This window comes from Acipenser ruthenus, chromosome 9, assembly GCF_902713425.1.
Source record: "Acipenser ruthenus chromosome 9, fAciRut3.2 maternal haplotype, whole genome shotgun sequence".
NCBI lineage: Eukaryota > Metazoa > Chordata > Actinopteri > Acipenseriformes > Acipenseridae > Acipenser > Acipenser ruthenus.
Genome location: NC_081197.1, coordinates 3,114,911 through 3,353,730, shown reverse-complemented (window position 1 = coordinate 3,353,730; position 238,820 = coordinate 3,114,911). Strand labels below are relative to the sequence as shown.

Sequence of the window (238,820 nt, the reverse complement as noted above, 5' to 3'; positions counted from 1 at the left end):
TGCCAGCTCAAGGATAGTTTCAGGTTTTGTTGATATGTTAACTGTTTCTAGAGCACATCTAAATCCTGTAAATTGATTTACATTTTTTCGTCACTTAGAATTTAAAGATTGAGACATAAAAAAAACAACTACATAAACATAATTTAGATATTTTATTTACATCAGGTAATCAAAGAAACTACAAAATGATATTGCAAAAGTCTACCGGAAGCCATAATAGTAGTACAGTATTTCATGTTAAATTTCATGTGCCATTTTTCAATTTGTCAGTTTTTCCTTAAGTATATGGAAAACTACAAAGTGATATGTAACTCAGTATGTTAATCTGACAGTTTTCAACAGGTTTCATTTGACTTTATGAAGCAAAATGGGTTAATTCTATAGGGTGATACAACACTTATATCCATTGCTGTATACCAAAGTTTTTTGTTTTCTGGGTTATAAACATGGTTCTGGTTATATCTGCTATTACTTTCCGCAAAGGAAGGCTATAAAAGTGATATCTTCAAGCAAATAAAAAACAGATAATGGTGGCACTTTTCAATAGGGTACACATAACAATGTAATAACATGGTAATAACTGGGTAATTACTTTTTGTCAGGTGTGATTCTGCTTGCCTCCCTGTAAAAACAACCTGTCCTAGAAAAAAGGCTTTGTTTGCAGCGCTTTTCTACAATCTTCTAAGTAAATTGTACACATCTCTTCAACCATGGGATACACCCCTTCAACCATGGGACATGCCCATCCAACCCTGCGACACACCCCTTCAACCCGGAGACATGCCCCTTAAACCCTGGGAAGTGGGTTTTCTCAGCTGGGCAGACCCTATATAGCAATCTGGTCCCCAGGGTGTGTACTGTATTTTATCATTTCTATAGAGGTTGCTTTTTTGTGGCGCTCATCAAATACAGCAATACTGCATTTACGTTTTAGAGGAACATATTTATTTTCATTCGTGTATTAAGGCAAGTGAGATCCAGAGTTGTGAGATTGCACTGAGACAACTCCGCGGGTTGAAATCCTTGCAAGCCTTTGGGATCAGAGAGCTTGGATTGTCCAGGACATCGTTTCACATTATAATACCCCTGTTTTCTGATGGCAGTATGTTTTCAGGTATGGATCTGTAGATATTTGGGTGTTTATTTTTTATCAATAGGGCAGCAGTGTGAAGTAGTGGTTAGGGCTCTGGACTCTTGACCGGAAGGTCATGTGTTCAATCCCAGGTGGGGGACACTGCTGCTGTACCCTTGAGCAAGGTACTTTACCTAGATTGCTCCAGTAAAAACCCAACTGTATAAATGGGTAATTGTATGTAAAAAATATGTATGAAAAAAGTGATATCTGTATAATGTGAAATAATGTATAATGTGATATCTTGTAACAATTGTAAGTCGCCCTGGATAAGGGTCTGCTAAGGAATAAAATAATAATATCTTCTATCAAGATCAATATGTCCAAAGACGCATGCCACTGATTAGCAGATCAATGCTTACTCCTGTAGTTACCCTGATGACTCTTTTAACCAATGCTGGCACTGGTGTCTCTCAAAGGTGTTGGAAACTGCACACACAATAGCCTGAGTGCTCAATAAATCGAGGCGCAGTGTATTTCCATGCAAAGTGCAAGCAATGATATCGAATGACTTTTAACAGAATCTGCACTCGCTGGCCAAACTGTAAATCATTTAAAGAGACATTCACAACTTAGTATAATATTTCAGTGTATTACTGGCTTGGTGGTGGGGCGGTCAGAGTTTCAGCAACTCTGTTCATCCACTCTCTGGGTTCCCTGGTTTGCCATTTTTTACTAATATGCTTTGCCATACCTCACTTGTCTACACAGTGCTCACCTATGCTTTACCATGCTTTCACTATGCACTGTTACACTGCTGTGCTTGGCTGAATGCTTAAGCATGCATCACACTGCTGTGCAGTTACAGAATCTGATTTTGGGAAAGCTTGCTGAGCATGGCTCACTGCTTTCAATAAACTGAGGATTAGACTGGAATTTCTGGATGAGCGGATAGGAGGATAATGTGGAGATGAGTGCTGCTGGCCTGAGTGTCACCTACCACGATGTGGGTGTGAATATTCAAAGCCTGTAATACACAGAGAGTAGTGAGATCACGCAGCTCTCCTCTCGTCTGTACATTTTCTTAAGCCCAACATACACAAGGAAATATGTTACCAGACCAAATATTTCCTTGTGTATGCTGGATGTTTCCTGGAGTAGGGTTCTACTTTGAGAAACATTTTCTAGAAGCATTTTGCCCTTAGCCAATCAGGAGAGACTGTGAGCATGAGTCACCGATCATGTGACTATGCAAGATGTTGACTTCTACAGAAGATGACATGGTTTGTAATCCTTCTACAATCAATCGTTATATTGATGTGTACGCTTACACTGGGCTTTATGTTCTTATTAAATCTTAAGGTGTCATGGGCTGGTCGACGAAACACAGAGGATGGAAGGTGCCCACTTGAAGACCCCAGCGATGTACCCTACTTCACTCAATCCAGACGGTTGTCCTGCTGATGCGCTGGGGAGACCGCACTGTGGTTGATCCCTGGAGCCAGCATCGCAGCCGTTGTGTGTGCTGATGCGCCAGGGAGGCAAATAAGCTGATCCCTGGAGCCAGCATTACACTTCAGCCATCAACACCAGACAGCAGGAGATCTACAGCATCATATGGAAGGAAACGCAAATGGACAGAGATGGATCACATTAGTTTACTGTGAAGCTACGTCTTAGTTGGTGCTTATCTTGGCGAGAGCCGAGTTCAAATCAGCATGAAGTTTTAACATCTACTCTTGTGTAATGGAAATCATTACCAGAGTTGATTTGCACAGTTATTCTGCAGTTTACTGGGGCATCTATTCTCAAATATGGCCCCTAAGGGGGCCTGCGTTGTAAACAATGGGGTTACGCTGACTGAAGTCACTGGAGAGTAGTGTTTAAGTGGAATGCTGTAAGGCAGAGGCCAGTTTGTAAAAGAATGACATGAGAAGAAGCAAGTGAACTAAAACAGAGCTGTCCAAGATGTAAACAGAAATAGAGGCTTAACAAGGAAGGCAAGAGGCCCGTCACTTCTAATGAAGCAGCATTAATTCCACTTCCTTCTGAGGATTCACGGCACAGCTTTTCATGGCGTGACACATTACAGGACACTTTGCCTTTCTTGTATCTCACATGCCAAGCACAAAGCTTGTCCTAACTGTTGCCTGACCTGTGTTCAGAATGGAGATGGTTAATGGGTGGTTTATATCATTACATAGTAATACCATTGTAAATACACAGCCTTGTGTGTAAATACAATGCATTTAAAAATACACCAGCTGCTGTGTTGCATTGTAACTAAACAACTATATGTATAATTACTGTGTTATTACAGTGTATTTACAGTTTAGTTAGACACTGTAATACAAACGATTTTGTAATTACATTGTGGCTGTGAATTTGCACTGTATCTGCATTGTAATTACATGGTTATTAAAGAAGACTTTCAAAGTGTAATCACATTTTCTGAACAAAGGACGCATTGAAAACTAGCCTGTGATTCCTCACAAGCCACTTGAAGCAAATAGTAATCTTAAAAGGGTTAAAACGAACAAAGTGAAATAAGAGGAGCTCAGTCTGTGTGTTCTTGTGTCACAAGGCTGTACGTCAGGGTGAGTTTTTCATGGCAGAGGACGTGTATGATTGCAACCGGTGTGGAGCAGCGAGTCGACTGAAATTGAGATTTCCTTCTTTCTTGTGAGCAGTGGCCCCGTTGACTGAAACCAAAAAAACAACAAAACTATTGAGATCTCAGGTTGTATTACTTAGTACTGGACCTGATTGCTATTGAGGTTTATAGAGCAGCACATTAATCAATCACGCCAGCCAGCATCTCCCCATAGATGTTAACGGCCATGAGTACAATCCCAGAGGGCAGACGATATTAACTGTACCACACAGTACAGCTTCCCTGGTCTTCTCACTACGGGATCCCTTATTACTTTCCTGGCCTCCCCGACTGTAGTCCAGGTATTTATGGATTACTAAAGTCAATTAAAAAATACACAAAACAAAACATCTGTGATTTAGGTTTAAAAAGAAAAAGAAATGAAGCACAGTTCATGCATACTGCTCAGAGATTCGAAGTCCTGTTTCAAAGTCTCCCTCCCCCTCCCACTCCCTCTCCCTCTCCCTCTCCCCCCTCTCCCTCTCCCACTCACTCTCCCTCTCCCTCTCCCTCTCCCTCCCACTCCCACTCCTTCTCCCTCTCCCCCCTCTCCCTCTCCCTCTCTCCCTGAGTGCTGTTGTTTTTTCTGGTTCCACTACACTTGCTTTCATCTGCTGCACCTTGATGCAGGATGGACTCCTGCTAATTACCTAGCCACGTCTTTCCATATGGCTGTTGTATTTTCACATGATGGCTTTTCGAACACTTGTGCGAGCCTGGGAACTGAACCATGACACCAGTGTGCCAGGGGACACTAGCAGGGCTTCTCAGCTCCTCAGATTAAATGGGGCGAGCTGAGGAAGAGCTTGCTGTAAGGAGCAGAAAGTGCAATGTATGTGTGTGTATATAAATACTATTTTAAAAAAGTGAATGGAGTGATTAAAGGCATGTTAACACAGCATCCTCAGGATTTTCAGTATTGCATGGTTATGTATTCAGGGTCTACATTGTTATCATGCATAGTTACAATGCACTTAACATTTTGCCACAATATAACCCTAACCCTTTTCTGATACAATTGCGTACTTACATATATCCTGCAAACAGATCTCCACATTAAGTACATTGTAACTGTGCATAATAACATTGTAATTATGTGTAAGCATGCATGTATTTGCTAAGTAACTACTATGCAAATACACAGTAATTAGAGACACTTGATGTAAAGTGTTACCATGTGTCTCTGCCCTTTAATAGACTGCAGCCTTCAGTCTGAGTAACACATTGCTGACACCCAGTGATTCTCTACACCTAACTGAAGTTACATTTGTGAAGAAAGCCTGTGCTCCAGCTCTTTGTGACTGACTTTTGATGCTAGCTGTAACCCCAGCACATTCATCAAATCCCTCCGAATACCTGGACGATCACTGGATAAATACCAGACACTCTGCCATGTATTAGTAACCACTGCTGCATTGGGGATCGTATTTTGATAATTGCACACATAGGAAAAATCAATTCCTTGTCAATGTTGAAATAACAAAGATATCGAACACATAAAGCAAAATAAATCTCAAAGCCAAGCCATTTGTATTGAACACATTATGGGTCCCAGGAGCCAGATTCATCCGCTCTTTTTTTTCTAGTAATATCTGTATCCGCATGACCTGGAGACTAAGTGTACCTGAAACCAGGAGTTTCTCTTGTCTTGGTAGTCTCTTGCCCACTCAGTCTCATTACCATCTCTCTACTTCTATTAAGACTCAATGGTCCTTGATGTGACTCAATACTAACCCTGTAACACAATAGTGAACATACAGTATGTGCGGCAAGGATTGTGTTTGTTTAATAAGCATCATATCCTCTTTTATGTACGATGCTGTCACAGTGAATCATGAACAGAAAAGCTTTCAAATCTCCTGCCCCAGATCACTTGAACCTGTTGAGGTCTCCATGGAGTTTTTTTTTTACTGCTGTAATTCCCCACGCACTAACCTTAATAGCCTCCACAGCAATCAAGAAGAGACAATCTACCCAACTGGATTGAGGTCAATGCTGAGAGATTTTAAACTGTCAAGGGAACTGTCATTCTTTATTCCCTCCTTTATTACGCCCTAAAGCTGCTTTTGATGCCATTGATGTTGTGCCCTATATAACAAGCCTGCTTTCCATTTATATTGAAGTTAACGATTCTGCATGCCACCAATGTATTTCTAAGCGTATATTTAATATCATTGTGTTTATCATAATGAAATTCTGTCGATATTTCTTTTTACTTGTGCCTGAGATTATTAGTTTTGGACAGTACATTTCATTTTCACACATCCTCAGACCTCATGCAATGCTGGTGTTTGTATTCATTTGTCTGTTTGCTTGAGTCTTCTCATGAATTTTCTCAATGTAGGATTCATCACACCTTCGTTCCTAGGTGCATAAGCCTTCAGAATCAAGACAGAAGCACTAGAACAAGACTTCACAGCATACTGTCAGAAACTAAAAGTACAATAATTGATCAAGCACGACTTCTGAGTGCATTTCTGGGGCCAGTAGCCATTAGCACTTTTACAGTATTGAGATCCGCTTAATAAATGTCCAATCACGGTCCTGGAGAGACATTCCACTCCAGGTTTAACAAGTAAAATGATATAATAACTACTGCAGTGTATGGATGGAGGGTTAATGGGTTCTATTACAATGTAGAACAGGGTTGGAACAAAGACCAGGAGTGGAAGGGCCAGCCATGTTGGCTTTCAAAGTCATTCTAAAGTACAGTAATCTGTCATGTATCCGCCTGTTACAAATCCGCCCTAACTGTTTATACGTCACGGTCAAGCTCTTCAGCAATGTTCGTTTATTATTGAACAGAGATTAGTTCAGAGATTGTAGATCCCACCAAAGTTTTCGTACACTGTGTTGTATGTACTCTGTGCACTGCCATTGCTGGCAGTGTCACATGAGCTGGTCAGTGTGTCGACATGTAAATAAATCCTGTTTGCCTGTGGGCCGTATCTACTTCAACCTCTGTCTGGATCTCCTGCCTGTCACTCAGCAGCAAATGCACGCACCCACACTGCAGACGGCTACTCTGTCACAAGCATTAACACCCTGCATCTTTCTAAACAAGGGATTTAGGGGAGCTCCCTAATAAAAGCTGACTCTTAAAACAATAATTGTGTGAATATAGTAATTGTTACAGCTGTGTATAATGGTATTTTAAACAGGATTAATTTATCTGCCTTTTTCCATACCCGCCCTTACTCTGGTCCCACCACAGTCAGATACATGACGTATTACTGTAAGTAGCTATCTAGTGTAATGTAGCCTTTGTAAAGGTGTTAGGAATGCTTTGTTGTGTCCAGTTCAAACAAAGTGTACATAAGTCAAGTTTGCTTCATTACTGATTATATGTTTTAATTACTCTGCAGATTTAGAGGTTTGCAATGCAGGATAGCATGTATTTATGTTAAAAGTTAACAAGGAGAGTACAAAATACCTGAATGTTCTCTCAATTTCAACTGCGTCTCTCTCGCTCGCTCTCTTTTTTAACCTTCAATTACAATTTGTAATTAAAACGCAGCACTGCGAGCTCCCCTGTCTGAGGAATAATGGTTTCCATAGCAACAAAGAGCTTTTCTGATTTGAGCAAAGTGGAAATGTGTTTTCTCATATTCCTGTATTTTAATGATCTAAACCTGCAGTTCTCAAACCTTTTCCAACCAAGACCCTCGTTGAAGTCACCACGGTCTGCCACGGTCTACCCCACTAATGTATTATTTATATATCGTAGAGTACAGAGAATTCAGTCAGCAAACAGCTTTATATGCACAGAGAAAACTCACTTTTTTTTTAATAATTAGCTACTACGTTTTGGTTTCCACCACTGTTAAATCAATAGCATTAGTCTCCCCAGCTATTTCTACCATGCTATCAGAAGAATATAAAATATAAAATAAGTAAATGTATAAACATCAGGTAGGTTAGATTAGATTAGAATGAATTAAACAACAGCACAGTTTTATTCGATAGAATATTTATTTTGCAACTGAAGTTTAATAATACATTTAGGATAAATAATTTGCAACTGCAGTCTTAGCACATACAGCTATGCAATCCATTGTAGATTTTGTTTTTTCTAATTCAGGATATGGAGTATATATGTTATAAAATCAAAAGCAAAGTGCTGCAAAACCAAAAAAAAAAAAAAAAAAAAAAAATCCCTGAAACCCTGAGTTTTTTTAAACAATGACAAATAAAGCAAGAAATCACCTAAATATATCTAGATACAGTATATTACACAGACAAAGAAAACATATTGTTGAGGACTGTTTCCATTTTAAAGCTCTCACCAATGGCATGGCATGCCAGGACTGCAGACCCTGTTCAATAGCTCAGTATAAAACTCTTCCTTACAGTACTGTGCTGGGTCATATGAACAGACTTGAGTTTCCTACAATCTATCAGCTGGACTGCCAACAGGCTTTCGTTCCATTTATTGTACACTATCGGGTGAGTCACCACTGAAGCGAGAACCTCGTCTGGTTGAGTCAGGGAGGTTAACCCTGCTGTTATGTAATCACTGTAATGCCAAGCTTCACTGAATGATTTGCTCCAAGTAGATCAAAGTAACTACTTGGTGTGTCTCAGCATGTTCTTGATGTCTCGTTCAGACTAGAAAGTGTAGATGGTAAGATAGCTGTTAACAAACACAGTGGTCTTCGATATAAAGATTTAGTATTCAGGTTTTTTTTAAATATGTAACTCAGGGGTGTGTAATCACGGTCCTGGAGGGCTGGTCCACCCCAGGTTTAACAGGTTACAATAGCAGAACTACTTCAGAGTCTGGACGGAGGTTCAATCGGTTCAATTACACAATTTAGTACAGGGTTGGAACAAAGACCAGGAGAGGAAAGCCCAATTTAGGACAACCCTGATGATAAGAGTGATGCTCTTGTTTGCAGTACTGGAGAACCTCAAAGTTACCCCACATTTACAAACAGACTGGGGAACAGGGCTCCTGGCTTATACCAGTTACACAGCTCTCCTGGCTTATTCTTCTTATTGCTTATGTAGCTCTCTCTGGAACAGAATGACGCGGTTTAGCATTTTATTGCAAAAAGCCCACTCCAGATTTGGTTGAGAACCAAAAAAAAAATAATCAAATGACAAGCAAATATGTTAGTCAGTGGGGTATCTGAGAAATCCAATGTACGACGTAGAGAGAGGGCCTGGAAACATAGTTGCGATGTTTTGCATTTCAAAGAACACGCAATGGAATGCAGACGCCTATTCCAGCACACAGTGACACAGGGAAGTGACTGTCACAGCACGGAATCACAGCGTTTGAAAGTTCTTTTGGAATGCATTTGCTGTAGCTCAATTATTCATTCCACCTTGCCCCTCAGACTGCAGTCTGTGCTTCTGTTTAAGAAACACGACACATCATTCCTGATTGCAGAACAATATAGCTCACATCACTCTACAAACTGTCTTAAAGCATAGGCTTGTTGTAAATTAGTTGTGAATGTTTTGGGTTTTTTTTTTGGCAGTGAATCGTAACTCCCTCTCTCGTTTTGATTTGCATTGGTGGTGTAAGACAGTCGCAGTTAGCGCTACCAGACGCGACACGATTCTGAGCCGTGGTTCATGGTCGAACTATCTGGACAGTTATAGGCTTTTCTGAACCCTTCAAAGTTGCTCATTGCACCAATAACCCTAGAAAAGAAAAGAAAACAAGGATCACACTTTAGTTTAAGGATACATTAGAAAAAAAACCTCAATAATGCCTCTACAAATATATAAACACTTAAAGCTATTAATAATATAAGCAATAATGTAATCAAAACTGTACATAATAAGGCTGTAATTCCATCAAGGGGTTCTGGTGGCATATAAACCTTGAGAGTGCAAAATCCAAAGATGGATTTAAAGTCTGATATGTACAGTAGGTGGTGCCGTTACAGAAAACCTGATCATTTTTAACATGGCATGTTTGAGCTTTACATTGCAATAATAAACTGCTTTTCCTCAATCAATAACAGGTTCTCACAAGAACACATTCTGAGATGTCAACAGGTTTTAAAAATCCAGCAGCTCTTCATAAGTGTACCTGAACTGAGGAGGACTATGAGCTCCACTCTGAATCTGGTCTCTTGCAGCTTCTGGTCGGTAGGCATTACACCTCACCTGGAAAACAGTTTTTGAACATATTATAGAAAAAAAGAAACCCGATGGCACTCTATGAAATTACCTAGTCAAGAAAGGAGAGAAAAACGGTTTTGTACAGTAGCGATATATTTTTGAAACAGTAATTTATAGAACGAATACGAACATGGCCATTGTAGCCACAGAGTACATTTCAAGAGAGCAGTTCCAATATTCAAATATCGGTTCTAGCACTAGGAAATTGTCAGAACTTACATGTGCAAAGCTGAGGAAGAAGAGCTGGTTATTTGTTAATCCAATCCCAGGCAGGAGAGGCTCATCTTTCCCTGATCTCTCCTCATCAATCCATTTCCTGTAGGCCTGAAAATAAATGCACATGTATTTCAGTTGGTGCTGAACTCACTTGGTCATTTCACCTAGATGTGACCCCAACCCTTTCAATGACTTCTTTCCTGTCCTTAACCAATCAGCTGCTTCTCCTATTGACTGACATGCTTTCAGCCAGTAACATGCTTTGACCCAGAAGACACTGCTGAGGTAATATGACCCAGGAAGTGCATATTCAGAAACCATCGCTAAATAAGTTTGAAAATTGATTCTATACACACACACATATACACTGTATATATATTTTTTTTATATTTCAAAGTCTTGGTTAGCACTTCTTTAAAAAATAATATGAATGAATCAGCACAAATACCCTGAAAGCTTCCCTGATCCCTCCATTATCTGCAATGTTCTCTCCCAGTGTTCTCTTCCCTTTTACCTGGAAGACAAAAGAAAAGGGTCATGAATTGTAACAAAGATGCTGCAGAACTAGGAACAGTGCTAGAGGTGACCAGCTTCAACCAGCAGCCTCAATCGATAATCTCTATCACTGTGCCAGTCCTCAGAACCGGATCCTGGACTAACCTGAGTGGATCCTGTTCGCTACAACCACAAACTGGCAAGAAGGGTCAACACACCCATCAAGACACTCCAGTCCAGTCCAGTCAACACACCCATCAAGACACTCACATCCAGTCCAGCTCCCCGGTGTTACTGCTGTCAGTACAGATTCCTGTAGGAGGACTCTAATCAGCATCAGACTCATCCCAGGGAAATTCATTCAAGACCAGCGCTCACTCAGGGTATAAGTACAGTATAAATAATGAACCAAGAGAAGAAGGACCCCTGTGGCTTAAACAACTGCCACGTCTCACTCAGCTTCTTTTTAGTTCCCAAAACACGAGAATAGGGAAAGACACATGCAACCAAGCAGCCTTCATTCGTGCCCTTTTAAGTGCTGAGTGCATGGAACACACATTCTAAACGTGTTGAGAATATTAAAAAGAATTATGCAAGAACTCCCTCCGGTTTTCCAGTCTTTGCAGGGACTGTGTGGAGAACTGCTCTCCCTATCCCAACTTATAAATGAATGCAAAAGGAAGACATCAAAACCCAGAGCAAGGCAGTGCGGTGGAGCAATGGGATGCTGTCTGACAAAGCAGAACTTTGTTTCCTGTGTAAAACGGTGTACAGCAGCAAAGCTTGATGAATCCTTTATGAGATAAGACTGCAGCTGAACTCCACCCACTGACTCACAGCTCCTTCGCCAGCGTTTGCAGATTGCTGCTCACTGTAACATATTGGATAAGTACTTATAAAAGATTACCACAGTACATTGTCCCATGGTTATATTATGCATTTACCATATTCTTTTGCCATATATTTTTTTTAATATGCTTAATATTGCTCACTGGGTTTCAGAAAGCTTACCTACTCCTTACAATGCTTTCACTATGCCTCACTCTTTGATATGCTCTGCTTTTAAAAGTTATCTTACATTCAGCAAGTTAGTGGGATACATACATTCAAGCCAGCTTCCTTCCAGTGGTAAGTGTTGTACTGGTTGATCATGCACTGGGTCTTCTGGTTGAAGTTTGCAATGGATGTGTTGGTCCACCACTGATGCAAGTTTCCATCCTTGTCATATTTCCGACCTTTAAAAAAAGGTCATTCCGATTACCTCTTTGGAAGAATCTTAATCTCTGATAACAGTGGCTGCTGAACCGCAGACGGCGTATGCCCCAGGCAAGCTTCTTAACAACTACACAAGATCACGTATTAATGAGAAATATTCAACTGCAGGCAAAAAGCTGGACTAATGTAGTATCTTGTGCTACCCACTAGGGAGAAATGTGTAATAGAGAAATTATGCAGTTCAGTACAGGAATGCTGAAAACTCACGATGCTTTACTTATGTATAGATTTTACTTTCATGTAATCCAAACCTACTGCAAACAGAACAAAACTACGCTTGACACAAAACTGGCATTACCGTCTGTCTGCAGGGATTTCTCTGCCTGCCCTCGAAGGGACGATGGCCGGCAGTTCATCAGTTCTTTAACGGCTGATTTCTCATGGGACCGTGTTATATTGCCCTTTTCATTTCATCCTTTGACTGAACCTGTTTTTCACAGCTTCTCTGAAATGTCGCTGTATGCAGGGATAGCCGGGATGGTAATAAGACTCTTGCACAGCAGTTTGATCAGTTCCTAGTTTTACTATGTTTAATAAGACACACCTGTGCTTGGATCGCTAATGCAGCTACTGCTAAACAATGGCAGTCAGCTGATGCAGGCCCTTCACACATCTGAAGAGTGTAAAGAACATTCCGAATTTAACAGTGCAGAGGGGTTCTGATTTAGGGCTAAACCTGATAAAGCCCAATTTTCACTCCCCTGCATTTTTGAAGTTAGGGTTAAACTCAATTTCAAGAAAGTCAAGAGCTATTGATAACACTTTACATGAGTCTGATGCAAAAAGATCTACACGTTAAGTACATTGTAAGTATGCATAATAATATTGTAATGTAATGTCAGTGAAGTAGCTACTATGTAAATGCACAGTAATGAGACACTGAATGTAACATGTTACCAGGCTAGTAACCTGACGGTTCTATTCATTAATGTTGTGTAGATATTAGAGATTGAGGATTGATTTTCCTCAACAACGGTCAACATAAAACTATATCCCTTTTAATTAGGGTGGAAGTATATAAAAATGTAAAGCTTCTGATGTTTCATTTCTTAGGATCTAACGCTGTAGAACCCGATTTCACGCCTACACGAGCAAACAAACATGTCTTGACTTTGAGGCATACAAGGTGAGTGTCAGCGTTTTCTATATCTCTAGAGCCTGTGTTTGTTGACCTCAGCACGCTCTCAGAACTCTGAGGCCTCATTAATTCAGGGCTTGACCTTGAAGCGCTTCATTGTTAAGTAGCTACCCAATCAGAAATCAATGCAACTGAAACTGGGGCAAAGGATTTTTGCTCTTTGTTACAGGAAAAATTGTCAAGCCAGATTAAGCGAAAGGACTCTGGGTCAAACTGGGTAGATGCAATGATGATATTAAGCGAAAGGACTCTGGGTCTAACTGGGTAGATGCAATGATGACATTAAGCGAAAGGACTCTGGGTCTAACTGGGTAGATGCAATGATGATATTAAGCGAAAGGATTCTGGGTCTAACTGGGTAGGTGCAATGATGGGTGTACTGTATCTGGTAGAGTGTATCACAAAGATTAGAGTTTCATTACCCTTACCATTGTTATCAAACCCATGTGTGAGCTCATGTCCAACGATCACTCCGATAGCACCGTAGCTTAAGGACCTGCGGATCAGAACCAGGCAATGCAGATGTTATACTGTAGGCATCTCTTACATTATACTTTACATAACTGTAACTATAGATCTTAGCTTAACACTTCTTACACGAAGATTTGATATCCTCCCCAAATGGACTCCAGTGGTAATTAGGTGGTAAATGCTATTAAAGACCACCCATGAATACTGGGAGAATATATTTAGAAAGCTGAGATGTGTGTGGAATTCCTGAAACACAAATAACAGTTGCTGCGATAGTCGTGAATGGGCTGTTGCATACAGAATGAGGCCTCATGAATTGTGGTTCTGATTGACAGTTTATTTTTGTATTTATATACACAGCAGTGTGCACATTTATTAGAACACCCCATTGCTTTTGTTGTTTTGATTTGTTGTGCATATGAAATCAAGCCACTTTAATAACTGAAAATCTGGGAAAATTTTAAAACACTTTATGAATTTAAGAGGCCACACATGCAATTCGTTTTCATTTGTAAGAGAAAAGGAGCACATAGCCATACATGGTAAAATGCAGGAGACTTTTTAGAAGTTGTTTAATATGCCTAATTAAAGCACAAAGTGGTCTAACATTTTCACAAAAGAGTGTCTATTGTTTCTCTATCACTGATTACTGACCACAAATTATGCAAGTATATATAAAGTCCCTATAGAGTCCCTATAGAGTCCCTTGACAAATCAGTTTGAAGCTAGTAAGGCTAAAGTTTTCCTACCACAGGAGTAGCATGTAACTCTAACTGCATTGTGTGCTTGTGTGGGGGGAGTGGGGGGGGGGGGGGGGGCCGTAAACAGTTCTAACAGCTATTCAGAGGTAAAGTACACTATTATCTATGATGAATATGACAGTCGGGGCTCAAGGTGCAATCAATGCATGGCCTTTGTAGGCAGTAAATTACATCTTCCACATTTTTCAGATGCAGATAAACCAAGACTCTTGACTGGGTTTGTATCTGGCTCTGCTCACATATGAAAATCCACGGCAATATTAAGATAAATATAACATGTATACCATCCATGGTTCTATTGTTCTGCACAGAGCTAAGAAAGGTGGCACATTTTGTTAATGGCCTTACAAAACTCCCCAGTATTTTGTGCACTCAGCTTGACATGGTACAATTAAGCATTATGATCTACCTGTCAGGAACTATAAAGGTCCCAATTAATAAGCCTACGGAGTGCAATTGAGCTGAATTAGCATTCGCCTCTAGGGGTTCAGCACGGTACAACATATCATATGATGATGGCATTAAATTGGCCACCGGCTTCAAATATTAAAAAAATATGCAAGTAAATGTCATGGAGAGTAATGGTTTGATTATATTCTTCTTCTCAAATCCCCAGACAGTTACATCTTCTGAAGTACTGCAAATAAAGCAAACATGTACCAAATCTACTAACACCACACCGTTCAAATTGGAACTGGGAGTTGTTATATTAAGCCTTTTTATTCTGTATCTATATTTAACACCTGCATACAACACCATTTTTGCTTTTTTTCAGTTTTGCAAATTATTATTTTAGGCTGGGAGCAGAATATCTCATTTCACAAAGGTCAGAGTCCAATTGGACCTGGCTCTGGAGGTGAAAGCAGTGCTTTAATTAACACTTACTCCAAAGTCATACAATCCAGGATTCAGATGCTCTCAAGTTCTCCTGCCAAATTATCTTCAATGGCAATGCAGTGGCACAACAACGGCAAGGCTATGGTTCTGAACTATGCTGTGATGCCACATGGGCCTCTGCAATGCAGAGCCATTGGTATTCTAATATAACCACAATGGCATGCAGGGAAGAGACACACACGGGTGATTCACTGCAGTAATGCAGCGTGGTACCATATCAGCCACAGTGTACTCTGCAATGGGACCTGTTAACAGTGCTGTGCCAATAGCTTGGCTAAGTATTCTTTTTAATATTATAACAGGATTTTTCATGCTTATTTTTTAGAGAAGGACTCTTTACAAAATACCCTGCAAGCTTTTTTTTTCTTTTCTTCCTTCATTGAAACACATCAGCTTTAGATAATGCGCATGAAAGCAACAGAGCAAGTAGTTGTGTCAAATCACCCGTGTTAGAGGATGCAAGCGTACTGCAGGAGCCTGTATTATTATAGGAGGCTGTGTGGTTCAGTGGTTAAAGAAAAGGGCTTGTAACCAGAAGGTCCCCGGTTCAAATCCCGGCTCAGCCACTGACTCATTGTGTGACCCTGAGCAAGTCACTTAACCTCCTTGTGCTCCGTCTTTCGGGTGAGACGTAATTGTAAGTGACTCTGCAGCTGATGCATAGTTCACACACCCGAGTCTCTGTAAGTCGCCTTGGATAAAGGCGTCTGCTAAATAAACAAATAATAATAATAATAATTATATTTCTGTTTGATCTCTTACCGAGGGTATTGCATTCCCCAAAAGAAAGGCTTCTGAAGTTCTCCAGCTGGAAACCCTACAAAATAAAATAGTTAAATATATATATAAATATATATATTACATATTCTTTAAAAATGCCGTAATCATCGTTATGTTGTGTGTATGTACACTGTCATTGCTCATGTGGTTACATAGTAATCATAATGAATACTGTATATACAGTGTGGGTACAAAACATGCTTGGAACTGCTAACAATTTTTCAGCAAACTTTGCTGAATGTAGCTTCAGTATTAGCTTAAAATCCAGGCACGACAGGCCATTTAAAAGCTGTCAGAGACTGCTCATACGTCACAGTCTAATGTCTTTTAGTATTATAAATTGCTGTCATACGTCACAGTCTAATGTCTTTTAGTATTATAAATGGCTGTCATACGTCACAGTCTAATGTCTTTTAGTATTATAAATGGCTGTCATGACAGGTAAGCCAGCCAACGCGTCTCTGTTTTAGTTTGCTGGTATTCCCACGAGAGTCTGCCAGGTTTTGAGTGAGGACAAGAGATTCTCGAGTTGTCGTCTTTCCCACCCGTGAACGTGTTGAAATGACATTGAACTGACAGAATAATAATTCTCTCTGAAGCCGAGGGAAGTCAGATTCTGTTTCTCTTCGCATGATTTATATAGATCAGCCTGATGGAAGTTTTGTATAAATCAACCAGTTGCTTCTGCAGTTGCCACAAAACGTCCGAATGTTGCCTGTGTTTAAATAGTTTAAAATCTAACATGCCTATAGCAGACTACTCAGTAAACCCTGCTGAGTCCAAACTGACCTGTAATCCTACCAAGATATCAAAATGAAATGCATGCTGGCAGCAGTTGTAGAAACTGACAGAACAAGACTGCTTCATTCAAACCTGTGTGTTGGGTGGGAGCTATGTGACGCTGAGTAACTAACACACCCACTTCTGGTGACTCTCTTAGATTCAGAGATAGATATTCTGACCTGGATGTAATAGCTGTTGAAAGTTGTGCAGCATCAACGCAAGCCGAATATGCTGCTGGCGATGAAGTTAGAAAAAGACATCATCTTTATCGGTAGCTGCTGCTTGTTAGTGGTGGCAGCAGCTGAGGACGAGGGGTTAACAGGAATACGAATACAGAACGCAAGTTGAAATAGGAAATGCAATTTTTTTACAGCTTTACGGAATTGCAAATATCACCTTGGTATTATAGTAAGTTCAGCAAGAGTATCAGGCTGGTATTTAACAAGGAATCAAATGTAAACCACGAATGAGTACTACTGGATTTTTCTAATAGGAAAAATAATTCAAGGACGATGCAAGCTGCTTTTCTCTTTCCGAACAGGCAGTGAACTCAGTCAGTGCTGTCACTGGGAATGTGCTTTCACCCACCTGTCTGCCCAGCTATCATTCCATTAACGAAACACCAGCCACTCGCTGCCCATGCTGTCCATCACTGCCTATCAGTAAGCAATCTCTAAAGCCTGTGATTCAGGATGAGTCACACTGATAGTAGGCACAAAGAGAAAAGGGTATACACACTACAATGCACTGTGTGTGTGTGCGTGTGTGTGTGTGTGTGTGTGTGTGTGTGTGTGTGTATATCTCTATAAATAATATGATATATAAAACAAGTATCTTCATTTTTACAATTGTCCTAATTCAAATTTTAAGTGAAAAGTAAGGGCTTTTCTGTGGGTTTTGGTGGTTATTAAGTAGACGGAATCCTTACTTATTTAAGGGAAGTGGAATACATTAAGCTTCAATTAAGGGATTAGTCTGTAGGAGTATGTAAGGTTCCTTCATTATAATTGAGGGGTGATTTTTGTTTTCATGGGCAAATGCATGGGATTTTAAATGATTTTCATCTCCTAGATACACAGATATAAATGAGGTAGTGTGATTGAAATGTAAGGCAGCAAATGACTAATTCACCATCTGCAGAAATGCCTGCCCTGAGTTCATGAGAAATGCTCTGAGGCACTCACAACAGGGTGCACATCAAGTCTAGCAGATAACAGTCTTCTGAGCGGATACAATTCCAGAACACACCAAGTACACTTCATGCATCTACTCTAGTTACAGATATCCACCACACTCGCTTATTCATCAGCTACCTGGACTTTTTGGTGACGTTTATTATTTGCATATGTTTGTAGCTCTACATAGCAGACATTGAATAAAGGAGTAAGATTGTGGCACTGCTGTTTCAAAGTATGCACATGGTTTGTGGCAGAACCCTCAGTGGCCATGCAGGCTTCTTTCAAGCCATTGCAGTCCTGGACCTTGTTCCATCCATGTCATGTATTATTGAATGGAGCAGTCCACAGCCTTGATCCAGTTCAGGTCTTGATTGCACTTAACTAATTACGGACCTGGCTGGAACAGGGTCCTGATTCTGAATGTACTAAGAGAGGCTCGAGTGTGCACCACTGCGGTACAGTGCAGGTATGTGAAGGGCTGCAGCTACAAGTGAAGCGCTCGATATGAACCGGGAGCAGACAGCTTCCTCATTCATTCTCAGCGAGTAAACGCCAGCCTCCTAGGAATACACAACACTAAGAAGAAGAACAAAAAAAAAGACACAGATCCTGAGCCCCAGAGAAATCGAGCTGTTTGAGTTTCTTTGTGAGTAAAACTGGTCAGCAACGGTCTGTTAATTTTACATTTCTGCCCATTACAGCTAATAGGCTAATGGAGTGTTTATCCAGGCCCCTGGCATGGGATCTCTGAGGAGGTTTCTCATCCTGTATAAAATATCTATGTCAGACAGCAGGCTGTAAGAAAGGGCCACATCAACTTAATGAAGCAACGGGGTTCGTTAACTTGAGCAGGAATCACGAGTAAATGGCATCAACAACAGAAGTGAACTCAGACAGCAACTCACAGGATAACAGAATAATAAAGAAAAACACTTTACACTGGTATCTCGAACAACACGAATTGCAATGTAATAACATGGTTGTTACGGCTATACGGTCGCAGCCACAATGCAACATCATGCTCAGTTACAAAATGAAAAAGGTTGCCAGTTGCTAGCGTCGTTTGTAATTACACTGTATTAACACAAGAGGCTGTGCATGTACGATGTAACTACACATGCAGCAACAGTGTACTTACAGTGTAGTTAGAGACACTCAATGTAAAGAGTGTTACCAAGTCTTACAGCAGCTTTATAAAGCAGCCCAGGGCTTCTGAGAATATACAACCAGGAATAGACAATATTTTTATTAAAAGGCGTCTCATATGGGCAAAGGGTCGGAATGCTGTAAATTGAAAGAGATATACATGAACTGCTTATTTATCCTTTACTTATAAGTGCATATAATGGCATATATGGGGTTTCCTAATCCGCAATGTATTCATATAATAATAATAATAATAATAATAATAATAATAATAATAATAATAATAATAATAATAATAACAGGTATCTTCACTGCTTATGTTTAGTTTATTTATAAATATATTGAAATGTTTGGACTCTAATAGGATTGCCTTATCCACAGTACATTCATTTTGGAGATGTAATGACTTTCTGCACAATTGGCAGAGGGCACCTCAGAAAGAGATGCCAGTGTCTTGATACCTCTTGGCATTCTGTCAATGCATTCTTGTGCAGAGGGGAAAAGGCACTGAGAGCACCATGAAAAGAATCAATCCACCACCGACGAGAAAACAATATCCACTGATCTCAGACTGATCAAAGAGCATGGCAGACCCCCTGCAGGGAAGACAGATAATCGCTGGTAATCAGAACCCCTTTGTATTATTCAGCATCGGCACAGCCACACTGGATCAGAACCCTTTTGAATTATTCAGCATCGGCACGGCCACACTGGATCAGAACCCCTTTGAATTATTCAGCATCGGCACGGCCACACTGGATCAGAACCCCTTTGAATTATTCAGCATCGGCACGGCCACACTGGATCAGAACCCCTTTGAATTATTCAGCATCGGCACGGCCACACTGGATCAGAACCCCTTTGAATTATTCAGCATCGGCTCACAGAACAAAGACTTTGAGACAATGTCTCCCGCTCACAGAACAAAGACTGTGAGACAATGTCTCCCGCTCACAGAACAAAGACTTTGAGACAATGTCTCCCGCTCCCAGAACAAAGACTTTGAGACAATGTCTCCTGCTCACAGAACAAAGACTTTGAGACAATGTCTCCCGCTCACAGAACAAAGACTTTGAGACAATGTCTCCCGCTCATAGCACTAGTTTTGCTCAATGATCATCTTAGATTTTCAACAAAACCGTTAAGGCTTGTCTTGTGAATCCTTTTTGGTTTGATATGACAAAAGCATAGCAAAGTGTGTAGTGAAGCATGGTAATACCATAGTGAAAGTATGGTCAATCATAGCTACAGTGCTGTAGGTATGGTAAAACAAAAAACACATGAAAGTATTGTTACTGTATGTTTGCTTTTATTTTATTAAAGGGAAATTTAAACATATGATTAATACCAGTAGGTAGTCACATGCTGACTTTATAGGTTTCCCTATTAAATATTTTGGGTGAGAAATGTAAGTTAAGTTTACTTACAGTAGTTTCTTATAAGCTTTACCCAATGAGCATTTTTCAAGTTAACGAAAAAGGGAAAACACAGCATATCAACTATAACACCTTGTAGCACAATTAGCATTGAAGAACAGCATTCTTAAATGGCAAAATGACAGTATTAAAAAGCACTTACTAATCTGATTGGTCGAAGAGCTGTAGAAAGCATTGACAGTGGTGGGATTGGTAAACCACCTGGGTTAAGAGAAAGAGAGACAGAACTTTAGAAATCAGTTCACAGGAGAAACATGTTGCTATACAATCATGTTGTTGATACAGTAGTCTTCGATTGCTTGATCCTTCTGTATTGTTATTATAAGTAGTCAAATGCAATTGCTTTAATAATAGGCCTCTATGGATATTGCTGTGGATCCAGCTCCCAGTCTCAATACTGTACCATACCAACAATATGTATAGGGCGTAATTCCTGCACAATAGAAGCATCACAGGGCACTTCACAAACCACAAGCAGCTCTACAGCCTGATTCTAAATAGAAGTGACTGGCACCTGAACTCTATCTGAATATTGGGGACTAACACTAAACTAGACAGTGTTTGCTGATCTCAAACTACAGCTTAGGCTCACAAGGAGAAAGCAAAAGGACTAACACCATGAGCTGCATTTTGAAATCAAAGAGCTGGCAGCCAATGCAAGACCCTTGGACCTGGAGTAGTAAAATGTGATGCATGTTTTCTGGAGGCTGTGTGTTGTATCCACTGCAATCTGCTGCCAATCGTCTCTTTGAACGCCATTGTCTTTGAATGAACCCACAATGGAAAGCTGCCAATTATTTCCATCAGGCACACAGTACAGTTTGTACCGGCTTTGAAAGCAAAGTCATGCTTGGGAAAGGACATTGTGCAAAGCAAAAAAGTGTTTATAAGGGTGTGTGTGTGTGTGCGTGCGTGCGTGTGTGTGAGTGCAATGACCTCTGTGTCGTCCTTTCCTCTTGAACTCTGAGTGCTCACTCAGGCTGTGAAGAAAATGCTTTGAAATGCTCTTGCTGAGAACTGAATGAACCCCCTCACAGACGAGGGGGGGGGGCCATAGTTCACAGAAGTGCACCGTCTTTGCAAGATTTATATGTGACCAAAGGATCTTGGAGATTTCACAACAAATCTCAGACATCTTACGATGAGCCTACTGCGCATTGCCCTCCAAACACAAGCCCTTACACATCACCTGTCTGCTGTCTGAGGGTTAGACTCGTGCTCTACTACAACACTGCAGCATACATTTACATCATTTATTGCAGCAAGATGAATATTTCATAATTAGGCAGGGAGGTAAATAGCAACTTGGGGTTTCTTCAGCGGCACAGAGCTTGTTTGTTAAAGTGCTACCAATAGTGTAAAGCAGCAAATTAATGACTTGGAGGAGTGTGGAAATGCTACTGCGTGGACGCCACATCTTAATGACTTGGGGGAGTGTGGAAATGCTACTGCTTTGTCAAACGAACAGAGATAAATAAAGCGCAATGCACTAGTTCTAGTAAGTCTTCTCTCACTCCCCCCTTCTACATTTCTCATTGGCTATGTAAAGCTGTAGCACAGCAGTATGGATCCATTCCTTTGCTAAGCCTGGGGATTTACCTTGTATACAATTTGTGTGTTACCAGGATATTATTCTGGGCTCAGGTGCCACCCAGATGAAACAGTCAAAACTCAGAGCCTAACACAGTATTAATTGTGTCTTCAGTGAAGAGCATTGCACCTGATCAGCCCCACTGGGAGGCTGCACACGCCATCTGAATAATGTGGTCTGGAGGAATCCCCCTGGATACATAGGGAATCCTCAGCTCAACATTGGGAAAGTCAATATCGTCTACCAGTTTCACACAGACAATGGCAGTCTATGCAGTAAAACTTTATAATATAAACCAGTAGTGGACCCTAACATTGATATGATACAGCCATCTGAAATGTCTATGTATCGGATTAGTATCAGATGGCTCGGATCAGATGGTTTGTGACAGAAGGGAAATGACGTTACATTAAAATGAACTGTACTGTTTAATTATTATTTAACTAAACATTATAAAAAATAAAGTACAGGGTGCCTGTACATAGTAATGCTTACTAATCAGGTTTCTATTCCTTCTATTCCTAATAATCAAATTCTTCAGCTGTCTTTCCTCCATGATCTTGTAATATTGTTGTTGAAGCTGACACCCAGGGATCCTTCAAGAAGCTGCTTGATGAGATTCTGGGATCAATAAGCTACTAACAACCAAACGAGCAAGATGGGCTGAATGGCCTCCTCTCGTTTGTAAACTTTCTTATGTTCTTCTTATGTTCTTATATATATTTGTGCAGCAACTGGATGTGCTGTGAGTCCTGTGGAAAGCAATCCTACTCAACCTCCTCCCCCTTCCCCAACAGCCTGGCATTACAAATATTGTGAAGGTACTTTTCCTGTCTTCTAGCAGCAATCATTTGTCATACTGTAGCTTAGGGACAGAGCCACATTGGTTAGCAGTCATGCCCTCTTTGCCTGTAGCTTTACCATTAGGATCTATTGATAAATTAAACAGTCCTTGTTTATTACAATTAACATCATTGACCTGATATTGGATAGACTAGTCCCTGTGAGGAGTTCTCACTAATAACGCTGTTTTCAAGCCAGTACTTCATTCTAAGGTCATCTACACGACCCTGTTATCTTATTAGCACATATTTAAACTTTTTAAAACCAATTGAGGAGCGACTAATTAAATAAGATCCCTGCAAGGTTCAAAATAAACAAGCCTGCGCTGCTTGACTTTAAAAAATAAATCTATTCTTGTATTCTCCCACAATACAATATATTAATAGGGCAAGCAGTTCAACTCAATAGCATAGATCAATGTGTAAATAAAGTGGCTTCATAGCTTGCAATTATAAGGCTCTCCTGTAGAGAGGAGTCAATAAAAGGGTGTTGCATTGTATACTTACTGTGTCCTGGGGACTTTTGTGCGAAGCCAGCCAAAATCAGACTGCGCTTTGAATCGAAGGGTTTGCAGAACATTCCCAAAGTAATCATTCTCAGAGAAACTCAGCTGCAAAAAGAAAAGCACCAATCAGACACACCGTCCCACCTGTAGTTCCAACAGAGCATAGAGAACTCTCCTCTCCCAGACGGTTCCGATTTGGGTTGGGGTTTTAAAAATACTTGCAGGCTCAGTAAGAGGCAAATCTCACACAATTACTGGGCAAGGAACAAGAAGCCTGGAATCACATACCTGTTTAATGTCTTCATTCACGTAGGTGTCGTTCATGATAAAATCAGGATATCCTACTTTTCCAAGGACTGCATGAGCCTATTAAAAAACAGTAACGATTAGCTCAGTAATATTATTATAAATAACTAAATAACCCAAGAGGTACATTTGTTCAAAACCTGTTCCTACACAGACTGTAACGATCATCAGGTTGAGAGGAGGCAACCTCATGTACAGATGCAGTCTGGATGTGAACTCGGCACACTAGAATCATGTCAAAAACAACACACCATCATAGAGGGGCTATAGCTTTGATTCCGACAAAGATTTGTCTTTTATGTTGATGCATTTTATAACCACCTCGTGAATAACCTGATCTGATGCATCCAAAGTTGAATATGATTGTTAGAAGTATGGAATACCAAAAAAATAGAGAAAAAACTGTATGTTTTGCATTTTGATTAGCGTGCCAGTTATAAAGACAGCTGCTAAGTTACAGAGGAGAGGTGGGGTCGCTTAATCTTTAAAGAGAACAGCTCTGGCTTTCACCGGTAAGTGCCTTATGTTAAGTTTCCTTCTAAGGAAACCACATGCATTGTCAGAGAGGTAATCAGAGACGGAGAGGGTTAATTGGAGGAAGTAAAACCTCTTTTTGTTTTAAAGCTGACTCAGCCCTTGAATCGAGCTGGCTCTTCCAGAGCTGCTAACAATGGTATTGAGCAGCCGGGAGGTGGAGGTGGTTTAATGATAGGATTTCAGAAACATTTCTGATGGGTTTCCTTCCTACAGTATCCAAAATAGAGCTTGAGTCCTTTTTGTAGCTCTTGTGATCAGGAATCTGATAAGCAGCTAGGAGGTGTGTGTGTGGGGGGTAGCTGTCCTCCCCAGGGCCCATGGAAAGAAATTAGATAATGCTATTGAGATTACTCAATTACACGGGGGGGGGGGGGGGGGGGGCGTTTAATTATATTGCTCTGCTACTGTGGAAAAAGCAGAGCAGAGCAATGAAACCAGGCTGGTAGAGGTATGAAACAATCATCTACAAGTTTCTAGGACAACAACCACAGGCCATAGGGAGAGCTGTAACTGTAACCTAGTTTCAGTTCCATTCCATTTGGTTCATTTATAGTTGAAAGTCTTTAACGAGTTCCTGACACATTTCACCCAAGAAGCATCCCGTAAATCGAACCAAGCTAATTAGTTGCTGCTGTCTCCTCAGGGGCTTTCTTCAAAGGAGGCAGACCCCTCAAGCGATTTTACACTGAGCTGCTGTTAGTGTTTTAGTATGCTCTCAGTCTGGGTTTTCTCTCCATCTGTCTCCCTCTCTCACTCTCTCTACCTGTATCTCTCTCTCTCTCTACCTGTATCACTCTCTCTCGCTCTCTCGCCCTCTCTCACTCTCACTCTCTCTACCTGTATCTCTCTCTCTCTCTCTATCACTCTCTCTACCTGTATCTCTCTCTCTCTACCTTGATCACTCTCTCTCGCTCTCTCACTCTCACTCTCTCTACCTGTATCTCTCTCTCTCTCTCTCTCTCTCTCTCTCTCTCTCTCTCTCTCTCTCTCTCTCTCTCTCTCTCTCTCTAGTTTAAAAAAACAGTAAATGACAGCTGGTTTTTGGTCTCGCTCTGGTACATTTCTCTACCGCGCTGCTGCCCGGGCTCCACTCAGTACCAGTAAATGGCAGACAGGGGCAGCAGGTTAAAACACAATTTCTTTTGTATTCACCCCGTCTCTTCACACTGCCTGCACAGCGTACAGGTTATTAAAGAAGCCGACGTCCCTGTACATTGCACTCAGCAGCTAAATCCACCCGAGCACAGATGAACAGATTGGAAAAGATCTTGTGACGGAGACCTGTGGATACGCGTGCAGCTGAAAACAGCCTCATTAATTCCTGCTGAATCTACACAGACTGGGAACTCCTTCCGGTCATGCAATCCGTATGCATGGAATGAAAACATGTGTACCTCTTTATCATTTTGTATAAAATACATAGGGTAATGCTATGAATGAAGTGTCTTTAATTACTGTGTATTTACATAGTAGTTACTTACACAATTTATGCATCTATGTATGTATGTATGCATGCATGCATTTATTTATTTATAATAATAATAATTTGACCTTGTCTTTTGCTTTGCTTTTCGTTTCTTCATCCATCCAGTCATTCTCCTTGTCCAGCATGTCTATAAAAGCCCATCGGATTCCTTCAATCAGCTCCTCCATCTGAAGAACAGAGCAGCAGCTAGTTAGAATCTCTGAATAATAATAATAATAATAATAATAAAACTTCTCCCACATGCTGTGCATTTCACACATTGCTAATGTCTTCTTATCAAACCCTCTGTCTAAATTCACTTCTAAGTTAGACCCAGATCAGCGCACTGTTGAAATGGGCCACACCCACCATGTGTTTCTTATCCTCCTGGAAGTGCTGGTCCACAAACATCCTCCCCGAGGCGTAGGCCAGGGTGTTCTCAACATAGTTCACACACTTATCCCAGCGGGGAGTCAAGGAGGTGGTGCCAGTAGTCACCTGAATACAGTGCAGGACAGAACATCAGCAACGCCCTTTACAATTACAAATACCCTTCTGAACACATGAACCAAGCTGGTGCTAATACGGGATTTCAATACACGCACACACGCACACACACAGGAGTGTTAGAACACCTTAAGATTTGTAATGTATAACCTTCATGTAAATAGTGGGGTTTTGTGTTTTTGTTTCTTGTTAGTATTGTAAATAATGCTCTGAATGAATCTCAGTTGAATTAGTACTGTTGTAAGTGGGATCTGAAGCCACAGCTTGCGGTGCAGACAGTGGATTGTTTTCACTGATTCACCGCTTCCATAAACACCACTGTGACTCACCCGTGAAAAATCCTGAAACCTGTAGAGGAAGCGGCGGCTGAGGCTGCTCATCCGGGTGTAAACGAGCGACCAGACGAGGTAGTTAGCGATCGTCCTGGAGCGAGGGGGGCATGCAAAACACAGTCAAACCAAGCCTGCAACAGATCTGAATCTAACAATTCTGAAGTTACACCTTGATCTAATTCACTGTACTGCATATTATTATTATTATTATTTATTTCTTAGCAGACGCCCTTATCCAGGGCGACTTACTAATTGTTACAAGATATAACATTATTTTTACATACAATTACCCACTTATACAGTTGGGTTTTTTACTAGAGCAATCTAGGTAAAGTACCTTGCTCAAGGGTACAGCAGCAGTGTCCCCCACCTGGGATTGAACACACGACCTTCCGGTCAAGAGTCCAGAGCCCTAACCACTACTCTACACTGCTGCCCCATTGAACTAGATATTCTCCTAGTCCTTTAATCAAAATCACTAATTATTTACACTTTATCTTTACTTAATGCTGCTAGTAAGTGTTTAAAGCTGTTGATTAACCAATCAAACGAGCAAGATGGGCTGATAAAACAACCAAACGAGCAAGATGGGCTGAATGGCCTCCTCTTGTTTGTAAACTTTCTTATGTTCTTATGTTCTTAACCCTTTATGCATACTGATGAATTGATGAATGCCAAATTATTATAAGAAAGTAAACATAATGGCTAGTAAATACTTTCAATTTTGTTATTAAATGAATGACTTCTCTAAATGGTGTTTTTGTTTCATTCTGGAACTAATTGTGCTAATAACAGTTTGTTATAAAAGCATTGTCCCACTGTCCGATTAGCCCAAATGAGCAATAGCTAAGGAAAGTAGCTTTGACAGCTATAAGGTTAAGGTTATACATTTTTACAGGCTGAAATAAAAAGCTCGTCAAGATAAGTGTGTTGTAAAACCCAGTACAGCGTTTTACATTTGTTAACTTGTGATTACATTAGCACTGCCCTTTACATAGCACACTGATAACTACAAGGATTCAGAATCACTAATAATCTGGATTGGTGCTTTGTATTCAAGTGAAAACAAAACAGGGAACATACCTGTGCAGTACTGTAACCTAAATGACTGATTAAATAGCTGTACTTCAGTTAAAACGTTAACGCAGTAACAGCCACACTGTATAACACAAGGTACTACTGTCAACGAAACTCTCACAAGATGCTACGGGCTGTTCTTACTGCACCTGAATCTAGGCTGACTCATTAAGAACGGTGGAAATCAATTGCACAGAAGTGTGTTCTGTCAAGATCACAAGATGCATGAAATGATCTCAGGAACTTGACATTTTAAACTGTCACATCACGAATATTTTCTTTTACATGTCCTTAATGAGCCACCGTATTAATCAGCCTTCTTCAAATTGGAACTGTAAAGTCTACTGGCCCCGCCTGCTTCTGTACAAGACCAGAGAGCAGGTGAGACCAGCAGAGGTGAAAGGTCACAGTGTCACATGACTACTCAAGAGACATAGAGACCTTCTTTCAAGCACCTTGGATTTTACTAGTCAGCTCGCAAAACAAGAGAAGGACATTCGGTAACACTTTACATAAAGTGTCTCCAATTACTGTGTATTTACATAGTAGTTACTGAGTAAATACATGTGTACTTACACAGAATTACAATGTACTTAACGTGTAAATCTGTTTGTACAATATAATCCTAACCCTGACCCTTTTCTGATACAACTGTGTACTTACATATATCGTGCAAAATGATTTACACATGAAGTACCATGTAACTATGCATAATAACATTGCAATGATGTGTAAGTGCACACCGTACACAGTAATTAGACCCACAATGTAAAGTGTTACTGTAAATGTTCCAGTGAGCAACACAGTATTTCAGTGAAGTTCTTGCCTCTTCTCCGTTGTCTCTAGAAGCTTGAAGAGGTCCTTGAAGTACTGGGGGGCTCGTACAATCACGTGCTCTGATGCATTTAGAGATTTCAGTTCTGGATACAGTTTGGTGTCTGTCACTGCTTTGATGTACCCCAGCCAGTCAAACTAAAAAGAAAGCAAAATCGTTTGCCATTGAATTGATAAATTTATTTTAGTATTTTCAAAAATAACACACGCATACAGAATTAGTGTTCAATTATTAGTCGGTGCACCAGGAGAAAAAAATAATCTATATATTTTCAGCATACAAAACACATTTTTTAAAAAAGTTGTATTTCAAAATGTTCCTTTGTTACATTTCTTTCCAAATAGTACAGCTATGGACAAAAGTTTTGCACCACCCTATAGAATTTACAAATTTTGCTTCATAAAGTCAAATGAAACCTGGTGAATAATGTTATGTGAACATATTGAATTGCATACCGCTATGTAGTTTTTCATATACTGACAGCAATTCTAAAATGTGACATTTCAAAATCTAACATGAAATACTGTACTACTATTATGGCTTCCCGTAGACTTTTGCGATATCATTTTGTATTTTCTTTGATTACATAATGTCAAATAAAATATCTAAATTATGTTCATATATATTGTTTTAAAGTTTTGTTTCAATCCTAAAATTCTAGGTGATGTAAAACTTTTGGCCATAGTTGTACAGTCCTTTTTTTCTTATCTTTAATGTTATTTTAACAAAATAATATCGTTTTCAATATTAATGAATAAAACCCCTACCTGTGGCACCGTTCTCTGCAGTCGAGATAAGCTGTACTTATTGTACATCGCCTCGGTGGTTCTGTTTTCAAATGGAATCAAGATCTGTGGAGAGACTGGCAGTCATTAAACTGAAGACAGAGTGATCATTCATATCTGAACATGAAATGCATTTAATTGTAAGTGTGTGTTTGCAACAGCCTGAGCCCAATGAAAATGAAAAGCCTGCAGAGGCATTAAGCAGGCACAAATTAACCAGGCGGTGAGGGGTATTGTGACTGTACACAGGGGAATGCTGAGACATGTGTTTATTGCATTTCTGTTCAATTATCTGCTCATCTAAACTCTGGCAAGTTCTGGCATATAATTTGTATTTTAGATGGCAAGCCATTGAGAAAGAATCAAGCTCCTTTGTGTTCAAGTGACACATAATTTCATGTTCGTCCCTGTCAGTGAGATGAGATGAGGTAAAAGCACCACAACCACGAATGCAGCTGAGCGCGGCTATTTTACATAGTGGTTAAGGTGCTCGCTTTAATCAAAGTCACTATCAGGCTGCAAAATTGCTATGAAATTATTATTTGAAATATTATTCTCTATATAACACGAATAAAGCTGAAAAACATTCCAAATCTTCACTGATTTACAAAAACACCCTCAATATTGTGAATTACCAGAGTTCATATTCAGGATCATTACTGTCAAAAATCACTTTGGGTAACTCTGATAATTACCTCTGTATTGGCTATTATTGCATTTTTAATAGATGAATTATTGCCAAAAAAATTACTGGATTTGACCAGATTTACCAAAATATGTTCACAGACTTTACCAAGGCCAGTCTCTTAAAAAAGGGCTAAAAGCTGTTGAGAAACAGTACCTAAATACAACTAGTGTACCCACTGCAAATGCCCCGAAAAGTTTAGAATGCTCATTCTAAAAAAACAGGGACTTTGTGACCCCTTCTTGATCTTTCTGTTAATATTCCACCACACAAGAGTATTTTCTGGTGCAATGCAGTATATACTGTGGACTGTACCACCGGCACTCAAACGTTAGACATGGTGCTCAGAAGTGACTTCCAGTGTTCAAAGGCCAGTCCACACCTCAGCCAGCCTCGTCTCCAGCTGCAGCACTTCCTTCATCTGTGTCTCCGCCTCGGAGGAATTGGCTCCCAACAGGACCGCCGAGTCAATCATCAGCTTCAAAAGGGCATCCCTGTACTGGAAACAAAGCCTGCTTTTCAAAGGACAGGACAAATACAAGGAGGGATTCAAGTGCAATGAGCTACAGAGCCCAGGTGACAATTACTTCATGCTGGCATAGAAGCTCTGCTTGAATTGAGGGCCAACGCAAGCCACATTTACACAGTACTGGCATGTTCGTGGACAGGCTGGCATGCAGTTAGTTGAATTGCATGTGGTGAAGAGAGACAAAAAACTATTTTAGCAGAAATTTTGCGTTAAGATGTAAAACTTATTCTGAAACAGGGGTGGCCAAAGTTGGCGTTTCCACTCCTGGTCTTTGTTCCAACCCTGTTTTAAATTGTTTAATTGAACTAATGAAACCTCCATCCAGACCCTGAAGTAGTTAATTATATCACTTGTTAAACCTGGAGTGGAATAGCCCTCCAGGACCGGGATTGGACACTCTTATTCTTAGAGATCTATGCCACCTGGTGGCTATCTCCTGTCATTGACTCACGCATGTATAATGGGACATTGCATCTCTTAAATGCACACAGCACTGTTATATGATTCTTCATCTCCCTATTTTAATAATATAATCTGTTAATAAAAAGAATAATATGATGTGTGTCATCTATTTTCCTCTTAGTGTTTTTCAGTTGTTTTAAAATCTTTGTTTTATTCTCTTGTGTTTGTGCTCTGAAGTTGGTCTTCTCATTTGTCAAAGCCAGACACTTCGGGGGAAAAGTGTTTAAATGATGTCCAAGGTATAAACAAGCAAAAGGACAAGATCTAGAAACAGCAGCATTACTGGGATTCATTAGGAATCCAGGGGCATACATATTTTCATTGTATCTTAACTCTATTGATTGGGAATAGATTTAAACATGATTCTATACTACAAGTCAGCTACATGCACACATTAAACTGACAAAAAGCAGAATGACAAGAGGACCGGTGATGTTAATGTTAATAAAAGCCAAGGTTATTAAGTTGGCATATGCAAAGTTGGCTGTAACTTTACCAAGCCACAGCGGAGCATAAAACATGCATGCCATCCTGACATTTACAACAGCCAGCTGTCTACTAGACTGTTTCCAAGAAAAGAAAGAGACCTTCAGATAAAGCTGAGGGACACACAGGATCCTGAACACAAGTTACCAGAAATGACCTCTGTTAATAACACATTGACTAGCCTGGAATAACAAAAGTTGGAAAGCACAGCAATATGTATTTGGAGGCAGATAACAAAGAGAGAAGTTCTGGCCTGTTTTAAAAAGACACACAGTTTTCCAAAGCAAACAGATTTATGTACCAAGTAAAACAAGACAAGACTTACTGCTTCAGCCTCTGTGCTGTTATCAAGGTAATCCTCCCTGGATGACAGAGCTAAAGGCGCTTGGTCCAGCTGTTAAAAGACAACACATAGATTGGAAGCTGATGGGCTTGTGTAAAAAAAAAAAAATGAAGCATTTTATAAGCAACAGCCTTTTTCTGGCTATAACAATGCTTTCTTTCTTTCTTTCTTTCTTTTATTCATTCTTTCTTTCTTTCTTTCTTTCTTTCTTTCTTTCTTTCCACTTGCTATAAAAAGACTTTGGAAGTCACATTAAACTAATCTGTGAACTTTGAATCAATGTCATTACTGGGTAAAAAACCCAACAACAAAAATGAGTGTGTTTCATTAAACCAAGGGAAGCTGGCAATGACAGGCAAAGGCATTATAAAAAAGAAAGAAAGGATATGCTATCCTCCGACTGTGTGGTCGGGTGGTTAAAGAACTGGGCTTGTAACCAGGAGGTCCCCGGTTCAAATCCCATCTCAGCCACTGACTCATTGTGTGACCCTGAGCAAATCACTTAACCTCCTTGTGCTCTGTCTTTCGGGTGAGACGTAATTGTAAGTGACTCTGCAGCTGATGCATAGTTCACTCACCCTAGTCTCTGTAAGTCGCCTTGGATAAAGGCATCTGCTAAATAAACAAATAATAATAATTTCTGTAACTACGACTAGCTCATGTTTTATATTTAAAATGGTTTTATCGAACATCATTCAGTAAATCTAACTTGTATTCCCTATATTTGTCTCAAACATGTACAGTTGCGATATTTAAATATATTTATTTGCCAGGACATTTTTGCTAAACGTGAATGGAAATGCATGCCATGGATAATATATAGAATTATATGGTTAGCTTCAATTGCGAAAAACAACATATATTTTCACACTGTATGTTCATTATATGAAGGTTTTTTCTCGACAGGGGGGATGGAACATATAAGACCATGTGACTCAGGCTCTTGGACTGTGGCAGTACCGTACGCAGCATGCTGTTTACCTTGATGATGTACTGGTTGGAGTTCTGGTCGTCAGTGGACACGTACATGCGGAGCAGCACAGAGCCGCTGTACTGGCCGCGCAGCTGAGCCAGCGTCTGCACCAGGCTGAACTTGTGCTCCTCCCAAGCCCACTGGGAGCCGTGGCTGTTTCCCAGCACAGGCCAGCGGAGGGAGGGGTACTTCAGCAACTTCATCAGGGGCTTGGCGTCCTCTATCTCAATGGCAGCTGGGTGGAATGAAGATCATTAGCATGGATGAGTGTTTGTTTAAATGGCTGAAACAGCATTTCAGTACCACTGTGGTTACTTATCGATTATTATACACAACCTCGTGTGGAAGTACAGTGGGGTTTACAAAAGACGCTAGCAACTGCCAACGTTGTTTTCATTTTGTAACTGAGCATGCTGTTGCACTGTAAACTGCACAGCCATATGTGTAGCTGATGTGTTATTACAGCGTAATGACAGTGCAGTTAAGGACACTCCATATAAACTATTACTAACATTGCTATTGCAAACCAATCCAATAAAATAAAAAAATAGATTTCGGAAAGTAGATTTAAAAAAAAATAAAAAGAAGTGAAGAGAGCCTGATTGTGATGGCTCTTTTTTTTCCCCCTGAGATTCTTGCAATTTCCCCTTTTAGAAATGCAATATACAGACCAGGAAGTCAATAGTGTTTATTATCTTTTAAACTTCAATTGAGTAAAAGCCACGAGGGACCCTTTAGAATCCCCACTAACCTGGAGGAGGATACGTTTTCAATAAGCTACCGCTTGGGTTTGGGCTGATTTAGTAGGATGTCTGAAGGTCAGCTCTGAGACAGCTGATTAAATAACCTCCCCTGGCAGTGCCATGTGTATCTCAATAACACACAACGAGGCAAACAGATACCTTGGTGTGCCATTTCATAGAGAACGCAAAGACAACGTTGGCAGAGCTATGCAGTCCTGTCAGACTATCTCTGATGTTGCAAAGGGTGTGTAATAGGGTGGGGGAGGAAAGTACAGTAATGTTGAAAACCTTCAATACATAATTCAGCAGAAAATGATAGATGTAGTCATTTCAGTGTGACTCAGCAGGGCCATTGCCCTAGATCAGATTCAAATAGAAATACTCACTTTCATTCATACAGGAGCGATACAGGACCTTTGCCTTCTGTATTGCTTCAATGTCCTTTACTGTGTCTGTAGGTTTCTCCAGCAATTCTACTCAAGACAAGCGGAAATAGAACTAAAACATCATGTAATACAGCACAAGGGAAAGATAAAATGAAACACTGCAGCAATAACTATCACCATCAGCTCAAGGCTCAGTAAAACGCGATTGACTTTCTTAATAACAGTGATCAAAAACTAAAAATCGCAGCATGACACAGTTGTTGTCGGTCTCCAATATATTACACGGTTTCCTGTTGCATTAGCATGCCATTACATTTTTTTTTTTTGTCTTGTGCAATCTCCGCCTGCCTCCAGGATAAAGGCAAGGTTGATTACCTTCAGCATGCACCCCCTCCCTGTTCTTTGCACTTTGTGACACTCAATTACACTTCACATTTGCAGCTCAGGTCATTTCTGTAATCATCTACAATTATTCCCACGGAATTGTCTGGGTAATAATAATGTGCTTTGTGACAGGCGCTGAATAGGGAAACGTGAGCTATTGACACTGCATCGTTTTAATCTCTTCACAGTTCAACACTTAACACCTAGTCTGCCTCGAGACTGGGCCACAGTTTATGTGCAGGTTACTTATCCTATTTGTCACATTTAACATTAAAATGGTACTTTGTTATTCTACAGTGGAACAAATGCACCACAGAGCAGTGCTGAGGGATAGCTGCTGCAGTCAGTGTAACTTCACAGTTATATTTCTAGATGTTAGAACCTGATGTTTCGTATCATTGTACTTTGGAATTGCTTTCCGAGATACAAAAAAAAAAAGGGTCATCCTAACGGAAAGGGGGTTGTTAAAGTTTAAACTCAGCCAATCGGTAACATTGATAATATTACTACTATAGTACTGGCAACCAATTCATATCGTGGGCTTATAGCAACAACACCGGGTCTTGATTTATATCATTTGAGTTCAATTTCCGTTACTGGCACTGCAATGTTGCTGAAGTAATCTACATGGAAGCATACGATTAAAACCCTGGATAATACTGCCAGGAGACACTATTTAGCACCTAAGGTGCCAGATTCTGCCAGGAGAGACACTATCTGGCACAACACCAGGAAGGCATACGGAAATCACTGGACAGCGCTCTCCAAAACAGGACGATCCAGGGAAAACAGCTACAAGTGTCACTAATTAAGTTGCAGCCTCCCTCGTTTCAACAGGTACCGCTATTCTCTTAATTCTGTTAAACTGTTTTATGTTGAATTAAAATGAGCTTCCTAAGTTATTTCTCTTCCCCACAGCTGTCTTTGCATGGAGGCTGGTAGGCTCTGTTTTCTGTTTTGTTCGTCGGCTTCCCTTTTTCGAGCTTCTCCCTCACTTGGTCTCTCAATATTGCATGAAGTGCAAAACAGGCTCCCACTGTCTTCATGGGAGTATTGGGAAACTAACTGGGACACTATGCATATACAGTATAAAAAGTTAACCAGTGGAAACAAATCTATTCTTCAGCAATGCTGTCATGTGTTTATGGACCAGATCCACTGTGAGTGTTTTCTTACAATTACAACGACTGCCTCCTTCACTTTCCTCTTGATGAAAAAAAAACATCTCCCTCCTCCAGCTTTCTGTTCAGTGTGTGTTTATGCAGTTTTAAATAGACACCAGCATTGCCTGGTTTTGTCAATGAGGGGTGTGCACAGTAATTATAAGATGCACATCCACATAGTTTCCTGCATCCTCCCTCAGCTGTGCTGGAGGTGTGTACACTCCGAGTGCTGCAGTGCAAAACAACACTGTAGTATCACTAGCACTAAACACAGCGGGGTCCATATTCAGCTGGTCTAAACAGATGAAGTGTTTAATCTAGTGTGCACGTATATGAAAGGGTCCTTCTTCTCTTGCAAATATTAATGACTTTTGTATAAAGTCAGCTGTTACTTAAGAACATTACCGAACAAGGGGAGGCCATTCAGCCCATCAGTGTCCATCTGCTTCCTAGAAGCTGATTGATCTCAAAAGAATCTCAAATTAGGGGTTTTATTCTTGACATTTTCTATTAATCGGTTCATCGTCCGATCTACAATCAATTCATCACACTTTTGAAAGACAATTACATGTAATACAAAGTATTAACATAATGCGGTTTACTGCAATGCTTCATAATGCCAGCTAATATTTAATATACATACATTTTACTTCCATGTAATTTGACAGTTTGAAAACATTTACTTACATGTATTTGAAAGTTAGCCAAGGTGTTTAGACGTACCCTCCGCCATTTTTCAAGATTTATTTTTCATGCACCGTTTTTTGATACCGCACTCAGGTAGAGAAGAGTAATCAATCAGTTACTGATGATTAATTCATCATTAAATCGATTAACACCCCTAGTCTTCATGATTGAGTATGAACAACATGGCTGGGTAACCCATTCCATATCCTCCCCGCATCTGTGTATAAAGAAGCGTCTTTAACCCTATGTGCAAATCAGATAAAACCGAAATGCAGAGGGAAAGGTCTATAGCAGGCGAGCACAAAGGATAAAAGCAGGAGATGATTTGTAAAAATTCAGGGCAGTTATGGTGTTCACCATCTAGGATGATGGACAGAAAGACAGACGGACACAGTGACGGAACTACAGTGTTCGTTACTGCAGCATTGTTTATATTTTTCTTTTGGTAGTGGCACATTTCAGGTGGATAAAGGAATTCGGCTGTGCACTGTCTATGTGAATGACATGTCTCCAGGGCAGCAGGTAGTCTCTGCTGCTCTCTCCTCCTCCCTGCTATGAGTCAGACATTCTGCTGCCTGCTGCTTTCCCAGATCAGATCAGATTAGATTGTGGTCACTCAGTGTGTTCTGGCCTACGGCTGTGCCAGCCTGTGCTTTGTGTGCTTTATAAATGGACTCCTGCTATGTTTGTCAGATGAAATGTTTTCTGACTCCTCACACATGGAATATAAAATAAATTACTTGGTGGCCAGCTGTCGCCTTTTTTATTGCATTTCCTGTTCTATTGTGTCTAGATTCGATCTCCCATATCAATCTTATTCATTCTCCTATAGATTTGTCTTTCCCCGCTGGGTCTCCAATTATTCTCTACAATTGCCGTTTTTCTTAAACCGGTAATAAAATTTGTCAGTGTAAGATATCTGTGACCCCCTGTAAATGACGAGTGTACAGATTTAGTTTTTTTGGGATTCAGCAGTATTTCATGCGTAACCAAGGATACCACACTTTCAGTTGAATTTCACACAAACAGTCATGTTCTTTATGAGTTGTGTTATCCTGACACACACAGGCTGTGTTAATGCCAGCAAACTTTCGTTAAACATGTATCAGTAACATATTTGTAATGCCACTGGTTCTGGAAAGACAGCTGTGTCAAGGCTGCTTGTGGTATAAGAACAAATACCAAGCCAGCACTGTAAAGACTATTCCAAGGAACAGTTTTCAGACTGCTGTTTCCTCACCTTTCAGCTTGAGGTCCACATTATGTCGCAGCCACGGGTAAATGCCATAGCTGGAGGAGTCTTCTGGGATTGGGTTCTCCTTCAGCCATCCTCCGCAGGCATACTGGAAGAAATCTTCACAGGGTGGTACGGACGTGTCCATTTTATTAATAATGGAGCCAGCTGGAAGGAAACATCCAAGTAAGTATCAGGTCCACGGGACTTGAAAAAAACATATCACACACATTGTACAATGATTATCAGGCTGGTTAACAATGTTCATGTGTTTCTGATCTTCTAAAAAGGCACTCTAGCCGATAAGAGGAGGCTATTTGCCCCATCAGTGTTTGTCCAGTTTTCAGCAGCTGAATGATATCAAAGCTTTGTCATGCCAGGTCGTAAAATGATCTCAACGATTCAGCATCAACAACATAGTTTGGTCACCCATTCCATACCCTCAACACTCTGTGAAAAGAAGTGTCTCCCACCATCTGTCCTAAGTCTCCACTTCATTTCCAGCTGTTTCCTCTGGTTGCTGGCTCAAACCACACAACCTGTGTGTAACACAAAGCGTGTCCAGCACGACCCGCGCATCACCCCCGTAGCCTCGGGTTACAGCACTTGTATAATGCGCAACCGTATATAAAACACAGAAATTGTTTTGAACTTGCATTCAAAAACAAGAGGGAATTATACTTCGGTAGCAAATACACCTTTAGCAATAAATGACAGAATGCCAATCTGAAAATATAAAGCTGTGTTTGACACCCAGCCAAGTCGTTAGCGAATAAAAGGCATTTGGAGATGAGCTGGGTCTACAGGTAATGAGCTCTGATGATCTCTGCTCAGTTCAGAGGAAACAGCAATTCCCCCAAAAATCTCCAGAATTGGTCCACTGAAACCCAGGTCAATTGTCTGTGTTTATCATGAATGTGTCTTGGAGAGGCCTGGAACTGCATGGGAACTAAAACTGAAACCAACCTCTAATCGACTGAGAAGAGGTCCAAGCAGGGCAGGGTTGAGGGCTGAAGCACATTGCTGATGGACTGGGAAGTTCCTGACACACTACAGGTGTTAGGAATGATGTATCTCTGACACCCTTTAATACACACTGTCGCTAATTCACTGCTCTGTATGAAACAATAACTGCCATTGTCCCAACAGACCTTGACCCTGTTTTTCTGTTCTTGCACATGGTTGTTATCAATCCCTTGTTCTCAGAGAGACCCTCCATAATGAACCAGTGGCAGCGTTTCAATCCACAGAAACCCAGCGCGCTGCACTGCCAGGCTCGTTACGTACAGGAGAGAAAGGGCCAGGGTTCTTACCTGCTTCAATGCATTCTTGTGTCAGACAGTATTCTTGACAATGGAAGTTTATGAGACCTCGAATAGCTGTTGGGATAAAAGAAGAAGAAAAAGAATGGGAGTATTTCAGGACGACTAGAAATGAGAACTAGGCACGTGGCAATCCCGTCATTTCAGTAGCTATGAGGCAAGTAGACAAACGCTTTCGTTTAGCGCCTCCCTCAGCTAGCCTACACCGTGTACACTTCTGTAGCTGGGTAGAAAAGAATAAGGGAGATTAGAGAGCTGTATATAAAATAAACATGCATGTAAATAATAAACATGGGTGATGCAGTTCAACTAAATCTACCTACTATCGGATGCTCATCCAAGGAGCTCACATAAATACTTTCAGTGTCTGATTTGATCTTACTTTCAGCATAAAATGTTGATTTGTAGAGGTAACATGTACTGATCCATTTGTGACATAAAAATGGGCATTAATGGTATATTTGATTAGTTTACTGGGTTGAGTGGAGTTCTCTTTCCTATACTACTAGAGCGCTCTGCAGTGTTGAGTGGAGTTCTCTTTCCTATACTGCTAGAGCGCTCTGCAGTGTTGAGTGGAGTTCTCTTTCCTATACTACTAGAGTGCTCTGCAATGTTGAGTGGGGTTCTCTTTCCTATACTACTAGAGTGCTCTGCAGTGTTAATGTAGTTAACATTAGCCAGGCTGTGCAATGGTCAGCGAGCCAAACTCCTCAATCTGTGAGTCGTGCTGCCAAGTGGCTCCATGCGTTTACTCTGCAGTGAGGACAGCGGCAGAGAGCTAGGAGGATCTCTCAGAAGTTGCAGCTGTTAGAGGTTCGCGTGTCACTAACCTGCTGAAACAGCTTCTCCGAAATACCAGCCGGACCCATGAATGTGACATTACTAACGTGGGAGAAAGGGAGGCAAGGCAGCGAACTGAATCCGTGGACAGTAAGATTCAGAGTCTGATTTGTTAAATCCATGTAGGTCCTAAGCTTAAACAACCACAAAACTGTGCAAACCTAATATTTATCAACACATAAATATATATGCATTTGAACTTGTCTATAATTGTTGTATATTTTGTAGAAGATCACAGACATTATTTGACCTGCATATCATAGAGCTATTCAGTGACTGATAAATAACACACCATAGCAAAACAAACACAATGAAGATCATGTGTGTTTAGTTTGGTTTCAGATTGCCACATCTCAGAGCAATGGCAGGTTTCAATGCAAACCTTTTCTGTGACCATGCTTTTTATTTCAAACCCTGCTCTGTTTTTAAAGCATTAGTACAAAACGAATCTCAGCAGCCAAACGTATCAATGAAAATCTCTTTTCAATTACAGACATTGACTAGAACTACTCGTTAAAAGACTGGTCAAAGTTGTTGCAAAATGTTTTTAGAAACAGTACTATTGGGCATTATATCAATTATATCCAATATTTCTGTCCATATTTCAAGTGTCTATTACACTAATTAGTCAACTTGTTATGCACAGAATGAAGGAGGGGCCGATCCTTCTTAAAGAATATAAAAGAAGTGGATTTATATGGTGTTGTCAGTTTGGGTTCTGCAGCTTGTCTTTAAGACTGTATATTATGAAGGCTTGCGGGATTCAATTTGGGATTAATGAACACATTGTTAACCCCACAAAATATCAACAGCATACCGGCATGCTGTAATTAAGAGACAATGATATTCCCATTATCCAGGACATTAACCTTACTAGTATCTCAAGGGGTAACACTATCTCACAGAATGAGAATCGCCTTTGTAAGATTGACTACACAGTATTAACAATAGCTGTCTGTATTAAATGCAAGCTGCAATACACGCTACAAACACGCAGGGACTGTAGACTGCAGACTGTTTCTGCGTTTTCCAGGGCCAGCTTACAAGACACAGTAACTCCACTATGAGCCTATTTGTCATTGGTTAATGCGTTTCTAAGGTTACTGTACTGTTCTGTGACTGTGGTACAAGTTTCTGTACTGAAGCCAGCATGCTCAGCACCCTGCACAGTGCTCTTCTCACACACTGATACTGTACAATATCATATTCGAGAAATTCTCTCTCTCCACTACTGGGCAGACATAGCTGGTGTGTGTGCAGTGTGTGTGTGCGTGTGTGCGTACAGTGTGAGTTTGCATGTGTGCAGTGTGCACTGTTACATTTTCATGTTGGGGAGTTCATTTGGTTTGTTACATACCATATTCAGAGAGGAATGCAATCATTTTAGTTGCATAAAACTATCAAGAAACTCCTAATTGATCATTTAACAGCATTCTGTTTTCTTGTTTCTTTCACTTGAGCTCTGTGCTGATCTACTATCATTTGTTTTCTAAACGTGATACTGAAGAAGACAGTAAAAGAGACATGCAATATAATAAAATAAATCATAATTAAAATAAGTGAATTATTTGATATAAAAAAGGGGAACAAATGTTAACAAGAGTGATGCAGAAAAACATTCTGATTATTTTTCAAATCAGAAGAACTCTTGAGAATACAGGATGCAATAATTAGCTTTGCTGATGTATAATATTTTCGATTGAACTCATATTTTCAATCCTAACAAATGCTTTAAAACACATAAAATAGTTGACCAAAACTGGGCTAGGGAAGCTAGCAGAAGTCATCACATTTCAGCACAGCAACATTGATCTCATAGCAACACAACAAACAACTCCTGTAGATGTATTTATTTAAAAGGGTTTGCTTTCAAACACAGAGCCTAAAATAAAAAGAAAATGCAACTTCACCAAGAACGGTTTAATGAAACTAGAGATGCAATAACTTTTAAATGCTATACAATTGCTAATTTAAAAATAAGATGAATAAATAACAAAGGAGAGTGCATAAGCTTGCTTCCCTACTGTGCTCTGGATACTCACCTAACAGCACTACAATTCCAAGGACAAGAGTAGCACTTATGAAGACAGCAAGCGCTGCTTTAAGTATCTTGCTGGATGACTTGACAGGCTTTGCCTTCGGATTCCCCAGCATCTCCATCTCCATGGTCCCAGAAGGTCTTGGTTTAAAAATTAAATCTAAACCAACACAAAAACAAAGGTGGACAGCTTGGTTCAGAGGCTATCCTGAAACCCTGGTGTGCTTCACCCCCTCTCACACTGCTTGCTCTGCCTTCACGAGCCCCTGTTGTCGACGCTCCCCTTAAAAAGTGCAGCCACTGCTGTCTTCAGTGTTCCTCCAATTAAAAAGCAGCACCGTGAAAGGTTCCTGGGAGGTCACGCATTCTAGTCAGAGCCAAGGTCCATTGCACTGTGGTTTACTGTGTGGTGTATGGACTAAACTTTTCTGAGCAGTCAGCTTTCTCACCCCTTGAGATATTCCACATGGGTAAGCAGGACAATATCTATCACTTCAAGAAAAACAAGAAGCGGCTCAGTGTGTTTTTTGGTCGTGCTGTAATTAATGGTCTGGGATCCTCCTGCTCTTCTCCTTGGAGGGGTTGTTATTTATTTTCTCTGTCCCTTGGTTGACAGAAACGTCAGTCTTTATATACAGCTACCTGTTTGTGGACGGGAGCAGATGATATGTTTTGCTCACACATGCAAACAAAACCCTACTTTTAACCCGGGCTATAATAAGCTGTGGTTATTTAGAGCACACTGTATTTATGAAACCAATCCAAGACAGCATACAGCGCCTCTATGAATACATTAAGGAGCCGCCCGCTACTGTATGAACTGTCCCAGTTATCCTAACTCATGAATCTCGTTGCTGATGTAACACATTTGTGTGATGTGGTATTTCTAACATCTGTAGTATTTCTTACATCTACAAGTGGGCAGGGTGCTGCAGGGGGGCAGGTTAAGGGTCGCACTCTGGTGTACCAGATGCACTTAGAGATACATCATGTTTGGGAGCTACAGAGTCACAGAGGCCCTGGGGGTGCTTTAGCATGTAACGACTGAAACAGAAAAGCACGCACAGTACAAAGTGGATCTAAAGAAGAGTTAACATTAGTTAAGATACATGTCTGTATCAAGTTGCTCTTTAGTAGTACAGAAGTTGTACAATATTGCCATGACTTTGTCTGCAATGCTTGATTATTAAACAGTATAATATTTGTTACATTTTGGATAAAAGATCTTGAGTGAGAATATTCATACTCAAGTATATATATATATATATATATATATATATATATATATATATATATATATATATATATATATATATATTAGCTCAAAGAGCCAGCTGCCCTTTATATATATATATATATATATATATATACACACACACACACACACACACAGAGTACCTGCACAAATTATGGCAACAAATGATTTGCAGCAATCCCGATATCTCTGAATAGATAATTGCCTCCTCTTTAGCAAGACATCTCTCAAATAGAATGTTACCCCAACATGTTCTCCTTTTTCTAAGAAAGCAGCACAACTGGGGATGGGGAGTTTGTTGCCGGATAGCTTCACCTGGACTGCTTTCTCACTAAGGGCCTCATTCACTAAACTGCGGTAAATTTCTATTTCTGAAGAACAGTCTGAAACGATCTTAAATTATATACTTTTTAATTTACTTTTGCACACAGCAGTGCTTCTTTCTTTGGGTTAATAATCTGACCCAAGTGAATGACGCAATGCGCGATGAAAAGCCTTGCTTTGGAGGAAACCTCTTGCAGTGCAGTCTGGGAAATCCCATTAAAAATAAAAACTGCAAATAATAACAAGATCACAAGTAAAGTTATGAATGGGAGAAGGCTATTGGACCTTAAATGATCCTGATGATTCCGCACCAACAACGTGATTTCATAATCCATTCCATACACTCATTGCTCTTTGTAGAAAAAGCGTCTCTGGCCCTCACAGAAGTCTGTATCAATTCAGTATCCGAATGTGTGCAAGGCTTAACTTTGCTGACTCAACTTGGCACTTTTAAACTTAACACAAAACAGGGGACACTGAGCCCATGGGTATTGTGAACTATAAAAACAGAGCATGCAGCCTGGCGCTTCCTTTACCGCAGGATCTTCGGTTTTGCACAAGATTTAGAGCTGAAGTAACACGTACACATAGAACTTCTTTATGCTTTGTGAATACTATGCATTGCAAATGCATTCACGTCATGGTTGAAAGCAAGTTATTTTATCAGGAAATTGGACGAGAGAGCCTTTAGATCATGAGAAAGTCTCGGCATGTGGAATATCCATGAGCACGTCATCAGTGCAGGACAGCATCCTGAAACGATTGGATTTATGTCCTTACGCTTGTTATTTTCAGCTGTTGTACCATCCCAAACAGTAACAGCTTCCCCTGTCTATGTTGTGTGCGTGTCACTGTGGTAACGTGACTGGATAATGTCATTTCACATTTTCAAGTCTGGCATTACTCATATGTCTGGGATGCATTTACAGGATGTTCACACACACACACACACACACAAAAAGAAATCTTTGCTCTTAGTCTTTGTATCTGTATATTTTGAATTCTTGTTGAAAACTTGACATGCAACTGGAGAAAGCAAGCACTCTACACGAGAAAAAGTCAGACACAATCATTAGATGACTCCTCTCCAGTCTACAGCTCCAGTGATGGGAATTGCATAGCAGTTTGTTCCATTCCTGGTTTTACTATGAGGAACACCTGAGCTTGTTACCTGTACACTGGAGCTAATCAAGCTTGCATTAAAACCTGGAATGGGTGAAACCGCTATGCCGTCTTACTCCCCGCAGCTCCCATAACCTGCCATTCCTAGCGCAAAGGGCCATTTCTTTCACAACTGTTACTGTTCAATCTGTAACTCCCAATCTGGCCTGGAGCATGAGCAAACGGTTTGAAATAATGCACAGCACACCACACTATTATTCCCCCATCAAATCATCTTTATTTCCAGAAACTCTCTGCACCTGCAAAATGTTTGACAAAAGTTTTCAGTACCAAGATAAGCTACTTTCAAACATGTATTCACTTTGGTGGAAGCAGCAGTCAGTGCAAACAATGGTACATTTCTTACATCTCTTGCAGGTGCACACAGTTAAAATGGGTGAGGATGGGGGCAACAAAATACCAGCAGAAAAGCAGAGGTGAAACCAGCAGTACCTTGAAGACAACAGCACTTAAAATCAGCATCCATTGAGAGATTTATATTATAATATCTACAGTGCACACTGGCTAGAAATGGCTGTATTCATTATATCACAAACGTGAACAACACAGACAGACAGTTGTGTGAAGTGTTGCTTTGATTATACAGTACAGATTAAAGGGACCATCTAACACTGTGCCCAAGATCCCTCCAATGTCCTACGCTGTCTGGAGAGGTGAGACAATGTGACAGATGATGGAATGTGAAAGATGGGACTGTGGGTTGACAGTAAATGGATGTCAACCTGACAACAAAAGAAATGGGGATAATTAGGAGGTGTTAATAGTTTTGAGTTTAAACTTTTGCCCAAACGTTCAAGTTGTCAAAAACAATAAATCAAAATATGCAGCCCAAAATATAGGAGTTAGCTTTACTGTATGCATAGCAAACGAGTTGGACAATTTATTCAATATTTCTTCAGTCTTTTCTATATACAACTAAATGCTGTAAACATGCAGTCTTACTCACAAAGACAGGCTTCAGTATTATATATACAGATATATATATAAATAAAAAATTCTACACAGGGAATTGAACAGCAGTGACACCCTCAGTGCTAACAGGGTAAGAGTTCTGTGGACGTCACTCACATCTCCCGTGTCTAACCCTCACTGTGCAGGAGGACCGTAACCATTCAGCGGTCTTTTATCCGTAATCAATAAAACAAAAGAAGAGAGAACACGTGGAGAAACAAAAGTTCCTCCCTTGATGACAGAATTAAGGTTATTAAACTTGTAAAGACAGTAAGTGCCAGAAAAACTGCTGAAAAATTCGGCACTAGAAAAGACGCAGATACAGCATTTTGAAACGGAAAGAACTAAGGCTTGAAGTTTTAGGTTTTTATTTTTGTTCACGTGACAGCAAGCATTCTTTACTTTCACAACATAATTTGTTTTGTATATGCATTATCTAAATGAATGTTATTAAAATGACATACTTCCTTTTGTTCATATTACATCTTCTGGCTTTTATAGATAATTCATACATAATTACAGAAGGCATGTCAGAGACAAATAGAAAATTCATAAGTTATGGGCCCTCTTAAGAAACAACCTGTGTTAAGAGTCCACTGTCAGACTGTCCCTTGAGTGGTCTCTTAATACAGGGTTGAGTGTATTTTCAGATACTGAATTTTGTTTTTAAGCCCTTAGCGACTAACAGAGCCTCCAGCGGGTTGAAAAGTATAGACAATAGCCAAGCCAGCACATGTATTATTATTATTATTATTATTTTTTTTAAAGAAAACAAATATACAATTCAAAAAGATGTAAGGGCAATGCCAAAGCGTTTTAATGAACATTCATTAATACAGATTCAGACAGATCGAAATCAGCAGTAAAGTGTGGTGGATGAGACATACAGTGCACTGAGAGCTACTTCATGTAAACTTCATCTCAGGATTGTTATTCTGAACTCCAGTCAAGAGTAAAAAAAATCTCCTGCTAAGAGTAAAAGTGAAACCTCTTATTAGTGCAAATATCCAATGGGAGACCACTCACTGTGGTTTAGTGGGCCATCTGCATGGTTAAGAACAGGGGAATAACATTGATAGAAACAAATAAACAGCAGACAGGTCTTAAACAGGCAAAGTACCGGGACAGTGCAGACTTGAACAGCACCAAGTCCAACTCTACTGCATTACTGCAACCAAATACCAGGCAGAACAAAAAGTGGGGTATTCACTGTAGAAAATAAATTGTGGCTGATTTTTAAATACGACTGAATAATCAGTTTAAGGACCTCCCTCTCCTTTCAGCTGTCTCAGTTCAAAGACACAAACATCCTTCCAGATATTTCTGAAGTCAGTCGAGGTCCTGATCCCTCTGTTCTTTTCCATTTTAAAAAAATGAATAAAAAACTGTGTGAGAGTATGCTACACACCCTCGTTGTGAGGCTGAAAAAGAAAAACAGGCCTGAAAGTTCTGCCAAGGCTTGGATTTCATGCAGACATTTGATTTTGTGTGGTTTATAATACCTGTTTGGAACCTTTTCCTGTTTCCCTAGTTCTTAGCTTGAACCAGTTACCCTTTTCTGCAATGCAGGACTTCTCAAGCTGTCATGTGTTGGGAAAGCGACGCTCATTCAGCAGAGCTGCGTGGGCTCTAAACTTCCAGTGTATAATTATCAGGGGTGGACCACAATCTAGATCACATAGGAAGAAAAACACCCACCACCCCCGCAAAGCCACATTCGCAATGACAGGGATCTGGAGGGGCATTTATCAGGAATGTCAACCCCTTGAGGGACAGTGAGCTAAGACACAGGGCTTTACTGTGTTGAGACATTGCACAGGGCAGCACATGCACACACTGAACTGCTGACATCCCTAGTCAACGCAATGCAGCGCAAGAATCTGCAAGAAAACAAACCGTTTTTAGGATTTGTTTTGTCTGCATTTCAGTGTGGGGGGCAGCAGTGTGGAGTAGTGGTTAGGGCTCTGGACTCTTGACCGGAGGGTCGTGGGTTCAATCCCCAGTGAGGGACACTGCTGCTGTACCCTTGAGCAAGGTACTTAACCTAGATTGCTCCAGTAAAAAACTAACTGTATAAATGGGTAATTGTATGTAAAAAAAATTTGTAACAATTGTAAGTCGCCCTGGATAAGGGCATCTGCTAAGAAAATAAGAAATAAGTGTGCGCATACACACGAACACACAGCAAGAAGCTGCGGGACTGGCTAAGAACTCAAGGGACGGAGAAGCAAAAAGCTGCAGAACCGAAAGAAAGCATAAGCCTCTGTGACGTGCCGTCATTAATCCACACTGCAAACAAACACACTGAAGTGACAGGGGTTACGCCATTCCCAGCAGTGATCGATGCAACTGTCCCAGCGGAACCGGGAACGAAAACAAAACGGCAGAGTGATTCATAAAAATCAAGAACCATAAATCGAGAAACCTCGCAGTTATCCATCTCCCTTTATAAACAAGTGCAAGAGCACATCCATTCTGCAACGGGTAACTACACATTCCAAAGTGGAAGCCCAAGTTTATTTCAGAGTGTCCTTTGAAGAGCATCATACATTATAAAATTAGCTATATTAAAACTATGAGAACAAAAAAACATAACGCTGACATCTATCCCAAACATCACCAACAAGGACTCCTAATCGTGGAATCCATTGAGAAAATAAAAACAGAACACAGAGAAAGCTGGGTCACAACATTCTATGTTTCAGTGTTTTCAACAGCTTTCTATCCTGTAACTCACAGCATTATTAACCAGTCTTTATGAAATATACATTCTTAAATTCTCTCTCTTTTTAAATAAAAACACAAAAAAAACAAAAAAACAACGTTAAACACAAACACAGTAATAAAAAAAACGCTAGACTATTATCTCCTCTGTGTCCTCTACAGCGTTTTTTAAAGTCTGGATCTGGAAGTTGCAATACATGCATCATGGGCGAGCCGTGTGATCTTCATGCAGCGTGTCGCACAAAAACTGCGATTACTTCTTCCATATGGTGTAGAACATCCATCTGGGGACAGCTGGTCAAGGAAAATACGAGTACTCTCTGAAACGCTAAGGGTCTCATTAACAAAACATGGAAATGTAGATCTTGATTATCTCTTATGTAATAAAATATGAAACAAAAGGTTAAAAGGTTTTGTGAACACAACATTAAAAAAAAAACAACAAAAAAACATAAATTTGAAGTTTCAAAACTTAAACTAGACTTTGTCCCACAGAATGCCCTTGCTTAACTGTTGCAGTATCGCAGAACCTCAGAGTTATGAACACCTTGGGAATGGAGGGTGTTTGGAAATGTTCATAACTCTGAAAACTGAATTTTCAATGGTTTTATTAAATGTGGATACCTGCTATTTACACCTTCAATCTGGTGAATAATAAAAGGATACAGCACAATACTCATATTGTTATGGTTCTAAAGTCTTTAAAAACTATAAATGGAAGAAAAGGCTACATTTAAATTACCATTGAAATTGTAACTGTAGCAAAAACACAGATTTAAAAGCCCATGAAAACCTGGGTTAACGTTGTGCTTGTTTTAAACAAAATGCATTTGTGCAGCTTGCCTCCTTTGGCGTGGGGGGGGGGGGGGGGGACAAAAAAAAAAAAAAAACACTGTGCTTTGTTTAAAAGTAAAATGTTCCCAGTAAACTTGCCTGTACTTGCTTTGAAATCTGCCTCACCTTTATGAATGCATTTGTTGCTACAGTAATTTTGCCTTCTCTGTGACCAGCATGTCGCTTACAGGAGCGCCTATGTGGTTGCATTGCCCTCATGGGTGAGTGATTGCGTAGTTCCAATTCAAAGTGGGGTGTTCGGTAGGCCGGTCAGTTCAGAACTCTGGGGCTCTACTCTGCTTCCTTTGCCATCGACTGTCCTCTGTGTCCGTTGTTTTTTTTGGGTTTGTCTGGCTAGTCGGATTAGTGGCTTGGATTAATCATGTATTGATGAATCAGGATGCTTTCTATACATCATGTATCGTGTCGTAATAGAGGTGTGTATCGTTTATATCGTGACACAAGAACACAACCACAACGCAGCACATTGTTCCAGAGTTTTATAGTTGGCATGAATACATAATTTTTGTCTTTTAACAAAAATGGTCCATCATTAAATGATTGTTTGATCTTATTATGCATCAGGACCAGCACACGTATCGTGATGCAGATCGTATCGCGACCTGTATATCATGATACGTGTCATGAGATGAGAGCATCGTTACACCCATGCAAGCGGATATCCACTCCGCCAGAGGTCATAGCTGACACCCACCAGTGCGCTTACTGCCCGCTCTGACCCTGAATTGGTTACAAGCAGATTGTATCTTGTACGTCACCCTATACTAGATTTGTATGATATATAGTTAAATAAGAACAATATATCTGAACAGTACAGCTGATTTTAATGTGACGTCATGTTACAATTTTCAGGGTCTATCAATGTATAAGTTATGACTCAAGGCACAGTCAACACTCAGTCACTGGGCAGGGTACTCTGCCACACAGCCACATTGCCCGACACAGATCTGTAGGTTCAGGTTCTCCCTCTACCCCACCCCACTTACAGGAGGTACCAGTGTTGCACATGAGGAAGGATCCTACACCCTCAATGTAAAAGCATGCACTGATGTCAGCCTACATAATGATGGCACCGTTTATACAAGACTAAGATTAGCAATGTGTGCATCCTGTGGTTACACCACACTTAAAACACTGACACAAACACAGTCATTAACCAACGTCTGTTTTGATGACAGCTTTCTTCCTTCTATGTTTCCACCATTTATAGAAATGTAAAGGAGGTTTGCTAGGATCATGCACAGGCAGCAGCCTCCACGTATTCCTTAAACTACTGCCCTGAAGAAAGGATACAGCTCCATGTAAGAAGGGACACACACAACCTCCTTGGAAAACTCCACTGGACAGTAAAGCCGGCCGAGCTGCTCTTCGTAGTTATCCAGCGCCTCTGTCAAGTTCACACAGTTTCCCTGAAAAACAGAGAAGACAATTCAAAGAACGAGAGAGGAAAAGATTAGGGATACATATAGCTGTGACCAACGGTTTTGAGTCACCCTATAGAATTAACTCATTTTACTTCATAAAGTGGAATGAAAGCCGCTGAATAATTTTACATTAACATATTGAATAGCGTTAGCATAGCGCCTTGCAGTTTTCCATATACTTCACGAAAAACTGACAAATTGAAAAAATGTGACATTTCAAAATCTAACATGACATACTGTACTATTACTATGGCTTCCGGTAGACTTTTGCGATATCATTTTGTAGTTTCTTTGATTACAATACAATACGGTTTATACAGGGTCTTTCGAGACAATGGCATCCCAAAGAGTGGCACAGGAGAGTCAAAAATCAAGACAACAACATAAGCAAACGCCACAATAATAATAATAAAAAAAACCATAAAGAATTTCAAGTGCTACAGAACACCCAGCAAACTTTACAAGAAACGCATTCCGTTACCTTGGCTGCGTCCCGTGTTGTTACATTATACACTGCAACGTTTAGAAGAAATTCTCCTGGTGAAGGTTTCACAGCAAAAGTTAAAAAAGAAAAATAATTCCCTAGTTCATATACCTGACATGTGAGAGAAAAAAAAAATCTAAACACAAAATAAAATAAAAATATTCTGAACATTTTGATAAACAATGTGCTGCGATGTGGACAACACGGGACACGGCAAAGTTGAAGTTAAACTGAAGGGGGTTCTGGAAGACGAAGAGCAAACCACATTTCGGGATGGTTTCATAAACAGCCCAAAATCTGTCTGCCACATAGATTCTGGGAGTGAGGTACACAATCCTGGAGCATCATGACTCATGTTACTTCACTGTTAACAAGTATGCTGCAGATTTCTGAATTCCTGCAGCTGTGACAGAGTGGTATGAATGGCAATAGAGTGAAGTAGTCATTGTGAGCTGAACCTACTGTTTGTTTGAAAAAATAAAAAATAAATTAAACACCCACAGTGGGTCCTGCGATCCACAACAAGAGCTTGTAAAAATAACATCCAATTTGACCGAAGCATCATGCAGGACTGTGACTCCCCACGCAACCGTAACCCTGTGTAATTAAGAGTTTAAAATAGAACAGAGAGGATGGCCTGTGTCAAAATACACCTTATGAACAGCAGTGGACTCCTGAATACAACACAAAAATGATTTCCGTGTGCGATTCCCGAGGTACAGAAATAACAAAACACACGACGAAAAGAGAAAAACACACAGACAGACACCGACCAAAACCAGTATGTAAATATCAAACAACAAAACACACAGATTCCAAACACAAATGAGCATTAAAAAGAGAACACATATGCTTGTTGTGATCCTTCTCTTTAAGGGTGACCTCTAAAAACTAAAGCTTGTACTCATGATTTATTGTACAAAAAGGCAAGGGCGGACGCATCGATCACACTAGAAATACACCGATCCTTCCATGCTATTTACACATATCCCATCCAGGGGAAGCATTGATCACACCAGAAATACACCGATCCTTCCATGCTATTTACACATATCCCATCCAGGGGAAGCATCAATCACACCAGAAATACACCGATCCTTCCACGCTATTTACACATATCCCATCCAGGGGAAGCATCGATCACACCAGAAATACACCGATCCTTCCATGCTATTTACACATATCCCATCCAGGGGAAGCATCGATCACACCAGAAATACACCGATCCTTCCATGCTATTTACACATATCCCATCCAGGGGAAGCATCGATCACACTAGAAATACACCGATCCTTCCATGCTATTTACACATATCCCATCCAGGGGAAGCATCGATCACACTAGAAATACACCGATCCTTCCATGCTATTTACACATATCCCATCCAGGGGAAGCATCGATCACACCAGAAATACACCGATCCTTCCATGCTATTTACACATATCCCATCCAGGGGAAGCATCGATCACACCAGAAATACACAGATCCTTCCATGCTATTTACACATATCCCATCCAGGGGAAGCATCAATCACACCAGAAATACACCGATCCTTCCATGCTATTTACACATATCCCATCCAGGGGAAGCATCAATCACACCAGAAATACACCGATCCTTCCATGCTATTTACACATATCCCATCCAGGGGAAGCATCGATCACACCAGAAATACACCGATCCTTCCATGCTATTTACACATATCCCATCCAGGGGAAGCATCGATCACACCAGAAATACACCGATCCTTCCATGCTATTTACACATATCCCATCCAGGGGAAGCATCGATCACACTAGAAATACACCGATCCTTCCATGCTATTTACACATATCCCATCCAGGGGAAGCATCGATCACACTAGAAATACACCGATCCTTCCATGCTATTTACACATATCCCATCCAGGGGAAGCATCGATCACACTAGAAATACACCGATCCTTCCATGCTATTTACACATATCCCATCCAGGGGAAGCATCGATCACACCAGAAATACACCGATCCTTCCATGCTATTTACACATATCCCATCCAGGGGAAGCATCGATCACACCAGAAATACACAGATCCTTCCATGCTATTTACACATATCCCATCCAGGGGAAGACATACCGTGCTGCTTTTAGAAGTCTTCTCTTTATACTTATTCTGTCTTCTGTTATTGTTAATGCTCACAAATCACAGGCAAGTCTACGTTACACATTTATCACAAAATATAACACAACTATTGCAATACACTAAAACTACAGTTACAGAACACAGGGATAGCAGCGGTTGACAAAGAAACCCAAAAAGCGCAATAAAACAGCAAGATATTGGGGATCGATTCAATGCATCTAAACAGCAGCGTATCCAAATACCTGTCTCCGTTTAATGGATTAATAAAGGGGCTGAAGGCTGTGACGAATCAAGCACCCAGCACTCTCTTTAGTTTATTTCTGCCAGTAACCTCAAGAAGGTTTCTCATTTCTATAATGATTTACAGTAAACGGTGGGGTTACTGTGTTTGGATCCACTGAGTTCCATTAAAACAGGTTTGCTGGTTCCTTTTACTCCGTCAGATCTTGGTGCATGAGGCAGGCATGAACACAAAGAAGCGTCCTTTTCTTATAGCCATTTCTAGATAGACAAACAGACTATAAAAACAACTATCCGTTTAACAGGAACTTTTTAATATAAGAAGCAGCTACTCGTCTCACCAGGAGACAGATCAAACAAAACAATTACCCAATATATACTGTTAAAGAAAATGGTCTGGAATCTGAGCCAAAAGCAGCCTAACTAAATATTACATCTTCATTAGCACATGTTGTGAGCACAGGGACACTACTCGGCATCTAATTACTGTCCACTTGAATGAGGATTTCAAAAGGTTTGAAACAGTCAATTGTCACGGTGTGTTTTAGAAAATAGAAATAAAACGCATGGTGGGCCAGTGCCTGGGCTGGATTGAACTGCTTGACAGTTTTACAGATCTTCACACAGATTACTTGGAGGAAGGAGGAGGAATGGAGTGAAAACAGGGAGATCTCGACAGGGGCAGATACGCTAGGTCAGTGTTGGGTTTCTTTTTCACCCGGTTTTCACTCCATTCACAGCAGAACGCAGGGTGCTCTTAAAACTGAAATATGTGGAACTCCAAAACTGTCCTCAAGGACTGAATGTGTGGAACTCCAAAACTATCCTCAAGTACTGAATGTCTGGACACCAGACCTGGGCTCAATTACAATGCCTAATCAATTGCAGATTGATTGTTTGAAAAATACTACAAGTTACACAGTATGTTTCTGTATTTGTACCTGTGATTATTGCTTGCTTATTTAGAATAAATATAGTAAATGCGTTTAATGATTTACAGAACTCTGTAAATTAGTGTGCGACACGACAGTAATTCCAGTTCGGTGTTTTAATGTATGCAGTTCGTAATGAATCCTCTGTCACCATCTAGTGGAGAGTACAGGAACTGCATAAACAAGGAGCCCTGCTTCTGAATGCTTTACCTTTTCATTGTAGGGATTGGGCTGGTGCCTCTTCTGTGTCTTTGGGGATTGGCTGGTTCAGTAAGTGTCTACGCGTGACCGGTACAGTTTAGTTTTCTGGAGTTCAAGTTGGATTTCTCAGCTCTTTGTGAACTGTAATCGGAGCGGTTGTATGAACTTATACGTTGCTATTAGGTAATGCTCCTGCTTTCAATACTGCAGCATAGGCAGCCATCTAGTCAATACCCTCTTGAAAATGAGGTGTGTAGCTCAGGGGTTCTTTGTTACAAATAAACACATTAGAACAAAAATTAATAAATAAATATAAATTGCCCTTTTTGATGACAGATTATCTTTATAACTTTTTTTTTTTTTTTTTTTTATAAATGTTTCAGGTCAGGTTTAACTGATCATGCAGCTTAGCAGTTTGTAAAGGTGCCTTTGATTTAAGAGGCTACTCACCAAGCTTGGATTGACTCATCGTCATTCTATAATCTACATGGATTCCTCAAAGGCAGTCTGTCTATCTAGAGGCTAGGTTAATGCTGTAGTGAGCAATGCCACCTGAGTCCCGTAACCCTGAGGGATGGGAGATGCACAATATGCTGTTAGCATCCAACTCCACAGCTGAGCCCTCGCTGGAGCAGATGTGCTTTATAGAGAGAAGGCAGCTCTGCAGATACAGCTCTATTAGTTTGAGCGTGACCGGATCAGAGAGGTGAAACACCCAAGTGCAGAGAGGAGAGGATCAGCTGCAGAGGAATGCAGAACCCAACGGAGCATTCTCCCCCTGGATCACCGATACGAGGAGTGGATCAGCTGCAGAGGAATGCAGAACCCAACGGAGCATTCTCCCCCTGGATCACCGATACGAGGAGTGGATCAGCTGCAGAGGAATGCAGAACCCAACGGAGCATTCTCCCCCTGGATCACCGATACATTTTTATTTTCCCCATCTCTGAACTGAAACAGAGCTTACATACTGCACAGGATTAGAAAGCTTCAAGAAGGAATACAACCTAACCACATAACATGAACAATATGGTAAGCCAGAAAGCTACAATATCCACAGAAATAGTCATTTAGAGTAAAGAACATAGGAACAGAAGAACAGTTTGGGAACAAGAGAGCATCTGTTTACCTCTGCTAGGGAATCGAATTAAATAGACAGGAATCCAACTGGTTTTGATGCTGAAAATCATAAGAATTTAGAAAAATGTACATTCATAGACATAACACAGAAGCATCGCCTACCTGTGTGAAGTACTTCCCACTCGGTCTGAGCACCTTCATTGAAAGATCAAGAATGAGCCGCAAGAACTCCCACGTGGAATCTGGAACAGCGACAGCATCGTTAGCCTGGGGGGTTGTGCACGACTGCATTTCTAGCAAAAGGAACTTGCAGCGCCTCAGGACTTTCCAGCAGCTCAAAAGGAAAGAACAAAGAATTACCTTCTTCCGGGGCTGTAGAGATAGGTACTGCCGTCAGGTCGTTGATTACATAATCAAACGTTCGCCCTTCTTCAGCGTACTTCTTCAAGACTGGAACACAGTCTTCTACTAAAACCTGAAAGCGTATTTATACGTTGGAGTTATGAACAACTCATTAAAAACACACTTGCTGTATCAGCAGTACAAAAAGATGCTGACATTTGAAAAACAAAGAATTTAACTAAATTAGACAGAAAGGCGTGCATTGTTTGCTGAAGTCAAAGCACGGTATTGCACAGAGACTGCACTGCCAGCTTCAGCATGTTGGGTACGACAATGAGAACAACACTGTACCTGGTAGCAGTCTCCATTCAGGTTGTCCAAGACGTCTCCACATGTCTTACGCATGTGTTTCCGACACCCGTCTATTACCATTTGATCAATGTGAACTTGTGGTTAAGGAATAAGACAGCCTTTATACATCTTTCTTTAAATTAAGCATGCAAATGAAATACATTCAGTATGTAGTAAATTATATTTCACAGGGAGGGTCCACATGCCTACCCTTATATTAAAAAAATAAAATAAAATAAAAATAAAAATATATATATATTTGCAGACCAACCAACCCATTTCTAGAATTCCCTGCCTTATTGTAAGAAAATGTAGCCTGCTCCATGGCAACACAAACGGGATGAAATCACAAAAATGTAAGTGAGCCTTACAGACAGGAAGTCAGACTCCAAACACCGCCCGGATTCTCTTACTATCAATACCCGATACGGAAAACACTCTTCTGTGTTTGCGATGGAAAGTGAATCTCCTGGCTTGTATTTAAAACAAGTTAAAAGGGTGCAGTAATAATCATTAAGAGTGCATTCTGTTGCACAACGAGTGTGCTGCCCTTGTTTCATTAGCACAGCCTGCGTGCCTGCACAGCTACAAAGGATATCATTTAAAACAAGTTAAAAGGGTGCAGTAATAATCCTTAAGAGTGCATTCTGTTGCACAACGAGTGTGCTGCCCTTGTTTCATTAGCACAGCCTGCGTGCCTGCACAGCTACAAAGGATATCTCCACCATGGTAATCATCTTTGGCTTCAACTTGACTGCTTCATGCAGGATTCCTCCGTCCCCTCCTCCCAGAATGAGCACTTCTTTCCCAGTGTAACCCTCCTTTCCACTGCCCATGATGGCCTTTGTGTATGGCAAGTCACTTTCTGATAAATCTATATAAATAAATAAAAAACAAAAATGAGAAAGCAGTCAAAACGTGGGAGCGATGTATCGATTATTCACTCGCGGAATCTGGATGCGAAGAAACAGTCTACACCTAAAATCTTCAGGAAAATATACAACACTTCCATTAAAATGAAGCTCTTCAATATCAAGAGACTGTTGCGTTTAGTGTTCATCCCCAGTGTTAAGTGAAGCAGCCAAAATGTGTCGATATAGTTTTAAGTCACTAGAGTAATCAGTAGTGTTCTGGATTGTATATTAAGTGTAACTTTGTTATGAGAAGTAAAGAAAGCCCAAGCCCTTGGTGTCTGCTGCAGTGCCAATGAGAAGCATTGTAAGGAAACACACTTTCTATATCTTGATTCTGTGGACATGGGGATCTGTTTCCTTTAAGAACAGGACTGCAGGGACTGCATACCACACTGGATAAACCAGCGAATGAAAGCTGAGGATGACCAAGCCAGAGTTGTCCATTCCCAAGTTCTCCACTAGATGGTGCTTTAACTCAACAGTTTCCCCAGTGCAAACTTCAAAAATACCAATACAGTACATAAACATGCATTTGTTTGTAAATCTTTCCTTGGGTTTTCTAAATCTCAAGTGGGTAAGGTTGATAAAAGGACCTGACCTCCTGTTATGAGAAATGCAGTCTGCAGTTACGGGAGGAATGAGGTGTGGCTCTCAAATCCCCACGTTTATATTTCTCAGAACTGAGAAACTTAGTTGTTTGGTTGTAGTTGCAGGGGTACAAACTTACACTAGCCCTATACCCAGTCCTTGGTTTTCAGAAGTTCCCTCCATTAACAAAGGTGCTTGTTAAATACAGTTCACTTGTACTTGCCTACCGATGCCTTGACCAGACTGCACCCAGCTACCTCCAGACCCTCATCTCTCCCTACACCCCCACCCGACCTCTCCGCTCCGCCTGCACTAGAAAACTGGCTGTACCTCCGCTATGCTCCCCTGCCTTCAGAGCCTGCTCCTTCTCCACCCTCGCCCCGCTGTGGTGGAACGACTTTCCTACGGATGTCAGGACTACCCAGTCCCTGACCACCTTCCAGCACTTCCTCAAGATACACTTCAGACAACACCTGTAAAACTCAACTCTTCCCTTCTGGACAATATAGCACTCTGACTTTAATGCACTTTAACTTGCACTTCTCTGCTCCCTATTTTACTGTTTTACTATTTTACTCCCTATAATCCTGCACTCAACCCAATCTGTAGTATCTTGTATTTCACCTGCACTCGTATCTAACTCTGATGTAACTATCAACACTGTTGTCTGCTCCTGAACTGCCTTGATATCAAATCGTACTGTGTTTTGTATTTGGTCTTATTAGTACTGAAGTCATTGTATTTTGTATCTTGCTCTTAATTGTACTGTAATTCTTGATATGTATTTTTTGTATACGACTGTCAGTCTCCGTGGGTAAGGGCATCTGCTAAGATATAAATGCTACTAATATTCCATGCTGATGTTCCTCTTCTTTGCTGCAGTGATCAATGCACAGGATTCTTTCAGTCTTGCACATCAAGGTCACAGTGTAAAATTGATACTTCATTAAAATATTCATGTACAACACTACAGTGGGGGAGAAGCAACACAGGCAAATTCCTACAAGCTCGAGGCATTTTCTTGCAACATTTGCAGAGGAATAGCTCTGCTGAAATGCCACACAATATGTACATGTAAAACAGAATGTGCCACGTCTAAAGAAATACAGACTTAATGCATGCATTTGTACGTAGTTTCCAACATGTTTACATGAGGTGCTGCCCCTATTTAGCACTGTATCTTTAGCATCTTTGTACTTTTAAAAGGCAGTACTGCTGTGTACAGTAAGCACCTATATATTATTGCATACACTATTCAACGCTATCCAAACTAGTGTGTTATCAAACCTATCTATAGAGTACTGCACTGTTAAAAAAAAAACCAAAAACTTCTTGACAAGAATGTCAAAAGAATTCCATTGGAATCCACTTTGAACCCAGTTAGAAGGCAACAAATCGCATCCTGTATGAATATTGTTTTTTGATCAAACAGAGGGCCCACTCAAAAATCTGTTTTCTTTCGGTCCTGGAATGTCGGTTGTATCAGACTTTCTACCAAGTCCCAGGTTTTTGTTTTTGTGAAAAGTGACTGTGGCAATGTCTTCAGAGACGACTGCATGGATACTCACGGATATGAGTGACCATAAAATATTGTACTGGAAGCTTAATTAGTTCAAGTGTTCTACAGCCCAGCTGTCACAGAAAGCAGTTACTGGAGGCTGGTTACTTACTAACATCCCCATTGAGGATGAGTATATTTCCAAACTGCTGGGAATGAAGGATCTTGATGTTCTGGTACGGTGAGTCTTCATCGTAGACAACTTCGTCAATGTCATACTCCACAAGCCTCCCGTCTGCTGTGGGCCAGTACCGGTCAACGGCTCCCCCTCGCACGATGGCTGGCAACCTGACAGGAAAAAAACAAACAAACAAACAAACAAACAAGAGAATGTTGCTATAGCATGTCTGCACCAGGTTTGTCAACTACATTTCCAACTGTGGCCCCTGGTCTTGCATTTGGTTTTTGGTCATTGGTTCAGGTTAACTTTGTTGACTCCTTTAAAGATTTGACAGACTTTAAAAATCACCTGCCATTCTTTTTTGGCAGTGGGACGGGTTGCTCATTTTGCTTCTCGGGTAGTATCAGTAATCACCAGGCTGGATAATCCAGAGTCTCGCCTCTTTCCAGTTGGAATGCCTTTATTCTAATCAATTGATCTTGACATTAAAATCACATGCAAAAACTCAATTGCAATATCTGTCGATTATCTATTGGCCACTAAATGGAGTCAAAAAGTTGTGAGAAAAAAAACAAAAAAAACTTCACTCCCAGTTGTAGTTGTTTGTACTCGTTTTGCATTGCTCCAATATGCAAATACATTCATTTCCTGACTTTGCCAAACAGCACTGCCTTCTTCAAGCCAGCTATGTGTCTGTGTGTTCTGATCCCAGAGAAACCACTATCCGCACTTTGTAAAAATCTTTGACAAACATTCACCAGAATTATTATTATTATTATTATTATTTATTTCTTAGCAGACGCCCTTATCCAGGGCGACTTACAATTGTTACAAGATATCACATTATACATTATTTCACATTATACAGATATCACATTATTTTTTACATACAATTACCCATTTATACAGTTGGGTTTTTACTGGAGCAATCTAGGTAAAGTACCTTGCTCAAGGGTACAACAGCAGTGTCCCCCGCTGGGGCTTGAACCCACAACCCTCCGGTCAAGAGTCCAGAGCCCTAACCACTACTCCACAATGCTTCCAGTAAGATAATGAAGAATTGTTATCAATGTCTTCATTATCTTACTGGAAGCATTTTTAGCATTGAACCCTTTAAAGAAAATTGTACTTCCTTGTCTTTCACTAGGTCTTAAACTATTAACAAAAAAAAAAAAAAAAAACACCACACACACACATTCCTACCTTTTAATCCTTTTAATATTGTTGTGCAATAGGTCCTTCATTTTCTCTTCCAGTGCATTAAGTAGCTAGGAAGAAACAAACCAATGTTAATAGTAGGAAAAACACAAGACTGCGTAAACATGTGTCTGTGACTCATCTTTTATCAAGAGCTGCATACTCCTCAAAAGCACCAAGAAAGTGGTGGTAAAGAACATGAGCCTCACAGTGTGTAGAAGGTACAGCACTGTATCAGGGTAAACCAACCCCTTCACGCCACCCACCCACACAGATTAATCTGTGCTGCAGTGCTGTTTAATGAGTGGATAATCCTCGCCCTCGCGTGCCGAGGTTATAACGAGTTAATCCGAGCAAGCCAGGGCAGGTCAGGGAAGCTGGGTCACCTGCAGGTTATCCTCTGGAGGTTAGACTGCGGGGCACCGCTGCTTATTTAGCGGGAGAAAAAAAAAAAAAAAAAAAAAGAACCACCTTAAAAAGAAGAGCAACTTGGCAGAGCTATGAAATGTCACAGTGAACTAACGTGCTGTCCTTTTTGTTTAGGTTAACTTTGCAGTTCATTTTCTGTTTCAGGTCATTAAATCCTGGTGACTTCGTCAAACTCACAAGTTAAAAGAACTCTACAGATCTCTCAAACATGTCTGCCCTATACTTCTCAGCAGGTAGTGTAACCATTAACCTGTCCCTCTGCAACACTCACCCCCAGTTGGTGTAAGAAAGAGCACATTTGTCCTACTGTATGTAGTACTTCTTGCTGGTGCATTTCTTACATCTACAAGTGGGCAGAGTGCTGCAGGGGGGCAGGTTTAGGGTCGCACTCTGGTGTACCAGATGCATTTAGAGATACATCATGTTTGGGAGCTACAGTCACTGAGGCCCTGGGAGTGCTTTTAACAGAAAATGAATTACAGTACAAAGCGGGCAGAGTGTTGCAGGGGGGCAGGTTAATTGGTTACACTCTGGTGTACTAGCTGTACTTGGAAATTATACACAATGCGATCTAAACCGCAACAGCGCATTCGTTCATACTCCTTTCAAACCCATACCAAGCTGTTCTCCAAAATCGAAATTTGGAACCAGCGATAATGTTGCTAGAGTGCTAATAAAAAAGGCAAGAAAATGTATTTTAAATGGTTTGGTTAGCACCCCTTTCAAGTATGGAAGCTTCAAAGGAATGCTAATCTCTTGCATTCAAAAGAATGTAATAAAATACTTTAATTTATAACTAGGCTGTATAACACATTGGGTATTGTTTCCAGTGTGCAGAAACAGCTCCAGGCTCGCACCTTAGCTTTTTTATTGCTAAATGCTCTGAGCTTTTTAACTCTTTTTTTCAGCTGCAGTCTGCAAGCTTTATGAAACCGCTGCATCCCAAGTCACCTGGCCTATCACACTGGATTCCTGTTTCATTCAGTGTCACGTACAGGCACAGCAAGTTTCACAGACCCTGGTTAGCACTAATCTGGCATTACCTATTGTTTACATTTGATAAGACATTGCACCCTTTTCACAAATCCTTAAGGACTGTTTTAAAAAATGTGCTAAATCGGAGTCTGCAAACAAGCCGATAAAGTCATAAAACAAATGTCTCGGTGGCCTTGGATTGGTAAAATAATGATGGCCAAGATAATTAATTCCTATGCGTGGTCCTAATCGCACTAATGGGGCGGAGAATCTCCTATTAGGACACTGCTTCCATTTCAGACACAGCCAACCAGTTAAAAACAAACTGAAAATAACCCAAGTTATTACTAGCACAACTGTTTGTTGTTAAGGAAGACACATCAGAAATAATATTTAAAAAAACCACAAACCTCAGCTTAAGACTACTTCCATGCCCTTAAATGACATGTCTTGGTTGTTTATCTCTGGTTTGGTCACTTTATTTGGTGCGTTTAATTCCGTGCTAATGACGATTTGGAGCATGAGCTTCGAGAATCTATGGATCTGTGTTTGCTGCGGACCAGAATGCACTTCAGGTCAATCCGCTTTGTCAATAGAATGCACTTCAGGTCAATCCGCTTTGTCAATAGAAAATAAAAAGGATGTTTTTAAAGGGTCCTGCCGGATACCAGAATATGTACCTACATTGTAGGCTTCAGTGTTGTCACTTCCTTCGCAGCTTTGAAGGTCTACTGACACAAACCCGTGCGGGTGAATCCGCAGGATGGCAAACCTATGAAATAAAACAGCGTATTTAGATCATTTATAAGTTAATATGTCGTGGGTAGGGTGCCTCTTCCGGTACAAGAGATGTCATCTTGTGCAGTTTGGGAAAGAAGACTGTGAAGCTGGCTGCTCAAACTGGGCAAACTGACCACCTACACACACACACACACACACACACAACGTATTACCTTATCATAAACCACACAGCTTTAAAATTAATCATAACTGGGCATGAAATGGTTCAGCCCAGAATCAACTGCCACAGACCCTGAATAGTGTTGCTGTGTCATGGTGAGACTATTAATTAAAAACAGAGGAGGAAACTTTCTATTTCTGAAATTTCGGTATTATTTTCTTTGGGGCAGCAGCGTGGAGTAGTGGTTAGGGCTCTGGACTCTTGACCGGAGGGTCATGGGTTCAATCCCAGGTGGGGGACACTGCTGCTGTACCCTTGAGCAAGGTACTTTACCTAGATTGCTCCAGTAAAAACCCAACTGTATAAATGGGTAATTGTATGTAAAAAAATAATGTAATCTGTATAATGTGAAATAATGTATAAAGTGATTGTTAAGTCACCCTGGATAAGGCTGTGTGGTCCAGTAGTTAAAGAAACGGGCTTGTAACCAGGAGGTCCCCGGTTCAAATCCCACCTCAGCCACTGACTCATTGTGTGACCCTGAGCAAGTCACTTAACCTCCTTGTGCTCCGTCTTTCGGGTGAGACGTAACTGTAAGTGACTCTGCAGCTGATGCATAGTTCACACACCCTAGTCTCTGTAAGTCGCCTTGGATAAAGGCGTCTGCTAAATAAACAAATAATAATAATAATAAATAAGAAGAAGAAGAAGAAACTAGTGTCAAGTTCATCAAAATGTAAAGAATGAGTGAAAAGAGCCAGTGCTCTAGATAAGGGGCCCACCGTCGTAATTCCTGACGTGTTTACATGTTTATGCTGTCACATATAATTAATTACTGTAATTGCTGCTTTAGTTTTGTGTGGGGTGTTTCATCTTGTTTACAGACTGTGAACATATTTGCAATTCTATTTTACCACTGATCCAAGTTTGTGTGTGTTCCCAAACTTATCAATATTGTAAAAAGCTATAAAAAAGTGTAAAGTTTTAACAGTTATTTTATTCTGTTTATTATGACTACATTTCTGCTGACAATTCAGTAAATCAATACTGTGCAAAATTTCACCTTGAAATAAAAAGTAATTGTATGAATTGTGACACTATTATCGCAAAAATGTAGAACTGCAGTTCGTAAGCAATAAAATGACTACTGCTGACAAATTTCTGGCAGCGATTACTACAAATGATGTGGAGCACTGCAGGCTCTTGGTAATGTGCTCTGTCAGCGCAGGTGCTCATTTTCATAAGCCTGGCAAGGGACAATGCTCTTCACCTTCAAGACCTTACACACACTGGCTCTGTCCATGCTGTAAGAGTGTAAACGAGACCCGATAGGATAGGATCGTATTATCGGTTGTGTCACTTTCCCAGCTTTGTAACACTGCATGATTGCACCATGTATCTGGAGAAGGCTGCTGTCCAGACGCAAACTCTTACAGTAGATTCATCACTTGTTTGTTTGCTGGCATGCCTAAAAACACAATCTCCAAACTGCAGTGAACTGAATGACCCCAAAGCCCCAGTCCTAGCACACCAGATGACCCCACAGCCCCAGTCCTAGCACACCGAATGACCCCACAGCCCCAGTCCTAGCACACGAATGACCCCACAGCCCCAGTCCTAGCACACCGAATGACCCCACAGCCCCAGTCCTAGCACACCGAATGACCCCACAGCCCCAGTCCTAGCACACCGGATGACCCCACAGCCCCAGTCCTAGCACACCGAATGACCCCACAGCCCCAGTCCTAGCACACCGAATGACCCCACAGCCCCAGTCCTAGCACACCGAATGACCCCACAGCCCCAGTCCTAGCACACCGGATGACCCCACAGCCCCAGTCCTAGCACACCGAATGACCCCACAGCCCCAGTCCTAGCACACCGAATGACCCCACAGCCCCAGTCCTAGCACACCGGATGACCCCACAGCCCCAGTCCTAGCACACAGGATGACCCCACAGCCCCAGTCCTAGCACACAGGATGACCCCACAGCCCCAGTCCTAGCACACCGAATGACCCCACAGCCCCAGTCCTAGCACACAGAATGACCCCACAGCCCCAGTCCTAGCACACCGAATGACCCCACAGCCCCAGTCCTAGCACACAGGATGACCCCACAGCCCCAGTCCTAGCACACCGAATGACCCCACAGCCCCAGTCCTAGCACACCGAATATAGCTTGTGCTATATAAATGTTGGTAACCTACTGCCTAGTGTAAAATCACATTTTATTCTGAAGAAGCCGGCTCGTTGACACATGCGTCTTCAATGACACTACATCAGTCTCCTCTCTTCCTTTGATGGGAAGCGCTCCTCTCACTGCCGTAGGGCTGGCCGCCTCATTACAGACAGCAGTTTAAAGCCTGCCACGGCCTGGAATTGCTTTCAATTAAGGCTCAGCCACAACAAACTGCTTACTAAATGAAACAGGTGCGGAGGCCAAACGTGATTCATCCAGGCTTAACCACTAACAAAGCAGAATGCAGGTGTGTTGATTGGAGACCGAAAAAACAGGAAATAATAGCTAAATCCCTAAATCAGATAAACAAATCCCCTTATCATGGCTGTCCAAAGAGCAGCCTAAACAGAGTGCTCTGCAGGGAGACAGTGCAAGAGCAGCTAAACAGAGTGCTCTGCAGGGAGACAGTGCAAGAGCAGCTAAACAGAGTGCTCTGCAGGGAGACTCGGCACAAGAGCAGCTAAACAGAGTGCTCTGCAGTGAGACAGTGCAAGAGCAGCTAAACAGAGTGCTCTGCAGTGAGACAGTGCAAGAGCAGCTCAACAGAGTGCTCTGCAGTGAGACAGTGCAAGAGCAGCTAAACAGAGTGCTCTGCAGGGAGACAGTGCAAGAGCAGCTAAACAGAGTGCTCTGCAGGGAGACAGTGCAAGAGCAGCTAAACAGAGTGCTCTGCAGTGAGACAGTGCAAGAGCAGCTAAACAGAGTGCTCTGCAGTGAGACAGTGCAAGAGCAGCTAAACAGAGTGCTCTGCAGGGAGACAGTGCAAGAGCAGCTAAACAGAGTGCTCTGCAGGGAGACAGTGCAAGAGCAGCTAAACAGAGTGCTCTGCAGGGAGACTCGGCACAAGGTTCAGCAAAGGATTCCGTACACACAGGACATACAGGACACTGACTGTACATTATTATGCCATGACCTTGCCTGCCAGACAGACCGCACTGGCGTTGCCACAGCATCAACCTCCGAGCGCTGTGCAGTAAAGTAAATAGAGCATTAAATGCATGTAGTAGTAATGCGCTTTCCAGCAAATCAATCCAACTGTCCTAATTTGGTTTTCGTTTTAATCCATATTGTAGTGCTGGGATGAACATGACTTGTTTACGTTTGATTATTCTTTAAAAAAAAAGTTAAATAAACACAGGTTACCTCATCAAATTACATATTCCAGAAAGGAGAGGATCACTCTCCTGTACACTAGAACCTGTGTTATTTATTTCAGGCGTCACTGGTTTTATCTTTTTGATACAGTCATTTATAAATTCATCTACATGAAGGAATACAAACATGGTCATTTTTTTCAGCCGAAACATTTCAAGCAGGTGTTCGAATGCTGGAATATCTGTTCCAGTGCTGCGGGAGCCGTACTGCAGGACGCTCAGAAGACAGAATAAGAGCAGTAACTGCACCTCGTATCCACACCCCACTCAACCCGGGTTGAAACCCTGCTGCCCAACTCAACTCGGGTAGACTCTCAAGAGGAATATGGGAGAGCCCGGAGCAGCTCATGACTGGGGGTAAATAAATCAATCCTGAAAAATATGCATTACTCCCAGCACTACAACACTGGCAAATGCGAGTGTTTCACATCTCAAACAAAGAAATAATATATTTTTTAGAAATTGCTTACCTTCCATTTTTGCCAATGTATGTTGCTAAGTAACCATGGTCTTCTAAGTTATGAATCGCTTCTGTCATTTCTTGTTCCTGAAATACTGACTGCAGTCCTTTGAGGGTGGCACTGCAGTCAGCTGCGAGAAACAGAACAGAGAGAGAGAGAAAAGAGAGAGAGAGAAGTTATTAATTACAGTATAAATCATGGAAGAGGAAACAAACAAAATCACTGCTGGGGATTTCTCAAAATTCCAGTACAGCTTACCTTGTGCACTAACGTCATCCAGTGCGCAAAACATATGACACAATTCTAAAAACAGTCGTGTTCATGAGTACAGTGTTCATTTTTGTGATTTACAGTACAAGTTAACATGTCATGCAGGGTAGGGCGTCTCTTATTACAGAAATCATATTGCACTGTTTGAGCAGCCAGAACCCCAAGCTACATGGGATGATGTCTAACACACAGAGACACCCTGACACAGAATGTATTATAGTATACTGTAGGTATTGCAAATACAAGCGACACAACAACATGGACCTGCTTCCCTATTTGGTTTCCAAAACAAGTTCAGATTCAATGGCTCTATTTTTTCCTGAGGGAAGTATATGGGAAAAAAGGTTTATTGGCTCAGACAATAAGTGCATTGTATTCTGACAGTGGGGCTGTACTGGGAGGTGTTGTTGTTTACTGTGCATGAAGTTATCCACTGACCTCTTGACCAGCACCGTGGTCATAGTACTGCAGGTTTGAGAGATACACGGCTGACTAGACGAACGTTAAGTGCCTGCACAAGCCTACAGGGTGCTCTCTAGAGGAAACAGTAATGGAAGTAGCTCAGCGAAACCGCCACAGTTCCGGAACATCACAGGAACATTCTAGATCTGCGGCCGCACACATTCTTCATGACGTATAAGAAATCAGCCACTGTTTAGTAATCCAATACGTCATTCTGCATCCCGTTCACAGAACAGACAGCACCGTTTAAAAGGTAAAACACTGAACAAATGCAACAGATGGCATCTTCTACTGACATTTTTAAGAGCGCCATGTTTAAATTAAATCACACTCGATTCAAAGGGGTACTGAATTAATTCATGTTGCCAACATCAATTTATGAGAACAAAAACATAAAGCCAAGTTCAGAAAGAAAAACAAAATGCTGGAATCACTGTTATTTTTGCCGGAAGTATGTGCCCATTTCTTTTGGGCTTCATTTACCTCCAATGCTAAAATCACACAGGAAGTATCTGCTTTGGAACCCCAAGGAACATTTATGCAACATAGGTAATAATGGAAAAAAAAAATCCCATGGGTCAATTAACCAACCACTAGTTTTACATTTTGCCCCAAAGGAGTCAAATACTGCACTGATCCTCCACCACTATAATCTCAGCTTCAATGGCTGTGGGTTTAAAACAGCGACATGGCGATTTGCAATGCGATGGGAAGGGCAGGCAAGGTTACTCGGAGCTCTCTGGTGCGATTTAATGCTGACCTCCTGAACTGCATGCAGATGAACACGTAGGCCTACCCCTCCATCTCTCACAACTACAGGACACGTCACCGCGATTCAAAAAACTAAAAATGCCTCATATGCAACAACATATTGTACTGTATTTGACAGATGAAAGCAATGGGGTTGGGAGATGTACTGTAGCTGTGTCCCTGTGGAGGCTGTGGATACAGAGTTATGGGTTAATACTTCACTCTCAGCTGGGGACCCCTGGCATGCCGAATGGCTAAACTCTTGTTGTTAGGATCTCAAAATGAGCCAACCTGGATATTACCAACACAGGCCCTTTAGCATTGCAAGTTCCTATGCAGGATTTCAATTCAGCACTGATGTGAATTGTCCACGGTCTTCTCCGCCCCCCTCCCACTAACTGCAAGTCTTAAGGTTTTCCAGTAGCTACTATGGAAACCTATGGACGTCCAGTGGGTTTAATTTGTCCTAATTCTCTTAAAGATGAGTTATACATCATCAGACTTGGCTGACCACAATACAATATGCTGTCCCAAATCCAAAAAGGCATCACTTGCGAGAAACTATTCTTCATCATCTGCCTCTCAGTATGTGTATATAATATATACTGATGCACAATGAAAACACAACACAGTCTATGTTTTACATCAATTGCTCATTGGGCACATACATAATGTTATTTACATTTTAAATAGTGAGCAGATAGGTTTGTTGATTGTTTGAGTAGTATTGTTCCTTGGGATAACAAAATACAGAGCTCAAGTCATGTGATTTCATAAAAATGCCAGGTGCTCAGTGTTTGGTATTTGAGTTGAGTTAATTGCCAAAATGAGTTGATTAAGAATCTGTACAAATACGCAAGAAGAGCGAAAGATACGACCATGCCCCGCTTGAGTAATGAACATCGCCTGGTTGCTATCGGCATGATTGAAGGCGGCCTGCCTGTGAGAGAAGTTGCCTGGAGAATTAGATGTTCTGCTTCAACAGCAGACTAGTCTAGAGAAACCAGGAAACCGTCTCTGTGAGGGACAGGCCACATCCTGGAAGGCAGAGGGTCACCACATCAACCCAAGACCGGTATGCCGACTGTTGTGTTGTTTAAGCCAAACAGTAGGGTGGTGGAAGGGTGAAGATGTGGGGAGGAATCTCCTTTAACACAAGAACGCCTTTGGTGCAGATTGAGGGCACCCTTACTGCTCAACGATACATTGACGAAGTCCTTCAGGCAACAGTTTTTCCGTTCCTGCAAGCCAATCTGGAAGTGTTGATTTTCCAGCAGGACAATGCAAGACCATACAGTGCTAGGATTACAATTGCATGACTTCAAGAAAACAATGTTGAGGTCATTGTGATTCTTTGATCTGTATTTTTGTTGACATTTTCTGTGATTTTGTTTGATATCTATGTTTAAAATATTATATATATATATATATATATATATATATATATATATATATATATATATATATATATATATATATATATATATATATATATATATATATAGCACTTAGCAACAGCATGCCATGTACATGCATTCCAGTAAATGAAAGGAATAAACTCCCTGGTGGTAGATTCTAATGCTCATTCCTTTATGTCTGCAAGCATTTATTGCTTCTGGAAAACAAACAACTTTAAAAGGGAAAGTGCAAAGTATTAAAACAAAATGCTTTATTCGGGTTTTACAAAAGCATTCCTCAGATATTATAGGACAGTATGCAAACATGCAAGTTTCTTTCTGTTTTTCTTAGTAACATAAAAGTCAGGACACTGTGACTGTACTGTAACAAGACAGATCTGTACATATAGCAGGTTGACGTTAGCGCTGGAAAATATTGAAAACATTTAGAACTAAAACTTTCCAATCTTAAATCAAGGATGTACCGCGGTCAGTTGTGGTGTGCGCTCCAGTCCACACAGGGCAGGGCAGGAAGCAGCAAAAGGATGTTGGTAGCCCTGTTAGGCACACATGCAAATTCTAGTAGGAAGGCGTGCACTATCTGCAGCTGGTCAATGCAAATCTAAGGATAAAGTAAACCATATTTAAGTAGATTGATCGTTTTTAAAATTCTTAGAACAAGCCTAGCTTTGTGACATATTAAAAGCACAAGCGTATATCTGCTATCTATTTTGAGTTCTGCGGTGGTGAAGGAATGCGGTTTCTGGACTGATGTCCAACCGGGGGGCACATAACAAAGTAACCATTTACCTTGTGATGCCATGAGCGTAGTTATTTTAGGCTTGCAAAATGAATAAATCTATGAATCAATGAATTGGTCTAGCAGCTACAAACTGCTGACCGTCTTAGAGGCTGTCTGAGGGTACTTCACGAGGGCTGAGGTTTAAGGTTTGATCTCTGAAGTTTCTTTTTGGGGCATTCGTAGTCAATGCCACCCCCTGCTTCTCTTCCCTCAGACACTACCCCTCCCCTTTCAATATTATTGGGATGAATACTAGAATTAAAAAAACAATGTTATATTAGTCTGTGGAGAAGCTCTTGAATACACTGTGCCTTAAAGCATGTCAATGTCAAGTCCTAGCTATGAAAATCCAGTTTAATACTCTAATCCTTAGAGCCCTGGAGAATGGTCGTGCTTCAGTCAATTCAGCACTAGCTGCCAAGCACTGGCACCAAGACTGCAAGGCTGCGGACTGAACTGCTAGTACAACACAGTAGGCCAGCACTGCCAGTAGCGGTGCAGCGATACAGTAAAGTAACGACGCCGTCACCATAGTGGACATCAAACATACTGATTCAGTCAGTCGTCCTTGTGATGCAATGCAGACAACATTAGCAACTTCTATTACTACTTTAAGAAGGCTAACCATTTTTTTTAGCAAAAATGCTGACTAATAAGACAGCAAAAATGCACACTACTGTGGACATAAACACGTTTTTAACGCTGCTCTGTAATATACATGTCAGTGCAGAGACCCGGGGACTGGAATAAAGGACTGCCCTTGCAACTGGCTTAGTATGTCACTTTGTGCCCTGGGGGTAATATTGTAAATATGCAGTTGAAAAAGGTAAGTAATGTTATAAACTAGCTTGTTTTTTTTTAAGCATGTAGTTTAACATTAAATTGTTCAAAACTGTCGGCAGATAGTTTTTTTAAAATAAATTTAAAAGCAATTCTAATTGTTCCGATACAGTTCTTAAATTGGTGACTAATAAAAAATAATAATAACTGAGCTCGTGTGCGATTGCTAATTTTATTGGATGCAGCGCTCCAGAAAAAAAGACGGGGGGGGTGGAGAACGCCATGATATACTATACCTATACAGGGCATCATGGTGATTAACGCTCTGCCCGGTGATGATCATAATCGAAAGGACTAGAAAGACAACATTTACGCGCTTTAGATGCTTTCAAAACAAGCCACATTAGGCTGGGAAAAACGCCGATCTGGCAGCACCGATCAAGGGGGCGTTGCCTAAAAGTCGCATGCATTACCATAAATGTTACCTCAAGTTCAATGTACAAATAAAACGCGAATTCGTATAAATTGTTTAAGACTTATATATTTTAATTGGCGTGGCAGAGGTACTTTCAGATTACACCACTAAAAACGAACAGTACCGTCTGCAGTGAAACGGGGTTTTTATCAGCGTTACACAGACATTATCTACGTATTCTTGTGCTGTATATCTTGAAAGTCAGGTAACGGAACATTTTAAACGCACTCAGTAACTACAGGCGGTGAGCCAATTCTATGAAATATTATTAAATACACAAACACAAAATATCATAGCAACCGATTGTGAAACAAAACCGAAGGACTTCACTGTGCACAAAACGAGACACTACATGTTGTCATGTCTAATTATTAAGCAGTATTACAATTTGAATAGGCTGCTCAAAACCCATACACAACAGATTTGTAATGCAGTGATCTGGGACAGAATAAAAGGTCACACAGAGATAGTACCCGCAGGATTAACATTACAGTAAACCACTGTCGAACATGCACTACGCACACAGTCCTGTCACTTCATTAAAATGGACGTAAAGACGAATGCACGGCTATCCATTATCACACTGGTAGCTATTGCACCGCTAGGCAAGTAATACAGTCTGCACAGTAACAGTATACTGTCTCTGCACGGTTAATCGGGCCTGCAACACCCCAGTGCCAGCACAATAACACCGAAAATAGTGAGGTCAGCAAGCAAGACAGGCCGCCGTTCGACCCTTGCAGCTCACTGTCACACATATGCAAATGTCGTGGTTGTGTTTTTTTTTTTTTTTTTTGCATACCTGGTGCAGTGAGGTTGAAGTCGAGGGTGTAATGTCGCACGGCCATGATGAAGTGGAGCCTTTAGCCATGCCTGGGGTAGGCAGCCGCTTTGAAGATGAACGAGTCTGGATTTGACAGTGGAAAGACACTGGAGGTGCGCTTGATATACAGACTCATATCGGGTGGGAGGAACTGAGAAGGAGGCAGGACTACTCTCTGTTTACTGGGGAAGGAGGGACCGGACAAGTACGACTGCATTATGTAAATGTATTCCCTGGCACTACCGGTAACAGCACCAGCAATAGCGAGCCCTCCCCTCTGCTGTAGAAAGACACATAGGGATTTGACATTAATTTACCAATTAAACGACGCACTAGCAACATCAGAATTTAACAACTTATGTATTAATCACAACAATAACAAATCCTTCAAAGCCAGACAGGTCGTTCCAAAGACACAGGACATGTAGTAGTATCTTTAACCAAATGCACAGATATTATCTGAGAATAATTAATAAAACACAATCGTACAAAATAGGCTACCAGATAAATAAATAAATAAATAAAACAAACATAGTTCCAGGAAGAATTGCTCCGTTTACTTTGTTTACGTTAATTATTTTAATACAGTATGCTTTGATATTTTGCTTTTGCACGCTTCAAAACGGTCCCCCGTGTTTTTTTGCCCAGTGTTGTAATTTTGGCCACACCCCACTTTCCTTGCCCTGCTTTGCTCGGATAATTACCTCGGTGCCAGACCGTGCAGGTGGTCTTTGTGTCAATCGATAATGCCAGCCATGAATTCGATCAAATGTATCCATGTGCCTATAGCTTCTTCATAACAAAACCGTACACACGAATAGGTGGGGCAAGGTTGTGGACCTTGAATGCAGTGCCTGGAGCGGGACAGTGTATTGTTGCGGACCTGTACACTTTGACTTCAAAAACCAGCGGCATTATGTAGAATAGTGTGTACCCAGAAAGAAAAGGAGCCCATTTGCCAAGCAATTCAGTTTTTCAGTACTGTGACAAAATGTGACCGTCAGTGGCTGTGTGTGTGTGTGTAATATATATATATATATATATATAAAATAAAAAAACAGGATGATAAAAATATAGCATTAATTGCAGGGTGACCTTTAAGCGAGGTTTAGATTACAACAGAGATCCTGTAGGTCTAATAATTCACACGTTACTCAAAACCAGCTGGAGAGGCAGACAAGTATTAGTAAGCAAGGAGTCCTACAATGGCCAAAGCTTTGCTATGAAAGGCAAAAACATAGCACCTTTCAGTCCTCATCACGACAAAACATGCAGTCCAAACCTGAGGGACAATAACAACATTACAAACACATCCTACAAGCCATTGTAATGATCTTAACAGTGGCACCACCATCCTAAAATATAAAAACTGGATTCTTCACGTTCCTCATGACTGCATTGTTATTGTATATAGTTAATAAATCAGTACGCTGTAATGAGCAGCGGTGCTTGGGTAACTAAAATAGACCACATAGTGTTGCAGATCAATGTGGCTGCAGTGGTGGAACAGGTGATGTGCAATCAATACTGGTGTGGTGGTTTTGAGAAACACAAACTCAGCCCGTTGAAAAAAGGGAGAACGAAATCTTTTGTTAAAACAGTTCCTTTTAAAATCAAATCATCATAATTATTTACAGAGCGGTTTAGAAGGGAGAAAAAAAGACAAACAAATAATGATCACATAACTAACAGTATGAAGAGTCTAGGACTGTTTCAGGGCACACATCACAAGGAACAGCGTCTTACATTAAACTTGATTTGTTTAACACTGGGAATGAAAAGGAAGATACCTGAATGGTCAAACTGATGCATTGATGAAACTAAATATTTAATATTTAACTTTTTTCTCCAGTTCCTAGAGGGATCATACTAAAAAACTCAATTTGTGTTGATTAATTTGCCATATGACAAAAAAAAAAAAAAAAAATATATGATAGCACATTAACATGTTTTTTATCTCAAAATCCTTTGGTATTGCATGCAGCTTCATTTCTGAAATACACAGGAAATTACTCAAATTATTTTTGACATAATCGCATGTCCAGAACATATCATCAATCTGCAAATCCTCTTGCACCTCTTGCTAAAATTCGTCATTAGTTGCAACAGGTTTTAAAAGATCAGCGTGTGAAATCGGCCTGTTCTTGATGAAAGAGGAATCACAGTCCTTGATATTGGAAATACTGCAGATTCCAGCAGTAAAAGGGTTAAGCACTCTGGAACGCATGATACAGGGGTTGGGGGGTTGTCTGTTATTCATTATATGGAGGCACATACTGCATTATTTAAAGTGTGTGCTAGGATCACACACTAAGCCAGTGGCTGAGCTGAATATCAGGACTTCAGCAACGTAGCTTCTTTTTAAAAGATGTCACATTGTTAAGTATAAACAGATCTTCCACTGTGGTCCACTTTTTTTTTTTTTTTTTTTAAACTTGTACACTGAGATGATGGGCTACCGGGCCGTCACCATCCAAAGCCCGAGGGCCACATTGGAGGCCAGGAGAACGCTGCCAGCCAGCAAGATAAAGAACCCCAGCAGCTCCCGGTTCTGTTTCTCCACAATCAAAGAGCTCAGAGTAGCCTCCAGGAAGGACGTTAGCATCCACTGGCCATCCAGCGCAAAGCAAGGTACAGCATTGATAACAGCAAGCGCTCCAGAGAGAGAGACCAGATATCTGCGGACAGGCAGTCAAGGTCAAGACACACACATTATTAGGCGGTGTGAATCAGCGAGTTGTGTTCTTCCTATCGTCTCCAATACAGTGACACTATCATTGCACTGTTTTTTTTGCAGCTGCAGCTCTTATAGCGTAGAGAAGATTATTTTTTTTAGCTGTGTTGGATCATTAAGTCAGCTGCCAAGCTAGGGTCACAACACTTTTCTATTCACAGCACTGACGGTATAATACAAATGAAATCCTGATGCTGCAGTCAAATTGTGAGCTATATATACAGAAGATATTACACGGTTTATACTGTAAGCTCAAAATGCCCAACTTTTGTGCTTAACTCTAAAAGGAGTAGTAAAAACTTTCAATTTAATATATAGTTTTAAAACACAGTCCCGAATTAGGAATAATGATCTATTTTATGCCCCCCATCTTAATTAGCTTACACCGATCTTCCTATAACACCAAACCTAAAACAACCTGCATTTGTTATTGCATTAGCGAGCCGACACCAGAAAGGATACTTGCAGAATGTTTCGATTACTACAGGCAGGTCAAAATGCAGGAATCTGTAGCGTGGAACAAAGTTGGTAAGGCTCACTAGAGAAAAGAAAAAGGTAGATATTAGCTTAAAATCAGCATGGAAAAACAAACTATATATTATTAAACTCTTAAATTAAACCTTGCAACCCAATTGGATGATAGTGTCACATGACCAAAAAAGGTTGTGCTATTTCCCACAAACCAATCAAAAGTTTCTGTAGCGGTTAACAGAAAAAACTATTGCCCTCTGAAGTACTCAGCAGTCAACAGTCAAAACACTAGCCTTTTACATCACAGGTAAAATAAAACAGACACTGACAGCAGTTTTCACCTCATAGGGCTACTATTGTCACTTTTTCAACCCTCAAAGTAAGTTTCCCATTATAAGCCTTAAGCCAGTCAACTTTTGTATAATATATATTTGTTTATTTAGCAGACGCCTTTATCCAAGGCGACTTACAGAGACTAGGGTGTGTGAACTATGCATCAGCTGCAGAGTCACTTACAATTACGTCTCACCCGAAAGACGGAGCACAAGGAGGTTAAGTGACTTGCTCAGGGTCACACAATGAGTCAGTGGCTGAGGTGGGATTTGAACCGGGGACCTCCTGGTTACAAGACCCTTTCTTTAACCACTGGACCACACAGCCTCAACATAATACAACAATAGTGTGAACATGAAAAAGGACCACTATGAGTTTGGATTCAGACCAGACTACAACTCAATCCCCAGGAATTATGAGGAATTGGACTGAATTAAAAGGGAAGGGGAACTGGGAACTGATTTGAAAAAGGAATTGGAATTGGAAACACATTGCATAGAAAGAAAAAGCCCTGTGCCCATGCACGTCTGAATCAATGGACTGACCTGCAAACTGGAGGTGCAGTGGATATCCTACAAACAGCATGTCCATCTGCGGCTGGTGCCTGACCCGTATGAGCCGAGTCTGGTTCTCCAGAGAGGGGACCACACACAGATTGGGGACGAAATCCTTCTGACAGTCCATGTTGGTGCGACACGTGTGGCTCGAGTCAATCGTCTTTCTGGCAGGCAGGCATGCATGCTGAAGTCAAACAGAAATCGCTGCAATCTTTGTTTTTATGATTTATAAGAACCGATAGGAAACTGGGTATGGACATTCATTAGCACAAGTTATTGTGTATGGACATACATCTGTATGTGCACACTGTAAGTGAATACATTGTGTGTATATGGTGTCTCTTATAACAGAAATGATTTTGCAGTTTGAGCAGCCAGAATGCAAACTGCAAGAGACGATATCTCCTACAACAATAAGAGACACACTGCACAACATGTATTCACTTTGAGTATGTTTGTGTGACGCACATACATTACAGACAAACAAACCTCTCAAGAACTTGTGCTAAAGAATGCCGCAGCACCTTTCATTACCACAGATTCTCTAAATACATGTAAAAGTGAAATTATGACGCACGGACAGTTGTTTCCATATGCTATGTGCAAGATTAGGCTACAGTGGCTGTATGTTTATACAAAACAGGAATATCCCTTTTCTAAGTCTGTGAGTCCCAGAGGGAGTGTTTATGGAGCGCACTGCTCCCCACACACCCCTCTCTGTAGCGGGTCCGTTTTGTAAACAGGCCACTGCACCAGAAGCCCTCAAGGCAACTTACCAGACGACTCTCCAAGTTGTTACTGTAGGAGAAGCAGATGTCTGTGAGACTGTTGTTACTACAGCACTCCAAGGTGCCACCCAGCCTCTTGTAAACTGCATGGAAACAAAAGCAGTGAAAAGGGGACGGCCTACTAGGCACTGTACCGTGTGCACAACAGCGGCTAAAATATTGACAAAACAGAGGTGCAATTCTGCATTTCCATCAACTAATTCAGGTGTACTGACCGTTCTTTAATATAAACTCTAAAAAACTCCTAGAATAATTAGCTTTGAAGGCAGAACAATTCAGCGAACAATTTAAGAACCATTTTAACTTATCAATGGATCACAATAGTTTTTGATTATGATTGCTAGACACTGAAAGGAACTCTGAAATGATGCTAAGTTTGCTCACAGGAATAACTTATTGCTTTATATGGGGAGAAAATGGCATCCTCATATGAGGTCATCATGCATTTGCATCTTCTACACATCCCCATATAAAGACTAGAAGAGTCTCTTTTGTTTTGTTTTTAATCCATCCCCATATGAGGTCACAATGCATGAATGAGTTAATACATTTTTTTTAACGTTTCTATGTAAGGGGAGTCAACATTTTTCAAAGGTGGTTGGGGAACAAAGACTGACTTAGGATTTCGTACTAGAAATACATTACTATTGATTCTCCATCTCGTCTAGCTTGAGGAGTCACACCAAACGCAAAACTAAGTGTCCACTGACACTTCCTCCTGGTCCCTGACTCCCTCCCGCTCCCTCTCACCTCTGCTGGGAGACCTGGCTTGCTGCAGTGTGGCTGTGTGAATGCAGTATCCAGTCTGGGGCCTGTGAGAGATGTCCTTGATGCAGGCATGCCAGTCCTCCACACTGCGCACCGGGCAGTCCTCCAGGTGTGTGACCAGATCCCCTACAAACAGACCCCGTGCCCCGCTCACAGCGGAGCCCTGGGGAACAAGAGGAGAGAGGTCAGGGTATGCAGACGGCTTGCACTGATACATTATCCTAACGATACACTATCCTTACGACACCTACTGCAATCTGCAGGACACAATATCTCCTTCAGTCACGCTTTTTTATTGTCATTTTTTAGAAATTTTAAAACAGTTTGTGTGGACTCTATGGAGTTACAGAAGTTGCCCTGCCAAAACTAAAAAAAAATATATACAGCTATGGCCAAAAGTTTTGCATCACCCTGTCACGAGTGACCCTAAAAAGCTCTCCTCCCTTGTACAAGACACAAGCACCTTTTTGAGTGAAAGGTGTATGTGGCAGAGATGTGTGGCTCTTCGATAGAACCAACCTAATTTATGTGGGGTTTCCCCACTGATGATGGAGATGAGAATGCAAAGATGGGAGCCTGGCTAACAAGGTTTGAGTTTTTTGCAGATACCAGGCCCTATAAACGGTCACCCACACCTGGGATTTGCAGAAATGGATAAAGGAGCCTGTAATCGCTTTTACAGACCCACTGAGAGCACAGCCTGATCAGGACTTTCACACCTGCTGGGAACAGACGTACTGAGAGCAAGCTGATGTTTGGAGAATGTGATTAAGAAGACTTTGCGAAACTGTGATAATATTGAATATTGTGCTAATTCTGTACTGTGTTTTAAAGGATGTTAGAGCCAGCAGAAATTCACATTGAGCATATTATGAGAATGATTAAACAAAACTGACCTACTGTAAAAACTTACTATAAACATTTTCTTATCTGAGTGTTACTGGTACAAGCAGTCTCTTGAAATTTAGCAAAACTATGATTTAATGTAATTAACTTAGGAAATGTTCTTACAGTCGAAGTTTCTTATCAGAAGAAGTAACTTCAGTTTGAAAGAAGGCTCTCTCGGGTTTAACGTGTAAGTTGCTGAAACAAGGATTTTAGCTAAAAAGGTCAAGTTTGTTGAAGACACACTTTAAATTAAAAAAAACAAGCCGGAGCTAACTGATTAGAAAAGATGCTTTAAATCAGGGGCCTCTCATTTTTATAAACTTTCATCTGAACATGTGAGAAGAACTCTATGGTACAGGACAAATATATTATTAGTTTTAATTTGCTCACTTATTTTAGGGATTGGAAAAGTAGGGAGCATGAGATCATATACTATTAATCTTAGAGGAGTAACTAAATTGGTTTATATACTAACACATATACTGAGCACACACGACATAGCAGCCCTGTACACCTCCTGTACAAATTACACATGAAGTGCACTGTAACTATGCATAATAGCTTCGTAATTATGTGTAAGTACACATGTATTTACTTAGTAATTATAGTAAGAAATAGACAAGGACTTTTCATCTAAAGATGTATTTTGCATTTTTTATATTTTCTTTTTTGAGAACAACAAAGAGCGGTTCACAGAATGAGTACATCTGTGTGGAAGATAAACGTATTATTAGTATTAAACACAATGGCTCAGCCCTGATGCATGCGTCTTTGTTCTCTCAAGCCTCGAGTGCAATTACGTTTTATGCTTTTGTTTTGTGTTTTTATTTTATTTGCATTCTTGTATTGTTTGGTCTTGTTTCACAGGGCTTTTTATTTTTTCGAATGTGAGGCGCTTTGAGATCGCTTTGCCATGAAAATGATTTGATTCACTGACTGACTGGACCAGAAGTTGAATTTGGTGAAAAGCAGAACAGAGGTTGTATTTATGTGCCCTACCTCTATGACTTCAGTGATCACCGCCCCAGCCCCAGTGTAGTAGAATGGCAGGAGAAACAGCGGCAGCAGAAAGAGGAATGCCAGAGCAGCGACTCCCACAACAAAATTGTGCCAGACCCCTGAAAACAAAGCACGGCATTGTCAGAGTATCTCATTTCAGAGAGAAGCTTGCAAAACACTGCCACCTGCTGCTATTTTTTTGTACTTCAATACAACATGTCAGTGCTTGATGCAGTCCGAGGAAGGCTGTAACTCACAGCAGTACTGTCGGTGTCCAGGGACTGGTCAATTGCACGAATCAGCTGCCTTCTGTGGAGTGTTATAAACCTCACAGTCTCAATCTGACACTGTCAGGCTACACAATCTAGAACCTTTCACACCAACAGATAGGTAGTTTGAAATGCATACCTCTACAGATTCCTGGTGCTTTGCCCTGCATTACTAAATCCAGTAACCGAATGTTTGCTTTACCTGCACAGAATATTCGGAGCTGTTGGACTGGAGATATAAGCTGCAAGTGGGTGGTAAAAAGATCCACAAACGCTCCCGGGTAGATAATGAAGATGAACATCCCAAAGCCATTAAATCGGACCTGTTCTCTGCAATTAAAAGCAAACGATTACAGCAATCAGCACATGCAGAGTTCAACAAGAAGAAATGGAGCTACTTCTCACCCAGCAGACACTAAACCCTGAACGCTTCTAAAGTGAACTAAAGCACAGAACCGCACCATCTATAAGACAGAGGGAGATATTCAAAACGACTGGCAGAATGTGTTTTGTTATGTTTGTTTGAATTAAATAGAATTAAATAGAGAGTTACAGTCATGGAACGGTTCGTACCCCGAACGAAGGATGCACACATTAAGGCAAATGTATATTTTTGTTGGTTTTTAATGGTCTTTTTTTCATAGCAATTAGTGAACAAAAAATGTCAAGCCTGCATAGGTAATCATTTAGGAAGGTAATCAACAAACCAGTCTGCCCTGTATTTTTTCCTTTACGAGAATTTCAAAAAGGCTCCCATTTGCCCCATCATGTAATTTGGGTTATAAGGCAGCACACAAAATAACACAGTCCTGGACCTGTGGCTCCCAGTTTACAGCGTTATACAGGGAGAACACAGTATCTTTTCTGGGGTGAACTGGCTGGTAGGAGAATCTGATCATTCAGTTTATGTGGTGTTTAACACATCTTTTTATGTATATTACTGAGTTCAAAAAGGGAAATGCAAGGAAACCTGGGTTTAGACTGCATTGAACTGTCTGACACAAAAGAAGTGATTCCATTAGAAAATAAATAAATATCAATACCTAACAAAAGAGTTATAAAACAGGCAGACAAGTTGTTACCAAAACAGGACACACACATGACAGTGACACATATGTGATAGTTATGGTCTAACCCTGGGCATCAGCCCATACAAAAGTACTGTAAGACATTAGCAATGGACTTTACCTGACAGCTGCCACCCCGTGGCCAATTTCATGTATGACACCACTGATGAGAATCGCAATGAAAAAATAAGCCAGCTGACTGACAGGAAGATTAACACCAGGCACCTGTTGATGTCGACATGGCAACAAATCAAAACAATGTTAGCAACAATACCAGGAAGTGCAGCAACCCTGTGGGAATGTGTCCCCTGCCCTGGACTCCTACCAGTTTACTTCACTAAGCTCTGAGCCATTCCTTGCTTTCCAGGCTGGTATTAAACCGTTCAACCCTGGGCACATTCCACATGGAGGAGTCACATGCACCTGTAAAGCACTGTGCTGACCCCTGATCCTGAACTGCAATGCATTAGTTCAATCACTCAATAAATAAGAACAGCTCCATGTTTAACTGGTAGAGGTGTGAACCAGATCACTGTGATGGTAAACCTGTCCTGTGCTGTCCACTTGCACATTGGGTTGACATGCATTCAGATTCAATACCCTCCCACAGTGTGCTTCTCTTTGCATTCTTGCACTGTTAGCAATACGAATGCTTTTGGATTTCATAGGCTTGGTTTAATTGCTTGATAAATGTTTTAATTGTTCTGACCCAATCAGGTACTTTATAAAAGTGGTGCCCCTAGGACTGTACACAAAATGCATACAAAAAAAAAACAAAAAGATATATACAGTATTACAAACAACATCCAGTCGAGAACTTGTATTGAGATCACAACACTGAAGACAGACATTCCCACTGCAGAGACTAGATGAAGACACGGGATCTAAATTCACATACTTCACTTGCTGGAGTTCACTTAAAGAGCAACTTGCTATTGGCATGTAATACCAAGAGTTATCCCAGCTATGTTTTCTTCTTGTTGTGGTTTAGATTCACTGTTTTACCCCCCCCCCCCTCCCCCCCCATACATACATATACATTATATATATATATATATATATATATATATATATATATATATATATATACATAATTGTAAAAGAAGTTTAAAGCACTGAGATCTCATAATCCTGTTTAACCTACAAGTACAGTGCATCTGGTACACCACATTGTAATCATGAACTGCCTCTAGTGGACGGAACAAACATATCAGTATGAAAAACATGTGGAACAATTGTGATATTTTTACATCCACTGGGGGCAGTGTTGCAAGGGGCCAGGTTAATGGTTACATCCTGGTTCAGACATGGTTTTGAGAGCTCTAGGAGGCCATAGTAATCACCAGGATGTAATGAGTGGAACAGAAAGTGGATATAAACGACAAGGAAACATCAGGTAAGAAAGCTCTGAGATTGCACACCTGTACCAAGCTGCTCTTTAAGCTGAAGTTTGATTTAAAGGTACGAGAGATAATACAGGGATGGAAATAAGACTCCCACCCATTCCAGATGTCAGTACGAGCTTGATTAGCCACGGTGTACAGGCAACAAGCTCAGCGGTGTCTTAATCATAATCATAATAATAATAATAATCTATTTTTAATATAGCGCTTTTCACAATAAAAATTGCCGCAAAGCGCGTCACGTGAATAAAAAGTGACAAATATTAATAAACAAATGCAAGAAAAGCAATGAAAACAAAAGAAACACATAGAACAGTAAAACAAGGCAGAGAATAAAAGGAACATCATTTTAGCACAAGAATGCTCCATTCTACAAGTGTGTGTTTTAATCTTGTTTTAAAAGCAGTGACACTCGGTGCTTCCCTTCCAGAGCTTGGCTGATCATTCCAGGAATGTCTCAAACTGCTAAGCATTGGGAGTCTTATTTCCATCCCTATAATAAAACAAATACAAGCATTCCAGGCGTTTACTCCAACACTCCAACATCCAGGGTCTCTGGGAGATTTGCAATAGTTTTCTACAGTGGCAGGTCTTTGTTTCTTCTCCTTACCACAACCTGCAGCATCTGCTCATTGGAGCCCTCGGGACTGTCTGTCATCATCTGTGCCAGAGTCTGCATCAGTGTCTTTGTGAGAAGAATGATGGATCCGAACATGGCCACCACTCCAAACACCATGCCCAGGTTGAACCTGCAGGGAACAGAAGACACTTCATAGTGAAGCCTCCTCCTTCCACTGTCTGTGGAGCTACATAAACTGAGACATACATGCACTACCCTCCAACAAGTATTGGGACATGAGGAACTGCAGAACTGGCTATAATTTAATGAACAAGTCCAAATATTAGCTAATGTGTATATACTAGAAATTTAAAAATATATAAAAAAGACTTTCAATGACACAAACAAACTTTTTCACAGCAATTGGTTTACCTCCACACCACCTTGGCCTGGGTGACATTACTTCACCTCCTAGAATAAACCTCACCAGTGATAGAGAAATCTGGGCTTCCATCTGCCCCACTTGGCAAACAGGCGATTTAAGAGGCCAGTCTGCCATCTAACGTGGAACGGAGAAAGAGAGAGTCCGTTCGCAGCAAGCCAGTCTTCGTAGGACGATTTAAGAGCACTAGATGACTACAAAAACAATGTGAAAAAATACATAAAAAACAGATGGGAGTATCATTATAAGCTAATTAATTTCTGAAACTTAAAAAAAGCAATAATGTTCTTACTAAACTGTGTTCTGAAAACAAGGCATGCTTGTCAGGAGGGTACTACGATAGGGACTCACTTGATTCCACAGAATAGGTAACAAAAAATGAATCCTAGTAGTTTTCTAACGTTTTATTGTATTATGTATTTTACCGTTGGTGTAACAAAAAAAAAAGTCGAGAAAATCGTTCACCACCTAAGGCCAGTGCATTGGGACGTACACAGATGATAAATAAAATGTGACACATTTGAAATGCTTGTCAATGTAGCAGCACACTGTTCTTTGAAAACACAAGTCCTTTTAGTTTACAGAGACCTGTAATTATTATTATTATTATTATTATTATTAATAATAATAACACACCACCACGCTTACCCTTAGTAAGACGTCGCCCAGGTAAATCACACACCACCCTCCCACCACGCAAACGACCACCGGGATCGGAATCATTGCAGAGAACCAAATCCGTATTTACAATATCAACCGCACACCGTCATGTTTCTAACATCAGTTAACTGGACCGCGGATTCACAGTACACAGCAAATCCATTACACATCCTGCGGGCCCCGATGTACACAACACGTCACATTTCTGCACCGCCGCCGTCGCCGTCGCACATTGTCAAATTACCGTATAATCACATAAATAAGCGCATAGGCGTGTGTAAACGGGTGCGCTTATAGGCGAGATAAGCGTATTTGCTTGCATGCAGAACTACTGTACCAAAAAAGAAAAACTGTGAATCTATTACAAAGAATTTAAATGTGTGACATGTGCCTTATAGTACAGAATGCAATCCTTGGTTATGTCAACTCTTCCTGTTTATTAGTACCACACACAAGTGTTTGTTTATAATGAGCGAGTGATACTTTACACAATCCTGATTAATATCGGATGATGTGTGCTCTGCATGGTTGTTTCTGCTTGGGTCGCAATCAAGCCACACTTTCTATGTAACTATTTCAGCAGCAAGACTCCCTTTCTCACAATCCGACTCGAGGAGTCCTTCTCAGGACCCTTTCTGCTGGAATAGGCAGTTAGCTCTACGTGGTATTTATTACTTCCACTAGGGGCAGTGTGTTACAGGTCGGGGTAGGGTAACAGTCACAGCCTGGTGCACCAGATTTACTTGGAGGTTAGACATGATTCTGAGAGCTCTGTTTGGGGGCTGCTTTAAACCTCTGAGTTTTAAAAACTCTCCAGGGTGTGATGACTGAGACAGAAAGATAAAAAGTAAATCCAAACAAAATAGAATGAATTAGTTAGGATAACTCTGATCCTTTACACCCATACCAATTCATTTGGTAAGATATCTCTGATCACTCAAAAACAACATTCATATTGTATCCCCTAAAATGAGTTTAAGAGAGTTGTAAATGGCAGCTTAATTTAGCAGGTAGAAGTTTGTATTTGGGAATACAACACCAATGGATGCATTGTAATAGATGTATATTTGCATTACAGATTGAAAAGATTTGAAAACAAATTCAAGCAGCAGCTTGAGTTTCCAATAAAGCCTTTCAATATCCAGCAGAAACAATGGAATCATTACTTTCAATAGAAAAGAACCAGGGGTACCATCTGATCTGCACACCTCATTATCTGGCCTCAGGTTGTAATGCTGTACCGTGCATGCGTCAGAGGGTTTCACTTTTACATAACACAACTGGAGATCAGGCTCACTTGAGGTGCGTGCTCAGAACAGGTACAGTACAGTTTACCAACCAATGGAGTAAGCTAAATAAAACCACACATCTTGTTTGCATATACAATAGAAAGCAAAACCACGGTCTGCTGTGTTATCCATTTGCCTATTGAGGAGTGAGCTGTGTGCACTGCTATCCAGCATTAGGAGTTGACAGCAGGTTAAGAGTGTCCAGCTGGAGCCTGAAGAGGACTAGAGCTTGCCTTTACAATCGGGTATGTGAAGCTATGCATTTATTAAACTCTGCTGAGATAGGGGCAGCGCTTACACAAGATTACCATAGTGAAAGCAAAGCAACGTGGAATAAAGTGCAGCGAACGCATGGTAAAGCATAGGCAAGCATTACACAGTGCAGAGGGGTATGATAAAGCAACATGTCAAATGCATAGTATAACCATGGGAAAACTGCAGAATTACCATGCACATTTACTGTGGTTAACTTTTATAAGGGAGGGGCTGCAGTGGGCCATTCACTTCTTTGGTCTGTCAGCTTGCAGGAGTTTTCATTGAATATATGAAAATATGGCATATTTTCAAAGCGTGTGCTCCCGTCTGTGCTGTATTCATTTGTTTGACATGGGTTCAAATCCATGTTAGTGTTACGGATTGAGACGTCTTGAGACTGCTTGAGAGAGCCTAAACGTATCTTGCTTGCTTGATTCCAGTTTTCCACTTTCCAGATGAACAGGGTGTCAAACAGACTCGATGCACATGTACAGCATGTCAGGAGTGGGCAGTGCATTGGTTTAATCCCATACCCTAATAAAGAGATGGGAAGGAGATAACATGCTGGCTCGATTCCTGAGGATTGATCCCGGTAGCACCACGTTATGATATTGCTAATAACTGTTTTACTGTGGGGTCTATTATTTCAAACAGAACAATCAGAAAAGAACACCAGCTGCTTTGCATGATAACTACAGTCTAGAATAGTAACTAATTAGGCAAACACTTTATATTAAGTGCCTCTAATTACTGTGTATTTGCATAGCAGCTACTTAATAAATACATGTGCACTTACACATAATTACAATGTTATTGTGCATTGTTAGAATGTACATGATGTGTAAATCTTTGCATGATATATGTAAGTACACAATTGCATCAGAAAAGGGTTTGGGTTAGGGTCATACAGTGCACAAAGATTGACACATCAAGTGCATTGTAACTCTGCATAATAACATCATAATTATGTATAAGAACACATGTATTTACTAAGTAGCTACCATATAAAATTCACAGCAATTAGAGACACTTAATGTAAAGTGTTACCCTAAATAGTATTCCTAGTTATGAGCCGGACGCAACTATATTGCTTTTTGAAGGTTGAATTAGGCATTGACCATAAACAAAGAAACATGTGGCTTTGTTTATCTGGAATGCAAAGCAATGTCTAAACCCTATTAAAGCGAGCACTCATCTTTCTCTAACACTCAATATTAATTTCAGACCCAGTGATTTATTGCAACCCCCAGCTATTCCTCTATGGTTTTGAATTAGGTCAGCTATTCTTTTTAATAAGCCAGGACAGGAAGTCTTATTAGCCTGACAGACAGAACAAGGATAAGCTGATGTCTTGTGAAGGCACACTTTGGAAGAACACCCAGCATGACTCCAATGGCAGTGTTTGTTTAGCTTGACACAGGTAAGTGCATACAAGCAGGTTATAATACATGTTTTAATGCCGTGTTAAGGTAGTAAGGTCGCGTGATGCTTGGTGTAATCAGTAAAGCAGGTCAAACAGCAGTTTTTTTATTTAAACCTATGCATTTGCATGATTAGCTTGGGTATTTGGGTTTGTTTAAGGTTCAAATGTTGTTTCTCTTATCACAATTTTTATGAATAGGAACTGTGAAATATTGAAATGTCCTAGTGTGTGTGATTCCAGGCACTGTGTTAGTCTTGTATAATGAACTGTAGTGTGTGTGTGATTCCAGGCACTGTGTTAGTCTTGTATAATGAACTGTAGTGTGTGTGTGATTCCAGGCACTGTGTTAGTCTTGTATAATGAACTGCAGTGTGTGTGTGATTCCAGGCACTGTGTTAGTCTTGTATAATGAACTGTAGTGTGTGTGTGATTCCAGGCACTGTGTTAGTCTTGTGTAATGAACTGTAGTGTGTGTGTGATTCCAGGCACCGTGTTAGTCTTGTGTAATGAACTGTAGTGTGTGTGTGATTCCAGGCACTGTGTTAGTCTTGTATAATGAACTGTAGTGTGTGTGTGATTTCAGACACTGTGTTAGTCTTGGGTCATGTGTAATGAACTGTACCCTGAAGCTGACTGGCTTGAGTAATTCAGTCGTGTCTGTCTGCTCTGCATATACAGCCTGATTCTCTCATCACAGCAGACAGAGCATTCCGTCTCTGATCAGTGACTCCCTACTAGACTGTGTTAGGGATGATGGCCTGGCCTACCTTGCAGGTATTTAAAGTCATTCAAGTGCAGCTGCTGCATTAATAGGCCCCTTCTAGTTTGAATCTCCTGGCAAAGGTTAAGGGTTGCAGTAAAGAAAAGGCTTGGTGTTAATATGGTAAGGTTTCTGTAATTGCATCTGCTTCATGTGTTCTTGTAACTCTTATGAAGGTAAAGGAGTTCATTCAGCCTTGTGCAAGGATAATTAGGGGAGACTTGATTGGAGTCTTCAGAATCTAACTCTAAGTGAAAATTTAAGCTGATTTAACTGAAATGAAGGGCATTTTCAACTTATCTTAATCAGAGGATATTAACGTATCAACGTATTAATAGCAATTTATTAAAACACAGACAACAACAGTGAAAAGAAAAACACATGTTAAAAGAAACCAAGTCAAGCAGACAAACGTTTTGGCTAATGCCTTTATAGAGTGTGACCTGAAAAAGAATTGACAGGGCCTCACAACAGTCTTGACCTTTGGAGTTTGAATCTATTTAAACAAGTTACCAGAATAGCATGTGTGCAAATCTGAGTGCAACATTCAATCTGTCTTCAGAGTGGATAGTCTTGAGTCACACTTTATTAACTGATACTCAGCCCCATTCCTCCTTCCCTCCCTCTGCCTGCTTGAACTGAACCCGCTCCGTCTCTTTACATGGAAAACAGGCCCCTGGATGGATCAGAGGCTATTTTTAGGGATAACAAATGTGAGTTATGACTGGAATCCCTTAGCAAGTAGCTTCCAAACTGACTTTGTCCCTTTCGCTCTAAGAAAGCTCCCAGCACCACAGCTACCCAAGTACCGGATTACAGGCAGCTCAGCAAGTAGATTTCTGCTTTTCCAGATCTGTGGCTTCCACAGAAGATACACAGCTGCACACATCTGGTCATAAGGTAGGCTGAGAGACTGGAACCTGTCTAAGGATGGCATTGAATCTACATAGTATTTGAATGCCGTCATGCTGTATGCTTATCTGTTGCAAATATAAAGCAACATACCTCTACGTGAAACTGAGAGCTGCATACCACACATATAGGCACTTCTTTTGATCTTTAATTGAGTTTTATTCTTCTAAAAATGATTCATCATGAAAAAAATATCACAAATATCTTATTGTATAAAAAGGCTACAAAAATAGCACTTAACTTATAACAAAAAATATATAAATAATGTCATTGTAGTTATAACTTGTCCTAAATTGTTGTATCCTATTTCATGTTGTAGTCTATAGTATTATTGCACTTACTGTAAACTATACTGTATCTAAATATTAATCTTGCATTGTAGCCCTGTACTGCCCTGTAATATCTGTAAGTCGTCTTGGATAAATACGGCTGAATAAATAACAATAACAATAACAATAACAATAACACTAACAATAACAATAATCAAATATAATTTGTTGATCACATCTGTGATTTAGTTAATAGATTATTATTAGCCATACTACATTAGCCCTGTATGTATAGTTTGAAATGCTGCTTGACATTTTGACTATACTGTAAAGTGACCTCCAGCTTTCCAGTACTGCAGTCCATGATGTACTGCTGAACTGAACTCCTCACCTTCCCTGGAATTCCTGACGAGCTCTATACATTGTATAGTCCATTAAACACATTACACTCAGACTGCTGCGAGAACAAAAACTCTGTTTCAGGCAGAGGTTCAGATACCTGGCCCCCAGGAGGCTAATGGATATGTTTTCAATAATGCACACTTGGGCTATGGGGGAATGGGAGGACCACAGTGAATATAAAATTGAAAATATAGGATTTTTTCACACTGACATACAGTGAAAACTACCATAGAAAACCTGTTCATGCAATGAAAATAAATAAATAAATAAATAAACAATTATTTCTGCAATTAGCCATGCTTGATTTTAAAGTTATTAAACGCTTAAGTTCAGTTTTACTACATTGTGTTGGGCTGATACCTTCGCATAGGGCTGAAGTGAACATCTGCCTCAGTCGGTTTTGCATGTGGGGGAAGCAGGTGGAGGAAGCTCTTTGGGATCTGATAACATTCATACTGAAATAATCTTGTTTTTGAGTCTGCCCACTCTTTACATGCTATTTGAATAAATGGAAAGTATGATCAAACATCTCTCTGGCTAGTAGCGGTTTATTTTTTATTTTTTTATTTAGTAGTCGCCAATTGAATTTACCTAGTTTTTCTCCCAATTTGAAATGGTCAATTGTATTTAGGCTCAGCTCACTGCTACCACCTCTGCACTGACTCGGGAGCGGTGAAGACGAACACACGCTGTCCTCCAAAACGTGTGCCGTCAGCTGACCGCTAACAGCCAACCCAGAGCTACAGAGTTGGAGGACAATGCAGCTCTGGGCAGTTTACAGGCAAGCCCGCAGGCGCCCGGCCAGTCTACAGGGGTTGCTGGTGTGCGGTGAGCCGAGGACACCCTGGCCGACCTAAGCCGCCCCCCCCTCCCTTGGGCGGCGCTCGTAGCGCAGTATTTAGTAAGAATAGGGTAAAGGGGCCCTTTGCATGGGGCCACTGTGGGACAAGCGCCACCACTGTCTCTGGCCGGTAGTGCAGGTATGTGTTGGAGGGTAGAGCCAGTGTTGACAGCTGCACATCCCTTCTCACCCTCCGAGATTATTTATAGCAGCGCTCTTTGCTCTCACACCCTGTCTTTTTTTTTTTTTTAGATAACTAGGATAAACACAAAAGACAAAGGAGACGATACATAAATGAATAAACACTTTCGAGCCAAACTGGAAAGTATTTGTAGAAAAGGCAGCTATAAATACGTCAAGTGTTTGAAGTCATTTTAGAACAAATAACTAATTACATGCTTAAATGTTTGCAATTACTGCGGAGGAGTTTCAGTATACATTTTGACAAATGCATTTGAACAATCTTATCAAATGCATTCGCATTTGCATGTGTGCAGTCTCAGTTTCGTTTGCATTCGTATTTAAATGAAACTGAGGTGCACACATTTGTATTTGTATTTGTATGATTTACAAGTGTTGGCATTTACATTTAAATGCACTTCAGCCCAACTCTGCAGTAGGTTCTGTTAATCAATACAATACAATACAATCCACAGCATGCATCTTTAATGAGGAGGCATTCACATTGGTTGGAACTTTTGGCCCAATTCACAAAGTATTAACCCATGTCTCAAGTGAATAAAAAGTGTGTTGATGAATTTAAAGAAAAAACATTATAAATACTTCAAAATACAGGAGCATTAACTACATGTAGCTGCAGTATAGGTAGACTGTGCTAGCATGTATATATACACTGTGATTGGGAGGGTGAAACTCTATATATTAATAACATGTATTTAACAATGTTGCTTTCATACATGTATTATAAAATAGTGTCAGGAATGTACCAGTACCAGTATACCCAAAACTTCTGTTATATGTACATCCAACCCTAACCCAACCCCAACCCAATGATATTCTGTTTTATTTCCTCCAAAGCATGGCTTGCAAAACATTTGAAGATGTATCCAGGGAGATTTGTCAGATACAAAGAGCTACCCACAGTGTTTCTGCGTACCTTATTTTCCAAAACAAAGCACAACTGTGCTAATTATAGGCAAAAACAAAACATGCATGTTGTACACGATACATGTTCGTATCAGTACGGAGTATGGAAACGAGTGTGGTTTAGGTAAATTATACAAACATTTCGGCTAATGCCTTCTTCAGTGTCCTTATTTATGTATACTGTACAACTGAACCTTTGTAAAATGTGCCCTAGAATAACATTATAATTATGGCACTGCTGTCCGTATAGAAGCTTTAAAAACAGACAGCTGAGATCAAGATAACTGTTAGCATTAAACAACTGTGCACATTTCTCATCGTTTTTATATCTACTGCCTAAACCTATAAAAGGGTAGCAGCGCCATCATTCAAATTGAATTCTAGGGATAGGCAGCAGCTGCCAGGGAAAATGTCAAGTCTACAGCTCTGGAGACATATACAGCACTTTAGAAGTGGAGCCTTTCACAAGAGGACTGGAATCTGAGCTATCTCAAGCTGGGGCAGCCAACACAAGCTGCAGAACAAGCAGACGCAGTGGGAGGATTGTGTTCTGTAACCTAGACAGGAAGTGCTTTAACCAAGCGATATACCCCAGACTCCAGGCTCGGCACTAGAGATACAGCTAAGCTAATAATAATAATAATAATAATAATAATAATAATAATAATAATAATAATAATAATAATAATAATAATAATAATACACATTTCAATTGAGGGCAGTTTGACAAACAAATTAAAAAGATACTAATGAACACTTGGTTAATGGCTTAATTACAAAAATGCCCTGGTGTTCCACCAAGGGACAGAATGACAGCTTTTTAATTTGTTCACTATCCAGTGTATTTTCTTTTCAGCTATAACTAGATAAAACCACAAACATTGCTCCATTATTGTTCTAAATCTGTTTATACACCGTGGGTTTCAAAACAAAACAGCTTCCTTTTACTGGCAATGACCAATGTAAAGCATGTAAGTGGTCTTTGTGTGTCAGTCAGAATTATTTTGGGCCATATTTTGAAAGCATTACCTCTTTAATTAACTGTGTTGAAAATGTTACACAATGAGAAAAAAAACACCTGTAGGTTTAGGGGAATTTATAAATGTTTTACCTTGTTAAAAAAATAGGAGTTAATTAAAGACCTGAGTAAACGCTTTGAAAATGTGGCTCTTTTTTGTTTTGTTGGCAGGACGGAAGAGCATTCTGGGAGGACTTCTGCACTTGTTCTAACAGTAGCACTGTGCTGGCTGCAATAACACGCTAACAGTAACACTGTGCTGGCTGCAATAACATGCTAACAGTAACACTGTGCTGGCTGCAATAACATGCTAACAGTAACACTGTGCTGGCTGCAATAACATGCTAACAGTAACACTGTGCTGGCTGCAATAACACGCTAACAGTAACACTGTGCTGGCTGCAATAACATGCTAACAGTAACACTGTGCTGGCTGCAATAACACGCTAACAGTAACACTGTGCTGGCTGCAATAACATGCTAACAGTAACACTGTGCTGGCTGCAATAACACGCTAACAGTAACACTGTGCTGGCTGCAATAACATGCTAACAGTAACACTGTGCTGGCTGCAATAACATGCTAACAGTAACCGGGTTGCTGTCTGACTGAAAACACGCTGACCAAGTTTGCCCGGCCTTTCTCTCGTACATTTGCTTGAAGGCTTATTAATGAAGTCAGTTTCTCTCTACTAACTGTGCTGCAGCAGTGGCCACAAGTCTCTTTGTCCTGCTGCTGGATAATGCACTTCCACCGGCCCACTGGGCATTCCCACAAGGCTGGTGGCGTGGTTAGCCCTGGAGCCCTTGCTTACTTATCCGTGCTGGTAAATGGACAGAACATGAAAGCACTGACTGGCAGACACATGGAAAATGTGTCCAATGAACGTTATTTGGTGCACCACGCCTGGCAAGTTCTCCTAATAGATGCTGTGGTCAGCTGTATGCTTTGTGCTTTGTTAAGGGTCACAATGGCAACGCATCGCCTATCCCATTCATAGCATTGTCATTTGAAACCCTTATGTCACTGCTAATACCTGACGTATCACCATTATTGCCTATGAATGATTCAGGTAGCTCATGCGATCCCCTTTTCTCAACAGCCTGACAGAAGTAGCTAAGCAACTCTGAAATGGACCCTGAAAGCCTATCTGTGTCAATGAAGCGGGTGAACAATGGGCCTGCGCTGACCCAGTTAACACTGTGTAATGCTGAGTCCTGTCCGGCTCTGCTCTGCACTCAATGGTTCTACCTCTTGTCTCATTTTCTTTCAGGACTCGGGACTTCCCAGTGAAAAATGTCCAAACAGCCCTCTTCAAATGTCCGAGCCATACAGGTAAGATATTCATATACTGCCAAGATGTGATATGCGGTAGGTAAAATGAAATTCAGAAAAAAAATGTAATTGGGGTATTTTTAAAAATAAAAACAGTTATTATTCTAACTACCATAAAGACACAGAAAATGTAGTGTTAGATACATAACGGGGTGCTTGAATTATCCAGACTTTTATTAATTAATTTAAATAAAAGAGGAAACTCCATATTAATGTAATGATATAGAGATTGCAGAAGAGACCTTGAATATTGTAAAATGAACAGCTGTTTTTCTCATTTAAAGAAAATAAGTTCTTGTTTAAAATATGGCAATTTGCATGTTGGTAGAGCCCTATAGCTTCAGTGATGCTATGTTGAATGCATCGATCAGAACAGTGGTTGGCTCTGGAGAGCATAAGGACCATCTTCAAGATACCTTTTCAAGATTAAAAAAACGCACTGAACTGACATCTAACTGCCTTTATAAAAGTGTAGCATTGTAAAACACCGAGTGGTATTGTAAAACATACATAAGCCATGGCAAACCATGGTAAACTATAGTAAATGCATTGTATAAAGAACGCAACGTGACAGCGCATATTTACCATCTTGGGACCCTTTCATAAAGGAACACAAGTGAAGAAATCTCAGTAAGTCAGTCACAGCGACGCAGAGACATGTTTCAAACAACACAGCCGGAACTGGTGTATTGAAAAAAGAAGTTTAAACAGGAAACCATTTATTCATCGAAAGGTTTTTTTTTTACAACTGAACACAAAAACATGTTCATGTTACCATTTTATTTACAGCAACATGTTAAAATCTTTTATACAGTCTGTTAATGTACACATAACATATACTGCATACCAGTGTCATGGTTTCACACAATATGTTCTTGTTTTTCAGACAACGGAAAACGCCACGGCAGTGAAACAGGACTGTATTTGTGTCAGCGCTCCATACTAGTTTGCGTTACCTTACAAATAAGAGCATTTTAGTTTCAAAGTATTGAAATCACTTCTGAATAATAAATACAATGCATACAAAAATAGACACTGTTCTGTAATTTTGCAGCTTAACAAATTATACTCTATATCCATTTTCATATGTGCAATATCTTCTAAAATAGGTGTCCGTTTCCAATTTGAAGGTTGATCAGGATACCACTACTAGATAAACTCACAAATGCAATCAAATTAACTTGTCACAAGCAAGGAGCGAATCAGCTAAACAATGAACAGAATTACAAACGTGCACAACGCTTGCAGAACACTTTGGATACACTGCAGATCAAACCTTCCTCACCTTCCAAACAAACTTCATTCACTATTAATAAACACCCTGCTCCCCCTCCCGTAGGCTATGGTAAGCATGTGCTGTAACTGCAGTAAGTGCTAAAGGATTACATGCTGTAATGCACACAGATCATAACTACTGGGGGCTTCCTAAGCTCCTGTATGGCTGGTCTTCTTCATTAACAGTGACATGCATGACAGAAGTTCACCTTATTTGCATTTTTGTTCCCAAGTAACTCAGGTATGCAAATAGGGTTTGCTATGCAGTCCAGAAAGAAAAGAGTGGAAGGCTGAAAAGCACATTAGAGGCACAAGCTCCCCCACAGCTTTATTTAATTAATTATCAAATCCTAACTGGTAATACACAACAAGGCTTGCGAAGTGTTAACTAAGTAGCTTGAAAGTTAAAACAATACAGCTGATTATAAAATAGCAAGTTGAAAGAAACTGTAGTACGAGGTGCTTTAGGAATCACTGCTCTCAGAACAAGCAGATAGTAAGTGTTCAAATGTTTGTACCGTTATGCTCTGGAGGTTCAAAACTTAAGATTGAGCTGAGATTTTTCTGTATATTAGCTGAGTTCCTGCAGGCTGTGAGGGAGCTGCAGTATGGCTCCCACAGTGTGGAGCAGGCAGCCCCCTTTCTCATACAGCCTTGTCTAGTCAGTGCTGACTGCAGTGTGGCTCCCACAGTGTGGAGCAGGCAGCCCCTTTCTCATACAGCCTTGTCTAGTCAGTGCTGGCGCTCATGATCCTGCTCTGCTGTCCTCTGCTCCCCGTTGCAGGCGAACATCAATATCCCGATGGGGGCTTTCCGTCCCGGAGCTGGACATCCTGTGAAGAGAAGAGATGATTCAGTCAACATCGAGGAGGTGAGCAGCCACATAATATTGAGATAACATTGAAATCACCAGCTGTTTAACACCGGAACCCTGCCATGTGGCAACGAGGTTATGGGTAACTGAGAAAAGATGAACAGAGCTTTATTTCATTATTTTATTTGTTTTTTCTATAGACACATTGTTTCCTGCCACTTCTGTGTGCACAGCAGTGTTTAAATTACAAACCATGAGGTCACTCTCAGACAATCAAAATGCCAGACTTCAGAACATTCCAGCACATCTCATTTCTCCCTAAGTGTCGGTTGACCGCTGGTAACGGCATTTACTAGTGTATGTATTGGATGGTATTTTGAAATAAAACATTGTTCATGATAGGTTAATATTCCGCAATATTACACATTTTTGGTTTAAATAAATTCTGGGTAAAACACAGCAGTACAAGAACAGCTAATCCTAAAAGCCACTCACACAGTGTTCTCTCTCTCTCCCTCTATCTCCTTATACTGTATGGTGAGCAAAGAGCTGCATGCCTCATAGACCTGAACCTGTTCTCCCTTCAGCACAGATAGGCTCTCTACCAGCACAGCATTCTTTAAATGATACAACACGGCTGGGTACAACAGAGCTACACACTGACATTTAAACTCACAAGCTTAGCATTTGATATATACAGTTCAAGATGCATTTCATCAAGTAAAACATGGTGACCCTTCTTTACTAACCAGGCAACATAAACAAGGAATGACCATGTTAGTACATACAGAGCTAGTAGGGGCTTGCTTGACAGTGGTAGTGACTAAGTATTTAGTCTGTCGCCTTTACCCACAGAGCAGGGAGAGAAGCAGCAGTACCAGAGTAGTAAGAGAGATTTCTCTCTAATTATATGTGTGATCCTTTGGGAACATTTTCCTAAATCCTTTCTCAGAGGAAGGGTACCTGGCAATTCATTACAAGTTCAAGGTAAATCTAGGTTTTAAAGTGTTTTTTTAATGATGAGAAAAATCGTTTTCTAATAGCGATAGTGCTTTGTCGATGAAGGCTCTACCGTGTGGTAGTTGACCTTGGCTTTCGTTAGCGCCTTCGTCTTCGACTCTGGACGCATAACTCCAGTCGTGGTCCACTACCACACAGTACAGCCTTCATCGACGGGCACTATCATATAATCAGACCATGTGACCTACAGAAAACGTACCAGGGTGCAGCAGTGGATCTACAACGCTGACAACAATAGGAAAAAACCTGAATTTCCGTTAACCTACAGGTTCTCGGCACAATAGAAGGGGTTATATAGAATTCAAAAAGGAATTCCTTTACTGAATGCATGAGAACAAGACAAAACTTTTTTTTTTACTTATATTTTGGTAAATGGGTTTTAAAGAAGTCCCGTCAGTACTTTAGGAGCAACATGCGGCGCTAAGATAAGACGGGACCTTGAGGTCCTGCCGGGACTGAAAGGGTTAAGAGGTATGGAAGGCCTCGGCCAGCACTCATCACCTGCCCCTCTCACTTTGTCCTGACAGAGCGCCTCTGTAACAGAGGAAGAGAAGAAGCCGCAGCTGCCGGGTGCTAAGAAAGGCCCCGGGCCGACTGTAGACCTCTCTGAGATCCGCAACGTGAAAAGCGAGCTCAAACTGGTCACCAAAGTGGATGAATAGCAGGAAGGTAATGCGCTGCACACACACAGGCGTTCAGACGCACCGTTATGCTGCCGGGTCTTGCCGGCCCGCTTGAGGAGAGAGAGGCGTTGTGGGGGGCCCTGCAGTGTTTTGAAGAGGCAGGCATCCTCAGTCTTAGCACCCTTTGTTTAATTCTTAATTCTCTGACTGAGCGGCATTATCTACAATGTGGGAAGCCGTCACGTATCGTGTATTCTCACTCCATAACTAGCTATGCTCAAGTTATTATTGCACCAGCCTTCCCCTAGCACCTCCATCCTGTTCAGCCAATCAGCATTCCCACCATGTTTCCCCTGGGGCGCGCCAATACCATAAAAAAAAAAAAAAAGAATTAAAATGAAATCCAAAGACAGAAACCTTCAGGCCCTATTCCTCATAGGATTGCTTTAGCGCTTTTTTATTATTATTTTTATCCTGCTACGGGTGATGTTCCTTTTCTTTTTAATGAAGTCATCAATCCTCTAATTAATAAGAATCCGCAAAAAAGATTTCCCAGCAATCTGTCAAAGCAATGGTTTTGTATAGTGACACGCCAAACCCTTACGCGGCGCAGCTTGATCTGTTTAGCTTGGCGAACCTCAGAGTTGTCAAATAAATGTGTCAGAGACGTACGAGAACAAAAAACTAATGAAAGCTGCCTTGATGAAGTGCCACCTAATGGGATGGTAATAGCTAGACAGCCACCTGAGAGCTTCTGAATTAGAAAAGCTGCCAAAAAGACATCAGACCCCGGCTGCACACGGGCTTCATGTGCTTTAGAGCCACGCTTTATTCATCTGGCTTTGTAACATTTTCATCCAGGCAAGGCTGTTTGTAGGATTTACTAGGAGATCCACAAAGTCTGCAGAGACGTGCAGCAGGGGAAATCAGAACACACTGCAAGCTAGCCTGTCTCCATTCCATCGGTACAGGCTAGCTAAGCTTGCTTCAACTGAAGCTCCGACAGGCATCACAAGTGTGATAGGATAAATCCGCTCAGCAGCTGGCATTCCAGTCCCTGATAGATAACAGGCCTTGTCTGTTAGGGCAGTCAGACACAGAGCTGTCAGATAAGAGGTCCATACTGATGACCGGCAGGCTCTGGAAGACATCCATAAAACTGAAGGAAATGTGGTTAACACTTTAAAATAATGGACGCAAGTCCCTAATGATTTCCGGCTGAATCCCACAGGAATACCACCTGGATATCTTCTGCACTTCCTCTGACATTCATGTTGAATTCCACCCCCTGTTAATTCAGGTGGATTGAATTACCCACATTCATTCCATGTTTCTTTGGAACAAATCACATGGAGGAGAATTCATTTACATTTCCGCATGGTGCCGGGGTTAACCTGCTACAAAAGCACAAACACCAGCTCATTATTATAGCCTGAAAACTACAGGAGGAGGCTCAGAATTGCATGACGGTTATTTTTGTGAGCAATTTAAAGCTGGAACCAAGTTTTGTCAGGTATGGAAATAAGACTCCCATTGCATAACAGGTGTGGTCCAGTCCTGGTTTTATTATGAGTTTAATAAGACACACCTGAGCTTGTTACTTATACATTGAGGCTAATCAAGCTCCAAATAAAACCGGGAATGGGTGAAACTGCTATGCAATAGGAGTCTTATTTCCACCCCTGTTTATACTTCTGATTAAACAACTGCATCCCTGAATATAAGGTAATTTCCTTCATTCTTCAGGAGGTGGCAGTAGAGGGCTTCTTCCTTGGTTGCATGCAGAGAAGCTTCAGCTGCAGGCTGCAGTAATACTCAAAAAGGCACACAAAGCTGAAATAATCTGCAGGCTAAAATACAATCAATCCTCCACAGCACAGACCATTGCTGAACTCCCAATAGTACCTGTAGAAACTCAAGTCCCTGCTGATGCTTCTGAAAGCCATGATCTCACATCCAGAGTGTTCATCTATACATGCAAACTCCAAAACTGTATGCCAGTTTTTACAACAAGAAGAGTTAAGTCCAGGGTAAATGCTCTGAAAATAAGCCCTGTTCTTTCTACTTTACGACACAAGCCATTGCATAGACCAGGCGTGTCCAATGCTACCCCTTCCACTCCTGGTCTTTGTTCCAACCCTGTTCTACATTGTTTAATTGAACCAATTAAACCTCCATCCCGACCCTGAAGTAGTTCTGCTATTGTAACCTGTTAAACCTGGGGTGGACTAGCCCTCCAGGACCGTGATTGGACACCCCTGGTACAGATGACAGGATTGTATGAACACCCATTAAATACAGTATAGCGGGGGTATATAATAATTCAATAGTACGCTGTTTAGAACGTGTGCAGTCAGTATGGTTGTAATTTACTGCATTGTTCTGACCGTGTACTTTGTGTTCTCTCCTAACAGGAACAGTGGAAGAAGGCCCACAGCAAGAACACACATTCATTCTATAAGCATTTTGTAAATGTTTTTTTAAAAGATGAATTCATCTCTTGTAATGGATACTGTATGTGGTGGTGTGGACTTTTTTTAAAATCATATCAATTAAATGTGTTTTTCCCAGCATGCTCAGCCCAGCCCTCTCACGCCAACAGTCTTCTAGTAAAAATGCAGCTCATTGGTCTCAATCTGTTACAAAAGGTGGACAAGTGGCCAGCCAGTCTATAACCTCACCACCCTAAACAACCCAAATCTTACAAGTGTTTCAGTTTACAGTAAATAGTGGAGGGGAACCCTGTGTGAACCTCATACATTAAGTGCTGAAGCTTGGGGCACCAAAAACTTTCTTGGATTGTTTTTTGTAAGTTGTATCATCAGTGCTTTTGAATAATTCACATCAAATGCAGAAATTAGTAACCTACTGTATATGGTCTCTCTTAACCCCCTTGGATTTCAATCAGTGTGTGCAGGATGTGGGCGTTTGAGACGATCCATCAATTTCTAATTTCTTTGAATCCAGTGCATTTAATATGCAGCCAATGTTATTAAGCAAGACTGACAGAAACTAGCCGCTTATAACTACTCTATATGTCAGTGATTATGGCGAACAGCAATACCTGTTACTGTATGTACATTAATCGCAATAGAAACTTGGTGCCTTGTGTGTTCAGCTCCAGCAGACTGGGTAATTACAGACAGTAGTTCAGTCCTTCAGCTGCAGGGCTGCAGCATCAATTGCAGGAGCTGTCCCTCCAGTGTGGTTCCTTCACCCCGGCCCCACATATCACTATTTGTCAAACTCTTCTGTACTCTGCTGGTTTTGCTGGATTGCAGATTTCATTGTAAATGCTGGCGAGTTGTTAATCTTTTGAATGTTTGATTGTGCTCCTGGAGGGTTTACTGCTCTACGTGTTTGTGTTGACATTTGAAAGTGTTTTATTCTGTTTCCGTTTCCTGCTGTGCCATGTGCATTTCCCTGGCGATGCCTTAACTTTGTTAACTTTTAATTTGTTACTAGGGGTGTGCAGAAACTTGCACTTGTACTCATAATTGAAGTACTTATCGTTAAGTATTCAATAAATCCATTCATGAATGTGTTGATTTTGTCAGTTTATGGCAGTACAAATGTCAGCACCCCGGATGAGAGAAAAATTCGCTTCCAAGCGGCTTTTACTGCGGAAGTGAATTGCCTTTGAGTGGTACTCAATTGTAAAGGTGAGGGAAGGACAGCTTTTTTTTTTGTTTTGAAATTAACAGATTACTGAATGGAGTTATTGAATACCTGCCGATAAATACTTCTTAAAGGTAACTGCGAGTACGTGTTTCTGCACACCCCTATTCTTTACTCTCTCTTTTTTGTATTCTGTTATGGAGTAATATATAAGGGGGAGGAAATGTTCGCTGGTGGGAGCAAATATTGGGGGAACCAATATTCGTTTACACCAACATAATCCATAGCTTTTTATTGGAGCATTTTTACACCAACCACCAATCCATGGCCATCTCAGGATCACCCCTAAACTCAGAGGCCCATACTTTCCAAGTAGAAAGTATCAACATTTCAGCACCTCAGGTTTGGCAACCATCTCAAAACAGCCACGTGCCCATTTGAACCAGACAAGAGTGTTAGAAGCCAGTGCACTAGAGGTATTAACAAGCAAAAAGCAAAAAAAAAAAAAAACAACTCTGATCCTTCCCATGCTTTTGCTTGGCATATTGAATATTTAGCAGTATAAAAATGAGTTTGGAAGTGTATGTGGTGCGCCCCCTATCTGAAGCCAGGTGAAGGACTCTGGTTCCTGTTTGTTTATATATTAAAGGCTGCCTTTGAAAGTGTCCTTTGTAACCTGTTTACAACATGCCTACTGATCAAGGACCGAGGGACAGCAGCATTGAATCTGTAATGGCACTGTGTCTATGGAAAATAAAATTATTTTACAAAAAAATGAATGTGTCTGCAGCTCATTTGAATATATGCTCATTTCATTCTATTAAAAACATACTAGTTAAACTCACTTCATTAATAAATGCATAACAAATAATGTGATCTCTCATGCTTTCTGTCTTGTGCATAAAAACAGCCCCTTGACGGAACCAAGTAGCAGGCAAATGTGCCTGGACCAATAAGAAGGCTTCATTATGTTGTGTAGCCAATCAATGAGAGCGGCAGGAGGGCTTTTTGGCCTGATATTGACTATACAGCAGAGCTCTCCAACCGTGTTTGTTTACAGAAGCCATGCCAGAGAGTCCTACAATACAAACTTGAACAAAAAAGTCACTTTAAACGTATTGCATGCTTGAAACACAACATCAATATAAACAATGTGCACCTAAGGCTACAGATTGCCCTTGCAGTGCTTTCAAACCCAGTGAATGGGATACTTCAGAAGGACCATATGATACGTCTCCGAGCCTTCTGATCTGCAGTATAACATGGATTCGCTCCTCCTGAACCCCTTCACAGGTTCAGAACACTAAAATGAACTTGTTTATTAAAACAAAACCGGCCGCCGAGTCTGGGACACGAGAGCTGGGTGCTACTGTCCCATTTTGTGCTGGATGACTCACGCTTGACTTACAAGGATCACGCGGTATGCTTTGAATATGTTGGCAGTACTTTCAGCACTCAGCTGCCCGATTCCCTGGTATAAGTACTGAACATACCACGCATTGGTTTCTAATGCTTCCAAGTTTTTTTTCCTTCCAAATAAAAAGGCAGGCATGTGATAATGTCAATAAAGCTAATGAAGCAGGATAAGAGATTGTATTTGGTTAGTAGTCCTTTAAAGGGGGGGGGGGGGGGGGGGGCAGTGATAATGTCAATGAAGCTAAAAGGAGGTCGGGTGGATTTTATTTGGTTAGCATCCTCTTAACACTATAAACATGACAGTCAGTTTGAAAGGTGTGATCAGGACAATCCTGTTGTTGTAAACACTCAGGGAGTGTTTGCTAGGAAATGGGCAGCACCTGGTAGTTCTGGGAAGAGCACAGCCAGAGCCCTTGTCAGATCCTCCTGTGTTTATTTTTTAAATGTCCTAAAAGCAGTGAAAGTGATACATGCCAGGCAGCAATCTGACCCAGCGCTCATGAGAACCAAGTCCTCCTACTGTTACAAAGAAGCAAAGAAGCAAGAGTCACATGAACACGGCTGGAGATTCTTCAAAACTTTTAGGCTAAGTCACCCCCATCCGTCTAACATAGCGAGAGCCAGACACATGAAATGACCTGTTTAAATCACAGGAACTTCAGTGCGCATGTGTAAAGGCCACTGTCGTTACGGATTCTGTCCTGTCTGCTGTCGCTGAGATGAGGTTAATGCAGACGAGCCTGGTTCTTTTGCATTGTGGTTAGGGTGTTAATGCAGACGAGCCTGGCTCTTTTGCATTGTGGTTAGGGTGTTAATGCAGACGAGCCTGGTTCTTTTGCATTGTGGTTAGGGTGTTAATGCAGACGAGCCTGGCTCTTTTGCATTGTGGTTAGGGTGTTAATGCAGACGAGCCTGGTTCTTTTGCATTGTGGTTAGGGTGTTAATGCAGACGAGCCTGGCTCTTTTGCATTGTGGTTAGGGTGTTAATGCAGACGAGCCTGGCTCTTTTGCATTGTGGTTAGGGTGTTAATGCAGACGAGCCCGGCTCTTTTGCATTGTGGTTAGGATGCTCTCTTGCAGTGCAGTGTCAACCTGCCTCTGCCCTGTTGCACATGCACAGAATGAATGATCTTGTATCAGCATTCATGGTATTGAAATGGTCCTACAGCACATAGCCATTTGAAACAGGATTTGTTTGGTTCATAGACAGCATTCCAAGATGAATTATTCCTGCCTCAATAGCAAGATCTTTAAAAAAACATATATATATATATATATATTTTTTTTTTTGGATAGGCTTTTTAAGAGACAACGTTAATATCTGTTCATAATGGTTTAAACAAATTGCACACAAAGATCTCTCTGTAGAAATAAGCATGTCTGTGGGTAGCAATTACAGTATGTTAGAAGATGTATTAACACTATAAACAACAGAACATTGTCCTTGTTAAATCTTTATTTGATTGCAGAACTTTGCACATGAATGGATTGGGGAAAAACAAACAGATAGGGACTGTACATTTATTGTCTGTTAGTGGAAAGCAAATGGTCCCTGGGCAGCAGATGTAACCAACGTTGGACAATTATAACCCAGTCGGTCACTTCACTGGCCCTAGGGGCAATAGTTTTCCATTGCTGTATAAGGATCAGTCCTATATTAACCTTATCCTTGCCTTATCGTTGGAACCTCATGGGTCCCAATCTGAGGTAGAGCAGAAATATATGTAAACAATATTTTTATATCCTGTTCTCATGTATACTCAATGGAGTTCCTTCTTCAGCTCGGCAAAAACGATTCACGACTGACAGGGTTAAGGTCATAGTTTTGAATTTTGATGATACCTTATCAAAAGTATATCAGGACACAGAGCCTGTGAAGCAGCTGCATGTAAATTTAGTTCTATGCTCAGGTTTAGTAGAATGTAGTAGAAAAGCCTACCTCAAGGGCAAGGCTGTGTCTGTCCTAAATAACTGAGCTGATGTCACTCACCAATAAACACTCTGAAATGTCAGTGTAAAGTTCCATCTTCCAACTCCCCTCATGGAATGAGGGCTGTTAAAACTCTTGATTCATAAAAGCAGCCCAATCTGCTCAAAATAAAGCATTAGGTGGTACTACTGCACAAGGAGCTCAACGCAGGTAGACGGCAGCTCACATTGCACATAAAGGCAGAAAAGAGATCTATTCTATTTGAAGTTTATTTTACATCCATTAATGACAGATAAATTGCAGTTAGGTGGATTTTATTATTTTTTTCCTCACACGATTTGAAATGCAATCCCGGAGAGATTCATAATGCTGTGAAAGAAAACCAAACGAGCGCAGCGAAACGCAAACAGTTTAATAGTCTTAACTACATTTCATTAAGCTGCTCGTGGTAAACATGCAGCGAAATGGAAGAGACGCACAGCAGCAAGAGGATGACAACACAAGCATGTGCAGTGCAGACAGGTTTTACTCAGTGATCCCAGACATGCAGGGTTTGTCAATGTGCCTCTCGGAGGAACTCTGCTTTGCAACTCTATGTGATAAAGGGGTACAGAATCATAAAGGAAAATAACATTTAGCATCACTTTGCATGTGCCATTCTAATGACAAAAGGGTTTGAAATTCATGGGGTCTGGCGGGGAGGACCCCATAAGGACCAAGACTTCCCCTTTAACAGGTAGGTGTGTGTCGGATAAGGTCATTAAATAAGACAAATAGAATCTACTGTTAAAGAGATCACATACTTTTATCACATACTGAGAAAGTTCCTTTATACAGTAAGATTGTACTGCAGTATCCCATGGTAAAAACAGCGTGAAGCACGTATGCTAAAAGCATAGTAAAAAACAAAATCCAAAAAAACTGCAATGCAAATTTACCATAGTTTATCCCGGTTAGCCAGGTTTATTAATGTGCTTTACCATACCTCACGGTTCTTTACAATGCTTACCTATGCTTGAACATGTTTGCACTGTGCTTGATATACACTTTGCTATGCTTTTACTATGGGAAACCTTTACAAGGGATGCACCCCCAGTTCTGGTGTATTCCCTTCACCTGATTTCAAAATACATTAAATGAAGAGTCCTCTGACATGTAGCTCTGCATGTTTGTGGGTTAAATTTAGATGCATGGGACGTGTATTGGTGTAACAGTGTAATGTTTGAGAGGATAAAGAAACCCACATCTCAACAAACACAATATGACAGTATGGCATTGTATTGTTACTGTTTGTACTTTCAATGTGACAATGGCTTAACTCAAGCAAAACTCGTGCAAACTGGTGATCATATCAAACAACACATCTTTACCAAGACATTTAAAGAAGAAATATTCCAACATACTTTATTAAAGATGTTTAATTCCTAAAACAAATTCCACTTTGCTCATTGATGTTGCACACCTAAATGCAGTCCCTGGTCAGATCCATTTACTCTGCTTTCAAGGTCTATAAAACAAAAAATGAAGCCAACTTGCATTTGGAGAGGATAATTAATGTAATACTTAGAGCTGTTCTGAAAGCCTGGAGAAGCAACAACCATCACCTGCCTGCCGTCTGTGCAAATTCATCAGGTTAATAAACCAGGACACATCTTTATCCAGTGTTCTCTGGAAGCTCGAGTGTCAGATGCTGTATCACGCTGCTCAAATTCTTCAGTCTGAGTAGCCCGCTAATCCTCCCTCTGTTTTGTGTTCTATTTCTGTAGCTGTGGACTACACGGATACCAAAACATCAGGCTGGAAAGCAGACAGGCGGGTCAAAATTTAGACGTGACTAATGATGATATTTGCTGTGGGCGAGTTCAACCACTGCTCTCATCCCTAGAGTGTTGATCTGATCATTGGCTGATACCCTCGGAAGGAGTAATAAAAGGGCACTGATGTAACCGTGCCTCACCCCAGTGCATCTGCACTCCCAGGACAGCAAACATGCGAGATCAGGGAAAAACAACAGCGGTTCAAGATCATGAAACACTGGCAGCCTGTTGCCAGTCCTCAAGACAGGGTCCTTTGCTTGACATTGACAAACTGCCCTTTGTGACCTCCAAATGGGTCATTCATCTAGTCCCGCTGAGCTGGTGAGTCACACCATGGATCAGTAATAAAAAAAAACAACTAGGAGATGGGGAGAGAGCTGATTATCTGAAAATAGCCCGTTAAAGTTTCAAATGCCTGTAGCCTTGTGAGGCTGACGCTTTCTTGGATTTTTTGTGACTCAGCTTTGCTGCTGTTTTCTGCAACGCTACGGGGTTAAGCAATGCATCATGAGTTATTTTCTGGTGGTTAGCAGAACACATGGAGAGACTGTACTAACGCAGTACCAGAGATTAAGAGAAGAGCAGTTACTGTTCGATATCGTGCTTGTTGCTGATGGCACAGAGTTCCCTGCACACCGAAGTCTCCTTGCTTGCTCCAGTGATTATTTTCGAGTGCTCTTTAAGGATTACACGAGGGAGTCCAAGGCCAGCGTGATCCACCTGCAGGTCGTGTCCTCTACTGGGCTCCATCATGTGCTTGATTTCATCTACACCTCCTGGCTGTCCCTTTCTCCCGAGACTTTAGAGGACACCTTGGAGGCAGCCGGCTACCTGCAGGTCACTGAAGCCATCGGGCTCTGCGGCCAGTACATCACCAACAACCTAAGCCTGGAGAACTGTTGCTTTTTCGCCAATGTTGCTTCCAGGTTCGGCCTTCGCGATGCACTCTCTGCCGCAAACAGATACATCAGCCGCAACCTGTGCAGGCTGCCCCAGTGCAGCTTGGACTCTGAAACACAGCTCGACTTGAACCTGGAGTCCATGATGGCGGTTGTGGGTTCGGATGACATGCCCAGAGTCACAGAGCTCCAGCTACTTGTTCTGGTGCTGGAGTGGCTGAAGAACAATCCGCTCTCCGTCGTTCACAACAATCTGTTACTTGGCAAAATTAGGTATGGTCTCATCCCGGTGGAAGAGCTTACAAACCTTTACTCCCAGAATGAGGTGCTGCAGACCGCCTACATAAAGAGCCTGGTTTTAAATGCAATGCGCTACCATTCCTTGAGCCACCAGCAACCCCTGAACCAGTGCACACAAAGCACCCTGCGGACCCAGAGGAGCCAGATCATTCTGGTCGGGGGAGGAACCCTGAGAGACGGGCTTGTAGGTGAGGTTCTGGCTTTTAATCCATACTTCAAGACATTCAGAGCCATCACAGACCTCAAAAGGAAAGTTCAGAACCACTGTGTTTGTGTGGTCAGGAATTTTCTGTACGTGCTGGGAGGCGAGGTCGTCCAGGTTAACGACAATGAGAAGCTGGCTACCACGCTGGTCACTAACCAGGTCTGTCGATACGATCCAAGGTTTAACAAATGGTTGGAGACTGCCGGGATGATCGAAAAAAGGGCGAGATTTTCCTGCTGCATAGTAGAGGACAACATATTTGCCATTGGTGGTAGTAGTGGTATCAATTCTTTGCATTCTTCAGTGGAGGTCTACGACATTAACACAGACAAATGGGAGAAAGTCAGAGACCTTCCACAAAAAATGCATGGCCATGCCTGCACCGTGTACAAGGACACCATTTACATATCCGGTGGCATGCATGAAAATCACATGGAGAGCAGCAAAGAGGTGTACAGTTTCAATCTACTTGACGGGCTGTGGAAGAAACGAGCAGCCATGTCAATTGCACGCTTCGGGCACCAGATGGCGACAATGAAGGAAAAGATCTTTGCGTTTTTAGGAATGTACGAACCCTTTTGTGACATAGAACGTTACGACCCAGTGGAGAATCAGTGGACAAGGTTACGCCCGGTGCTGTACGATCGGTTTTGCTATGGCATGGCTGTCATTGACAGCAGCGTGTTAATGATTGGTGGAAAGAAGTGGCACAACTCTCAAGAAGTGGCTACCCAGAACGTTATTGAATACGATGTGGACCGCGATAGCTGGAAAGAAGTTTGTAAACTGCCCTGCCCTCTCTATGGATTGCAGTGTGCTGTGCTGCAGCTTCTAGAGGTGCCACATGCTTAAAGGACATTGCACACTTTCTGAAAGGAGTGCTAACCAGTTTATTGACCTGGTATTAGCTTCATTCACATTATTACTGGTCTTTTGATCGTGCAGAGCATCTTTTGGTTTTTCACTTGTGTAGGTATGCAAATATTTCACAGACAATGCTAGAGATCAACTGCTGCATCCTGGTGGCTGTGCTGTAGGTCACATAGTCTGATTGGAGCTAGATCATTGCAGTAGAGTTTGACCTACAACACCTGAAGCGATTAGGGAAAGTATTTTCATACAGGTGTATAGCGTTGTCTTTGAAATATCTGCATATTCCTAATTGAAAATACAAGCACCACAAATACAATAATATTGCTAGTGCTAATGAGAAGATATGCATTTTAAAGCCTTGTTTAGCACTGTGTTAAAGCAATTTACACAAGTAAATAAAACACATGCAAAAAAAGAAAAAAGAAAGAAACCACACACCATAACTTATGGTAACCAAAAAGACACATTGCTGTTAAAACCAGAGAAAGGAAACCGAACCAGCAGAAGCACTGGACCTGATGATCTGTCAGGTGTCACATGGTGTGAGAGAAATGTTTGTTTGGTGCAGGGATGGTGGTGCAGAATGATCACTCACATTTCCAGTGCTCATGCTCGCCACCTGGAGTCTCAAAAGCACTTTTCTAACAGAGAAGATGAAGCTGAATTCTTCATTTCTGATTGGAAAGGTTTCCCGAATGGATAGCGAGGAGTACTGTCGCAGCCTAGACACTTGCTTACTGGTTCAGCCCTGCCTCACTGTATATCTGAGCAGGACAACGTTGGAAAAGGATCCCATTTGGTTTTATACTGGATCATTGTGGGAGAGCGTTCACAACAGAACCCTGCAATCAGCAATGTTGTAATGAGGAGAGGTGTCGCTCGTTTAAAGAAGGACCAATAAAAAAAAAGGTATAGGGAAACACAAGGTATAGGTGTTTGTGTTGAGGTGTTTGTATCTTGATCCTTGTTGTCATTGTTAAAAGCCATGCTAGTGTTTTTCTGCAAGGGAAACAGGTTTGAACTGAGATGTTAAAAAACAAAAGGGCCTAAGACTATGCAAGTGTCAAAGTAAGTGCTGATATTGGTCTGGGTGGGGGTGTTAAGGGATGGACATCTACAAATGAAGAGTCCAGTATTATATTAATAATGTTACTACGTGCTGTATAATCTTTATTAACGTGACACAGCTGCTATGATGTAAACTAGAATAAAGACGGACACACTTATACTTTCATTGCGAAAAGCGTTTCTCTTCTCTCACTTATTCTAGTGCTTTTGCATGGGTTTAAACAAGCAATGGTTGGCAAAAACAGAACGGAATTAGAGACGGATTGAAGCTAAAAGTGAAGTAACAACACAAACCATGCCTACTTGTAGAAGTGACTGTCTGATCCAGTTTCCAACCCCCCAAACAAACATCCTTTACAGTAAAGAACATGCTCACAATATCTGGAAACTAGAAATAAAACACGGTGCTTGTGTTATTAAATATACAAAATGTAGGGAGTTCATCTCTGATTCATTTGTGACACGAAATACAGTATCTGTCAATGAGAAACAGTGGAATGACATCACACTAGAATGGCCGTATTCCTCAATTGCTGCATCACGTTCCTGTTTGTATCTGAAAAGAACACAGCACTAAAATGACTCTAACCCTGTGTGCGTGTAGAGGTTAATAAGCAGCACTGTAAAACACAATGCCGTGTTTCTAGCATGCACAAGCAGATTCCACCAGCCCTGGAACGGTCCTTGCAAAGAGGTGATAATCTCAGAGCTTCTAAAGGTTAATGTAGTTAAACCCTGTTTACACAGGAGAATTACATCATCTTTACACGTACAAATAACAGAAATATACAGTATTCACACAGAGCACAGACAGGGAGAGACACCTCGGTCAAAATCACATTTACTCCGGATGGAACCGGAGCAATGTCATTATGATTGAGAAACCAGTGCACCCCCATACAGAGGGTCCTCATAAGAGCATAACAATCGCACAGTACCTGAAAGATTAAAAACACCTGTATAAAAATCAGGAGTTCATCGGGTTACAGCCGGATGCAATCCGAAATGTCTACAGGAGTCTAGGAGGGTATCATAAAAGCCTGGTGAATACCGGAGTACAATCAAAGCAGTGATCGTGATCACCATGTGGAGTGTGACAGACAGACAGAGGGACACAATCAGCACATACAGGTCTGTATCTCTTTGAATGAGGACACACAACAGGAGTCACATATGCTCTTTAAGCCTGATATCTGCTATTAGCTGCTGTGTTGCTGCTCCTATTTCATGTATTATGAACTTATTTAATGTATTATGCTTTTTTTCCTGTATATCATGTATTATGCATTTCTTTGTATTTAAAGTATTATGGATTTTCTTGTTATTACTGCATCTTGTAAAGCACTTTGTGATGGTGGTCCACTATGAAAGGTGCTATATAAAACAAAGATTGATTGACTGATGGATATTGGCACAATCAAAGCGGTTCACCTTTTTGTAAGTGAGAAACATACCCTGTAACAGTTTAACACTACTGTAGAACCTCAAAGCTGCGGATCGTGCAATGCTCGGAAAGTGGAAGCTCTGTATTTCTTTTAATAAGCAAGTGAAAAAACTCTAACACAAGGTGGCTGACACTGGCCGTTATTTTTTATTATGTATCAGTGCCACCTGCTGGGGTAATACAAGGGACTGCACACGATTTCAAATCGCAATGTATGAACAGCTCATTGTGAACTGGGTTTCCATTCTTTCCAGGCAAATGACTATTGTGCAGCCTTAAAATATATTGACACATGGACAAATAAAACATTTCTTAAAATGTAGCCCTCTACTATGTTGCTCATATTCATACTGGTGTGGCTATGGATCCAACACTGCTCACTCTACTACTGTGTACGCAATATTTTGTTTAAAAAAATGATTCTGAAAAGGGATCTGACGAGGATTCTTAAAAATCCTTTGAGAGCTTCCCTCTTATTTTCCAAACAAAGCACATGAAACCGCTGAGTGAGCTGCACGCTACCAGCAGGCACTGGGAATTTTACCAGTTAGGAGCCCCTGGCTTATTTCTCTTGTGTTGAACAAAATATTTTGACTTACCTTTTCAATCCATTTGGAGCTGGTGCAAGACAATGCAGAAGCCATGCGTTCACACCCTGTTACTCACCCACCAGGGGATTGTGAGAAGTGTCTTATACATGATCAACATCATTTGATACAAGGGAACATGGGATCAATACGGTTAATTAAACCCACATGGATTACCAGGGCTGAATTCAAAATGAATGACTGCAAAAAGATGAAATGCATACAATATTCAGGTGTTATTCATTTGCAGCCATTATTTTAAAGTGTTATCCATACAACTAAGTAAAGACAGAGGCTGACACCCATATTTGGCCTGTAATTCTAAAAAAGAAAAAATCTAAATGTTTAACACTTGGCTCATGTTTAAAACGCTAGTAACTAATAAATATCAGTAGAGACTGTGAAACAACAGAGAGCCACACTGCTGGTCACTTTGTGTCTTTTTCTCCAGAAGCTCTTACAGAACACACACTGATCATAGAAGACTGGCAGTGAGATAGGGACAGCAGGAACAGCACACAGGCAGAACCACACAGAACACACAGGGAGGTTTAAGAGCTTAACGTTTATTTACTCCAGTTATAACCACATGTGCTTAAAAGCTGAAAACCAGTACAATAAAAACGAGTAATACAACAGACCCCTGAAAGGAGGTGCAGGAGTCATTCAACACAAATGTGAAGGACCATGTACAGTAATCCCATGCTAGATTCAAGAATGCTTCAAATGCTCTTTATTTATAAAGGGATTTTTAACATTTCAACTCTCATAAGCATAAACACAGACCTTTGCTTGAGTAAAGTGCAGTCGAAAGACTGTTGCATAGCAACAGAACTTTATGTTTGTTTGGTAGTTTTAAAAATAGCCTTAGTTTTAATGCCAACTCATCTCAACGTCTGGTGACACACATCCACAAGATAGAATTATTACTCTTGCTTTCCTATATCAATAGATTTACTTTTGGTCCAGTACAATAATACAGTACTACAGAAAGTTTATTCGGTTTTTTTGGCAGCTGCAGTTCAACCTCACATATTAAGAAAGTCATGCATTACATTAATATCTTTTTTTTATTTTATTCATATTTTTTACTCTAAATATGTATATATTATCTAATTTTTCAATATGTATAAATATTACACTGGAGCCAAAAATCCATACAAATTTAGGAGCACGTTATTACCTTTGAGAACAAAAGGCCACTCCCTGTATGTGTCTGTGCAAATTTTGCAAAAGCATTGACTCGATTAGAAAATTGAAAACATTGCTATGGGTTAGTCTTCTTAGCGGGTATCTGTTGAGACAGGGAGCCTGACAAGACAACATTTTACTAGAATACAACATGCAACAACAAAAGAGAGTAAACTAATCAAACCTGAAAAACTGATCAGGACTTGGTTGAAACTAAACGAACGAGAGCATCCTTCTCCACAATGCTTTTTTTTTTTTCTATGGTTTGTAATAAGAGATTATATAGTGATATTTGTAAACAGCATAAATCGTAGTTCATGCACATTTTAAGTAACAAGCTGACCAGTCAAAAACATACAAAAAATGAAGGTTTGTGTCTTTCTGGAAAAAAAAAGAAACACACAAAGAGGATATCATGTCACTCTCACTCAATGAAGTGAAAGGAACAATGCTGCCTGCTCTGTGACTACCAGAAACAAAGCATCCATTGAAGCGGTTTGAGTTCTTGGCACACAGGCAGATTAACAGCCATCTTTGGAGATGCCAATGCCACACAATCCAAGTGGGCGAGGTTCTGCCACCTTTAGAAAAGTTTACCACAGTAATGCTGTCGTTTTCCCCCATGCTTCACCCACGGTTACACTATGCATAGCTAACATAGTTTATCACGGCTGGCCATGGTTTTTTAATGTGCTTTACAATGCTTACTTCTGCCTCGCCATGCTTTCACTGTGCTTTATTATACTGTACTTTGCGCAATGCTTTTAATATGGGAAACTTTTAGAAGGGCATGAACTCATGTGCTTGCTCAATCATGAACCGTTTTTATTTTATGTTTTGGCAGATTTAACAAACAGGTCAATTCTACAGTTTAAAAGGCCGTGGAATCTAGCATGTCTGCTGTTTAGATCATTAAAAAAAGACCCAATCCATTGAATTTATTAGCTGTCTTGGGAAATGACAGGTTTATGTAATAAATAGATATAAATAAATGTGCATGTTCTATTCAAATACATGAGGCTCTTTATTGCAGCATGAATGCATCCCCCCCCGCCCAATGCTAAACAGCCAAATTTGAATTCCCTGCCCAAAAAAGTAAACACGACCTAAAAAAACTATCTATTATCAATTATTTAAAAAAATGTGGTCAACAGAAACATAGAAGATTTGTGTTGAAGAATTCTCAAACTGCACACACACACACACACACACACACCTGAAAATAAATAAATAAATGACATTCTTCTTCACGGAACATTCTATCTTGTGAGATTCCAGATCCTTCCGGGTCAGCTGAGCACAATCCAAACCAACTGGCTGCTGCGGAGTTCCAGCTGAACCCCCTTAAAAGCGTTTAGCATGTGACATGGACCGTCTCCAGGCGGCTGTGCTTTCCCTATGTCAACCATAGCAGTATAACAGTGCAATCGCCCAGGGCTTGTCCCAGACCCTGTCTGTGGTATCTCATGATATCATTAGCAGAGATTACAAAGAAAGCCTACAAGCAGCTTCTACAGGCAGTGGTTATACTGGAAATGTACAAGGCGTGAAGCTGTGCTGTCAGAGCTGTCGTCAGTCACTGCTGTGCGGTTAACGACACACGCTTTTACACCTTTTTATTAAAAATACACATGAGCTCCTCCACTGTAAACATTTAGAAAAGACAAAAACATGACTTCAGGACAGATCGAAGAATAGCATACTGTAGAGCTGCGCTATGGTGGGTTCCAGCCCAATTTAATTGCTGTTTAATTAACTGTAGATAAAATGCTCTTATTTTACAAGGTAGGCTCTATCTAATAGTAACACTGTGTCGCCTGAACCAGTGGAACGTCTTGCTCCAGTTTGCTGTCTAACAATGTACCCCCCTTCCCCAACATTTTATTACTGTTAAATAATATATAAACAAAACACCAGTCAAAATATGGTACCATCACTGACAATGGCATCATGACCAAATACGTTTTAAATGCAAGTGCTTCAAATTTGACAATTATAATAAACAGTACAATCTGTATTACACAACATAAACGTTCTGGATTGATGTCCATATTCACGAATGGTTTGTGGATGGCAGCCAGGCCTGCAGTCTGAAGGCTGTGGCGGTGGGCATGCTTAGACATGAGTTTCAATGTAGGAGTGGGTGTGCGCCAGGGGCGGTGCGTGGGAGGCGGGGTCAGAGGAGCCGTTTACAGGGTCTTTAGGGGCACTGGTCTGGCAGATATCTAAAACAAGCTCAAGGTACATTTGTTTCCATTCCTGAAACTCTGAGGAGGTCAACTTGGGATTGTCCAGCAGCTTGTCTATGATGGCTATTTCTCCCTCTCTAGCCTAAAAACAGAAAGAGATAACAACACGCGTGTTAAAAACAGCAGACAGCATCCGGCCCGGAGGCAGACTCCCTCCTCCTGGTATTCTTGTGGGTTCGTGTTTATATTATTATTTTTCTTTCCCGCTAAGATACGAGAGGGGAATGGAGCGGCCCACAGCATCCACAATACTAGTCCTTGTGGGTCTCTAAATCAGAAACCCCTGTTGGGATGAGTATGGGTGTAACGATTCATCAAGTATTGATGAACTGGGATCATTTCTTTATATGATAGAGTATCCTAATGGTATGTATCATTTGTATTGATTATTTGTAATCAATTGGGGAAATGGATCTGTATGAATGCATGCATGCGTACACATAGATATTAATCTCCCAGTGCAACATTGATACCATTTTATTCTGAAAGAAAAAGCAAGCTCATACATGTACGTTTAAAAAAAAAAAACGCAACAGTTTTTCTTGTAGAGAAAATGGTGCAAGTTTGTAAATCTGTCCCCTTCCCTTCTCATGGTACAGTTACATCTGCAGAATATTCAGTGAGGCCTCACACTACACAGCAGCGAGGAAGTGTGAAATGGTCTCAAAACAATTGCCAAGGCACAGGCACAAAGCCAAGACTCGGACCACTTCTCAAAAATGCAGCCAAAATCCATCCCCCACAAAACAGAATACAAACCGGACCAGAAAAACAACAAAAAAAAACTGTGACCAAAGCACAGAAGCACAGCCGTTTCCGACTAGATGACAAACGCACAGCCAGAATCTGACCAAAGCACATACAGTATGCACAGCCAAAGAAAAAACAAACAAAAAAAAAAAAAAAAAAAAACCTGTCCAAAGCATATCACCACATCAGCACTCACCGAAACATACAAGCACAGCCCAAACTTCAACCAAAGCAAAACCAAGACCAAAGACCTGCCACAGCAATGTGAATCGCTGTAACTGAGCAGTGAATGCATCAGTATTCAAACACATGAAAGGCTGTGTGAAACATTTAAAATCACTGGGGCTACTGGTACTGTACCAATAGCACACAATGAATGTGTTTGCTTGAGTAAGACTCTCTAGATTAAGCCAAGTTTAATGAATCTTCCCAGGAAAGTTGCCTGCTGTAAAATTTATAAGCTAGACAGCAGGTGTTTGGGATTATTTGTTGTTTTAATATTCTGTTTTAACTATGGCTGGTAAACGCATTTACAGAGAGCACTGTGCTCCCTCGATATGCCACCAGTCAATAATTCACTAATTTAGTTAATTCACTGTTAGCTAATTGACAGTAAGCCCTATTTGTTCCTGTAACAGGGCCCTCCTTCACTAGTTCACAGTTCTATGTACATTCTGATGTATTCTGATAGCACTGCACTTCTCAGCCCCAGTAGCGACTCACGTTTCACAGCCTCCAGTCTGCTGAGCCTCCTACCTTTAAAGTGCTCTTGAGAATGCGCATCCTGTGCAGCTTGTCGTTGATGACAGGGTCGTTGCAGCGCTTGATGAAGGACCTCTTGTACTCCAGCTTGGTGGAGAGCCGGTGGTCTCCTATGGGGGACAGGCTGGCTCGTTCCAGGGCCCGGTACAGATCCTGCAGGGAGTCAGCTGGCTTCTCCTCTTCCTTATCGCTTCCTGGGGGAGCAAAAAAGAGAAACCGATGAGGCTTTGAAGGCTGAGCGGGTACAGATATCACCTGATTCACGAGAGCAATCCAGGGTGGAGCCTACTTCTCTCTATATCGCTTCTAGGTTTGCTTCTATTCAACACATTCTGATGTAGTTTGGGACAAGTTAATAATTCTCCAGCTGAGGGGGGGGGGGGGGGTGTCATCACATATCGATGAATCATGACACTTTATGTGATATATTGTATTGCAATAGAGGTGTGCATCCCTTGTGTCATGATACAAGATCAAAAAGCAAAACAGAGCTCATTGTATTTCACCAAGTGGTTCTTGAATGAAGGAGAAGTGTGTTTTATAATTGGTGTTAATACATCCCCTCCCTATCTCATCTCATTTTCGTTTAACAAAATAGTCCATTTGATCTTATTATGCATCATACAAGTAGCTAACGTGGACCATTACATGCCTCATGATCCATATCACGATACGTACCGTATTGTGACGTTAAGTGTATCGTGATGAGTGAAGCTGTAATTCTGCATGGTAGCACTGACCTTCTTCTTCAATAAACTATTTTTTTTTTTTTTTTTTTATCAATCAAGGAAATGGATCTGTACAGTATGTATGTGTACACAAAAACAATGTCCTGTTCTGCCCTCAGTATTACGTACCAGGACCGATTTACAAACCACATATATCATTAGGCTGGGTCCACATTTAGGATGATGCCAGGGCTTGCGGTACCAAGAACCAGCTGGGCCACGACAGCCAGATGTGCAGCGTGATGATCGGTGCAGCCCGCAGGTCTCAGGCCATCCGAACGAGGACCAATTATGGAGACTAATGACTAAACCAAACCACAGCTTGCTGAGATTCCAGCTGCTTCCAGCAAGCTCCCTCCAGTAAAGCAGTCCCATGTAGCAATCACACTCCCACTAGCTATTTATTATTACACACAGACTGGCTCTATTGAGCTGGACAAGCTGCTCCCACTGCATGCCAACATGTTTAATGCAGAGCCTTCTGGAGGGAACAAAATAAGAGGCAACTATCCACTACTTTCATGGCAGATACATGTAGGACAGCAGTACTGGAGGAGATCAGTTTCATTAGCCCTGTACCTGCTTTTTATTAGAGAAGCCACTGAAAATGAAACCTCTGCCATCACTGCGGGGCTTTCAAACAGTGGACCGATTGAAAGCACTGCTAGCAACTTCACAGTATCAATGACAATAGACTGCATGCTTTTATAATGCAGCTGTAATTTTAATAATATAGCAAGGTATATAGACACTAAGCAGCAATTGTTAGTTTACTTGAACTCTTTTAGCATAGCAGATCCCTAAAGAGGGCTAGTAAAAAAAAAAAAAATAGAATAATAACACCACCACTCCATATGCCAAACAGTCTAAAAATAAGCCCATGTGTCATTTTTTGCATGCCATTTCCATAGAATACACTACTCATTAGCAGGAGGGCTGTCTTTTAAAAATACTACAAAAGAGGTTCACAAAAACTGTTAATTAGTTTGACAAGTTTGCATTACACAGAACTGGTCAACAGTGTATTAATCAAGCTGACATGCAAATAGCAGCAGGACTCTGGAGTGCGCAGAAAAAAACCTGCTTGTTTCGAGAATGCCAAGCACATCACATTCCATTTGAAACGGTTAAAATGACTCATTCTAGGAAATAAAAGAAGGTACAGGGATTTAAACAGAGCTCTGGCTCACTTTACACAAACCCACCATATTAAAATGTCAAGAAAGCCCGTTTGTGAATAACAATTATCAACCCAGCTAATTTAATCCTACAGCTAGAGAGGAAACTGGCAGGTAAACGAGTCCAGAAAACACGCATTTACTTGTACAGTACAGAATGCTGCTGCCGTGAATAAACTGCTTATACACACTGCATGTGCCCTTAGAAAAATGTCCTATAGAAAAACCACAGTAAAGGGTAATACAGCATAGTAAAGCCCAGCTAGCTTTAGCAAAGTATATTCAAAACTGTTATAAATGCAGGAGAAAACAGTAAAATTACAAGGCATACCAATTAGTTTAACAACTACCACTGCATTAAAGTGTATTAGCATTTCAATGGGATACCTTAGCTGTCAGTCATGCCAGTTGCTGCCCATTTGCTTGTTAAGAGATTGTGTCATTGTCATGCATACCCTTATGCTTGTGTCATTGCAATATGTTTTGCAAATTTAAAAAGCTTAATTCTGGTGTAACTTGATTAAGCCTTCGGAGTCCCTCTGATCATCACCCACTCAGAGCATCTATTCTATTGTACGTGGGACCTGTGAACAGGGATGGAAATAAGACTCCCGTTGCATAGCTGTGCTGAAGAGTATGTGTTCCTCAGTTAGTTAATTGTCATCCACTTGTGATGACAGGAGAAGCTTTCTTCAAATGCCACTCTGTGCAAAGTTCCAGCTGTTTAAATCAGGCTCTACTCACAATGTGAAACCATTTAAAAAAGGACTGGAACATCCTCACCCTTGACAGCTGTCAGTCCAAACTTCAAGAGAAGTAAAGAAATGTATGAATCCCGGAATGTGCTGGAGTCATTCGATATTCATCATGCTGAACACAGACCCACAGAAGCGGCTTTGAAATACCAATCCTTTATCCCCCTTGCTTGTGGTTGAAGGAGATTAATAAGATTCATTCAGTATAAAAAGAAAAATCAATAAGGTATCGAGATGTACTTTATAAATCTGACAGACATGGGTGTTAACTCAACCACCAGGAAACTAAACTACATGTTCCTAATATAAACTGTTCACCTGTACATATTCGGTAGGACTCTCTGTTACTTGCAGTTCTCAATACTGATTGTGGGAAAATTGAGGCAGGGAAGTATATTGTGCAGTGCAATGAAGCCCACAGTGCAGCATTGTGGACTGAAGCGCACGCAACACTGATTTGCTTCCCCACAAGACAGCCTTGAGGAGTCTTTTCAGAAGCAATCTCAGCTGGTATAGTTACTGAGCCTGGTAAATAATTACCGGTATCTGAACAGAGACAGACTCATACAGAGCACATATACCAGCGTATTAAACAGGCAGCAGGTATTAAACATTAGAAACATATACAGGGCATGTAAATGTTTAGTAACCCACTAGGGGGCAGCATTGTTGTTTTTATATTTTTTTAATTTTATAAATCATGCAACTTTGCAGCATACAGATGGCCTCTGTGCCTCATTTAAAAAGAAGCTGTTTTTATATAAATATACTGTAGCAATTCGTGTTTGCATTACAAATGCGACAGCACAGTCTTGCAATTGCAAGCTCTATTAAAAAAACTAAAATGATTCCATCTCATTGTGCATTGTTAACAATTTTGCTTAAAACTCTCTAAATGCTTGGCGAGGCAAGCAGGAGAGACTCCTTCAGGAGCAGTTCCCCCTGTGCTTTCTGTGTGAGGTGATCGCAATGCAAGCTGAAAACCATGCGGGTCCACCTTCTGTTGGGTTACCATCCCAATCAGCAGCCTTTCACATTACAGCATCATTATTAATATTATATATTTCACGCCTGCCTGCTTCGTATTCCACGCGGCATCCAAATGCATCAATGTACCTGTCTGGAGGGGTCAGTGCCTCTATTGAGATGAGTCCAGTGTCTCTGTCTGTAGCAGCACTGACCCCTTGTGTGAATGGGTCACGGGTTTGCTCAGTGCTGAATGTGAGCAGTACCTTCACAGGCTGTCTGCTAGCCAAAGGTCAGGTTATTACTTTCTACTATTTTTAAGAAAAAAGCTGGTGTTAGAAAGGGCCACAGACAAGCCCATTGAAGCACAGTATGTTCTTAAATCTTTTTGCTTTTAGCAAACAGAATGGCCGATTACTATCCTGTTGCATTGTGATGCTAGTCTTGAATGGGGATCTCTCCAGCTGCTGTCAGTGTGACGTCACAGAGCTTGTTCACTCTGCGGCTGGGAAATGACTTGCAGGCTTCACAACCCCTTACAAAACCTGGTGGGGCACAGACACACAATACATCACCATTGTTTTATATGTCAGCCTGGCTATTCATCAGAGCAATACACTGTTAAACCCGTCTTTAATAACCCTTTGTATAAAGAGCACCTCCCAATGAAGGCCTCCCCTGTCTGCCCCTGAATTTAGCATAAAGGACACCATTACGGTCTCCAATGAATCAAACATCTGTAAAAATTACCCAATAGGACCAACATGACGTAAAATACCAACTCTGAAAACTTAAGTGCACCTAAAAACTATTAAAAGCTAAAGCAGTAAAATTAGAGCAGTTTGGATATAAGGAAACCAAAACTGATAACATCTATAATGGTTAGAATGTTTAATAAAAGTACAAACCACTAACAGCTAAATAATTTTCTAAGGTATTATTTAGCATGACTTCTGTAGTGAGACCACATCCTGCTGAGGTAATAATAATAATAATAATAATAATAATAATAATAATAATAATAATAATAATAATAATAATAATGTTGGTCACCTGATTGCTCTTAATAAAGAGGTTTCACTGTGCAGTATACAGTGATCATCCTTACTGCTGTTCCAAAGGGAACAGACATGACAGAGCTGCACAGATTATATATTGTGAGGGCTATAGAAAGGCATGTGAACTCTGATACGATGGAAGCAGTACAAGGCAATCCCCAAACCACTAAGATACACATCACTTGTGCAGAAAGCTCCAGTAGTTTCAAGATAAACATCAAACACTGTAAATTTGTACATCTTTGTTACAAGTTAAGTGCAGCTCTAATGACAACTGAACGGCTGCATGCTGTATATTTGCCACCCACTGTTACTGATGAAACAGCGCTGGGTGAATCACGGTCTCTCAGAGTGCGGGTGTGTAATTGCAAAACAAGTTACATAAAGATAAGGCTTTACATAAGAATGTGTGTGAGCGGCGCTCGGATTGGGAGTGTTCAGCAGAAACAAGAGGAATGAACGCTAGAAGAGGAACGAACATTATAAGCAGCGTCAGCTCTAAATACTATCCCGAAACTTCTCCGTTTATTGTCAAGGTTGTGCTGTAGACCTTTTAATAGTACCACTGTGATCTTGTAGGGCGCATGACACAGAGCAGCAGCAGCTCTGTTTAGAAAGGTCACTCGAAGGGGCAGTCAAGTTTGGAAAGTGCTTGTCCAGCCTTCTATTCTTGCAAATGCTTTCAGGTACTGTAGTCTGTTACGCTTGCACGTCCTCCAAGGTAGCAAACAGTAAGGAGGTTTTTGTATGACAGTAACATAATAATAATAATAATAATAATAATAATAATAGAAGTAGTCATTTAGTTTTAATTGGTAGCCTGTTGTAAAGAATAGACCATTACAGCAAAGTGATCACAAAATACGGTCGTTGTTCTTTTTGGTGTCAGCAGTACCTGAAACATTCACAGCTCATCCTCATAAAGTTTGTAACATTGCCTTGCCTCTTTCTGCTGTGGCAGTACCATGCAGTGTGATGGATTCTCATACACAGAACTCTGTATGTCTCTCTGCAGTGCAGCTTCATTACCTCCATCTCCACACAGCTCTCTCTAAACAGCAACCCCTTGGTCAACTGCTGTCTCTAATTACTCTGGGAGAGTCCACTCACTTGGACGGATGAGCGTATACAAATCAGGCCATGGCAGTTCTCCAACGAGGCTTCAGAAATGCCCTGACAGGAGATGGCTAAATTGCTTTATAAGTAGGCTTGCTGCATTTATCGTAAATTTATATATGATAAACGTTGGTAAAACCACTCGCTATTTCTTTTTCTTACACAAATTATAATTTAGAAATCATCTCTAGTTTGTGTAGTTTTAATACTTGCTGTCTGTCCCATCTCCATTCCGCTCTGAATGGCTAGGGGTCGCTGTCGGTCAACTCAGTGGCTACTGTTAGTTATTATGCACAATACCCTGACTGACAGCTGAAGTCTCTGCATCAGGACGAAGCGGGCCTGTCTGCCTTGCCTTCAGTGCCTCCAGCTGTGCTGAAGCAGGAGAGGGGTGGATCTCAGACTCTGGATAATAATTGCAAGTTAGTTCTGTTCAGCTATCTAATGCTGTTATCCCTTATTTTGTGTGCTAATAGGCCAATAGTGGATAAAGGGACCTCCATGGATTAAAAACATTAAAAGACACCTGAAAGTCCTGCTGTGATCAAATGCTAAGACGTCAGTGTGAGCTACAACAAAAAAGCAGGAAAACAACCCCGATCGACAGAAATCGGTAAAAGCAAACATGTCAGGCGTGTGTACATGTGAATATATCTGTGCATGTGCAGATGCCCTTGGATCACAGTGGTAACACAAAGAGGAAGTGATCACTCTCGAGATGCAAGACTGCATGCAAAGGGAAGTGCCCTAAGGGAACGTGCAGCCTCTTCTTGTAAAGTTAGAATTTATAGCTCTGCAGCCGAATAGCATTGTTCAATTTGTTTTTTACTCGCTCAGGAGACGCAGCCCCCCGTGGATGACTCTCTATCCGTCTCTCTGTCGCAGAGCAGTTCTGCTGGATATACCGGGTATGTACATTAGAGCTAGATCAGAGTGAGTGAGTCTGCACACATGACCTATGCAATTCAAGAACCAAATCAAGAAAAGAAAACAAGTACGACCACACAGCTACTGACCTATCCCCCATCTGGAGAAGCCACAGGTGGATTTTAGAGCATTTTACAGCACCAGAAAACCCCTTGGGTTGTATCAACCATTTAAAATGGTAATCTCAGGTTAACCACGGACACGTGGGTGATGCAATCCAGGGCGATTCCCCAGTGCTGTAAAATGCTCTAAAAAGTCCAGCCCTGGCTTATCCCAGCAGAGTACAGGTTCATCAAAGCAAGCTCTTACTTCCCTTCACAGGGTCATCTCAATTATTCCTGTTCGATATCAACTCACTGAATGTGGTGCTAGAAGTTACACAAGGGTTCAGAGACAGTATGATTAGGCACTGGAGACTAAAGGCTAATCTAAAACTCTGTAAATCTCAGGGACTCTTAAAATGACAGAAAAAAAAACCTTGCTGGGTGACTTCTGATCGGCCATAGAGATCTGCTGCCGCACCAAAGCGCAAAAGTCATTAAGTGGATTCATTTGAAGAAGACACCTTTAAAACTACACTACAAGCCTGACTTTCACTTGGAATATGCGTGCAATCTGCACAGTCCAAATACTGTCGCCTGCAAGGCTGCTGTCTATGTCAGGCAACTACGATTTTTGAAATACAATGATGGATCACCTCGAAAATCATTGGATTTTACTGCTGGGCATCTGTATTTTAAAATGCAATGCATTTGACAGCAATTCCCTGTACCACTTCAGAAGAAATGGTGACAGTAGGAAAAAAATAATACATTTTTATTTAAATGATAAAGGAAGTGCCAGACAATCTGAAGCTGGCCTGCAACCAGATTTCTTTAACCCAGTTCAGTGCCAGATATGAAAATCCATACTTGCTAAAACAATGCTTACATCTTTGATGCCTATATAGTGAATGGATGTGCATGGAAAACATATGGACTACTGCAAATCACTTGAATGAATGAATTTCCCTCCTTTATGTTTTAATATTATTATTATTTTTTACTATTTTTTTTTTTTTTTTTTAGAAAAGCCCACACAAAATTCTCTTTTGTAATCTGCTGGAAGCCATTTTTAGTTTATAAGTAAAAATATATAAACCTTTATCTGTTTGGTTTTAAGTGAATAAACAATGGATTCAGTTTTAAGCAAATCAATAAATTTAGCAGTAAAGTAGTGCTTCCTTTGGTTTCCTATACACTATTTTGCTGTCGTTGTCCCCCAAGCGTAGCCCCAGAATAAATCACTGGTTGTTTAAAATGTATGAAGTAACAAACATCTGGATTTGTATAAATCATTACTAGAATGCTGGGAGTGCAAACCCCAATTCATTCTAAAGAAGGAGGGAATCTTCAGGAATGCTGCAAAGTGTTTTTTTTTTATTATGAAGCGCCACGTACCTGAACCCTTCCCCTCTGGTGTATTGTTCTCTTTCCGCTCCGGCTCCTTGTGGTGGTCCGAGGCGCTGGCGGAGGGTGTCAGGCAGTGGCTGAGCCCCCCGTCACGGGGCAGGGTGAAGCTGCGGGGTTTGCCCCCGATGCTGCCCAGCGCTTGCAGTCTCTCAGCCTGGTCCAGGGGGAAGGGTCCGTAGTGGTCCTGCAGCAGGCTGCGCTGCATGGGCAGAGTGCACTGTCTCCGTTGCTCGGGGGAGCCCGCCCCTGCCGGCTCACTGAACACAGAGTCCTCCAGGGGCAGAGTCTGCAGGTAGTGCAGGCCGGAGCTGGTGAGCGGAGTCTCGATCAGGTCCTGCCAGGAGCGCCGCTGGCTAGCTGACTTGCGCACGGGAGACTCTGTGCTGCTCCGGTCCGTCTGCTCCTGACGGGACTCCTCGTGGGACGAGTGTGACTGAGACGTCTCGGTGGAGGACAGTCGGCCGGACTTCGGCTCCAGGCAGGGGCTGGCACAGTTCACCTGAAACAGGTAGGCAAAGGGTCACTCTGCATCAACAGCCACTCAGGGTTTTGCTGCAATTTCAATACAAGCAGCCTGGCAGACTGGTTTCTATTGAATGTACTATTTTCTGATGCCCTAAAACAATACTGTAAAGACAGCGTTAGACTGAACACCCAACGAGATATATACTTCATTAATTTATTCATTTATTTTAAAATGACAACGGATTCCAATAAAAACACACTTTGTTCTTTGTTCTGGGTTTCTGTTTTTCTCAGGCAGTTTGCTGGGCTAAACTGAGAGCTATTGATACTGGCACACGTTCTATCAGGGATAGAAATAAGACTCCCATTGCATAGTAGTTTCACCCATTCCTGGTGTTACTACGAGCTTCATGCATGCTGACACCAAACTTTGCGATCCTAGGAGATGCTGGATAGGCTCCGACCTGCATCCTTTATAAAAACCAGCTGAAGCTTTGCCTGCAAGCAGCGAGACACCACTGTCAGCACTGCACGGCTTGGTAGGTAGAGGCTTTTTACGGAGCGATTGTAGGCTGGGTTCAAAGGAAGCACAAAGCCATTGTGTTAAGCAAACAAAAGCATTTCAGCAAGAACTGCAGGGACACCTATAGACATGAGCCTCTTCCTCACATCTAGACGGATTTGTGAAAAGAACTGTGCATGAATCTGGAAGAAAAAAGAACCCTCACCCTTTACGCTGGGCTGATACTGGGTTAGGTCACACAGGTTTAACCTGGCAGCTGCTCTGTGGTTATAGGTGTTTCTTCTGAAGAAAAGTCAGCCCCCCACACAAGTACTGTAGCATTCTCTAGTGCTGTCAAAAACATTTTGGTATACACTGGCGTTTGCAACCCTTTTGGCTAGGCATTCGGGTGGGAGCAGGCTACCTCACCCTTGTATGTTCACTGGATCAGGGATTTGATGCATTTCCTTAAATTGGTAAAGATTAAGTTCACACTCAAAAATGCTACAAAGCATGGCAACCCTTTCTATTTCATACTGACCAACTCCGACTGCCCTCTCTTCCAGAGCTTCATTCTTAAGTAATCAAGCATGACAGTTCCGTCTCTCTCTCGCCCTCTCTTTTAGAGCTTTTGTTTCCTATTAAATTGCTATACTTGTTTTTTGTTTCAAAAACTGAAAAAGCCAATCAACAAAGTTTAAAAAAAAAAAAAAAAAAAGCTCTTCATGGAAATCAATGGAGTACTGTAGTTACTCCACTAACGAGGATGGCTGAATAACCCAAGATCTTCTAAAGGTAGCAAGTGAAATAAACACAGCACTCCTCTCTAACGGAGTACACTGTTTATATGGCAAGTGCACTGAAAGGACAATAAAGTGAGTATAAACCTGAACTAAACAGCTGCATTCAGGGGCTTTAGTTTCCTTTTATTCTGTCGGATTTGAATGAATGCAAGACAGATTATACAGAATATACAATAAGTTTAGAAGTTCAAACAGGGATAAAGCCGTGACTGTTTCAGAGCTACTTACCGATGGAGGACGGGGGTAGGTGTCGTAGGGGGGCGGGGGGCTGTCCTGTTTTGGCGTCGAGGGGGTATCTGTATCTTCATGGTCACTTTCGCTCCAGTAATCTGAAACAATAAATAACGATTCAAAAACGAGTTTACAATGCAGTTCCCTTTGTCAAAGAAAACGATCCTGTGAAATGCAGGCTAGAAACCCATTACTGATAATTAAAAAACTCTTTGTTCTTCCACTAAGATTGGGCAGGCTGGCCATCTTTGTGGAAACGTGCTTGGGTTTGAACAGGCCTGTCCTAACTGCAGGGGAGGGGAACTCCATGTGCAGAATGTGGTCAGGCTGAATCGGGGGACAATTTAGACTGACAACATGCATTTAAGTTTTATTTTAAACACTGCAAATCAACTCAAAACAGACAGGAAAACTAAACAGAAGTCCTACCCATGGATGTCCCCTTTCTCTCCAATTAGGACAATAAAATGTTTTTTTAAATGTATGATCAGTCTGCCCAGTTAGTGTGTAGTTGAAAGTTAAAGTGCATTTTGCAGGCAGGCAGGCAGGCAGTTGACCCACCCATTGAAAAAAAAGCTGTGTTTTGACGTGTTGAGCCATACCGAGAACTGAGCTCAAATCACGTAACAGCACAGATGGGATCACAGCACTCGCTGTACAGCACCATTGCTGCAACAAAACACATTTTGGGGGGGTATTTTAGAACCTAAAACCCTATCGGCAGCTTTTTGTTTTTATGGCCGCCCTTTCAAAGTTGGCTTTCTCCCAGATAAGAGTACCTTCAGAGAATACCAGCGATTAACCAGTAGTACTTTTCTGCTTGCTTTGCAGACAGAATAGATTAAATGACATCCAAGCGCTGCCAGATCTGCAGAGTCCCGTTGGTATTTGTACTGGAGCGACAATCGCAGCGTGGGTTGTTTGCACTCTCTCCTGCCAGATGATTTGAAGATCCAGCTAAAGATCCTGATATTTGTCGAGCTTTGTTTTTGTTTGGGGACATCGCTGTGACTTTGCTGCAGGGCAAATCAATCAAAGTAGTAGAGTGCTTTTATATGTATTTTTATAAGAGCTGCACAAAATACCAAAATGGAACTACTTTCCTTTTAATACCAAAGCATTAACCTCCCATTCTAAATCGATTTCCAGGTGGTTGTTTTACAAGCTCAGTTAGCATTTAGCTTCTTTCTGTGGAGTGAGATAGGAGGAGCTGATGTAAAACAAAGGCGTTTGCACAATGCTGGGGGAATTGCGTACAGGTAGGAGTGCGGTCCTTTAGAGGAGGGGTGGAAAGAAGACCCCCATTGCACAGCAGTTTCATCCATTCCTGGTTTTACTATGAGTTTCATTAGACACACCTGAGATTGTTAACTATACACTGGGGCTGTTCAAGCTCGAATCAAAACCTGGAATGGGTGAAACTGTTATGCAACAGGAGTCTTGTTTCAATCCCTCCATTGAACCGGATGTTAAATTAGAATGGTGTTTTTAATTTCTAGAGTGGCTTTCATGCACTGCACATCACAGATTCAGAGCAATTTTACAGTCAATTAAAACTAACCAATACTGTAGGTCTTATTATGCAAAGGAACAGCCAGCAAGCCAGCATCTGGGGACCTCGACGAGCGACCAGGGGGGTAAAGGCTCAGCAGCTCAGATCCAGTGAGCTAGATTCTCAAAGCTTTTTACTCCAACTGTTGTTAGCAAAAGTATCATTTATTTTTATGTATTTATTTTTTTAAAATTTGATTCCAAAACTGCTCACAAGCCCCCAAATGAAATGTTTGAGTTGTTTAAATGCTCGTCCCACACGATTTCACCGGCTTCTTTTTGTTTATTGGTTTATTATTATTTTTTATTTCACCTTGATCTTGCTTTATTCTTTCTCTCTCTGCATAGCCAGCAGCTGCCATGTTGAGTCTGCTGAGCCACCTGTGGAGAGAAACAGAGAGATGCCTGGCTCTCAGTCTGCTACTGGCACGGAAGCAAAACAGAACACCACACAAGCTGATGCAGTATGTGTGCTCAGTGTTTGCACTGCCCATCACTGCTCCGGTAAGACATACTGATACGAAAGGACCCACAATGAGGATTTGTGTACACTATTCACAATTACCTTCAAATGATTCAAGCTCTGTTTAGATCACTAAGATAGGATCTGTTGTGTGCCAAGGTTACAAACACACACAACCTATTCTGGTGTGATTTTGACACCGACAATCTAGAAGATCCCAGGAAGTGGATTTGGGTCAACTGAACAGAACCCGCGGTGTCTAGCAGTAAACGGGTATCAAAAAGGTTTGATATTTCACTCTCAAAAAATTCCGTATTAGGTTTTTTTATTTCATTATTGATTTACTCACTCATTTCCATGAAGCAAAGAATTCAATACACGTTTGCATAAAGTACACAGCCTCCAGAGGGCTTGTGGGTCACCTCCCACAAGCTGGGCAGCCGAGCCCTTGATGTGCATGGAGGACTTGTCAACTCGTATCAGGCAGCCGTGGAGAGAGTTGGGCAGTGGACATCACTTTGGATTACTTCCTGTGTAGATATATTCTCACTCTCTCTCTCTCTCTCTCTCTCTCTCTCTCTCTCTCTCTCTCTCTCTCTCTCTCTCTCTCTCTCTCTCTCTCTCTCTCTCTCTCTCTCAGCAGTGTAGATGGCACACACTGTCGTTTTTTTTCCCCCCACTCACCTGTTCATGTCATCTACGCCGTCGGCTGCAAAGTAGAAACTTTTAATCTTTGGGTGACAGGCCTTGAACGCGCTGAAAAGAAAACAAAAGCAACGCACGAGAACATTCAGTATTTAATATTGCCGTCAGCAGCTTTTTCTTTCAAACAAAAGAGAAAGAAAATCGGAACATGACCCTAACACGCATCAGATGCCTTGCTATCAGTTTCTGCAAAAGCATGACAAGATACCGTTAGCTTAGAAATGCAATTTTACGCATGGGTGGGTAGTCAGAATGCAGCATCAGTGACAGCAACACACTCCCAGAATCTCTAGTTGTTAAACCCATCATATAAGGTCTTTACAGCCTTGAAAAGAGTGATAACAACAGCTTGTTGTTTTAATGTGATTGTAGCTAACAGAATATTATCATACATCTTACATGTTGTGTACTTCCATTCTAAATGTGCAGTTTTGAAAGAAACACATGTTATAGAAAATATGTTTTTCCATTTTAAAATATGATATCTAGTACTGTACTAGGTTAAAAAAAAAAAAACACTCAGTTTGCTTACTTTCCAGTAAGCCTGTTGCTTTTTTTACTTCCTAGGTCATGTCACCCCAGCTGTGTCTTTGGGGTCAAAGCTTATTGGCAGCAAGACAATATATAGTCAGTGATACAATTATGGTGTAAAAAAAAAACTTTTTATAAAAGTGGGTTTTCTATGCTGTTTTAAAAGTAGAAAGATTCCCTGCTTTTTTGACTGAAGATGGTAGAGCATTCGGCAATATTGGGGCTTTACAAGAGAAGGCCCTCCCTCCCTCTCGCACCATCTTTATTCAGTCTTGGAACAACCAACAGCCCCACATCCTGCGATCTCAGAGCATGACTTGGATTGTAAGAGGTCAACAACTCCTGGAAATAACTTGGTGCCAAGCCATTTAGGGCTTTATAAACTAAAAGCAAAATCTTACAATCAATTCTAACATGCACAGGGAGCCAGTGCAAAGAAGCCAAGACAGGGGTAATATGCTCATATTTTTTTTGGTTCTAGTTAGAATTCTGGCCGCAGTGTTTTGAACTAGCTGCAAATGAGACACCACACGTTTAGGAATATCAGAAAACAGAGCATTACAATAATCTCAAACACAGGCATGCATTAGCTTTTCACTTTAAAGATGAAAGCATCCAATACATACTGTACATGCCCTTTCTACCTGTTTATTGTGGGATTATTATTATTATTATTATTATTATTATTTATTTCTTAGCAGACGCCCTTATCCAGGGTGACTTACAATTGTTACAAGATATCACATTATTATTACATACAATTACCCATTTATACAGTTGGGTTTTTACTGGAGCAATCTAGGTAAAGTACCTTGCTCAAGGGTACAGCAGCAGTGTCCCCGACCTGGGATTGAACCCACGACCCTCCGGTCAAGAGTCCAGAGCCCTAACCACTACTCCACACTGCTGCCCTAGCAGGTCTTCCTGGTTTTAGTTTGTTAGCTTTGTTTATTCTCACTGGCTCATTATAAAATGAATATTGTTAATTCGTTTGCTAGCGAGCTGATATGAGGCTCTACGGAGTGTATTTGTTGTGTGCCATTATAAACAGATACACTCCATACGATATGTACAGTACAGTTTATATTCCATATCACCTGGCTTCTGATCTAAGGAATGTGCGCACAGAGATTTAACACGACTGCATGTTACCAAGCTAGCACGGGAGTGTGCGACTGCTTATGCCGAGAACTTCTCTGCTAAATACATTCTGGAACTACAAAGGGAAATCACGTTTTTGCACGTTAACCCAAGTAAGGGATACTTACTACTTCTTGCGGCATTCATTGGCCCTGTCAATCTTAAACTCTGGCAGACAAATAAATCCCTCTGCTTTTTCATCCTGTAAGGGAGATGCAATACCAACGTTAAATATCTTGAACCGTCAACAATGCATTGAAATCTTATGTTGAAAATGAGCATCGTGGAAACCCCCCAAAAATCTGGAACTTAAACTCCTGTGTTAATTAGAATAGGAAGTCTGGAGAAAAGAGCGAGCAGATTACTGTATTGCAGCACTTGAATGTTCTTTTCAGACTTCTTGTACTGTAATAAAGACCCATGGATAGCTAAATGCTATTGTCATCATTACTTATCCTTGAAACTCCATACATGGATTCTAGAAGCAAACTCCATTTTCTCTTCTGTTTATTGTAAGTATAATGAAAGGAAAAAAAGTAGTCTGCATTGCATGCACATTTATGTGGCCAATTGGCATGTCATGTGATCCACTAGACCTATGTAAAATGTGCAACTGTGATAGTGGGCGTCAGTGTAATCGGCTCGTCCCTCAAAGCAGTGGCTGCACTGACCGCCTTGTCCAGCAGGTCAATCTCCTGGGTGTTTCTGGTATGGTAACTTATGCAGAAAACCACCACCAGTAAGCACAACTCAGGACGTGGGCGAGGATTCCTCAAGGAACACAAAAGCTGGCATTGGATTGTCCAACTTGGGCAGAGAATCTAGTCACCAACGCCATTGACAATCACATCAAACCAAACCACGCAGGAATGACCTCTCTCAAGAAAGATGTCCAGCTTGTTATACAGAACAAATCAATCTAGGGTGTGCATGTTAACATTTTGAATAAATACATGCGTACAGTAAAAAGAAATACTTACTTCTTCATTCATGTACCAGTAAAGAGATGTATCTTTCAGAACAAACCAATATTTTTTCCATTTCTGTGAGAAGTAACTCTTGGCGTCTTTCTTCTTCCACAGCCAGCCCTCGCAGTCACCACGACCCAGGTCTTTACATGAAATCCGTCGCTTGCTCATGGCAGCTGCAGTCCCTGCAAGAGACACACAGAGTAGCTGAAGACCACACTGGATCCACTTCTATTTGAGGTTTTCTCACACTCCCTTCCTGGTGTACATCCACACTGAAGTGGCAGCGAGCTCTTCAATGCCAATGTGATCCTCGACTCTATCAGTCCTTTCATCTGATTCACTGAGCCTTCAAACACACTTTCATCTGAGGTCAGACTGCGGGTGGTCTCTGAAATGCTTTCAACTTGCCATGGTGGAAGGCGGTGTCTAAGCGCTACTGTATAAACAGATCCACAAACTAGAACAAACACCTTGCCCATTTTAGGTAGCCAGTTTGTTAGTTGTTGAATACTACTGTACCCTCTGAATGTGCTTGATATATATATATATAGAATCTGTTTATAATCCTATGATAGCTGTACTTACTCCTCATTTATTACTGCTTCTGCACTCATATATACATGGCATGTTAATAAAGTCCAGAGTCACCACGTGAAGAGGATGGGTTCTGGTGATGTCAGGCCGAGAACTAGACAGTCAACAGTTTTGCAAGTGAAGGCGGTGCTGTGCAGATTTATTGTAAAATAAATGATTTAAAACAGACAAAAATTGGCGATGTGTCTGTAAGAGGGGGGCTGTTTGTGTCCCCCGGGGGGGAGGATGGACAATATCGTTCGATCATCTCTTTTATCGTTTTGCACTCATTTCTATGAAGATTTTAACAGTGATTGTCGTACGAAATGTATTCTTTTTCTGCAAATCATTTTTGTTTACAAAAAAAGTCTTTTGCAAAATAAAAATGAAAAACGGTGTTTGTTAAGATCTGTGATGAAAAGCATCTGCTGTAGCAAACACTGTGTTTGAGGCGCGGCAGAAATGACAGGTACACGTCTCGAAGGTTCAGTTATATACCGGCCTCTTTACAGAAATTCCACCTTGCTCAGGCTAGCTCAGAGACTGCCTCAAAAGTTAAAAAGGTAAATTGAGGATTAGGAACACATATCATGGGATTATAAAGATTAAGCAAATTCAAACCTTTTTGTTCTCAGTGCTTGTTTGCCTCACAATAACTCATGAACAAATTTCATTTTTGCATGTGGGTGGATGGTTTTGTGCTTGAAATACAGTTTGTGAGGCCTGGGATCAGACATCATTGTGATACATAATGTACTGCACATATGCTTAACAGCCCACACGTTGAGCACTTATTGGATATTTACTGGTGGTTTATCTACAACTCCACCACCTTTAATTCAGAGGTTAATGTTAGGAGGAAAAGTCAACTTGGAAGTTGCTAAAGTAAAACAGTTTTAGCTGTTTAGTGCTGGCTTCTTTCTTATATTACAAAAGCAATCACTTTAGTAACAGCTGGTAATAAGGACCTTCCTATTCATGCAACTTTGAATCCAGCCTCTCAAGTGAAATCACTAAAATAGTTCAGGTATGGTAATGCTGAATCTCAATGACTCAATGTGTATGCTTGATGTTTCTGTGTGGTTCGCCAAAGCAGACCTGGGTTCTACTTTGAGAAACATGTTTCCACAAACATTTTGCCTTTGACTAATCAGGAGAGACTCTGTATATGTGGTTTAGACGGTTGTTAAATAAATATATTTTCGGTGCACTAACTGGCCATGTCTGTTCAATGTGAACAGCAAAGCATTGTCGGGCTATGCTGTGGGATTGATCACCTCGGGATTGAAATTATTTTAACAAAACTTTTTCAGAAAACAGTTTTCCTTGTGTAAGATGCTTAATAACCAATGAAGGGATGGAAATAAGACTCCCATTGCATAGCAGTGTCCTCCATTCAAAGTTTTAAAATGAGCCGGATTATCCACAGTGCACAGGTAACAAGCTCAGACATGTCTTAGTAAGTTCATAGTAAAACCAGGAATGGACCAAACTGCTATGCAATGGGAGTCTTATTTCCAACCATGCACTGGACAACTAAACGAGGTCGTACCCACCTTTGTTCTTCTTTTTATTCTTCTGGTGCAGCGACGACTGTTGAAATGTCTGAAAAACAACAACAACATCATGAAATAGAAACTCAAACCATTCCTCTACAAACAGTATTGACAGACCCCAGCAAGGCTGGTCCTCTGTGCACCCCACGATGTGTTACAGTCTGCTGGGGCCTCAGCACTTTCTGATCCTCTGTGCACCCCATGATGTGTCACAGTCTGCTGGGGCCTTAGTGCTTTCTGATCCTCTGTGCACCCCATGATGTGTTACAGTCTGCTGGGGCCTTAGTGCTTTCTGATCCTCTGTCCACCCCATGATGTGTCACAGTTTGCTGGGGCCTTAATGCTTTCTGATCCTCTGTGCACCCCATGATGTGTCACAGTCTGCTGGGGCCTTAGTGCTTTCTGATCCTCTGTGCACACCATGATGTGTCACAGTCTGCTGGGGCCTTAGTGCTTTCTTGATTTGAGAATCAGGGTTGGGTTCAATTGCATTTTTAATTCCTTTTTAAAATCAATTCCCCCAATTCAAATTCCCTTTTAATCAATTTAAATTCATTTTACAACATAGGCTTTATTGAGCAAACATATATACACAACCTGTCAACCACACATGCCATTCTGTAATGTCGTAAAATGCATTGGAACAGATTAAAAGGGAATGGGAATTGGAATTTGGAAATGGGAATTCATTTTAAAAAGGAATTGGAAATGGAATTGAAAAAAGGAATTGACCCCGACCCTGGACTCAATAAACTGCATCACTTTAAATGAAGGTCGCCAGTGAACGACATGTTCACTTTGTCCCGTAAGTGTTCATTCATACTGTAGCTGGTTATAGCACTCATGCCTCATACAAAAAACAAACAAAAATAATCCTTTTACAACTGCTAATTATTCTTGAATATTCAGCCAATAAGATGTCGAACACATGTTTAAAACTATCCCGCTTGCTGCAGTTTCAGAGTCCAGTTCTTCACTTTACGTTGGCAAGTATAAAAACACAAGTCGCGCCCTTTGTAAATATCACAGATTGCATCGCTAGTAGGTGTTGATTATTTCTCTCTCTCTCTTCTGTAGGGTGGATCTCCATGCTCAGAACTGTCCCATCTGCTTGCCTGATGGAGGGCCTACAGCATGCGATTCACACACACGACCAGATGGAGCTCTGGTGAGGGCTTACCATCCCTACCTGCCAAGATCTACATCATATGCGGCACAGTGATTACAGAAAACAGGCATGGAAACAAGACTCCTATTGCAGAGCACTTTCACCCATTCTAGAATTCAATATGTGCTTGATTAGCCACAGTGTATAGCGAACAAGCTCAGGTGTGTCTCCAGGAGAGGATCAAACTGCTAAATGGGTTTCTCATTTCCAATCACTGGGAAAAGATGATGGAATGGAATGAACTGCACAGGCATTGATTTAAAAGGCTCAACACCTTTGGGACCAGCTCTGGCTGCAGATTCACCCCTATAATGTCTCAGACAGTGGTTGAAGAGTGGAATTATCAGACAACAAAACTTTCATAGAGGAGTGGTAATCATTTCCTTATCTATTACTGCTGGCTAACAACCTTAAAAAAAAATGCTATGGATTCCAAGTTGAAATTGCTGCTCTTGGTTACCTAATCACTTCAGGGCCACATGGTCTGTTAGCAGGAGTGAAAGTGACCAACAGCACAGGAAGTGTTTGGATACCAGGAAGCAACAGCAGCAGCTTTTATTCTATATGGCTGTATTTAAAAAAAAATGCAGATATGCAAAGAATCAAACAACAAGTGGTAGTGATAATGTTGCTAGTGCTATTAAGAAGCAAGCTAAGGGTTTGAAATCCTTGTTATCACTCCTTTATGATCATGCCATGAAGATGCAATGCCAGTTACAAGAACTCTCATCAGGAGCTGGCCAGTGTCCTTTAGGTGCATCACATCCTGTTTGGGTGAGAGGAGGTATGGTGGACTTGTCTCCTGAAACCTGCCTGCTTGCGATGTACAGTTTACACAGCCTGATGGGATTATTATTATTAAATGAATCCAGACTGTAGTGTTCAATTTCAGTAGTGTTCACCTGAAAGACTGCAATCCCACCGGTCACACTGAAATACTTTCTCCTAATGACAGCACAGCACCAGAAGAACAGCAAACCCAACCCCTTCCAAAACGTAAAAGGAAACCCTTATTAAAAAAAAAGACTCCCAGTTGCCATGGAGATTTGCTCCCAGGCTCTCCCTTTTATGAGAATGAAAGATCACAAAGAGGCCTCATTATGCAGTGACACAATCAAACTCTGATGAACACGACACCCACAGAGTCGGTATGTGGCTGCTGACTCTTACTGTATTACAGTACATTCAACAGACTGGCAGTACAACAGGATTACCATTAATGAGGCCTTTTGGATATGCCGAGGAGGAGAGCACAGCATTACATAATCATTATTTACTGACTGCTGCTAATCTTTGGTTACATCCTTCTTTGTCTAAAGGGAAGCCATGTTCACAAGCCTCTAAAATCAAAAGATGGCATTTGCCAAATATTTCATCACTAATTCAACAAGACACTGTAGCTCCAAACAGGGCACTGAACTAGTTTAGAACGTGAAATCCTCTGTTTGCAGAATATATCTGCTACCTTTGCTTTTTCATTTTTAATGACATATGAAAGTCCGAATTTTCAAGCAGAAAAATAGTAAGTGCCCATTTTAAAACTTCAATAGCTTTTATACAGTGACAGAGGCATGTGAAATGCAGAACTGCATACCTGAGCTCACCACCCTGCACTGGGAAAGATACAACACAACGGAAAAGATACCCTAACTAAGAGAGCACACACTCCCATTTTCAAGACGCCATTGCTGCCCGCTGTCTTGAGTTATTGAGGATTCGCCACATGTAGGATTAAGAGTTTGCTCTCTGCTCGGCTGTGAATCTCACTGTCATTGGGAGATATTCAAATCCCATTCATTGGACAATGGACTTCAACAAGGGAGAGTATCGAATCCCATTTATTGGACAACGGACTTCAACAGGAAAAGTACTGTTCCCTTAGGCTCCCATCTTAACACTTTTCAGTCCTGAATTATTTCTGTCGAGCTGCAGAATGTGAAATTAATTAAAAATGGAACTCCTTTTTCAGCAACGGTGGTTTGATTTCATATGCACAAGAAATCTAAACGACACAAGCAATGGGGTGTTCTAGTAAATTTGCCCGTTGCCGTATATATTGCAGACGTGTTGTCCTTTTGCAACATCCTCTGCAGCGTTGCTGTAGGATTAGTAATATAAAACACACACACCTCTAGACCTAAACTGAAAACATAAATAAAACTGCCGTCTCTCCGCTGTTCTAAATTAGGTCAGGCACCGTGCCTCGGGCAATAAGAAAATGCATCACATCAAAAAAAAAGAATTACACTGGTTAACACAGAACCGAGCAGAGGCGGAACGCTGCTCATGAGAATGATGTCGTTCTCAATGGCAAATCTCATTTCAAAGTTTTTGCCTCTGGTACACAAGAGCTGAAGTGTCTTAGAACTGTACTTTAAAATAAAATAATATAAATAAAAATAAGACAACAAGTTTGCAAAAAAACGCATTCCAGGAGGTTTGTGTTGTTTAATTGCACGCCCTGCAGATATCGTTCTCTTTAACTGTTCTGTTTGCTTTCAGCTACGCATAAGGATTTTAATCTACCACTATTAAAGAATACAAAGCGTGTAACTGCAAATGAATTAAGTAGAAACAGTATTTTAGCTCAGTGTATTTTGCTTATCTATTCATACACCTTTCCAGCATTTTTCTTGATCAAAACAACATCTTTGTTTCTTTTTAATTTACCAAACATGTTATTCAAAACTAACACACTCCAAATATATTTTCAAAAGGTCAAAAGTGCACACTTTCCTTTGTTCATTAATCATCGGATATATTTTTTTCACGTTCCTTTACTACTTCAAAACGAACACTGCAAAATCTCTGCTTCCACAATTGCCCATTTAAGACCATCCTGGAGCACTGGAACTCTACAGAAAAGTACAACAGAGTTCAACAAATGCTATAAGAGCAGGGGAGGACAAAGCTGGCTGTTTCAGTACAGGGTTCTGCTTCAAACCAAGCTCTAAAGTTAAACCAAATAAACTTGTGTTTGTGTGCTCACGTCGTTAACCATTTCATATACCTATCAAACCCCGGGGTTGTGATCGTTCTACTCTGTTTGCAGGCGTTGACACATTACAATGGTTGCACCTCGGCTGAAGGAAGGTTTGATTGCTATGTGGCAGTTATGGTGTTAGTTATGGAACTAAAGGGACCCTTTTTGACAGCTGCACCCTGACGCTACTGCTTTACAGTCAGTAAAGAGGTGAAAATTAACGTTTCTAAATACTTTAGAATAAAACAAGCATGACTACTGTATACATACAGTATTGGACTGTAATAAATCAATATCAGATGTCGATTTCTCCATTGCTTTACCATGAAATGCATGTCTGAATGGGAGCTGGCTTTCTGTTTTACTACACACCCCAACCCAATCCCACAATGCTAAACTGCTGAGATTGCAAAGAGGCTGATCCATTTACTCACCTATTACAATCACACTGACAATGACAAAGAACCTCCAGATCCAACAGAGCCCTCATGTCTGCAAATGGCTAGCTAAGTGAAACAGAAGTGCAATACACGATAATGAGGTCAAACAATGTGCATCCTTTGTAAGTAACAAGGCACAACAACGCTTACAGTGACTGACTGCATGACAGAACAAGACGGCAAGACTCCTGTAATGATGTTTTAGAATACAATCGGCTCATGATTTATTTATGGAAGCAGCGATAGAGCTTTCAGTGCCGAGGTTCTTGGCTTGGGTAGAATGGCAGTAGTGTGCAAATGTATTAGAACACCTCAAGATCATGTATTGAGCTTTGCTACAGAAATGAGTTATTCATTTTTGCAATCTTACATGAAACTAATTTAAAAGTAAAAACACAGCTGTGTCTGAAAGTGTCTAATGCTAATATTTAGTATGGCTAACTTTGGCTTCAATAACAACTTGGCATCTCTTTGGCTTCAATAACAGCTTGGCATCTCTTTGGCATTAATAACAGCTTGGCTTCTCTTTGGCTTGTGTCTGTGTACGTTCTCACAATCTCTGGTGCAATCTGACGTTGAATCCACACACTTTCTTTTGTACAGTTGGTACTTTTGTCAAGCATAGAGTCCAATAAACTACAGAAGCAAATGGGGTCCAATACATTTGCCCAACACTGTACAGCTATGGCCAGAGGTTTTGCAAGACCCTTTAGAATGATCTCATTTGCTTCATAAAGTCGAAAGAAACCTGCTTAATAATGCTACATTAACATATTGAATTACACACCGCTTTGTAGTTTTCCATATACTTAACGGAAAACTGACAATTGAAAAATGTGTCATTTGGAAATCTAACATGAAATACTGTACTACTATTTTGGCTTCTGGTAGACTTAATTTTGTAAGTTTCTTTGATAATATGATGTAAAATAAAAGATCTAAAATCAATGTTCAGATAGAGATATATAGATATATATAGAGAAAAAGGAAAACTTCCTTGTACCAAAATGATCAATAAGAAAAAAAAAAAGAGAAGGATATTTTAGGTACTTAAAAAGGTAGCATAATTGATTACAACTCAATTATCAGGACGAGTCCTTCATCGGCTGAATACAAAAAATATATATATATATATATATATTTTTTTTTAATGATGTCTCAATCCTAAAATTCTAAACATACTGCAACGTACCTGAGTTGTATCTCCAACTAGTAACAAGACCGCTTCACAAAAACTATGACAATATACCAAAGCGCAGAGCACATGCTAGTGTCACAAGATTACCAGATGGTAGAGACAAGACCATTACAGCTTGTATTGTAATGAATTAGCCTTTATAGATTAAAGTGGCAAATCAACTAGGGTGAGGCAGAAAAAGAAATCATTCAACGCTGCAGTCGTTTTCTTGAAAAACTATAAATTGACCAGCTGTCAAGCTGACAGCTATTAGCAGAAGCTGTCTTCGGACCTGCAGTACGTTTCATTGCAGGATTCCACACAAACACAGCTCAATATGTGTCATGATGATCACACGAAACAGGTGAACATCATGGAGGTGCTAATTAGCCCCCAATTTAGCTCCATCTAAAGTAATTGATTCTTGATTGCCTTGTTTAAAGGGGGGGGGGTCGGATTGCCTCCACATTAGTAAGGGGGGGGAAGCAGAGAGCTCAGAATTACAGCCAAGGGCAAGAAAAGCAGTTGAACTAGGAAAGCTAGTTTACAAGTCAAGGTAACAATCCTGGATTTCCAGTGTGACAGGGCAAGGTGTTCCCTTGGGGAATTATTAAGATGTTTTGGTGTTTCTTTGCTGTGGCTTGGCAGAGACAAGGCTTAGAATGAAATTAAAGGTTTATGAAGCGGCCATTGCTACACTTTCTAATAGATATGGCATTGTAATCATTTTGATTAAATCCAGCTCGGGTATAAAACTCCTCTATCCCTGCATGAAACTTGGTGCCTGGCTCCCTCCATTCCAGTCATGTGAGAATGTGGCTGGAATGGGGGAAACTGAGGCCTTGATTGGTTGGGCAATTGGCCAGTCAATTAATCCATTTGGTCAATTAATCCACCTGCCAGACAGGTGAGGCTGTAGAAACAGCTTTTGTGGCGAGCTGTTTCAGCATTTGAAATAGTTGCTACTGCATATGCTGATAAAAGTGCTTGCTATCGTAAGGGCATCTGTTTGTATCTGTAACAGTGGAAGCTGTGCCTTTTAAAAGAGCCTAAAGGACACCACCTGTGTATTTAAAACCTTGCAGTAGTGTCCTTGTGACTTCTGTGTCTATCTGCCTGACCATTGACACCCTCTTCATAGTAAGCTTAATGATCTTTATTTCTAGAAAGCAGCTCTTAAATGTTAGTGGTATTTCAGCTGACAAGAGCTTCCAATGTACTTGCTTCCCTGCGCTTCACCAGGCAGTCGCTATGTCCTATTATCCTGTGCTAGGGTGCCTGTGCTTTTGAATTTTTTTTTTTTCATTTTTGCTGTGGTGTGTTTCTCTTGATAGACATGTACTGATGTCACAAATCTTCAACGGCTGAAGTTTAAACAGGGTCAGTAACTTAACTGCTGTTAATTCAGATCTACCTGTCTAACACCTGACCAAAGAAACGGTATTGGTGCTCACTTAAAAAGAGCTTCATACATCTTCCTAACAGCTCGTGCTTGCTGATTAAATCATACACTCAGAGGTTTTCCTCCTGGGGTCAGGGAATCAATAGTAGCTGCACCAAGCTTTCCTTTATAGTCTACATACTGTATCAGAAAAGGCAGCTACACCTGGGAAATAAACAAGCAAGCAAGCACAACAAAACAAAAACACTGCATTTCATAGCATCCAGTTACTGATTCAGACATGCACTGAAAGAGAACAGCATTTCCATGCCAACGCTGCATTATATATGGGAATAGTGATGTCATGTGTGTATTGCTGTATATTATGTTGTATATAATGATTTTCATACAGTATATATAAATAGGATCAACTTGTAAGAGATGATACATCTCAATGTGGTTATTTTAGTGTGTGATATATATATACACACACATACAGTCTAACTTCATTATAAAGAACCCCCTGGGACCTGGAGAAATGTTCGTTATATCAGGTTGTTCACTATAATAGGGTTTGGCAACTTGCTGTATCCGAATAATGAAGAAACGCCCACATTTAATTTAACATCTTTATACAGTAGTTCTGAAAAATAAAAAGTACACTTACATGCTGAATACAGTAATTACGTGCTCTTTCTCTTGAAAAACATATCCAGTGTAGATTGCTTCATATTTTCCGTGCTGTTCTCAATGCACGCTGTTTCAATCTTGTCACCTCCTCACGCCTGTTGCCATGGTTGCAGTTTGTGTGAAGATGGCAGCGGTTGCATACTTCACACATGATTCGCACTACAATAGGTTATCTATGAATCAGCCTTATCTTCGAATTAGCCTACCAAGGTCTTTGTTTTCACTGAGAGAATAATACATTCACACTGGAGAAAGCTCAGTGTCAGTCACTAGCGAGATTGTTTTATCCGGGTAGATTTTGTAAAAGTGATCGTTCTAATAGGGCTAATGTCCATTGCAAAAACGAGTTCTTGCTGCTAGGATAGTTAAAAAAGGGGGTTCGTTATAGTGAAGTAGTAAAATCTAAATAGTAATACTCTCAATAACGTTTAGTGCTTAGTTATGGATAAAGTATTCACACCACTGGATAATTGTTAGTGAAACTATGAAGGCCCACTACCTGATTTTTTTTCTTTTTTTGCCATTTCTCAGGTGCTGTACACTCATTTACAGGTGATATGGGACCCAGTTACTTGCCAGGCAAGTTTATTTCTGGAGAATAGCAAAAACTGTTCCTCTCTTGCAAAGGGCTGTTAATTAGTCCTTAGCATACCTGTCCGATACCGTATTCAGTCTCAAGCTCCGACTGTGCTCGGCTCTGTAATTCTTCAGCTTGGTCAGCATTGCTGACCCTGCTCGTTGTTTTTCATCTCTGTACTGAGAAGATCTTTCAGGTCTATGGATTACTTTGAACCCCCAAATTCTGAGCCATAACAATATTAATAATTTTCTAATGCCTTTACATTCCTAGATCTCAAGATTATGACGTATGAGCTAACCGTTGCTACCACACCCTTTCTCTATCCAGTTTGACCCAAACCATTACAAGCATTCCATTTTTCTATCTAACAGTTTGATATTCACAAAACTCTTGTTGGCATCTTGAAAAGGTCTATGAAAGCATCAGCTACTTTATCCCAACGATTTCTCTCTTTAAAAAAGATTTAAGCTAAAGCTTTATGAGTAGGGCCCAAAGAGAGCTGGAATGTATTCTCCGATTTCAAAGCCCTCGCTAACCTTTAACTGTCTTTAAATAAAGCCCCAGATAAACAGTATGATATCATCTGTTCTAATGAAGCAAGCTCCTTATTACCATATTTAATTTTAATTAAAGCTATGAATCTGCCGGCTTGCGTTCTAGTTGCCAGCAAACACAAAGATCGGCTTGTACGGTCTCTCCAAACCTGTGTGTGAACAACAGCTTGTCCAATGCAGCCAAAGAGAAAGAGGAGACAGATTGTGTGTGTGTGCGTCGATCTGATGCAGCTTCATTTTGTTGTTAGTCAGAATTACAGAGAATATATGGATTACTTTATTACGAGAGAACTACCAACTGTTCCGTGGCAGGGGATGTGTGTATGCAAAAGAATACCTGTGATCCCGATTATTCAAGATGAAGCTCCACCCAAACTGGTGCTCAGTACTGTGGTGTAGAAACATGTGGGGGGGGTGAAGGTGTGTCTGAGCTCTGGTTATACTCAAGGCAATCATGCTGCCATAACATCAAACATGTAAAGGAAGAATTCAATGCGCTGCACCCAAGAACACATGGTACTGTAGAATCCTCCTTGTACATTCCTGATTGCAGTATAACAACACACAGTACACTGGTCTGTCTGTCTGAGCTGTTAGCAACCTATGAATCCCACTGTGAGAAACAGGTACCTGGTAACACAGGTGTTCACTTTGCAACCCACGCTCCCAACACAGTGCAAAATAAGAAGAAGAATCGTTTTAATCAGAAACACATTCTCACCAGCAGCCCTTGTCACTAACTATGGATGGCTGCTTCTCAGAGCAATTACGAGTGCCACTGTAAGAATGCTTCCACATGGACTGGCTCTGTCACTGCTGGGCTGTCATTCTAATTGCCCCCTGGAGTCTGAGGCATCACTGGATTCGTGCCCGAAAGGAGCGAAATGACATTTCTGCAAAGGGCTTTGCTGAACAACTTTACGCCCCAGAATTAGATGCACACCTCAGTTTCAAAGACAGAGAGGTCTTGATGGCACGTACCGTCGCTTGAGACGATACAGAACAAGGAACACCTTTATTGTGCTTCCAATCTTCCTGCAAACAGCTGGCATGCACAGCATTTTATTTTCCCAGTACAGCATGTTGGGGTGGGCTGTGGGGGTGATATTGAGTGTAAAGAGATGCAGTTGGGGGTCAGTGCCACAGCTGGAAATGGAAGATAGACTTCTTTAAACAGATATAGGTTTTGAGATCAATCAGCTACTAGGAACTGGACGAGCACCGATGGACCGGCTGGCCTCCTCTCGTTCGTAACTTTTGTCACGTTCTAATAGATGCGCCTCTGTGACTGCCACAGCCACGGTTAGAGTGCTGGCTTGGGAAGTGGGCCCAGCCTCTGAATCTGAATCTCTTAACCCTGAGCCCCAGGGCTGTGCAAGATCCCTGACTTCAATGTACTACAGATATTTCAAAATATGGTGCGATGTACAGTCAAATGAAATTCCTCATTATACAGCAGACAACAGGCAAGCTTGGTCTGTCAATTTGATTGTGCTGCGTTCATCGCATGGCTCTTCGGACAGCCTCCTCCTCCATGCCTGAGCATCGTGTGTCTGTCTTTACAACGAGGACTGCAGCTACTCTTCTGCTGTAACTACTCCAGGCTCCAGTGTTTAAAACAGGACTCTCTTTTTAATGCATCAACCAGAAAGCCTAGGTTTGAAAGCAATGCTTTATATGGCATTTCTTTTCTGTCAGAACCCTCCTCTTTCTGTCACCTAATTGGTCAAATGTTCTCCTGGGAGTCACTGATTGGTCCAAGAGCAGAACCTGGCTTTCTCATTGGCCCTTGGACTGAAGACGGTAAATAAGGTTGAACCACTACAATATTGAAGTTTCAAACTCTGCATTCTTAGATAATGTGAGGGACTTTCACATTGCAATCTATACGTGATGGCCTAACCTCCCCAGAGTTCCAAGCCATTCCATTCCGATCCAGTTTCTTTCTGTCTAATGCTACACTATAAATAGCTGCTGTACTGTCAAGATTTTTATAGAACAGTATGGGGCGTATTTTCAGAAGTCATTTACACATCCATTTTCAAATGAATACAAATGTATTTGTGGAGACATTTATAACAATACAAATGATAAAAGAAATTCACAAATATTTCACATATCACTATATAGGTATGGATAAAACATGTTCCATGCCTGAAGATGTCAGTGTGTATTCTGCTTTCTGTTGTTAATCTTTAAATTATTATTATTATTATTTATTTATTAGCAAACACCCTTACCCAGGGTGACTTAACACCCAATTTAAGTTAACCTGCTTTTGAAAACAATGTGATTTATTATATCTGCACACTAATACGGTTTCTGAAATATCTTTACTTTCCAAGGCAAACCTTATCTAAAGAGGCGAACCTTCTCTAATTGTTTTGTTTGCCAAGTTTCAATTTTGCTGATGAAGCCAATAAAAGAGGATGCAGAACAGTGTTTTTATATATATATATATATATATATAATTATTTGTTTATTTAGCAGACGCCTTTATCCAAGGCAACTTACAGAGACTAGGGTGTGTGAACTATGCATCAGCTGCAGAGTCACTTACAATTACGTCTCACCCGAAAGACGGAGCACAAGGAGGTTAAGTGACTTGCTCAGGGTCGCACAATGAGTCAGTGGCGGAGGTGGGATTTGAACCGGGGACCTCCTGGTTATAAGCCCTTTTCTTTAACCACTGGACCACACAGCCTCCTATATATATCACGATAACGATTGGAACAGCATAATAAGTTTCATGGAATTATTTAATTAGCTAGAATAGCCCCACACCTTTTAATACTGTTCACGAACAGAACCCCAAAAATACAATGCATTTAGTGCAGTAAACTCTTCACAGACTAGAGCAGGTTGATTAGTTACAGCGGGTTTAAAAGGGACACAACCAGAATAAAATAGGTTAATACAGCAGCTAACCTTGCTTGGCACTTAAGTATCTGATGTATCGCACACTCTTAACAGCTACCTTTACTCATCAAAGCAACACTGTAAGGTTAAGTGGAGAACATTACAGCTTGCCATGCACCCATGTGAATGCAGAGGATGAGTCGTTAGCTGGCAAATGGGAAGAGCACGAAAATGTTTCGATAAAACTGGGTGTTCATTCGAATAAATTACATACGGAAAACTGCTGAGCTGAACTGTGGCAATAAAATCTGAGACTTCTGTACTGCATCTTGTGAGGGGAAAGTCACCTGTGAGAGAGCACTTTATAAACCTGAAGTGGATATGACAAAAAACCTTGTAAACAGCTGATATTATTTCTATAAGCACTTTTTCTATTACGCAGACCCAAATTTTACAGAAGTTGTAAAGAACATTCTCTCCTGTTCATTTTCAGTCGCCAGTGTTTCTATCCTTTGTTTTTTTCCCCACACACTATGGTGTTCCATTTCCCCGAAGAAGCAAAGCAAACAGCAGGAGGGCTCTGTCACTAAGAGAAGGCTCACCAGCGCTATTAAAAAAGATTCATTATGCTTCCGACTCACACCGTGCGCTTCTCTTATTTTGTTTTTGTGAACATCGTGAAGACACTTGAGTCTCCAAGGGATTTACAGCATCCTGGAAAAAAAACAAACAAATACTTCTACTGAATGTACAGCGAAGGCCAAAAGTTTTGCATCACCTAGAATTTTATGATTGAGACAGATTATATATATATATATATATATTTTAGATATTTTATTTAACATCATGTAATCAAAGAAACTACAAAATGAAGAGTCTACCGGAAGCTATTTGTAGTTATTTCATGTTAAATTAAAATGTCAGTATATGGAAAACTACAAAGCAGTATGCAATTCAATTATTCAGCAGGTTTCGTTCCACTTTATGAAGCAAAATTATCTAATTCTATCGGGTGATGCAAAACACTTTTGGCCATAGCTGTACAACACATTCCAGTTGAATTATTATAGGTTACTTTACAAATCAGGGATTGCACAGCATGGCCCACTCCAGTCCATTCCCAAATCACTGTAGCACCAAAAAAACCACCAGCCAGGAGCTCAAACACGACAATAAAACCACCAGGCAGGAGCTCAAACACGACAATAAAACCACCAGGCAGGAGCTCAAACACGACAATAAAACCACCAGGCAGGAGCTCAAACACGACAATAAAACCACCAGGCAGGAGCTCAAACACGACAATAAAACCACCAGCCAGGAGCTCAAACACGACAATAAAACCACCAGCCAGGAGCTCAAACACGACAATAAAACCACCAGCCAGGAGCTCAAACACGACAATAAAACCACCAGCCAGGAGCTCAAACACGACAATAAAACCACCAGCCAGGAGCTCAAACACGACAATAAAACCACCAGCCAGGAGCTCAAACACGACAATAAAACCACCAGCCAGGAGCTCAAACACGACAATAAAACCACCAGGCAGGAGCTCAAACACGACAATAAAACCACCAGCCAGGAGCTCAAACACGACAATAAAACCACCAGCCAGGAGCTCAAACACGACAATAAAACCACCAGCCAGGAGCTCAAACACGACAATAAAACCACCAGCCAGGAGCTCAAACACGACAATAAAACCACCAGCCAGGAGCTCAAACACGACAATAAAACCACCAGCCAGGAGCTCAAACACGACAATAAAACCACCAGCCAGGAGCTCAAAATGAAAATATGTACACTTTAAATGAATCATCGCCAACGCTTTATTTCCAGTGTCGTAAATAAGCATTTCATGAATATGCAATGAACAACTTGCTGAAGTTTAATAGACATGCCATGCATGTGTGTATCTGTCATTAGACTGTCATTGGAGCTCATATTTCATATGTATGTTGAGCAGGTTTTTGGCGACTTGGTAGTTTCCTGCTCCAGTAAAAAAAAAAAAAAAAAAAGCATTACAAAAGACTGCTATGCAGCGTTACTGATATTATTCTGTAAGTATAGCTTCCAGTTTTCGGTTTTTATTTTCCATCCCTCTCCATCCCTTTAACCCTTACTTAGTAGTTCTCAAGCCTTAATTGAATACCAGATTGTTTAAATTAGCGACGCAGTACTAGAAACTAACGCAGTGGAAATTAATAAACTGAATTCAGTGATCAGAGCCAGAACGAAATGCAGGTTCAAATACAATCAGGTGAGATCAATGCACCTCGTTTGTTAACTAAATCAAGATATGAGGGTAAAAAGAAACAGCTTCCTTTGGTAATTAGTGTTTGATTAAGAAAGCAAATCGGCTCAAAATATGTTTAAAAGGAAATCACATGATCAAAAATAAAACCCCCAAACTAGAAGCCCTATCTATAAGCTATCCACACTATCTAAATAATGTGCATTTAAACCACACGACTGCCATTCACAATCATGTATTCAGATTGTGATGATCGTGTGAATAGGGTATTAGTAGCTTTACACACCAGTCTTTGTACGTGATCTTTACTGGAGCAGGAAACTAGCAAGTCTCAAAACACATGCTCAACATTAAATTGTGGTTCCTCAAGGAATAGACTTTAATGCTGTAAAAAATTACATTTTATATATTATATATAGCAACAAATATGTATGCCAAGTTTAATTAAAATTCAAATTGGAAATTCTGAAGATAATTTATCCCTCCAATCAGAGGCCAAGAACTTGTGCAAAAGAATTGTGACCTAGATTTAAATACTTCTAGAACAAAGTACAGTTCTGTATCCTGAGACGGGCTCTAAATCTGTATAGAGATTGAAACTGTCTGCGCTCTCTATAATCCATCATGCATTCCTCAGATATATATATAATTTAAAAACACAGGACATGTAATTATGTCTGGCAGTTTGATATGCAAAATGATACTTTACTGCAGTTTTTGTGTGGCTCAAAGATAGCAAAGTATGTTTCTATTTTCAAGAACCTTATCCTAAGGTTACAGCCAAAACTGTCTCTCTTGCTTTCTTGTCCAAACCAAAAATTATACAGGAAAAAAAACCTGTTCTCCTCAATAACTTTTTCTTGGTAAAGTCCAGTGTATAGTGTTGCACTGCCAGGTGCCTCACCCCTCAAATACAGCAGGACCCTGAAGTCTTCACCTCGACCCAGTGAGCAGTTTAAACTCCTATTCCTCCACTGAAGAAATCACACATCCCTCCTTGAAGTGATTCCAAGGGTTATCAATTGTGCTTCATGATGATAGAAACTACCAGCGTCAAGGTTTGTGACTTACAATCCTTACACACGGTACTGTATTTAGATTTAAATTCCTCAACACAAGCCTAAATGGCTAAAACACAGTAATCCTTATAAACATTAACATCATAAAAGCATAGCAAAGTGCAATAAAGCCTAGTAAAATGTAAATCCCACACCGGTATGATAAAGCACATTAAAAAAACATGGTCAGCTATGGTAAATGCATTGTATAACCATAGGAAACACAGGGGAAAAACTACAAAAATGTCCATGTGTGTACTATTGTAAGGGATGTGTCTGCTCTAAAAAGCACATGTTCTAAGAAGTAGCCCTACAACAACTGGGCAGCAGTGTGGAGTAGTGGTTAGGGCTCTGGACTCTTGACTGGAGGGTCGTGGGTTCAATCCCAGGTGGGGGACACCGCTGCTGTACCCTTGAGCAAGGTCCTTTACCTAGATTGCTCCAGTAAAAACCCAACTGTATAAATGGTAATTGTATGTAAAAATAATGTGATATCTTGTAACAATTGCAAGTAGCCCTGGATAAGGGCGTCTGCTAAAAAAAAAAAAAACTGAAGCGGCATGTATAGTTTGTATACACTTAGATTCCAGCCTGGCCAATGTAGCATTGTTCAAGAGAAAACACACACACATCTCCACTGTAAGCCAGTCCAGGTGTCTCAGTTCCTCCAAGCAGGAGTCCAATAAGTTCAGCAGAGTCCAGACACTCGTTCCGCCACATAGCTGGTAGCGCTCCAGCAGTCCTGCAGTCTGTGCTAATGAAGCCACTGTGAGAACAGTCTCACCTTGCACACCTGTCCCAGATCTATTATTCATCATTTCGTTGACTCATGCCAGAATTAAAAGGGAGTGAAATCCAGCTCGCTGTGACCATCAACGAGCAGATCACAGAGAAGACAGCCATCTGTTACGAACATACTCTGTCTCAGCAGCTCCAGCAACCAGCCTTGCAAAATATAGAGCCTCTGAAAAGCAGGGGGCTTCCAAAGATGTGGGAGGCTGAACATCCCATGGCATGCAGTTGAAACGCAAGGCAGGCTTGACACGCACACAAACAACAAGAATGCAAGGACCCTGTGCTGGAAATGGACCAGGCATCTTCACACGTTTAGATTAAGGGGAAGCTGCACAGCAGGCTCAAGCAACAACAATGTTCATGTCGTTTATGTTTTTTAAACAGACTGGTCTGTCAGGCCAAAGGAAAGGAAAAGGAATGTTTAGCTGGACTACACACCACTTCAGTATTGTGCTTGTAAAACATATTACAGGTTTAAACTACGGGTTTTAATCTTGACATTTTCTAATGATCAATTAATCACCCGATCTCCAATCGATTATTTGATTAATCACACCTGGTGATATGGAATTGTATTGAAAGACAATTACAAATAATACAAAGTAGTAACATAATGCTATTTACTGCAATGCTTCACAATGCCAGCTAATGTTTAATATACATACATTTTACTTACATGTAATTTGACAGTTTGAAAATATTTGCTTACATGTCATTGGAAGTTCTTTCGAAATACCCATCACCCTTTTTCAAGATTTATTTTTCTTGCACCAGTTTTTGATACTGCACTCAGGTAGACAAGATTAAATCGATCAATTATTTTTGAATCGATCAAAGCCCACAGGTGTGATTGATCCATGAATCATTAATCGATTACAACCCCTAGTTTTAACAGTAACACATTTGTTTTTTACTTCCTTCTATCAAAAACAAGCTCTTCTCCAGCTCTAAACCAGAAGAGCTGGACAGTCCTGCTCTAGAGGTCAAACTGCAGTCGCCTCTCTGGTGCATGTCAATGCAATTCTTTCATTTCAGGCTAATGAAAGCCATTACTCTGATCTATATATACAAATCCCATCCAGGGAATGAGCAGGCAGCGCTCCATTTAGAATTCACCTGGATTTCCCCATTAGACATGAAAAATGTATCAAATAAAACAAGTCAAAGCGGAGTCCTATTACTAGAAATGAGAGGAACTGTAGCCTTTACTTAATCATTTTTTGAATTTAACATCCTGTAATGGACTGCCATGTTATTGTAAAGTAAAAAAAAAAAAAAAAAAAGAATTGAAATCACACTGTAGGCCAATTTGTAGCACCTTGCTCTGCTGTCCTAATAGAATTTGTATTTTTTTATTTTAAAAGGCAGCCTTGGAATACAGTAGCCTATGTAGCAGTTTACTTGAAAATGTATTGAAATCCCGGGATGCCTTCCTCAAAACCTGGAAACGATCCATGGAAAACTTGGACAGGTGGCAACCCTACGCTTTGTATTTCTGCAGTCTACAGTCAGAGTTCCTGAGTTCAGGGTTCATTTCACTTACGTGGTACAGGGATGTGTCTGGGATGGGAGTGCTTATTGATTCTTGCCTCATCATTTCCATCTGCACACCGGGCTGCAGTGCATAGTGGATGGGGCTGCCCCCCTTCTCGCCCTTCTTTTTGGATTTCTTCCCCGTGTCTCGTTTGCTGCTCCTCTGCGTCAGGTACTCTTCTTGAGAGACTTTATCTTCACTCACATACCGCAGGAGGGAGGTTTCTGCGCAAAAAAACAAAACAAAACAAAAAAGAAATCTTCAAATACTGTCCATCACTGGCAATCCTGGCATGTGCTCTGTAATATATACAAGATGCATCTCCCTGCTCCTGTAAGCATGACAACAGAACTGACTGACTGACAGACTCTTCCTTTTTACACGACTTGAATAAGCAAGTTAGCTTTTACCAGAACTTAAAATGCTAGGTATTAGGAAACCCTTAATACAGACAAATCAGCCAGTGTATACACAGTACACCTACACTGAAGTCTGATCCTCTGATAAACACTGGAAGACATTGGCCTTTCGTCTGTTAATCGTCAAAATTCCTGGTCAAACATATTACAGATAATCTGCTGCCCTCCGCTCCCTGCTGGTCATCTGAAACAGTGCAGCACTACAGCATTCTATACAGTCAAAATAACTGATCACTTACTTTCTTTTTAATATGCTACGGATGAAAGCTAGCTCATTTCGTCTCTATGGCCCCTGCAATGATGCTTCATTTCATCACAGTGTTTTCAATGACCCCCTATAATGCAAATCTCTCCTGCTTGTTTATGGAAAGTATAATTAGATCCATACTGGACGGGGAAGGCAATTAAGATCAGCGAGTTCATATTCTTTCCTAAACCTGCAAGCGCTTATCAACACTGAAGAGCATCTATTCAGTGGACTTCTTGCTTTAAACTTGAAGGCATACTACCTCTTCCTTCTTTAATATTGAAAGAAAAAAAAACTGCTTCAACATAATTAATGGCTTATGCCTTCAGCATTTGTAAAAAGGTAATCCATCCACACACATACGAAATAAAAATAAGCAGTAAAAGTTGACATTTGGGCCAATGCTTTCCCCAGTGTTAAATCTGTTCTGTTCACTTACACAGACAAATGAAATCACCAGTGGTCTAAAACCATGCAAGAAGGCAACAGTTTACAGTTTTACTGCAGTGAATTCCACTTAACTACAAAACATAGGCAATAAAACACCTGTACCTGTCATAATGCCATACTGCACAACCTACAAATAGCCTACATTGATAGACAACATTCAGAGGGCGTGTACTAGAACAGAGATTGTCTTTCATCAAGCAGAAAAAAGGTCAATTCCTTTACCAGAGATTGGGGACCTCACATTGAACAATCAGGTTGAAGGAAATCGCCCATCCATTTTCTAATAAACATTTAAAATGCAAGCTTGTGCAAAACGTTTGCAGGCCCCAAACAGTTGGGAATTAAACAATTTATCTGTGTATACTCGGTAAACAAATGTGGTCCCTGCCTTGTGTCTAGAATTACGCAAGCAGACTGAGATTAAACACATGCTCGATCCTCCATTCACACTTTATGAAAAAAATAAATAAGACAGGCTGTGAATACATGGCAATCCCAAGTTATTCCTCTCAACACGATTACACACAAACACCACTTGGGAGCCGGGCACCACAGATCACTGTGCAGAGTTACAGACTGCCTGCCCTGCGATGAAGACTGCTGGAGTCAGACAAAGCCACCGCTCACCCCATCACTGAGGACAGGGAGCCTGCACCATCCCATTGCAGTAACACTGTCGAGCTGCAGTCATCAGGCAGCATTTGTACTGCATGTCCCAAAGGGATGGTAAAGACACAAAAGAATTAGTGCGGCAAGCTGGCATCTGTTTCACGTTGAACAAAACTGTGAAATAGTTTAGTTTTTTTTAGTTTTTAAAAGCTTTATAAGTAATATATTACAGCGTATACCACTAGAGTGGGTGTATCTAGCGTGGGATACATTTCTGTTATTCCACTTACAGTAAGTGCAATACCATGCTTACCGGGACTAGTTTCAAATGTGGCTTTGCTCGCATTCCAATCCAGTGGTGTGCTGCTGAAATTGACACACTGAGCTCCCGGTTCTAGCTAAAAAGACGGTTTGCGAAGAGGCCATAAACAGGGTTCGAAATGAATCCGATTCGAAGCATAGTCTGTTGAAAATGAAAGCAAGGATCCACCAGGTAAAATAATCCCTGAATGAATTGATCAGCTGCTTCCCCTATTGACAGACAGGCTTTCAGCCAATAACATGCTTTGGCCCCGAAGTAAAGCCGTAACAGACTCCCTGGAAGACACAGCTTGCAAACGGAGATCTTTGTGTAGTACCACTTGTCTGTTTTAAAATGAAAATGCATGTTTGCTATAACACGCGTTTCTTTAACAAACCGCTTGTTTGAGCCCTATATACCTCGGGAAGATGTATGGAATTACTTTCATTTTTTTAATTAAATATCCTGTGTGTGAGATTTTGCAGCACAGTAATAATAATAATAATAATAATAATAATAATAATAATAATAATAATGTGCCCCTCATTAATTCTGTCCACAGCAATGCTGTGGCAATACCCATAAAGCAGCATCCTGTGCAGGTTCAGTGGGTTACCTGTTTTCACGCACCATGTGTTTCTTTCCTCCTCTATTATCTCCCTGCTTCCTCATAATCATATAGATTAACTTCCGTTCTTCTCAATAAGCGAAACCTATTTTTAGATAATAAATCTATGTCATTGAAACATTAGAGAGCAAATTACACCCCCCTCTTCCCCCTGCCCCATTTTTTTTATTTTTATAAATGAAGTGTCAAATAACCTTCTATTCCATTTGGGCCCAGCACTTACAGTCATTTAAATGCACTCACCTCGTCTCCCCTCTCGCTTAAGCTTGCTCGGATCCTCATAATCACCGACCCAATTATATTCCACTGGCATAGAAAAAGGTCTCAGCCTGCCTAGAAGGAAGAGAACAGAACTCAGTGTGCGCTCCATTCACTCCCAGTAGAGCCCCTTTGTTTAGGGATGCTCCAATACTCCAACGCACACGTACACATCAGGGATGGGAATAATAACTGCCACTGCATAGCGATCTGAAATACTCTAAGTTTTACATATCGGCTTAAAACAGTCAAACTTGAGCAAGCTTCATACAAACAGAACTCCCTGGAAATTAGACTTTTAGTCTCAGGGAGTAATTATCCTGGTTATGTGGGATAAATAGATAAGAGATGTAACAATTAATCGGTTAATCAATTATTGATCGCTATGGATTTTCAATTACACATTCATGGACGGATGAATATTTCAATGCCTGTCAATGGGTCCCAATGTAAGTTTGACACGCAGTACAGACAGGCAGTTGGACAGACAGACAGCCAGCCTACTGTACATACACCCCTAGATTATGATACACTCTAAAGTGTGACGTTCCGTATTTATTCCCTGCCATGTATCTCCCAGCAGGGATATGCACCCTCAGCAGGGGACAGTAATGCAATACATTGTATCCAGTTACTGACTCAACACTCCGCAGGCTGGCCTTCTCCCCCCAGCAGCAGCTGTGGCCGTGTCTCTAGTGAACAGCATTGAGGGAGGCTAAGCTCCGGATACATCACTGTTCCTCAATGGCTGTGATGTGACGTCAGCCTCATTTTGCTCAGCGCAGGTACTCTCTTCGGTAACAGCCAGTTCAATCTGCTGCCTCTGTCAGAGTTCTCTGAACTAACATTCAGATTCACTTACTGCTAGAAGTTAAAAGCACCCACTGCATACACCTGAGTGTCACCATTAACATGCCACTCCCCGCAACACTCTGCCTTAGTAGAACGATGCAGGGGGACAGGTTTACAGTTACACACTGCCCTTAATAAAACGATGCAGGGGGACAGGTTTACAGTTACACTCTGCCCTTAGTAGAATGATGCAGGGGGACAGGTTCGGTTACACTCTGACGTACAGATGTACTTGGAGGTTAGACATGATTCTCAGAGCTCTATTCATGCGACAGTAGGTATTAAACGATACAGACTGAATATAAACAACAAGAAGGATACAATCATTAAAATCATAAACAACTTCAAACACTAGAATGTACCTCAAAGCGTTAAATTCTATCGTGAATGATAGCCATGTTAATACAGCACTGGCAGATGCTCATAAAAAAAAGGATTAAAAAACATGCAGAATAGAACTATATTACACATATGCAGTATCACCATTCACAACTCTGTATGACTGTGTGATGGGTAGGCTGGCCCATATTACACATATGCAGTGTCACCATTCACAACTACTGTATGACTGTGTGACCCTCATCTCTCTGCATCTCCGCCACATTATTGCTTGAAAAAAAAAAAAAAAACGCATGCACTGGCCTTCCTAGACTTTGCCGTCTACCCACAGAGTCTAACAAACGATTTGCAGCACGGCAGTTGTTTTCTATCTCACATGGGAGCAGATCTAATATCTGAAGAAAGTTATTATTGTAAAACGTATTATATTGTTTACAGAGATTACTGTGTTCATTCTGTTACTGGGGAAAAAAAAACATTTGAAACATTAGCGTCAGCAGAATATTCTGAATCCATACTAAAACTTTGTCTTATTCTTTTTTAACTTAAAAAAAGCTTTACGGTACAGCAAATAGGAATTCCAATAAATTGAGCCAGCTGGGAGGAGCTTGGCTGTTGTCCCATGTGCCCAGCTACTGTGTGTCCAGTGGCTCTGCACGGCACAGCGGGCTGGTTGATCCCCTGCACACACACACACACACACACACACGCATGCACGCAAACACACGCACGCACGCACACGCTGCCTGCTCCTCTAAGCTCTGCAGCAGGTGGGCTGTCGTTCACATGGGGACACAGATAACACCACACTACTCTTGTTACCACTGAAAGAGAGAACAACTCTGCCAAAAGGTCAAGTCGATTTCAGTCACAATGAGCAAGACGACAGATCTGATAGACCGACGCAGTTGAGGGAACATGCGCCAAGGGAACAATCCACTGTGTCTTTGGTGGGGAATGCATTTCTTTTTACACCCACTGTAGGTGGATTTCCAAAGAGTGTTTCAGGTTTGCCTCCATCCTTTTCAGTTCCATGTGCGGCTGTGTCACCCAGCCCATTTCCTCTTTCAGAGGCCTCGAGTACAGCAGTGATTCCTCCCCCGTCCCTCACCCTGGCACTTCTCTACAGAAGAAGAGCGGATCAACTTCCCCTTCCTTCCAGCGCAGTTCAAATGAATGACTTTAATTTTAAACTGTGCACTCAGTGTACCCATTAACTGCGGCCACAGGGAGTTACAACGTCCACTGGTCTGTTGGCTGTGTAACGGCACTTTATAAATAAATTCAATGAATATTTATTTTATTAGTGTTTCATTTTTCCCTAAGGTTATGAATCCATCTCTAGGTCAGCTTCTGGTTTGCGTCAGTAACGCTGAGGAACAGTACGACAATAAACATTGAGTCACTCTGCCTCAACAGTAAGCCTTTCCGATAACTAATGAACTCCAATTACATTTCAGCCTCAAAACAGTTTGCTATAAATGTGTTATTGAAAGAAAACAAGCTGGGGAAAAAAATGGCCAATTTAGAGTAGCTCAGTTTTAAAATATGTTTTTGGATAAGCAGTAACAATGCGAGTATGATATATGAATGTGAGTAATGACAGATATCTCTATGTATGATTCTGAAACGCTAGCTAAATAATGTCCTCACCAGGGTTCATCAATGGATAAGCAGTTTTGTAGTTTGTATGGATTTTTTTTCTCTCTAATTTAGAGTTTTGTAGCATTGCTTAGTCTGAGCTCTGGTCCTGCACACACGCACACACACACACACACACACACACACACACACACACGGATGACCAGAAGCTGCATGGAAGAATCCATGGAGAAGTCAAAGTCATCAGGGTACTATAGGGGCACTGGGCCAGGGTGTTGACGTCCCTGCTCCAGGCAGTTTCTGACCAGCTAACTGTATGAATTGGCAAGAGGAGCCAATGAAGCTTCTGAAATAGTAAAAGTCAACCCCAGTCACTATTTCAATCTCAGCACACAGACCTGCACCAGAGGACACATTTGGAAGTTGAGCAGAGCGATTCAGAGCAGAGTTTAGGCGGCACTGTCTTCTTTACACAGAGTGGTGGGTGTATAGAAAGCTGTGTTGTTGCTGCTGATTGACGGAGATCCTTCACAAGCAGTCTGGCTGCGGCTCTGGGATCCGTCCACTATTAGGAACTGGACAAGCAGCATTGGGCTGAATCACGACTTTTCTTATGTGCTGGAACTTAGCAACATTACAGAACATAAAAGACTCCTGCAGTTTTATTCTGCAAAGGAACTGCGCTTGTTAACGCAGACGGACAGGAGAAGAAGCTGTGAGTTTATTTTAAAAATGAACACGATTTTCTCCAATGCCCTTCTGTGTGACACTGTCTGAGAAGAGCAGATTCCTACTGGATGACCAGAGCCTCCTAGAGCACCACCGCAGCACCAGTATTAGAGCACATTAGGAAGATGCTGCTTCTGCTGCCCAGTGTTTTTGTGTTGCGTTTTTAGATGCCAATGTGTTACGTACGTGTGTCACAATCCATTTTTTTGGCAATCACTTAACCACCAGTATGGGAGTATCCAGAGATTTTGCAGGTCTCTTATTACTCTTATTTTATACCATTATCCTAGCTCCATAAATGTTGTTGTTAGCCAACTTATAAATGCACTTTAATGCTGTTCAAATACAATGTATTAGAACACCCCACTCCTTCTGTTGTTTTGATTTGCTGCGCATATGAAATCAAACCACTGTAACTTAAAATAGGTAAATTAGTGATTGCCTAATTTAATTGATGACTTTAAATCGCACATGCAATTCATTTAAAATAGTAAGAGAAAAGGACCACATTGCCACAAATGATAAAATGCATGAGAAGTTGTTTAAAATGCCTGCTTAAAGCCCAACGTGGTCTCACATTTTCACACGTGAATGCATATTGTTTCTATAATCACCGATTACTGACTCCTCTGTAACCGGGTGTGAGAGAATTAATGACCCGTTCAGTGCGCTGGGCCCATCAGCAGCACTAAACCTGGGTAAAAGCAAGAATCTTGAGGAAATGGGGTACTCTGTCGCTCACGGTCGATAATGAATAACAGGCACTGGGTAGTGAGAGCAATGGAGTGTGTCGGGGAGGATAAAGGAGATTAATAATGCTGCACAATGTGATGTGCTTTTAAGGGGTTTAGAAGATGCTTTGAGCAGCATCTGGGCATCGGGGGGAGATATAGACACTGCTACTCCGTTATAATGTGATTGTCGGGGTCCATAATTAGGAGGCCGTGTTTATTTGTATTTTGCCTTTGGCATTTTTGTTTCCGAAATGATTTACAATGCCCACAAGCCAAATTAAGCCACACCAAAAACAATAAACAGTCTTGCACTCTCACAGCAGCACATTCACACAGAAGCTTGTCTCACTAGGCTCTGCCCGCGCTCATGTAGGCACCCCCCTATATGCTTTCATGTCCCAGCCTTCCTTGACGTTCCTGCAGAAATCGAATAAAACAAAAGCGAATAAAACAAACAAACAGTCTAATTCATTGTCTTTAGCGCAGAGCATTTTTTTTCCTAGAGCAGCCCTCTTCGGAGTCAATCTTATCCAGAAAACCTCTTAGTTTTTCTTCATCTTTTAGCTATCCATGCAATATAGATTCTGCAACATCTTTTGAAACTGTGATACTGTGTTAGGGAACACTAACACTCAGCTTCATAGGATTCTGGCTGGGGATGAAATCTTTACAAAGCAAAACAAAAGGATTGGTTGCAGATTGCTTGTAAAGAGAAGAGCAGTGGTTTACCATAGGTAGGCGTGCTGTCTCTGCGGCTCGGTCCCCCTGCCCTTCCCTTCTCATACTCATAGCAGTACAGCACCGTGTCCTCTTCCACCATGGTGACGCGCTTGCGGTATTCCTGGTCCAGGAACGAGTTGGGCGATTCCGAACCTTTCGCCACCGGCACTCCCCCATGGTGCCTGGGAATGTCGTCGCTGATGAGGTTTCCCTTCTCGTCTCTGCTGGAGCAAATAAAACGGAGGACGGTCAGAGTCGTTGCAAAGGCTTTATTAGGAACCAGTCACTGCCGTTACAGTATTTCCAGCAGCACTGCAGATTGGAGACAGCCTTGTGAACACCATCGTGTTACTGATGTAACATTCATTTCATTACACACATTCCTGTAAGAACATGTAAAAGCTGTTAACCAGTTATTACCATGTTATTACAGGGTTGCTGTAATCTAAAGTGCTACCGGATTGTCTTCCTCTGCTGGCAGGAAGAATGATTCCTGCACTCTGTGGAAGCTGATTCGGTTTATCATACAGAACATTATTCTCATCATACAGATCATCATTCAGAACATTCTCATCATACAGAACAACATTCTCATCATACAGAACACTCATCATACAGAACATCATTCAAAACATTCTCGTCATACAGAACATCATTCTCATCATACAGAACAACATTTTCATCATACAGAACATTCTCATCATACAGAACATCATTCAAAACATTCTCATCACACAGAACATCATTCTCAAAAGGACCATTACACAGTAGATCAACGACTCTTTTTCAACTAGAAAATCCATTTTACCATGCCACCACACTATAGATGAACTTCCTGTGCAGCAGGCAATGGGGATCCCAACTTTAGCTACTGTAGAGTTTCAGTCCTAAAACATTCAACAGTGCTACATTTAGAAATAAAAAAGTGCTGTACAGCAAATACATGGGAGTGAACTGAAAGCTTCAGTCTCTTAAGATAAACAGTGGTAAGATGATGGATTTTAACGCTTTGCTCATTAACCCTTTTGGACTTTGGAAGTACTGGCTAACTAGCTTTTATTTATGGAGTGCCAGAGCAACAATATCTCCTAAGCAGAGAGTGGCTTCTGCATGTGACTGGGAACACAGCAGCAGACCTGGGAGTGTAGGGTTCGGCGGGCGGGGGAGGGATGTATAGGTCCTGCAGAGCCGAGCTGTCCCGCTTGGAAGGCGTGCTGATGGTGCTGGAGGGGGTGGCCACGCTGCTCGTGGGACTTCTGGGGATAATGGGCTGAGAGGAGAGGAGAGAAGGTAATGAACACCGAGGCGTCATGGCTTGATAATGTGAAGTCAAACCGGTTATCAACTTTTATACAAGTCGCACACAGCCCTCACTGCACAGCAGATACAGCCATCACATACACACGTACACACATTTCTGCTGGAAAGCAATGGCATTTCACAGAACAGAGACAGTAATCTTTGCCTGGATCTTTCCAGTTTAACCCTAACCACTTGTGTATACTGTCCGCTGTCCTTCGGTTTATATTATATGGAATTATTTCCTGTAAGTGATGGTACATAGCAATATCATAGCACGGCTCCCCCGCCATTACTCTGACTGAAGTTTCTTGGAATGAACTCCAGCAGCAGAGAGAGAGAGAGAGAGAGAGAGAGAGAGAGAGAGAGAGAATGCCCTAAAGATCATGATATTTAAGGATAAACATACTAATTTATTGCTACATTGGTATGATCGCAGTCTAAGGGTCAGAATATTTAAGGATATATAAACCGATCTATTGCTACATGTATGTGTGGATTGTTCCAGGGACAGTGCTATACCTCCTGGGAAGGTTTATTAATTCTCAATGCACCAAAAAGTCTATACAATAAATGAAGAGAACAGCTTGGGCAAGACCAGGAGAGCTGGTATTGATGTTTAAAATGGAATGCCTGCCATGAAATTCTCAGAGGAACCTGTGGATGCCAAGGAGAGAAGGAAAGGAAAAAATGAAAAGGTCTGGCTGGGGGGGAAATACAACAACAGCTAAATCACTGGAGGAATTAGACGCCAGATGATATAAAAAGAATAAAAAAAACAACCTACAAGAAAACTGACCACGGTGGACACTGTGAGAGAGAGAGAGAGAGAGAGAGAGAGAGAGAGAGACTGACATGAATGTATAATGTGGTATCTTGTAACAATTGTAAGTCGCCCTGGATAAGGGCGTCTGCTAAGAAATAAATAATAATAATAATAATTAAGCCTTGCTACATGGAATTGTTCTTGACATGCTACAGTGGGTAGAATGCTCTCAGGGCATCAACAGAAAGCATGTGTTTTTTCCACATATAATGAATGCCCCTCATTCTCCCCAACACACTGCACAGTATATCCATCTTAATTATGAATAGCACAAATCAAACACAAGTAATGTCCACTCCTCCGATTGAGCTTCCTAATAATCCTTGTAATGGCTTGGCATCCTCACACCACTGAACTGACTGGAGAGGCAAGGGCTGGATGCAAACTGCTATCCTTACTGTTCAAAGATGAATGTCTTACCATTCAACTAAAGAGCGAGCTCTGTGGTCAAGATGTAAATACAGGTCTTATGCTGATGTCAGTATTATTACCTCATCAGCTGCTTACACTTAGTAGTCACAACAATTAAAGTAACGTGTTGCAGTAAAGCTGTGCCACCTAGACACTTACAATACATATCAGGAATTGTGTCATTTAACCACCCCGTCCTGCCAGCCCCCCGTGGGGCTATCACCCCAAAAATCAATATTCCTCTAGGTGCACCAACACAGCTACACACTTGCAAAAGTGCACTACAGTCCAGCAATTCGTTCAGGAGTTATCTTGTGTCAGACAGCAGTAGAGAAGAAGAAGGGATTGGAGGTGTCTAGCCAAAAGAGAACGTCTCCACCTAGACACAATAAAGCACAGGGAGATTGATAAAGGGCTGGCTCGCTGCTTGGATAATGTTTTATTTAAGTAGGCCAACGAGGCAGAGCTGATTTCAGAGGATAAATCAGCCCGCACAGATTCCTTATTGCCGCTGCAGATCAATTAGAGGAGGAATAGCATTCTCTGGCACCTAAATGGCTGACTTCTTCAGCCAAGCATGTCCTGAGGAACTCATGTATCACTGCTGTAGACAGACAAAAATCAACAAAGCTATCGAATGACCCCCCCCCCCCCCCACACACACACACAGATCGCTTGCTGATTAATCCAGCAGCTCTTTAGCATTTTGACAGTCTATATATACATACATATAAAAAGAACATCATTGGTTTATGCAGAACATTCATTTGGTGAAATAAAACAAAGACGTATTGCAGTTTCCGCTTCGATCATTACTTACCAGGATTACAGGTTTAAAATACGAGTCTGAAATATCGCAGCTGTATATTAACTAACGCACACTTCTTTGCTTATCATCTTCTGTTTCGGTCTTTTACATCCTGGAGAAAACGGTTTCAATCACTCCTGTGGGTTCTCTTACAAACATGTCTGATCTAAGTGTAATATTTATTTCAATAGACTCCTTTACTTAACCAGGTAAGAACAACACTGTCTAAAAACAGAACACATTAAAAACACAGAGAGGGAAAAAAATAATATCAAGAAGTAGGCATAGTTCATTTCCAATGCTCATATTTTACCAATCCAAAATATTTGGACCAATGTCTGTAAAAAGTTTTTAAATTAAATGAAATTACATTACATTCAAAGCAATGAAGTCCAGGGTTGGGGTCAATTCCTTTTACAATTCCAGTTCCTTTTTCAAATCGGTTCCCAATTTTAATTCCCATTCCCTTTGAATCGAATCCACTTCCCCAGTCCTTCATAGGAATTCCTTTGACGGAATTGGAATTGTGATTGATTAAAAGGAATGGGAATGATTTTGAAATAGAATTGGAATTTTAAAAAGGCCATTGACCCCAGCCCTGATGCAGTCCCTGTTCTGGCATGGCCTGCTGTAATAACGGCTGATCTTCCTCACCTGCAGTGCAAGGGGCTTCCATCTCATGTTCTTTAGTAAAGCAGGAGCTGCAGTTAGCATGCTTTGAGGTCGCTTTTTCAAAGTCAAGATCACACCACTGAGATCTTCACGTAGTGCGTTTACCAAGTTTTTCAACTGCCACCCCACCTAATAACCAACAAATACATTAATCAAACAAATCAAGTGAAATGCGTACATGAAAAAGCACCGCCTTGTACTCAAAGGTAGCCCTTTTTCTACATCAGGAAGAAATACCACAAAGAACCAATGCAGTATGTGTCACTGGGGGCAGTGTTGCAGTGGGGACAGGTTAATGGTTACACTCTGGTGTACCAGCTGTACTTAATAATAATAATAATAATAATAATAATAATAATATTTATTTCTTAGCAGACACCCTTATCCAGGGCGACTTACAATCGTAAGCAAATACATTTCAAGTGTTACAATACAAGTCATACAATAAGAGCAAGAAATACAAGCATTACAAGTTTTAAAAAGTCACCAGGATGTGATGATGAAAAAGAAAATGGTATGTACTGAAGAACACAGTGATTTTAACCAACACCAGGAATGTGTTAGTTAAGACTGAGTTGTATGTGTAATGCAAAGATCATCTCGCAGCATTTCTGCTAATGCTGGGTTGGGCACAATATAGTACATCAAGTCAGCCAGTACTTTAAAGCACTAGTATATTTGTAGCAGACTCTTAATAAATGAAAGTCTCCTACGTTTGAACCGATTTAGAAATACAAAATGAAACGTAGTAAGTTCAATGAGAAGCATTTCGACCGGAAGTCTTTTTCAATGTTTTTGTTTTCCATTAAGAAACTGAAAAAGACCACAGATAAACAATGAAAACAGCGAGAGCTCAAAACCAGCAAAGAAACCAAGGACAGGCACAGCATGCGTTTCAAGACGAGACATTAAAACATTTGAAGATTTGATTCTGAAGATTTAGATCAGCTGTAAAATAGAATCTGAAAATTCTCCTGTTCAAATGGAAGTGGAATGTTAAGAAGCCGGTGTTCTATTGTACATTCAAACAGCTGATTACAGAGTTTCATTGGAATCCACATGGCCTGGGTCATTGACCTACTCTACTGGGGGATTGACCTTGAAGTATTTTTTCTACCCCAGCTTGGAGAATAGTCTCAGATTTGAGGAGTTGCTGTCCGCACACAATAATAAAAAGCTGTTTTGTCAGTTACGACAATAGCACAGATGAGGAACTTTTACATGCTATTGTTTGAGTGCTGGGCAATGCAATTACTTTGATGGGCAGTCCGCAGAGTTATATAATATAATGATTCTGTAAACATGTGCACACACACACACACACAAAAATACATGTGCACGTGCACAAACACACAAAACACACGTACGCACACACAACACACACACACACACACAGAGTAGAATGGCTATTTTGATTACTTCACTGACGTCCCAAGATGTACACGGCCATGTTTTAAAAGTGATTACTCCAGTCTTCAATAACCTTAAGACACCTAAAATGATTGTACTTAAAGTATATTTCAGGTTCTTAAAAAAAGAAACAGCTATTTTTCTTAATACAGACTGACCCTTTTATTCACTCAAGCACACAAGCCTGAGAGACAGCCAGGCCACATTGATGTTTCTGATGTTCGGCGCTGGCATCGTTTGTGGATTCAAGAAAAAAAAAAAAAAAAGACTGCTTGCTTAAGTAATTATATAAACAGTGCTTTGCCCAATGTTTCCTGCAGTCAGAAACATCAATGTGGCCTGGCTGTCTCTTAGGCTGCCTGTGTGCTTCAGTGAATAAGAGGGTCAGTGATGAGGGATGAATACGCTCCACACACACTCCACACATTACCACTCTTACACACATGCTTCACGAATGTTTCATCTGACAGTATACATGCTTTAGGGGGTTTTATCAATGTATCCCATTTATTGTTGTGGGACATACAGCATCTTATAACAATGCTCGACCTGACCGGAGAGAGATTCACTCAGCCCCTCCACTAGCAGCAACGAGAGCGACACATGCAGATCAGCTGACCGGAGAGAGATTCACTCAGCCCCTCCACTAGCAGCAACGAGAGCGACACATGCAGATCAGCTGACTGGAGAGAGATTCACTCAGCCCCTCCACTAGCAGCAACGAGAGCGACACATGCAGATCAGCTGACCGGAGAGAGATTCACTCAGCCCCTCCAATAGCAGCAACGAGAGCGACACATGCAGATCAGCTGACCGGAGAGAGATTCACTCAGCCCCTCCACTAGCAGCAACGAGAGCGACACATGCAGATCAGCTGACTGGAGAGAGATTCACTCAGCCCCTCCACTAGCAGCAACGAGAGTGACACATGCAGATCAGCTGACCGGAGAGAGATTCACTCAGCCCCTCCACTAGCAGCAACGAGAGTGACACATGCAGATCAGCTGACCGGAGAGAGATTCACTCAGCCCCTCCACTAGCAGCAACGAGAGTGACACATGCAGATCAGCTGACCGGAGAGAGATTCACTCAGCCCAGCAATGAGAGCGACACATAGCAGCAACGAGAGAGAGCGACATATGCAGATCAGCTGATCAGAGAGAGATTCACTCACAACTTCCAAAATAAAGCAAACATGTATCATACAATGAAGGTAAGTCAACTTTGAATAACTTTTTATAGACTACACTTCAATACAAAAATCTAATTATAGGATGACATTGCATTAGTGAGGTTTTGTTCTTCGTTTTCTAATGAAGCGAGCAGTGTCTTAGCACCATATATAAACACATGCCATCGGAAATCACGCTGGAACCACACTGGACTCCCAGGTCCCAGTCCGAGGGAACGTATACATATATGTAAAGAAATATATCACTCATACTCAAAGAGTTCCTTTTTGAAATGTAGAACTTAACTTCAGCTAGACAAAAATAATTCAGGACTGAGAGGGTTAAACAATCCTAGGGGTTAAGCTGGATACAGTACATAATTGTGTTGTTGAATCTGAGGGTGGAATTTAGTGCAAACACAATCGACAGGGGGTAGTCCTGCGCGGCTCAGGTTCCTGTGTAGACTGGTGGCCAAGCACGCTGTTGAGAGTGGAAACCACACCACTTGACGGATGTTTCAGTTTTACAGCCCGCCACAAAGCTGTTTGCACTCATTCCAAACGAGCTGTACAGTGGCAGCAGTTACTTGTATACCACTCTGCTATTGGTCTTGAGCATCAGATTTAACAATTTTTGCAGGCAATAGCACAAAAAAAAATTATACTGATGGGAAATCGATTTCAAAGGGAGCATAATGGAAGAGGAAAGAGAAAAGGATATGTGAAAACAAGCGTGTGGTCTGAATCATTGAAATGGATTAGACAACGTGACAGAATACAACGGAACTGTGACAGAATACAGCAGAACTGTGACAGAATACAGCGGAACTGTGACAGAATACAGCGGAACTGTGACAGAATACAGCGGAACTGTGACAGAATACAGCGGAACTGTGACAGAATACAGCGGAACTGTGACAGAGTACAGTGGAACTGTGACAGAATACAGCGGAACTGGACAAGAATATGACCCAACAGTAGTGGAATAGAGTTGTGGTTAACACAGTCGTTAGAGGAAACTAACCACTACACAGTTTGGAACAGGACAGTTTAATTTCCTGTGCTGCAAGTCTCATTTCTGTGAACTGTATGTAACAATCGTTCACATTTTGGATTGGAAAATATTATCAACTCTTTATATGAAAGCATTGGCTACTGGAACTCATAATACCAAAACAGAACTGATCTTCCGATGCACCTGATGTCTACATCTGGTTGAGATGGTCAGGACTGAGGTGCAGAGCTGTGAGGGGAGGCTCTCAGAGGGTCTGCCTGTCTACCTGCCTGCTTTGTATCATTGTCTTGCACCTTTCACATGCCCTAAAAGCACCAAAATCATAAAGAAAGAGTTTGTCTAATGGATTTTCATCCATATTGAACTATACAAGTACAGTCCCACATATGTCCCCCTAAAACCACTTCCATCTCCAGATGTATTTTCATATATTTGAAAGATGAATGATGTTCAAGTAAACAATGCATTAACACAGGTTTGAAAAACAATAGCTCCTGAAATATTTCTGAAATATTCCCAGCATTGCAATTAGAGCTTTCTTTATCTAGTATGGTCCCAGATATCATTGTTTAAAATGAATATGGGTTTGCTATGACAAAAAACTGATACATTTATAGCAAACGGAAGAGTGTGACAGGTAACATTTTTTACTTGTCAGGTGACTCAAGGAAAAATAAAGTCATGTCAGACTTGGTAAAGTGTGTGTGTTTAATATATACAGAGATTGAACTTTAAAGCCTTTCTTGGCAATTGTTCAGGGGAAAACAAAACAAGAGAGAGGGATACCCACCACTGTCTGATGATTAACCTGGATCACTTCATCTCCTGCATGGATTTTTTTGCATCGATCTGCAGGGGACTGCACAGAATAGAAAGACAGACTACAGTTAGATAAATGCACCCTCTTTTCTTGATAAAGACATGCTGTTATCTATGTCCAGTCACTCTAAAGACTTCAGAAATGCAGCCCTCCCAAGTAAACACAAAGATTGGCGAGGGTATAGAATGGGCGACTGTTGTCAGTGCTAAAGTACATGGAAAAATACAAAGCGGTATGTAATTCAGTGTGTTGACGTAACATTATTTTTCAGGTTTCATTGGACTTTATGAAGCGAAATGAGTTAATTCTATAGGGGGATGCAAAACTTTTGGCCATAGTTGTAGTATTGTCTATCCCTTTCCACCAGTATTAGAGCACATGTCTATACTGGTGGGTCAGATCTTTGGTTTATTCGACACAAAGGCAGGATCTGGTGAAACTCCCATGACTGAAGCGTATTCTCCAGAACACGGTGAATACCCAGATGCTAAACCCTTATGCAGAATAAAGAAAACAGAAACAGACGTGACATATTAAGCTTTGGATATGGCGCTGACTGGATCCCATTCTTTGCAAACCGTATTTCACAAGATCAGCTGGTGGATGTGCAAGTGGGTGGAATCACTATTGATGTGCTGTACACAGAAGGACTGGCTCTTGTAGAATTCAATCTCCTGGGCTGCTCATTTAGATTTCAGTCTTCGTATTTATTGATATTTACCCATAGCTGTCTGCTCTGAAGAGGCATCATATTTAACGGGAGTCAAATACTATAATTACATCTTCAAGCAACCCGGCTGAGGACATAATGACCTAAAAACTCCCAAAGCATTACTGTCAATTACCAGTAAGTGTGAGCTGTTTATTATTTTCTGTTGTTATTGTTGTATTGGTTTTTTATGAAAAACTTTACAGATAAAGGCACTGATGGCAACATTTACTAAGCTTCGCTCCAGTACTTTGAATTATAGATATATATATATCTTTAAAATAATCATTTTAAAACAGAAAGCAGCAAACAGTAGGAACCTTTTTTATTTATTGATTGTTTTATTTGTTTGTTTGTCTCATATCTAAAAGCTGCTTATAGAATGACAAGCCTTGCATCTCTATCAGCAGATCTGCAGGGAAAGTGGTACGGTTTGTAATGTGTGAATGCACTAGCCTGAAAATGAAGAGCTATATTCATAAACCATTTGAACTCTTCAGCTAATGTTCATTTTTGTTCCGTATTCAAAAGGAAACTTTATCTTTGCATACATCCAACCTTATTCAGGGATGGAAATTAGATTCCTATTGCATAGCAGTTTCACCCATTCTAGGTTTTACTATGAGCTTGATTAGCCACAGGGTACAGGCATCAAGCTCAGGTGTTTTCTTTTAAACTGTCTCAAACTGCTATGCAGTGTGGGTCTTACTGCCGTCCCTTTTTTAAGCAAAACAGAATACAATGTGCTAAACAAGGGCTCTAAAGTTATGAGGCTTTGACACTGTAGCGAAAGCAGTGTATAAAATAACAAATATGAAAGGGTTCTTGTGCAACACCCACAACTGAAAACAACCAGAAGAATCACAGAATCCATCTGTGTACCGAGTACAAAGCCAATATCTCGAGGCATGAGGACAACAAAAGTCAGGTGACTAATACGGTGGCTATCTTTGTTCACAGGTCAAAGTGAAGGGTGCTGTTCCGATTTAGCTCAAGGGGAATACACAGTTGCCAGCTGGAAAGGTTTAACATATGCAGTTGTAGGTGAGAAAGTGGATTTGCAAACTCATAAAAGCTCCCCTCATGGGGATTGTTAATAACAGAAGCACAGGACCACAGTGGCTTAGCATTTTAACCCACTTAATATACTGCAACAACAGAGCAATACAATTCTATTAGAAAATAAAAATAAATAAATAAATAAACAAACAAATAAAAACATGTTTCAGGAAATCCCTAGTTCCGAGTCCTTTACCATATATTAAATCAGGCCTGTTTATTAATGTACAGAAGTACCACAGATTGTTTTATTAAGAGTGTTTTCCAGGCATGCATTATTTATCAGTATTGAAGAGGAACGCTTACTCCTTCTGTAGTTCCTGTTATTACATGCAGCCCATCGTAGGTTGATTTGATATACATCCCCTAAAGGATAGAGAGACACAGTCAGAGAAATACATACACTAACATATTCATCCCACAGACATAACCTACATACCACACTGCTGTGTACAGGGCAACTGTAACCTCTTTGAAGGGATCTGCTAATAACATTGCAGTTTGCTGACCAGGTCAGGACAGATGCTATACAAGTTTAGTTTATGCCAGCCACCTGATTGGACAGTGCTGGAGCAGTTGTTTGTTTTTGGAAATACCTATGCCATGTAGTGCATTGTGTGGATAGGCTGTCCCTCTGTGTTCCTGAGTAACTTGCTTTCCATATGGCATTCCAGACATGGATTCTGCATCTGCCTGTTGCAAACTCAGTTTCAGTCACAATGGGCAAGACAGCACTCCAGGTGCAACCACATACAAGACTGCAAAAATACACAACAGTACTAGTGTCTGACGAGTGCTCTATGATAATGGACTGTTCTGGAGAGCGGACTTCAATGCCGATATTCACCATCAACGGTCTACTTGGAGACCGTAATCACTGAGGAATGGTCATTTGTCCCTCAAAAACAATTTACAACACTTTTCAACTGACAGTGTTATGGCAGGTGTTTATGGTACACTCTGTCTCTTTAAAGAGGAAAAGATGAGGGGCAGGAAAACAAATGAATACAGAGAGAGGAGTTCAAGGGAAATCGGGATGAAAACACTTCCAGGAATAATTAATTTGGTGAGAAAGAGTTTTATTAAAATTTCATGCCGTCTACTAATTCTTTAATTAGGTGCCATTCAAACAAATATAAAAATCGCTCCCATTTTATTTTTGCACTTATCCCCAAACCGAAGTGTCCGTTGCTACACTCTTTATGACCAAGAGCTGAAAAAATGCACCACTGTCACTGTGCCATGAGCAAAGCACTTCACTTTATCATCTGAGCTGTGATTCATTTCTGCAGCTAGAACATGAGCTTAACAGTCTGTAACTCAAGCACTAATCTTTGACTGTAAAAGTTTTCTCTGCACTTTGGTTAAGTGTAAAATGGTGATCCAGCAATAGACACGGCACTTGCAAGTGAGTTGTGGGCCTTTTACTATATTGCAAAATCAGAGACGGCTCTCTTATGTCTTCACCCCCCTACAAAACACTGAACCATGGGCTCTTTAAACAATATTCATGCTGCTGAAATAAAGTCCATTCGTCTTCCCTGCGAGATTGACATTTCAAATTACTGAGAGCATCAGTAAAACAGGGCGTCTCCAGAGGACTGAGTACAGCTACTCAGAAACTGATAGAGATCCCTAACCTCGTTCCAATGCACAGATACCAAAAGAGTCGACATCAAAGCTTTAGCAACTCAGCTACCACTGCGGGTGGAATGGATTTCACCAAAACACCTGGCTATTGGTGAAAACAGCAGGAGTTTGTGCAGTATCAGGAGCAATATACAGCATATATGAGTGTTGCGACAGAGAGATGCATCTTTTACATATTACACAAGGTGTGGAAAACGTTTCCCTAATCCAATGCTTTAAGTGCAACACAGAAAATCAGGACCAGAGGACACAGCTGGAAAGTGGGGCTAGCCTTAGGACAGAGGGGAGGAGACACAGAAAGTGGCGAGGGTATGGGATGGGTTACTTAGCCATGTTGTTGATGCTTAAATCACTGGGCTTCTTACAGACCCAACTTGAGTTTTGAGGTCCAAAATAATAGTATCAAAATCAAGGGGAATACTCTGCTTTGCTCTGCAATGCTCTGCTCAGTCTGCTCTGCACTGCTCAGCTCTGCAATGCTCTGCCATGCACTGCTCAGCTCTGCAATGCTCTGCCATGCACTGCTCAGCTCTGCAATGCTCTGCCATGCAATGCCATGTGGGAGTCTATGCTTAGGAAGTGAAGTGCCAGCATGCTGGTTGCTCAGGTTCTTACCAGCCCCTCACTGGGTTTGATGTTGCTCAGCTGCACCACTTCCAGGTGGGCAGACTGGGAGACCAGAGGATCAGAGGAGAGGGAGATGATGTGATCGCACACTTCTGAGAGGGTTTTACACTGCGGGACAAAGAGAAGGGACACGGAGCAATCATGTTAGCAAGAAGGAACAATCAGCACACGTGTTAACAAGCCACTGGAATCCACACGGTAATTCTGAAATGAAACTAAAATATATCCTGCATTTCTAGCAATAGATAACTAGATATTTTTTAATCCATGCACACTCCTTTACAATTTCTTTTGGTTTGTCACTAGAGAAATCTTGAAGAATCATACTGTACTGGAACGTATTGTCAATAAGTTCCCAGCCTTTGACTCTTTTGGTTATTGTCTAGCCTTTGCAGGGGACAGTATTCTTTAAAGAAGTTTTGACCTGAGTTTTACTGTGCCTGTGCATTTTTGTCATGTGTGCAATGATTGTGAGGGGTTTATAATGCAATGTTCTTAATATTAAACTGTAAAGATGGTTCCTTTAGTTTCATCTGAGCTTTATCACTTGGATGTCAATGAGCGGACAAGTGAAGTCTCTGGTGGTGGTTTTTTGGTGTGTGACTGAGCCGGATTCCCTTCGATAGGGGGCAAGTGAATTAACCTGCTGTGCCACCGATCTAGCCCCTTTTACTTTCCTGCTTTCTTTTTATTAGCTGAGCTGCAGTACAGTGTGTACGTTTTGCTTTACTCATTACATCTTTCCCTGCCACTGTCAGGTTTGGTTTCAGCCTGAAGTCCCTGTCTGCCAGAGTCTGATCAGCTTCAGCAGAGTGCAACAAAGGTGTCCTCCCACCCTCCCACCCACGAAACCCACAAAGCAAAGAGCTGCTCTGCTGACAGCCAGTGAAGATGACCCCCCCATCCCCCCCCATCGCCCACCATCGCAGCTTTAACAAGAGCCAAACCCATATGGAAATGCTGCCATTAGTCCAGTTCTCCTGCCAGGATTCAAACTACTCAACCAGAACCCGAGCAGGGCACTGCTTTATCACACTCATTTCTACAAAGACACAGCAAATCATACAGAGCACAGAATGAATGAAGTGTCAAGGACATTCACAACTCTGCACCTTCCATAGCAACAGCATCCCAAACCAGATGACTGCCAGCTATACAAAGACAGGTGCCAATATACAATACATAGCAATTTTTTGCCTAATGTGCCTTCTTATAATTACTGCCACTTGTAAAGCAGGAGCAGCACAATATAAACAGATCCCGCCTCCACTCTAAAATGTTTGCAGCCCCGGGATCCCCACAGTATAAAATAGAAGGTGAATTTCCATCTAATACAGAGAAAGCACCACTCTACCAAAGACTACGTAGCACTCGAGACATCTCTGCAGACTCAGACACAGATTATAACCAACTGGAAGCTAGTGGTGTGGATGACCATGCAATGAAAGAACATGCAGTGTGAGAGCCTAGAAAGGAGAACAGCCCTGCAAATATTAAACACTAACTTTTAATCGGAACAGTTATTATTATTACAATTGTACTTGCTGTGTAATATAATTTAAACGACCTGGGGCTGGTAATTACAGTAATTTCTAATGTGAAAGAATCGCAGTAATTTTAAGGCAGCATGATTGTTTAAAACAGCTCCTTAATGGAATATCCGAATATAAATAAAAAACAACAACTATAAATTTAATTAGGGATGAAGTGAGCTCTTTTAAATATAAGACATGAATTCCTGTGCTTCTGAGTATGCTTTTCTCAATATTACTCTCACACATGCTTAACATTCCCCAAGTCGGTTTTTGTGCTTGGACCTTCCCTACATTACAGATTTGCACTGTAAATTCACTATTAAATCAAGCTGCTTCTATGGCAAGGCAAGGCAATCCTTCACACACAAGTGGCTTCGCTCCAAGCTGTCACATTAGCATTTCAGAAAGGAAAAACACAACCAATAAAGTCACCCAACCAGAAATAAGCGGCTCAGACATGTGATGAAGGAGCTGGTAAACAGGCTCAATGGTCTCTTCTTCGTTTTAGAGCTGAAATTGTAATTCCTTTCAGAGAAGTATGCTAATAATGATGAATTGGAGTAGATAGCTTTAAAAATCTAGTCCACAGTCCGCGTGGTGTGCAGTACCGCAAAGCTGTTAAAATGTCAAACTAAACTAAATGATTCCACTACTTAACGTTGCTTTAAACACATCTTCAGTGTTTTGCATTACTCTGTCTAGGGAAATAGGTCAAATAAAAAGTATTGCGGACCCTCAATTTATACAAAGAAACATGTTTGTAGTTCAAATCTATGTAAGGATAACGAAGGGATTTAAATACATATTATTGAGTGCACTGATCTCAGCACAGTTGCAAGGTATGCTGTTATCAACAGAGAGACGCTTTTCTCCTCAAGACAAGGAACAGAGTGTGGTGTGGGAACCTGACTTGGTTGGAACACTGCTGACACAAAGAGAAACTAAGTTTGCAAAAACAAGGTTTAGCTTCACACACACGTTTAGGTAAGATATATAAGAGGGTGCATTTGAGAAACATTGAACCAGTGCCATGTCCGATGCTCTCCCAGTGATTAGGTAACTAGTCACTGCTTCAGTTCTGCTAATAACTAGCGGACTCATTATTGTGTCTAATGATAATGATTATGCTGTAAAATGTGACTTGATTATTGGAATCAATAAAGGAAACTTGTTGTATTCTGCTTAAATCTTTGTTGTGTGCGCTCCTTCACACAGGTAGACATACAGTTCCCTTACACTCTGTATTCAAAGCCAGCCTGGTAAATGCAGTCTTAATAAACAAGCACATGCAATGCAGTTTTAACCACGTGGAATAAGACTTTAAATCTGTTGTGTTTCCTTTGTTCTACGTTCAAACATTCTCTGTGGTTCTGATTCTGGCCAAGTCATCATTGAGTGCAGCGGTTCCTCATTCCTGTGCTTTTGATGTGGGTCAGTGTTTTTATGGTTGTAGCTACCACTAGTTATATAAAAAAAATAAAAGGGAAAAACTCATTACAGACGGAGGAGATATTTATAGATGTGTGATGTTTGCCGCCAAGATTTTCCTGGCTTGCAATGAAATTGTTTTTTTGGTTTTTTTGGACTGGGGATAAACTTTTTTTTTTTTTTTTTTTTTTTTTTTTTTTTTAAATACTTACAAAACTTCATGGAACTGTGTTTCACAAAAAAACAATAATCACACAAACATTGACCCTTGAATGAATAATTAATGTAAAGAAAAAGAGAAACACACTTCTACAGCTGAATGCAAGCAAAGAAAGCAGAGCAACTCTAAAAGAAGATCCCGAAGGAATAGGACCCACACTACCATAGCTGTAATTTAAACCAGTCGTGGCATTCTTGGTATTTGCCATGAGCACTGTTATCATTAACAAGTTCCATCTGTGTTTTGAAGACAACTAGTTTGTATCTACTCCAAATTGGCTCCCATTATTAACTTAAGGTTTTTAGTAAAATAAATACATAATAAGAAACAAGGTCTTTAAGTAGCAGATACAGCACACAGGAGTTTCCGTACCTTGAAAAAGTAGGTCACTATGGCATAAATCCATAGCAACTACTGTATGTAGAAGCCTTACAATTCACCTTCCCCTCAGGAGGCTTATTGTATAATCATTATTTGAATTTGTTTAATATATATACTGTATGATGTAAAGCAGCAAGTTATAAGAAAGAAAGAAAGAAAGAAAGAAAGAAAGAAAGAAAGAAAGAAAGAAAGAAAAAGTAGGTCACTATGGCATAAATCCATAGCAACTACTGTATGTAGAAGCCTTACAATTCACCTTCCCCTCAGGAGGCTTATTGTATAATCATTATTTGAATTTGTTTAATATATATACTGTATGATGTAAAGCAGCAAGTTATAAGAAAGAAAGAAAGAAAGAAAGAAAGAAAGAAAGAAAGAAAGAAAGAAAAGAACGAAAGAGCTTGCCTGCTGCCACATGCAGTCGTCACCACTGCAACGGTACAGGATTGTCTTCTCAATCCGGGCATTATGTTGTGTTTTACTGCCTTAACATAATGAAAAGCCTGGAATGGCCTAAGGACTTATCATGCAGCCAGGTCCGCTTGTGTTATTAGAAGCAGATTGGAGAGGGTGTGGGGGGGGGGGAGGCAAAAAAAAAGAAACCACTTGGTTCACAAACAAAGCCACTGTATTTCAGGTATTCAGGGATCCTCAAGCAACTGAAGAGCTGAGAAGACCTCAGGCCTGTTAAAAATAGCTTCAGGAGCCACAGACCAGCTCTGAACACTTTCTCCATATCAGAACCTGGGAGCGTGCTGTCACTGTGGGTGTGGGGGCTGAAATTGACCATGACTGTTTTTTTCAGTTTTTAGGTCAGTTGATAAAGTCCTCATATAAACTGAATAATAAATAAATTATACTGCATTGCTGTATCTGAGAATTTCTTGTTGTTTTTAAATTGTATGATGTGAAGCCTGTTCTTTCAGATTTCTTACTTATTTCTTTATGGAGAGGAGCTAGAAGTGGTCTTAAAAAAAAAAAAAAAAAAAGCTAATGGAATATTTGTTCCAAAGGGCTGTCCGCCCTCTACCGCTCAGATCTGGTAGCCAGGGGATCGTTACGCCAATCCTCTGCTCTACAGATCTGCGTTACAGAGTGCCCATGGCGTTCATCTCTTTCGTTACTTGAGTTTCTCTCCTTGGAGACCTGAAACGGGGTGCTGGCGAGACTCCTGCAGCACACAGCTGGCAGTCAGCTGAGCCATTTATCACAGGTTTATAATTTTGTAGGAATTTAAGTCACTTGGAGACAAGCTGATAGGTTTCCAAGGCATTTGGGAACAATTCTCAGATCTAATCCCATTGAAAATCCTCAGTATCGATTTCTTTTAATGCGTTTTTGAAAACTCTTAATGACTCATTGGATGGCAGTGTTAATGTTGCTAGGGCTTAGAGGAGGCAAGAAAATTGATTTTTACGTCTTGCAAGTCTGAATGTTTGTATTCATTGTAGGTGTCGGGCTTTGACTGTGGTTGATTCATAGCTTTGTACAAGTTGTCTGTAAATTATATATTTGTCCAATGAAATTACATCTCTACAGTAAATACACTACTTTAATGCATGACTCAGACAGCTATTCTGCACAGAGCAGCCCTGATTGCTTTGTGATTTTCTGTTAAATGCTGGTGAGTTTTGTTCATTTCATCACAAAGTCCTGAAACCTCTAGTACTGTCCTCTGTGCGCATACTGTGATTCATCCACAGATTAAAGACGAGCCCCTCACACACAACTTGTCTTATTACGCACAACTGTTTGATTCCTGTTGAAATCTCTCAGCGTTAACGAACATATAATTGGCTTTTGTGGGAAGACAAAATGCATTATTGGAAGTGGATCTCACTTGTTTACCTCTTTACTCAGCATTTCTATAGAAACAACAGCCAGGGATCAGATACATCAGGTGTTTCAGCCATTGACAAAGCTCTATTACATTGTGCAGCTATCAGTGATAGTTAGAGGAGGGATTTAGACAGAAAGGAATATAATGTGATTTGAGATTTCCACACTACAAACTAAAAAAGGATATTAAAAAAGGAGGTTAGACATTTTCTGGTGTGTCACTTGTTAGCAAACTATAATAACAAACTAATACTTCTAATAATACCAATACAAACCCAACGGAGGACTTACCACATGAAGTATCTTGTTCTCTGTTTCGTAAACGGTGCAGTCCTGCAAGATAAGGTGAAAGAAAACACTGACTGAGGGCAGTTCTAAATCACAGAACGAAGTGCAAGAGTGAGAAATCCAGGCAAAGCAAAGAAGGGAGAAAATGAGAACGGACCACACTATTGCTCAGACTTTAGGGTGTACAAAGTGCATCAAAATAACCACAGAACAGGTTATATTGCTGCACACAAATCACTTTGAGGCAAAGCTTCCACTTCTCTACTGCTTCTCCATCACTTACCTGTTTAATTTCTACTCGTGTGAACTAAGCTACCATTGTTATTTTACATTTTTAAGAACCATTTGTGAAAGCCTTTCAGCTGCCTTTTGAAGTTATTCTACATTGCAAATCAGCTGATGCCTTTTATGCAAGAGCCCGCCCACAACCATTAAAATAAGTTTATTTTTAAACTGGTCAAACAGGTGGCTTATGTTCAAATGTAGCACAGATTGCAGCATATCTGTACAATGATAAAATGCTCTATTTAAATATATTGAATGAACTATTTCAATAGCACAGAACAAACATCTTACAAAAGAATTACAAGACAACAGATGTATTATCTTGTGCATGCAAAACTAGACTAGAAATGCAAGTAAAGGATGGTTTTATACTTTACATGTCGTATCATTGCCTCCCAGGCCAAACCCAAAAAATGAACATTCGAAACCAAATGGACACAATTACTGAATGACGTACACTGTAAAAAAATCTTTACAATTCCCCCAACAGACATTCGAGTCAACATGACCTGGCTTTCTACACCACACATCAACCACAATGACTTTAATGGCTTCAACTGTATACTTGTGAAGCCTGGGTTACTCAAACACCATCTTCAAACACAATAGGTCACTGTATCCTTTTTATTTTGATGGGCTACTGCAGTTCCAAAAGCCACCACTGAGAAAAAAAACAAACAATCTGTAAACTTTCACAGTGCATAGAGAACACTTAAATATATGTTTTAACCTCAGGAAGGGGCCGTGAATAAATGGACAAGTCAGTCATCAAAACTTTACAAGAGCACAACAGTGCAGGTATGGAAATAAGACTCGCATTGCACTACAGTTTGATCCATTCCTGGTTTTACCATGACACACCTGAGCTTGTTACCTACACACTGTGGCTAATCAAGCTCATATTAAAACCTGGAATGGGTAAAACTGTTTATTTCCAGCCCTACAGTAAGTCATACAGGAGAAGAGTCACCTATTCTATCCTGATACGCAGCTAAAATATTCTAACTGTATCGTCTTTCAAGAGAAGAGCCCCCGAGCCTCTAGGCTATGGTAAATTCCATCTAATGCAGTATCCGAGACTGCTGGCTCATTATTACAGGGCTGGCTTGTCCTAAGCTTACAAAACCAGCTCATGGCACCTGACAATTCCTCAAGGATCTATTCAGGACATGCACAGCAGAGACTGGGAACTCTCCCTACGATGATACAACATTTCAGGGAACCATTTATTGTGTAAATGTCCAGTATTATGTAAACAGTTGAGGTATCTTAATGGAAAACGCTCCCAGCATTGTTTCATGATTAATGCCGAAAAAGTAATGGAGAAAAAGAGGACAGTACTTTAGTACTTTGCAATTAACACAGTGGTAGGAGTGACAGCATCTAATTCAAGGTCATGCTGACAGTAAATTACACATGTAGTATGCTTTACTGTGCACGGGCCCTTCAGCAATTCACTGTCCTCGATATTACAGTTTGTTATGTTTAAGTCAGATATAAATGAGGGAGAATAACAGGGGACCACTGGAGCTTGCAATATTTATGAATCAAAATATACATTTCAAAGCTGAGCTGTTAATCGATGAAAAAGGATTTCAAAAAGAGTATCAGGTTTTTGGGCATCAGTGAGTGCTTTGGAAGACATTTCAACCACAGTGTCACGCTGTACTCACAGAACAATGGTTATGACTAGGCTTCCATTACTGACTAACAAAAACTAAAGCAGCCAAGGTTATATATATAAATATATATAAAAAAAAAACTCTTATTGGTCTCGGGGGGGGGGGGGGGGGGGGGGCTGACTGTACGTGACTAACCATGAGCACTGCAACAAAGCAACCGATTTGAGAGTTTTTACAAAATAGAATGAGTCACACTGACCCTGGGCAACAGCTACAGTACAATATCATTACCATATCTGAGTTACACATCCTGTATTAATTACATTGAAATCCTAGTAACAAGCCCTAAATTATAGGCAGATCATAATAGTAGCCTAGGTCATCTAAAAAGGCTGGCTGTATAGCATCAAACATTGCGGTATGTTGTTTATGCAAGGCTGAAGTCAAATATGCTGGCGGTACCAAGAACCTTATATACAGCGGTGTAGTCCTACATCTTAAAGTACCAGAACATCAATTACAATATTGATTTTTCTAAAACACATTATATACAAATTCACGTTTTATTTGTACATTGAACTTGAGGTAACATTTAATCAGTGTTGCCAGATTTGGCGGTTTTCCAGCCAAATTTGGCTCTTTTTTTCGCCAATGGTTTTTACAGTACTTTTGTTGCACGCGGGAGTATTTTCTTACGCTACTTCTCCCTGCCAATACCACCTACCCATAATGCAATTAGAAAAACCAGGAATAAGGAACAGCTTGCGCAGAATTTTATTTTTAGGGCCAACATGAATCCTAATCATTTTGCAGCAAGATTTTCAATTCTCAGTTTTGCAATCTCTGCCACCCAGTACCATAAAACCCAACAGCAGGACACATTTCTTTATTTGTTTGAATTTTTAAGACAGACACCTTGGGCACTGGGGACTCTGAGCAAAGCACACGCTGACCCAGTTCTAAGCTAGAACTCTGAACAGGGTGTTAATGTGCTAATGACATCAGCAGCCACTGGGGAACATGACAGATTCCCTGCTGCTCCTTCAGATGATTAAAACATATCAGAAAGAATGACCCATCTTCCCAGTTTAGAGCCATGAAGACTTTGTCCTTGAAACTTAAATTCTGTGGACACCAGAGCAGTTTTCTGCTACTGCTCTACAGATTATACTGGCTGAAAAAAATGTGGCCCAAAATGAAAGAGAAACAAATGAACGCTACTAGATCTGAATATCAACTGGATTTCATCACCTGTCTTTCTCTGGTTTTAAAGATCGTATTTGGGAATTGCTTAGAACCTCCTGTCAATGCATCTTCTTCAGTCCACATTAACAAACAGATGAGTCTTATTTACTCCGTTTTTTGATCTCTGTGTGCTGCTGACTGAGTTTGAACCGCACGTCTTTTTATTGTTGTACTTCGTAATTGTCTTTTTTATATTGTTTTCCAGGTCCCCCTTGTAAACGAGGCTTCTGTCTCAATGGGTAAACCTCCTGGTTAATTAAAATAAATAAATAAATAAATAAATAAATAAATAAATAAATACATACATACATACATACATACATACATACATACATACATACATACATATATACATACATACATACATACATACATACATTAAATAAACCGCTCTACATGCTGAACACTTTCTCAAGTGCCTATTTCTCTTTTCTTAATGAATTGAAGTTGTTGGCAGGGTGTTAGGAGCTGCAGGAAAGGCACATCCAAGACCTCACCACAATAAAGACAGTGACTTACGAACCACAGATAACAGATTTAGAGACCTGTCTGTGTGTCTGTCTGTCTGTCTGAGTCTGTACCGAGAGCCATGCACAGAGACATTATATTACTCAACTGAACCAACTACTGGAGAAAGCTATTTAGTACCAATAGATTTTGTGTACTAAACAGTAGCGGATCTCAATACCCCAGACCTACAATTTATAAGCCTGATGTTTTGCAGACCTCATTTCACTGTATTGTATGTTGTCAGCAGCAATGATATTAAGTGGGTCAATAAAACACTAGCAGGCGTTGAAGAGGGGCAGTATTTATAGCTGCTCAGGATTTTCTTCATGTTTACAGAACTCTCACCTCTGGCTACACCATGAAACTGGAAGGCTTATCTGTAACGGTGCATGGACGGGCAGAGGGTGGAGTCCATGCCTGTGCCTGTGTTGAAGTTCACCCCATAACGTTGCACTTTTTTCACAGATGGCCAGACTACTTTTTAGACGACTTGCATCAGCATTGTTCTTGACTTGACTCCTAACCTTTTTTAACCAAGTCAGCATCATGAACTGGTGCAGGGTAGACTTCTTGCATCTTCAATGGGAGGTGTAACATGACGAGAGACCTACATTCAGTCCTACTAGGAACAGTGCTCCCTCGTTAATTCACACGTCAAAAAGCAAAGTACAAAACACATGAAAGAGCACCTGTGTTTTTAAGACTTCTCTTTTGCAGACTCCTGTTCCCCTCCACATTGCTGTGGCAGGTGGAGCTCCACCATGCTGGCCTGGCTCCTCAGAGTAGACCCAGTCCTCTTACCTGCTGGACGATGGTGGTCAGCTCCAGGCACAGCTGGATGACGCTGTTCCTTGTAACAGAGTAATCCGTCACGGCCGCGAAAGGGGACCTGAAAAAAAAGTAGCATCTAGAATTAAACTATAAGAAAAGTCTTATTCAGGCAAGCTTCAACTGATAATAGATGTGTCTTCTCCCTAGTCAGACTATAACAGCGTGCTTGGGAACGTGTGTTCAAGTGTATGCATAGCAAGCTAGTTATTTTCAGTAATTAAAAAGAAAGTGATAAAGGGACAGTGGCAGGCAAGACTTCTAGCAGATTCTAATAAGAGTGAATCGATATTAAAGTCTTGGTTATCCCTCCTTTAAAATACATGTCTGACTTTAACACATGGTGACCCCGTTCAGACAGAATTGTAGATGAACATTCTATCAAAGGAATCGGCCTGCTTATTAAAAACCTAAAAATAGCTCAGCGTCACCGATTCCCAGACCTGTGAAGGGTAGATTTTCTAAAGTGTCCATTTTTGTTCTCAGAAAAGGGGGGGGGGGGGTAGTGATGAACTCGGCGCCTATGGCTCTGTCCTTTCAGTTATTTAAACATTCATATAAAAAAGTTGCTTTTATTGTTGATCTATTCCCTGTGACGAACAGGCCGCACGTGCAATTCAAATTAAAATAGCGAGAGAAAGGGAACACACAAAGCCACATATGGTAAAATGCATGAGACTTTTTAGAAGCTGTTTAATATCTTGTCTAATTAAAACACAAAGTGGTCTAACATTTTCCAACTACAAGTGCCTATTGTTTCTATATCACCGATTACTGACAAAAAATTGAAATTCTCACACCCATGTTTTCATGCAGGTAGGTATATAAAGGATATAAATGACAAATCTTGAGGTGTTCCAATAAATGTGCACACTACTGTGTGTGTGTGTGTGTGTGTGAATCTATGTTGTTGGAAGTTTTCAAGCACTTCTCTAAATCAGAAGCACAATAGGACTCATGGCTCAGATCACAATAATCTGCCTTCTGCAAGCTCACATATTAAGCAGCCTTTCAAGGAAACATGCTCGTATCCAAAGAGGATCAAAGGATCGGCCCTTTATCTGCAAAGCAGAGCTGACCTAACATGGCTTTTAACCTGACAGGAGAGGGGGGGGGGGGCATTGATTAGAGCCCCCAGTGCAGGAGCATGAACTGCTGTATCCACGTTTAGTATCAAACCCTCTGAGCTGCACTGCTAAAAAAATAGGACAAACTTTATTAAGGTAACATATTTTAATATTTTACACATGATAGTGGCTAGGTAATTAAAACAATAAATAGTTTACTTATACTTGGGAAAGCTATGAAGAAATATAAATGGATCCACACCTATTAACAGGGTTGCATCTTTAAAAGATAGTTAAACGCCAGCAGTCTTCTAAAGTGTTTTCTTTAATAAGCTGCTAATCAGTAGTTTGTACTAAAGAGTTCATCAATTCACTAAATGGTGATATTTAAGTCATGGGATTACTGTTTAATTATTGCTAATTACCTTACATATGTTGAGTCTAAACTGGCATCGCATGGCTGTGAGACTAAATTACAAGTAAGCAGAGAAGTCGGGCAAAACTCCAGTCTACTTGTGACCCTTGAAAGAATGGATCAGTGAAAATGTATGTATTTGGATAAACAGGGACTATTCCAAATATAAATAAATAAACAAATGAATAAATATCTGTGCTAAATGGAGAATGCACTTAGCATTGGCTTCCTTCCCATGCTGCAGATCATCAAGGCCTGGATGAGCTGAACTACCCGTGTTCAGTTTGAGTCGTGCAGATAATTATTTACCCGTCCGCTCAAGTGCAGTGTGGATAATTAGACTGACAGGAAAATGAAGTGGTACCTTTGAACACTAATAAACTATTTCTGCACACACCGAGTCCTGATGCGCTTTTAAATGCATGCAGAGACAGCCACTGCACAGCTCTGAGCCTGCTCTCCTCAAAGACACCTCAGCCCTATCCTTCCAGGTGGCACTAAACAGTAAGACCGCCTGCTGGACACTGAAACAGACCCTGAATACTGTCCGATGCAAAACAGCACATAGTACTTCAATATGTTGTTAATGTCTTTTTATTGTTTCATACACAGGTAGTTCTCAGCAGGTAACTGACCAGACTGCTCTTCCATTGTTTTCTATTGAGGTAGCACCTCTGTTGTTACTTTGATTAATGACATCTACTGCGACGGACGCTCATGCCCAGCTCTCAAAACATGTACTCTTTCAGTGAACTTTCACACAAACAGAGGTAAATAAATAAATAAATTATTATTATTATTATTATTTATTTCTTAGCAGACGCTAAAAGCAGTACACCTCCCAGTGATAATGTGCTCTGCTGTAATAATTCAAAAAAATGCCTTTAATGACTCTGGAGTTCCATTATTACAGAGGGGTACGTCACAGCAATGCCATTCCTTAAGAAAGCTTTGACCAGCCTACAGTTACACATAAGCAATGAAGAAAGGTAATAATCTTCAGAAATGAAAGATACATTGCAAGTAGGGTGCTGTTCGGAGCCTCGGATTGTGCTTGTTGAGATGCTGTGTTTTGTGTAGAGCAGCACACTAACGGGGTCGTGAGTGCGGTAGACGCAGTTCCATTATTTTGGGGAATATTTCAGGGACCTGAAGTATGGATTGTTGGGTTTATTTTTAAGTTCCAAGGCTTCACTAAGCAATACACAAGCAGCTTTTTTAAGTGCTTGGCAAAAGAAGAGAGGTTTCAGAAAGAACAGAAAAAAAGCCTTGGCCTTGCAGTTCCAAAATTTAAAAAAAAAATACAGTTTAACAAATTAACATTAGGATTTCAGATTCGTGACAGTCACAGGCACAGATTCGTGACACAGTCTCAGACTAACTAAAAAGGAGTCCCAAGCTGTGCATGCCAGCTAACCAGGTGCTTCATCACACACTCAGATTAGGTCAGCATTACCGGCTGCCATAGAGTAACGTCAAGTCTTCAACAGAACAGAACAGGTAAACAGAACCCCAGGTTCGGAGCTGCACCTCTTGCAAAGCACCATGTGCTGCTCTCAGGGTCCGTGATGGGGCAGGTCATTTAGGACCAGGCTGGTAGAACTACTCCTTTAGCTCCTTCAGGAAGTCCTAGCTTTGCAGTTCAAACCACAAGGTTGCAACCAAGTGCCTACCATGATCTTTGAAATACCCGAATCGCACAGCACATGCACCACTTTAACTGAGAGAAGTAAAGGCGTCCGAAACCTTGATGAAGGAACTCATTACAATCCTTGAATTAATTTCTCTCCAGACATGTTTCTGAATTAAGTCTCTCCAAGGGCATGTTGTGAAGCCAGGCAGTTTCTCACCAAAAATAAATAAATAAATAAAAGTCCATGCAAATGAGGGAAATTTGTATAAGCTGTTCTAAAGACGTAGACTTCATTAGCCCATCCAATCAGCCCAGATATCCTGCATTCAAACTTTTACAAAATCAAGAACTTGTTCAATTAAAACTGTTCATTTCAAGTATAAATCACAACCGCATGAGAGATTCTCAAGGTACTCTTAAAAGCGACAAGCACACACACACACACACACACACACACACACACACACACAGTGCGTTTGCATAGATGCACTGTGCTAGAAGTACATTACACACACACACACACACACAGCATGTTTGCATAAATGTACTGTGCCAGCCTCGACAGCAGCTAAATAACTGCAGCAAATGCAAAACAGGGAGCATGTGTTTGTTTATCAAACACATAAGATATAGGGATAGCAGTGAAATACTTATTGTTATTTACTAACTCAATGACAATACAGAGCTGAACACAACTTCAGACATTCACACGTCATAGTTTTTGACCCAGGCATAGATGAAGATGCACCTCAAATGTGGCAGAATGGATCAGGAAGGCGATAATCTCCACGAGCTTCATGTCTGCTTTTGCCAAAAGCAGTAAAGGTGTTGCCCGGGTATGTTCTACGAACTTGAACTTGAAGTTAAACTACCACTGGAGCGTCCAGGGACCAGTAAAACCTTATTGTAGGCTGACCCAATTAAGTCAGATTAGTTCCACTCACAGACTTCTTTAGCCAGCCTCACTAGCACAGAATTGCAGCCATTCCTTGATTATGAGATTATTTTCCTCATGTAGGCTGCTGAGTGAGAGTTATCATGCTGATCCTCTTTGCACTGCCCCTGTCCATCCACATTTGCAACTTGGATTAATACTTTGGCATGTTCCTAATCATGCCCAGCTCCTGCGTCTTCACTGGGATTTAGTGATCCCTAAGCACACTCCACACTCCTGTGACTCACTCACTCCAGGCAGGGAAGCGCTCCTCTCCTGCATTATTGGAGAGATCAGAGGTGAAGCTAAATGAACAGAGTAGACAAGGTTTCAAGCTGTACTTATTTTACAGGCATACTGCACAGAAGTCTCATGCCTTATTATAAAAAGTACTCTGCGGCATCCTAAATAAATACCAGGATGAATTTTAAAAAGGGCAAACTGTATTAATGTCCTTCAGAATCTAGCACCTCATAAACTGTTTTATTCCTAGCAGATGCTTCAGAGAAGTGCAATTGGTCAGGCAATTTGAACCTGCTAACAGGTGAAATGCACAGTGAATGAGGACCTGGGAGGGGTTACTGTGAATTTCCTTTTCAGGGGTTTTAAGGGGTTAATGACGATCAGCATGTTCCAGTGGATCTGCTCCTGGGGTGGCCAGTGGGGGTCTGGGTCTAGGTCAGACAACCAGATAGATTGGGTAAGCCTATTAAATCACCTCTTATTGAGATATTGCATTACAAACCTGCTGCAGTCTGTCTACAGTTCCAATATTTCTGACAGCATCTCGAAGCATCCCCTTGAACACGTTCCTCTATTGAAGTAACGGCTGGCAGTGTTAATGAACAGGAACCCTTTATTACCCCTCTCGAGGGATGCTTGGCGAGATGTTTAGATGGAATCGTGACCTCAGCCCTGCAAAGCTAATGGAACAATTTTGGAACGTCTTGCTTACAGTTTATTGTCATGTGATTGGTTACTCGCAGGCCTTAGCGAAGATTGGATTTCAAAATTCAAAATTGGGATCAATCTAAGTAAAGGGAAAATACTGATGCACAATGAAAATGCAATAGTCTACGTTTTACATCAATAGCTCATTGGGCACATACATAATGTTATTTACATTTTAAATAGTGAGCAGGTTATTTGAGTTGTTGCGAAAATGAGTTGATTAAGAATCTGTATAAATAGCCATTCAAAAAGACATGACATTAATTAACGCAAGAACAGTGAAAGATACGACCATGCCCCGCTTGAGTAATGAAGATCGTCTGGTTGCTATCGGCATGATTGAAGGCGGCCTGTCTGTGAGAGAAGTTGCCTGGAGAATGAGATGTTCTGCTTCAACAATCTAGTCCAGAAAAAACAGGAAACCGGCTCCGTGAGGGACAGGCCACGTTCTGGAAGTCATAGGGTCACCACACCTGCCCAGGACCGTCACATCCAACTGATCCAAGTGGCGGAACATCCCACTGCAGTCTATCCAGAGGCTGATCAGGTCTATGCATCAACGCTGCCAGGATTGTGTTAATGCTCAGGGAGGTCATACCCGCTACTAACTTTGAAATGTTTTCATTTTGACAGTGTGTCGTGTTTTATACTGACAATCTATCACGATTCTTTGACCTGTATTTCTGTTCACATTTTCTGTGATTTTGTTTGATATCTATGTTTAAAATATTTGATTAAATCCATCAGACCAGAGTGTTGCGTTTCTTTTGTGCATCAGTATATTTTTCACCCAAGAATTCAGAAACAAAAGTCAATGGAGGTGTTTTTTTATAAAACAAAATGAGATAATCCGAGATTAGTGCTAAAGTCAGGGTTTGTGAAACTTTATGAATATCTTTTCAAGAAGTTATCTGGCAAATAAATTGCAGTCGAGCATGCTCTGATCCTATATATATATATATATATATATATATATATATATATATATATATATATATATATATAGGATCAGAACCTGAAGGCGTTTTCAATGCCCATGTTATTTAATTGGAGTGAACATGACATGACACGAACACACCACCACAGACTGGATTCAACCCCAAACCGTGCCACAATTCACAACAAATTAAATATGAAGTGATAGTATCCTGGATTTTCTTGTATCAAACAATATCACCATTTTTCACATCGGCAACATTTTTTTTTTCATCTCAGGTTTGCAATTGAGCTTACTACAATTTCCAAAAGGTTTGTATTTTAAATATTTTTTTTTACAAAACTGTAACTAAGTTTCATAAAACTCTGATCAGTGCCACCAGCTTGCGGACTGCCTCGCCCCTGTGCTTCTCTGTACTTGTATTAACACCAGCATTGGGGAGGCAAGACCGCAAGACCATGGCACTCACAGAACAACATGAAGCACTGCGATTATTCCCAGAATATAAACTCTACTCTGAAGACACGTTGAGCTAAGTGGATATTGCATTAATAGCTCATGAAAGAACAGTACTTTATTATGAATCATTTTTATAACATAGATGTTTAACATTAGGTCACTGATACCAGCCGTCTAAATATGCTGCAAATTGTTTTAGTTCAGGAGAATGACCTGATAAGATGTATGCAAGACCAGCTGGTTTATTACACAAAGCAGCTCTTCATCCATAAAAAGAAGCATGCCCATAAAAATCAAATCAAATCAAATCCTTGACCACTATTTTGTTAAACACTTACATAATGACTTGGGGGGGGGGGGGGGGGGGGGGGGGGGCGGCGTTACTACGGTTGCAAGGCTAATTTCAATTGAAGCCAATTACTGCCTTAATAGGCGATGATGACACGTCACCACAACATTTGTGATAACTTTAAAAACCAAAGTTATGATTATACATATACATCATATCAACTTTGTTGCAGAAATTGGTTCATTCTAAAAAGTATCCATGCCACAATTGGTTAATGCTAGAGTTATACAGCAAATTCTACTAGGTAGCTCTGACCTTATACATTGTAGGGGTAATTGGAATGGCTGGGGAGCACCATACATTCCATGGAATAAAAGGTCTCCCATGGAAACAAACAAAAACACAAACAAACAGAGAGGGCCATTGTCCAGGGCAGGTCAACCTTTTATTCCACGTTAGTAATATCTGGGCTCCTCTCGAGGCTATTGCTTAACTAGCACACCCAATTCTTTTAAAGCTATAGTAACACTTAGCCAGTCAAAGGATCTCAACAAAAAAATGTAATAAATTAAAATTAAAAAAACAGCAGCAAAAGGAAGCCTACCTTTTCCTTATCCTCAGAAAAGCCCTGGTGACAAAATTAAAAAACATGTGTTAAGCTAAAATGCAGTTGAGCATTCTCCATAGCAGTCAACGCATGCAAAGACACAGCCACTGGTATATGGAGAGCAAATGGCCAGACAGCATTGCTTTAAAAATAAGAGATATCATCATTTACATGATGGTACCATTGGAGTGCTGCTCTCTGTATTACGTACAACTCAGTAACACACAGGATTTTTTTTTTTTTTTTTGGTTTATGTTACTATAGCTTTAAAACACAAGCTGGAATACCTGCTAGAACCTCTTTACTGTCATGGCCCTCCGTTCACTGTGAAGGTCTCAAATGTGCTGCTTAGGAAGAAGCATGCTTTCTAGAGAACAGGACATCTGGTTCTACACTCGGCACAAGAAAGTTCTCAGGTTTGCTCGCCTCGCTTTCCAGGAAATGTGTTACTGCTTCACCTCCCCCAGCGGAGGCTTCTGGGTAAAGGCATGGTAGTGGCTGAAAGCATGTCAGTCAATAGGGGAAGAAGGGCAAACTGTCATCCTCCAGGTGAAATGCCCAAGCAAGTGCAACACAAACTGAAAGCAGGGCTTGCAAACAAGACATATCTTTAAAGTGTAGTACTATACTTCATGTTTCTAACATGTGTTTCTGTTAAAACTGCACCTTTTAGACCAATATAAGGAATGGAAGGGCAGCACAGGTAAGAGGTATGGAATTATGCTGTTAGCTACAAATACGGTAAGCGAATCCAGGAACGTTTATTTATTTATTTATTTATTTTAATGATTATTCACGAGGTATGTGATTTAAGTTACTGTAGAACATCTGTTTATTGCATGACCATGTGAAATATAACCTGCCTGCAGCCCCCTGGGACACCCTTGCTGAAGAAGCGTTCTTTGGGGTAAAGTACAGTAATTGAACACCATGCATTTTGCATTGAGAGAACTACTGTGTGGTTTCTATTGGGCACAGCAGGAGTTCACTGTCGTCGAGCATCACTCTCATTATTTAGGACCGCTTTCTTCACTGGAAATGAGTCCCGTCAGCATTCGGTTTCTTACTCTCAAACTGTGTTTGTGATGCAACTGCAAAAAATAAAAAACTAAAGAAATTCCCAAGTGTGTACAGAACAAAATCAGTGCCTGGGGTGAGTCACGACACCAGCCTCTGCCTTCATGCGTTTGGTAGCATATTAAATTGATAGATTGGTTGTATTTGCAGGACATTTTGCGTAATCCAATCTCTTATTTTTAAGGAATGGCAGCACTTATAAAAGATTACCACTGTAGTTTTGCAGTTTTACCTTTCCCATGGTTATACTAGGCATTTACCTCAGCTTACCCTGGTATTAATGTTATTAATAAACTTTACCATACCTTGCTATTGTTTACAATGCTTACCTATTCTTTACCATGCTTTCACTGTGCTTTATTACACTTTGCTGAGTTTTTTACTATGGGAGCACAGGATATTATACAGGAACTTTACCATATTTCTGAACTAAAATATTATAGATATTCCAGTTTACACTAATAAGCCTACATACAATAATAACATGATTTAATGCTTAAACATATCCTCAACAGCTCCTGCTATTATTAGTATGTATTCAGACACAGGGGAATAAAGGATACAGGGAATTCACAACTGGCTTTTGAATGAAGACATTCAATGACAGAAACAACGTCAATGACATTGACATCACTTCCTAGGTATAGCAGGTGACTGTCTGGACTACCTCTGGTAGTTCTAGGACTCAAGACTTCAAGACCTGAACTTAAAAAAAAAACTCTTACTCAAAAGACTTCGAAGTAACAAAGTCATTTAGACAAAGACTGTTGGGCTGATGAAAAGTTTGCTAGCTTGACTAGTTTAACCCCTCCTCTCGTTGCTCGCATACAACACCACGATTTAAGATCCACAAACTTGCAATTTCTGAAAAAGGTAATAACATTTCCAAACGTTAAAAAAAAAAAAAAATGTTAATCCTAATTCAGGACCAGTGTTCAGGGGCTGAGGATGGGGAGGGTTGGGAGAAAGGGAGAGTGGGAAAGAGACAAATTTCTGACATGAAACAAATGTCCTTAGCAAGTTTCATTACAATTAGATAAGTCGTTCTCTCTCATATATATATATATATAAATGCAAGTGTGACAGATGGACAGACAGACCAACCGATGGACACGCAGATACCCATAGATTCTGACTCTCAATAACTTGCTCAAACGAATGCCCCATGGCCCGGTACTTTAATTAAAATGAATGAGTGAAGTTCAGCTTGCAAAACCTCCCACCTCTATGAATCTCGGCTCAGGGGATCGATCACTCAGTGCAGTGGTGAAGACAGCCTTGTGTTGTCACTTGGAGCCCAGCCTCTGTCTATTGGATCTGTGCTGTGGCTCAGACAGTAAGATGGACTGCAGCTGATGGACAGTGTCCCACTTTGAAGAAAATATGTTCCCCTTTAATAACGGGCCATAGAAACACTCTCCGGAGAACACAAAAGTTACATAAAAGTATTCTAGTCATCATGTGTGTGTCGCTTTAAAAAAAAAGGAAAATATGAAGTGTAATTAAAGAAAGTGTGATTGATTGGCCATAATAAATGTAATTAATTATGCTTTATCATTAAAGCACAGGGGAGTCAGTGCCCTGTATTTCAAAGGCTTCGTATTCCAGGTTAGCCTGACCTATCCAAACATATCTCTTTTGAAAAAAAAGTTCAGCAAATTCATTAAAAACACAGGAATGCGGTGAAACTCAGCCAGTACATGAAATGAGGTTCTGTGTATGATTTCTGGAGAGTCTGACTGAGCCAATGAGTCGATTATATAATATGATTAATAAAGCAGGGCCTTTCTGATTACAGCAAGCCACAGTAATAACAATAGCACTTGTCTTGGGATTCTTCTGATGTGCCTCAGACCCCCCCCCCCCCCTCCACAGCCATGGCCATTATCTTGAGAAGGGTAATTCAGATGTTAAAATCCAATGATAAGCGTCACGCCTTCAGAAAGACTTCTGGTCGTAACGTCTGTCATTTAATTTATTACGCTTTTTCTTACGTTTCTAAATTTGGATTATGGCTGCACAGGTCGTCCTTAGCATTTTTTGAGAATATTTTCATATAGCTTTGAATTCCTATTTTAACACGTACCCCAGGATCAACACCAACCAAACCACCATACTGGCCCCTCCCTTCCCCAGTGGTGCCTTGGTCTTTGCCAAAATGGCTTGCCCATGGCCCAGCTTGCTTTCTCTCTCAATACACGAGGGATCTGTCCTAAATTAATCTAAAAACGAATGTTACCTCAACACTGACACACCAGGAGATCGACGGGTGAACTGGAAAGATAACCGGCTCTTTTTCCACCCACTAAAACCAAAGCAACAGATGCTGCAGGATGTTTCAAACTGCCAGGCACGGGTTTTAGTGCTCTCTCAAGCATACTTTATCTAAACCATCGGTGTATGTTCACAGCACACAGATGGACAGAAGAGACCAGGGTGTCCTGTCAAGAGCTCAGTGCCAGCGGTCCACATGTTACTCGTCTGACCAGTTTGCAAACCTCTTCCTTTTGCCAGAGCAGCAGCTTCTGTAACCTCTCATCATGCATGACCTGCTGAAGGAGTGGCATTTTAAATGTTTGGAGAATTGAAGTGACATTGCTCTGTGGCCCTCAACAGTTTTGTAGTTACTAATGTGCCCAACAGCTGCATTAACCTTTTGATGAAGCAGAATGACGAATATGTGGCAGATAATTCATATCACTATAAGTCTCGATTAGCTGCGTTGTAGATTGAAGGTTCTGTTTTGGGCTTTCTTATCTCTAAGATGCTACAAGGATCGATAATAAAGCAGCTTGAGCCACATTGCTTGAGTTTAATTATGTCCACTGTTGCAGAGTGCTGCAATTACCGGTCTATGTTGCAGTTACAGTGTCAAACATTTTTTGTTTGTGTTTTCGGGTTTGTAGTTTGTGTTTTGCACATAAAAAATATATTATGAAATATTAAAGGCATTGCATTAGTGAAGGGTCCTTACAGAGGAGTAAATCACAAAATCTAATACATTAATTATCATAGAAGCCCTGCATAATTGCATCTCTCTTTGTCTCTCTTACTGGCTATGAGACAGTGACTTGCATTGCAAGTTCATGCAGTTATCGGATCTTCCAAAGAGTTCAACTCCTGGCTCTTTTTAAGAATTAAGTACAGCAGATGTTACTGTTAAAAATGAATACATGAATAAATCAATAAATTAAACAGACTATTCCAGTACAGTATAAGCCGAGGACTGGAGGTGATATGCGTGTGCACAGTGTTAAAGTGTAGCCTGCTTTTTTGTTTCTGTCTGAGTGATTCAACAGGAAAAGCAATTTGAAAGAACATGCTGTACTATTGTTGAGGGTTTGATAAAGATAAAACAAGTCGTGTATTTTTCTATTTAAAACAAAAACAGTTTGATCATTACTATGTCAAACAAAAAACCCCAGTGAATGCTTTGTTTCAAGACTGCAGTGAGAGGCAAGCTGGGACTGCGTTTACTCCCAAGACTTACCTATCCAGCCAGGCTAACAGACTCTTGGCAGCCCCGATCAGGTCCACCACGGACGTCAGGAAGTCGTTGGGCAGCTTCCTCGTGGTCCTGCCATCGTAGTGGCCACTCCTCCTCCGGCCGCTAATGAAGTTTTGCAGGTTCTTGGCCGACGCGTTGAGTTTGTGGGAGAGGGTTTTAAGGTTTTCCGTTTCCAGACCATAGTTCTATAAATAAGAAATAAAAACATAAAACATGGCCTTCTATTATCAGAAAGCAGCTCAAGTCCATTGGCTAAATGCTTGTTGTCAGCTGTAATCAGACTACTGAAATAAAGATACACCCTCGTCTCAGAGCAGGTATTTTACCAACAATTTATTATGCTGAAAATCGGCAAAAGGATTAATGTTGAGTAGAACACCTTTATACAGCTTTGTAGAGCAAACGTCTACACATCTCTACTGTGTGCAATTAACTCTGGCAAAAAGAAGAACCTATAAGTGGGCCTTGTATGAATAATGTGAATATATTCAGGAGAAGGACCCATGAGAGTACCATGACCCTTACTCCACCTCACACAGGATATCAGGGATGCGATGCCCTATACTGTGACCTTGCCACCTTCCAAATGCAAACACAAGGTTCTGGGAATCTTGTTTTCTTGACACTTGACCAACAGCCCGAGGCTGCGGGCGATTTTCAGCGTTTCTCTTCTGGGTTGCGCAGACAGGAGTGCTGAGGCTAGTTTTTGGTTTCCATGGCGATGAGTTTTGTGTCTCGGTAGCTGGATGGTGCAGGGGCTGCCCATAACTGAAACTTATTTATGGCAAGCCTTTAATTACATTACTAAACTTTTACATACCAAACAGGCTGTCCTATAATGCATTATTATTTTGAAAGTTATGTGATCAGGAGCTTGCTGGTTCGAACCCTGGTCGAGGTTGCCGATCTTGGCAGATGGTCCACAGGGAGCTGTGGACCATCTGGAGAATCAGCAGAGAACCGTTCACCTCGCTATGCAATAGCAACCCCTACTGTCTGCTTTAAGCAATCAGATTGAGCATTCTGTTTACAGGGGTAAAAAACAAGATTCAAAATGACTGCTCATCAAATTCTGATGACGCGTGGTATTTTAGACTAATTTAACTTGCTGTTTTTTCGGTATTAAAAAATACCTACTTATGCAGTTCTGGCTTCTATCTGGTTTGCTAATTGATGTTATACCTTGTGAACTTAAAAAGGACATGTGTCACAAGAAGATATTTCACAATACTCTCACTCTACTGCCTCCTGCTTGTCAACACTATGGGAAGCGCCATTCCTGAGCACTGAATATATAAATAGAAAATGCATCTAATTTATGCTGACATGTAATAATTCCCTCCTATTCTCCGAGGCCACATTTAGCTCCACTGCTGATGAATCAAATCCACACAGTGCGCCGCGGAAGGCCTTCACCTCTGACAGCTGACCTCTTTAATTTAAAAGGCAATGACAGATAAGTATTCATATTTAATACCGGTGGTTGAAAACCTCCCATAGAATGATGTATAGTGGTCCTTACATAAGAGTCTTAAAAAGAAACCGAAGAGCTTGCCGATTGAAGCATTTCTGAAACTCCGTACGAGACTGCGTACATGTAAACACCGATCACTTTGATAATCCCCACTGGAGTCGAAACAAACAAACAAGATAATTAACGCTCATGTGAAACTGAACACACTGCTCAAAATAAAGTCTTATCCAGTTCCATAAACCGACTTGACACATTAAAAAAAAATTACACATTCTGTGGTTTTAAAACTTTAATTATGAAATAACTAGTGGACATTTGGAGGCATGCACTGTATGCCCTTTAGACCTGGTGTCACTTCAACAGTGCAACAAGCTCTCAGAGCGATTTCCAGTCTGTGTTGTCGAGCTACTGTCTGATGACCCAGGGGAGAGAGAGCAGAATTTTTTTCAAGCTGGTCACATCGCACAACCATCTCCTGGTAGTCGCAAGACTTAAATATGAAATCAGCTTTTAGTATTGTACTAAGACCACCCTTCATACTTCTCACTAGCTGTGCTATTAAGAAAGTCTAGAAGCAGTATACAATCTGTTGCAACATAAACTCTCAAACACCATTGCAAAAGCAGTATGCCTAATCAAACAGATAGTTCAAACACAAAGGGGTTTCTGAAGTTACTGGGAGCAATCACTGTACACATCGCACATCTGAACTATACCTAATGTTGCTTGTTTGCAGCACTCATGTGATTGAGAACTGGAATGCAGAACAAGGTGTTACTCCGACATAAACCGTCTACTTAAATCAGTGGCCTTGGAAATGGAGGTTGAGCGCACAGACAGGTGTGGATTATGATGCCAGTGCAATACGAATCTGTTCCTCCAATGCACAAGTAGTTAGCTTTCCATTCCTTCTATCACGGATGGGTAAAGTGTCAGGGATTCCAGGGTTGTTAATGGCTCACCAGTGCACACAGCAGATCCACTGCCTCCAGTATGAGCTCCTGATGCCCAATCCGCGAGACTCCCAGGTCCTCGAGTTCCTGGTGGGTGATGCGCAGAAGCTGGTCCCCGGTGATTTTCTCCCGCTCGAAGTTCTTAATGTACTGCTGCAGGCAGTCATCAAGCCCTAGCGAGAAGCAAAAGGGAAAAGGTTACTGAATCAGGAGACGAAACAGATAAAACATGCAAGTTAGAGACTTCTTTCAGCAAGCTTCAGCTGTGTGTGTGTGCAAATTCCCAAATTAAAGCTAAAATCCGAGATTTTGAATAACTGCCAGAACAGCACTTTTGCTGCATAATTTAGTGACATAGAGTTTTCCCCTGGTGTTCTTCTGAAATGAATACAGCAAATGTTAATGTTATAGAACCAGCAAGAAGCAATCCAGAACAACTGCAGTTTCCAAATAATGAGAAACACCTGCAGGTGTTTAAGTAAAGTCTCCGGAAAGGAGAACGCATCACAAATCCACCTGCAGCAGCTGTTTTTTCACTTTGAATGGTAAATGAGCTCAATCCACACCAATGACCCTCACCTGATTTCTGTGGAGAGCTCCATCACAATAAAGGAATAAATCGGCTTGTGCATCACTACTTGAAAGCCTTCAACACGTGCATCTTCCCATCATGGGTGTTTTGAAGTTAGGCAGAAAGAAGGCGGAAGATATGTATTTATTATAACAAAAGTAGCAGCAAAATGATATTGAATGACTTTACTGTAGGCATCTAACAACTTAGATGAGTCAGTATGACTAGCGCTACCATAAGCATGATGGGATTTTAAACAAATGTACCACAATGTGGATACATTGAATGAATGGATACAATAAAATAAAATCTGGGGCAAAATAATATGCAAACGAATTTCCATTCTTAAGATCAGCGAGTGCACTCAGCAAGATATGAACTATTTCTGCCAGTTTGGTTTCTCCCCAGTGTTGTAGATATGAACTATTTCTTGCCGGTTCGGTTCTCCCCAGTGTTAAATCCTCCTGGACTAATTCTGCTGGGTCCTTCTTAATGCAATGTGGTTCCAGTACTCTATACTGTATATTGACGGCTTGACAATTCATTTTAATACTCCTATTCATTGGCAGCTGTGGTAGAAAGCTACTTTAATACAGAGCTTTTGAACTGGTACCGTACTGCAGGGAACACTGAGAATACCAATGACCAGGCTTCTAAAAAGGCTCAGGGCTGCATTTCAGGAACCCAATCCTCGGCCTGGTTTCCTGCTCAAGTGTTTCCTTCTGAACAGTTATTTTAGGGTTTGGTACATTCCGCAATGAAAATCTAAAAATAAAAAAATATGCTGGAAGCAGTGTAGCCTTGTCTAAGAACTGCCTGAAGACAGACAGCTATTACACAAGCAGAATGTGCTCCATTACACTGTGTTGCCAAAATATCCACCACATAACCTGGTTTCCTTTCCAGTTTAACAGTGAGGAATATAAGCTGAGCCTCGTTCCCTGTGCTGCTGGCCTGCTGATGCAGCACCCCAATGCGTGCCTGTGCTGTGTGGTTTAATCATTTCGAAATGTGCATCGCAGAGACCGTCTCAAAGCCTACCAATCTGGAGGAATTACTGTATGTACAATTCAAATTGAGAGGGCTATCTTGACCTGGTTAAAACTACTGTAAAAACCACTGAACATGTGCGGCTCTTGGAGGACTGGATCTTTGAGCATATTACTGCAATTGAACCGTTTGCATAGCACTGAATTCATTAAAAGTTTAATGACTGATTTATAATAAGTGTCATACAGAGTGTGCAAGGTTTCAGTACAAGAAGCCAATGTGATTGTTACATCCTTTGATTACTGATGAACAGTCTGACAGGTCATTTCTGATGCAGAAAAAACAAATCTGAAAAATGTCCTCAGAGCAAGAATGTGTCAGCTTTGCAGAAGATGCTTTTCGAGAAATGTTCCTTTGTGACCAAGAAGTGCAGTAAAAGAGAGTCCTGCGAGAAAGGGATTTCATTTCTTTATTTTTTCATTATCCCACTGTCAAAGTGTGCCACAAAAAACCCTTAGGGTTAAGTAAACTGTGTCATGTGGACCATGATTATGCCGCGATTATGTTTAATTTTAGCTCGTCTCGATTTCTCAAGACAATTTTACGCACATGGAGATATACGACCTTTCAGATTATGATGGTTATTTTAACGTGTTGGGTATAGCTTAAAAATATATATATAGAAATTCTCTGTTCTGGGAGATTGCACCGGAGACTGGAGTTACCAACTGAGGTGATAAACTTTCAGCATCAAAAAAGCATTTATTAAAAAGCCAGGGCAGTCAGCCAAGCCACAATGCTCCCTTACCTATCATAACCATTTCTTTAAAAAAAAAAAAAAAAAAAAAAGGTGCCATTATGTTTCCTCACTGCAAGAGTTCACAAAACAGCTAGCAAGTTAAGTGGACGTCCTCCGATTCTACAGCCAAGCCAGTCACCTCTGCACGACCTCGCAGGAGTGGCTGTAGTGCCTTGACCTTTCACCTCTCTGATCTGCCGGAGCAAGAGAGCCAATGCAACGCTCATTAAAGAATCCCCAGCAAAGATTGTCGGCTTCACACAGCCAGGGAGCCAACCTGGACTCCCCTGACTGTATGACTCGCCTTGTACACGGCTGTAACCATTTCCAATACCTTATTAAGTTATGAAAACGTATCACAATTTAACCATTGAAAAGGACTTCCATGTTATCATGTCTGCTAATCATCATTAGCCAGCGGTTACTGAGAAACAGTCTGCCTACACCTACACGCCTTCTATCCCACCACAGTTAACAAACTTCCGTTGATTTCCAGAAGAGAGTCTTTTAGAAACTCATTAAAGTTAAAGCTTTGAGGTTTACCCTCCAAAGAGGAAATGATTGGAAGACAGATTTCAGAAAATACAAGCCTGATCAAACCCACAGGGTGCAAATCCGACCAATCAACACAGAGCATTAGCCTCCGCTCAGCAGGGTCATGCCCAATCCCAATGAGGGATAACACCAGTCAAATGCAACATGGTCCAGCTCTCATCTGTCTGGTATCTCTCGCTGCAGAGCATGGCACAGGGAGCTGCCCAATCCTTCTGGGGGAAATAGCAATCATGAGAGGAAGCTGGCAGTGATACAGGTAAGCCTGGAGCTCTACAGACTGCCTTTCCCAGCAAAACAAATATATAAAGAAATAAATAGATGACTTCTTCTGACCCTCCCTCCCTCTGCTGTCTAATACACCCCTGCATACAACTACAGCTCATAGGGACCCTGCACCCAACTACAGCTCATAGAGAGCCTGCACCCCTGAATGAAACTACAGCTCATAGGGACCCTGCACCCCTGAATGAAACTACAGCTCATAGGGAGCCTGCACCCCTGAATGAAACTACAGCTCATAGGGACCCTGCATCCCTGCTGGTTTCTTTTTTAAAGAAGGGACCATGGATTGCAAATACATTTTCTTGCATCATATTAGCATCAGTGACATTACCACTGGTATCCTTATTGTTGGACTAAAGCTTTTTTTGAAGGAGAAGTTGTGTGTATTTGTGTTTTGTACAGCAGGCATGGAAATAAGACTCCTATTGCACAGCAGTTTTTACTATGAGCTTGATAAGCCACAATGTATAGGTACAGTAAACAAGCTCAAGTTTGTCTTATTAAACTCATAGCAACACCAGGAATGGATCAAGCTACATCTGTGTATGGTGTGTGTCCTACCTGAGGTATTCTATGTATTCAGGTACAGCATTATTTCTAATGTACAACATTTATAATGTTCTTGCTCAGCTGCTTAGAAGGATATAAGACTGCCCCTCAGATAAGCGCTGCTCAGTCCTGTGTTTTATACATGGCACAAACTTCACAGGGGAGTGTTTTATTCTGAAATGTACACACATCTGTGTATGGATAAGACTAAGTTCAAAACATCTAATTTTGACAAAGCGGCAATGCAAAATTTAAACCCTTTGATAACACCTTGACTATAGCGTTTGAATGACTACGAGGTGCTGTTACAGAGAACAAGAACAAATAAATACTGACACATCTTCCCTTCAACCTAGCTGCAGCTCATTAAAAGTATTTACCCTCACAGCTGCATAATGAAGTAGCAGGATTCTCACGGAACGGTATCACCTGTACTGACAGTGCTACACTATTATGTAATGAGAAGCAGCTCATCTCTGCAGGGAAGCCCAGTGCTGTGTCTGGTAAGATCTCCCATGTGGGCCCTTCTCAACCCATGGAGAGTTTGGTTGTGCTAGAGGCGCTGCCCATGGTAGCCTTTCCCCAGATACCATTTCACTTGAATGGATTGAAACAAGAGGGCTTTAAAACAGGGATGGGCATAAGACCAATTGCATAGCAGTTTGATCCATTCCTGGTTTTCTGACAAGTTTAATAAGACACACCTAAGTTTGTTACCTATGCACTGTGGTTAATCAAGAACATAGTAAAACCTGAAAAAGGGAAAACTGCTATGCAACTGGAGTCGTATTCCCATCCTTGCAAATGCCTAAAAATTAGACCGAAGGAAAGGCACAACTTTAACAGAAAAGGCACACAGACGCAGAACTGACTCGGGAACGTACTCGCAAAGAGACCAGCATTTCTACGATGCAGAGGCTGAGAGAAAGCAGAAGAGGCCACGAGATCGCTCTTCTACAGCGTAACGGGCAGTATTTTATAAGGGGGGGGGGGGGGGGGGCTTTATCGTCAAGCCTGTTTAGTTATACACTTCATTACGCAGATAATGCATTCCACGTGTTTATGTATCGAGTACATTCAAATCCCATTGCTCTGCACTGATATGTAGGATACAGATCTAAAAATAAAAACACTTTAAAAAAGAGCCAGCAGAACGATGTTGTCTGGTTATTTGAAATTGTAAGTGCTTTGGGCTTTTATTATTGTTTATTTTGGCTGGGATTGTGGTGCAGGTGCATTGGCTGTTAAGAGCGGACAGGCTGGGTACGTAGCACTGAACAGCAGCTCTTACTGTTGCTCAGGGGACGAGCCCTGCTTAAAGCCGAGAGACGTCTACAGAGCTAGCTGGGACCATTTAAACAGAGCAAAATAAGCATCATACTTGTATTCGTGACATATACAATTCTGTAAGCCCACAATAAAGAAACTGCACCTTCCCATCCACTGACACGGCTAGACTAACACTCTCATTTAGGGATCTGTTGCAATTATGAGTTATGTAATAATATACATAATTGACATGCTTAAATCATGTTAAAGTAAAAAAGTTATTTCAAACATGTATTGCACATTAATTCACTTAATGGTAAAAACATGTTGATGGACTGTATATAACCACTGCAAACAGTTACGTAAACTGAAGTGTTACAGCCCTGCCTGTCTGTCCATGTACGTTTACAGTGCTTGACAAACAGACAGACTGCTCAGTGTACAGCTGTGTGGGCTACATTAAAGGAAAAAAGCCTATTCACCATCTGTTTATTGGTTAACAGCCAGACGCACACGCACACACGCCCAGAACTCCTGCCCTGACTATTTAAAAAGCTTTACTTTGATAAAAACGTTCTGTAATTCTTTTTGCGAGCATGTCAAGCAGATACAATCTGGCAGCTTGCAGAGGGAGTCTCAACAGCTTACAGCCAGAACCCCCCCCCCCCCCCCCCCCCCAAATACAATTCTTATCACAAATTCAATCAACTCTCTGCAGTCTCTTCTCACATGGACTGGCCCCACCATCCCACTGCCTCGCTCCCTTTGCAGGGTGGAGGGGACGCCCCTTCTGCATGAACCAAAGAGTGGAGGCAAGCAAGAGAGAAGAGACCCAGAGCTTCACTCAGAGTTCACAGCCTGGGAAATGACAGCGTGAAGGCCTGGAACAGACCCTGTTCATTGTTTCCAACAGGCTCTATCAAGGCACAGCCAGAGCTGCTCTGCAGCTGTGCAAATATCATCAGTCACTGTCTGGCGAGCCACCACAGCACACAAGCCTGGAGGCCAGAGGCTGCTCGGCAAACGTCTGGGGCACTGATGACAATTAAACAGGCTGCGGATTCAGAGCTTCACACCAAAGGAAAGCAGGGGGAAGGACTGCCAACTGAAAGTTAAACCAAAACAACAAAAAAAAAGATTTATAGCTCCAGTAACATGGACAGTACTTGAAAAGATGGCAGCAGAGTACTGCATTGCTCTTTACTTAAGTCAGTAAAAAAGTACTGTAAGTGTTACCCATCTCCTCTGATATGTTCCCATTAAAAAAGGACAAGTACTGTAGCTTGGAATTGTATTTGTACTTTTCTCTTACTGTCCCCTAACTTGTTATGAAGCTTGCAATCATTCGGAGTGGCTCTTTTTATTGGAGTTGCTGTTCTGTTTCACAGCTCCAGTTAGATTTCAAAATGTCACAGTTTTCAATGAAGAAAAAGCAGTATATAATTCAAGCAGGCTACAAAGGTGATTAAATCCATCAATTAATGTTAAATTGAGACCTGCAAAAGCCACGGTGATCATGAATTGCTTAAATGAATAATTGACAAATTGTTGCATCTTAAAATGCAATAGTGGTGTGTCTAAGCCATCAGTCTGGGTGTCTTGCCTCTGATTCACCAGGAAATCATCACCACGTCATGGTTAGTCACCAACGGACTAAGAACTTAATGTGGTGTGACTGTAAATTAAACATTAATTAATCAATTAATCACCCTGGTGTCCTTGTGTGTATTACATGATTAGACCATGCATCTTTTCAGTTCCAGTTTTGAAGGCTTTCTTAAAGAGTCTACACATTTTTGTTTTGCTTCTTCCCTTTAAAAAAGAAAGTCAAGGCATGTATTGTTGCCGATTATTATTCCTCCAATAGCCGATTAGGAAACGGATTACTGATTGAACCTCTGCTTTTGGCTGAAGGATTTGCTGCCTTGCGCTAATTCTCAGTATGCATTTCAAACAGAGCTATCTGAATTACAACCTCCCCTGAATCAACCTATTTAAGATTTCCATTACACGAGAGTAGATGTTAAAACTTCATGCTGATTTGAACTCGGCTCTCGCCAAGATAAGCACCAACTAAGACGTAGCTTTACAGTAAACTAATGTGATCCATATGTGTCTCCCTCCATTTACGTTTCCTTCCATATGATGATGTAGATATCCTTCTGTCTGGTGTTAATGGCTGAAGTGTAATGCTGGCTCCAGGGATCAGCTTATTTTGCCTCCCTGGCGCATCAGCACACACAACGGCTGCGATGCTGGCTCCGGGGATCAACCAAAGTGCGGCCTCCCCAGCGCATCAGCATGACAACCGTCTGGATTGAGCTAAGTAGGGTACATCTCTGGGGTTTTCAAGTGGGCACCTTCCATCCTCAGTGTTTCGTCGACTACGAAACCCTGGGGTGCTCCTGCATTTCAGAAAGCGCACACTTAGAAGGCTCTGAAGTCAAGACCTGTTCAAACACAAAGCACAACCTCCCTCTTTAGTTCAACAGCCTCTTCCTCTCTGTGCCTGTCTCTCCTCTAATCCCATCGAAAATCAGAGTCTGTACCAAACGCATCTTTTTCCTTTTCGAGCTGGTTTGAAAACCACTCTAAACTGTGCTTCTTTTCTAACTTATTAAGGAAAAACAGGTCAAGGTTTACAAAAAAAACCCTTATGTTAAAGACTCCAGTTTACCTTGTAGGATAGAGTAATACATCAATGTTAGACTCAAAGCAGACCGATTTTCTTTTCTATTTCTAAGAAAACAAGAGGCTTTTGAAGGGCAAGACCTGTCCTGCAAGCATAGTCACTTGTTCTACAATGGAAAGCACAAGGCTTCAGTGAATAGACGAGGCTATTCACTCTGCAACCATACAGCTAGCATTTGTTTCCTTGTTTGTTTGTTTTTAATATTATGAGCACAAAGCCCTCCAGGCAAATAGAGATAGATTTTGTTATACATTTTTATAGGACGGTCTTTCTGTTTGGAGGGCACCAAAAGAAATGACATCTTAAACACCACTTAAAGTGGCTCATTATCCCTGCAGGATTTCTCTTTCTCCAGGATCAGCATTACATTTTAGACATGTGCCTGGGCACACACGACACCAGCCAGTGATGCCACCCCCCCAGTCAGATCAATAACCAGCAGTAAACCAATATGGCTTTCATCCAATAAGAGCCTGCATACAGACAGCAGTAAGTGAAAATGAAACTTAAATCACTGATTGAATTCCACTCCCACGGTCAGAAATCAATACAGCAGAACCACTATCTTTCAAAAAGAGTGATACAGAATAGCTTTTCAAATAACTCACTGTAATGTGAACGAAAATAGCATGGAATCCTCATTCAAGCAGTCCATTTGGCTAAGCTTCTTTAAAAAGTCTACATTGGAGCAAAACATCAGAAAAAGCAACCGAGCCTGGTCTGGCAAGCTTCACCCAGGGGTGAACCGTTGTGAAAGTGATGCTGTTTTTATTATGTGTAGTATAGCCAAGAGGCACGCACCAGTGAACATCTGAACCCGCATGAAAAATAAAACAGCGTTTAAGAGGTGCAGATTTCAAATCCCAGCCACCACTTTGTGACAGCTGGCTGTCATTTACAAAAACAGCAGCAACAACAACATAGCACTACCATTTGAAATCCACTAGGGATTTTTCTTCTGTACAGGGTACAAGTATACATATTAGAAGAGAGTTTCTGTCAAAGTCTGGGCAGAAAATGTATAACTCCATACCCAGTTACTGTAATTAGTGCAGTCGTGTTTATTTAGTGGGGGGGGGGGGGGGGGGAGTTTAAATAAAATAACTGGCAGAAGACACTCAGGAACCCAGGGTCCCTTGCTCTTCAAAGGATTTGCTAAGTAAAGCTCTCAGTCTAAATTCTTAGTATATCAGGTACACTCAAGTGTAACCATTAACCTGTCCCCATGGCGCACTAGTGGATGCACCGCACACCACATGTTTCCCTAAGAGTCTGTTGGCGAGGATCAACGCTGCAGGGGAGAAGGTTCATCTGTGATGTAAGAAATTAGGCATGATTCTATTGAGGTCACAGTGGTGCTTTAACTTCAGAGTTTTAAAAGTCACCAGGGTATGATGAATAAAAAATGGAAAAAAGACACAAAGTGAATGCAAAAAAAAGGAAAGTAAGAGAAAAGTGTACTGGTTTCAGTCTGCGACACTGCTTTTGAAATCACGTAGAGGCATTGTTTATTGTTCAGTAGGAAACAGTTGAATCTGCCATGGCAGTGACTTCATCAAAGACCTCTCTCTCTAAATGGCATTTTTGTGATGAATTTGGCGGTTATGAAATGACCTGACGACACCAGTGACTGAAGCTCTCTGTTTTTACTGGGATTCCCACAAACTAACTGGTGTGTGACAGACTCCCTTTACCCTCTCCCTTAACAACAAACTACTGTTCTCTCATCTGACCGTAGCTCTTCTGAACGCATTAGCCCGTTATGCACTTAGACTTTTTGTAGTCGTTAATTTTTTATTAGGAGGCTGTTAAAGGCTCTCCGCACCTGAGCTCTTGTAACAGTTTTTTATTTCCAACAATACGGCGACCCTGGCCTCTGTACACCAAGACCCCCAAGTGGAACACACAATGGAGGGATTGGAGGCTCTGCTCAGAAGCCAGGAGAGCGAATAGCAGCCCTTCATGGCAGGGTTCTTTCTGAAGCTCATCACTTCCTGTCTTCGGAACTGCTTTTAAACGTTGGAAACACACAGACTGTTCTGTTTTTCAAGCCTGTACGTTTCACCTCCGTTTGCTTTTATGCCTAGTAAATGTAGTTGCTTGGGGAGAAACGGACATTCAGTGCTGTGTAGCACTAGATTGAAGTCAGGAGTACACCTGTTTGACCTGAACTTGATTACTGTTGGTGGGTGTGTTGTAGCTCTATTCTTGTCATGTTTGGATTTGTTTCTTGTGGCTTTTCAAACACACAGTGACTTGTACAGCACGACGGTCATTGTGTGACGTGTACTCTTATTGTTGCTAGTTGATTCGTTACTGCGGTTTGATTTACCTCTATTATGCCATCAATGCTACTTGCTTAATGCTTGCTATTTTGAAGACACCCTTGTAATACTATTGTGGTGAACACATTTCCAAGGCTTTTTGTCTGTGGGGCAGATCCGATCAAAGACTAATGAAGCATTGCAAATGGAAATGAATCAGATTATATTTAACAAATAAATCAGAACTATGTCATCATACAGGATCCGATTTTAAAGTAAGCGCAAAAGGCAATAAAACAATAGTAGCAGGATTAAGCTACCGAAACAGCAGGAAGGCGATGTTTAATTATTGATCCGAGTGGTCTCCTGCTGGTTTTACATCATCGCAATTCTTTTTTTTCCTGAACATTCACCTTTGCTCTTGCACTTTGCATGCAGTGAACGTGTTGAAAAGCAGAAGATGCTGAACCACCATGAAACACACAGTGTGGATAATTAGCAGGTAAAAGCCCCTTGCAGGGCTTGGCTCAGCAGCAGCAGCTCTCTGGAATATGAAGTCTGACAGCAGTTTATAAGCCGGGGCGGTCCACTGGACTCTGCCATGTGGGAATCTGTCACATGAAGATTACAGAAGCCAACAGTCTCCAAGAACTCTGCAGTGTTTCTCATGTGCAGCATCTATGATACACTTAAGCTGAGGGAAGACGAAGCCATTTTGTGGCTTGGAACTTGGTTTCAGGAGACTAGATCACTGCATGGCACGCCAGGGGAGACTTGGGGTTCGCCTCAAACTAGGTTTCAAGCCACCCCTGTGATATCATTATTAATCTGAGAAATGTTATGCAACACACCCTGCATGCTGTATATGCATTCTCTGTTCTCTGACTTGCTTATGGGAGCTCACATACAATAGATCTTAACTTACATGTTGGAAAGCCTCCGCATGGCACCGCCATTTCATTTTGAGCGCAACAAAATATAAAACCTTGCAGCTTATGCATTTGTTTATTTCATTTCTTGTTCAGGGTAATTGTGTTTCACAGCATTGATTTATTTGCTATGTTAATGTAACACTGTGGCGGTTTAACAATCAATGCATCATAAATCGACAGCGTGATTGCAGCGTTTGCTTGTTCTGCTGCTAATGCCAGACTGTTAATTGCTTTTAAAACGTGGTTATTTACATTTGCCTGCTGGGTAAGTGGCTAGTTCTCCTCAGTGTGCCGGTGTAATGAACTCCTATTTAAAGCTGTACTACGCCTTTAAGGTGTTACAGTTGAAAACGCCCCCCCCCACCCCCCCCACCCCCACCCCCCCCCCCCCCATAAGGTCACAGGTTCAAATCCCACTGCTACCACCAACTGACTCACTGTGTGACCCTGAGCAAGTCACTTAACCTCCTTGTGCTCCATCCTGCGGATGAGATGTTAAGTCAATGTCCTATTGTAAGTGATTCCGTATATAATGCACAGTTCACAGCCTACCTCTGCAAAGCGCTTTGTGATGGTGGTCCACTATGAAAGGCACTATATAAGTATTATAATAAAATAAATAAAGCTTAAAACCCCTAATTTATATGCATGTATTTTAGTGTTGAGTAAGTGACATCATGCCTTACAAATAGCTGCGCTTCCTCAAGCACATATTTAAAACAGCCAGCCTGACAAGCTCCATAGAAATCCCCTAGCCGATCAAGGCGAGCTGCACAAGTGCCATTAAACAAGGGTAGCACACCACATCAGCAAAAAGCCTTTCTTTTCAAATGAACCTTTTCGGTTATTTTTTTTTTTTCAGTTTACTTTGTTCTTGGATTTCAATGTCTCTGACTCAAATCGTGACTCCCAGTTCACACTCCTACTTACAAGAGAATTAAAACTGAAGAACACCACAAGCCACCCACGCCAGCCAGCAACAGCCTTGTGAGCACAGAGTGGAGAGAGAGAGAGAGAGGGAGAGGGAGAGGGAGAGGAAAAGGGAGAGACAAGAGAGCATGAAAGAGGGAGAGAGAGAGGGAGGGAGAGAGAGAGAGAGCTGAGCATGAGAAAGAGGGAGAGAGAGAGAGAGGGCTGCATTCAGAACAAGCAGAGAAAAATGAGCAGGATTCAAAGCCAGGCTGAGGATTAGGATCAGAGGAGTTCAAGGCCGCCCAGCTTGCAATGCAGAGGGCAGGCAGCGTGCATGTGTGCATGTTCTCACCTTGCAAGCATGAGCCGGTTTGAAAACTACAGTACTGCTCTTTAAGAGACAAAAACAGGTTTCATTTGCATAATTGCCCCACTGAGTGAGTCTGGAAACCATGTCAGGCAGTAAAGGTTAGGGTTTAAATCGTATTGTCCGAATATTCCTCATACTGTATATTGAGCTCTATTTTAATGATCTACAAGACAGCAGATAGTCTTAATACATCAACCTTTATTGCTGTACTTTTATTCTATTTGGGAAAAACACCAGCAGATTTATAAAAAGGATTAATAATGAGTTAGAGGTTGCCGGTGTAGGGGAATATTGGTTCCCCCTTATTTTTTTGTAACAAACTAATCTTTTTTTGCATACAAGTCTATATCCATGCATATATCAACACCATTTTCCGTATCCCTAACATTAACCCTAAACCAGCACCATCCAGTCCCCTCTGACAGGTCCAGTCTCACCTACAATAATACATGAGAACAGCCTGCAAGCATTGCTCACATTACTAGCATTATACCTGCATCATTTACATACAAATAACAAACACGCATGTAGGGGGGAAACAAAGGCTCGCTGGTGGGAACAAATATTCAGGTGCAGCACTGGTAGCGTGCATCTGGTCTCCCCATAGTATCCATTGTCCCTATAGTAACTGTGGGGCATGCAAAGGAAGATCTGTGTAGCTCGTGCCCTGCATGGGGAGGAGCTGTCTGAAACGTGGTAAAGATGCCTGTTTTGATGCGAGGAATGACCTAGACAATTAACACCATCGTTCTAAGGCATGTTTCAAGTGCTTTTCCATTTAACAATAATGAATTGAGATAAGCGGTCGAGTGGCCCCTGTTAGTCTACCCGAGCTTTGATGACCTTGCTGCCTTGGCAACACGGCCCCAAAGGGCATTTCCTTTATAGGCAGGACTGTCCATAAGCATGCATATGAAGTCATGTAGACTATCAGAGCGAACAGCAGACCAGTCAAACTGCCCAGCGCTACAGCCTAACTACTTTCACTTTAAAAGGGATCCTTACAGCATTATTATACAGCATCTACAGAAAATGTTATCGCATGCTTGCTTGATATCCTTTTGTATTATTCTTCTGTTTCTGCCCAGTTTATTATTCACCAGGCTTGCTTCCCAAATGTCCTTTTCCAACCATGGGGGAGTGGCTTCTTTAAAAGAGTTATGAAACACATTTCTGGTGGATCCACATCAATTCATAAGCAGCCCCCATCCCAGTGGCTGAAACACAAATCTTTTGCTGGAATAGTTAGTAAGCATTACAAATTATGGAAAACCATCAAGAACTTATTTATGAAGCTGTACAGTAAATAACTGAACTGTTTGGTAGTGGATTGCTTTAAAACAATTGAGCTGTAAACTTCAGAATGCCAACAATCTAATACAGAACACATGCAGCCCCGTTTATCAAATGCTTGGAGACTTCTGGTCTACCCGGCCCTTTCAAATGTCATCCAAGATATGTCAGTAATGTTTCAAGCGCAGCCCAACAGCATATGCAGGATTCCCTGGAATGCCCTGTGCAGAAGCACAAAATACTGTGATAAAAATAAGACACAAAAGACAACCTGCTCATCCCCTGGCTGCTAAAGATTTATCATCAACCGGTTATTTGAGATTAGCTTTGATGATCTCGAATTTGTGAAGGCACTTGGGAGAGCAATTTAACGCTGTTTCAGCTGATCTAATTATTCTCTAAATCTTGCTTGTCGTGCACTTCCATATCTACAGTACAGCAGGTCTCACATGCACAGCTTTGGAAGGAGCACATGTTATAGTAGATGTGTATGCCAGTGCAACCAGCAATCAAAGTGCAGGTTTCATTTAACCTAGTATGATGCAAGAGATTCTCTGAAAGAAATATAATGTATGTGCTTCTTTCAAAACTGCACGTGTTTTAAAGAATTATTTGCCAAGGACTGTAAAATGGGCTCCGATCTCTCCAGGACAGGTACTGTATTAACCATAGTTTATAATCTAGACCCTTTGTTTTCAGATTTTAATTTCCATCAAATTATCAGGGTTTATTTTATTTTTTTTAATGGATGCAGATAATTATTCTACCACTTTTCCAGGTAAATATCGAGTATAATATTGGGGAGGTTTCATATTAGCTGGAAGGTTTTCTAATATAATATTTCCCAGGCCTCTACTCTACTCCCGTGGGATCCTGTGCTGGTCGATATGTTGTTGTGAACACACACTATGCAAGCACAGCATTGCAAAGATGTGCAGCCCCTTCAGTCACACACACAGCCCGTGAGAGCAGCCTGCATCCCCGAATAATGAGTGTGCATCCCAATCCGAGCAGCCAGGACAATGCCAGCCCACACAGATTCAGTCCAGGCTTGATCGGATCAGAGCGAGGGATCATTCTCCTAGGAGATCAGAACAATAATCCTCTGAGGGAATTCAGCTTCCTACCCAAACCCCTCATCCACCGCTGGACTGACACCCAGCTTCACAGGCACACAAGCTAAGACTTGAAGGATCGTGCTGCATGAAATGACTATTCGGATAAGCTCTCCACAGGTGAGGGTCATTGATGTTTTTGCATGAATGGCTTTTTGGATTTTTGTTTCTGCAGCGTTATAGAGAGCGAGTCGATTGCTGCTTTTCTTAAACTCTGTGGAGAACAGCAATCCACACAAAACATGCAGCTGTTTCTTCACTTTCACCAATGACCCTCCCCTGCAAAGCAGGGGCGTAGCCACGGCCCACCCAGTTAGCACACAGGCCCACCCAAATCTGCGCCTATGTGAATGCCAAGTTTAAGTAAAAGTATCACTGATTTATTCCCCCCCCCCCTCCCTCCCCCCAAACTGTGCATCCCAAAGGCGAGAGCTCAAGTTTAGGACAAATAGGCTATAGAGAAAATGTTGCAGGCTTTAGCCAATCAAAGCAAAGTAGGCATTGTGATGCAATGTTTGGGTGGGATCTTCCTCTTACACAACGAATCATGTGCAAGCTGTGTTTGATTGACAGCTTGTGAGGGAGATGGCACAGATCTGTTAAGTCTCAGACGTTTCCATATTTCAAACTTTATTTAAAAAGTGCAGTTTTTTAAGCAAACTTGCAGGCTAATTAGTAGTACTGTAGTGTGCCGGGCAACATGCCAAAACAAATGAATATTTATTTATTTATTTTTAAAGACAATGGACAGATAAGCCAGAAAAGCAACTCACATATCATTCTCTTCCTCCGAATCTGCAAATTATTCATTTACATCTACTTTAGCAGTGGAAATGGCAACATGTGAAAATAAATGTTAGAAGAGAAAATTACCAAATTGACTGGGTGATTCATTTGGTACTTCATTGTGAAAATTGTCAACTTTGCAAATTGAACAGCCGCTTTCAAAATGACACATATGATCTGGCCTCATGAAAGCCACGTCTGCATGCTTGCCAACATCGGACACATTCGGCAGTAGAGGAAGTCTGCTACTGGCATGTACTTTGTTGTACGACGTTAATATGGATGAAGCTGAAGTTCAGCTCCAGTGGTTTCAGTTCATATGCACAACAAATCAAAACAGCAGAAGCACTGGGGTGTTCCAATTCATTTGCATACTACTATATATATATATACGTAGAAGCATGGAATTTGCCATGGCAACCCCAGGAATGTTCAGCCTCGTTACTGTACAGGAGCACGCATCCTGATGCCAGCTTGCACTCGTGTGGATAAACCACAGGACAGCAAGCACTTCCCTTTGTGACTAGAATAACTGAGCTGGCAGAGCCTGTAATAAAAACCATCAGATAGGAAAATAAACCAATTGGAAATGCTGAGGGAAAGCAAAGCACAGAGCTGGGGAGGAAAGGGCGATCGCATTGAGTTTGTTTGAGGGGGCGCCAGAAACTGTATTTATGTTTTTAGTTTAGTTGAAATGTCTTACTATACTTCACATTCTCAACAGACGGTAATCCGGTCTGTAGTGGGATTAGGAGATTTGAGTAAAGAAAAAAAAAATTACACAGTATTCCGTCAGTATAAATAAATACTAATATCAATACATGATAATCGGGCATTACTTGAGTCATTTTAGATTTGTACATTTACTAAAACTCACCTCAAGCCAGTTTGAAGTTACAGACGTCAAATACCGCTAGTAAGGGGCTGTCCCTGACTTCACTAGTCTTGCACCCTTATCAGCAAACAGTGCAGCAGCGATCAAAGGATGTCTTTAGATGGGGAGGTACTGTAGTGCCATTGATTAGTCAGAGTTGACTCATTCTCTACACTACAAAGACTGAGCAGAGTTGTTGGTAGTGCGCTAGCTGATCGCCTATGCAAAGAACACAGGCAGCTTCCTACAACAGAAGGTTCAACCACCCACCTCCCAACGCAAAGGCTCACAGGAGGACGAGAGAGCAGGGCTGTCATACACACTTCAGTGAAAGAAGATGAGGGATACAATGGCATGGCCCACACAGTAAAGTATTTGAATACTGACAATGATGACATTAAAAACAGCATGTTTCACAGATGATCTAATCAGGCAACCGGATTACTGCAAAGATAGTGGATACAAAGAAACTCACTAGAAATCTAAAAGCAAGAGAGCCTTGCTTTTAAAATGTACCTGAAGGCCGTGGAAACACAGTGCTAACCTAATTTGCTTTTAGATTTTATTTTTTGAACCTGGAATAAAAAGCGACTTGGTTCCTTTTACAGCTTGCACATTCATACAGAACCCAACCTAGACTTCTCAAACTCCAAAGAGCGCACACAAACTTTCTTTTACATTTCTAATAATTTGAATTTAAAGAAATCGGGACCGATGCAGATCTGTCAAGTACAATGCCGTAGATAAAAATAAATAAATAAATAAATAAGAAAACCACTTCCTGTGCTGTTGGTCACAAGATCAGATTGCAGCTTTACCATTGAAGTAGAATTGACCTGGAGCACAGGAAGCGATTACAGGAGGTACCAGGTACCAGCAGCAGCAACTGTTAACCTACAGCATATTAGAAAGATCTCCGCATTCTGAATTAAAGTATAAAAAACAAGCAAAGAACATAAAGACAGATAGATTCCTCCACACATCCCCAAATTCTGATACTGGACACAACTTGTGCTAAAGAATGTCCTTAAAAAATCATCACAATGGACAGATGTGTGAAACAATACATACTGTACGAGGAGCAGGGATTTTACAGGGACTCAAAGGGTTACCTACTGCAGCACATGTTTAATTAGTTTGGGCTCTCGCTAATGCTATTCCTCTTTCATTGATGACTGCTGCTGTCCTGCAGAGAATTAAGCTGTTCCTTAGGGAAAGTGGACTGGTATTGACCTTTCTATAGATCCTGTCAGCCAGAGCATGGCACGCGTACATTATAAGCCACTTGATGTGGGAGCCTTTTTACCTAGTCTTGTGCTCTGCAGGGTATGTGGCTTATTGACGGTAATTGAAAAATAAACAATTGCTAAATCAACGTTTCATCATGCATTATAACTGTTGAATCAATAAATTAAAAAGTGTATCAGTAATGCGCATGTCATTTATTATTATTTGTTTATTTAGCAGATGCCTTTATCCAAGGCGACTTACAGAGACTAGGGTGTGTGAACTATGCGTCAGCTTCAGAGTCACTTACAACAACGTCTCACCCAAAAGACAGAGCACAAGGAGGTTAAGTGACTAGCTCAGGGTCACATAGCGAGTCAGTGAGTAAGCCAGAATTTGAACCGGGGACCTCCTGGTTACGAGCCCTTTTCTTTAACCACCTGACCACACAGCCTCCTGGTCAGCGTTGTGTGATTCCCTGCTTTAGGGATTCAGACCCCTGGCTCTTTTGCATTGTGGTTTAGATGCTTGCTTGCGGTGTCAGGGGTCGCCGGTTCACGCCCAGCCTGCACCCTGTGACGTGCAAAAGCACAATATCTGAAATATTTCACTGCCAAATTATAAAAACAACACAGAGGCTATATATATAAAGTACTCCTGGATGACACTCAGCTAGGAGTTGAACCATGGGGCACAGGAAGATCAGAATTTGAGAAATTGAAATATTTGCATTAATGAAAAGAGGAAATCCTGATGATATTGCAATGGTTAGTAGTCCTGCAATTCAAACCAACCCAATGCATTGAAATTCCCCAAAGGCTATCATTTTCAGCCATGTGTCCTTCTCAGAAAGGAGTTTTAAAAGGAACAGCTTTGCAGAAGTTATTTTCTACAGCATGTTCAGAATATAATGGGAAGCTTCTTGGCACAGTCTGGCAGCAACTGCACTGTTCAGAAACATGTTTCTGTCCTATACTGTGAAACTCTACACCACAGACAGCATACCAGCTGGCTGGTTTTTCTGCTTATGTACAGTAGAGAATGCAAGAGTCACACCAGCTGGGCATTTAAGTGTGTGGGGAGAGTTAACAGAAACAAAGCATCCCCCGGGGCAAGGAAGGCAAGTGGCAGTGTATTACTCCTTCAATGTGTGGTGTGGTGTCGGGGTCAGTGGGTAGTACCATACTGTGCATTACACTGTTTCTGACACATTCCTCATCACTGTCATCTATTTAAAAACAATGTATTAGCTTGGGTGCAAATTAGGTCTGAAAAGCTAGTGGTTAGAATAAGCCACTGTCAGGCTAGTAAAGCCAAAACGTAAGCTTGGGGAACATAAAGCCAGTTTGTGGCTTGGAACTTGGTTTCAGGAGACTAGTTTTAAAGCGACTGCATGGCACAGCAGGAGAGACTTGGGGTTTGATACAGCAGTTGCCTCAAACTAGGTCTCCTGCTGTTATTTTCTATGTTATTAGGTCTAGCTGCAGGACTGGGTGTGATCTTGGCTTCAATGCATCCAATGAAACTGTTTCCAGAGCTACTCTCAATGCAAAGAGGCTCCCGGAGTCCACTCTTCATCTCAACGAACATTTACAAAGGTGGAGACAGGGCCCCGTACACGGTGCACGATGCTAACATGTTACATAGCTCACTACTTGCTTATTTGGCTCAGAGTGCTTCCAAAAAAACAGTCCAGACATGTAAAACTGCCATTGAGTAATGTACAGTAAACTGATGTATACAACAATAACTGCTTTCTGAAACAATACAGTGCTACACACAGAAGCTAAACACCAGAAGAACTCATTAAGCTGACAAAGTTGCTCGGGGTATACTGAATCCACACTTGCTGTGACTCATCTAGCTGGGGTAGAGTGCTGATTGTTGGTACTGGCGCATAAAGAAGCCATGGGGAACACAATGACGCATACAAAGAGCCCACGCAACACTTAATTAAACTGGTACTGACTTCACCGAGTGATAAGAGGCTGATTTAATAAGCCAAGACCTGAAACGCTGGGCTTTATACCTGTTCAAAGCTAATTAGCCATGCGTTACACACATGGGCTTCAATAGCGCCCCCTATGCCACAGTTTGTGAATATACCCCAAGTCACTTTTTGCCCGCTCTGTATGTTTTTTTTATTTTTGCTTGTACTAAAAGCAGTATATAGTGCTGTATGTGTGTCATTGTGTTCTCCATGCCAGTACCAAAACAAGCATTCATCCTACACAACGACTCCTAATGTGGAACACACAGCTCGTATTCACGAAGCACTCGTGTACCAGTGCTAACTTCAGCCCGAAAGGGGAACTGAATTTCTGATAAGCACAGCTGAGCTCATCACATTAAACACCAGAACTGCATTCCAGTTTAAAAACAAATAGATGCAAAAATCTCAGCCTCCGACAGCTGCCTCAGCACCTGCAGGAAATCTTCATTATATCCTCGGCTTCACAGAGGGAACCATTTCTGTAAAAATCCCCATTAAGTTCACTTATATGGAAGATTAGAGAAAGTGCGGACGTTTTGGGAAATCATTACTGTATACATGCCTGGGGACAAGCATTTTGTTAAATGCACTACTGTAGGGTCCACAGGCTCATGAACTGTGCTGTGTGAATGTTAAAACATGCTGATCAGCTGCTACGCAGACTGCAGCAGCATCCACGTAAACTAACCTTCCTGCTTCTAACTGGAATGACCCAAAATATCTTGGTCACTCCCACTGCTACAGGACCATTGCAGGGATGGAAACAAGACTCCCACTGCATAGCAGTTTGATCCATTCCCACTTTTTTTTTTTTTTAATTTAGTCGTTGCCAGTTCTTTTTTTTATTATTTTCTCCCAATTTGGAATAGCCAATTATTTTTAGGCTCAGCTCACCGCTACCACCCCTGCGCTGACTCAGGAGGGCAAAGACGAACACATGCTGTCCTCCGAAGCGTGTGCCGTCAGCCGACTGCTTTTTTCACACTGCGGACTCACCATGCAGCCACCCAAAAGCTACAGCATCGGAGGACAACGCAGCTCTCGGGCAGCTTACAGGCAAGACCGCAGGCACCCAGCCAGACTACAGGGGTTGCTGATGCGCAGTGAGCCGAGGACACCCTGGCCTACCTAAACCCTCCCCCCCTCGCTCGGCCAATTGTGCGCCGCCCCCTGGGAGCTCCCATCCACAGTCGGCTGTGGAATAGCCTGGACTCGAACCGGCGACGTCCAGGCTATAGAGCGCATCCTGCACTCCACGCAGAGCGCCTTTACTGGATGCGCCACTCGGGAGCCCCCATCCATTCCCACTTCTACTATGAGTTTCATAAGACACACCTGAGATTGTTACCTGTACCTGGGGCTAATCAAGCTCGTATTAAAACCTGGAATGGGTGAATGAGCTATGCAAACAGGCTCTTATTTCCATACCTGCCTGTGTAGTATTATCTTATTAGACTTGACGAAAGCCGACCTGACTGGGCTTTAGTAGATCTCAGATTATGTGCAGCCTACAGGGTCCAGTTCACAAAGTTACTGTAAGATTTTGAAAATAAACAAAGTTGCTGAAACAGTACTTTTGATACAGGAGAGTGATATCAAACTATATTGTATTAAAATAAAATCAATAAATGATGAGGCATAATTGCTTTCTTTGGAAATACAGCAAATGCTTTTTGCAGAGATCACAGATTCTGAGTGAGAGTATAAAGACTGTGCAGTAGCAGTTTTTTGCAGAGATCACAGATTCCGAGTGACAGTATAAAGACTGTGCAGTAGCAGTTTTTTGCAGAGATCACAGATTCTGAGTGACAGTATAAAGACTGTGCAGTAGCAGTTTTTTGCAGAGATCACAGATTCTGAGTGACAGTATAAAGACTGTGCAGTAGCAGTTTTTTGCAGAGATCACAGATTCTGAGTGACAGTATAAAGACTGTGCAGTAGCAGTTTTTTGCAGAGATTACAGATTCCGAGTGACAGTATAAAGACTGTGCAGTAGCAGTTTTTTGCAGAGATCACAGATTCTGAGTGACAGTATAAAGACTGTGCAGTAGCAGTTTTTGCTTCTGGGAGAAGCCAAAGCCTCCCACCACTAGGAAGCTTCCCGTATGACTCCTGGCAAAGGGACAAGGCCCTTTGAAAACAGTGTCCTCTACTGCCAGGAAAAACAACCCTCAATACCAGCTTCGAGGTACCTTATTTTACAAGACAAGTAAGCCTTACAGTTAATAGTCCCCCAAGTTTTTAAAGCCAGTTATTAACATAATCCTTTTCACTACACCCCTCATCATTGCACACTGGTAAAATACACAGTTACAGTATCTGACCAGCAGGTGGTGTCTTGCTACAAGTAAAAGTCCCATTAAAATAAAAACAAGAACAGGTGACTAACTCGAAGCTATCTAATGATGAAGGCACAAAGATTCCCTTGTTTGTTTTGCATCCCTCTTATCTGAACTACATGCCAGTACAGAAAGACATTGAGACAGCAGACACCAGCGAACTCAGCGAATCTGAAACGCAGGGTGATGCTGTTCCTATCACTGCAGTGTGTGTGTGTCATCTGCAAATCATTCCTGGCTGTTTGATCTCTCTTCTCTTTGCAACTCACTCGCTCCACTTTCTCCAAAAGGGTTATTGCTTTTTCTAGTTTTTCCATAGCGTCTAACTTAGCAGCCTCCTTCTGCCAACATACGTAACATGAAAACCTACTACACACAACAACATGCAATTCAAATGTATAATTCACACTAGAGAGACTGCAACATTCAATCAAATATTTATCCTTCGAAGAAAAAAACAACCTGAAATGTCTAGACTCAATTCTGCTAAAGAAAAAAAACAGACCAGCCAAAAAACACACAATAAAAGAGATTATTTAAATAAATACATAAAGAAATCCCTGAGCAGGCAGCATGGCTCACTGCTTGCCTTGTAGAGAGGCATATAGATGGCTCTGAGCGAAAGAAATGCTGCATTAAAAGAACATCTGCCACTTGTTCCACTAAAAAGAACTGTTACCATTAATCACAAAGTTAAAGCCATATAAAAAATGTTTTAATAGGAGCAGAACTATGAAGCAACGGAGAGCTGCTTGTTAACAGCTGGGTCGCACGTTACTGAGATGGCAACAGCCCACTCAAACACTCATAAACAACGTCATTGAAAACATTTCGATCTGTTGAGAGTCTGTCTCCACCTCCAGCAGGGCTTTCTGCCCTCGCTCCGTGGCGTCGACGAGCAATCTCCTGCCTCAACATTTCAAACGAATTACAATTCAGTAGCAAAACTTCCTCTGCTTTTCCCAGTTCAATCAAATGCTACTTGAGTCTTGTTTGGTTACAGCAAGGCAATGGCATGTGTGTTAAATAAATAGACTAACAAACACATTAAGCAGTTAAGTAAATAGGTTTTGGTGCCAGTTTACACTGTCTCCATGCCAATGCCAAGTTTATACATGTACTTAACATTCAGCCAGTATACCTGCCACAGCACTGTCAACAAGGGCCACTCTTTCACCACTGTTCCAAGTTACTGTACGCAACAGAAAGGACAGGGGTCTAGAAGGGTATTTTGCCTAAATTTGTACAAAAACAAAATATTTTGTCTTTAATGTCACTGCTATAGGGGGTACTTGCAGAAATGAATTCAGGGATGGAAATCAGACTCCTATTGCATAGCAGTTTAACCCATTGCAGGTTTTATGACAAGCTTGATTAGCCATGGTGTACAGGTACTGTAACAAGCTCAGGGGTGTCTTATTGAACTCTTAGTAAAACCAGGAATGGATCACACTGCTATACAATGGGAGTCTTGTTTCCATCCCTGATTTTGTCTATAGATCCATCTTTAAACAAGCTGGTCAGTACAGTATGTTATTTAGGTCACTACCATAACCCTTCATGTTGAAGTGCCTCTGCAGTGATGAATGAAGGGACATGCTCAGGCACCTCTTATGTGTAGTGCAGTAGCCCGTTACATTTATAAAGACACACTGTCGAGTTCTTAAAGTGATGGCGGTACTCATTGCAATCACACATCTCTACCAATATTTACCACAAGGGCCTATTCCAGTGTTGCTCCAAGATGAAGTAGAACTAACAGGAAATGAATCCAGAAGAATCCAGTTGAACCAATGATTTTTGTTCAATGCCAGAGGGAAAATTCTGCAGTCAGAATGTGTGTGTCTGTGTGTGTCTGTGTCAGTAAGAGTGTGTGTGTGTTTCAGTGTGTGTGTGTCTGTGTCAGTGTGTGTGTGTCAGTGAGTGTGTGTGTGTGTGTGTTTCAGTGTGTGTCTGTGTCAGTGAGTGTGTGTCAGTGAGTGTCTAAGTATCAGTGTGTGTGTCTCCGCAGTTGTCAAACACCACCCCAGTCCACCCACAAGGTTCATCTTTCCCTCACTCAAATGTTACCCTCCCGACGCAAACCAATAATGTTACAATATAGATGGAGAGAGGGTAGAGTGCTGAAAACGTTGGCCCCCTAAAGCGAGAGCGCAGGCACGAATAATAAGGGATATTTTAGTTATGAACCGCTTATTATTATTAATAATAATAATAATAATAATAATAATAATAATAATAATAAATAGTAAATAACTTGTCCCCGCTACATACTTAGCTGCTTCTATCGTCATTTCAATTAATTTGTATAGCATTCAAACCAATTGCATTCTCGTAAATGTACGCTTCTTTTTAAACGCTGACATTCGGGTCTACCTATTGGTGCACAAAAGGAAGAAAATAGCGCTGTAATAAATAAACCAAATCAATTTGTAGCAATGCCCACGCAGTACCCGTTATTGCCCAAGCTACACTGCTTGTTATCTATTTGCAGTCGGAAACCCCCTGCATCAATGGAATACATGTTCGAACTAGTGGAACATTCGATTCGAATTAGACTTCAAACAGCCCGGTTTAGACCGAGGCAGAATCACTTTACCGTTTCATTTTTTCACCGCAAATACCATGTCAGCCCAGCGGCAGGTGACTGATTAAATGCCATTCTTAATAACAGAATGTCACAGCGCGGGCGATGGTCAGCGGGATGGTAAGAAGAGGCTGCATCACACTTCTGAAAGTAAATCCTTAAAGCATTTTGAAATACGTTGTTGCAATATATCAAATACGACTGTGTGCAAGTCAAGCGAGTTGCACCATCACCATTATCTGAGACCGGATTCTAGAATGCATTTCCCACTCCGAGCGTCAAGGCGCTGCTGCTAAGTCGTAAAAAAAGATATTTGAAACAATTGTTGCATTGTGTGTGTTTATGTTTGTTTGTATTATGTTTTCTATTATTATTATTTTAAGTAAACCGGTGACCTACCTTTCATCCAGTCCACCACCTGACTCGGGGTCCATTTGCTAACAGGTTCCATAATCAAAGCCATGGGGAAAGTTTTTACAGTTTTTACACGAGAACAGGGGCAGGTACCCAGCCCCACTTTTTTTCCAATCCCTATCTTCTGTTTCTTAATTGCTGCCAAAATACCGTAATCTTGCGCCCGAAATCGATTTCTCTTTTATAGTGTTTTTGAATATTCCAAGCGGTGCGTGCGGCGTGCGTTACTACCGCCGGCAGATTTGACGAGGTTCTGTCAGTTTGTATAGCATCGCTGTGGTTCTGTTCAGAGTCGGCTCTCTCCGGCTTCCTCCGCTGGAATTCAACGCATTCTTTTGCAGCCGCTTCCCCGTGCGCTTGGGCAGTTCTTTTACTATATTCATTCAAGCCAGTGTGCTTTCTTTCGTTGTTTTTTTTTCTTTATTTAACCCCCTCCTGCTCCTGCTCTTGCTCCCACTCCTCCTTCTCCTTCTCCTTCTCGCCTCTCAATTAGCAACAGGATTACAAGAATGTGAGTTGCTTGCTGATGGTAGCTAGCTGGCTGCCGTTTCTATCCCTGTTTGTGATCGCTATTGTGTTCGTTAGAGTCTGCTGTGCACACTGACATTCTTCACTCAAGACTGCCTACCGCCTGCTCTCTCTCTCCAGTCTCATACAAACTGTTTCCCCCATTCTTCAGTCCATCAGTACAACACAACCTAGCGGAAATGACGGGTCTTGCAGTGTGGGCGGCTGAAAAATAATGCATTTTTTATGTAGTTCTTTAGATAAAAATACATAATTGCAAAAAACGCAAAGCTCAATTTTTAAATCAAATGTGCCAATCCTTAGTCAAGTCTGGTGGTGAGTGTTGGAATAGTACAGGTACAGACGGAGTTGGGTCTCGTCTAATTGTGGACACACATCATTCAATCAGAGATGGAAATAAGAGACTGTTGCATAGCACAGTCTCACCCATTCCAGGTTTTAATACAAGCTTGATTAGCCAGTGTGTATGTGCTCAGGTGTGTCTGATTAAACTCATAGTAAAACCAGGACTGGCTCAAATGCTGTGCAGTGGGAGTCTTATCCCATCACTGTTCATGCATGCTACAACTTGTCAGTTTAAAGCCGTAGTCAGTCTTTTAAAAAAAAGTACCAAAAATAGCACACTGCTTATCTCATTGTCGCATCATGGAGCCCCAGCACCTGTGCTAATCTTCTGAAGGCATTACTACAAGTGTAGCGGTCTCCGGTCCCAGCACTATGCATGCCTTCCCCTAATCCCTTTCCTTCACAGTTCACTACTTGAGAAGAGGAGCTCTCTCACACTGAATATAGCGTGTCGTGTGCTCCTTACTGAGCTTTGGTCGCTGCTTGATAAAAAATAAAATCGCTATATTCAATGTTTAGTGTTTAAGATTTTAAAAAAAGAAATCCTGGGGTATTTAAATCCATGTTGGTCCGCTTATATTACCTTCCCCTGTGCTGTTGAAATCCCTTTGCAAGCACACGCTGTGAAGGGGAGGCGCAGTGGAGTTTTTTTTGTATTACAAGCCTCTTTCACTGTCTCCCCCAGTGTATCAGTTTGCCTCAGCTCCCTTGTGTTTAGTGGTTAAGGTGCTGGGTTGGGAAGCACATGATACAGTGCCTCCCCCAGCGTATCAGTTTGCCTCAGCTCCCTTTTGTTTAGTGGTTAAGGTGCTGGGTTGGGAAGCACATGATACAGTGCCTCCCCCAGTGTATCAGTTTGCCTCAGCTCCCTTGTGTTTAGTGGTTAAGGTGCTGGGTTGGGAAGCACATGATACAGTGCCTCCCCCAGCGTATCAGTTTGACTCAGCTCCCTTTTGTTTAGTGGTTAAGGTGCTGGGTTGGGAAGCACATGATACAGTGCCTCCCCCAGCGTATCAGTTTGACTCGGCTCCCTTTTGTTTAGTGGTTAAGGTGCTGGGTTGGGAAGCACATGATACAGTGCCTCCCCCAGCGTATCAGTTTGACTCAGTCCGGAGCTTGCTAAACTTCAACATAATAGAAATAAAACACTAAACAGCACATAGCTTCAGATGTCCAAATATTTTTATCATTTTAAGCTACTTGCTTTTTGACCGATCTGCAAATGTGTGTGCAGGATTCCAGAGACGGTGGGGTAGTTCAACAGATTTTTTTTTTAATGGTTAACATTAAAAACATGAAAGTAATACATGAATACATGCCAGGGTGTTTAATCAGTCATTAGAACTTGAGCAAAAGATTCTGTACTGTATGAGTTCCAAGGAACAACACCTGAAAATGGAGCTTCTTGATTGGTGGATGGAGGTTTGCAAAGCTAAATCAACACAGACATCCCTGTAAAGTGGCAGCAGACAACCAAAAGGATGCCTTCCGTTTCTCTTCTGCTTTCTCGCTATAAAGAATAATCCTGTTTAAGTTGATTTACTTGTCAAGTTTAGTACAGTGTTAAAGAATCGTCAGCCCAGGTGCTCACAAGTTGGCACCAGTTGCAGCTTCCCTTTGAATGGATCACAGTTTTGAACCATAGCTTTACTTACCCCTAATAATTACATTAAAAATAAAATTGTGCGCTTTCATTTGCATTATAGGTTTCAAATGTACTGTTTTGAAAGAAGCACATTTTAGCCAAAATAATCTGGCACTACACTAGGCTAAAAAAAGATCTCAGTTTGCTTGCCTGTCTTTCAGGTAGACTCTTACTGTTTCACTTCCTCAGTGGCGTCTTCAGGGTCAAAACTTGTCATTGTGTGAAAAGCATGCCAGTCATTAGGGCAAGCAGCTGTTTGGTTAAAGACAGGAAATAAGGCTTTCTTTTCATCTAGGATGGTACCAGATGTCATTTTTTAAAAAGCAGATTTTATGAGACAACTCTAGCTAGAGAATGAAGCGCTCGACAAGTAAGATTTAGGGGATTATTTTGTTACACAGTCCCAGATGATTGCTCTTTGCTTTTCTCTAAGGGGTAGATTTGCAATGGCTCTGAGGGATGTTGCGATTGCACAGTTGATTTTTAATTGCTTGCTTCCTTGTCAAGTGAGTTGTGTTAATCTAAAGCAATGTCTAAGCCGGTGGACTGCACTGTGTTGTGATTTATGTTAATGATTCTACTAAATGTGCATTGCAATGCAGTTTCATCAAATGATAGACTTGGACTCTGATGACAGGGGTCATTCCCAGGAATGCAGTCAGCAGCAAGCCACAGGCATTGCTTTTTAGTTAGGAAGCGGTACATTTGATTTAAGAAATAACTATAACAGAGTTGCAAAGTAAGATATTTAGAATTGGAATGCTTTACGTTATATAAGAAACAAAAAGCTTTTAAACAATGTAGGACATTCACAAACCAGAGACTAGCTCCATACAAATGCAAACCACGAACAGCATTTCCATTTCAATTGGACAGGTTCATCTCTCTGCCTCTTTGCCTCCACCTCTAAAATGTCTCTCCTATAATGACAAATACCGGCGTTTGTAATGCAATAATCAAAAGCCGCTCTGGCTGCTATTTCTCGGTCTGTTGGCATGGCAACGTAGACACGGTATTGAGTGCAGACCTTGCTTGGGCCCGTTTACAAAAATACTTACATGGTAGCTAAATTTAACACAGGGCTCGTTAGGAAAATCTCAAACGAGTAGAAGGGCACAGTGTAAATGAGTAGGAGAAGGGCACAGTTTAAACCATGTGTGATCCGCCTCAGTGATAAACAGAGAGAATGAAAGCCACATGTTGCCACAGCAACCGAATCCAAAAAACAGTAAAACATTTTTTTAAAAGATCACAATCAGCAGGTTGATCTCTTTGCATGTACCCGTCCAGCTAAGGCAGAAAACACAAGCTGGTGGTTTAAAAAGAGAACATAAACCAAAGCGATACGTGTGTAACAGGCAGTGTTGTGTGATGCAGTGACGTTACGGATTCTGTCCCCTGTCGGAGAGCTGACATGAGGTTAAAAGCTCTAAAACCACGAATGCAGACGAGCCCGTCTCTTTTGCACTGTGGTTAAGACACCGCAGGGTCACCGGTTAGTGCCCAGCCTCCAATCTGTTACACATGCACCACCCTAGGTACCCTCCTCAGTCAATGACAATAGACCTTGCCAACACATGCGGTAGAATTGAAATGGGCAACAAACATACCTATGATGGTTAGTTTGGCTTGCCATGAGTTCTGTTTAAGGTCATAGAAATCTCTTCACCCATATTATTTTCATTAATGACATCGTACTACACATGGTACACCCAAGCAATATTACGCATTGTATTCTATCTCAGTGCTATACTTTTTATACCATTGGAGAAGTCTCTCTATTTCAGCTATTCTTTGAGAGAGTCTGAGTATTACAATGATCAAATGAAACTTGCTGAGCTCTTGACTTTTATATATCGCTATGATGATAAAGGTTTTTTTTTTCTTCTAAATGTGGTAACTTCTGCTGCCAGCGCATGGAAGTTTGGATTTGTCTGGTCACTAAGTTCACAAAAGTAACGTCAATTAAACTGGGTAGGAGAAAAAATTGTACACCTCAGCAGTAAAGATGTCTGGATTTCTCAGCTAGCCTATAGATATAAGCAATTTGCACATAACTTATCAAAGGCTTTTGCAAATGCCAGTATTCAACTGTCAAACCCATCCAAAAAAAAGTACTTCTTAGTAATAATGTTTTGGCTGCCAGCCCAAAACATCAAGACTGAAGGAACAACATCCGTGCACATCACATTGTACAGACAGACCAACCACATTACTAAACCTATACTTATGATCTGACAAACATGAGAGAGGGGATTTTTGACAGGTCAGTGTCACCCATTGAATGTTAAATATAAAAATGTCAGTTATTGTTTTACTTGGCAGGGATAGGGTTAAAACTTCATATCCCTGAGACTAAACTGGATAATTGATTGTCAATTTAGTCTGGCCACATGTGCAGTAGAGCAGAGGAGCCAGGAGACAGCTTCACAGTTCAGTCTAGGACAGAAGGCGAGTGGGTGTCTGTGTGTTCTCTTTGTCCCGGTCAGAAAGAAAGTGATGTTTGCTAAACTTCTGACCCTGCTTAAAGGCCCCAGTATCTTTTGTTTTTTGAAGTTTTGTCTTTGTTAGTTTTCTTTGAGGTAAATACAAGTGCACTACCCGGCACCGAACCACATTTATTGTGTGACTCCTGATTTTGACCCCCTGAACAGCGGGCAACCTTAGGGCTTAATGTAAGGAAATCTGCATCTCTAATCAAATAGTTTGTAAACATGAAGTAAAACTGACATGTGAAAAGACATGTGGTCTGTGAAAACAATGTGGCACTTCAGTTTTACTGAACATAGATATAACTTTTCTGAGAAAATAATATATGATAGCTGTGTACCAAATAGAAAGACACAAACTCAAAGTGCACCGTCTCTATATATAGTACAAATTTTCATTATTTGTGATTTTTTTTTTATATAAAAGAAAATATTTTCACTACTTTAGAGATGGGTTACAAGTACATTTCCCAAACAGGTAAAACACTAGCCCTGGTGCTATGAATTAAAATGAATAAACTAAACCTAAAGGATTGGGCTACATCAGTGGTCTCACCTGTGTTCTGACTTGTGGGGGGGTGGGTTCATTTTAATTTAATAAAGATGGTTATTTTGTTGTAATAAATCTGAGCTGACTGACTTTTGCATTCTGTCCTTATGTCTTTGTACAACAGATACGCCACATTGACCAATAAATAATGTATTAATAGCCTGGGGGGAAATTTAGTGACCTAAATTGCAACAACAGCCATAGCTAAATTGGTTTACTTGCCTAATCTGCTTTCTATTTTAAATCATTATCCTTTTCTGAGTAATGGAGTATGATAAGAATGTATGATTGTGTGTGTGTGTGTGCGTGTGCGTGTGTGTGTGCAGTAAGTGGATTAAACAGGACAGCTATAGAAACAAGTAAAAAGCCTGAAATACTCTTCGGAAGATAAGTTGGCCAAAAATACAGTACTGTATACAGGACAAATATAAATGCCAAGTTCAAATTGGGTATGTGATTATAAAATGCAATTATGTATTGCAGCAGGTGTAAATAAGGTGAATTTAAGTTTGGCAGGGACAGGGTTATTATTATTTATTTCTTAGCAGACGCCCTTATCCAGGGCAACTTACAATTGTTACAAGATATCATATTATTTTTACAAACAATTACCCATTTATACAGTTGGGTTTTTCTAGGTAAAGTACCTTGCTCAAGGGTACAGCTGCAGTGTCCCCATCAGGGATTGAACCCATGACCCTCCGGTCAAGAGTCCAGAGCCCTAACCACTACTCCACACTGCTGCCCATCCCTACCAGACTCCACTTGAGGAATGTATTGAATAATTGGTAATCAATCAAGCCTCAGACACATGCTATATAAAGGAAGACAAAGCCTTTGTTGAGTAGGATAACTGTTTGTGAAGGCTTCTGTCCAGCCAAAGGTACCGTGTGTTTTGTTAAAACCTCTATTTTGGTCCCTGTACCGTGTTTATTTGTTCCTCTGTTTTTGTGTTTATTTTGGCTCAATAAACATGCGCACCGCCTCTTTAACTGCAGCTCCCTGACTCTGAGTCTCATTCCTGACGCTATCCTGTAACGGCTATCGATTACCCAAAGTGTGCACTTCTAATTCTAACTAAGATTTCAAGTGCTGTTGGGTTTTGTGCACGCCTGGAAAACAAGACTACCCTGTGAGATCTGAGTAGAAGTATCCACTTCAGAGTCGGTATGGAAAAGGCTCAGGGGTAAAAGAGCTGCTTGATATCATCTGCATGTTCTTAATGGGATTGCCATTGTGCTGTGGTGCTGCTGCACCGCTCCTGAAGATCATTTGGTAGGGGAGTCATGTTAAGCTTCAGTGCTATTGGTATCTATCAGGTCACTAAATAACATTGCTCAACCAGATCACTGCTCCCAGGAGTGCTATTCATTTTACAGCCGCGGCCTCAGCACTGGGAATAATATTTTACACGTGCTGTTCAGAGACGAGTAATTCTTTACTGTCAAAGTCAACCTGAGAACAGGAACAGAAAGATAAGCTAATTGTAGAGTCTGGGAATTGAGAAAATGAGTGATCCAGTGTCGAACCTATAGATCTAGCCTCCTCGCTTTGACGTCACATGCGCTAACTCAGTGTTGGAAAAGTCAGTATGAAGGGCAGAACAGAACCCATAACTGTGCCGATCTGCTGCAACCTTGCTGAGTACAGAAGAGCTCTGTGGATTGCCTTGTATGCGCTGTATCACTGCTACATGTATACAAGCACATGGCACTGCCTTGACCGTACCCCTCCCTCCGAAGAGTGGATCGCTGCTTGATTAAGACTTGAGGTCGCCCATAATACATTGGGCATCAAGGCTGCCTCTGTTTATTGGTGTTTCCGCTGGGTCCTAGTGGCAACACAATACATTATTGAAATACCCGTTTTAGTACTGATGTGATGCAGCATTTCCCTGTCATTGAAAAAGGGAGAGTGACATGCCCCCCGTGTAAATTACACCTATGATTAGGGTGTAAGGTAGATCCTCAGCAGCGGTGGAGTCCTAAATCTCAAAGCACCGGAACGGCAATTCAAATATAGATTTTCTTAAACAACCATTATACAAATTCACGTGTTATTTGTACATTGAACTCGAGGTAACATTTAATAGATAATGCATGTGTTTCACGTGCAACTCTTATAGGCTACTCCCCCTTATCAGTGCTGCCAGTGCTTCACCTAGGTTTCAGGCTGACTGTAGCTCCCGGTTCACCAGCGTGGTTTGGGCCAGTTCAAGTTCTTTAACGTATCACTTATTGTTCAAGTACCTGTTACCTGTGGCTTCTCTTTCACAGATGCAGCCCTACAGATAGTAGCTCCATTCACAATTCACTTGTTGCATGCAGTTCCATGTGTGCTAATGATGTTGTAATGATCTCCACTCAGCCTGGTCTTGCAGTTCAAAGAGTAGCAGTGGTAACAGGCTGTGTTCAGCCCATCAGGTTCAATCTACGAATGGTTATCAACGGTAGTCGTGTAACCCAAGATCCCCTCATTTGTTATATGAGGCAGCTGTACATGACCCTTTTTGCTGGTTATGTAGACCTGGGCACTTACTTGTCTTTATGAAGGGTTTCTCACATTAGTGTTAAAGGTTAACACCACTAATATTATCTTCACTGCATGGCTTTCAGCTTTGCAAGGCGGTCAAATTACAATGATGGTATTTACTGTGAACACCAGTGTAATGTAATAGGACCCTAATCGTCTTGGGTAAGTGTGCTGTAGGAAAAAAAATAGGGTTAACAGGCATAGTATAGCGTTCGATAATGAACAAGCAATCTATCTGCTTTCTATAGTATTTAGAGCCTTGATTCAGCATTTACTTAAAATCTTACAATATAAAATCAACAATAAAAACATTCCCTGTTATTTATTTATTAAGTGTATTCATTTTTAGAAGGACCCATTAAAATGTAGAAGATACCTGCATTATGCCCAGTGCCAAAATTGGACCTTCACTGATAAAACCTGGATCCAAATACTATGCAAATTAAAACAAGGATGTCCACCAATGTTAATAGTGCATCAGTTAGATTGTCAGGTATTTTTCATTCTTTATTCTTTCATACACTATTCAGGGTTTAGAAATACAGCCTCTTCTGATTGTGAATACAATACTAATTATTATTATCAATGCCCATTATCACTGTCCTTTAACCTCTATTAATCCCACTGGGTGACTAATTGATCTGCTTATCAGCATCAATAAATACGAAGCAACCCCAGTGGAAAGAGCTCCTCGATAGAGCAGGGTAACAGGTTTGATTAATATCTACAGCTGTTCATTTACTGTCTATAGACCCCCGATTACAAATCCCCTTTCATAAAAGAAGATGCTAATACGTCCATGGTTTCTGAACTGGTCCCCACACCAGCACTGGTAATGGCTAAGGAAGCTGTGTGCAGTATCAGGCATTATAGATTACCCGAGGTATCCATGGTGTTGATTCATTGTTCTGCCAGCTCTGCGTCGAGTGGGGCAGTGCTGGTATAGATCACTGTACCCTAATGGGGGAAAGAGAAAAATGCGAACTGTCCTGGCCTGACGTTTGAGAAGCACAATTCCTTATTTTCATCTTAGCTTAGATGGAGAAGTCAAAAAAATAAAAAACATAGAAGGAAATCAATACATACAGGCAAACTCGGGCGTGCTGTGGGAGGTGCTGCTGTCCAGAAAGAGAGACGGCCTGTTTCTGGGGACCACACTGGGGCGTGATGTGGGAGGTGCTGCTGTCCAGAAAGAGAGACGGCCTGTTTCTGGGGACCACACTGGGGCGTGATGTGGGAGGTGCTGCTGTCCAGAAAGAGAGACGGCCTGTTTCTGGGGACCACACTGGGGCGTGATGTGGGAGGTGCTGCTGTCCAGAAAGAGAGACGGCCTGTTTCTGGGGACCACACTGGGGCGTGATGTGGGAGGTGCTGCTGTCCAGAAAGAGAGACGGCCTGTTTCTGGGGACCACACTGGGGCGTGATGTGGGAGGTGCTGCTGTCCAGAAAGAGAGACGGCCTGTTTCTGGGGACCACGCTGGTTTAAATTGAAAAGTTTGGGCTTTGTGAAAGGTGCAAACTCATTTGCTTGCTTTTTTATATAAATATTTTTATGGTGAAAGAGATCTATTTAAATTGGTGAACTTCCTTGCTTGATGATATAAACACAACTCTCCAGCCCTCTGTATTTATTTATTGTGTCTGTGATTAATGTGATTAATGTGAGATTAATGTGTAGCATTCGCACACAGTTTTTTTTTTGTTTGTTTTGTTTTTGTAAAGAACACGCTCTCATGTTTTTATTACACATTTGCATTCTGCATCTGTAAATGATTGGTTATCAGTTAGTTTAACCTGTCACTGGTGGTATGAGGAACACATATTAAGGCCTTGAGCAATAACTGCCAGGAATAGAGAGTGATGCAGGAGGTTTTTTAATCAGGTTCAGCTCTGGTAGACAAAATATCAATTCTGTCGAAAGCTGTTTAGGGCTCTAATTCAAAAAGGGTTTTTTTTTTTTTTTTAGCCTGGCTCTTTGTAGATTAGAAATCACATCACACTTGCTGCTATATACTGAAAGGTAACACAGGACTGGACGTTACAACTGGAGAGTCCTAATGAAGTGGGAGACTACAGTGTGAGACTGCAAGGCTAGTGCTGCAGAAAGATTCTTCTGTGAATCCAAATCAGCATGCAATACAAAAAAAGGCACTTTATGCATAATTACCGATTTTTGGGGGTGACAGAGCGTGCAGTCCTCATTCCTCTGGTCCAACAAATAAGCTCCACACAAGCCTTTTTACACTCAGCCTGTGGTGACATCGTTCTTCAACAATTCCTTCTTTTGTAACTGTTTTCCATTTAACTAGGTACCCTCTTGGATCTTCTAATAACAATTCATGCATTGAACACACACAGCCTGCTAATAAGATATATCAGCACAGAGACATCCTTTGTATAACAGTAACTTCCACAAGCCTGCCTTTACATTGAGAACGTACGCAATTCGAATAGAAGAAAATACACAGACAAAGCATAGCAACATCTAAAACAGGAGAATATTCCAAAATTATTTAGCACACGTTTCTCTGAACAGGAGCAACCCTTTATTATAGGTGGTATCAAGTCCCTGACTGTCTCCTAACTCCCAAGCCTGTGGTATCACTTGCACGGCCCATCAATGGATGTCTTTCAGAGCAGTGAAGCCAACCTCATTCGATACATTGTGTGTTAGTATATTCGGACCCATGCATGATTCCATTAGTGAAGTCATTCCAAAAATAAACCCATAAATACAGCACAAAAATAACCGCCTCTGTATGATCAGCCCCTCACACTGTGTGTGTGTGTGTGTGTGTGTGTGCGTGTGTGTGTGTGTGTGTGTGTGTGTGTGAGAGAGAGAGAGAGAGAGTCAATGCCATTCCATGCTTGACATGCCGTTTCAGATTCATTATGACATGATAGCAATTACCTTGAACATGTGTAGTCAGGAAGATCTGAACTGGCTTTGAGTGCCCTGGTGTCTGCTACAATTAAAAAAGGAGGACATCGCTTGACAAGCCAGTAAGAGTCGTGTTTCCTTAGCATCTCCATCCTTTCACCTTTAGTTTCTAAGCCAGCTTAAGTGTGCTTAGTATTTCAAAGCCTCCAATTAAACCCATGGTAGGTAATGACATACACGTCTGCATTACAGCAGTTAACCTTTGTCACTAATACACAAATCTAAATGAGAATTACAAATACAGCTTTGAAACAGAGATACAGTGTCCTTTACATCTAGCCTGCTTCCATAAATATAGCTTGCTTCTCCCTTGGGCTGAACAGCACCAGTGTTACTCACAGTGCTGTGTCTTATACCTCCCGATGCCACACTGAACTGTACCACGTTAAGTTGCCTATCTGTATCTATTTTATAATAGATATGTTTTTTTTTCAAAGTTTTGGCAGGGCAACTTCATAGAGTTCACACAAACTGTTTTAAAATCTCTAAAACTTTTAATCAGAAATCTTGACCTAAGGGATATAAATGTAATGTTGCTGTATTAATACAGTGCGAAGTGGAACACGATGGAGCTGGTTTACCAGGAGTAAAAGGAAAAAAGAATGGTGATATTAAGATCCTTGAGATATAAAAGACCATCTACTGTTCTCTCTCCCATTGCCATCACAATGTATCCTGTTACCGTGCATCATGTGATGATGAAAGTATAGTTATACTTTAGTGCATATGTATTTTTTACATCGCAAAAGTAGTTCTACTGTCTATCAAATCAGATCACTAATTAGAGCTCTAAACTTTTATTAACTGCAAAAAGAGTATTAAATGCCAATTCAAGGATACAGTGTTTGAATATACTGGGACGCTGTTTTATTTTGATTTGTGTTCCTATGAGGCCAATTACTGCTATGAAATATAATCAAAACAACTGTGACAGAATAAGATAGTTTCAGGCTGCAAGTATCTTAAATTAACAACTGTGTCCGAATTCTGGAAATAGTGAAAGAAGTCACACTCCTAAATCCATATAGTATAATAAATATCAACATGCACTTACAATTGTATTGACAGCCAGTTTAGTTTTAGTCATTAGAAAAAACTCCCTGTGAACTAACCCGCCCTCCCGTCTCCCCATACATGCACACACACACACACACACAGGCACACACACACTCAATACAGTAGGTTTGTAATTAAATAAAAACAATCCTATCAAGAAAATGCAGCTGCGGGGAAGGGATGCTGCACTATACATGTGAAACCTCCTGAGCATAAGGGGTGTATAAGTTAATAAACACAGCCAGGGAGACAATGAAACAGAAATTAAAACATAGGGACCCTAAAACAAAAGAGAACTGTGCACAATAAGAAAGCACAAACCAGCCAGCCAGTGTGCTGAGTCTACTTGAGTTTCCTGGAAGCACAACAGGAGACAACCAGTATCCATTCTCATCAACAAATATTGGTATCGCTTTTATATATATATATTTTTTAATTGATAGCGGTTTATTACAAACGAGTGACTGTAACACCTGGTTCCCCGTGAGATTCTTCAATTCACATTGAAGTCATTCAAGCATCTTCCCTACTATTGACCCAAACAAACAGATTGGCAAAGTCTAACATGCTGTTTACTTGGGCACTGTTCCATTGGAGTGCTGAGCGAGTGGTGCTGCACTAGCAAGTGTCTTTCACAGGCGCTCTCCATGGTGCTGAACACGTGACACATACTGTACAGGGTACAGGACTCTCTGGAGCACAGACTACAATGGCTTTTATTTTAGAAGACCTGTGTTGGACCGTTTGATTTTGATTACTGAAAATCTCTTCTACTCGTGCCTGCTTGAGGATATTTATTAATTATTGAATTCTGTAAACTGCCATTGTAAAGCTCTTTCAAATTCTACTGTATGAAAGGCGCTGTACAAATGTAACCGCTTTATCCTTACCGCTTCTAGACAGACAATCTTTAGACACAAATTATTTGAAGCTTTTTTTTATGGGACAGTGCCACTGGGAGCTGCAGGTCAAGCACAGTCAGTCAGTAGAGTCTGAGATTTAACCTGCAGTATGAATCCTGACTGCAGTGCAGCGCCAGGGTATTGCCTGCAGAAATTGACACCCTTCAATATTATGGGTGTATATTTAAACCAACGTTATTTTTAATCGATTAGTTAGGAGTGCATAGTATTGATTTCACAAATGCACAGAATAATGTTGCATTCCAAGTGCTTTTGGTCTACTGTAAGTGACACTGTTTGCGTCATGGTCACTGAATCAGGAAATCCTGCTGTTTCTACCATTGCTGTCAGTGGATACTTTACAATGCCTAAATACAGAAAGAGCCCTCCAACACAAACCCTAACAGCTCTGCAAGTCAGGATCCGTGCAGGTAAAGAGCAGGATCCAGCTCACTGGCGGCTCTCAAGATCCATGCAGATAAAGAGCAGGATCCGGCATGAATCCATACTGATAGAAGGGGCATGACGTGAGGAAAGTGCATGAATCCACACTGATAGGAGGGGCATGACGTGAGGAAAGTGCATGAATCCGCACTGATAGAAGGGACATGACGTGAGGAAAGTGCATGAATCCACACTGATAGGAGGGGCATGACGTGAGGAAAGTGCATTAAACCATACTGATAGGAGGGGCATGACGTGAGGAAAGTGCATGAATCCACACTGATAGGAGGGGCATGACGTGAGGAAAGTGCATGAATCCATACTGATAGAAGGGGCATGACGTGAGGAAAGTGCATGAATCCACACTGATAGAAGGGACATGACATGAGGAAAGTGCATGAATCCGCACTGATAGGAGGAGCATGACGTGAGGAAAGTGCACGAATCCACACTGATAGGAGGGGCATGACGTGAGGAAAGTACATGAATCCACACTGATAGGAGGGGCATGACGTGAGGAAAGTGCATGAATCCATACTGATAGAAGGGGCATGACGTGAGGAAAGTGCATGAATCCGCACTGATAGAAGGGACATGACGTGAGGAAAGTGCATGAATCCGCACTGATAGGAGGGGCATGACGTGAGGAAAGTGCATGAATCCGCACTGATAGGAGGGGCATGACGTGAGGAAAGTGCATGAATCCATACTGATAGAATGGGGCATTACATTAATAGTATTATATCCAGGGTGTGCTGTCTGCGTGGGGGCATGTTGTTGTGAGACAAGGCAAGACAGATGTGAGAGTCATGGTTTTTTAATAAGGGAAATGTCAATGATTTACATGGCCTGGTAGCGATAAATAGAATTTAGCAGATCAAGTTAATTCAGCGGTTCATATTAGCATGCAGCTTTACTAAATCAGTTTGTCACTTTATTGCCTGCCAAACTGATCGCACTGATAAAATGTAAGACGCAGGGTCCAAACGATAGCAGCTTTCTGGACTGAGGTGTTTTAGCTGCTGTGGTTTTCACTGTCTTGGAAACTGGGAATATTTAGCAGAAAATCTAATTGGACAATCTGGTAAGCTATTGGTGTTAACAATGGGGCTGATTGTCAACGCATTCTACTCAAAAGTATAAATTACTGTTTTATTAAAAGTAAAAAAAAAATCAGAAATAAACAACCAAACTTACTGAAACTGCCTTTAATAGATACTGGTTGTGTTTATTTCTAGTTCTGTACCTTTATAAGTATTTTGTATGCTTTTCAATAAAGGGTAAAAGGCTTTGTGAATCAACCCCAGTAGAGGTAACATGCACAGCCCAGTACAGACAGCACCTTTGAACATTAACCCCATTGGTTCTGCTCGTTATAAGTGCTTTTTACCCCAATCTGAGTCTACAGAGAGATCAATGTGAAGTGTGCCAGCTAACAGTTCACACAGAAGCAGAAAAAATAAGAATAAAAGATCATTCATCAGTCTTTCCAGGTGGAACATAATACATTACCTTGCTGCGTTAATTAGAGGCAAATATTGTTTTGTTTTGTGTTCTGTGTGTTGATTGGCACAAATAAACGAAAATAAATCATTTTCAAACTAACGAGAGACTGGTCCTAGTCGTGTAAGGGTTATGAATTCAGGGAAATATGGAATGAATTACTTTGTTATGCTATAAGGACGAGGCCAGGCCATGCTTTAAAATGGTAAGAATATTTACCATTGATTTGTTCCAAATACCACCCACATTGCATTCTACATTGAACGCTATTGTTTAGATACAATGCGTGCCACTAGTATTAACAGAGATAGGCAACTGATGAGATGACCTCCCCTGGAGCCCTCAGACTGATTCACCGATGGTTCATGATGATCTCTGTCAGTGTCGCCTCTATGCCTGGTATTTATACTCTAGTGGGTTCAGATATTATGTGACTACAGTTTGTTTCTGTTATCTTACTAACACAATTAACAGCAGTCAGTAATCTAGATGTGCATTTTAAGCATGTGGACTGAATGTTGAAAAATGTTGCAGATCTAGATGTGCATTTTAAGCATGTGGACTGCATGTTGAAAAATGTTGCAGCTGTAGCTTAGTAAATCAGAAATGACATTTTTATATAACCAAGCACAAAAATAGAAAACCCTGCATTGCAGTAAAACATTGACAAAGAATTAACAAACATTATGATTGCTTTTTAATCTTTGCAGGTACAGTACAGCGAACGTTACAGGTACTTCCCTAAAACAGTCCACAGAGAGCAGGAGACAGAGGTTTTGCTGATCTGCAGAACAGCTTGTTAAAAAGTTTAAAAGAAAAATGTCTTTGGAAATGCACCACTCCAGTAAAGTCTATCCCGGCGCTTACCACTTAAAGAGCTGTGGTTTCCCTTTGAGGCACTGCTCAGACATGGAATTCAAAAAAGCAATAACAAGCTTCCCTCTGCATCTTTCTTTCCAGTGACCATCTTTCATTTGTTTCGTTTGGTTTTATGTTGAAGCTGTTAAAACCATAACTATAATAAACAGACAGCACCAAAGAGAAGCCTCTAATTAATGGTTTTCTGTCCCAGGAATAGACACATATTTTTACGGTAACACTTTACATGAAGGGTCTCTAATTACTGTGTATTTACAAACTAGTTACTTAGTAAATACATGTGTACTTATACTTAATTACAATGTTATGTACACATGTATTTACCAATTATGTAAATACACAGTAATTAGAGACACAATGTAAAATGATGGTGTGGCCCTTGACTTCCCAACTGCAGTCAGAGTTTTGACTGCTTTAACCAGATAGGCACCCAATAGCATGTCCTTCAGAAACATTGATAAATCAGCTTCAAACCATTGCTGGAGGTCTTGCCTACTCCGGGCATGTTACTGTGTCTTTAACTGTATGTATGTTTCAGTGCAGGTTCAATGAAGATGTCTGGGTGCTTGTTCATGTCCAATGGTCTACTTCAGAGGGTAAACCAGATGTTAGTGAGTGAGTGCTTCATGGGGAATCGAAACAAAGCTTTGACAGAGAAGTTGACAGCTTTTGACCTGAGGCTGATTCTAATCCAGACGCACAAAGGAATTGTTGGGTAAAGCATGTCAGCATCCTTAAAATAATAACCAGGTAGTAGCTTCAGCACTCATGGATTACCGTACACACGGCTGGGTGATTTACTAATATCTGAGATTGGAAAGCAGACGTCGGAGAAGAATGCGCTGCCTAACTGCACAATTCAATTTCTTTCCCTTTGATGAGCTCAGGTGTTAATATTATTCAAATGCTTTATGCAAAGCAGTGGCAGGGATTCTGTTTGGTTTTTTTAACGAGGCACGTACAATGACATGCATGCTTTTTGTCCATTTTCAAGTGTATCGATTCATTAAGGAGAGCAGCCGTGTTTGCACAAGTGGTTACAGAGCTGAAGTGTCGCTTTCCTTTCATCTGCCAAAGCCTTGTATTGATTCTGACTGCTTCCCTCTCTTACTTGAACACAGTTTATTTAAACGAATTTAACATGGAAGAGTGTTTTGCCTTACAAGACTCGCTTGCAAATGATTCTGCTAACGGGTCTATTTAGCTGGTTGTTTTTGTCTGGGTGGGGAGGGGTTGTGGAAATAGTTCTTTACAAAAATCTATAAGTGTACCTGTTTTGCTCCCCCATCATTGTGAACCTGTAATACATATTTTTAGATCAATCCAGCAAGGCGATTAGAAGTTATCACAAACCTTATAAACTTTCATAGAAACAAACTAACATTGAGCAAGAAAACATACAGGCCACGTACATACATACTCACAGAAGTAATTTCCAAGTTAACTGATAGATATATCATTCCAGGGATCTATTCTTTATTACCTGATAGTATTGTGGATAGTCTGGAATTCCCTTATAAAGTCAACGCTGATTAGGTTTCACTGTA

General features: G+C 41.0%; 6 protein-coding genes across 16 annotated transcripts; 2 read left to right on the top strand and 4 right to left on the bottom strand.

The window, feature by feature from the left end:
- Window positions 1–7,670: 7,670 nt before the first annotated feature.
- On the bottom strand, window positions 7,671–42,476 carry LOC117405309 (phosphate-regulating neutral endopeptidase PHEX-like). 2 transcript variants are annotated; one of them, XM_059030774.1, is made up of 22 exons: window positions 41,502–42,473; window positions 38,611–38,676; window positions 37,304–37,465; window positions 33,830–33,916; window positions 32,709–32,935; window positions 31,710–31,778; window positions 30,290–30,406; window positions 29,205–29,288; window positions 28,429–28,574; window positions 26,523–26,616; window positions 26,056–26,184; window positions 25,773–25,874; window positions 23,667–23,744; window positions 23,380–23,483; window positions 20,582–20,640; window positions 15,879–15,933; window positions 13,416–13,483; window positions 11,679–11,809; window positions 10,528–10,593; window positions 10,083–10,187; window positions 9,772–9,848; window positions 7,671–9,377 (listed from the first exon to the last, which is right to left on the bottom strand). In XM_059030774.1, exons 1-22 carry the CDS (start codon window positions 41,623–41,625, stop codon window positions 9,275–9,277), a joined length of 2,253 nt encoding a protein of 750 aa, XP_058886757.1. In that variant the 5' UTR covers window positions 41,626–42,473; the 3' UTR covers window positions 7,671–9,274. The 2 variants fall into 2 exon arrangements, with proteins under 2 accessions (XP_058886757.1, XP_058886758.1); XM_059030775.1 differs by lacking the exons at window positions 7,671–9,377; window positions 9,772–9,848; window positions 11,679–11,809 and having other exon boundaries at window positions 10,078–10,187; window positions 41,502–42,476.
- A 3,084-nt stretch (window positions 42,477–45,560) lies between these two features.
- LOC131738026 (spermine synthase-like) lies at window positions 45,561–72,449 on the bottom strand. Of its 2 annotated transcripts, none has more exons than XM_059030772.1 (11): window positions 72,240–72,449; window positions 66,511–66,631; window positions 62,430–62,517; window positions 60,348–60,412; window positions 59,136–59,311; window positions 56,680–56,837; window positions 55,964–56,050; window positions 55,631–55,745; window positions 55,433–55,512; window positions 50,082–50,197; window positions 45,561–48,217 (listed from the first exon to the last, which is right to left on the bottom strand). In XM_059030772.1, exons 1-11 carry the CDS (start codon window positions 72,283–72,285, stop codon window positions 48,187–48,189), a joined length of 1,083 nt encoding a protein of 360 aa, XP_058886755.1. In that variant the 5' UTR covers window positions 72,286–72,449; the 3' UTR covers window positions 45,561–48,186. The 2 variants fall into 2 exon arrangements, with proteins under 2 accessions (XP_058886755.1, XP_058886754.1); XM_059030771.1 differs by having other exon boundaries at window positions 55,964–56,053; window positions 56,683–56,837; window positions 72,240–72,446.
- A 1,398-nt stretch (window positions 72,450–73,847) lies between these two features.
- LOC117405158 (membrane-bound transcription factor site-2 protease-like) lies at window positions 73,848–84,432 on the bottom strand. Its single transcript, XM_034007992.3, has 11 exons — window positions 84,187–84,432; window positions 83,584–83,732; window positions 83,148–83,286; window positions 81,256–81,359; window positions 80,270–80,397; window positions 79,799–79,917; window positions 77,894–78,074; window positions 77,132–77,226; window positions 76,344–76,539; window positions 75,457–75,532; window positions 73,848–74,938 (listed from the first exon to the last, which is right to left on the bottom strand). Exons 1-11 carry the CDS (start codon window positions 84,259–84,261, stop codon window positions 74,716–74,718), a joined length of 1,485 nt encoding a protein of 494 aa, XP_033863883.3. The 5' UTR covers window positions 84,262–84,432; the 3' UTR covers window positions 73,848–74,715.
- A 1,189-nt stretch (window positions 84,433–85,621) lies between these two features.
- On the top strand, window positions 85,622–101,672 carry LOC117406484 (small muscular protein-like). Of its 3 annotated transcripts, none has more exons than XM_034010555.3 (5): window positions 85,622–85,732; window positions 93,748–93,809; window positions 95,869–95,955; window positions 97,446–97,587; window positions 99,956–101,672. In XM_034010555.3, exons 2-4 carry the CDS (start codon window positions 93,771–93,773, stop codon window positions 97,578–97,580), a joined length of 261 nt encoding a protein of 86 aa, XP_033866446.1. In that variant the 5' UTR covers window positions 85,622–85,732; window positions 93,748–93,770; the 3' UTR covers window positions 97,581–97,587; window positions 99,956–101,672. The 3 variants fall into 3 exon arrangements, with proteins under 3 accessions (XP_033866446.1, XP_058886753.1, XP_058886751.1); XM_059030770.1 differs by lacking the exon at window positions 85,622–85,732 and adding an exon at window positions 87,143–87,162; XM_059030768.1 differs by lacking the exon at window positions 85,622–85,732 and adding an exon at window positions 88,528–88,825.
- LOC131696630 (connector enhancer of kinase suppressor of ras 2-like) lies at window positions 94,512–222,256 on the bottom strand. Of its 7 annotated transcripts, none has more exons than XM_059030767.1 (23): window positions 221,445–222,256; window positions 196,656–196,819; window positions 194,202–194,404; window positions 189,632–189,655; window positions 182,316–182,403; window positions 177,856–177,897; window positions 172,150–172,269; window positions 170,191–170,250; window positions 168,087–168,155; window positions 163,683–163,829; window positions 160,821–160,954; window positions 159,694–159,908; window positions 154,694–154,783; window positions 151,806–152,020; window positions 134,321–134,369; window positions 132,201–132,373; window positions 131,349–131,422; window positions 129,529–129,600; window positions 128,695–128,762; window positions 126,828–126,928; window positions 124,818–125,328; window positions 116,645–116,844; window positions 94,512–95,917 (listed from the first exon to the last, which is right to left on the bottom strand). In XM_059030767.1, exons 1-23 carry the CDS (start codon window positions 221,506–221,508, stop codon window positions 95,876–95,878), a joined length of 2,925 nt encoding a protein of 974 aa, XP_058886750.1. In that variant the 5' UTR covers window positions 221,509–222,256; the 3' UTR covers window positions 94,512–95,875. The 7 variants fall into 7 exon arrangements, with proteins under 7 accessions (XP_058886750.1, XP_058886743.1, XP_058886745.1 ...); XM_059030760.1 differs by lacking the exon at window positions 94,512–95,917 and adding an exon at window positions 112,245–115,220 and having other exon boundaries at window positions 221,445–222,240; XM_059030762.1 differs by lacking the exon at window positions 94,512–95,917 and adding an exon at window positions 112,245–115,220 and having other exon boundaries at window positions 159,694–159,905; window positions 221,445–222,239.
- On the top strand, window positions 106,297–109,748 carry LOC117407533 (kelch-like protein 34). Its single transcript, XM_034012666.3, has one exon. The coding sequence runs from the start codon at window positions 106,830–106,832 to the stop codon at window positions 108,576–108,578; it is 1,749 nt and encodes a 582-aa protein (XP_033868557.3). The 5' UTR covers window positions 106,297–106,829; the 3' UTR covers window positions 108,579–109,748.
- Window positions 222,257–238,820: the final 16,564 nt, after the last annotated feature.

Coding starts and splice junctions, on each gene's coding strand:
- LOC117407533 (XM_034012666.3), top strand. CDS start 106,830: ATGAGTTATTTTCTGGTGGTTAGCAGAACACATGGAGAGACTGTACTA.
- LOC117405309 (XM_059030774.1), bottom strand. CDS start 41,625: ATGGAGATGGAGATGCTGGGGAATCCGAAGGCAAAGCCTGTCAAGTCA. Junction 38,677..41,501: donor TGGAATTGTAGTGCTGTTAG/GTGAGTATCCAG, acceptor TTATCCCAACAG/CTATTCGAGGTCTCATAAAC. Junction 30,407..31,709: donor ACAGCACAGAGGCTGAAGCA/GTAAGTCTTGTC, acceptor CTTTGTTTCCAG/TACAGGGATGCCCTTTTGAA.
- LOC117406484 (XM_034010555.3), top strand. CDS start 93,771: ATGTCCAAACAGCCCTCTTCAAATGTCCGAGCCATACAG. Junction 93,810..95,868: donor CAAATGTCCGAGCCATACAG/GTAAGATATTCA, acceptor TCCCCGTTGCAG/GCGAACATCAATATCCCGAT. Junction 95,956..97,445: donor ATTCAGTCAACATCGAGGAG/GTGAGCAGCCAC, acceptor TTGTCCTGACAG/AGCGCCTCTGTAACAGAGGA.
- LOC131696630 (XM_059030760.1), bottom strand. CDS start 221,508: ATGGCTTTGATTATGGAACCTGTTAGCAAATGGACCCCGAGTCAGGTG. Junction 194,405..196,655: donor TGGATCTGCTGTGTGCACTG/GTGAGCCATTAA, acceptor TCTTATTTATAG/AACTATGGTCTGGAAACGGA. Junction 160,955..163,682: donor GGAAGCCCCTTGCACTGCAG/GTGAGGAAGATC, acceptor CTCTCCTCTCAG/CCCATTATCCCCAGAAGTCC.
- LOC131738026 (XM_059030772.1), bottom strand. CDS start 72,285: ATGGCCGTGCGACATTACACCCTCGACTTCAACCTCACTGCACCAG. Junction 56,838..59,135: donor CATCCTCAATGGGGATGTTA/GTAAGTAACCAG, acceptor TTATTTATATAG/ATTTATCAGAAAGTGACTTG. Junction 55,746..55,963: donor TGAATGGAGACTGCTACCAG/GTACAGTGTTGT, acceptor ATACGCTTTCAG/GTTTTAGTAGAAGACTGTGT.
- LOC117405158 (XM_034007992.3), bottom strand. CDS start 84,261: ATGATTCCGATCCCGGTGGTCGTTTGCGTGGTGGGAGGGTGGTGTGTG. Junction 76,540..77,131: donor ACAACTTGGAGAGTCGTCTG/GTAAGTTGCCTT, acceptor GTTTGACTTCAG/CATGCATGCCTGCCTGCCAG. Junction 75,533..76,343: donor ACTGCACCTCCAGTTTGCAG/GTCAGTCCATTG, acceptor TCTTTTCTCTAG/TGAGCCTTACCAACTTTGTT.